The sequence below is a fragment of the Leucoraja erinacea genome, chromosome 3 (assembly GCF_028641065.1).
Source record: "Leucoraja erinacea ecotype New England chromosome 3, Leri_hhj_1, whole genome shotgun sequence".
Taxonomy (NCBI): domain Eukaryota; kingdom Metazoa; phylum Chordata; class Chondrichthyes; order Rajiformes; family Rajidae; genus Leucoraja; species Leucoraja erinaceus.
This window is the reverse complement of record NC_073379.1, coordinates 39,061,766-39,301,017: the sequence shown is the minus strand read 5'-3', so window position 1 is coordinate 39,301,017 and position 239,252 is coordinate 39,061,766. Positions and strand designations below refer to the sequence as shown.

At 42.5% G+C, this 239,252-nt stretch overlaps 7 protein-coding genes across 7 annotated transcripts; 2 read left to right on the top strand and 5 right to left on the bottom strand.

The window, feature by feature from the left end:
- Positions 1-23,172: 23,172 nt before the first annotated feature.
- tbc1d2 (TBC1 domain family, member 2) lies at positions 23,173-85,521 on the bottom strand. The gene is made up of 14 exons (XM_055632472.1): positions 80,362-85,521; positions 77,857-78,276; positions 65,467-65,611; positions 52,842-52,977; positions 51,017-51,156; positions 49,725-49,918; positions 48,417-48,797; positions 46,496-46,606; positions 43,230-43,411; positions 40,158-40,661; positions 36,672-36,792; positions 35,335-35,520; positions 33,421-33,542; positions 23,173-27,434 (listed from the first exon to the last, which is right to left on the bottom strand). Exons 2-14 carry the CDS (start codon positions 78,256-78,258, stop codon positions 27,239-27,241), a joined length of 2,820 nt encoding a protein of 939 aa, XP_055488447.1. The 5' UTR covers positions 78,259-78,276; positions 80,362-85,521; the 3' UTR covers positions 23,173-27,238.
- Positions 85,522-90,769: 5,248 nt separating this feature from the next.
- Positions 90,770-154,809, top strand: elp1 (elongator acetyltransferase complex subunit 1). The gene is made up of 36 exons (XM_055632464.1): positions 90,770-90,957; positions 93,528-93,680; positions 94,379-94,460; positions 100,305-100,385; positions 101,201-101,286; positions 106,493-106,592; positions 110,026-110,116; positions 112,345-112,468; positions 113,096-113,201; positions 115,379-115,600; positions 116,898-117,068; positions 118,060-118,159; positions 119,145-119,321; positions 120,831-120,937; positions 122,108-122,217; positions 123,041-123,094; positions 123,194-123,299; positions 124,349-124,464; positions 124,651-124,724; positions 126,258-126,336; positions 126,876-126,955; positions 127,615-127,746; positions 128,421-128,506; positions 129,398-129,546; positions 130,000-130,123; positions 132,139-132,236; positions 133,847-134,048; positions 134,469-134,530; positions 138,185-138,247; positions 138,954-139,014; positions 141,406-141,513; positions 141,624-141,735; positions 145,221-145,348; positions 145,826-145,980; positions 149,498-149,576; positions 152,942-154,809. The coding sequence occupies exons 1-36, from the start codon at positions 90,781-90,783 to the stop codon at positions 153,004-153,006; spliced, it is 4,020 nt and encodes a 1,339-aa protein (XP_055488439.1). The 5' UTR covers positions 90,770-90,780; the 3' UTR covers positions 153,007-154,809.
- A 3,676-nt stretch (positions 154,810-158,485) lies between these two features.
- LOC129695492 (actin-like protein 7B) lies at positions 158,486-161,030 on the bottom strand. Its single transcript, XM_055632468.1, has one exon. The coding sequence runs from the start codon at positions 160,411-160,413 to the stop codon at positions 159,169-159,171; it is 1,245 nt and encodes a 414-aa protein (XP_055488443.1). The 5' UTR covers positions 160,414-161,030; the 3' UTR covers positions 158,486-159,168.
- A 3,827-nt stretch (positions 161,031-164,857) lies between these two features.
- Positions 164,858-167,176, bottom strand: LOC129695491 (actin-like protein 7A). Its single transcript, XM_055632467.1, has one exon. The coding sequence runs from the start codon at positions 166,884-166,886 to the stop codon at positions 165,621-165,623; it is 1,266 nt and encodes a 421-aa protein (XP_055488442.1). The 5' UTR covers positions 166,887-167,176; the 3' UTR covers positions 164,858-165,620.
- Positions 167,177-168,991: 1,815 nt separating this feature from the next.
- Positions 168,992-189,405, bottom strand: aptx (aprataxin). Its single transcript, XM_055632470.1, has 8 exons — positions 189,146-189,405; positions 188,718-188,851; positions 182,600-182,646; positions 180,729-181,070; positions 178,075-178,134; positions 176,918-177,144; positions 175,538-175,641; positions 168,992-172,216 (listed from the first exon to the last, which is right to left on the bottom strand). Exons 2-8 carry the CDS (start codon positions 188,845-188,847, stop codon positions 172,065-172,067), a joined length of 1,062 nt encoding a protein of 353 aa, XP_055488445.1. The 5' UTR covers positions 188,848-188,851; positions 189,146-189,405; the 3' UTR covers positions 168,992-172,064.
- A 5,876-nt stretch (positions 189,406-195,281) lies between these two features.
- Positions 195,282-210,302, top strand: LOC129695493 (dnaJ homolog subfamily A member 1-like). The gene is made up of 9 exons (XM_055632469.1): positions 195,282-195,421; positions 198,209-198,356; positions 201,480-201,663; positions 202,958-203,062; positions 204,746-204,973; positions 206,502-206,616; positions 206,711-206,826; positions 208,971-209,071; positions 209,896-210,302. The coding sequence occupies exons 2-9, from the start codon at positions 198,225-198,227 to the stop codon at positions 210,112-210,114; spliced, it is 1,200 nt and encodes a 399-aa protein (XP_055488444.1). The 5' UTR covers positions 195,282-195,421; positions 198,209-198,224; the 3' UTR covers positions 210,115-210,302.
- Positions 210,303-210,561: 259 nt separating this feature from the next.
- smu1a (SMU1 DNA replication regulator and spliceosomal factor a) lies at positions 210,562-237,660 on the bottom strand. The gene is made up of 12 exons (XM_055632466.1): positions 237,526-237,660; positions 235,259-235,469; positions 233,460-233,612; positions 230,453-230,563; positions 229,020-229,148; positions 228,541-228,660; positions 227,479-227,595; positions 218,923-219,050; positions 216,969-217,095; positions 216,276-216,443; positions 213,001-213,153; positions 210,562-210,830 (listed from the first exon to the last, which is right to left on the bottom strand). Exons 1-12 carry the CDS (start codon positions 237,549-237,551, stop codon positions 210,732-210,734), a joined length of 1,542 nt encoding a protein of 513 aa, XP_055488441.1. The 5' UTR covers positions 237,552-237,660; the 3' UTR covers positions 210,562-210,731.
- Between the last annotated feature and the right edge of the window lie 1,592 nt (positions 237,661-239,252).

Below are 239,252 nucleotides of genomic sequence, written 5' to 3'. Positions count from 1 at the left end.
CTAGTGTTCATGTCCTATGCCACCCCTCTCTCGACCTCTTTATCTTGACTCATGAATAACGCCACCCTCGCCATAATCCTGAGTATCTCTGCAGATCCATCGCGTTCTGTAGAAGCGGGGACCCAGGGGACAGGCGAGAGCTGATCAGCGTTTCATGAAATGCTAACGTTAAAACAATGACAATGCAAGTGAGCCTGAAGCCAATCACTTTGAAAGCTGGTGAGACAAACGCAAGAGGTAGAATACCACATCTTGAAGAAACGAGGAACTACAGATGCCGGAGTAACTCAGCAGGTCAGGCAGCGTCCCTAGAGAACATGGAAGGTGACGGACAAACAAAGAACTGCAGGTGCTGGTTTATACCACAGATAAACACAAAGTGTTGGAGTAACTCAGCGGGTCAGGCAGCATCTCTGGAGGAAAAAGATGGGCGGCGTTTCGGGCTGGAACCCTTCTTAGCAGACTCGTGTGGGGAAGCGTGGGGTGGGGGTGGGAGCTGGAAGCTGGAAGGGACAGCATGCAGGACAAAGCATGACAGGTAATAGGTGAACACAGATGATAGGACCAAAGGCCAGAGGTTAAAGCAGAAGGTCAGAGACAAGGTTGAAGAGTTGCAAATTGTGAAGGCAGAGAAAGGAATGTGGGTGGAATCGTTACCAGGCAAGAACTCTGGATACAGCAAATACTCCAGGACCAGGCAACATCCCAGCGATGGTACTGAGGAGTTGCATCTCATAAGTAGCTGCACCTCTAGCCAATAGTAAAACGACGATACTGCCCAACAATGTGGAAGCTTGCCAGGTAGGTCCAGTACAGAAGAAACAGAACAATTCAAATACAGATAATTACTCTCAGACATTTACAAAATGATGGAAGGTATCACCATTAGTGCTGAAATGTGATGCCCAGTTTGGGTTTTGAAACAAAGACAGGATATTTGGGAAAAACGCAGCAGGTCAGGCAACATCTAAGGGAAGTAAAACAATCAAGTCTTTAATCCTTTGTCTTCTTATTCTATCAAGTCCATCTTGTTACAGATGTTGACCTCACTGTCATCGTCCACCCTGAAAAGAACTCAAGCTTCCGGCAACAATCAGTGGGAGCCATCACTTGGCGAAATGGATGATGGTGGTAGCAGAATTAGCTCAGGATACTTCCAGTTTCCAGCCCTGCGATATGAACGCTTCTGCTATGGGGCCAATCCTTTGTCACAACTCCCCGATTACTTTGGGCCCCAAGCTGAAACATTGTCTGTCTACTTTCAAGTTCATTTTAAGATACTGTTATTTGTTTTTAAATCTCTGAATGGGCTTGCCCCGCCTTACCTCTCTGAGCTGCTCCACCCATATGCTCCTGCCCGGTCCCTCAGGTCAGCTGCTCCTGGAGGTACCGAGGTCTAGTCGGAGGCTCAGAGGGGATAGAGCCTTCTCTGTTGCTGCTCCGGCACTCTGGAACACCCTGCCATTGCACATCAGACAGGCCCCCTCTCTGTCCATCTTCAAATCCAGTGTTAAAACACATTTGTACTCCCTGGCTTTTGACCATGCCTGAGGCTTTGCTTCTGTTGGTGGTGTTTTTGATGTTTCTTTATTTTACATGTCTTTTCCTACTATTTCTTTTGATTGTTATTTTTGGTGTGTATTAACTTTTTTGTCAATGATTAGTGATGTACAGCACTTTGTTGCAGCTATGTTTGTTTTTAAAGAGCTCTATAAATAAAATTATTATTATTATTATTTCATCCGCAGATGCTGCCTGATCTGCTGAGTTCCTCCAGTACTTTGTGTTTTGCTCAGGATTCCAGCACCTGCAGTTTCTTGTGTCCCCAAGAACCTTTCTCTAAGACTGCCTTTGCCTTTGCCTCCTTCCCCATCTCCCCCTCATACCATACCTCACTCTCACCTAGGCTGCTCCTGCCTCCTCCTCCAGACCATCCATCTCTCCCAGAATATCACAGCTACCTACAGTGCCCTCCATAATGTTTTGGACAAAGACCCATCATTTATTTATTTGCCTCTGTACACAATTTGAGATTTGTAATAGAAAAAAAAAATCACATGTGGTTAAAGTGCACATTGTCAGATTTTAATAAAAGCCATTTTTATACATTTTGGTTTCACCGTGTAGAAATTACAGCTGTGTTTATACATAGTCCCCCCCATTTCATGGCACCATAATGTTTGCGTCACAGCAATGTCATGTAAATGAAAGTAGTCATGTTTAGTATTTTATTACATATCCTTTGCATGCAATGACTGCATGAAGTCTGCGATTCATGGACAGTTGCTGAGTAGACAGAATGCTGGAGAAACTCAGCAGGTGAGGCAGCATCTATGGAGCGAAGGAAATAGGCAACGTTTCTGGTCGAAACCCTTCTTCGTCCCACAATATTGGTGGCCAGTGAGGGTGGGTGGGGGGGGGGGGGGGGCGGGAGGAAGGAGGAAGAAACTAAGAGGTGGTTCTCTACAAGGCTGAGGCCACGCGCCAACTCTCAGACACCTCCTACTTATCTTTGGACCATGACCCCACAGATGAGCACCAGGCCACTATCTCTAGCGCCATCACTGACTTCATCAACTCCGGCTCCCTGCCCTCCCTGTATTCCCAAGCCTCCAACCTCATTGTTCCCAGGCCCCGAACGCCCGATTTTACCTTCTACCCAAAATCCACAAACCTGACTGTCCTGGCAGACCCATTGTTTCTGCCTGTTCTTTTCCCAGCAAAATTATTTCCACATACCTCGACTCCATCCTAACCCCCCTGGTTAAATCCCTCCCTACCTATGTTCAAGACACCTCACATGCTCTTCGTCGACTCCAGGACTTCTGTTTTCTAGGCCCCCATTCCCTCATCTTCACCATGGATGTCCAGTCACTCTACACCTTCATCCCCCACCAGGAGGGTCTCAAAGCCCTCTGATTCTTCCTCGACCGGAGAACCAACCAATCCCCGTCTACTGACACTCTCCTCCGCCTAGCGGAGCTGGTCCTTACTTGTAATAATTTTTCGTTTGACTCCTCTCTAGCTATGCCTGCCTCTTTGTAGGGTACGTCAAACAATCCTTGTTCGAGATGTACCGTGGCCCTATCCCCAAACTCTACCTCCGCTGCATCGACAACTGCATTGGTACTACCTCCTTCACCCACACACAACTCACTGACTTCATCCATTTCACCACTCTCCTCCATACTTTGCTCTGGCCATCACTCTGATATGTTAATATTCGTCTCATCTGTCCACAAGACCTTTTACCAGAACGGTGGATGCTTTTTTTAAGTACTTCTTGGCAAACTGTAACCTGGCCATCGTATTTTTGTGGCTAACCAGTGGTTTGCATCTTGCAGTGCAGCCTCTGTATTTCTGTTCATACAGTTTTCTGCGGGCAGTGGTCATTGACAAATCCACACCTGACTCCTGAAGAGTGTTTCTAATCTGTCGGACAGATGTTTGGGGATTTTTCTTTATTTCAGTGAGAATTCTTCTGTCATCAGCTGTGGAGGTCTTCCTTGGCCTCCCAGTTCCTTTGCGATTAATAAGCTCATTAGTGTTCTCTTTCTTCTTAATGATGTTCCAAACAGTTGATTTTGGTAAGTCTAAGGTTTGGCTGATGTCTCTAACAGTTTTATTCTTGTTTCTCAGTCTCATAATGGCTTATTTAACTTTCATTGGCACAACTTTGTGCCTCATGTTGATAAACAGCAATAAAAGTTTCCAAAGGTGATGGAAAGACTGGGTGCTGAGAGCTCTCTTATACCCGCATTGAGGAGGCAATTATTAAGCACCAGAGCAATTACAAACACCTGTGAAGTCATATGTCCCAAACATTATGGTGCCCTGAAATGGGGGACTATGTATAAACACAGCTGTTCTTTGTTGTTGCCCGACGTAAATCCTGAAACTTCCTTCACAACAACACGGTAAAGAACATCTTCACCCTGAGGACCGAAGTCGTTCAAGAAGTTGGTTCATTACCATGTTCCCAAGTAGTATGGGATGGCAATAAATGTTGGCCTCACAACTTGTCCACATCTTGTAGAATGGGGTTTCACTGCACATTATCAACTGTAGCTGGACCCATTCCATGAGATGATGCCGTACAAGTTCATGCAGCAAACCATTCATCCAGTCATTGATTGCCTGACACATCCATCCTGTGGGAAGTACCAGAAATTTGAGAACCAGCACTGGGCACTGTTCTATTGCTGAAGATAAAGTTACAAGATCTGGGAGAAATGAAGCCTCGAGTTGGATTCTGACACTCAACTGCCACCCCTGTCAACTCTCAATGTGCTGTCGGCCCTTCTTAAGTTGGGTACACCAAATGCTCACTGGTTGCTTGTTGTAAGTGGAGATGGAGGGAACTGGAGAGGATCTTCCTGATTTCAGGCAATGTCATACCAGTGGATTCTGCTGCAAAAGGTAGTCAAACAACGAGTTAGATTCTCTTTGGATCGGGACAGAATTCGGAGGCAAAGCTCAACATGGAGAGTCAGAGGGTTGGGAAGCCGCCCAAAGGCTCGTTGGTCAGCAGGACCTGCACGAAGGCTCGGAGGCCGATGTGACTGGGAACCTGCCCGAAGACTTGTTGGACAATGTAACTGGTAATCCACCCAAAGGCTCATCGGTCAGCGGATCCCATCCGAAGGCTCTATGGTTAGTGGGACCGATAACCTGCCTTGAAGGCTCGTCGAACGGCATAAGCGAGAGGGAGCTGGAGACGTCGGACATGAGGAGCAAGGGGAAATAGGGGGGGTGAACCACGGTAATGTCTCCAGTATCTTCAAGGTCTATGGCCTTGATGACAAAGATGAAAGGGCGAGGAGTGGAGAGGGACTTCGATTTGTGGTAACTGCTCCAATACTCCGAGCATGCAGGATGACCAGGCTTTGGACTTTAAATAATGGCGGCGCTTGCACGTGTAATGCATGCAAAAAGAATTTCAGTGCAGTTGCATTTTTGAGAAATAAAGCACATTGACATGAGCAGCAACTATCGTTGCAAAGCACTGTTGTTGCTCTCTGTAAAGCTGCTTTGCATCAATAGGATGTTTGTCTTTCAGCAAAAGAAGAGGCAATATTTAGGCAGATGGCAAATAGATCGATTATCATTTACAGATTACTTGTGACAATACCAAACTAAACTAAATGTCATTGTTCTGTTTCCCACATTATAATAGTAACTGCAGATCAAAAAGCACTTCTGTTTCTGACTAGCCTGCACTCTTAAATGTCCCCAGAGGCTGGGTACTATCACAAAGTAAGTCTTATTATCTTTCGTGTGTTGACATTCCTTTCTCATTTAGAAAACGTTGCGTTTCTAAAGGGCCTTCCGCATACCAATTAAATACTTCTCAAGCTTCTGAAGAAGGGTCCTGACCCGAAACTATGCCTGGCCTTCTCCAGAGATGTTGCCCGTTAAGTTACTCCAGCACTTTGTGTCTTTTTAGAAGTTTCTTGTTCTACTTCTCAAGAATAGTTAATAATGTAATTGATGTTGGGAGAGAAACTGTGGAATAGTTAGTGGTTCCATTGTTACCTGCCAATATCTCACCTGGGTATTTCTTTCTCCCATTCAACCTATTTTGTTGCTTTTATACTTTAGAGATGCAGCGCAGAAACAGGCCCTTCGGCCCACCGATTCCACGCTGACCAGTGATCACCCCGTACACTACCACTATCCTACACACTTGGGGAAATTAACAATTTTTACCAAAGCCAATTGACCTACAAACTTGTACATCTTTGGAGTGTGGGAGGAAACTGGAGCAACTGGAGATAACTCATGCGGTCATGGGGAGAACGTGCAAACTCTGTGCAGACAGCACCTGTATCAGGATCAAACCTGTGTCCCTGGCGCTGTAAGGCACTCTAATGCTGCACCACCGTGCCATGACAGCCAATCTTCCAATGCCCAGTAGAGTTTCTGGAAAATAGAACAGGCATGCTGGCTGTGATCCTTTTCTGATCCTGAGCCATAAAAGACATATACTGCAAGCCCCATTACTTACCCAGTCACGTTCAATCTGCAACGCTGTAACGGGTATAGCTTGGACCCAATAGCAGCACAGAATCAGGCAGGTATAATTGGTCATGAACTTTATTACGATATTGTAACACAGAGTAGTAACACAGGAATGGGTACACCGTACTCACACAGAGGCTCAGGATTGAGCGAGGGTTCCGAAGAGGGGCAGGCAGGAAACGTAGTCGGGGTAGCGGAAGGTCCGGTAACCAGGAGATCCAACACACGATGCAAACAAACCAGCGAGGGACAGACGAAAGGAGAGTCAAAGCCAGGCAGGAAGTCGAGGAGCCGTTGCAAGGATACACCAAACAGCCCAGGAGAGAGGCAGACAGAAACCAGGAGGTACGGGACGAAGGCCGTGGTCGGGGACAGACGGTGAGGTGATATCCGGGAAGACGACAGGACGGAATGGTCAGGGGCAGGCAGGTTCAAATCCGTGTAGTGGGTCGGGAAATCACTGGAGAGTCTTGCATGAATGCTGAGAACAATCTGGCACTGTGTGAACGGTGAGGAGAGTCTATATACCGGGTTAATTGGTGATCAGAGGCAACTGAGTGCAACAGGTGAGGAGAGTTGGGCTGATGAGAGGGGAGTGGCAGGCAGGCAGGTGAGGAGAAGGAGGGACCGGTGGAAAAGTACTGGGAGGTGAAGTGGATGAGAATGAGGAGAGGGCAGACTGTGACAAACGCACCGTCTGTCAAGTGTTTATCTCAATACAATTCAGAAGCAGCTCAATGTTTTGAAATGCAACAACAGCTGTTGAGCAGACAAACGTGAAGTGAAGTTATAACACAATGTGGCAGAGATTGTCGCAAAATGCTGGAGTAACTCAGCCGGTCAGGCAGAATCTCTGAAGAAAAGGAATAGGTGATGTTTTGGCTGGATACCCTTCTTCAGACTGAAGGTCAGGGGAGAGGGAACCTAGAGATATGAAAAGGTACAGAACGAATCAGAGCCGGCATGGATGACTCAAGAAATGTGGAGCCCACAATGGTCCATTGTTGGCCGTAAACAAGATGATAACGAAGGGATATGACCAGTGAAGCCAGCAAGCCAACCAAGGTGGGTGAAGGATGGAGCTCATGGCTCAGTACTATGTCAACATTCCTAGATGGAATTGACAAGGAAGAGGCTGAGCGGCTACTCACCGCTAGCTGCTGAGTTTGGGACATCAGATTCTCATGACAAACTGCTGGCCATTTAGGACTGAGATGAGAAGGCACAGGGGGCTGGTCAACCACAATTGTGATGAATGGTGGGCAGCCTTGAGAGGCTGAGTGGCCGAACTCTGCTTCCATTTCCTTGATACGAGATTGTGCAAGCTTATTTTTCGCATCGCTGTCCCATTGAAACTTAATTTACCACAGTGAGACAGGATAAATACCAATTCAAGGCCATTGTGTGTTTCTATGGAAATGGGCACTATTTTAGTTATGGCTTGATTCCTCTTGTAATTTTGTATCATAGCTGGGAAAATTAGGCAGGTTATCTCGACAGTTCAGCACTCTCAGATGTTCAGCACTCTCAAATGTTTCCACATGGAGAGAGCCTAAAACTAAAGTTTACAAATATTAAAGAATTCAGGAAAAGAAGTGAGGATGTGACACATGGGATGGTGGAGATCTATTTAATCTATTTAAGTGGATTATGGATAAACACACACGGAGGAAGGAAAATGTCTATCATTAGGTTAAATGGAATGGAAGGAGGTCCACGTGGATATTTTACACTGGAATGGAATGGCTGGGCCAAATGGCCTGCTCGTGTTGTACAAATGCCTTGTAGCACGGTGTGAAATCAGAAACGAGAAACATCTTTAAAATAATTGCAGTTAAGACACTGCCTGGTACTGTAAACAGAGTAGCCACATCAATGAAGATTTGATCACTGGGCTTCACAACTAGGAATGTGTGTAATGTTCTTTGTCAAAAATAGGTTTTCTCATCCCTGCCTGGTGTAAAATAGACACAAAAAGCTGGAATAACTAGCAGGTCAGGCAGCATCTCTGGAAAAAGGTGACCGTTTAGTTTGAGACTCTTCATCAGACTGAGAGTCAGGGGAGAGGGAAACATTACTCCAGCATGTTGTGTTTATCTTCGGTGTAAACCAGCATATGCGGTTCCTTCCTATACATCCTGCTTTGTGTGGTTTGTTCAGCACTTAATAGAAATGATCGTGTTCGCTTTAATTACACATGAGAGAGTAAACCCTTTTTAGCTGTTTGCACACTGTAATGTAAATGAATCTTTGTTCAAAGCACCCCGTCAGATTACCTGAGTTCGACAAATACATTACGAGTGACCTTGTCTGCTCTCACAGTATATGTAAGACCAGCTCCCTCACTGCACAGGTATGGCCCAGTTTTGCCATCAGCATAGCGAGCCAGCTTTAGCATGGTAAACACAGGAAGTTGGCAATGCCCATTGTGCCTGTGTGTGTTATTGTATCTTGCCTGATTGCACGCTGCCTCTACTGCTAACGTCCAGTGATTGAATGCCACGATTGTAGTGCAGCCGTCAGTCATGGCTCCGTGATTCCTACTCTCACTTCTGAACTTTGCCCTCAGTTGTACGTATTCACTGCACACAGAGTGCAGCAGTTGTGCATTGTACTCCGCTCATGAAGTTTGGTTCCTTTGAGTTCATTTTGGAAGCAGAGTGCAATGTCCAACCGCAGTGGTAAACATAATATCTGCCACAAGTAACCAAGGATAACATTCCAAATTGTGGTTTCAAGAAACGAAACTCACAAAGCCAGGTCAATACTCTTATACAACTCTGAGGGAATGCTTAATTGTCAATGGTGTTGCCTGTTCAATGAAGCATTAAACCAACATTCGTTGTAGTCTCTTAGATGCAAATCAATGATTCCAAGGCACTTTTATCCAAAGATGAGCAGGGATATTCTCCGTGGTACCCCAGCCAATATTAAACTCTCACTCAGCTTCATCACAAAAGATTACCTGCCCATTGCAGTTTTGTGGAAGTCCTGATGCTGGGTCTCGACCCGAAACATAGAAAATAGGTGCAGGAGTAGGCCATACGGCCCTCCGAGCCAGCACCGCCATTCAGTATGATCATGGTGGCTGATCATCAATAATCAGTACCCAGTTCCTGCTTTCTCCCCACATCCCTTGATTCCATTAGCCCAAAGAGCTAAATCTCTCTCTTGAAAACATCTAGTGAATTTGCCAGTGGCAGAGAATTTCACAGATTTGACCACCCTTCTGCCTCCACAGATGCTGCCTGCCCAGCTGAGTTCCACCAGCAATTCGTTTTATTTGCTCCACACTGCAGCCTCTACATTCTCTTGGATCAACTGTTTGTGAACTCTTGCTGTGCACAATTAGGACACCAAGGGCGAATAGACCATCATTCTGCTTGGTCCTCAAGCTCACCTTTCAAGCCATTTGACCAATGCATCTCCAGCCCCACAACAGTGACCACACTTCCAAAGTATTTAGTTGGCTGTAAATTATTTCTAACATACTGGAAGATATCTGAAAGGTTCCATAGAATTGAAAGACTCACTATGTTGTTTTTCTCATTATAATCTTATCAATCTATCCTTTAATTCCTTTCTCCTTCACATGTTAATTTATTTTCCACTTAAATACATCAATTCTATTTCCCTCAGAGATGGTGAGATCATATCTGAAGGAATAAAATAACATTGCTCCGCACAGCTAACTTTATATTGCAGGAGACATAAAATATTGATCTCTCTAAAGGGATGGGCATTGCAGCTGATAAAAGCAAACTGAATGTCTATGATTTCCTCTGCTTTCAATCTGCCCTTTGTTTCCATGACACTTTCTCCACCAGATATATACATGGTTGAGTAGCCTACATGTGCCTTAAGGAATCCCAGAAAGGACACGTGGGGCTGAAGGTCCTGGGCCAATGCTGTGTGGTCAGCGCTAAATAACTAAAGGCCATTATGTATCGTGGGAGCCACCATGTGAATGAGTGCAAGGCTGATGTGGGTGGATGGACAGCAGGGATTTGGAATCGTTTTGGTTGATGAGGAGTGCGAGATGAGATGAAAGCCAGGGCAACATTGGAAAAGTCAATCTAGAAGTGAGCAGTGGTAGAGATGAGGATATGGGAATGGTTTATTCAGCAGCAGGGGGTGGCGGGAGTAGATTTGAAAGGAGAAAGCGATGTGGCAGTAATGTTATTGATGAAGGCATGAATATGGGAGTGGAAGCTGAAACGAGCATCTCCTGTCCGACTGTAACAGCAAGAAGAGGACATGGTGAGGATAATTGATGAGAGATGTCTACTTCTTGAAGCAGCATGTGATGTAGATGCTTTCAATGGTTGGGAGGCGTGTGCCTATTAATGCTGAGCCCATCACCCTCTGCCACCTCTTGCATTGGAATTGCCGTGCCGGGCCACGGTGCAACCAGTCAGGCTTCTGAAGCAGAAGGGTTTTTCAGAGTACAGGAATTCAGAGACATTAATTTGAAGATTTAGTATTGGGATTTTATGATGGTGAAGTTACAGCAATATATTTTTAAGGCAATGATAGAATAATGGAGCTGCATTAAATATTGAATGCATTGGCCTTTATGGTGCAACAACAGGCACTGGACCCAAGAAGTCATGCACCTCATAAAGCTCCTTCCACCCTATAATGCAGCAACAACACATGAATAGTATTCTATTGGCTGTAAATCACTTTGCAACATCCTGGCAAATGCAAGTCTTTCTTTGTTTACTGCATCTCTCCAAATCAGCATATCCTTGTATTCTTCTCCCTCTTGTGTGCACCTGTTTCCCCTTAAATTGATCTATTTTATTACCTGTGGGAGTGAGACCACTCTCTGAGTGAAGAGCAAAACACAATTTTCTAGAGTAACTCAGTGGTAGACAAAAATGCTGGAGAAACTCAGCGGGTGAGCCAGCATCTATGGAGTGAAGGAAATAGGTGATGTTTCGGGTCTAGACCCTTCTTCAAACAGATGTGGAGGTGGGGGTGCAGAAGAAGAAAGGAAGAGGCGGACAGTGGACTGTGGGAGAGCTGGGAATGGGAGGGGAAGGAAGGAGAAAGCAAGGACTACCTGAAATTGGAGAAGTCAATGTTCATACCACTGGGGTGTTAACTACCCAAGCAAAATATGAAGAAGGGTCTCGACCCAAAACATTGCCTATTTCCTTCGCTCCATAAATGCTGCCTCACCCGCTGAGTTTCTCCAGCATTTTTGTCTACAAGCGAAATATGAGGTGCTGCTCCTCCAATTTACGGTTGGCCTCACTCTAGCCATAGAGGAGGTCCAGTACAGAAAGGTCGGATTCAGAATGGGAAGGGGTGTTGAAGTGCTGAGCCACCGGGAGATCAGGTTGGTTATTGCGAACTGAGCGGAGGTGTTGGGCGAAGCAATCGCCAAGCCTACGCTTGGTCTCACTGGTGTAGAGCAGCTGACACCTAGAGCAGCGGATACAATAGATGAGGTTGGTGGAGGTGCAGGTGAACCTCTGCCGCACCTGGAAAGACTGCTTGGGTCCTTGGATGGAGTCAAGGGGGGGGGTAAAGCGACAAGTGTAGCTACTCAGTGGGTCAGGTAACATTGATGGAGTCTTCACAGATGCTGCCTGACTCGTTGGGTTGCTCCAGCACCTTTTATTTCGCTCAAGACTCCGGCATCCACACTTCCTCGTGTCAGCATCTGTGTAGGGAATGGACGGACAATGCTTTGGATTGGGACTCTTCTTCAGACTGACAATTTACTGAACTTCCCTGGCGGATGTACTAGTGTGTCTCTTATGTTTGTATCTCCGAGCATGGTGCTCTCACACATAACAAAAACTTATCTCCATCACTATCCTTTCACAACCTTAGGTCACCTCTCCCTTTCTGACACAAAAAAATCCCTGCTCAATTTTAATGGTATTAGAAAGATGGCAATTGAAATAAAACATTGACATCATGTTAGAGGAGGATTTAAAACAATGCTAGTTGCTGGTTGCATCAGCACTGGAAGCACTGGTAATTTCATTAGTGATTCATTAATTTTCTGCTATTGATTTAATGCCTGTGATTCAAGTTATGTAAGGAAGAGGGAGAAAATAACTCCATCATTTTGCTCCCTTGTGTTATTGTGAGTTAAGTGCATCAATGCATGGAAATAAAATAAACCAACCAGTGGCACAATGATCATTAAAATCTTGTAGATGGTAATGTGAATGTTGGAATCACATAACCCAGAAGGAAGTGTTCAGCCCATTGTGCCTGTGCTGGTTCTTGGGAAGAGGTATTCGGAGAGCACCCATTTTCAAACCTGCATCCCGTTCCATTTTGAAGTTATTTTTATTTATTGTTATTTATTTTTATTTTATTATTTATTTCGAACAGAATAAAAGAATAAAAAGCAAGTGTGAAACAGCATACAAAAAACAAAACAAAACTAGAATATTTATAAAGTGTCATCAACAATATCTATAAATAAATGAAATCGTATGTGTCCGAAAAGGAGCAGGAAGCTTATTAGTTAAAATTAATTCTGTTTTCACTGGCCTGGTCAGGCTAGGTAACAACAAATCGTGAGGAAAAATATTTCTCTTCATCTCCCTTCCCATTTTCAAACCAAATATTTAAAGTTAATTTCTTCTGATTATTGATTTTCCTTCGGATAGAAATGTTATTTTTACCTCTATCAAAGCCCTACCCAAGTTGAAGGCCTCAAATAAACCACTCGCTGAAAAATACTGCAGATACCTGCAACATAAACAGAAAATGCAGGAAATAATCAGAATATCAGTCTGTGGAGGCAGAAGCAAGGATAAAGTCTTAGTCATTGAACTTTCATCAGAATTAAGAAAAAATAGGATTCAAGAATATTCTCAGTTGCAACATAGGGGGAAGGGATTGAAAGAAAAAATGAAATCTCTGCGATATGTTGCAAGACGAGAAACTGAATGGCAGCTTGTGTCCCAGTGGTGTTGCTGCATCAGACCATGATATGGGAGACCACAACAGGATCTGTTTAAGGCTTGTTAACGGCAAACAATAAGTCTGAGGGTGATGGATGGAAATATAGAGAGAAAGAAAAACAGTTAAAGCTGGATGTGTCAGAAAGTAAACACTGCATTTGGTATGAAAATGCTGGAAATACCCAGCATGTCAGGCAGCATCCATGGAGAGAACAAATGGAGTAAAAGTTATAGGTTGATGACCTTCTATCCGACCTGACCAGTTCCTACACAAACTGGAAAGGCTGGTTATCTGAAATTGATGAATTCATTTTTGAGTACTGAGGCCTGTAATGGACCTTGCCAGCAGCACCCTTGCTGCCACCTTTAGATGATCCATTGTCGACTCATCCCTTTTGTTTCTCAACAAATCAACGTTCATCTCAATGTATAGGTTAACAACCAATATCCATTAGATACCAATGGACTCCAGCAGACATCTTGACCACACCTCCTCCCTCTCTTGTTCCTGTAAAAATTCCTCACCTGCACTAGGAACAATTTACAGCAGACAATTAACCTACAAATCAGCACATCTTTAGGATGTGGGAAGAAACCAGAACACCTGATGTCAACTCACGTGGAACATACAAGTCTACAAAGAGAGCACTGGAGGGGTTGGATCACACCCAAGTCACTGGAGATGTGAGGAAACAGCATCACCTGCTGCACCACCGTGCCACCCAACACAAGATTGTTTTTCTGGATGCTTTGATCAGACTCTGTGGCTCCTCTCTTGCACCCCATTGTAGAAAAATGTTATTGTGGACAAACTGAACAGAAACAGAAACATGAGAATGTTTGGCTACAGAAAATGCTCCATTTGACTGACTATGTCATGGCAAAGACTGTAGTTTGGATGCTGAAGAGATCAAATCAAAATCTCTGCCATCTGGCTTCAGATCTGTATCTGTTCACTGTATAGCTGTTGATTTATAACCATATAACCATTACAGCACGGAAACAGGCCATCTCGACCCTTCTAGTCCGTGCCGAACATGCATTCTCCCCTAGTCCCATATACCTGCTTTCACACCATAACCCTCCATTCCTTTCCCGTCCATATAACTATCCAATTTATTTTTAAATGATAAAAAACTAACCTGCCTCCACCACCTTCACTGGAAGCTCATTCCACACAGCCACCACTCTCTGAGTAAAGAAGTTCCCTCTCATGTTACCCCTAAACTTCTGTCCCTTAATTCTCAAGTCATGTCCCCTTGTTTGAATCTTCCCTACTCTCAGTGGGAAAAGCTTATCCACGTCAACTCTGTCTATCCCTCTCATCATTTTAAAGACCTCTATCAAGTAACAATACTTGCTCAGTTATGTAGGAGTAAAGCCAGTTCTTATATAGTGTCAGTAAGGAGACTACATTCTGCACTCACAGCTCTAATGAAGCAGTGATTTACAAAGCTGCATTTTGCTGTGTTGTTTTGGTAGAAGGACGGCTCCTACCTGCAACAGGATCCTTGATTTCCTGACAGACCCCAATTAGTGAGGATAGGTGACAAATCATCCCCTACGATAATCCTCAACACTGATGCCCCTAAAGGATGCGGTCTCAGCCCCCTTCATTACTCCTTGCACACCCACGACTGTGCAACCAAATAAACATCCGACTCAATTTACAAATTCGCAGACGACATCACCGTAGTGGGCCGGACAGCAAATAATGACGAGACGGAGTACAGGAAGGAGATCGAGAACCTCGTAACCTGGTGCCAAGACAACACCCTCTCCCTCAATGTCAGCAAAACAAAGGAGATTGTGATCGACTTCAGGAAGTGAAGAAGCAGACATACACCGGTACACATTGACGGCACCAAAGCAGACATGGTTGAAAGCTTCAAGTTCCCAGGAGTAAATATCAGCAGCAACTTGTCCTGGACCAACTATATCGAAGCAACGACCAATGGAACACATCACACCTCTACTTCCTTAGAAAGCTTAGGAAGTTTGGCATGTCATGTCCACAAAAACTCTCACCAACTTCTACAGATGCGCCGTTAAAAGCATTTTATTGGGATGCTTCGCGGCGTGGTTTGAAAACAGCTCCATCCAAGACGGCAAGAAATTGCAGAGAATTGTAGATGCAACCCAGACCATCACCCAAACCAACCTCTCTTCCATTCGCTCCATCTACACATCACATTGCCTTGCAAAGGCTAACAGCATAATTAAGGATGAGTCTCACCCTGGACTAGGGTTGCCAACTTTCTCACTCCCAATTAAGGAGATAAGTAAGCATGGAGTCAGTGTAATCAATTTACACACCACTCATTTTCTATTGTTTTCAATTCACAGAAAATTGTGAGGTTCTGAGTTTACATAGCTAATCTCCATGCCTGATTTTCAATTTTCAATCGTGTTGAAAGATGCTATGCATCAGAATCATCTTGCATAAGTTATAGAAAACATAGAAACATAGAAATTAGGTGCAGGAGTAGGCCATTCGGCCCTTCGAGCCTGCACCGCCATTCAATATGATCATGGCTGATCATCCAACTCAGTATCCCGTACCTGCCTTCTCTCCATACCCCCTGATCCCCTTAGCCACAAGGGCCACATCCAACTCCCTCTTAAATATAGCCAATGGACTGACCTCAACTACCCTCTGTGGCAGAGAGTTCCAGAGATTCACCACTCTCTGTGTGAAAAAAGTTCTTCTCATCTCGGTTTTAAAGGAATTCCCCCTTATCCTTAAGCTGTGACCCCTTGTCCTGGACTTTCCCAACATCGGGAACAATCTTCCTGCATCTAGCCTGTCCAACCCCTTAAGAATTTTGTAAGTTTCTATAAGATCCCCTCTCAATCTCCTAAATTCTAGAGAGTATAAACCAAGTCTATCCAGTCTTTCTTCATAAGACAGTCCTGACATCCCAGGAATCAGTCTGGTGAACCTTCTCTGCACTCCCTCTATGGCAATCCTGTCTTAACAAAACAGTTTTCCACATTTGTGTATTTTTCTGCAGCTGAAATGCTCCAATGTGTTATGAATTGATTAGGTGTCAGGGTATAGCAATGTCTTTCAGTAAACATGCATTGTTGAGCAAAATTTGTTTATATTTTGTGCACTTATAAGTACAAAATCAAATATTTGGGAAAAAAAAAAAATTTAAGGAACAAAAGGTCAAAATTCAGGACGCATTCCCAACGACAATTTGTTGACCGACTCGGCCGTGGCTGGGTGAATGATGAGTTGGCCCAGGTGCTGGACTGCACACGACCCAGCCGGTGGGCCAGCTGAGGAGTTTTGGCCCGGTCCGGCACCCCATCTAACTCATGAACCGATGATCGGCCATGAGAAGGAGTGGTGGTGGTGTCGGCGATAAGCGAAGGTCCAACTTTGCTAGACTGTATCCTGCACTGAACATTATTCCCTTTATCCTGTATCTGTGCACTGTGGACGGCTTGATTTGAATCATGTATTGTCTCTGCTGACTGGATAGCACGCAACAAAAAAACTTTTCACTGTACATCATTACACTGCCATGACAATAAACTAAACTAAACTAACTAAAGAGGGAGGGCTGCACTATCACCAGCGATGCAATCTGACTTCACTTTGCAGCCAGTTATAGTATTCAGGCCTTGCCACAGTCTTGGGAGATATTAGATCAGCTTAGTTTAAAAATGTTCTTTCCAATAGCCAGAACTGTGATGTTGAAAAGACAATTGCTTGGCCCAGAATAACAATAAGGAAAAGGCCAATGCATGCCATGGTTTATTTCACCTCAGTGGGTAATACAATCGCCTCCAGGTTGTGTTTCAAGTCCCAGAGCTATCAGGGTGAGGGAATGCAGCCCTGACATCTGGATCAGATGTTAAACAGTTTGGCCACCAGGCTGACGGTAAGGTGGCCTCTGGCCCTAATTCCTACCAATATTGGTTTCTGAACAAGCAACAATTAAACAGGTCATCAGATTAACATTTATGTAAGCAAACTGGCTACCACATTGTCCACTTGGCAATGATTCAGGAATACCCAGTTGGATGTACAGCATGTTGTGATGCCCTGACTTAGTGTAATACAAAACCTTCCATTGTTTTCCTGGACTGATAAGGTGTCAGACATATGCTCAAATGTGGCTTCCTTCCCAACTATCTGTCACTCTATTGGAGAAACAACCTTCATTATTTTTTTTCTACCCTTGTGCTTTCCTTTTCCTGGGAGTGAGCTAAAATAACAAGTTGTTTCCCGTGGTATGAGTGTAGCTAACGGTGCTAGTGATAAGAGGAAGTTGTGGCAGTGGTGAGGGGTGTCCCTGGGTGGGCGATGGTGAAAGGGTGAGGTGATCATATAATGTGCATACAGGTCAATGTGCTCCTACTCACAGGTTGATATGCTTCTATTAACTTTGGAACAATATGCTTCAGTGCTGCTCTCAGACCTACGGATCCTGGATACTGCAGAGGCTGCTCCAGATCCACATTCCAAGCAGATGAAATCACTCTGTAAAGCTCAAACAGCAACAATAATACTTTTAAATACAATGGCTTTATGCTAGTAACATGCCCCAGCCTTCACACCAGGCACAAGTCAGCAACAAGATATTTAACAAGTTCTTGGAGAAGGCGATCAAAAGCCCCGTCGGGAAGGTGGATTTTATTAAGGATGATCTTTAAACAGAATGAGACAGGATTGGTTTGGGAGGGAACTGCGGAGTTTATGGTCCTGGCAGCTGGAGGCACTGCTGCCAATGGAAATCAACATTAGATGAGTTCTTGGCCAGAAGTAGAGAAGGGCAGATATCCTGGTAGGGTGTGGACCTGAGGAAGTTTACAGAGATGGGGAGGGATTTGCAAACACTAATGGCAATTTTAATGTTACCAGACTGAGAGCCGGAGCAGGTTAGTGGGCGCAGAGCAGATGGATGTACAGATAAGTAGTGCAGCAGCAGTTGCACGTCAGCCAATTGAGATCGATTCAAGGGCCTTTAACCTAGACATGTAGTTTAGTTTACTATTGTACCAAGGTGCAGTGAAAAGCTTTTTGTTACGAGCTATCCAGTTAAAGAAAAGATTGTACATGATTACAATCAAGCCGTCCACTGTGTACAGGCACAGGATAAAGGGTGTAAGATTTAGTGCAAGATAAAGTCTGATTAAGGATAGTTCAAAGGTTTCCAATGATGTAGATGGGAGATCAGGATTGCTCTACATTTGGTGAGTGGAGGTTCAATTGCCTGATATCAGCTGGGAAGAAACTGTCCCTGAATCTGGAGGTATATGTTTTCAACATTCTGTACCTCTTGACTGATGGGAAAGGGGAGAAGAGTGTGTGTCCGGGGTGAAACCGGTCCTAGATTACGCTGGTGGCCTTGCTGAGGCAGCGTGAAGTGCAAATACAGTCCAGGAAGCCAAGTCACTTGTAATTTTCCTACACCTCACCACCACACCTTCATTTATTTGCCTTGAAATGGAAGGCAGTAAAGAGAGAAAAACAGTAAATCTTTGTGAACAAAAAAAAACTTCAACTGTTTAGACAGCAGGAGACCAGAAAAATATTCTTTCTCTCAAAGTTAGAAAGACCAAGGAACTGATTGCTGACTTTAGGAAGCAGAAAATCGAGGGTCCATGCATGAGTCTTCATCGGCAGAACGGCGGTGGAGAGAGTCAAAGGCTTCAAGATCCTGGACGAGCCCATCACTGATGATCTGGGCCCAGCACATCAAGACACTCATATAGAAAGATCACCAACCCCTCTACTTCCTCAGGCGATTGAGGAGATTCAGCGTGTCACCTAATACTCGTTTGAACTTCTGTGGGCGTACGCCAGGGAGCATCTTACTGGTTGCATCATGCAGTAACACGAACGCCCAAGAGTGAAGGAGGCTGCAAAAAGTGGGGACATTGTCTGGTCCATCACAGGAGTTCACCTCACCACCATCAAAGAGAGTCATAGGAAGCACTGCTTCAAAATGCAGGCAATTTCATCAAATAAAAAGAACCGCATCTCACTGGCCACACTCTCATCTTGCTCTTACTATCCAGAAGAAGGTAAAGGAACCTGAGAAACATTACCTCCAGGTTCAAGAACAGCCGCTTCCCATCAACAGTCAGGCTCTTGAACCACACTGCTCAACCCTAATCACAACCCTACCTCAGCAATAAACTACGATAGATTTTGTATAAAGTCGCGCTACGTACTTTGGCTTGCACTATTTTGGACTGATTACTTGGGATGAATGACAATTTATTGTGCAACTGGTTCTTGTATATTTATTTGTCATGTGGCATTTCATGTGCCTGCAAATCTACAGCAAGTAAGGATTTCATTGTTCTTTTCTCGATGCATATGGCAATTAAACACTCTTGAATCTTGACGTCTGAAAGAGTGCAGGGAAATAGAGTGGACATGACATCCTTTTATGGGGGGTGAGTTGCAAGAGTTATTCTTTCTTGAGAACATAATGGCCTGAAATGTTGCCTTTCCTTATTCTCCAGAGATGCTGCCTGACCCGCTGAATTACTCCAGCATTTTGTGTCTTTTTTTGTAAACTAGCATCTGTAGTTCGTTGTATCTCCATGAAGCTGTAGGAAATGCCCAGCAGATCAAGCAATGTAAGTGGAGAGATAAAAACGACTGAATATATGGCCGGATAAATGTAGAAAGGCGAGTGCCTGAAATTGTTGAAATCAACATGGATTCTGGAAAGGTACAAGACACATGCTTCACGACATAGTCGTCCAACCTGCACCTGGTTTCTCCAGTATAGATGTCTGGGAATCAAAAAGCAATACCAGGGCTGTGAAGAGTCCTTGCAGAGGAAGCACTTGTGAATCATGAATCTATCTACCTCTGCCTTAAAAATATCCACCGACTTGTCCTCCACAGCTTTCTGTGGCAATGTATCCCACAGATTCGCCACCTTTGACTCAGGAAATTCCTCCTCATCTCATTGTTAGAGGAACGTATTTTAATACTCACTTGCACCTCCTTTAATCTAGTGTATTGCCTTCGGTGCTCATGAGATGTTAACTCTAACCTGACGAGAGTTTCCAGCTTCTTCTGTGTTCTTTCACTCTGCTAAAACTCCCCGCTCTGCTGTATGGAGAAGGGAGAGAGTGAGGTGGGGGAGAGAAAAACTAATCAAGCTAATAGAGGAACTAGGAAGTGAGCATGATTACTGGTCCTTCTTTTCCACCCTTGCAATGGTCCATTGAGAGAAAACAACTTATAACTATCGAAATGTTTGCAAACTTGCCAAATCATCCAACTGTGGATCACGTGAGAAGTCTAGAAACTTTTGTCACACACATCAAGTGAATAGACCAAAACTGGACCCAGTATTCCAAGTGCAGTTTTCCATAGTCTGAGGGAAATTGACCGTATGGCAAATCAAATTCCTCGTATGTTGCAAATATTTACCTTGAATCGACATTACTAATCCAGATACCTGCTCATATTCACTGTGGTGTTTCATGTCCAGGCAAGGACAGTGGTTCGGGACATTCTGACGTTATGAAAAGTGCTCAAGAAATGCAAGATTTGCTCAAAAATATAGATTGGTTTGAAGAACTGTCAACATGGCAGTGAAGTTTTAGGAAACAGCGCCACATACTGGTGAATTGTAGCTTACGATGTGATCCCATGAGACTCAGTCGGAGTCTTTACTGCATTGTAACAAAATAGGAAAGGCATGACTTTTCATTTCAAAAATCGGGTGCTGAGAATTCTTGATCTAAAGCATGTGGAGAAACCGGAAGCACAGTGGCACAGTTGTAGAGTTGCTGCCTAACCTGACCATGGGTTATATCTATACAGAGTTTGTATGTTCTCGCTGTGACTGCGTTGGTTTTCTCTGGGTGCTCCGGTTTCCTCACACATCGCAAAGCTGTGCAGGTTTGTAGATTAATTGGCCGCTTAATTGTCCCTAATGTGGGATAGAACCAGTGCATGGATGATCATTGGTCGGCATGGACTCAATGGGCCGAAGTGCCCGTTTCCACACTGCATTCCTAAACTAAACTTACATCAACAGCAAAGATCACGTGTTTCCCCTCCAAATACAAATTTCCTCTGCAACTCAATACCACCTCCCTCAGCATTCAATGGAGAATCCCTCAATGTTTTGCCAATTACAACCAGATATTACAACCAGGCACATAATCCCCTCCCCTCCTCTCCCAGCATCTCGAGATGAAAGGACCAAGGATTTGCTGGGTCAAGGGTTTCTGGGGTTTGGGAGTTCAGAGAGGGGGGGGGGGGGGGGGGGGGGGGGGGGGGGGGGGGGGAGAATGTTATGTTTCTTGTGAAGGATAAAGGAGGAATGTACTGACTTGCCTAAGTGAGATGTCAGTTCACAACAGATAATTTAAAGAGATTTGGACAGGTACATGGAAAGGAAAGGTTTAAAGGGAGATACGAGGAACTGCAGATGCTGGGAGACGTGCTAAACACAAGTAAATGGGACTGTTGTGGCGTCAGCTGATACACAGACCACTTATCTCCAATACAATACACCAAAACCATACAGGCTACACCATCTTAGATCAGGCATTATGGTCGGCACATACGAGTTGGACCAAAGGACCTATTTTTGTCCTGTATGACTCAATGTAAAGAGCTAGCTGCTGTAGGTTTGCCCATTGAAACATGTGATCCCAGAATGATGCAGTCTAATTTCATCTGCAACCACCAGAGACATTGCATCTAATGTGAAAATCACATCAGACGTTAGACCAAAAGAATGCCAAAGTGCGCAGGTAAATTATTTGGAGTGATGCCATGCAGTCAACTAAAGATAGTGAAAGTAAACTTTGTCTATGTCAAAACAAAACAGGAACAGAGTGAATAATTCTTAATGCTAGGATATCCCTGTCCCCTGGCCCTTAGTGGGATCTGGTACTGAATCAGCAGGAGGCTTGATGAGAAACTGGATTCTTTCTTTGAACACCAAAAACCTTTTAAAGATACAATGAGTTATGTCAATCACATGGCATTTTTACTATGAGCTTGGAGATGTTGAAGTAAAACTAAACATGTTATGCAATCAAATTCTTAGATCATGGTGTAAAATAGAAACATAGAAAATAGGTGCAGGAGGCCATTCGGCCCTTTGAGCCAGCACCGCCATTCATTGTGATCATGGCTGATCATCCCCTATCAATAACCCGTGACTGCCTTCTCCCCATATCCCTCGACTCCACTAGACCCTAGAGCTCTATCTAACTCTCTCTTAAATCCATCCAGTGACTTGGCCTCCACTGCCCTCTGTGACAGGGAATTCCATAAATTCACAACTCTCTGGGTGAAAAAGTTTTTTCTCACCTCAGTCTTAAATTACCTCCCCTTTATTCTAAGACTGTGGCCCCTGGTTTTGGACTCGCCCAACATTGGGAACATTTTTCCTGCATCTTGCTTGTCCAGTCTTTTTATAATTTTATACATTTCTATAAGATCCCCCTCATCCTTCTAAACTCCAGTGAATACTAGCCTGGTCTTTTCAATCTTTCCTCATATGAGAGTCCCGCCATCCCAGGGATCAATCTCATGAACCTACACTGCACTGCCTCAATCACAAGGATGTCCTTCCTCAAATTAGGAGACCAAAACTGTACCCAATACTCTAGATGTGGTTTCAAATATGGTGAAGTTAGTTATTACAATAATCAAGTGTTGTTTAAAATTGAACATCTCTATTGATGTTTGGTTATATTTAAATATGCAGCTTGATTCTTTAAATGAAATATGTACAGTATGTTTCCCAGAAGAATTAATTCAATTTATTAATTATGGTAGAATGCAACATTTAGATTAAGGGGTAATGTAGAACAGTGTTTATGTTACTAAACTAGTAATGCAAAGACCCAGACTAATTATCAGGAGTTGGCAGTTTAAATTGCAGCACTTTAACAGAATAATTTATGTTGATAATGACATCAATTTGTGATTAAAGAAAAACTAGTAATAATAAAGAAGACATTGAAACTACTGTATATTTCCCTAAAAACCTATCCACCCTGTATGTAAATATGGTATCTTTACACACTCTGTCTCAGGTCACATGGGCCCACAGTAATGGCTTCAAATCTTAATTGAACTGTGAAATGCCCCCAAAACACCACACATTTGAAGGGCAATTCCAAAAACGGCAATAAATACCACCCTGTTGATAATATTAAAAAATTGATCAAATAAATAACACTGTATCAATTCAACTTTGCAGTCTATTTTTTTTAATTTTCTATAAACCTTTGCAAACAAGTTAAAGAAAATACACTTTAGAAAAAAGTCTCCAACATTCCACAGCACCATTTGAAACATTTTAATACTTTTATCAAAAATATACACCAATTTAAGTCAACACATAACATTTAGAAATAAAGCAAGATTTGATTTGATTTATATGCTTGTTTATGGCCAAGTATACGTGGTCCTTTAAATAACAAAATAAGTGCTGTCAAAGGATGTCACACAATGAAGGAGTGACATGCAACTCTTTAGAAATTGGTGGGTTGAACAATTATGAATGCACCTTTTACTCAAAAATATATAAGCATTTAATAAAAAGCAATTGGAATCATTTTCTATTTGGGTTAGGCTGAATATTTATTGACTTTAGATTTGTAAACCATTAAAAAAAACCTCAGAAATAAACCAGGAAGCTTTGGAATCTAAAAGATTTGTGCGTTTATCGATCTCAGGCTGAGAGGGATGGGGTGAAATTAACATACAAAGCAGAATTCTAATGGGAAGGTACGTCTTTGGCAGGTGACAGTAAGAATCAGACCAATTGGACCACTTGTGTTTCCTCTGACATCTCAAAGATGTTTGAGTTGGTAGGTTAATTGGACACTGCAGACTGCCACCCAGAGTGTGGGTGAAATCTATGGGGGAGTTGATGAGAATATGAGGATAAAAATATATATTTGTGTAGGATTAATGTAAATGAGTGATTGATACTTGACATGGACACTGGGTATAAGGGCCTGTATCCATGCTGTAACTCTCTACAACTCTACGGTTGTGCTTGTACCCTCAGTTAAATAGCCTACTAACACATGCAACATGAAGCAGCCACCTGCAGGAATGGGACTTCACTGCACTTTGCAGAATAGGACACAAGATAAATGGGAGGGAAGAATGCACGAACATTATATGCTTGGGCTTTTGAGAACAAAGAGATGGTAAAATAACATCATCAGTGCAGTAGTGGCTGGCTCTGTTTAATAAAGTGCATGTTTACTAATGAGGCTTTTAAACATATTAGCAGAATATCACCTCAGTTGGCACAATTCACAAAGCACGAAGTAGACATTATTTTGCAAAGGAAGATTAAATTAAGCTTCTCAAGTATTGCTTCGAGTAGATTATGTCTGACAGCCATATAATTAATCTAAAAAATGAGAGTACTTAGTTCAGTTTGCACTAAGCACTTTATAGAGATTATTATGACAAAACCCAACATAACTGTGAAGGGTCTCGACCTGAAAACGTTGCCCATTTCCTTTCCTCCATGGATGCTGCCTCACCCACTGAGTTTCCCCAGTATTTATGTCTACCAGCAAAACTAAAGTCAGGTTTGCATATTTGGAAGACTCTTCTCTCTAGGTTTATCTTTGCAGACTTAAAAAGTACGAACCAGTGTGTGACATGAAATACTGTTATTTCCTTTAACTCTGATGACAATCACAAGTAGCTGTATGACTCAATTATTGTTCACCTTTTTGGCAATTTGCCATGCATGGCTATTTTCAATACATTTCCAATGAAAACCATCATTTGCATGTTAGCGGTTGCAAATATAGTTACTACATGCTCCAAAATAATGTACTGTGATAATTTTAAAGATAATTGTGAAATAATCTATAATTTTTGTTAACAGAAAAATTGAGCATTTAACATTGCATCTGTGCTTTTAGATTCTGATGGCTTTTTTTTTTAGAAAGATACAGACTTAATGACTATGCCCACTGACACCAAATTTGAATGACACCGTTAACCGGAGAAAAATGTGCACACACAAGAACGAAACCCCAGAAAGTGATGCACGCTGGAAAAAACAAAATGCTGGAAACATTTTACAGGTCAGACAGAATTTGTGGAGAGAAACAGAGCATTTAACACTTCAAGTCAAAGATCCCGTGTCACAACCAAGAACCACACGGTCAAAAGCAGTATCTGGTAGGTCTTTATGTTTGAGACAAGACCCTTAACAACATATCTTAATGTCTCTTTAAAAGACGACACAATACACCTGGGATTTTTGGAAGCAGTAATTTTTTAAAAATCAGTTTCTCACATTGTGGAACAGGCAACAGTCTCCTGATAGGGATCATGGCGACAAGTGAGGAGAAGGTTAGTAAAATTTATGCCCAACTTCTGTGACTGCAAAAAGCAAAACATAAAACTGCAGATGCTGGAAATTTGAGATGTAAACAGAAAATGCTGGAAACACTCCACAAGTCAGGTAGAACAGGAGAAAGAAGCAGAGTTAACATTTAAAGTTGATTACCTTTCTGGCATTGCCAGCATTTTATTCTTATTGCCCGATTTCTTGATCACCGAATTAGTTTCCTTCTAGAACAATTAATATTTTCTAGCTCATACTTAAAGGAAAACAGAAAAGATAAATTGTCCCAATAATTTATAATTAAAGTTATCTAAATTATAATGGCAAACAATTAATTTACTCATTATAATTTGATCATTTGTTTTATTAATTTGTTAGAAGATGAAGCTTGCATGAAATCAAATAAAATCCCTTTGATGGAGTAAAATGGATTATTTTTCTCCCCAAAAAATCAATTTCCAAATTGTTGGGGGCATTAAACCTCTCATTGAGCTGATAAAGAAGGTGGAATTATTTTTCCAAACAACAAATTAATGTCAGGTCAATTGTCAATATTACATCAGAAATGGATAGTTTTTACTCTGAGCCCAGCACATTCATGGAAAGACTGGGTAGATTAAATTGGTTTTACAGTTTAGCCCTGATGTCAGTGCTAGGGAAAACAGGGTCCATGGTGTCGGTGTTCTCACCAGCCAGTGAATGACCACAACAATACAGTTTTGTCGAAGATGGCACTTTACAATGAAAGTTGACGACAAAAAGGGTCTTTAGGCATATTTTGGAAATATATACTTTTGGCTCGGCTCTTATATCAAAGTTTTCACTGGCTGTCTTCTAGTCTAGTTTAGTTTAGAGATATAGCACGGAAACAGGCCCTTCGGCCCACTGAGTCCGCACTGACCGGCAATCCCCGCACATTAACACTGTCCTACACTAGAGACATTTTATACATTTATACAAAGCCAATTAACCTACAAACCTGTACGTCTTTGGAGTGTCTTAACATCATAAGATCATCTCCCGCCTCTCAATCATTAGGAAAACCAGTTTCCAGGACCAGAGTACATTTGGATAACTTTTCTTGCTGAGCCAATGGCTTCAATAATCCCGTTCATTAGACAAAGTCAGAGTTAGGGTGAATTTAGGTTGGAGTTGGAGTGCACCCCAAAACCTAGCTTAACAAATACCCAACAAGATGAAACTCCAGACACAGCACAAGAATTTCTTCTACAAAAACCTCTGGGCAGCACATACAAGATCACCAGTCAAACGTTAACAGTACATAAATAAAGATAGTTTCTCACTCATTCAGGGGCACTGCCATCCTCTCAAGAAATACATTTGAGATTAAACATTTTCCCCACTGGAGACCAAAGAGAGAGGTCTACACATAAATCCATTTATAGAGCTAATATCTAAAGCATGCCAACCCAGTCGGTCAATGTGTGCAAACCTTTCTGCTGAATTATCAATCAGCCACCAAATTTATTCCTGTGCAATCAGTCATCAGGTCTAATGTCCTGCATTGTTAGGATCTCCCATATTTGGAGCTCAGATGAATAAAAATCAGGAAGAATCCCAAACAAAATAAACAGCACAAAACTACCTGGAATACCTTGAGATAGATTAACCCGTCTTATTCATAGGAAGCTTTGGCATGAGAGGAGCAAAACTATTCCGACTTCCAAGGGACACTCTTTGGAAAGGCCACATTTGTTTTCCCAATAGCTTTGAGTCTGTATCTACACCCTGCTTTTTCTGGCCAGCAATACATGGCCACGATAAACATGAAATAGGTAAACATAATTTAAAAAATCTGGCAACTTTACTCGAGTGCATTCTCCTGCAAACGTATCTTGCAAGAATCTTAGAAGACAGTCAGATTTTCAAAACCTCCTGTGTAGAAATGTCCAAGTTTGAGGTTGCAGGACAAGCTCTCTATGTTTCTTCCTCATCCTCGCTAAGAACAGCAATTAGCTCCTTGTGTTCTTCTCTATCTTTCACGTATTCTACCCGTATCTTCTCCAGCTCCCTCAGCTCAGCTTTGAGTTTCTCCAGATGCACAGTTCGTCGGTTCTGAAGCAGCCTCATGGGGAATGGGTTCATTTCAACAAACGCAATGTTCATGAGTTTCCTGTGGGATGTCAAAAAGAGAATGAATGTCTGAAACAGATGAGAGAGAACATATAGCACCGCTCATGACCTCAAGATATTCCAAAGTGTTATGTAAGGTGCAAGGTGACTTGGATAGGCTGGGTGAGTGGGCAAATGCATGGCAGGTGCAGTATAATGTGGATAAATGTGAGGTTATCCACTTTGGTGGCAAAAACAGGAAAGTAGATTATTATCTGAATGGTGGCCGATTAGGAAAGGGGGAGATGCAACAAGACCTGGGTGTCATGGTACACCAGTCATTAAAAGTAGGCATGCAGGTGCAGCAGGCAGTGAAGAAGGTGAATGGTATGTTAGCATTCATAACAAAAGGATTTGAGTATAGGAGCAGGGAGGTTCTACTGCAGTTGTACAGGGTCTTGGTGAGACCACACCTGGAGTATTGCGTACAGTTTTGGTCTCCTAATCTGAGGAAATACATTCTTTCCATAGAGGGAGTACAGAGAAGGTTCACCAGACTGATTCCTGGGATGTCAGGACTTTCATATGAAGAAAGACTGGATAGACTCGGTTTGTACTCGCTCGAATTTAGAAGATTGAGGGGGGATCTTATAGAAACTTACAAAATTCTTAAGGGATTGGACAGGCTAGATTGTTCCCGATGTTGGGGAAGTCCAGAACAAGGGGTCACAGTTTAAGGATAAGGGGGAAATCTTTTAGGACCGAGATGAGGAAAACTTTTTTCACACAGAGAGTGGTGAATCTCTGGAATTCTCTGCCACAGAGGGTAGTTGAGGCCAGTTCATTAGCTATATTTAAGAGGGAGTTAGATGTGGCCCTTGTGGCTAAAGGGATCAGGGGGTATGGAGAGAAGGCAGGTACGGGATACTGAGTTGGATGATCAGCCATGATCATATTGAATGGTGGTGCAGGCTCGAAGGGCCGAATGGCCTACTCCTGCACCTATTTTCTATGTTTCTATGTAGTCAATAGAGTGCTTTTTAAGTTGTGGTCAATGAACTCAACAGCCAGTTTGTGGACAGAAAACTCACACAAGTAGCACATGGTGGTGATTGTCAGTTTTTATAGCACTACTTGAAAAATAAATATTGATCCAAGACACAAAGGAGAAGTTCTTCTTTTAAACAATGCTATGGAATCTTAAAAGGTTCCTGAGAAGAAAAGACTGTCTCAGTTTAATCACGTATTCACAAGGCAGTGCAGCACTCATTCAGCACTGTACTAAAGCAACAGTGTAGATTGTGTGTGTCCACTTTGCTGGACTTGAACCCATAATGTTGTTAATTGGAGGTGGCTTTTCAACTCACTAAGATGTGACCGCTGCGCAAAATTGATTTGTTACATAGTATATATGGAAGGATGAGGAATTTATGAATGCCCTCACCATCTTTTTGGGCGTAACGATAATTTTCAGACATTGTGCCCTTTCAATCTTAGATTAGAATTAGAAAACTGAGCAGTGAAGTGCCTTCCTTCTTCTTGCGTACACAGCCTAAAGTTGTACGACAACTTGTTCTATTTGATCTTATTTGATTGTGCACGCCGGGTTGATTGCATTCAGCGAAACAGGGCGGACCACGTGAAAGTTGCAATCTTCCAGCCCAATGAAGTGCCAATCATCACAGACCCCAGGGGGAAATACAACATTAGAGCAGGTGGCACAAAGTGCTGAAGTATCTCAGCAGGTCATGCTTTATGTTCCAGACCTCCTCCATTGCCATCTTATCTTATCTAATCACCTTTCAAGAATAGCTATCATACTAATGGTATGTTCAATACTCTCTTGATCAGGTGTGCAAAAGGTAAGTTTTTAAAGTTCAAGGACAATGGGGGAAAACAGCAGATCCCTCTCCCCACCCCCCATTGATGTGCTCCAGCAGTTTGCTTTATGAAAATTGGTTGTTTTTTTTGGTCAACACAAATGATACTCAGTTTTTATTCTGGATTAACTTCAAATCTAAGAATTTAAATTCTAAAATGCCATAGAATTATTTGATCATGCTCTAGAGTCATGGATGACTGGTCAGGAACCTCATTACCAGACTACCTTGCATGCGAGCCTAAAGACCAGAATGTAGCGATAAAGACACTGAAGCCCGCTCCATCTTTCAGTAAATTCATGGTTGGCCTGATCTTGGCTTCCAACCATTAATCTCAGTGCATCTGATCTAAAATCTACATTTCAGCCTCGAGTATACGTAACGTATCAGATGCATGTGATGCCTCAGCCTTGAATACACATGTCACATAGAATAGTACAGCACAAAAACAAGACCTTTGGTCTAAAATGCCTGTGCCCCACAAGATATACTTAATGACTCAGCCTCGCATGTACATAGAAACATAGAAAATGGGTGCAGGAGTAGGGCATCGGCCCTTCGAGCCAGCATCGCCATTCAATATGATCATGGCTGATCATCCAAAATCAGTACCCCATTCAGGCTTTATCCCCATATCCCTGGATTCCGTTAGCCCTAAGAGATAAATCTAACTATCTCTTGAAAACATCCTGTAAATTGGCCTCCACTGCCTTCTGTGGCAGATAATTCCACAGATTCACAATTCTCTGGGTGAAAAAGGTTTTCCTCATCTCAGTCCTAAATGGCCTACCACTTATTCTTATACTGTGACACCTGGTTCTGGACTCCCCCAACATCGGGAACATTTTTCCTGCATCTACCCTGTTCAATCCTCTAAAAATTGTATGTTTCTATAAGATCGCCTCTCATCCTTCAAAACTCCGGCAAATACAAGCCCAGTAGACCCATTCTTTCATCATATGTCAGTCCCTTCATCCCAGGAATTAACCTGGTGACCTACGCTGCACTCATACAATTAGGAGACCAAAATTGCACACAATACTCCAGCTGCACTCACCAAGACCCTGTACAACTGCAGCAGGACCTCCTTGTTCCTAAACACATATCCTCTCGCAATGAAGGCCAACATGTCATTAGCTTTCTTCACTGCCTGCTGTACCTGCATGTTCACTTTCCATGACTGATGTACAAGCACACCCAGGTCTCGTTACACCTCTCTTTCTCCTAATCTGACACCATTCAGATAATAATCTGCCTTCCTGTTCTTATCCACATTATACTGCATCTGCCATGCTTCTGCCCACTCACCCAACCTATCCAAGCCACCCAGCAGCCTCATAGCATCCTCCTCGCAGTTCACACTGCCAACCTATTTTGTGTCATCCACAAACTTAGAGATGTTACATTTAATTCCCTCGCCTAAATCGTTAATATACTGAATATTGTAAACAACTGGGGTTCCAGCACCGAGCCTTGCGGCACCCCACTAGTCACTGCTTGCCATTCTGAAAAAGATCCGTTAATTCCTACTCTTTGCTTCCTATCTGCCAACCAGCTCATTTTCCATGTCAATACCCTACCCCCAATACCATGTGCTCTAATTTTGCACACTAATTTCTTGTGTGGGACCTTGTCAAAGGCTGTTTGAAAGTCCAGATACACCACATCCACTGGCTCTCCCTTATCCATTCTACTTGTTACATCCTCAAAAGATAAGTCAAGCATGATTTCCACTTCATAAATCCATGCTGACTTTGACCGATCCTGTCACTGCTTTCCAAATATGCTGCTATAACATCTTTAATAATAGATTCCAGCATCTTCCCCACTACCGAAGTAAGGCTAACATCTATAATTCCCCATTTTCTCTCCCTCCCTTCTTAAAAAATTGAGATACATTGACTACCCTCCAGTCCACAGGAACTGATCCAGAGTCAAGAGAACATTGGAAAATGATCACCAATGCATCCACGATTTCTAGGGCCACCTCCTTGAGCACTCCAGGATACAGACCATCAGACCCTGGAGATTTATCGGTCTTCAGTCCCAACAGTTTACCAAACACCGTTTTCTGACTAATGTGGATTCCTTCGGTTCCTCCCTCCCATTAGATCCTCAGACCCCTTGTATTTCCGGGAGATTGGTTCAGTCTTCACCGAGGAAGACACAAACAAAATACTCGTTTAACTGTTCTGCCATTTCCTTGTTTCCCATTATAAATTCACCTGTCCCTGACTGTAAGTGACCTACATTCGTCTTCACCAATCTTTTCCTTTTTACATACCTAAAGAAACTTTTACAGTCAGTTTTTATATTATCTGCAAGCTTTCTTTCATGTTCTTTTTCCCCCCCTTTAATTAACCCCTTTGTCCTCCTCCCTTGAGTTTTAAATTTCTCCCAGTCCTTTGGTTTGCTGCTTCTTCTGGCCAATTTATGTGCCTCTTCCTTGGATTTAACACTATCCTTGACTTCCCTCGTCAGCCACGGTTGAGCCGTCTTCCCAGCTTTATTTTTTCGCCAGACAGGGATGAACAATTTCTGGAGTTCATCCACGCAGTCTTTAAATCTTTGCCATTGCATCTCCACTGTCAACCCTTTAAGTAGAATTTACCAGACTATCCTAGTCAATTCCCATCTCATACCTTCAAAGTCTTTATTCAAGTTCAGGACCCTGGTCTCTGAATTAACTGTGTCACTCTCCATCCTAATGCAGAATTCCACCATATTATGGTCACTATTGCCCAAGGGGCCTTGCACAACAAGATCACCAACTAATCCTTCCTCATTACACATTACCCAGCCTTGGATAGCCTGCCCTCTAGTCGGTTCCTTTACATTTTAGTTTAAAAACCCATCTTGTATACATTCCAGGAAATCCTCCTCCTCAGCACTGTTACCAATTTGGTTAATCCACATGTAGATTAAAGTCACCCATAATAACCTCTGTACTTTGTTACACACATCCCTAATGTTCTGCTTGTTGCAACCCCCAACCTCCCTACTGCAGTTTGGTGGTCTGTATCCAACTCCAACAAGCGTTTTCTGCCCTTGGCTATTTCGCAGTTCTACCCATACTGATTCTGCAGCATCCAAGCTAATGTCTCTCCTTGCTGTTGCATTAAACTCCTCTTTAACCAGCAATGCCACCCCACCTCCTCTTCCTTTCTGTCTAACCTTCCCAAATATCAAATACCCCTGCATGTTTAGCTTCCAGCCTTGGTCACCCTGGTGCCATGTGTTTGTAATTCCTCCTATATCATATCCCTTAACTACTAACTGCGCATTCAATTCATCCACCTTATTTCGAATGCTCCTCGCATTAAGGCACAAAGCTTTCAGGTTTGTTTTTCTTATCTCCCTTCTACCTTTTGCTTCTGTCCTCCTTTTATGGCCCTCTGTCTCCTTGCAATGGGTCCCCTTCCCCTGCCCTGTTAGTTTAAACTTGAACTTTCCTGCACTCTCAATCCCGTTAGCTGCACGGATACGCTGCCACGTTATTGACTCCACCCCCACACTTTTTAAGTTTAAACCCACCCGTGTAACACTAGCAAACCTTCCTGTCAGAATGTCGGTCCACTTCCAATGACTCAGCCTTCATAGCCATCTGATGCAGAGCACTCAGAAGATTTGAGAAGAATTCTTCATCGTGGGACTACCCACATCCTGAGATTATGCTCTCTAATTGTAGATTCCCCAACCAGGGGAAACAAACTCACTGCACTAGTCTCTCAAGCTCTTTTGGTAGCTTGCAGGTTTATGCAACATAGCCTCTCATGCGCCTGCTCAATATTTCTTCATACCAGAAATCAATTGAGAGAATCTTCTCTGCACTGCCTCGGACGGAATTGAAACCCACAACCAGGAAGTGAGAGTGGTATAGTGAGGAACACCATTCCACTTTGGTTTGGTTGATGATCGCAAATGAGGGCTGGAGAAGGAGGCGGAAAGCAATGACATCTAGCCTGTGGAACCAAGTCCTCCATCAAAACCAAACAACCAGATTAAACACATTAATAAGAATACTTTCCAATCGACACCAGCAACATCAGATTACGTGTACAGGGTACTTCATCAGGCCAATAATGATGTTGTTATTATTAATAGGAACTCTTTTTTAAATTATCTACAATTTTTGTCAATTTCTTTTTAATGAGACTTGGTTCTTACTTTTCCTCAGAAATGTTCTTGGTCAGGCATTGCAGATGATCATAAATTGCCAGGTTGTCGTGAAGTTTGAGAATGTCTTCCTCGTTGCACTTGAAGATTGCCAGTGCATACCGAAATATAACCTGCAACAGAGATAGTGTGCGATGGCCTCAGTTAAAGCACTTGCAAGAGTCAGGAATATCCCAGCGGTATGAACATTGACTTCTCTAATATCAGGTAGACCCTGCTTTCTCCTCCCCTTCTCAGCTCTCCCTCAGCCCACTGTCTCCGCCTCTTCCTTTCTTCTTCCACCCCCCCCCCCCCCCCACCCTCCATTCAGTCTGAAGAAGGGATTCGACCCGAAACGTTACCTATTTCCTTCGCTCCATAGATGCTGCCTCACCCGCTGAGTTTCTCCAGCATTTTTGTCTACCTTCAATTTTCCTTCTTAAACAGGAATATCAGTGTTGCAACCTCACCTAGCCACTATCAAAACATTTATCATGTAGGGAGATCAGCGAATGTGTTTATACAAATGTATATTTTCAAAAGTCTTAGCTTTGCTGCATAAAGATTTTACATTCGAGTTGATCCTTGTAAAGTAAGGTCACTCTCAACTTCTCCCATCTCTGCACCACTGGTGCCTCAAAAGTTAATCTTATAGCCGAGGCAAAATAAGTCATTAAAATACCTTCAAAGAGTTCCAAAATAAATGTGCTTTGCTGTTTAAAATCAGTTTACCACACAGCATCAAATTTGTGTATATTCATGGTTATTTTAGCATCGGTTTATAATTTGACTCCTAACAATTTTTTAAATAGAAAACTTCCCCAAATAACATAACAGTACCGGCCCAAACTTTGTTTCCAATCTAATTTAGAATCTCACTGGCTTGAAAATGACAGCCTCCAATTATTTTTAGAACAAAGAAGCTTGGCTAATCCCCGAAAATATGTTTCTTCAAAGGACCATTCCACTAACTGTATTCGATCACCTCTTCCAACTTCAAATACACCCTCACATATGCTTTGACTGTTTTCCAAATGGAGATTAAAATGATGATCCCCTTTGGTTTCTTGCTCCGAGAGCTGCTACTGTACATCCAAGTTTGTCATTCACTGCTGCACTAAAGAGGTCATGTCATGCAAGCTTCCTACTCAAGGAACTGAGTAGATCTACTGTCTACTGATCTACTTTCCCTTTTACGCCACAGGAGCAGAGAGAGTTAGCACAGGAATTTGCAACCACATGTCATGTTTCTATGGTCGTTCGAAGTCCAGCCATTCACAGACAGAATTACTCTTCAAAGAAACCTTACATGGCAGAAGTGGCTGGATGTAGCTCTGTGGCCATGGCACATACAAAGGACGAGCCTCCTGAAGGCTCTGATCTTCATCAGGCAGTCGAGGTCCCTCTGACCACCACCTTCTGGTTATTCAAGCAAATTCCTCACATACCTTATTGATATTCCTTCCCTGCACCTACTGGGTACTTCCCTTTACATCTAATTGATCTTGACCAAGTAATTTGATCTTTATCTTTACGAGTGTCTGTTCAGTATTTATTAGATTTATTTTTGGAAGATGGCAAGTGGGCACCGTGGTGGAGTCACAGGACCTGAAATCCACAAGTTGAGACTAATGATCTTAAGGAGAGGGTTGATTCTTATATAAAGCACATGGTAGACATTGCTGCCTTGCTTCTTCTTATCGATTCCACATCACAAGATTGGAAATAGTTCAGCCAGAGCTGAATCCACTTCCCGGCTTCTGCATACAATGGCATCTTGTGCTTCTTGTGCATAGTGGTGGAAAGATTGGTGGAAACAGGGCTGCGGCGTGAACGCTATTTCCTTGACCCCTGCTGCCTTGCTAACTTCACTATACTCCTGCACTTATTTCCTAAAATCAAAAAAGACCCTGATCTTCTGAGTACCTTTGTTCCCTCATAGAGGAATGCATCCCAGACCCGGAGGAGGATGTCACTCAGCAGGCTGTCCACAAAAACCACCAGGAACCAGTTGAATGTGACATAAGAGAGATCTACATTGTACTGGTCGAAGTGAGACACCAGCCGAGGCATCTTCTCTGACAATAGATCCTTAAACACCCTCTGGTCAACCTGTAACAAAATAAAGAAATAATTTAAATGGCACAAGTAACATTAATCTATGTTTTTAATTCACAATCTTCTACAAAATGAATGAATGGTCAGGCCTAAAACCAATGCTTTATCTTCTTTGGATTTGTGTATAATGGTGGCCTACACTGTCCCCAAACTCAATCACAATGCTCAAGTCCTATCCAAGTCACCTCCCTTGCAGCCTATGAAGAAGATCGTAACAAATAGTGGGTTGTGACCGTTTTCTCCAGCGAAGTGTAGCTGAGATGTGACCAAAAGGATTTCCATGAAATGGCGACGGGAGCTTGATTGGTAGATATTGGACCACCAATTATTAAATTTGGAGCAGAAGACAATATCACAAAGGTGACAATGAAACAACTGGATTGTTGCAAAAAGAAACTCCCATCTGGCGCCTTCATGTCTTTCACGGAAGAACATATACCATCTTTATAAAAATACCTCATGAACAATTCCAAATCCACATTTATGCAGTTCCTAAGTTTTAGGAGCAGATTTAGGCCATTTGGCCCATCAAGTCTACTCTGCCATTCAATCAAGGTGAATCTATCAACCCCCATTCATCTGCCTTCTCCCCATAATCCCGACACCCTTACTAACCGAGAATCTGTCAATCTCTGCCTTAAAAATATCTATTGACGACCTCTGCAGCCATCTGTGGCAATGAATTCCACAGACCCACCACCCTCTGACTAAGGAAATTCCTCTTCATCTTCTTTATAACAGTACATCTGTGTACCCCTTTGTCCTCGAGTCCTAGACTCTCCTACTGGTGGAAGCATCCTCTCCACATTCACTCTATCCAGGCCTTTCACTATTCGGTAAGTTTCAATGAGGTCCTCCCCTCATCCGTCCAACCCCAGCGAGTACAGGCCCAGTGCTGTCAAACAAGCATCATATGTTGATTTTACACCACCTAATGAAAGAGTCGGGAAACCACTCGGATTGAGGGGCAGTAAAGGATGGGCAATAAATACTGGCCACATAGTGCTACCCATATTCCTTGAAAGAATTAAGAGAAAACAACTCTACTTCAATCCCAAAAGATGGCTTCTCAAAGATCTTGCACTACTCTCCACAAAGAAGTTTTAAGCCTTGTGTTAATTGAGTGATGCAAGTGAGTCTCGCACCTGGGAACCCGTGAGAGTTTTGCTGTAGTAATCTTCTGGCATGATGCAGTCAGCAATGGCGACCAGGCACCAAAAGGCATCTTCTTCTTCCTGAAGCACCAACAACGCAATACCCGCCAGTCTGGAAAATGATTTATTTTGATATTCAATAATTAAAACAAATGTTTCCATCCTTTCTATCAGTAACACCTTCCCGACTCCCGAGCTTCATTCAAGTTACAGGCAGAGAAAAAAATAATTTGCAAAAAAATGTTTGCATTTCTGTGGTGTGTTTCATTACCTTGTAACATCCAAAGTGCGAGTCCTTTGTTAGGTGGGAAAGCGCAACAGATATTTGTACACAGGCAGCTCCCTCAACCAGCAGATAAAGTGACATGATATTCCATTAACCACAATGTTGGTTGAAGACTAAATATTGCCCAGGAGTAACTTTGATATGCTGTTCGATATTGCATGTTCATCAGAGAGAGCAGAGTCTCACATTCATGTCATCACTAACATTCTTCTGTGTAGTACATCTCCTCAACCTTTCCTTCATCCCTTCTCTCCCAACTGAATAGCATTAATTAGTGGGATTTGCATAGCTGGGACACCCCTGGTTATCTGACCACCTTCCTTCCTCTATAACCTTGAGTTCAATCAAAACTCTGCTGTCTAAACAGCCACCATCTCATTCACCTGTTACCCTGTTCAATGGATTCCTTAAATTTCAAATTTCCAACCCTACGCTTACACCCTTTAATGGCCTCGCAATCCCCTAGCACATTGGACCCCCCAGTGATATATGCCCCCCTAATTCTTGCCTCTTGCGTGTCAATGACTTCTTTACCAGCGGGCCATGATGTCAACAAACGAGTTCCAGTTCCAGTTCCTGAAATTTCCTCCCAAAGACTCTCTTCCTTTAAAACACAAAGTGCTGAGTTCCTCCAGCAGTGCATGTTTTGCAAGATTCCAGCATCTGCCATTTCCTATGTCTCCCTCTTTCTTTAAGTTCTTAAAATCTACATTTTTGACCACACCAATGAACCTTTCTTGTCGGCTTTCTTGTTCCAGGCATGAGCACTTGTTATTGTTTTTGATCCTACCTATTAAGCTTCACTCCTGAGTAACAGGTTGGACTGGATTGTAAACTTGCTTTCGTACGGATGAACCGTTCCTTACTGCTCAATGCAGTTATTCAACAGTGAATGAAATCCTACCATTTGTGGCCAATGCATACATTAGCTGGAGTCAGTTCAACTGAGAGTTGAAAATTTTAATATAGATTAACTGAGTAAGTTTGTAAGGGAATTTAACTCAGACAAATTCAAGGTGATGCACTTTGGAAAGTTACACCAGGCCAGGACATGGGCGTGTTGCTGAACAGAGAGACCAAGGGGCGCTAGTATATAGTTTCCTGAAAGTGGAAACATAGGTAGACAGGGTAGTGATGATGTACAGCATGGTTGCCTTCATTGGCTGAGACACCAAGGGTAATAGTTGGAATATCATGCACCAGTTGTACAAGGCATTAAATAGGCTGCACTAAGAGTATCGTGTGGAGTTCTGTTGCCATGTATTAGGCATGAAGGGATTAAGCTAGAGAGGGCACAGAAAAGATTCACAAGGAGCTTGCCTTGATTGGGGGGCTTGAGTTATCACAAGGTTGGTGAGTGGGTCTGTTTTCCCAGGAGTGAAGAAGCCTGAGAGGTGACATAATAGAGGTGTATACAATTATGAGGCATAGAAGAGTAGATAGCCAGTCACTTTCCCATTGTAGAGGTGACAAAGTGAAGGTTTAAAGAATATCCTAGGGGTAAATTATTCACAAAAAGAGTAGTGGATTTCTCGAATGAGCTGCAAGAGGAGGTGTCAGAGGCAGGAACAATAACAGTATTACGAGACATCCTGACAAGTAATTAAAGCGATATTAAATTAATGCAGGCAAATGGGATTGAGATAGACATGATGGTTGGCATTAATGTGGTGGGCCCTAGGACCTGTTCTATGATGTACATCTTAGTGACAATTTAGCTGCTATATATCTTACAGCAGTAATTATAGCTTAAAAATGTATGAAACAGATTTTGGGAAGTTCTGTAAGTGATGTGAAAGGTGCTATTAAAAGAAAATCGTCCATCATCCCATTTTACACAATATACATTCTCAGTCAACAAACTGTTCTCAACTCCAAAGCCTTCCATACAAGTAGAACAAACTCAGGATTGGTTTAAAGCAACTTGGGATTATCACAATCCGGAGCTCAGCTAGCGTTGGAAATAATACATATGATTGAACATGGAATCAATGCAGGCAAGTGAGATGAGTATGGATAGGAATGACAAATAAATTGATTCTGATTCTGATTCTGAATGATGGTAGGCAGGAATGCTGAGGGCCGAACACTAAATTCTGGAGCAGGAATTGCTCCGGGCCCACGTCCTGTTCTAAGCCAGCGCAAGAGGTAGGCAGCCAAAGTATAGAGACGTGAAAATAGTGGGTGTAGAAAAAGGGAGATTCCCATCAATTATATTTAAATGGAGAGGACCCAAGTGGTGCAAAAGCAATTCACAGCCAATCACTATCAGTCCAGAGTTGCACATAGGACAGACTAAGGTTGGCAGATTTCCTTTCATCAGTGGCAGCATGGGTGGTCTGTCTACAAGAGCAGCACAGCAGTGCAGCTGGTAGAGCTGCTACATCACAGCACCAGAGACCCAGGTTCAATCCTGCCCTCGGGTGCTGTCTGTGTGGAGATAGGACATTCTCCCTGTGACTGCATGGGTCTCCTTCAGGTGCTCCAGTTTCATCCCACATCCCAAAGAAATGCTGGGTTTGCAGGCTTATTGCCCGCTAAATTGCTCCTAGTGTATAGTGTAGCGGCCCGGGTGGCATGCTGGGCAGTGCTGCTCCCCACCATGTTGACATTTGGTGTAATCGTGGCATCGGGTAGGTTGCTGCTGATGATTCAGGAGGGCATGCTGGCTGAGGTGGACGTTGAGCAGCCACACATACGGAGCCTGCAGCCGGTCCCAAAGCGGCTCCAGCTCCAGCCGTGGGCAGCTCTGGAAGGGGGGCGATAGGGTTAGGCATTTTCCTCTCAGTGGAAATGGCGTGACCCCCACTCTACACATTGGCAGTCAGTAGGCTTCAGTAAACTGGGGAACGCACTTCATTAATTAGGCGGGTTCAGGAGCCGGTGAAACATGGGACCAATGCGGCAGTCCCGTACTCAATGTTCCCATATACAGCTATATCTCATTTGAGCACAAGATGATGCTGTTACCTTTTCTAATCAGCTTATTTAATTATTGTGCAATCTTTTGCACTGATGAGTTATGAATTCCTTATCAATGATGTTTTATCTAAATCTGTGCTAAATTTCAAGTAGATACCAGACATGGGTCACAAAAGTTAAAATCTAGAGCCCTTTTGGCACCTCGGCCCATGGCCTAAACGTTTCAATCAATCAATGAATGTGTGTGCATGTGGCACAGTGGTGGATACCTGTTCAGTCCCTGACAGTACCCAATATCTGGGTTTTGCCATGAGTATGCCAGTAGCATCCGGCGCAACATCTGAACCATCTTGGAAGAGGGCGAGCTGAAGTGTGTGTTATTGGTCAGTGTCCGTGGGAGGTCCAGCTCGATCTGCTTGGAGGCTGCTTGCTGCTTGTTCTTGCAAAGCTTCAGCAGCTCCTGGTAACGGTTGCTGCCGTATCGTTCCCTGATGTGTCGAACCCGTCTATTGATGCACCATTTCCAAACATGCTTTCGATGCTCCTTGGGGATGCCATTTCTGATCAGGTTCTTTAACTCTGGTGACGGCATGAGTTCTCCAAAGTTCTTACCGGACAGTTGGTTTTCCCACCTCACCTGGATGTTTTTCTCCTGACCATCCTGGCCGAGAATCAGGTCGTTGGATTTTCGTTCAAGAGCTTGGATTTTGGCTAGGATGTTTTGGTCCTGCACTGGGGAAGATACCAACTTGAAGCCATATTCATCATGCTCACTTGGGATTGAGGATGGGAGAAAGTAGGTGATAGAAACAGTTTATTAGTGAACATATTAGATTGTCACATGTACCAAGGTACAGTGAAAAGCTTTGTTTTGCATGCTGTCCACACAGATCAGATATACCAAACATAGATACAATCAGTTCAAATTTAAGTACAATAGATTGAGTAAAGGGAGGCTACAGAATGCAGGATATTGTTCTCAGATTGTAGTGCACCAGTTCCTTAGGTAGCTGCAAATGACCAATAGCATCAAATTGTGTATCTAATGATTTTAACTTGACAAAAAGTCCTTCACAGGAACCTTATCAACTAAAATTAAGGAGATGTTAGAGAGAAGCTTGGTCAGAGTGGTAGAATTTACAACAGGATCTCGTTTAATTGGAAAAGTGGGCAGAGGAATGGCAGATGGAATTTAAATCAGACAAATGCAGAGTGAACTATTTAGGGAAGTTACAAAAGGGCAGGACATAAACAGTCATTGACAAGGTGCTGGGGAGTGTTGTTGAACAGAGAGACCAAGGAGTACAATTGCAAAGTTTCTTGAAAGTGGCAACAGTTAAGGGCCTGTCCCACTGAACGAGGTAATTCAAGAGTTTTCCCGAGGTTTCCCCTGATTCGAACTCGGAGAATGTCCGTAGCGGGTCCGTAGGAGTTCGTGGATGTGTCGGAGCGGCTCTTAATGCTAACGGTAGGTACTCGGGAAATCCGGTAAACTCGTGATGTTTCTTAACACTGCAAAAAATGTCCACGAGTAAAAAAATACTCATGATGAAAAAACTGGTTACTTTTTACTCGTACGAACCGCTTCGAGACATCCACGAACTCCTATGGACCCGCTACGGACATTCTCCAAGTTTGAATCAGGGGAAAACTCGGGAGAACTCTTGAATTACCTCGTACAGTGGGACAGGCCCTTTAGACAGGCAGGAGAGGAATGCTTATAACAGGCTTGCGTTCATTGGTCAGAGCACTGAACACAAGAGTCATGTTATAGCTGTAGCAGACATTGATGTGACCACACTTGGAATATTATGTGCAGTTCTGGTTACCATCTTATTGGAACGATGTGATTAAGCTATAGTGGGTGCAGAAAAAAATTCACATGCTTGTGGCTGGGACTAGGTTATAAGGAGAGGCTGGAAAGGCAGGGTTCTTTGCCCTGGAACAAGGGAACCATACAGAGGTTGAAGACCCTTCGTTAGATCTGTAAAGAAGACCAGCTCATTAAGCTTCAAAGACCAGAGGGGCATGAGATGAGAGGGGCAAGTTAAAAGGAGATGTGCGGGGAAGGATTTTTGTCTTACATAGATATCTGGAATGTGATGCCCGGAGTGGTGGTGGAAGCAGATATGACGGTATGGGAGGCTGCTAGCTAGGCAAATTAATATGGATCATGTACAGACAGATGACCTTAGTTAATCTTGACATATGTTTAGCACAGAGATTGTGGGTGGAAGGGCCTGTTCCTGTGATGTACTTTTATATGTTCTACTTACAATTATTGGCTGGAAGACAGGTGTAGTGGACAGAGGTTTGGGATCTCTGTTGAACTATTGACTAATGAATCTTTTACATTCATTAGAGGTCGAGGCAGCTTTTGGAGGAAGACTTATTATTCGGAACACAGAACGGGAATGGGAGCATAATATCTAAATACAATGGTGGCTTAATGGTGAGTGCCCTCCCAGAGACAGAGGATTAAGTCAAGTCTCTATCCAGAAACCAGTTCACAAAAACATAAGACTTATAGTGCAAGAAAGTGACTCTGCGCCATTGTCTTTTGGATGAGGTGTTCCACCTGTTCTTCACTCAAATGTAAGAGAGCACGGAAGAGTAGGATAGATCTCCCCTAATGCCCCAGCCAATTGGTAACCCTTAATCGACATTATTAAAGCAAATTATCTCTGCATAATTGCATTGCTGCTTGGGAGATTTGCAAAACACAAACTTTCTGTGTGTTTTCTAGATTACAACAGTGATCTACAATTCAAAAGAACCTCTCTGGCTGGAAAGCCCTTCAACACCTTCATGGATCACAAATAGTCTAATTTTCCCTCCAAACACCTATGGTAAGATTATCTGTTCCCCACTACCAATTTTAAGAGCCTTAAGAGCCCGAAGAGCCTGTCCCACTTTCACGACCTAATTCATGACCTCTGCCGAGTTTGCCCTTGACTCATACTCGCAGCATGGTCGTCACGAGGTCGTAGGTAGGTCGTGATGCTAGTCATAGGTGCTCGTGGCATCAAGTAGGTCGGGGCGTTTTTCTAGCCTGATGAAAAATGTCCACGAGTAAAAAAGGTCGTGAGTTAGGTCGTGAAAGTGGGACAGGCCCTTTATTTCCTTAAATTATGCAAATTATAGCAGGGGCTGAGCAAAGCTGTTTCGAAAATCCAATCCAGAGGCAAGGAGAGTAGATACAATGAATTTCACATAATTATGTTTTTATGGATAGAGCTGCCGATGTTCTTTCATAGGCACAACCCGAGGTGACATGTATGACTTTTCTTTAATTCTTCAAAATATATCACCTATAAAATATATCACCTTGTTTTACTCACCTGCAAATCTGGCCAATTGCAAGATTGGATTCCTGCTTAATCTCCCATTTCAGCTGCTCAGCAATGAATTGCTTTACTATTTCTTGGCAGGTTTCATCTTGGCCACTTATGTTTTGGAGCTTGTGAAGCATGACCAGGTATTTACTCTCAATCTGACAGTATCTGGCCTCGAGATATGCACACTGGAACAAGAGAAAGGGAGGTTCCAAAAGTAAACAAGAATATCTGCTCATTTAACTGTGCAATGACGTAATCCAGAAAGTAAATGGAAATTCCAGACAAGAGTCTTTCCAACAGAACAGATAGTGAGCAATGGTTCTAATTGGTGGGAGAATTAGTAATCATTAGAAATTGCACTTTAAGTAAAATGCAAAACTTTTATATAAACAATGTTTTTTTGGTCAGAGGCTTGTGCTTTGCCTAGACAGACATTGAAAGCAGATTCTAATGGAATTTGCCAAAGGGGATTGAACAAATACTTTTTAAGGAAATATTTTGGCAGGTCTGGGGGAATAGGATTAATCACAGATTCAGAAAAGGTTTCAGAATATCCTTCAAATACCTTCAGTGACAAATATCACGAGGAAGGAGAGACAGTAGAAAGATTCACAAAATACATCAAGGCAGCTTCTGGACATACTCTGGGTCTACTGGCTAGCTATATTGAACGCAACAATTTGGGGGAATTTTGATGTGCTCAGCAGGTGGCAACACCAGTCACCCACCTGCAACTTCATGGGCCAAATTGGATTGGCTGTGGAAAGCAGTTCTAAAGCCAGACACTCTGAAGTCTACCTCCCCAAAATAATTGAATGCTGTGCACATTGGAATTTGCTATCACTCCCTGTGGGATCGAATCCCCGTTTGTTTGAAAAGGGATTCCTGACAAGATTAACAGGGAAAAAAAGCAAGTTGTTTCTTTTTTACATCTAGACGTGGCAGTATGCTGTACAGTATTGTCATTCCTCATTGTCACCGAGTCCAAATCCTGCCAAACTTCCTGCTAATAGCACTGACGGGTACAGTCACTGGCAGGACTGCAATGGGTTCAAGGTAAAGTCGATCTTGAGAGGCTTAAACTACTGCTGGCAGCCCATACCTTAGGAATAAAAAAAAGAATAATTGCAAACCCAATTACATCCATTGCTTTAGCTCTCAGTTACTGACTCGGTGTCTGCAACATGTCATTTGGTACGTCAGACAAAGCAACTGCCAAAGTGCACTTTGTATCTTGGATGACAAATTCGAACTTGCATCAATCTCAAATAGTTGTCAACAGTTTACCATCAAATCAATTGGAAGCACAGTGAAAATGTTATACAAAACAGTAGGAGCCCTTCTTGCTCTTCAAACCGAGGGAGGTTTGCCTCCATCCTCTCCTCTTTGTTCAAGATTCCAAGATTTTCAATTAATTTGATTCAGTTTATGAAACTTCACTCTGTTCATGCCCTTTCAAGCAGAGTACCTGAGATTAACATTCCTTAATAAAAATTACTCTTTGTGTCCCACTCCGGTTCCTTAGCCAACTTTCTTAATTCCGTGTGCTTTGGTCATTGTCTGTCTTGCCAGCTTACATTCAAAATCCTCCTTAATCTTGTGGCCTCTTTAAAATTCACTGCTTCCAATGGATTTGATCTTGACAACTATTTGAGATTGATGCAAGTTCTAATTTATCATCCAAGATACAAAGGCTTAGTTTTGTCCAACGTGCTTCATTAGGTTAATACTGCCTTTTCAAGTTTGCCTGGTTTTGTTCGCAATCTGCCTTTCGGAACTCAATGAATTTAACCTGGGTTAATCCGTTGACTTTGACAGTGATAATAGACTGAAAAATATGCAGTCACAATGTTAGTTTGTGGTGGTGTATGTTTCGGATGATAGTCCACAATGCCTCAGCATACTGCATTTTAAAATGTCAGATCTGACTATCATATTTTAGTGGAATTACAGTGCCAGACAAAAGAATGAGGGTACCTGAAATGGGTAATGGTATGAAGGTAAGAGGCATGCCACTTAGGATTTAGATGAGCAGAAGATCAGTGGGTTGCAGACATTTGGAATCCTCTATATCTGCAGGTTATGGATGCTCAAATATTATATTTAAGGCTGCGTTAATGGACTGTGGGATACTAAGGGAAGGGATCAGGTGAGAGAGTAAAGCTGAGGAGGAGCCTCAAACATGGTCTTTTGAATGGTGGGACAGCCTGGAGGCCTGCTCCTGTTCATAGTTATTATGCTCTTGCAAAGAGAGAATGGCAACTCCAGTTCACTGGAAACAAACAAATATTAATTGATATAAAAACCCGCCATTGTATTTACAGCCAACTTTCTCAAGTTCAAGTTACATTGTCACATACACTAATTGGTGCAGTGCAATTTGAGTTACCATACAGCCACACAGATAAAATAAAATGAACACAACACTATAGAATTTAACATCGTGGAATCAACATTTCCCACTGTGAGGGAAGGCAATAAACTTCAGTCGTCTTCCTCTTGTCCACCCGTGGTCGGGGGCTTTGAGCCCTCCGCAGTCGCCGCTACGGTGGCCCGATGTTCAGGCCCTCTCGCCGGGATGTTTGGAGCACCGGCGTCAGAACGGAAGAACACTCTCAGTGGCTTGTAGTTCCAAATCGTCCACTTCTTACCGGAGACCGCGGCTTCTGAAGTCCACAGGCCGAGCTGGGCGGAGATTCAACACTGGCGATCCCCGGCAAAGGATCTTTAACTCTGCGATGTTAAAGTCAGCGCCACCTGCGGCTGGAAGCTCTGCAAACCACAGCTCCACGGTGTTAAAGTCGGCAGGCCCAACATTCCACAGCTCCAACACGGCGATCCCCGGTAAGGCATCGCCCACTCCGCGATGGAGTTCAGTGCTGCGCCGCTGCTGAAGCTCTGGCTGGTCTCCAGCAGGAAAGGCCGCGCCAATCCAGATGGTAGGCCGTGAGGGTGTGGGGGCGAAGATGCGGCTCGGAGAAAAGAAGCATCTTTGACCAGGAAGTGACTGGGAAAGTGTGTTTCCCCTCGCCCCCCCCCCCCCCCCCCCCCCCCCCCCCAACCCTACATAAAAGACTAAAAGACCTCCAAAAACATACTCTTTGACAGACTAAAAATAACATAAAGGGTGAAAGGACGGACAGCTGCTGGCGAGGCTGCCACGCTCGATGGCGCCACCACTCGAGTTGCAAACTGATACAATCTGTCGCATGACCCACATTACATAGGTAACCAGATACAAGCTCCCTCCCCCACACCACCCCCTGTACCTTCATGGACAGGGCCTTCTCATGATCCCTGGCGTTCTGCCACAGCTTGGTGATCTGATAGATCTCAGAATTCAAGAACTTGTTTTGCGTATTGTAGGCTTCTTGAACATCCTATTTGAAGAAAAACCAAATGATTGAATTGATAACCTCCAAGTACCTCAGGTTTGTCCATAACTTACAATGCACTACCTTAAAGGACATAGGGACTTCCAAATAAGGAACTGCAAAAATATTTGAAGTGGTGTGGGCAACTGCAGATCTAATGAAAATGAGCAGGGGAATGACCAAATAAAAATGAAACAAGGCCTTAATTTTATGATTCAGCAGGAAGTTATTGGGTTGAATACAATGTTGTTTGCTGAGACACGTTACCAAGATGATCTTGCATTTACGCGTAACAAAATATGGCCTTTTTTTTTTAAAAAGGGGAAGTGTTCTTACACCCCACCGTCCTCTGCTGCAGTAACACAATTTCCTCCAGCTCTAGAAACCTCTTTGATCTCTGCACCCATCCAGAACTGGCACTTGTTATTTACAAATTTCATTGCCCCCTCTTTAGCAGTTGTATCTTCAACTGTACTGCCCCCAACTCCTGAATTCTCATTTCAACATTTCAACCTTTCTCTAATCCATGAAACCATCAAACACAAATATAGCTTTACTGTGTCTATTCTAGAATTTTCCTTATGGAGTGCCTGACCACGTTTTGCTCTGCAGCATACCTGCGCATCACCCAGGAATATTTACGAGTTAGAGGCACGTGTGAAGGTAGATGGCAATTGTGTTGGGAGAATGTGAAGACTTCCAAACTCTCTTCTTCAATCATCAATTGATGCAAGATCAACTGTTAATTATAAACCTATGATTGTTAATCAAGAGTACTAAGATAGGGTGAGGGAAGGAGGAGAGCATGCAGAGTCAGGCCACAATTCATCCACAAATTAAATGAAAAGTGGAACAGTTCGAGGGACTAAATGTTTTTTTCTATTTTAATGTAACCATGCAAATCAAAGGAAATCAAGGTAGAAACAGCAATTTGTTTATCTCTCCGTGAAATACAAAGGAAAATAAGTTACAAATTGATATGCTGGGTTATTAAGGCAATGGACAAGTTCATTAGACAGAAGCTATTGCCTCTGATAAGTAGAAAATGGAAATGGATAAACATGTGATGGATAGATAAATAGAGGGGTATGGGAGCATTAAATGGCAGTGCAAGAACAAAGCCTCCTACTCATATTTTTCCTTTATTTTTGTGTTTCAATAGGTGCGCTAAGTCAAAGAGATGACTATTCAGGAGTAATGTCAGGAAGTACCACCTCACACAAATGCAAGTGAAAATTTGGAATTCTTTCCTGACCAACACCTCTGGAGACTGAAAAAAAAAAAAAACCTTATTAAATCTGAGAATTATGCCAGGACACATATCAGCCATGATGCTAACGAGCGATGGAAATGAATTGAAGCAATCCTTAAAGGGCTGAATGCCCTCTGCCTGTTTTAACGTCTTTTCTAATTCAAGCATCCAATATTACCTTTACCACCCAAGAGGAAGCTGCCTGACCAATCAACACAATGTAAGTTCACAGAACACCACCATCATTTCTCCTGCAAACTCTTCTCCCCCAATTTCCATCAATAGGTGCAGGAGTAGGCCATTCGGCCCTTCGAGCCTGCACTGCCATCCAATATGATCATGGCTGATCATCCACAGGGAGACTCCACACAGGGAGCACCAGGACTGAACCCAGATCACTGGCACGGTGAGGTGGCAGCTCCATTAGCTTTGTCACAGTGCTCCCAGTATGCATACGATATAACTTTATTTATCCCATTGTCCATTTCTAACTGATTTAAGATGATGATGGCAAGTCACTGTACAAGCAGCTACTGTCATCATTTGTCAGCTTTATCCCTTTACCTGCATGTGTGAAACCTTTGTCCTCAACTCGTCCAGGGTTGTGGCGATAACCTCGTCAAATTCTGGCTTTTCAGTCTCCTTGGCTACCATCTGCTCGGTGAGTTTTAGGATGACCTCCTGCTTGGCGTGGTTCTTGTCCATCAGCAGCTGGGCATGCTGCTTCAGCTCGTCGACGTGGGTTTGCTGGAGCTTCAGGTTCTGTTCCATCTCGTGCCTCTCCTTCTCCAGCGAGCACACGCGATTCTCCAGCTCCCTGATCTGCCGCACCTTGTGCCGCACCAGCTCCAGGCGGGTAGAGTCATCAGCCGTGAGAAACGAGCCGCAAGCCCTCTTCTCCTGCTGCGCTGCTTCCAGAGCCCTGTGCAGGAGCTTCACCAGTTCCTGTGGTGGTGAATCAGCAAATGGTCACTGCACTGCAGGATGGGTGCAACCACGCCAGCGAAGCCGCTGGATAAACTCACGAGGACTGGAGGAAAGTTTGATTATGAGGAGGAATTGGTTAAATTAGGCTCTTTTTCCTCACAATATTGGTACAGAGGGGACATTTTATTGATGTGTATTAAATTAGTGGCCAGATTATCATGAATGGGAATTACTCATTTCACTTTGCGACATGTTGGCCGGTATGGGCAAGTAGGGCCAAAGGGCCCCGTTTCCACACTGTATCACTTTATGATTCTATGACTTAGCAGGGATGTCAATTACCTGAGAATTCAGAAGAGAATAATTTGAGGTGAGCCGAGGAAAAATAATTCCATTCAATAATTTTGAATGGGGGTCTGAAACTCAAATGTCAGATAGGAAAGTGGAGGCAGAAAGGCTCAAAAACTGTTTAAGGTTTTTTGGGATCCTGAATTCCACAATCAATTTATTGTACTTTATTGAAGGCAGCTATAATACCTCCTTGGTATGAAAACCGAAAGTTAAACAGATGTTTGATAAAATGCAGAGGAAATTGCTGGGGTGATAACAGGGCTGCGGGACTTTGATCATGTGGAGATATTCAAGGTCTCCTCCCTTGGACATGAGCCACAGCTCAGTGGGTTGTTCCCATTCTTTGCCAGGAAGCCAAAGGTCTGGGCTGTTGGGTGTGTCCCATTTCAAGTCACTTCACAAAGCAGTGACTGTGGAATGGTACAAAAGTGCAAGTTTGTTCTCTCTCACAAACACCTGTTCAAGAGGCCTGGGAAGCTAACTAGCTGCTACAAAATTTAAAGGAAGAAACACCCTCTAGAAATGGAACTTATATTTTGGGTACAACTTCAATAAACACGCCTGCTACAGTAGTTATTGCATAAGTTGCCTTACCCTTTGTGCATTCAGCTCCCTGGTGAGTCTCAAGACATCCTTGTTTAATTCGGCTGGGGAAGTCCCATCCTTCACTGCAAACCTCTCCTGCCACATTGGACCAGTGTTGAGAAAATTGACTAAGTTTCTCAAATTGCCGGCTGTTGAAGTCTTTCGGGGTAGAGGCTTCTGTACTTCCAGGTGACACTCCTTAACTGAAGGGAACAAATGTGGAGAAGGGGTGGTAGGTGGGATGCGGGGCAAGATGTAGGCCTATTGCACACTCATCCAAGCACAATTTCTTTCTATTAAAGCCAATTGTAAAGGTAAACAGGCAAGACAACAGCTTCAATATTTGATTTATGCAGGTCCAAATTAAGAATTCTATTCCCAAGCCGCAAGCTACAGGTTACATTTAAAAAATGGAACTGAGTTTCACTTCAGGGAAATATATTTCCCTCCAACGTTACTGCACTAAATCCTTTTGTACTCGTACAATGGTAATAGCATTGCCATCAGTCATTTGGTCTTGTGCCAGCCAATGGAAAGAGCTATTCTTTGTTCTTATCCTGATTGCAATTTTCCTGTAATCCTGCAAATTTAACTCCTTCAAATATCTAGCCAATTACTTTTTGACAAGATAAGACTAAATTTGCTACCTCCACACTTTCAAGCTGTACATTCCATTGGTTTTATAACCCAATGTGTAACATTTATTATCTGTGTGTAGTACTAGATATTAATCTGTGCTATTAATCAAGATGCCTGTATGTCCTGCAGATCAGCTTCAAGGGCTGCAGCAAATGTTCTAACCCGTGAGGCAGAAGGCATGGTTCTCCTCTCACCCAGAGTTGTAATCTGACTTCCGGTGCTGTTAGAGATTTCCTACCCTGGATGAGACTATAAACCAAGGCCCCAATCTTCCAGTCTTAAAAAAATCCTGCAATATGATTTCAATGACAAAAGATCTACTCGGCATCCTGGGCAATTTATATTATCTGAGAGAATATCTGGTCCCTTGTTTTAAGCATGTTTGTGAGGGCTTGCCATGCATTGCATACAGTACAATAGCACCTAACTTCACAAGCACTATATTCACTAAAAAGAACAATTAATTAGCAGCCCAGGTTAACTAGGTTTAAAAAAAAAAAAAACAATAAATTATGACAGATATATATCCCCAGATTAAAGCACATTCCAGCATAGCTAAATCCAATAACCAAAATGGGCTTTTTTATTTTATTGCCTGGAACTACTCTCATTTCTTCTCATCACCTCCATTTGCACCCTCTGGTCCATCCACCCAGCTCTACCTGATGTATCCTCTCCTTTGGGCAGGGCTGGACTTCCGCTCATTTCACTTGCTGCCTGGTTCATTTCTTCACAGCTTGTTCGATTTTCCCTCAACGGCTTGTTCCCACAGAACTGAAGCACAGTTTTTGAACCAAAATTTCTGCACGAGGGGAGGGGTCAGTAGTGGAGATTGGGGGTGAGGGAGGAGGGGATGTAGAGCAGAAACACAAGAATGAAATCATAACCGAGCAGTTATTGGCATAAACAAAATCTTCAGTGAGTGGCTGCATGCAGTTATTAGAAACAACATTAAACCGAAACTAAGACACAAAGAGACTCCAGATGCTGGAATCTTGAGCCAAAAAAAACTGCTGGAAGAATTTAGTGGCTGAGGTAACAGATCTAGAGGGAAATGGACCAACAATATTTCAGGTTGGGACCTTTATTCGAGATTGTCTAGTTCCCTCCACACATGCTGCCTGACCCGCTGAGTTCCTCGACAGTTTGCTTTTTATTAAAATCCAACTTTGAAATCACTCAAATATGCACATTGTTGGGTCAAAGTCCAACACTTTTACGATCTGCAGACATTCGGCATATTTCCTTCCATAAATGTTCTATATTTTTAAAGTTCTAAAGTTTGAAGCCTGTTCCAAGTTTCAACGCACACAGCATTGCATTCCATTGGTGTTAAAACTGGAACTTCAGATTGTTATCAAGAATCAGAATCAAAACTCGGAGCTAACGGAGCAAGGATATTGCGAACATCCCAGTTGGCCTAATGCAATGTTTACACTCTACACAAGCATCCACCCAAAGCACCTCTTCATTCTTCCTCAATCATTTCAACCTGTTTCCCCCAACCTCATGTTTATTCAGCTTCCCCTTTCAGATATTTGTGTCAACCATTCTATGTAGTAGCAAGTTCCACATTTTAACCACTCCTTGGGCAATGAAGTTTCTCTCAGCTTCTGCTATGAATTTATCAGCAAACCTAATGCATTTGTGGCTCATATATTCCAAACAGAATTATTAAAATATATTTTTCCAATGCACAATCCCTGACTAATGGAAGCTGAGCCCTGATCAATTCCAGTAGAAACAGCCATTCGAGTACAATCCATTTTGGCTCCATGTCCTTTTAAACCTTTTGGTTTGGCAATTATCCATTGATCTCATTTAAAGTTATTAAATGAGCCTGCACATTTTGTTTTCCAAGTCAGGGTGGAAGAATGGCTGCATTCTTTCTTTCTGCACAGGATTTTTTTTTCAACCCTCCCTGATTCAAGACGTTACAGATTCATTACCTTACCCCCCAGCACATCACCCAAGAGCCATCACCCTTTGCTGAATTATCAGTGGAACAGAGGAGATGGGATGGTTAATACGATATAGCTCAGACCAAAATGTCCAAAATGTCAAAACATTTTAAATGTCTGCAGTAAATTAGCACATAAATTAATTGAAAATAATGGCCAAATTGCCTAGTGAAGGTTTGGGAAGGGTGGGAATGGGGAAGAATTAAAAAAAAAAGAAAGGCAATTAAGGGGCCTTGAAAGGTTTAGGGGTCATTATGTAGACCAAGGCCTTTCCCAGATTTTACATAATGACGCAGCATAGAAGGTAGCCATTCAGACCATAACTTTAGCGCTAGCTTTTTGGTCGAGCTCTCCAATTAGTCTAATTAATTTGGTACACAACTGCAACCTTTTTGTAATATTGTAAATATTCATTCTATATTGAACCCGCTCAAACTGCTGCTTTCAGACAGCACCTTTCAATTGTAGCAAATTGACCTTTAAATATTCTTCCCGCTAAAAATGACAAATGATGACAAATACTCACTGGATTTCAGTTCCCAGATGCTTGAGGGAGAAGTTGGACAAAGTGCTTGGTTGTAGAGGGGCAGGCAACGAGGCTGCTTCTTCCCCAACCAGGCCTGTCGGTGTCTTCACCGGATCCAGGAACTCATTTGTTTCCTCTGAGGAGAAAGATAGTGTTATTTCCCCGCTTGTAACGGGGTACTGATTTTAGATGATCAGCCATGATCGTACTGAATGGCGGTGCTGGCTCGAAGGGCCGAATGGCCTACTCCTGCACCTATTTTTCTATGATTCTATGTTTCTCACAAAGCTGCTTGTTGCCAACCAATTCACACCTGGCGTTCAACAAACACCTGCAGTGCTAAAGCTCTGCTTCCCTGTAATGGTCAACAGTATAGGTATGTTACAAAACTTACCTTCAGCGACGCTGCAGTTCTGTCACTGGCCGTGTGGGCGACTTTGGCTCCTTTGAGGAGGGGGGGCCGGATTAAAATGCCGTTTTCTCCTGCCTGTCCGAGATATATTTTCTCGGGCTGCTACCTGATGCTGAAAATTCGTACCGACTGCCTTTCTCTGAATTTTTTTTTAAACCGTGGGACAATTTCAGCGCTGGAGTAAAATAAAAAGCGACATCTAACGCCGTCAACGCAGGCAACGGAACGGATCTCACGTACGGGACAAAGCAAGGTAAGTTGTTTATTTTACATATAAACTTGCTTCTTAGGATGACTTTAATCATAATTTCACGTTGCAAAAATGTGATTTGGGCCCCATACAAACCGGCAGTGTTTCACACAGAGAGTGGTGAATCTCTGGAACTCTCTGCTACAGAAGGTAGTTGAGGCCAGTTCATTGGCTGTATTTAAGAGGGAGTTAGATGTGGCCCTTGTGGCTAAAGGGATCAGGGGGTATGGAGAGAAGGCAGGTACAGGATACTGAGTTGGATGATCAGCCATGATCATATTGAATGGCGGTGCAGGCTTGAAGGACCAAATGGCCTACTCCTGCACCTATTTTCTATGTTTCTATGTCTATGTTTCCTGCCGATATGGGGTTTAAATTCATCGCAAACCGCAACGTTCTAATCGATCGCGTTCCACAAAAACCCACTCGCAAGATGATTAAAATGGCCATTAATTTACGGGAATTAAACACTAAATTCCTTCAATTTGGCCTATAAATTCCTGACAATGAGATTTAAAAATCATGTTATATTGTGAATTCTTGTGTGAATGTTATTTAGACATTTAGGCTATTTAAAAATGTTAACATTTTCTTAAGAAATGGATAGATGTTTAGATCTAGTAATTGAATTTTGTAATTAGCTACAATTAGGTAACTAACTAATTATATGCTTTAATTTCAGGTCATCCAAGTAATCTTACTTATTTCATATTTGTTTCAGAATGCTTCAATCTACAATAACTGAAATTTTCTTTCAGTTCTCTTAATTTTTAAGAAAGTTATAGGCTTTTGACTGTCCTCGATCACAGCTTTTGAGTTAAGTCAATGGAAAAGCAATAGGGAACAAGATGCTAATTTCAGAGTATGAAAATGGCCATAACTTTTTTAATACTGAAGATATGAATGTGAATTAGGTGTCAAATTAAACTTCTTTTTATGCTTTATCTGATGGGATAAATTGCAGACTTGATTTTTAGAATTTCAACATTTTGTAACATTGCTACACAGTACGGAATGTATTCTTAGTCTTGATACATATTTGAAATTCGTTGCTTAAATTATGGCTTTAATGAGAAAAAAAGTCACATCTTTAAACAAAAATAAACCCAACCAACAACACAGATGTAAACTAAATCAACATATTGAATTGTTTGTAAGCTGATGATTTAGTCATTATCATATTATCACTTGTGGGAACTTGCCGTGCTGAAATGACCTGCCACACTCCCTTCCTGATAACAGTGACTGCACTACTAAAGCATCTTTACTGAAGCAGTCTAAAATGCCTTAAAGGGCTCTCTATTTATTCTTTCCTCGCAATTATTTTATCCCAGGAAGTTTGAGTAAGTAACGAATATAAACTCACATAAAGTGAACTCTCAGCCGAGTATAGATTTTTGCCTATTTTTCCAATATAAGATCATCATGAACAATGTTATTTAACACCCGGCATACTTCGCATCCTCAGAATGCAGCTCAGCAAAACTGGTTTAGATTATGAAGTTTCAAAGTGGTTTACATCAATTATTTAGTGCAGATGAAGTCCATTGAACCAGATCTTTGAAGGAAGGAATACCTCATTTTGCTGCCTTTTCCCCCAAGGAACCTGTGATTCCTTGTAATTATCCAATTGACTTTCCAAGTAATTACAATTGACTTTTATGAGAGACATCATTAAACTGCTCATCTTCAGAGATGATAGGAAGTTGTTCAACTTCCGGCAACACCAATCTAGAACCTTCGATGTCCAAACTTTAGTAGTCGAGCAACAGTATGCAGACAGCACTTGGAATTCTGCGTGTTCAGATGCCTGGCTCAAAGCCTTCAGTGCTGCCTTTACTCGAGCAGATACAGTAGGCCTAAAGTAGTACAGCAGCTGTACTACAAAGGCCTTCCAAAAACTTGTTGCACCACACCACACTGTTGACTACAATCATTCATGGCAAATCCCATAAGTACATGCATTTGGTTCCCCGTATCTCATAAGCCACTTTTCAACCAAGTTCAACATTGATTATGAAATTCAACATTTCAGTGCTTCAACACAACTTGGAGTCAATGGAGGAAATAGGTATTCAAGATCATGCCTTAGACCATTACATTATTTATGCTCTACCAGGCAGCAGTGACCTTGCTCAAAACCCTCTTGAAGAAATGCAAAATCCCTACCGACTCCTGAGCATCTGTGGCTCACGCCTGTTGAAAATGTAGAAGGAACTTTCATGATGGTAGAGAGCCTCATGGCCGCATGTCAGATAGACATACCTTATGTATGTGGTAAAAACAGTGCACCCACCTCAAACTACCCACTCACTTTCCCCATAAGCTGCCATCTACTCAATAGCTACTTCAAAATCAATAATACCAAAATCAAAATAATCCATCCTCAATCGTGAGGGGTTGCCCAAAACCCTGTTATCAGACTACTGACAGGTCCTTCCATAAGCTAGGGTTGTTCCGATCTACCAACCTACCTCATTACGGATATTGGACTTTTTTGGGCTATAATGCAGATAAGCTATTCTTCACTATGGTATTTCTCTTTTCGTTCTACCTGTTGTACATGCGTATAACCTGATTTTATTCATGTGCAGTATTATCTGATTTGATTTGATAGTTTGGAAACAAAAGCTTTTCCCTGTAAAAACCAAATAAGCTTCCAAGTAGTGCACACCAGATCAGAACCAGTCACGTCCCCAAAAAATATCTGGCTCTTCTGTCAATCTTAAATCTTTGTCCTCTAATGACATTTTTTCTCAGTGGAAGTCATCTTCTGGTCATAATGTGAGCAACATTGTCACTTAATTGTAAAATAACCACAAATTCCTCACTCACCTTGAATCCTAGCATCATCCTGGAAAATCTCTACACCTTATAAATGGTCTTCACATCATTCCTAAAAAATGTCTAAAATTAACACCTAACTAGTTTTTTAATGGTTTCTTCTGCACTCAAAAGACCAGAATCCATTCTATTTTTGCAATTCATAAAACATGCAAACATCAAAACATCAAACAGCCACAAGAATTATCATTCTTGGATGGATTAAAAAAAGGTTTGTTGGATGACACTGGCTGCCAACCCTTTCGGTGAAATATCTTGCTTCTCATCTCCTGGTCTCTGACAGCCCTTGAAGGATCTCTAAGGTTAGGCCAGAAAAATAACATCCGCTTACAAAACCAAAAAAACTCTACCATCCAGATATATTTTTTATAGAAACCAGGACAGCTTCCCGACCTGGCAGCCTCATTTCCATCTGTTGCGTGATACCAAATTTGCAAATAACTGCACTTCGAGATCAGTCTGGTAGAGCAACAAAAATTGGTTAATTCCACTGTCATTCAAGACTGACGGCTGCTTTAGTACGAGTGCATCCTCTGCTTTTTGTGGTTATTCTTCACTCGTTACCATTTGCACTAGAAATAATGTTGCCTTTTATGGAAGGACTGTTTTTGATCATGAGTTTCATTTGTTGCAGTAGATTTGGGCTCTTACTTTGACCAATACAGGGTATATAAACAGATGAAGAAATAGGCTTTATTGTAAAATACATAATTTATTGCAAGTTCGGTCTCCAGCTCATTATCAAAGATGTAAATATTTATTCAATGGTAAATGGTTGATAAGCAAAAGGCTGTTCTCATCCAATAGCTTGGAAAAACACCAAATGCTGGAGTAACACAACGGGTCAGGCAGCATCGCTGGAGAATATGGATAAGTGACAATTCACCCGACTCGAAACGTCATCTATCCATGTTCTCCAGGGATGCTGCTTGGCCCACTGAGTTACTCCACTACTTTGTGCTTTCCTTGGTAAACCAACATCTGCAGTTCCTCGTTCCTACATTTTCTCATCAAATAGATTGCCCAGCGCAAAGAATATGGTCTTCACACAGGTGTCTTTTCCATCTCTCGGCGCTAAATGAAATATAAGAACTAGGTAATATCTGAGCACACTTTACTTAAACTGGTTATTTTGCTAGGCATTTCAGGGAATAATTTGGAAGACGCAGGATCTTTTCATCCCAAAGAGGAAGAAAGATTCCAGGAGGAGAATGAGGCAACCGTGGTTGACAATGGAAGTCAAAGACAGCGTAAAACTAAAATTGAAGGCATATAATATTACAAAGATTAGTGGGAAGCTAGAGGATTCGGAAGCTTTTACAAACCAACAGAAGGCAAGTATAAAGGCAATCTGGGCAGAAAAGATGAAATATGAAGTTCAGGTAGCTAATTATATAAAAGAGGATAGCAAAGGTTCAGATATATAAAGAGTAAGTGAGAGGCTAGAGTGGACATTGGACCTCTGGGAAATGATGCTGAAGTAATAATGGGGAATAAAGAAAGGGCAGATGAATTGAATTAGTTTTTTTGCATCAGTCTTCACAGCAGAAGACAACAATAATGTGCCTGAAATTCAAGAGAATTGGGGCAGAAGGTGGAATTGCTATTACTAAGGGGAATGTGCTTGAGAAGCTCAGATGTCTGAAGGTGGATAAGTTACCTCGACCAGATGGACTATACCCAGGGTTCAGGAAATGGTAGCTTTAGAGTTTGCTGAGGCATTGGTGGTGATCTTTCAAGAATCACCAGGTCCCAGAGGGCTGGAAAATTGCAAGTGTTGCTCCACTATAATGGAGCAAAGCAAAAGAGGGAAACTATGGACCAGTTAGCCCAACTTCTGTAGTTGGTATGATTTTAGAGTCCATTATTAAGGATGTTTCTTACTACTTAGAAGCACATGATAAAATAGGCCGAAGTTAGCATGGTATTGTGAAGGAGAGATTTTGCCTGACAAATATGTTGGAATTCTTTGAGGAACAGCAGGATAAACAAAAGATAATCAATGTATATTGTTTACCTGGATTGTCAGAAGGCCTTTGATAAGGTGCCACGTCTGAGGCTGCTAAAGAAGATGCAGCACAAATGGGGTACCCCCTGCAAGATATTGATGTTAAATCAGTGCAACCCCATTTACTCTCACAGCTGCTATAAAAATCCACAGGGCACTGTTTTGAAGCACAATATTCTTGCAAATCTCCAGCCCGACATTCATTTTGACAGCACAACAATCATCTCACGTAATTACTTGATTTGGAAGATCGAATTATTACATTTCATTGTTGTCTGTCGAGTATATCCACCTAGCTTGCTGATGCGTACAACGGCACAGATCAAACCACTACCCGCTTTACAAGAGTCCATTCAGCAATTCATTCAGTGAATTCTTCATTCTACGATGATCTACTGGTCCACAAGTTGAGCTTTTGCAAGTTATCAGGACGAGGGTGTGGCTTAGAATAGTCTGACTCACCATCCTTTTCACAGTTGATCAACAAGATTGGCAAGATTTACCATTCAGTATGGAATTAATAATTACATCCCTGACGATGAGCTGGAGGCAGGACTTCCAATGTGTTTTACGATAAAGTCTATTCCTTAGGTAAACACATTTTTAAAAATATATATCAGTCTATGTAAGAGCCCAAATCTCACAATAGCAAATGAAGCTCAAGATCAAAAACAGTCCTTTCATAAAAGGCAAAACTATTTCTACTGCAAAATGCAATGAGTGTAGAATAACCACAAAAAGCAGGTGAAGTGCTAAGATCAGTACCCTTCCTTTGCAGTAATGCAGCCCCCAATCATGAAAAATACAGAAATAGACGATTTTTGCTGTTCTGACTGGGACTTACCGTATCTCTACATGCAGTTACATGCAAACTTGTAATCATGCAACAGATGGAATGGAGGTTGCTAGTCTAGAAGCTGTCCTTTGTGTTTCTATAAATATGCATTTGGTTAGCAGAGTTGTTTTAATTTTTTGGTTTTGTTAGCGAGCGTTTTTTTCTGGCCGACACTCAGTTTAGGCAAGATTTATATTTATTTCAAACATGGTCAACGACTGAGATGCTTACATGTTTCAATAAGCTGATTTCCTTCTAGGATCTCAGATGGCATATTGGGAATGCTCTCCCAAGTCAGGAGTTTCAAGTTCACTCCAGAGACTAGAGCACCAACTCTAGGCTGACAGTACAATGTGGTACAAAGGGAGTGCTGCACTGTTGATGTCAGGTCTGGTCTCATCATTAGAACGGAAAATATTATTTTGCACCATGACTAGATTTATCCCTCAACGAGAAAAGGGAGCAGCTGCAAGAACACCTCGGGTCAAGCAACATCTATGGAGGGAAATGGACAGGCAACTTTTTCAGGCGTAGGCCCTTCATCTGGACCACTACTACCCCAGGAACAGACCGTTCCAGCTGCTACGATCAGGCAAGCTCCTCCGCTGTCACGCTGCGAAAACAGAGAGGATGAGACAGAGTTTCTTCCCACAGGCCATCAGGACTGTAAACTCTGATCTTACCAGGATGCAATTGCTGTTGTGTCTTTTTATGTATGTGTATGTGACAAATAAAGTTGGATTGTAATACTTTTAAAAGGCTATTTAAATCCTGATCCAGTATTCATTTTCCGAATGTTCACACAATTAACATTCGTGCTGCATTTTCCTCTTCCAGGCAATTATCATTCTTGTCAATAATCGCATTTTGATTCCGTGGCCACAACCCAACCTCTCTGGTTAGGTACCATGGATACAAACATAATGTGGAACATGTAATTATGCCTGTAAAGCTGCAGCAAGTAAAACTTTCATTGTGCTGGTTCATATCCAGTGCATATGACAAATACACCCTCTTGAAACTCGAAACTCATGAAGAATGTTTGGTTGCCCAATGCACTCATCTGTTCACACAGATAGAATGGATAATAATAGCATGCTCTTCAAATAGCAGGGAATTTTATGATGGTATTTCACCTACAACACCATCAATGCATTTGTTCGAATTTGTTCACAAAATAGATGCCACATTTGTTGACATTTTAAACTAACATGATAATAATTTGCACTGTTCAGGCTCAGTAGATAGCTCCTTCACCTCAGTCATGAAACCCGACCTTTAAGGCCAAGGCAAGACTCTACATTTTTAAGGAATTTGAAACTTGAAGGATACAAATTAGCGCCAGAAACATGGCAACATTTGTTCAAAGCCTGGGTATGATCTACTATTCTTAAACTCTTGGACTTGGGTATGATTGTGCTTATGTATAGTAAACTGTGCGTTGAAGTCCCATGCCCAAGATCTAAACAGTGCAAGAGGTGCAGAGGTACAGTATTTCAGGATATACATAAAATCCAGATCTCAGTACACGTGAAAGATCCCACAAGTGCTATTACGAAGTACATAGGAAGTCTCCCAAATATTTTGGCCAACAACACTAACCTGTTATGGACATAGAGACAGCAAATGGATCCCTGCGCCCGGGGACCACGTGATCATAGAGGACACGTGACCCGCGCATCACGTGATCGAATAGACCACATGACCGTCGGCACCTCCCGCCCGCCTCGTTGAACCGATGACCAAAGATACTAGAGAATTTTGTGTCTATCCTCGGTTTAAACCTTAGGTTGTGGAACTGTTCCCTTGTCTGCTAATAGTGAGGAAGAGGTATTGATGTGCTTTTTTCGGTTATAACTTCAAAGCTTTTGGTCCAGGACAAATTGTTGGCAATACACACATCTGGAAGTTGAAGCCCCATCAAGCACAAGGGCAATAAGCGAGTTCGGTATTCTGACTGCTAATGGTCAGGTCATAGGTCACTCGCTATAAACATTGACGGGACCTGAGATACTGTGTCTATACAGACCTTTGTTTCATCCGTATTTTCCAACTTTGATTCTTCTAGGTAAGAAAATACTGCTTTCAAACTATGAATTAGTTGTATTTATTGTTCCTTTGTACAGCTATGATGATTTTGTCATCCTTATTGCTTTATGCTTCGGTGAGTGAGCGAGATCATACTGCAGAGTGGATGCAGACCTGCATTTCTTCAGTGGTCGGATTCGGGCCCGGGTCTCCGGCACTGCGGGCGCTGTTGAGTTGCTGCTGGGCCATTCCTGTCCTCTCCCGGGTGTCCCGTCCCTGTCCGAGGGGCGGCCGGAGGTGTCCGGGGTGGCCCGGTGCGGGGGTGCAGGGTGGGGGAGGGAGGCGCTGGCTGGGGAGCGCGTTCCCTGGCGGGCCTCTCTCCTAGTCCAATGGCTGTCGGTTGGTCCCCTCGGTGCCAACGGGAGCCGAGCGCCGGTCATCAGTGGGCATGCACACAGGGTGCTGCGGTGTCTACGCAGGTCAGGCAACATCTCTGGAGAAGGATCTTGACCCAAAACGTCACCCATTCCTTTTCTCCGGGGATGCTGCCTGTCCAGCTGAGCTGCTGCAGCGTTATTTGTGTATCCCCGTTGATGGCTGGTGCTCGGCTTTCGCCGGCGTGGTTGACCGATGCCCGCTGGGTGGGGCGGGGAGTGCTGTTGGCGGTCCCCGGCACGTCAGGGAGCAGGTTCCTCAGGAGTTGGAGCTGGGTTGGGCTGGCATTGGCACTTCTTCTCCATGCAGGCTGTGGGCCTGGGGCCGCTGGTGTCACCCCGGACGTCTCCGGCTGCCCCCCGGGCAGGAATAGGACACTCGGGGGTCGGCAGGGCTTGCGCCGCCAGGGACCCGGGTTTGATCCTGGCTGCGGATGAGGCACGGGTTTGTGTGCAGGTAGCTGCTGAGAATGTCTCTCCGCCGGTCAAGTCTCTCCCGTCTCCCACTCGCATCTGCCCCCTCTCTCTTGCTGTTACACCCCGCTCTTCCGCTACCTGGCAGTCCCGTTCTTCAGATTAAATATTATTTTACACATAAATTATGAATAAAGATAAGAATTTATACAACCAGCACTTTTTCTTTATGGCCAATGACCTTTGACAAATCCCATGATTCCTTGCGTTTTTCGGAATACCGAACTCGCTCACTGGGACGTACTCCACCTCGCTTTCTGAAGTCAATGATTAGCTCCTTTGTCTTGCTGTCATTAAGAGAAGGGCTGTTGGCTTGAACTGAGCTCTCTATATTCTTTCTACACTCTGACCTGTCAATGTTCGAGTTCTGACGGTGTCATCTACAGTTAGAGGAGAATTTCGCGAAAGCATCGTGAGTGTATTGGGATTACAGTAACTGGGTTGAGAACACATCCTTGCAGAGCATCAGTGTTAGCGTGAAGGAAGTTTTGTTGCCTATCCTTACTGTTCTCTGGGCCAGAAAGTCACATATCCAGTGGCAGAGGTGCATGCCGACTCCTAGGTTCAGAGGTTTGGAGATGAGTTTGGTTGAGAATATGCTGTTGAAAGCAGAACCAGTCAAAAAAATAGGAGTCTGATGTTGATGTCCTTATTGTCTAGGTGTTCCAGAGATGACTATGGGGCCGGGAAGGAGCTGCCGGTCGCATCCACACAGGCTAATTGCAATAGATCTCAGCTGTTGGGAGGCTGGAGTTAATGTGCACCTTGTCCAACCTCTCAAAGCACTTCATGATGATGGATGTTAACCAGAGCTAATCAAGTCAAGAAGGCATGCAAACCTCGCTGTTCTTTGGCACTGGATGATGGTGGTCTTATTTATGCAAGTGGAAACCTCAGAGTGGAGTAGAGAGAGATTAGAGATGTCTGTGAATACTCCAGCCAGCTGGTCTGCGCGGTTCCCGAGGATATGGTTGGCAACTCCATTCAAGTCAGTTACTTTTCACGGGTTCACTCTCTGAGATTCCCACTAAGCATGTTACCCAACCAACTTATACCCCTCATATATGTGTATACCTCAGGCAGACAATAGACAATAAACGTAGGAGTAGGCCATTCGGCCCTTCGAGCCAGCACCGCCATTCAATGTGATCATGGCTGATCATCCCCAATCAGTAGGTACACAAAATTGCTGGAGAAACTCAGCAGATGCAGCAGCATCTATGGAGCGAAGGAAATAGGCGATGTTTCGGGCCGAAACCCTTCTTCAGACTGGCAGTACCCTGTTCCTGCCTTCTCTCCGTATCCCCCGACTCAGCTATCTTTAAGAGCCCTATCTAGCGCTCTCTTGAAAGTATCCAGAGAATCGGCCTCCACCTTAACAGGCAGATAAATTCCACACTTCAAACTCTCTGTGAGTACAAAATGTTCCTTCGTCTCAGCGTTGACAAATGGCTTACCCCTTGTATTCTTAAACTGTGGCCCCTGGTTCAAGGACTTCCAAAATTAGGGGACCAAAACACGCAATTTCCTGCCTCTAGCCTGTACAAACCCTTAACAATCTTATATGGTTCAATAAGATCCCATCACATCCTTCTAAACTCCAGAGTGTACAAGCTTTCCAGCTTTCTTCTGCATGCTTACTTTCAAAGACCGATGAACAAGGACCCCCCAGATCCCGTTGTACTTCCCCTTTTCCCAACTTGACGCCATTTAGATAGTAATCTGCTTTCCTGTTTTTTTTAATACCAACGTGGATAACCTCATAATTATCCACATTAAACTTCATCTGCTATGCATCTGCCAAGTCACCCTGCATTCTCACAGCATCCTCCTCACAGTTCACACGGTCACCCAGCTTTGTGTCATCTGCAAATTTGCTAACGTTACTTTGAATTCCTTCATCTAACTCACTGATGTATATTGTAAATAGCTACGGTCCCAGCACCGAGCCTTGTGGTACCACACTAGTCACTGCCTGCCATTCTGAAAGGGACCCGTTAATCCCTACTCTTTGTTTCCTGTCTGCCAACCAATTTTCTATCCATGTCAGCACTCTACCCCCAATACTGTGTGCCCTAATTTTGCCCACTAATCTCCTATGTGGGACCTTATCGAAGGCAGGTAACCTCCCCACCCTCCTCTGCTCCAAGGAAAATTAACTGAGCTGAACTGATCTCTCTTCACAATTCTCTCTTCATAGTTCATTTCTCAAGCAAAATTTTGATTAATATTAATTGCACCATTTCCAGTACAATCATGTTCAGTCCAATTTAAAGCTTAAATATCAAATTCTTTATTCATGGGTTCATAACCTAAGAAGTTCACAGAGACTTCAGTTCATGGGCCTTTCTGCCAGTCAATAAAAAATATTATTACCACTATTTATAGTGTACTAGACTAAGTGGGACCTGTTGGGTCCCAGCATCACACAGGAGGGCTGGTCCCCCATCACAATATTCCACCTCTCCACCAATTCCAATATTGGTGGCCAGTGTGGGGGGGCGGGGGGGTTTCTGGAACACTTGTATGGACATCATGGGCCGCATGGATTCTTGGGCAGGCGACTCAGTCACTCAAGCCTGTTGTGCTGGCAGCTCACTCATTCACGGCTGGTGGGCTGGCAGTTGACTCACGGCTATTCCTTGAAATTCCATTTCAAGCAGTGTGCAAGGCCACCAAATTCAAGTGCAGTTTCTTACCATTTCAAGCAGGGTGCAAGGCCACCAAATTCAAGTGCAGTTTCTTACCATTTCAAGCAGGGTGCAAGGCCACTGAAGCCAGCGAGTTGTGACCTCGCCCTCCTCCATCTTGCAGAGACTGAGCCACGCCCACACTTCTGGGTTTTATTGTCTCTCTGATGCAGCTTTAATTTGAAAAGGGCTGGGAGAAAGTGTGGACAAATGCGGAGAAAGGACAGCACAGGTGGCGTGGCTGGTAGAGCTGCTGCCTCATGGCACCAGAGACCCAGGTTTGATCCCGACCTTATGTCACCCTTTCTTATGTGCTGTCTGTGTGAAGTTTGCACGTTCTGTCTGTGACTGCAGGGGATTCCTCAGGGCACACACATTTTCTCCAACATTCCAGACTTACTGGTTAGTAAGTTAATTGGCCTCTGTAAATTGTCCCGAGTGTGTAAGGAGTAGATGTGAAAAGGAAACAAGAGAACTAGTGTGAAAGGGTGATCGATTTTAGTGTGAACTCACTGGGCTGAAAGACCCGTTTCAATGTAGTATCTTTCAATCAATATATGGCACTCTTTACCAGGTCATTAGATGTTGAGGATGAAAAATGTGTTTCAGTTGAGCTTTGAAACATGCCAGTGTGATATCATTGGACATACCTTCTGTTTTGAATGCTGGTGGAGTGTCAGGTTGTGGATCAGATGTGGGGAGATCACCTTCTAAGAGATGGTTCAGCTTATCATGTTCCCAACGTTTCTGCTGCAATTGCTGTAACCAGTACATCATGACTTCTTTGTTTTTTGCCTGGAAACAAATTATATTTTTAAAGAAGTACTTTTCCCCATATCAACGCAGATTCCTTTCATGTCTATAATCAGGTTGTACAGCTATTCACTCAGAATATTAAAAGGAAAGGCACAGAAATATTAACATTTGCATCCATAAAGCATGTTTAAAGTGGCAGAACATCCCAAATCCTAAACAAAGAGCATTATCGGACACAATCCGAGACCAAGCGCCACAAGGAGATATTAAGTTACTAAAAGTTGTTTCCTTTCAGGAAGAAACGCAGAGGAGGAGGGTTTTACAGTGCGAATTCCTGAGCTTTCTGACTAAGGCAGCTCATGGCGGGACAATACTTGATGAATGAAAATCAGAGTTGGCCTCGAGACCAGCAAATTAACAGTACAGGAAAATGTAGAGTCTTAAAGAGCTGTTGGAGAATTCAAAGACGGGAGGTGGAACGTATGATTTGAGGTAATTATAACATTGACGTATATCTAAACAGGTTTTAATGCAAGGCAGCATACACAAAGGTGAAAGTTATTTGGTATTAATAGCAACACAGTGGCATAGGTTTTTAAATCAAACTGCCACCTTCTATCCCCAAAGTATTTCTTAATCATTTCAAGTTCTTAAACAAAAACTCTGACACTACACATCATAATATAATGCAACAGCGAATCAGAAACTTTTTGTATGGATTGACAAAATAACATTAGCCAAGTTTCTTGCTCAGCCTCCATAATGGATGAGAGTACTTGCTACGTTATTAAATTAATATTCGTCAAACATTAGTTGGAATCATTTCAGCAGCAGCTGAACACAAAAGGCTCAAGCATCCATGCACGAACTGTGAAATACATCTAGGACCAAGTGACGGTATCTGTCTGTTCACCCCAGAGTCAGATCGGACTTGCTGTCCAGTCAGTGAATCCATTGTTTTCATTTGGGATTCCAAAGCAAAATCTGGGAAAATTTACTTAATTTAAATACATTGGTGCAGCTGGTAGAGCTGCTGCCTCTAGTGCCAGAGGCCCGGGTTCGATCCTGACCTTGGGTGCTGTCTATATGGATTTTGCACATTCTCTGTGATTGTGTGGGTTTCCTCCGGGTGTTCTGGTTTCCTCCCACTTCCCGAAGTCTTGCAGGTTTGTAGGTTAATTAGATTCTATAAAATGGCCCCTAGTGTGTAGAGAGCGGATGAGAAAGTGGGATAATATCGAACTATTGTGGTGATCGATGGTCAGTGTGGTCTCAGAGGGACCTCCACTTACTGCAAAGAGTGCATTGCCAAAAGCACTCAAGAATATCGATTAATCTTATCTAAAACAACATATTCATGTGATCAGCAACCTTAAAAAAATCCCTCACATCACTAATGATGTACAGTAATATGATGTAATATGTACCGTCTGCAAAATGGACTACAAAAACTTAATAAGGCAATGTTTTAACAGCTATTCCCATGCTTGTTACTTCCAAACTACTCCCAAGGTAGGACAGCAGGTTCATAGAAAGAGCACCCTATGATATCCTAGTTCCAAATGTATCATTGTTTCTCATCATCACTGAGTCAAAACCCTGAAACTCTGTGGCAGTACATGCCGTTCACTACATGGAGGTTAAGGATGGGCACCAAGTGACTGTGATATCCACACATCAAGAATGCATAAACAATAATCATTTTTCATGGGGTTAATTTACATTTTCTCACCCAGTGTATACTGAATTTAGCAGAAGCAAATTCTGCCACATATAAATGCTTGCTCATTTCTTTCTTGAACAACATAGCTATAATTTGAATCTTGCTGATCAGCTTTCACTTCAATTATTTTGAATTCTGTATCGTTAGAAATAAATTCCAAGACAGCCAGTTTTAATTGCTTTACTTATCTTGACAATGCGTTTAATAATTTGCTTAACTGTACCTCCAGATCCCAACTTCAGATTCTAGGTTTCTGATTTTCCAGTTGAAATACATCATCTCTGTAGGTTTTTGCTGTTTTCAGGTTATTGTCACTTCTTACCGCTTATTAACTTTCTAATGTATTTTGCTGGCCTTTTTTTTTCTTTTATTAGAAGTACAATCATATGGCACCAAAGTGCCTAATATATATTTTCATAATACATTTTATGTACAACTTCTTTTTTTTTTTTGTTACAGTGAAAAATGATTAGAACAAGAAAAAGAAGTTAGATAGTAAAGGATAGAAAGATGTGAAATATATAGTGTGTGAAGAAAGAAAATGAGTAAATGAAGAAAGTTGAGAAAGAGAAAATAGAAAAAAGAAAATAAAATAAAAATTGGTCTGATTTATCCATTAGGAGGAATCGCATTTCCTCAAGATGTGCGGTGTCCAGCATACTTACAATCCACATTTTAAGCGTTGGTATTGATGTACCCTTCCAAAAATTAAGTATTAATTTTTTTGCTATTATTAAATCATAGTTAAAGAATAAATTTTGAGATGTGTTCAATTTATTCCCATCTTCCATTACGCCAAATATAATCATTTCAGTATTAGGTTCAATTCTTGTCTTGAATAATTTTTGCTGGCCTTCTGAACAAGGGACGGATGGAATGAGCTGCCAGGCAAGGTTGTTGAGGCAGGTAAAATAACAACACTTAAAATATCGTTAGACAGCTCCATGGATAAGAAAGGTTTAGAGGTGTTTAAGCCAAATGCATGCAACTGGGACCAGCTTAGATGAGGCACCTTGGATAGCATGTTGGGCTGAAGGGCCAGTTTCCATGCTGTATGACTCTCTATGACATTCTGAATAACATTGGGTGGCTGTCACGTCGCAGCGGCCTCTGCAGTCCGTCTGTCATTTTTTACATTTTTTTGTCTCGTTTGAATGTAGTTTAAAGTGCTTTTTTTAAAAAAAACTGGGTATGTGTGTGGGGGGGCAGGGGGTGGGAAAACTTTAAAAAGCATTCCCCTGCACGGAGAACCCGACCTTTTCTCTGTCGGGTCTCCGTTGTTGTTGGGGCCTAGCACCGTGGAGCGGCCTCCAACCGGAACGACCTGGGGCTCCAGTCGCAGAGCTGCAGACTTACTTACCATCATGGAGCTGGCCGAGTTCGGAGTGGGAGGAGTGTTGTGGCGCGCCACTGTGACCCGACCCCAAAGATTCGGAGGCTCCAACCGCAGGTATGGTGGACGGTGACACTGGGAGCCCGCGGGTCCCTGCTGGGAGACCGCTTTTCGGGGCTTCCGCAACGGCGACTTCTTTCGCCCAAGTTGCGGGGTTGAAAATTACCTGGAGCGGGGCCTTACATCGCCCGGCGCGGCTTTAAATGGCCGCGGGACTTGCTAGCGCACGCCGGGGGCTCCAACACCAAGACCCGGAGCGCGGCCTTGCATCACCCGGCGCGGCTTTAATGGCCGCAGGACACTTACCATCGCCCGCCGGGGGCTTTGACTCTGACATCGGGAGGAGAATGAGGAGTGCAGGGGAGAGATAAGACTTTGCCTTCCATCACAGTGAGGAGGAGATTCACTGTGATGGATGTTTGTGTAAATTGTGTTGTGTCTTGGTTCTATTTCTTGTGTGTATGACTGCAGAAACCAAATTTCCTTTGAACCTCAATGAGGTTCAAATGACAACAAATAAATGGTATTGTATTGTATCCATTGTCGTTATCCTGATTACCTCCTTCATTAGATTTCAGTAGTCAGACACATTTTGGTCTTCAAGAGTGTTGCCGATTGCCTGATCATCTTGCCCCACCATTTACTTCCACCTTAATCTCCACATTATTATCTACTAATTAATCAATGTACATTAATCCACACATGCCCTTGAGTTTACAAATAGGAAGTGCCATCTCCACTCAAACTAAGACTAGTTATGGTCATACTAGCCCATAAGGCCCCTTTGCGGCCAATCCTCTACTTCAGCACCATTTTCCAGCACCATTCCCATGTCCCCGAGTTCTCCTAATAAACCGGAATCTATCAGTCTTTGTTAGGAGTGAACACAGTGACTCAGCTTCCAAAGAATTCTTAAGTTTTTTCGCCCTCCGAGCAAAGAAATTTCTCCTCACACCAGTCCTAAATGGCGGATCCATTTTATTCTCAAAGTATAATCCCTGTTCCTGGACTCCTCAATCAGAATCAACATCCTCCCCACATCTTATTTGTCAAGAAATTTAAGAACTTGTTTAAAGGCAGTCTCTTTTCATTCTTCAATTCTTTTTATGTAATTTTAATGTATGTTTCTTCTGTTAAATGCGACTTGTAATGTTCAGATGTTCTACATTTTAAGTCCACAAAGACCACCATCAAATCATGTTTATTGTCATACACACAAGTATGGGAAGGTCCAGGTACAATGAAAATCTTGCTTGCACCAGCATCACAGGCACATTAACTTAGACAATACACAAGAATTATCCACAAATGACACAAAATACTACACGGCTGTAAAAGTAAACGACTGTGCAAAAAGCAAGTTGTTACTGCAGAGTACAAGTGGAAAGCAAGTCCATGGAGGTGCAAGCAGTGGACCATATGTTCCATTGCTGAGGTAAGATTAAGGTTGTGCAATACGATTCAGGAATTTGTCAGATTGTGAATCTGTGGAATTCTTTGCAACAGAAGGCTGTAGAGGACAAGTCAATGGATATTTTTAAGACAGATATAGATTCTTGATTGGTACGGGTGTCAGGGTTATGGGGAGATGGCAAGAGAATGGAGTTAGGAGGGAGAGATAGATCTGTCATGTTTGAATGGCAGAATAAACTTGAGGGGCCGAATGGCTTAATTCTGCTCCTATTACTTATGACCTTAGTTGTTGGAAAGTAGCCGTTACCGAGTCCAGTGGTGTGGGACTTCATGCTACTGCAACTCCTGCCCAATGCTAGCAGTGAGAAGAGGGTCTTAACCGGATGGTGGGGATCCTTGATCACAGATGCCAAATTCTTGAGGCAGCGCCTTATGTACCTGTTTTCAATGGTGAGAGGGCTGTGCCTGTGATGGCCTGGCTGAGTCCATCATTCTCTGCAGCCTCTTGTATTTCTGTACATTGAAATTGCTATACCAGGCCATGATACAACTAGTCAGGATACTTTCTACAGTGCATCTGTAGAACTTCGTTGGAGCATTTTGGACACATGCGGAATCTCTTTAAACTTCTAAGAAAGTAGAGGTACTGGTACACCTTCTTCAAGATAACATCTATGTGCTGGGCCCAGGAGAGGTCATCTGAAATGGAAATGCCCAGGAATTTGAAGCTGCCAGCTCTCTCAACTGCCAACCCCCCAATGGAAACTTGCACCTGCTCTCCTAAGTTCCCCTTTCTGGTCAATTTTCCTTGGTTTTGTTGACATTGAGCAGGAAGTGGTTGTTGCAGCACCACTCGCCTTCTGCAAATTCCTTTGAAGATAGCATTCTCAGTACCTGGGGGGATATTCTATCTCTCTCCTGTGTACTGCCTCATCAATACCCATGAATCGGCCAGCAACAATGGGCCCCATTCGCTGATTGTTATACGCAAAACAACTTTCATTTTTTAAATGATGCATATGTTGCATCGGAATCCGGCAATGGAGCAGCAGAAAGAGAAGACGATAAAACGGGTTGGACACGGGGGATGGGGGTGGGGGGTGGGGAACACATGGGAACGGTTGCATGTCATTACTGTCCATTGCAGAGGGAGGGAGTGCAGGATGTGGGAACAATTAGATTGGGATTTTTTCAAAGAACTGTCAGGCACAATAGGCTGAGTGGCCTTCTTCTGTGGTTTATTAATCTGTGAGTATGAGTAGATAGTTACTATCATGCTGCCAGCTTGCACTAGGTTAAACATAGAACAGGGAAATAGTTCTGTGTGCAGTTGCATTCACTTCTTGATAACTCCATGTTATCGTTATTGCGCCATACCCAAGAGTTATATACAGATATGTTGTTTCGCAATATTAATAGATGGGATGCATTTCCTCAAAGGGCAATGGAGACAAATTCAATGGTAGCTTCCAAGATAGAACTGGATAAATAATACTTAAAAGCAGAGGACATATTGTAAGGATGGGATGAAAACAAATGGAGTGGTATCCTTTTGGATTGAAAGGCAGGCACAGATTCAAAGGTCTCAATGATCTCTTTCTATTCTGAGAAACTCCCTCTTGTATGCACCCCGACAGGAGGAATGTTTCTCCCCCTCCCCCCCCCCCCCCCCCCGTCCCTCCCCCCGTCCCTCCAAAACAAAATTATAATTTCATTTGAATTAAGAAGCTGGGAAATTGTACCAGAAAACCTGTTGCTTTCCTATGTCAGCAGCTGTGTGAACTGGAATGACACTAGGGCACTAAATACTGTTCACCGCTGCTGAGGACATTTACATAAGGTTAAGTGTGAACGTTTGAAGAAAAACGGCAGAAAATACTGGAGAGGGTCAGAACTGGACCCAAGGTTGAGATTTTTGATTGGAGAAAGGCTAACTTTGATGAGATGCGAGATGATTTAAAAGGAGTGAACTGGGACATTTTGTTTTATGGGAAGAATGTAGAAGAGAAATGGAGGATATTTAAAGGTGAAATTTTAAGAGTACAGAATCTTTATGTTCCTGTTCGGTTGAAAGGAAACAGTAAAAATTGGAAAGAGCCCTGGTTTTCAAGGGAAATTGGACATCTTGTTCGGAAAAAGAGGGAGATCTACAATAATTATAGGCAGCATGAAGTAAATGAGGTGCTTGAGGAGTATAAGGAATGTAAAAAGAATCTTAAGAAAGAAATTAGAAAAGCTAAAAGAAGATATGAGGTTGCTTTGGCAAGTAAGGTGAAAGTAAATCCAAAGGATTTCTACAGCTATATTAATAGCAAAAGGATACGAGGGATAAAATTGGTCCATTGGAGAGACAGAGTGGACAGTTATCTGCAGAGCCAAAAGAGATGGGGGAGATATTGAACAATTTTTTTTCTTCGGTATTCACCAAGGAGAAGGATATTGAATTATGTGAGGTAAGGGAAACTAGTAGAGTAGCTATGGATACTATGAGGTTCAAAGTAAAAGAAGTACTGACACTTTTGAAAAATATAAAAGTGGATAAGTCTCCAGGTCCTGACAGGATATTCCCTAGGACATTGAGGGAAGTTAGTGTAGAAATAGCCGGGGCTATGACAGAAATATTTCAAATGTCATTAGAAACGGGAATAGTCCACGAGGATTGGTGTACTGCGCATGTTGTTCCATTGTTTAAAAAGGGTTCTAAGAGTAAACCTAGCAATTATAGACCTGTTAGTTTGACTTCAGTGGTGGGCAAATTAATGGAAAAGATACTTAGAGATAATATATATAAGCATCTAGATAAACATGGTCTGATTAGGAACAGTCAACATGGATTTGTGCCTGGAAGGTCATGTTTGACTAATCTTCTTGAATTTTTTGAAGAGGTTACTAGGGAAATTGACGAGGGTAAAGCAGTGGATGTTGTCTATATGAACTTTAGTAAGGCCTTTGACAAGGTTCCTCATGGAAGGTTGGTTAAGAAGGTTCAACTGTTGGGTATAAATGCAGGAATAGCAAGATGGATTCAACAGTGGCTGAATGGGAGAAGCCAGAGGGTAATGGTGGATGGCTGTTTATCGGGTTGGAGGCAGGTGACTAGTGGGGTGCCTCAGGGATCTGTGTTGGGTCCTTTGTTGTTTGTCATGTACATCAATGATCTGGATGAAGGTGTGGTAAATTGGATTAGTAAGTATGCAGATGATACCAAGAAAGGGGGTGTTGTGGATAATGAAGAGGATTTCCAAAGTCTACAGAGTGATTTAGGCCATTTGGAAAAATGGGCTGAAAGATGGCAGATGGAGTTTAATGCTGATAAATGTGAGGTGCTACACCTTGGCAGGACAAATCAAAATAGGACGTACATGGTAAATGGTAGGGAATTGAAGAATACAGTTGAACAGAGGGATCTGGGTATAACCGTGCATAGTTCCTTGAAGGTGGAATCTCATGTAGATAGGGTGGTAAAGAAAGCTTTTGGTATGCTAGCCTTTATAAATCAGAGCATTGAGTATAAAAGCTGGGATGTAATGTTAAAATTGTACAAGGCATTGGTGAGACCAAATCTGGAATATGGTGTACAATTTTGGTCGCCCAATTATAGGAAGGATGTCAACAAAATAGTGAGAGTACAGAGGAGATTTACTAGAATGTTGCCTGGGTTTCAACAACTAAGTTACAGAGATAGGTTGAATAGGTTAGGTCTTTATTCTCTGGAGCGCAGAAGGTTAAGGGGGGACTTGATAGAGGTCTTTAAAATGATGAGAGGGATAGACAGAGTTGATGTGGACAAGCTTTTCCCTTTGACAGATGGCACAATGGGCTAAGTGTTCGGCTGGTGACCGGAAGGTAGCCGGTTCGAATCCCGCTTGGAGTGCATACTGTCGTTGTGTCCTTGGGGCAAGACACTTCACCCACCTTTGCCTGTGTGTAAATGTAATGTAATTATGTGAAGCACTTTGGGGTCAATGCAAGTTGACTAAAAATGTGCTATATAAATAAGATTATTATTATTATTATTATTATTTGAGAATAGGGAAGATTCAAACAAGAGGACATGACTTCAGAATTAAGGGACAGAAGTTTAGGGGTAATATGAGGGGGAACTTCTTTACTCAGAGAGTGGTAGCGGTGTGGAATAAGCTTCCAGTGGAAGTGGTGGAGGCAGGTTCATTGGTATCATTTAAAAATAAATTGGATAGGCATATGGATGAGAAGGGAATGGAGGGTCATGGTATGAATGCAGGCAGGTGGGACTCAGGGTTGTTCGGCACGGACTTGTAGGGTCGAGATGGCCTGTTTCCGTGCTGTAATTGTTATATGGTTATACCTTGTGCAGAGGTTTGCAAAGTTGTAGAATACACAGCCAGTTTTGACTCCTCATCAATGTCAATGGGAAAATTCACCAACTCCTCCACTTCCTCAGAAATTTGAGGAGATTCGACATGTTGCGGAATACTCCATTGAACTTCTCCAGGTGCATGGCTGTGAGCGTACTGGCAGATTGCATCATGGCCCGGTTTTGTAACTTGAATGCCCAAGAACAAAGGAGGCTGCAGAAAATCCCCCACAAGGTACTGAGAATCCCATCTTCATAGGAATCTACAGAAGGCGCTGCCTGAAGAAGACCCACAATACTCTGGCCACATTCTCATCTTGTTGCTGCCATTTGGAAGCAGGTAAAGAAGCCCGAGAACCAAAGATCCTATAGCAAGCAAGATAGATCACTCGATGATAAAGACGTGGTATGGTCATGGGTCATGGGTAATTTTCGGCCCCATTTCCATAACCGGCTTCCGTCTCCGCACCAAAGATCCCAGAGCGGAGTAAAGATAACTAGTGCGGAGACGGAAGCCAGTTACGGAAACATCCTCGTAAAAATAAAGGTTATTTGGTACAAATCTTCTCCTCATTTTCAGAATTATTATTTATTAACACAAACTGTTTCCCCCGCAACGTTGATTACACTGCGAGTCGGGTCGGGTTACTGAAATGGATGAAAAAAAGGCCCACGTTCCGCTCCGTTGCGTACTACACGTCAGCCCATTGCATTTAGAAGGAGTGGTCTATCTTCCCATCGACCATCAGGCTGTGGAACTACCCTGCACAATCCTAACCACAACTCTACCTCAGGTTTGAACTACTATGGACCTTGTATAAGGTTACACAACGTACTTCATCTGGCACTATTATGTTTTGGCTACCTCATATAACTGATAATTTAATGTGTAACTGTTTATTGTGTATTTATTTGTTGTGTTGTTCATTAATGTGCCTCGAAGCTGCAGAGAAGTAAGAATTTCATTATTTTGACCTCAGTGCATATAACTAAATATTATTGACCCCAAAGCAGAAATCACATCAATCTATCAATGTTTAAAAGGCCTTCCTTTGAAAGGAGAATTTTTAAAAGGTGAGAATATAAGAGACACATTGAATTAGCAGCAAGAAAGATAAATATCCAGCTTAACAGATTAGGGTGAATGACTTTCCATGTTTGCACTTCACTGTGATTGGATAACAAAACTTTGTGTTATTTGTTATAAAGAGTAAAATAAAATTTGCACCACTTTTCACTTTTTTCAGTTACAGGACATTGTCAGAGATGTTCTCCCTAATGAAAAAGATTGTGAAAGCAGTCCAACCTACTTTGCTATGCTTTTACTTCTTATTACTGTGGCATTGTTGAGCAGTTGGAAAAGTGACAAGATGCCCGGTTCTCAGTAGTGCCTTCTTCCTAAAGACATCCATCTCACTCAAAATATTGGTTGATACTTTCAGTAGATTTGCATATTATACCTAAACTGCTAAAGGGCAGGCTCACACTTTGCAGAAAATTAACTGCGGTGCAAGCACCAGAGAATCATATTGCTATTGCTCCTGCTGTGCACTCTCTCAGGAAATGATGACTAAAGCTTGTAAATAGGTCAAACTTCATTTTGTACATCATTTACAAATCTAAATTTTCTATCTATTCCATAAAAATTATATCTGTCATTCTGCTTTATAAATAATTGTACACACCTGGCAAAAATAATTCATTACTTGATTAAATAGGAAAGTAAGACCCCTTCCACCCCTGCAACGGACCGTTCCAGCTGCTACGGTCAGGCAAACGCCTCCGTTGCCATGCGGTGAGAACGGAGAGGTTGAGAAGGAGTTTCTTCCCAGAGGCAATTCGGACTGTAAACGCCTATCTCACCAGGGACTAACTCTACAGAACGTTTTTTCCTTCTATTATTTATTATGTAAAAGAATATGTGTGTTATGATTGTGTTTATAATTTGTTTGGTTGTTTTGTTGTTTGTCTTTTGCACAAAAATCCACGAGCATTGCCACTTTCATTTCACTGCACATCTCGTATGTGTATGTGACAAATAAACTTGACTTGACTTGACTAAACCATTGCTTCCAATAGCAAATTCAATGCCATGCTGTAAATCAAGTATACATCCCATTCTGCATTGTGCAGGGAAGTATATTTGCTGCCTACTTTCAATGATTTAAATAACTCCTGAACTACATAGACTTGGGGGCATTGGCTTATATACGTACACAGAACTTTTTTTGTTTATCATATTGTTTACAGAGTACTATGTTTACACATTCTGTTGTACGGCTGCAAGTAAGAACTTCATTGTTCTTTGGGACATATGACAATACAAGACTTTTGACCTCCCCACTCATGGTAACACATGTAATCGCACCTCAGCTCACTACGCTATGCCTTATTTTTCCAAAGTCACCAGTCATCATTTCCATCATTTGTTTGCACAAATCAGTTTAGCAGATGGGCAAGTGTGGGAAGACATCCCACTTTCATTATGTTTGCCTTAATAAAGTTAGTAAATGATTAACCCAATATTACCATATAAATGCAATGCAGTCGTGGCAAACAGCTGAATCCGCTGCAGAGTAAGTTAAAAAAATATTTTTGAATTATTTTAATTTAAACCATGATTGATGGAAAGTGAGAGGAGGAAAAATATATTCACCAACACCCAATATTACAGTTTTAAATTAGGACTGAGAGATGACGGGATAGAGCCAACTGCAGGTGAAGGACTAGTGTTGGGGCCATTTATGCTTAAATTAGTTACTAATAGTATTTCTGTATCTTCTTCTTAAATTTGTGGGTGGGATTATATACATAGAAGGGGGTGTCTACATTTTAGGAGGCTACCGCAGACTCATAGATTGGGAGTTTAATTTAACCCCGAGGGATAGTGAGAAAACAGTTTTTTACCACGAGACGCCACACTCTCACAAGAAGCCACTCTCACATGATTATATATGACACGGATGGAACAGTAAGAACGGAAAGTTATGAATTATTTCTGTTTTGTATTACTTCAATAAAAGACCAATTAATCAAGAAACGACTGGAAGATTAGTTTTTGCTATTGGCGAGTGCGTAAAATATATCTCCACCACATCCCTGAGTAACAACGGTAATTAAAAGTTGGACATTTGAAAAGTCTAAAAATTGCCATTACAACTAGTGAACACACTTTTAGTTGACCCAGAGGGTGCCAAAAGCTAAAACATTTGTTTTACAATCAAATTGTTTAATCTCTATCAAGGCAGCGTTTTCTGATTTAAAAAAAAGCTGCTGGTTCTTTTATTCAAAAACTAACTTTCAGCGTATTTAAAAGCAGAATTAATGACACTTTAATAAAAATGTCATTGTTCATTGGTACATTGTACAGAATTGATATCATAGTACAGCAGGAAACAAACCTTTAACATAGTTCTTACCTTTAGAGTATAATCCTTCTCTGGAGTTTTAATTTCAAAAGTTCCTTCCTCGGCTTCCAGGCAATAATTAAATGCAGCATTTGATAAATCCATGCTCCCCAGTGGACTGTTATCATGGGCATTTCGGAAATAATACAGATGGCATTTCCTTGAGTCAAAGTCAAACCAACGGGTCTTGCAGCCTTTGAGTGGGCCTTTGCCTCCCAGCTTGTTGAGATACCCGCACAACCTTGTAGATTGCGATGGTACCTCACTCAGCGATTCCAAATAGCTTGCCAAGTCTTCGTTCTCAATTGGTTCTTCATGCACATCATCAATTTTTTTCTGAGCAGCTGCATTGACTGGAAATGTGAACATCTCCGTCTGGCTGGACTTGCCCACTTCTAATTCATTTGTCATCATTCTTATTTATGTCAAATCCTGCAATCATACGTGCAATCTAAATATCATCCAATATGCAAGTACTATAAGTACATCAAAAGTAATGGAGGAATCATTTTAAAAGCACTCTTCAAACATAGCATTTCCTTCATTACGAGTGCACAGCGGTGCAGCTACTGCCCCACAGCACCAGAAATGCAGGTTCAATCCTGACCTTGGGTGCTGAAAATGTGGAGTTTGCACTTTGTCCCATGACCATGTGGGTTGCCTCCATGTGGTCCTCCCACATCCCCAAAACATGTGGGTTTGTAGGTTAATTGGCTGTGAATTTCCCCGATTGGGTAAGGAGTGGATGAGAAAGTGGGATTACATATAAAAAGTGTGAAGTGGGATCAATGGTCGGGGTAGTCAGTGGATTGAAGGACTTGTTTCCACGTTATAAATTTGAATCAATCAACTAACAGCGAGTACAGTCTAACAGTCTGTAGAAGGGTCCCGAAACACTACCTGTCCCATTTCTCCAGAGATGCTGTCTGACCCGCTGAGTTACTCCAGCTTTCCGTGTCTATTAACACCGAGTATTACTTTTTGTGAAGCACTTTGCAATGCTTTCGTTGAAACTTGAAATGTGCTATAAAAATACAAGTCACCCTTTTTAAATGAAAGGTTGAGGGGTTAAATTTCGATCCAGAATATTGTGTTAACATTTCAGGGTAATAATAAGAGTAACGCACTACCAACGGAGCTGTGTCATTGAGCGATTTGAAACCAATGTCCCATCTGCCCTCTCAGATGGATATTACAGTACTGAAGAAAATGGAGTTCTCCTTATCCAGATTATCCTCAATCAGCACAATTAAAACATGATCTGGCATTCTGTTGTCAGGGGAACAGCCTCCTCTTGAATATCAAAAAAACTAAGGAGCTGATCGTGGACTTTTGGAGGGCACATCATCCGAGGACGTACACACCATTGAAGATGGGGATACTGTGGATAGGGTGAGCTGCTTTAAATACCTGGGAGTCCACATCTCAGAGGATCTGACATGGACATCACACGCTGCTGCACTGGTGAGTAAGGCAAGGCAACGCCTTTACCACCTCAGGCAATTGAGGAAATGCAGAGTGCCTCTGAGGATCCTCCCGTGCTTCTACTCAGCGGCTGTGGAAAGCATCTTGTCCAGAAACATCACGATTTGGTTTGGGAACTGCTCTGCCCAGGACAAGAAGGCTCGCAGAGAGTAGTGCGTTCGGCCGAACGCACTATGGGAACTACACTCCCCCCCCCCCCCCCCCCCGCCCCCCCCTGCAGGAACTATACATCAGAAGGTGCAACTCCAGAGACCCCTTCCACCCCAGCAACGGACTGTTCCAGCCTGTTGCCATGCTGTGAAAACGGAGAGGATGAGAAGGAGTTTCTTCCCAGAGGCCATTAGGACTGTAAACTCCTATCTCTCCAGGGACTAACTTTACTGTACCAATCTACTGTTGTGTGGTGTCTTTTTTAAATTGCTGTGTTTTTCCTCCCACAAATATGTGATTCTGTTCCATTCCGTTTTGTAGTTTTTTTGCACAAATCCGAAAGCATTGCCACTTTTCATTTCACTGCACATCTCGGATATGTAGGTGACGAATAAACCCGACTCTTGACTTATACAGATGCTTTGTTATTACCCCGTGCATCTTGCCGTGCAAACATTCTCTGCATTGCAAGGTAGACACAAAATGCTGGAGTAACTCAGCGGGACAGGTAGCATCTCTGGAGAGAAGGAATGACGTTTCGGGTCGAGACCCTTCTTCAGACTCTACATTGCGATATTGGCTTGTTGTAAAGCGCTCTGGGAGGAGCCGAGCGTGGAAAGTGCTGCATTACTATCTTACTATTTCTTCTTCTTTAAGTAAAACTTGACTCAACACAATACCGAGGCAATAACTAAAAAAAAACTCTAAGGAACTTCAACGTTCCAGTCGCAACAGATAGTCCAAACTAAGTTTGCGGCCATAAAAAAAATCATTTTGGGTCGGCACGACACTTGCTTTTCAACAGGTCCCCTTTTAATTTAAAGTTTTGATTTGCTAATACACACCATTAGCATTTACTTCCAAGCAATCGACCTTACTTACGTGCGTTCGAACTTTGTGCATTAATATAATTATTCCGCGCCGAAGAAGAAGCATTTGGTATATTCCTTGTCTCAACGCCCAGAAAACCAGTAACAGCAGAGCTCCCGAGATGAATGTTGGTCCTGAGCACACCTACATCGGGCTGGTCCGTGTTTCCTTGATGGGATGGGCTATGATAAAGAGGTGATTTCCCAGCGACCAGCGCCTTTGAACAGCTGCTGCCTTCATTCGTTCAAGTGTTGGAGACTGACTTGAATCATCTCGACACTCATTCCAAATTTGTCTCGGAGTTCTGCGGGAGATACAATTGGTTGATAATGCGGAAATTATAACCCGGGAGGCTGAACTAAACTAGCAGCAGTCACCGTGCAACTTCGGGCGGCTCTATAATCTTTGGATACAACCCTGGTTGCATAATAAAATTGCGACATTCTGCACAGTATTCCTGACATCCTTCTGCCTAGCCTCCTTTTGCTCTGGTATTTTATTTCATTCTTCACATGTAAAGTTCTTCACATGTTTAAGTTATAATGTTTTATTCTTAATTGTTTACTGTATATCGTGTTACTTGCGAGCAAAGCACCGGTAAATTCCTTGTATGTATCCATACTTGACTAATAAATTGTTTTCAATTCAATTCAAGCTTCAACAACCTTATTCCGAATTTGTATAATTCAAGATTCAATTTAATTGTCACGTCATGTACCAATTAATTTACAGTGAAAGTCTGAAGAAGGGTTTCGGCCCGAAACGTTGCCCAGTCTGAAGAAGGGTTTCGGCCCGAAACGTTGCCTATTTCCTTCGCTCCATAGATGCTGCTGCACCCGCTGAGTTTCTCCAGCTTTTTTGTGTACCTTAAATGTACAGTGAAATTTGAGTTGATAATGCGGAAATAATTATAGTCGATTCGGGTTTTTTGCTCAAGCACAAGAGAGACAAGTACAGTGAAAATCTTGCCTGTAGCATCATCGCAGGCACATGGTGACAAAATTGTGCACAATAAATAAGACATAAATAAGAGATGGCCCGTGGTGTCTGTTGCCAAGGTAGGAATAGGATTGTGCAGATTGGTTCAAGAAGCTGATAGTAGGAAAGTAGGTGTTCCTGAACCTGGTGGTGTGTGACTTCAGGCTTGTGTACCTCCTGCCAGGTAGTGGCAGTGAGATCAGGACAGGGCCTGAATGATGGGGATCCTTGATGACAGATGCCGCCTTCTTGAGTCAGCGCTTCATGCAGATGATTTATCTCTTTATCACTCCTCTTCATTCCTGCTCTGACACCCTTTTATTATACACTTGCATATGACAATAAACTCTAATAATGTACAAAACAAACAAGATTTCTGCCCATTTTGAAAACAATAAATTAATAAGAACTTTACCATAAAGCCTCCCAAAATTATAATTTTGCCATTAGCCATAGCGTCTGTACTGAAGCCCCATCCAGTCTGTGTAAGGAAGAACTGCAGATGCTGGTTTAAATCGAAGGTAGACACAAAAAGCTCAGTGGGTGAGGCCGCATCACTGGAGAGAAGGAATGGGTGATGTTTCGGGTCGAGACTTTTCTTCACTGAAGAAGGGTCTCCCCTGAAGAAGGGCCTCAACCCGAAACGTCGCCTATTCCTTCTCCCCAGAGATGCTGCCTCACCGCTGAGTTACTCCAGCATTTTGTGGCCCCGTCCAGTCTCCCTGGTAGACATACATGATTCCTTGATACTATTTCAAAGGAGATTATTGGAGTTATTTCTGATCGCCTGTTGAACTTTACTAAAATGCAGATTATTAGAGTTATTTTTGTTCCAATTCATGGGATCTAGTTATACACAAATTAGCTGCTACATTTCCCCCCAACGGTAACTTCAGATATGGTTAATTAACCTAAGATATTTGACAGATCACGTGGAGTGAGGATGTCGCTGCCGAGGGAAGGAACAAAGGAGGACCCAGCATGTTGGGACCGCCATGAGGGAGGGGGAAGAACAATGGGGAGCCGGCGTCGGGGGGTCTTATGTTGCAAATAACCTTGGGTATGCAAGCAAAGAATTTCACCGTGACTTGTCACGTGTGGCAATAAAGTATTCATTCATTCATTCAAAATCATTTTGTCATCTTTATATTGCATTAATGCAGCTAGGGCTCTCAACTCCAGCTCATGCATTGCTGTCTTCAGGCTACGTGCAAAACCACTGTTAGCATCCTTAAAAATCAATACAATATAATAAACTATGATTGTCAAGAATGTCTTCCTCGTCTTTTTAATTTACCATGTAGTCAACTGAGCAAGAACTAAAGTTGGAGCATTTGCAAAAGCACTTGCGCTTCCCATTCATCAACAACAAACGTGCCTCAGACGTTCCAGTTGCCTTAATTGATTAAAACAAAAGCTGCTACTGTGGAGTTAAAAAGAACATACACAAGAACCTAAGAAAATAGTAGTAGGAGTAGGCCACCATGATCCTGAACCCTGCTCCACCATTCAATATAATCATGGCTGATCAAAGCTGGACTCAATTCCTCTTCAAGACCAGTATCCCGAGACTGTCTGAAGATGGGTCCCAAACTGAAACTCCACCTATCCAGTACTCCAGAGATAATGCCTGACTTGCTCAGTTATTCCAGCACTTTGTCTCCTTTTATAAACTAGCATTTGAAGTTACTTGCGTCTATTCTCAATTCCACAATCCTTCAAATACTTATCTCTGCTTTAAATACGTCTATTGATCTGGCCTCAAACACCCACTGGAGCACAGAATTCCATAATATCACTACTCTCTGAGAAACGCTTAAAAAAATAAACATTTGTAATGCATAGAAAACTGGAGCCAAGTAAAACAAAGCAGGAAGTTTTACTGGTTATGACATAAGAAGTTCCCTGGTTATGACATAATTTCATTCCAGAGAACTGTGTGCAACCCAATCTGTTCCTAAGTCGGAAATGAACAGTGTGAGAGGATCTTAGAAACAGCTGCGATGGGAGAATGAGGCGACGCAAGAGAGTGGCCGCCAGCTGGCCTCACACACCCAGTGAATGTGCAAGTGAGTCTGCTCAGCTTAACCATAGTTCTGCTCAGCTTGTCCTCGATTATTGCAGCTCAGAGGGTGGTGGAAAGTAGGTACGCAGACATGCCCCGCTTCCACCTGGCAAAAGATGCCTACAGCCCCGCAGTAGCCGACAAATCCATCCCACCCGTCTCCCAAACACTCACTTCTATGTACAGTGTGTCCCCACGTTGGGTGTTCGTAACCATGGGAAGAGTTTTGGACTCCATTTTTAAGAGGGACACCATTGGATTGAAGGCAATGCAGAGAATGTGCACTAGGTTGATTCCTGTGATGGTTTGGTGTTGGAGATAGATTAAGCAGACCAAGCCTTTAATCAATGGAGTTTAGAAAAATGGAATTGATATTATTGAAACGTACAAGATTCTTCAGGGGATTGACAAAGGGCATGGCGAAAGCAAGAGCGGCACAGCTGGTAGAGAGGCTGCCTCATAGTTCAAATGACCCAGGGTCGATCCAGACTTTGGATGTTGCCTGTGTGGAGTTTGCATGTTCTCCACTTTACTCCAACATCTCTAAGGCTGCTAGGTTTGAACTTGAACTTGTTCATTACCTGCTGTAAATTATCCCTAGTGTTTAAATAAGTAGTAACATCTGCAGGGGAGTTAATGGGAATGTCGGGAAAATAAAATGGGATTAAGTAGTATTAGTTTAAATGGCCGCTCGATTTTGGTACAGATTAGTTTCAGGGGGGCCACAGAAAAATTTGGGGATTTAGGGGGCCACAGGTTCAATGAAGGATGCCACTTTTTTTCCGCTAATAATATCAGGGGGGGGGGCACAGAAAATTTAAAGAGCCCAAGGGGGCCATGAACTAAAAAAGGTTGTGAATCACTAGTGCACAGGATGACAAAGATAGGGCTACTGAGACATTCACAATGTCCCTGTGAAAAAACAGTATCATCCTCAATGACTCGTTGGAATCCCTGACTCCTTAAAGTGGGGGAACAGCAGAAGATATTGAGCACCTCGACTCTCTCCAGGAGAAACACAGGAAATCAACATAAGTACGTCAAGGTATCCCCATCACCCCACCCACTTTGTCGTTCACCCACTGCCCCAACTGTGGCAGAGGCTGCATATCCCAGATTGGCCTCATCAGCCATGTTGAAGGTTACAGAGCGAACCATCCATACCACAGCAAATGTTCTCCTTTTCAAGCATTTACCCAACTACCTAATAAAAGTTAGTCATCAATCTGATTGAACTTTCACTTCAGAAGTACCTTTCAGAATACCAAGTTAACTTTTGATCTGCTCTCTGCACAAGGTTGAGCCGTGCTCAGTTCTGGATCTTCCCAAAGCCGACCCATGAAGCCTTGCCTTGTGCATGTCAATAGAAAGATACACATGACATGATAGATCAACGTGTGAAAGAGCAACACCTTCTCATCCTTGTGGCAGGAGTGTTCTCAAGTGTGTCAACAACGAGGCACTTCAATCACACAGTCATCCATAGACGCCGACCGCCCTCGACTTTCCCAGAGAGAGCCTGAGAAGAAGTCGCCAACCAGCACCAAAGATCCTCTGCTATAGGATCGTTGACCAGCACCATGCCGGTCTCAGACCCACCAACCAGCACCATGCGGGTCACAGACCCACCAACCAGCACCATGCCGGTCTCTACCCACCAACCAGCACCATGCGGGTCTCAGACCCACCAACCAGCACCATGCGGGTCTCAGACCCACCAACCAGCACCATGCGGGTCTCAGACCCACCAACCAGCACCATGCGGGTCTCAGACCCACCAACCAGCACCATGCGGGTCTCTACCCACCAACCAGCACCATGCTGGTCTCAGACCCACCAACCAGCACCATGCCGGTCTCAGACCCACCAACCAGCACCATGCCGGTCTCAGACCCACCAACCAGCACCATGCCGGTCTCTACCCACCAACCAGCACCATGCCGGTCTCTACCCACCAACCAGCACCATGCCGGTCTCTACCCACCAACCAGCACCATGCCGGTCTCTACCCACCAACCAGCACCATGCCGGTCTCTACCCACCAACCAGCACCATGCCGGTCTCCACCCACCAACCAGCACCATGCCGGTCTCTACCCACCAACCAGCACCATGCCGGTCTCTACCCACCAACCAGTACCATGCCGGTCTCTACCCACCAACCAGTACCATGTGGGTCTCAGACCCACCAACAGCACCATGCCGGTCTCAGACCCACCAACCAGCACCATGCGGGTCTCTACCCACCAACAGCACCATTGCCGGCTGGGCAAAGATACTAGATATCCGCTATTGGAACTTTGATGGTTACACAAAAAAGCTGGAGAAACTCAGCGGGTGCAGCAGCATCTATGGAGCGAAGGAAATAGGCGACGTTTCGGGCCGAAAGAAGAAGGGTTTCGGCCCGAAACGTTGCCTATTTCCTTCGCTCCATAGATGCTGCTGCACCCGCTGAGTTTCTCCAGCTTTTTTGTGTAACCTTCGATTCTCCAGCATCTGCAGTTTCTTCTTAAACATTGGAACTTTGATGCTGGGCTCCGGTTCCCCGGGCGGAGCGATGCGTCGAGTCCTCCTCCCCGCTAGGGGGCGCCGGTGTGGCGGGTGCGCCGGGGTCAGAGGTGAATCGACCAGGGCCTCACGTGTGGCCGGGAGCGGGCGGCGGTGGTGGCGGCGGTAGGTAGATGGATGGATGGATGGATGCGGGCTGAGCGCTGAGCGCTGGTGGGAGGGAGCTCACTCACTGTCTGATGGGTGTGGGAGGAGTTGTCTCTGCATCTCGGTGGTTCTGGGCTGGAATTGTGCGCGGCGGGGAGACCCCAGACCCAGACCTAGCCCCCTCCCCCCCGTCCGCTCACCGGGTCGTCACCCCCCTGCCCGCAGTCTTTCACCCCCTTTCACCCGCTCTGTTCCTCTTTCACTGGCTCTTGTAGCTCTGGTGATTCCGCCGTATCTCTTCCCATAGCCCCAACTGTCGTCCTCCCATCCCCTCCCTTTCCCCGCAACTACAGAGGCCCTGCAAACACCGGTGAGCTTCATCTCAACCCCAACCCAATCTCCAAAATAATCTGCCTTCAGTCTCCAACAGCACCGATTCCATCAGCATCAATAACACCAGCTCAGCATCAATAACACCAGCCCAGCATCAATAACACCAGCCCAGCATCAATAACACCAGCCCAGCATCAATAACACCAGCCCAGCATCAATAACACTAGCCCAGCATCAATAACACCAGCCCAGCATCAATAACACCAGCCAGCATCAATAACACCAGCCCAGCATCAATAACACCAGCCCAGCATCAATAACACCAGCCCAGCATCAATAACACCAGCCCAGCATCAATAACACCAGCTCAGCATCAATAACACTAGCCCAGCATCAATAACACTAGCCCAGCATCAATAACAGTAGCTCAGCATCAATATACACCAGCCCAGCATCAATAACAGTAGCTCAGCATCAGGACCATTCCACGTGTAGATTCTTGATCAGTAAGGGTGTCAAACGGTTATAGAAATATAGAAAAATAGGTGCAGGAGTAGGCCATTCGGCCCTTCGAGTCAGCTGCCATTCAATATGATCACGGCTGATCACCTTAAATCAGTACCTTTTCCTGATTTCCCCCCATATCCCTCGATTCCTTTAGCCCTAAGAGCTAAATCTAACTCTCTCTTGAAAACATCCAGTGAATTAGCCTCCATTGCCTTCTGTGGCAGAGAATTCCACAGATTTACAACTCTCTGGGAGATTGTGGGAGATTTCAACTTTCCACACATAGACTGGGAAACACATTCTGTAAATGGGCTGGATGGTTTGGAGTTTGTAAAATGTGTGCAGGATAGTTTTTTGCAGCAATACATAGAGGTACCTACTAGAGAAGGGGCAGTGCTGGACCTCCTGTTAGGAAATGAGACGGGACAGGTGGCGGAGGTATGCGTTGGGGAGCACTTCGGGTCCAGTGATCACAATACCATTAGTTTCAATATAATTATGGAGAGGGTCAGAACTGGACCTAGGGTTGAGATTTTTGATTGGAGAAAGGCTAACTTTGATGAGATGCGAGATGATTTAAAAGGAGTGAACTGGGACATTTTGTTTTATGGGAAAGATGTAGAAGAGAAATGGAGGACATTTAAAGGGGAAATTTTAAGAGTACAGAATCTTTATGTTCCTGTTCGGTTGAAAGGAAACAGTAAAAATTGGAAAGAGCCCTGGTTTTCAAGGGAAATTGGACATCTTGTTCGGAAAAAGAGGGAGATCTACAATAATTATAGGCAGCATGAAGTAAATGAGGTGCTTGAGGAGTATAAGGAATGTAAAAAGAATCTTAAGAAAGAAATTAGAAAAGCTAAAAGAAGATATGAGGTTGCTTTGGCAAGTAAGGTGAAAGTAAATCCAAAGGGTTTCTACAGCTATATTAATAGCAAAAGGATAACAAGGGATAAAATTGGTCCATTGGAGAGACAGAGTGGACAACTATCTGCAGAGCCAAAAGAGATGGGAGAGATATTGAACAATTCTTTTTCTTTGGTATTCACCAAGGAGAAGGATATTGAATTATGTGATGTAAGGGAAACTAGTAGAGTAGCTATGGATACTATGAGGTTCAAAGTAAAAGAAGTACTGACACTTTTGAAAAATATAAAAGTGGATAAGTCTCCAGGTCCTGACAGGATATTCCCTAGGACATTGAGGGAAGTTAGTGTAGAAATAGCCGGGGCTATGACAGAAATATTTCAAATGTCATTAGAAACGGGAATAGTCCCCGAGGATTGGCGTACTGCGCATGTTGTTCCATTGTTTAAAAAGGGTTCTAAGAGTAAACCTAGCAATTATAGACCTGTTAGTTTGACTTCAGTGGTGGGCAAATTAATGGGAAAGATACTTAGAGATAATATATATAAGCATCTGGATAAACAGGATCTGATTAGGAACAGTCAACATGGATTTGTGCCTGGAAGGTCATGTTTGACTAATCTTCTTGAATTTTTTGAAGAGGTTACTGGGGAAATTGACAAGGGTAAAGCAGTGGATGTTGTCTATATGGACTTTAGTAAGGCCTTTGACAAGGTTCCTCATGGAAGGTTGGGTATAAATGCAGGAATAGCAAGATGGATTCAACAGTGGCTGAATGGGAGAAGCCAGAAGGGTAATGGTGGATGGCTGTTTATCGGGTTGGAGGCAGGTGACTAGTGGGGTGCCTCAGGGATCTGTGTTGGGTCCTTTGTTGTTTGTCATGTACATCAATGATCTGGATGAAGGTGTGGTACATTGGATTAGTAAGTATGCAGATGATACCAAGATAGGGGGTGTTGTGGATAATGAAGAGGATTTCCAAAGTCTACAGAGTGATTTAGGCCATTTGGGAAAATGGGCTGAAAGATGGCAGATGGAGTTTAATGCTGATAAATGTGAGGTGCTACACCTTGGCAGGACAAATCAAAATAGGATGTACATGGTAAATGGTAGGGAATTGAAGAATACAGTTGAACAGAGGGATCTGGGAATAACCGTGCATAGTTCCTTGAAGGTGGAATCTCATATAGACAGGGTGGTAAAGAAAGCTTTTGGTATGCTAGCCTTTATAAATCAGAGCATTGAGTATAGAAGCTGGGATGTAATGTTAAAATTGTACAAAGCATTGGTGAGACCAAATCTGGAGTATGGTGTACAATTTTGGTCGCCCAATTATAGGAAGGATGTCAACAAAATAGAGAGAGTACAGAGGAGATTTACTAGAATGTTGCCTGGGTTTCAACAACTAAGTTACAGAGATAGGTTGAATAAGTTAGGTCTTTATTCTCTGGAGCGCAGAAGGTTAAGGGGGGATTTGATAGAGGTCTTTAAAATGAGGGATAGACAGAGTTGATGTGGACAAGCTTTTCCCTTTGAGAATAGGGAAGATTCAAACAAGAGGACATGATTTCAGAATGAAGGGACAGAAGTTTAGGGGTAACATGAGGGGGAACTTCTTTACTCAGAGAGTGGTAGCGGTGTGGAATGAGCTTCCAGTGAAAGTGGTGGAGGCAGGTTCGTTGGTATCATTTAAAAATAAATTGGATAGGCATATGGATGAGAAGGGAATGGAGGGTTATGGTATGAGTGCAGGCAGGTGGGACTAAGGGGAAAAAAGTTGTTCGGCACGGACTTGTAGGGCCGAGATGGCCTGTTTCCGTGCTGTAATTGTTATATGGCTATATGGTTAAGGTTTTCCTCATCTCAGTCCTAAATTGCCTACCCCTTTTCTTAAACTGTGACCCCTGGTTCTGAACTCCCCCACCATCTGGAGAAGACAGGAGACCGGGGTTGAAAAGGAAAGACAGATCAGCTACAATTGAATGGCAGAGTGGACTCGATGGGCTAGATGCCCTAATTCTGCTCCTATGATTTATTTATCATCCCAGGACAATCCTGGTGACATCAACTGTGATGGGAGAGGAACCTGTCCTATGGGCAGAGCTTTTTAAAACTAAATTGACAATACATGAACTGTCGAAGCAGCACCAAGCCATTTTACACAATCTTAAGACTTTGAATTGACCTACCTGTTTCCTGGTTTAATCTGGCTCTCTTGCCAAGGTGTTCCCATCTCCAAATCAATTATATAAACTGAACCCCTTCTGAGCTATAATTTAAAAACTACGTTTCTCTTGTAGATCATCAAGAAGCCATTGTGAATTTCACAATAGCAGTGGATTTATCGATTTGTATAGCTATTTATTTGTCTGTTGTTTTAAATATACTGAATTTTGTTTTGTTTATTATGGGTTTCACAGAGTAATGTGTTTACACATTTGTGATGCTGCAAGTAAGAATTTCATTGTTTTATTTTGGGATATACAATAAAACATTCTTGTCTCTTGATGATTGTGTACCTGATGATGTGCCTGCTTGTAGACACACTTGTGACCACTCTTGCAACAATGAAGAGAAGGTGTTTCTTCTTCACATGTTTAACTGTCTTGAGATGGATATCTTCTTGTTGACATGCACAAGGGAAAACTCATTGGGCCTTGTCAAGATAATGAACTGTGCCTGGCCCAACCTTGAGCAGAGAGCAAGCCAAAAGTTAACATAATATTCTAAATCCCTGACATGAGAGTTCAATTCCTTGTTAACTTCCATTTGGAAATTCGAGAAATGCTTCGGAGGAGAAAAATTGCTGTGCCATGGAGAATGATCAGGGTAGTGGGGTGCAGTTTGGCCAGTCTGTCAGAGGCTATTGGGCTCACAATGAGCCCAATAGCCTCTTTGTATTTTAAGATTTTAAAAAGAAATGTGGTCTATAATGCCTGCCCTGGTTCTTTAAACTTATTTTGGCACACATATAATGAGTTGTGATTCTGTTTTGTTTGGTTACTGTTGTGTGCATTAACATTTTCCTCCATGTGTGAAGCCTTTACAGCATTTGCCATGCGTAATCTGAAATTGCTGCAAAGCTTGCACTGCAACCGATGGCAGGGCCTGGGAACACCTCAGTGTTTGACTGTCCGTACAGATACAGGCACAGTGTTGGTGGGTTCGGACTTGGGAATCACAGAACTTGATCCACGTACAGAACAGGTATTGATTTGTTTTGATGCTTATAAATTCTCGCAACAATTTATTCCCTCTGAGTATCCATAGTTAACAGAAAAATGTGTTTGCGATACAAAGTAATGCAAATGGTGATCATTGTTTCTTGGCTCCAGACTTGTCTTCTATGGATACATGTTAATTAATTCATGTCAACTAGTTCTATAGCTATATATCCGAAAAGTCAATGATAAAGCAATTTTGATAATACTTGCAATGCTTGGATGTCCATACGGTCTGGCACTGCGGTTCACAGGCTGAGGATTATTTTTAATCATTAAGTATGACTGATGCATGGTCACTGTTGTAACTTGGGAAATACAGTAATCAATTTTCTTGCAATAATCTCCCGCAAATGGTGATGCTTAATGGATAAATATTTGCCACAATATGCTGTTCTACAAGAATGTAATACAATCTTTAACGCAAACCTGAGAGAGTGTGCAGGGCCTTGGTTTAATGTTTCATCCCAAAGTATGTTAGACACAAAATGCTGGAGTAACTCAGCGGGACAGGCAGCATCTCTGGAGAGAAGGAATGAGTGACGTCCCTACCCAAAGTATGTTTGTGTGAACGGTGCAATACTCCATTAGTGCAGTACTGGATGTAACTTCTGAGTCTCATCTAAATGAACTTAGAAATGGTTTTCTTATTAATTGCCTTTTTATTGGGGCATTTACAGGGTGAATGCACGCAATGTTTTCCTCAGGGATGAGGAATCAAGAACTAGAGGGCGTAGGTTTGAGGTGAGTGGGGAAGGATTAACAAGGAACCTGAGGGGATTTTTTGTCACACAGAGTAGTACGTATTGCAGGTACAATAACAATATTTAAAACGCATTTGGACGGATACTTGGACAGGAAAGGTTGAATAGGATATGGATTACCTACGAGCAAATGGAACTAGTGTGGATGGGCATTTTGGGACGGCATGCATGAGTTGGGCCGAATGGCCTGATTCCATGCTGTATGATTCCATTCTAAAAGAAAGCTGTGACTCAATGATTTATACTTTTGAATGTGAATCAAGTAGTTTCAGGTTCCAGTGTCATTCTAGCTTCTTTGCATCAAATCTCTCCATTAGACATAGGAACAGAATCAGGCCATTCAGCCGACTGAGTCTCTGCCATTCCATCATGCCTGATCTATTTTCCCCCCTCAACCCCATTCTCCTGCCTTCTCCCCATAATCTCCCTGCAACCTTTCCTGCAATCTTGATTGATGCTCTAATGCGGTACTGAAATATTGGAGGTACCACAATTAGATTTAATTTGGATGGATGTCCAATCTGCTTTCGTAACCTAGCATGTTAAAAACAAAGTAAATGCAAGGTTCTGGAGTAATTCAGCGGTTGAGGTCTCTTGAGGTCAGCAATGTTTAGGGTAGGGACTCTTCTTCAGACTGATTAGAATGGGGGGAGTATGTTAGAAAGGAGGTTGGGGTCATAGCAGAGCCTGCAAGTGACAGGTGGATAGAAGTGTGGAGGGGTGGGGGGTTAATGGGCAGATGGGTGAATAAAGGTTAAAGATGAAAAAAGATAGTAAGGTGACAAAAGTTGAAAAATAGCTCTTTTACAGCTTTCTCTCCCCTACCACAATGGATCTGAAGGAGGGTCGCAACCTAAAGCGTTGTCTGTCTGTGTCCTCCAGAGATGCTGCCTGAACAGCTGAGTTACTCCAGCACCTCGTGTTTTACACAATATTCCAGTATTTGCAGTTCCTTATGTCTTTCTCTTTATTACACGCAAACCTTCTGATATTAAATAAACAAATTGCATTAAGATCTCTTTATGCTGTTTTGAAGTTATAAGTTTCTGTCCGATGCCCTGGTAGTATTTATCCCTCAGTCAATGCTGTTTACAAAAATCTAGCTCCTATCACATGTCGTAGAGTGGGATCTTGCTGTGTGCAAATTCTTATGTTACATTTCACAAGTCTTACTTTTAATTGGGACATGAATAATTCCGTAGAAAATATATTTATTTAAACTTCAAAACAATGGATGTTTATTGATGGATATCGAACATGGATTGGCCAATAAAATTATGGGCATCAGTCTTTAATGCACTAAGCTCCTGGGGCTTTGCAAGTCTGTGGGGTCTGGAGTTCTCATTTTATTGTTATTTCTGGCACTTCTTTCTGGTGGCTGGATTTTTCTCCATGAAAAATTGTGGTGGGGTCATTTTTTATCAGTTAGTGTGACGTGACAATGGATTAAATTAAAGGACCAATAATGAATGGAACGGTGACAGAGATATAAGCTATCTCTCGTAATTAAATTCCAGCATTTCACACTCCCGGAGCTAGAAGGGTTTCTCTGCTGTGGATGTGAAGTACTGCACTCTCATGATTTATTTTATATTAAATCATACATTGCACAACAATTTCGAAAAAAAAGCACACCTGCGAAAGAGCAAAGCTGTAGCCCTCCACGTGTCTAATGTATAGACTTCAATGTGCTGGTGTTTGGCTCTATGTAACTAAACTGTCTTAATCCAGTTTACCTTTGATAATATTATTCACATGGTCTTGTATGTTCTTTTGAATCATCCTCTTGCAGGTGGTCAAAAAGGTATCGTTGGTTGAAGAAGCATTTCTCCCCGATGATGGCACTGGTTGTATTGTTGGTATTGAGGACCTGTCAGATCAAGAATCAGTCTGCATTGCCACTGCATCTGGAGATGTTGTACTTTATAATCTAAGCACAAATCAGGTAAAACGGGGCGGAATTGGTAACTTGGGGTGTACTTACTAGACAAGCTTTTTGCAGTAATCTGATACTTGTTTGCTGATGATGTAATTTGAGGTATTTTATACAAAATAAGTGAAAGGTATTTGCTCATAAAAACTAGAGCAATGACTAGCATATCTTAATGCTTTCAACGTAGAACTTCAGCCAAGCAGTACCAGATAAAAGATGACACTTCGGCAAAGTAAAATTAACGAAGGAGCAATGAAATAATCAAAGAGGTGGATTTTAACATATTTCCGAAGAATTATGTTGTGAATTAGCTTTGATTTTAGGAATCTAGCAGGCAGAGATGGATGGAAATTCAGGGTGCTTGATGAGCCAGAAAGGGATTGCATGATATTAGAGGATAATAGGCTCAAGGCCATTATGAAGATGCGATCGGGCATGTTGGTGTATTTTACAATGTGGGTGCATTTTAAAATCCAGGAACAAGGCACTAGAAGATAATGCAAGTCGGAAAACATTGGGTTAATGATTGGAAATGAATAGCAGGCTTTTTAATGAATTCTTAAGCTTAGCGGTAAAACAACGGCTTGCAAAGTTCATGATTTTGGATTAGTGGAGATCTAGGAGAAGAAGAGAAACAGAAAGGAATGGCTGTTACAGGTACATATCAGCAAAACAGTTTTTCCTTCATTTTGTGCTTTTGTTATTTCTAGCTGGAATGTGTCGGCAGTGTCGACAGTGGTGTAACTGGGATGAGCTGGAGTCCAGACCAGGAACTGGTTGTACTGATCACAGGTATGTGCAAATCAAAGTAATAGATTTACTTGACTAGCTCTTTTAGCAAATGTAAATGTGTATTAGCTGATTCAATCCTCTGCTTTGTCAGACTCTATGAAATCTGTATTAATTGTTTCTTGTTATTATAGTGCCAGTTTAAGTTTGTCCATGGAGACTTGTCCCCATCCCAGAGTATGGCTGGTGCCTTGCTGCAAATTGTTATTTACCATCAACATTGTTTATCTTTAATTTCTTATTTTAATGTCATTATAGTTAGAGGCACAGAGAATATTATTTGCAAAAAGTACACAAGATCCCTATTTTTGATTGAAGTTTTATAAAGAGCTTATTAGGGCAGAATATGTCTTGACGAAACCCAACAACACAATAAAATATTCCAACTATTTCAGCAGAACAGAGAGAGACACACACAAAATGAGAAGCAATAAACCAGTTATCTTAATGTCTGTTGTTGAAAAGGTGCCAGAGTCTACAATGGAGGAAGAAATAACTAGTTGTTTAGATAATCTTCATGCAATCAAACCAAAGCAAAATAGTTTCAAAATGAAATGGTCCCTCCCCGACCCTAGTTCTCCAACCAGTTTAAAAGGCCTGTCCCACTTGGCGATTTTTTCGGCGACTGTCGGCATCATTGACTGACGTATCAGGTTACCGATAAAGTCGCGGCCGTGAAGCAGCATGATGACGTATTGACGCACCGTATTTCCTCAAGTGTCGCAACATTTTTTGTCGCCGCTGGATTTTGAAATGTTCAAAATCTTTCGGTGACCCTGATATGTCAGTCGATGATGCCGGCAGTCGCCGAAAAAATCGTCAAGTGGGACAGGCCCATAACTGTCCTGACAAATGTTACTGTTTGTATGCCTCGTTGTCAACTCCCCTCAGCCAACAATGAACCAGTGTACATTTCCTTGATCATCGTCTGCTTTGATCTGTCCTTTTTACTCCTTGCATGCTGTTTGTACCCTTCGTATCTCTAGTTTCCCTCTCCCCTGACTCTCAGTCTGAAGAAGGGTCTCAACCCGAAACATCACCTATTCCTTCTCTCCGGAGATGCTGCCAGTCCCGCTGATTTACTCCAGCATTTTGTGTTTATCTTCAGCATCTGCTGTTCCTTCCTACACAATTCAAAATGGTATTTTGAAAGAAAGTAATGTTTGAAAAATTTGCTGGTTCTTTGAAGATTTAACAAGCAAGAGTCTTTGTAGATTTATGGGAGCAAAGAGGCCCTCCTGCAGTTGTACATGGCCCTAGTGAGACCACACCTTGAGTATTGTGTGCAGTTCTGGTCTCCAAACTTGAGGAAGAACATTCTTGCTATTGAGGGAGTGCAGCGTATGTTCACGAGGTTAATTCCAGGGATGGCGGGACTGTCATATGTTGATAGATTGGTGCGGCTGGACTTGTATAGTCTGGAATTTAGAAGGATGAGCGGGGATCTTATTGAAACATATAAGATTCTTAAGGTTTGGACATGCTAGAGGCAGAAAACATGTTCCCATTGTTGGGGGAGTACAGAACCAGGGGCCATAGTTTAAGAATAAGTAGCAAGCCATTTAGAATGTAGATGAGGAAAAACCTTTTCACACAGAGTTATAAGTGTGTGGAATTCTCTGCCTCAGAGGGCGATGGAGGCTGGTTCTCTGGATGCTTTCAAGAGAGAGTGAGATAGAGCTCTTAGGGATAGGGATATGGAGAGAACACAGGAACGGGGTACTGATTGTTGATGATCAGCCATGATCACATTAAATGGCAGTGCTGGCTCGAAGGGCCGACTGGCCTACTCCTGCACCTATTGTCTATTGATGCATTTGAATTCCAGAAGGCATGTGATAAGTTGCCACAAAAAAGGCTGCTGCATAAGGCTAGTATTGGGAGGTGTTAACATGGATGGAAGACTGGTTATTACGTAGAAGGCAGTCAGAATTAATGGAACTTTTTCAAACTGGAAAGACCTATCAAGTTGATTATCCCATGGATTAATCCTCTGCCTGCAGTTATTTACTATGTTCATGACTTGGAAGAGGAGACAAAATGTAAGGTATCCCAGTTTGACATAAAAATACATGAGCGACCCTTCTGCACTGAGGATATTTGAACATTGCAACAGGATAGATTGGTTGGGTATTTGACAAAAACATTTTTGTAGTACAGGTTGCATGATTTTCCAGCACCCCCAGTTCAAGAGCCTTTCTGGATTATCCGTTTCTCGTGATGAATTAAATGACAATATACCCTTGGCCTGCTAATTACACCCCTCCAGTCTCTAAAACACCATGTAGTGCCAGAAACTTAAATAAAACAAACATAAAATGTAAACTGAATGTGAATGGAATGACCTGCCATCTCATCCTTGGCTCCCACTGTCTCCACGGCTGTTTAGAGCCCCTATGTCCGACCCCACTCCCGACTTGCTAGATGCACCAGCAAGCCCTTCTTCACCCACCGCATGGTCCAGTGACACGGCTGTTGTTGCGGCTCATGTTGTAACCCCTGGGGACAGCGCTTTCTTCAGGTTGCCGCTATCGACAGTACACACTTGGTCACCGTGGGGCTCCCTCCCCTCTCACCTGCTGCTGTTTCTTGCTGTCGGCAGTGGCTTTGTCCACTCCACACTTGACCGTCGCTGCCTGCTTCTCCCGTCGCTCTGTCTTGCCAGTCTCTTTTCCCCCCTCCCCCTAAATGTTTAGATGTAAACAAATAGCTCTTTTACAACAGAGGGACATAACCGGAAATAGCGTTCGCAGCGACCAATGCCATTTCTGACAACTCAAGGAATGTCAACTGACCATGAAATGTTGTCTGGATTATAGGGGGTGGGAGGACCATAAGTTGCTGGAAAATTAATGTTCAGCCTGTAAAGTGTAGGTTCAGCAAGTAGGTAAATAAACTAAGAAGGTAAATGCAATTCCTTTTGCTTCAGGGTTGGAGTTTAAAAATTGAGATGTAATTTTGCAGTTTACAAGGAGGTTGGTGAAGTCACCCTCGTGAAATGATTTTCCTATATTGAAGAACTAAATTGTTAGCCACATTGAGGATTAATAATCTTATTAAAGCACAGACGTTCCAAAGGAGACATGGTAAAATAGATGTTAAGATATTTCCTTGAGTGGAAGAATCTTGATCAAGGGAATTGAGATGTGCAGGAATTCCTTCACACCGAGGGTGGTGAAGTGTGAGCAATGTTTAACAGCTACAGAAAGGGAACTGAAACCTGGGGCAGATCAGTCACGGTTATGTCGAGTGGCTTGCTCTTGGTCGTACTTTCTTTGTAATATATGAGAAATGACCGTACAGAGAGTTGTAAATCTCGGAAGTAATTTACTCGGAGAGTTGTGGGTATTATTGAATATATTCAAAGCTAATATTAGACACACAGGCATTAAAAATAGAGGGATTTGAATTAGATGAGGAAAAGTGAGCTTGATGCCCAGTTTCAGCCATGATCTTGTGGAAGGGTCTCAGTGATCTATTTTTACTTCTTATGTATTACAAGACCATTTAGGTTGAAATATGTTGCCTTAGGTAGTCTACCTGGACTCTAAAACATTCAAGTGTTAATAAAACTATAGAGTTTCTGCAAGAATGCTGATTTTTAGTTTATGATAGGACTGTTGTTGCCTAATAACAGCTGTGAAAGAATCAGTTATTTTTATAAACTCACACAACAAAAACAAAGTTCTCCCTGCAGATCTTGCTGTCATAAGCATCTGGATTTTCTGCTTTCTTGAGGTTAACCTATTTCCAACCCCTTGGCACCATAATGGATTTGTAGGCTTTGCATAAACTTAATAAGTTCCCTCGGTTGATTAAAATTAACAGGAAATTATCCTGAACCAGCCACACCAACCTTGCTCTCATTCTTTATGTTTGGACCACAAGAGCGGAATAGCAAATGTATCGATCACTGAATAACAGATGCACTGACTAAATTTAAAAGATAATTCAGTGGTGTAATTAACCTTGTCATTCCCAGGGCCAAAGATTAAGAGAATATCCGGATGGTTCTCATTCCCGTGACCCTTTGAATGTTGACCAAGGCTAGAATTAGTCTTGATTACAATGCCTCCTACCTTCTGTGGAAAGAGAAACAGCTGAAGTTTCAGTTTATTTAATTTTCATTGAAATTTTACTCATCATATTACTGCCACATTTAGCTGTACTCACTGGAAAGATGAGGTCTGCAAATGACTTGGCGTAATAAAGCATCAAATAACACGCTTTAACTAGTAATCATTTTACATAGCAATGCTTTTCAGTTGACGCATTAGTATATGTTGTGTGATAATCATAAAATGTTTTACTATGCGTTCAGTGATAGCAAGAGTCCAAAGATATTAGACAGAATTTTGTGGAAACTAAAATTCAGCCTCAGAGGTAGAATAGCTTGAATAATTTTCTTACAGGGCAGCGTCAAATTGCATCCCAAAAGTCAAGAGTCAAGAGTCAATTCAAGAGTCAATTTAATTGTCATTTGGACCCCTGGAGGTCCAAACGAAATGCCGTTTCTGCAGCCATACATTACACACAAATAGACCCCAGACACAACATAATTACATTTTACATAAACATCCATCACATAGCTGTGATGGAAGGCCAAAAAAACTTATCTCTCCACTGCACTCTCCCCCCCCCCCCCCCGATGTCAGAGTCAAAGTCAAAGCCCCCGGCTGGCGATGGCGATTGTCCCGCGGCCATTGAAGCCACGCCGGGTGGTGCGAGGTCGCACACCGGGTCTTGGTGTTGGAGCCCCCGGTGTGCGCTCGCAAAGTCCCGCGGCCATTCCAGCCGCGCGGGGCAGTGGTGTCAGGCCCCGCTCCAGGAGCTCTTCAACCCCGCAACACGGGCGGGAGAATTCGCCGTTGCAGGAGCCCCGAAAAGCGGTCTCCCTCCAGGGATCCGCGGGCTCCCGGTGCCGCCGTCCGCAGACCCGCAGTAGCAGCCTTCGCATCAGCAGCAGCAGCGGCGGCAGCAGCAGCAGCAGCGCTCCTCCACCGCTCCACCCGCTCCGGTCTCGGCCAGCTCCGCGACGGCAACGGTGAGTCGGCACCAGAGTCCCCGGCTTCTTCCCGTTGGAGGCCGCTCCTCGTTGCGGCCTCAACGACACCTGAGACCCGACGAGAAAAGGTCGGGTCTCCAGTGCAGGGAGAGATTCAAAAGTTCCCCCCCCCCCCTCCCATCCCCCCACACACACACCCCAACATAAAATAACAAAAACTACATAAAAACACAGACAAAAAATAATAAAACGCGGACAGGCTGCAGAGGCCGCTGCTGGCCAGAGCCGCGCCGCCTACCGGTAAAAGTAAAGTATTGATTCAAATTTCAAGGAAAGGTCATTGTTTGGAGACTTTAGATCTTCGACCACCGGCCTGCGGCCTACACCATCTTGAAGCCGCGGTCTCCGGTGGGGAGGCACCGATTCAGGACTTATTCAGGACTTACCTGGACTTGCCTTGTCTGTACATCTGGACGCCCGCAGCGGCGACTGCGGAGGGTTGAGGGTCCTGACCCAGGGGGAAAATGGAGGAGGGCTGGCCAATTTTTGTGCCTTCCACCACAGTGATGAATGTTGTGGTGGATATTTGTGTAAATTTTTTAAATTGTGTATCTGTGTTCTTTTTTATTGTACTGCTGCTGGCAAATTCATTCCATTTGCGCTTATGTGCAAGTGACGAATAAAACTTGATTGATTGATTGATTCATCTAACATTTCAAGTTTCTATTTGCACAGATGCTCTTATCTTTTAAACTGCTGGCAGTGGTTTTGCATCAACCATGCTTTAACCATGCAGTTTTTAGCAAAAGCATGTGGAATATTGTTTTAATATTATTTTCTAGGACAGGAAACAATTATAATGATGACCAAGGACTTTGAGCCAGTCACTGAAGTAAAAATTCACCAGGATGAGTTTGGTGAAGGTAAGTGTAATGGTTTATTTTTAAATAACAATTGCCAGTCATTTGTAGATTTAGTGAAGAGTGAATTATAACATAGTTCTCTCAGAGTAATGCAGAAGTACTTTTAAACGGTTTTGTAGGAAGAAGGTTTGCAGCAACTGGTTTAGAATGTATTCTACATGTTTTCAGTAACCTATTGTAATTTATAGAATATTCTCACATTTTGGAGTTGCATTTATGCACGATGGTTTAATGTTTTATAATTTTCTGATTAATAAGTACCTCATCTTACAGCTGTGTACTCAAGATAACCAAACATTAAAAGGCCATTACAAGGTTCTTCCTCCCTTACCACACAGATCTCTTAATTTTACATGCACAATCCTAATTCTTCCTGACCCTATAATGCAAGGACAAATTATGTATTTTCAAATGCCCATAATAAATTTAAAGAACTGAAGCATGTCCTCTAACTATGCCAACAACTCAACGGGAGGACACGTCTATCTTAGCTTTTCCAGCACAGATGATGTTCGAAAGAGCCATTTTCTTGTGTTCTTTGTGATTCCATTATAGTTCTGTGCACTTGTCCCCCTTCTTTGTTTCTCCTCCACAGTCAAAAATCCTCACAGGTTTGTGTGTGGTACTTGCGAATGTCACGCTATGCCTTCCCTGACAAAATATGTTCCCAGGCACAAATACTCTGAAAGAAAATTAGAAAGAAAATCTTAATTTTACTTTACAGGTGAATTTTATTAAAGGAATAGGAACAAAGTGATTTATCTGAACAGGTTGTTTTATGTATTGCATGCCTATCACTTCCTTTCTCGCTTCAGGAAAATTCATTACTGTTGGTTGGGGGAAAAAGGAGACCCAGTTCCATGGAACGGAAGGGAAAGCAGCAGCTGTCCGTAAGCTAATGGTGAGTGTTATGACAAAGAGTTCAACATCATCACATTGTTTCTGTTTCTTGTTAAATGAAGATATGAACTCTTTAGGTGGTCAATATCTAAATTTGTTTTATTGTCTGGATAGGTTCAGTAGAGAGTCTGGCAAGTTCTGCCATTCATTGAGAGGATGACTGATCTGTGACCTAATTCCAAATTTTAGCCGTTGTCCTATGTCCCTGAATAATTGAACCGAATAAAGATCTCTTAGGTAGACAAAATTGCTGGAGAAACTCAGTGGGTGAGGCAGCATCTATGGAACAAAGGAAATAGGCAACGTTCCGGTTCGAAATCCTTCTTCAGACTTTGTTTCTAAAATTAGCATTAGATCTACTCTCAAGTACTGTTTGTGGAAGTGAGTTCTGAACTTTTATAACCTTTTGTCCATGGAAGTGCTTTTTAATGTCACTCTCATTTTTAAACTGTACTCATTATTGCATTGAGGACATGCTACAATTTTCATGTTAAATGAAATAAATATGGGACGGTAATTTGAATAAGATTTTGAATAAGATGACAGTGATTTGAATAAGATTTTGAATAAGATGACAGTGATTTGAATAAGATTTTGTGATTCTGCTTGTAAAGCAATTGCGGCTGATGCTTTTGCTTTGATTTCTGCTGGGTAAATGTCTGCTGGGTAAATGAGCAGAGTTCAGTGGCTGGGATTGGGGTGATAATGGTTGGTAATATATCTCCCTACTCTAGACAGTATTGGTAACATGTTCAGTATGTTACTTGAGTATGATGAGTTGCATAGATTGCATGACTTCGAGTCAGTAATCTACAATGATGGTTTAAAAAGCAGAATTAAAATGACAATAGAATTCAAGTGATTTTGATAGGGAAGATGTGGAGGGACATGCACTTGTGTCAATTCCCCAATCAGCCCTTAAATGTAAATTAACACTGAACTCAAGAATAATTTCTTTGTTCAGATAGTGGGGAGAATATGGAACTTCCAAGTACAGATGCTATTCTGACTTCTTGCATTTGTTATGGCTTTCGTGATGTTTCAATTAAACGGCAGAACACAGGCAGTGATCTGCACATTTGCTTGCATGAAGTCTAAGAGAGGTATCTTAACACTCCAAAGACCATTGGACAAAATAGTCGTCATTTTTGTTATGCATAGTACATAAAATAATCCTTCCAGTTCTAATGTTTAAATCCAGTGACACTTAGTTTTTACTTCATGCAGTGAGTGTGAATTGATTTGAGAGTTTTCAGCTTGGCTTAGCCTGTAGTTTGGCAGTTTCTCAAAATGGCTCAAAGATCTGCAGGAAAAAATTCAATTAAATTTAACTTGGGCGCTGTTGGTAATGGAGTGGAATAATAAGGCTAACCAGGCAGTTCCCCATTCTACAGACATGCCAAATGTCTCATATCAATCTTAGTTCTGTGGGGCACTGATTCCTAACCACTTTGAGAAACTGTACTAGAATCTTGGATTTTTTTCTTGCTAATTCGAATCCATACCCTCTAATCTTCCATTCTACTTCCAATATAAAAATGTTTCTGACAGTTATACACACCGTTCTACCCATCAATGTCAAGTATTCTACCAACTTTTTTTTACAAACGATCATCACCTCTGAACAAACCCTTTCATTTAATGTTGTTCAATTAATCAGTTCATTTTCATTAAATGTAAGGATCAAATATTTTTGGTGTCACATATGTTCATTTGCATTGACACTATTATTGAATCTTTTTGGGAAAAGATCAGGTGTTCAATTGGCTTCCATAGAAAGCTTAAATGAAATGTAATCTATTCTGCTATTGTGGTTATATGGCAAATGTACAAAATATCCTCATTTGTGGCAGTTATAATTTGCAGACAATATTGAAAGATTTCAAGGATATGTAGATAAAGGCCATCTTGGCCTGTATCTACATAAAGATCAATCAATCAACCTTTATTGTCATCTTGCAAGCAACAAGTACAGTGCAAAATGAAAAGACGTTTCCCAGTGAATAGCGGAGCCTCGCACATGAAATTTAAAACACTTCTCACATAATAACACTAAAAAAAAAACAATCCAGTCCCTGATGGAACAGAATAAATAGTTAAAATCAGGTAAAAAACACAATGTTAAAATACAGTAAACCAATCATAAAAAAATGTCCGGGGCCGCTGATTTGACTGGCCAGTGCCAGTTATTAAAGTGTCCGTGCCAGCCGCAGAGTCAAGTCAAGTGACTGTGAGTGCAGAGTGACTGTTTAGCAGCCTCACAGCCTGTGGTAGGAAGCTGTTTAGCAGCCTCGTAGTCCGGGCTTTGATGCTTCGATATCTCTTGATTATTAAGGGTTTGGACACACTAGAGGCAGGAAACATGTTCCCGATGTTGGGGGATTCCAGAACCAGGGGCCACTGTTTACGAATAAGGGGTAAGCCATTTAGAACGGAGATGAGGAAACACTCTTTCACACAGAGAGTTGTGAGTCTGGAATTCTCTGCCTCAGAGGGCGGTGGAGGCTGGCTCTCTGGATACTTTCAAGAGAGAGCTAGATAGGGCTCTTAAAGATAGCGGAGTCATGGGATATCGGGAGAAGGCAGGACCGGGGTACTGATTGGGGATGATCAGCCATGATCACATTGAATGGCGGTGCTGGCTCGAAGGGCCGAATGGCCTACTCCTGCACCTATTGTCTATTGTCTATTAGATGTAGCAAAAGCAACACCAAGGATTTCAGCAGCGTATAAACTGCGAATGGGATGTTATAGAGCAGAGGTCGGCAACTTACGGCCCCTGGGCCGAATGCGGCCCGTAACCCGAAATCATCGGGCCCGCAGGCGTATTGCTTTATTCCCATAATTATCCGGCCCACAGACTTCCATCATCTCCGGTACCTCCTGGGCCCGAGGCTGTGGTGCCCAGGCACGGTGACGCAAGGACGCAAGGAGGCGGGCGCTGGCGGCCGCAGTGGCGGAGCCACTGAGCGCCGAGGAGCGCCGAGCTCTGGCTGTACCGCATCCTGCCCAAAGCCACCGGGACGGCCGCGCACCTTTTGTGTCTGGGTTTCACTGTCGGGATCAAAGATCCGCTCTATGATCTTTGGTCGGGATCGGGGTTGTCAATAGGCTGGAGATGAGTGAATATGAGGGGCGTCCTCGAAGGGGCAGGATCCACATGTGCACGTGATAGATGTGGCCCGACATCCGCTCACAGACATGCGTCCCGGCCCCTATGCAGACTGAGCTTGCTGACCCCTGTTATAGAGGTAAAACTAGGCAATCTTAGTGATGGCACTGGTAAGTTATCCAAAGCTCATCTCAAAGTCAAATGTAATAAAAAGGAACTGCAAATGTCGGTTTTATACCAAAGATAGACACAAAATGCTGGAGTAACTGAATGGGTCAGGTGGGACTAAGGGAAAAAAGTTGTTCGGCATGGACTTGTAGGGCCGAGATGGCCTGTTTCCGTGCTGTAATTGTTATATGGTTATATGGGTCAGGCAGCATCTCTATAAAAAATGGATGGGCGGAGTTTTGAGTCGGAACCCTTCTTCAGACTTTGTATGTCTTTGGAGTGTGGAGGATAGCGAAGATCTCGGAGAAAACCCATGCAGTCACAGGGAGAACATACAAACACCGTACAGACAGCACCCTTGGTCGGGATCGAACCCGGGTCTCCGGCGCTGCAAGCGCTGTAAGGCAGCAACCCTACCGCTGCGTCATCGTGCGGCCCTGTGCTATGATCCGAAGAGCGATACATCATTGCGAACTGTGGAACTGGAATCATCTTAAGATCATATATGATAGTTGCCAGAAACAGTTGTAGCATTTGTGTGGGAAAAAGGAGGAGGAGAAACTGTTGCCAGAAACAGTTGTAGCATTTGAGAAAGGAAAAAGGAGGAGGAGCCCGAAGGCTGGGGGATGGGAGGAGACAGCAGAAGGGCTGAGGAAGGGGAGGAGACAGCAAGGACTAACAATATTGGGAGAATTCAATGTTCATGCCCCCAAGATGCAGACTCCCCAAGCGGAATATGAGGTGCTGTTCCTCCAATTTCCGGTGTTGCTCGCACTGGCCATGGAGGAGACCCAAGACAGAGGTCGGATACGGAGTGGGAGTGGGAGGGGGAGTTGAAGTGCTGAGCCACCGGGAGGTCAGGTTAGTTATTGCGGACCGAGCGGAGGTGTTCGGCTAAATGATCGCCTAACCTCCACTTGGTCTCACCGATATAGATCTGCTGACATCTAGAGCAGCGAATGTAATAGATGAGGTTGGAGGAGATGCAGGTAAACCTCTGTTGCACCTGGAACGACTGCTAGGGTCCTTGAATGGAGTCGAGGGGGGAGGTAAAAGGACAAGTGTTGCATCTCTTGCGGTTGCAAGGGAAAGTGCCCGGGGAGGGGGTGCTACGGGAGGGAAGGGAAGAATTGACAAGGGAGTTATGGAGGGAGCGGTCTTTGCGGAAGGCAGATATGGGGAGAGATGGGAAGATGTGGCGAGTGGTGGGGTCACGTTGGAGGTGGCGAAACTGACGGAGGATTACTTGTTGTATGTGACGGCTGGTGGGGTGAAAGGTGAGGACTAGGGAGACTCTGCCCTTGTTGCGAGTGGGGGGATGGGGAGAGAGAGCAGTGTTGCGGGTTATGGAAGAGACCCTGGTGCGAGCCTCATCTATGGTGGAGGAGGGGAACCCCCGTTCCCTGAAGAATGAGGACATTTCAGATGCCCTGGTGTGGACGCCTCATCCTAGGAGCAGATGCGGCGTAGACGGATGAATTGGGAGTAGGGGATGGAGACTTACAGGAAGCAGGGTGTGAAGAAGTGTAGTCCAGATAGCCATGGGAGTCGGTAGGTTTATAGTGGATGTTGGTCAGAAGTCTCACCTGCAATGGAGATAGTGAGGGCAAGGAATGGTAGTGAAGTTTATCATGGCTGGATTTGATCAATCTATGCCTGTTATTACAGTCATCTGGGAGCGTTTCTGCCTTCTTTACTTGACATTACTGTTCCAGGGCACTAATGCTGCTACTTTACCTTTCCTGCTCCTCCACCCCCCACTCAATCTCAGCACTGCCCATGAATCAATCCTGAGATCTTTATGTTGCTCAGCTGTCTAAAACAACTTGTATATTTCAATTAGCTCACCCACCCTTTGAAATATAACCTATCACTTCCCTAAACAAAGTGCAGTTCTGCTAATGTGATTTCTTATTTGGTATGTTAGGAAATTGTGCCGGCCGTTCCTTGGGATGATCATAAATTCCGTGTGACCTGGCGAGGTGATGGGCAATTGTTTGCAGTTAGTGCCATTTGTCCTTTGACAGGTATGTATTCAACATCTATTTCAACATACAAATATTCACATTAAGGTTAGTGTGTAACCTGTCTTTATAAAAACTACAAAACAATTTTGCATGCTGTGGCAATGCTACAAGCATGTTCACTTGCATTGTTCTTTCCCCCTCTTATTTGTTCAAGAAGGATCAGTTAGTGCTGCTGCTTAACACTTGCATGGGCCTGGGTTCAATCTTGATCTCGGGTGTAGTTTGTGTGTGGATTGTGCTTTGACTACATGGCTTTCTGCTGACTCTGATTTTTCCCACTTCCCAAACATCTGCTGCTGTTGTAATGGTCATTAAAATTACCCCTTGGTGGATGTAACTGATAATAGAACCAAATAATGGGGCAGTAGGTTGTTAATGTGGATGTGAGAGGGATTACGTTGCAGGGCTCTGGAGAAGTAAAGCTTCTCCATAGAATGGGATTGATATGATTGCTCTGTTGGGAACTGGTATGAAACCAATGGGCCAAATGGCCTGTGTTATAATATGTATGCATGTTTACTGCAATGGATAACCCTTTTTTCAGGCTTTTTGTGGGATTCAGAACCAAACTCGGAGATAGATTATTTTAATCAATTCATAATATGTAGGCAATGTTGGCATGCCAGTATGTATGATCCATCCTTAATTGTCCTTGAGAAGGTAATGGTAGGTTACCACATTGAAATGCTATAGTTTGTATAGTGGAGTAACTCCCACAATGCTGTTCCAGGATTTAACTGAAAGAGGTGAAGAAATGGCAATATGTTTCCACGTCAATAAGGTCATGTGATAGGAGTAGAAATTATGCCATTTCGGCCCATCAAGTCTACCCAGCCGTTCAATCATGGCTGATCTATCTCTCCCTCTTAACCCCATTCTCCTGCCTTCTCCCCATAACCTTTGCCACCTGTACTAATCAAAAATCTCTATCAAAATCCCTTGCATGGGGAAATGGAATAATGCATAAATTGGCCTGGTCCATGGCAATGGATTTGATTATCCAGAACATCCGGGTACCTGTTGGAGGCCTTCCAACCAGGCTGAAAGGATTTGCCTGCAAATAATAAAACTGACACCCACATGGATAGCTGTTGGTTAGTTATCTGAAGGTCTGGCAGATCGTTGCTGTGCATCTCGGAAATGAAACTATCATGCTTTGGGATATAATGCCACCTTGGAGAGTATGCACACATTTGACAGATGCATTCACAGATGATAAAGTTCTGATAACTGCTGTTCATATTGTGTATCCTTGAACCTTTTATGGTGATCTGATATTGGCCCTGCATCCTACGTGACAGGTGGTAGGCACTGCCTGTATTGAATTGGGTGCAAGAGTATACACTCATTGGAATTTCTGAACCCACTCGGTAGTTTCGTAGACGTGTTGCTCCAAATGCTGAGGCAGAGAGTGGGCAATACATTTGATCACTAATGATAGTTTACTAGCACGTCTGACTTGTCAATGGAAACCAGAATGTTCAATCTCTCTCAGAGAGCTGGAATTTTGTTCAAAGGAAAAACTGCACATGAATACAATCAAGCCACGATTCACAGATAAAAGATACAACATTCAGTGCAAGATATAACATCGATAAAGTTCAATTAAAATTAGTTCAAAGAGCTCCAGTGAGGTAGATGGGGGGGGTCAGGATCGCACTAGCTGATGAGAGGACCTGCCTGATAGCAGTCAGGAAGAAACTGTCCCTGAAACTGGTATGCTTATGTGAAGTTCTTACCTGATGGGGAAGGGGAGAAGAGGGAGTGACCATGGTGAGACCGATCCTTGATTCTGTTGCCAGCCTTGCCGAGGCAGCGTGAAGTCTAGATGGAGTCAATGGAAGGAAGGGTAATATGTGGGAGTTGCTTCTAATGTGTATGTATGAATGTTCAGAAAAGCGGGTGTTGACGGATGTGAGAACAAATAGCTTGCAGTGAAAAAAGTGAAGGAATGGGATCAATGGGTTGAATGTTGTAAAGAAATATAAATATGAGATTACCTCAGCAAACCCACGTAAAAATATTCTGAAACCAGGAAAGAATATAGATGTAATTGTGGCAGCCCACTTGCTACAGGAACCCTCAACAGTCGGGGGTACAGTCACGTGACTGGGCAATGACAGGGAGGAGATTTTCACGCGGTATAAGGGTGTGTCCTGGTATATATAACGAACCCCGGGACAACCCTCTCTCTCTCTCTCTCTGACTTCGAGCTGACCAGCTCTCTTCTCTCTTTGGGTGAGTGTCCTTCCACCTCAGCAGGAACTCGGCTCGAGCCCACGAGGCAACAGCCTCGCAGCAGCAACAACAACTTTGTATTAGAGGACCAACGTGTATGTATTTCAAACCCATCATGCCTGAATAAAGTAACCCGTTTATTCACGACGTTTGGTGCCTCTACACAAAAACGGTTAATTGGAATTGTGCTATTTGAATTGATTAACCTGATTATTGATTTCTGTGTTGATGAGACATCTTGCTCAAACAACACCTAATGTTTGAATGTAGTTTCTAAAGTAGACAGGCCGCTGACAATTTGCACTGTGTAATTCTGTGTGTTGTGGGTACCAGTCATGACTTGTGAAGCTCTCAAAGTTGAAGTATTGTGAAACTCTGTGCCAAACTCTTCTTTCAATAACTAATAATACAGAGTCATACAGCGTGGAAACAAGCCCTTTGGCCAAACTTGCCCATGGCGAACAACATGCCCAATCTACACTTGTCCCACCTGCCTAAGTTTGACCCATATTCCCGTAAATCTACCCTACCCTATTCACAGTATCGGTCCTGGTTTTAACTTTCCAAAATGCAACACCTTGCACTGTTCATATTAAGCTCCATCACTCATTCCTTAGCCCACCTGCTGCAATTTTTGACAACCATCTTCACTACAATACTTTAGTGTCATCTGCAAACTAATAAATCATGCCTTGTACGTTCTCATCCAAGTCATTGATATAGGTGACAAACAGCAATGGACCCAACACCGAACCCCGAGGCATACCACTAATCACACCCAATGATTTAATATATTTAAGCTGTTTTCAGTCGGAAAGAAGGGAGAAAGAATTTAACCTGGACCTATTGAGCTTGTATTAAACAATTTTTGCTCATTAAGAGCCATGTAGTTCATTGTTCATCTGGATACTGTCAGCAAACCTATTTTGCTTTCAAGAGAGAGTTAGATTTAGCTCTTAGTGCTAAAAACGTCAAGGGATATGGGGAGAAAGCAGAAACGGGGGACTGATTTTAGATGATCAACCATGATCATATTGGCTGGCTCGAAGGGCCAAATGGCCTACTCCTGCACCGATTCTTCTATGTTTCTGTGACATTTTTTTCTTTTAGTTATTTGGTTATCCATTGGGGAAGTCTGATATTTTCGCAATTTAAATATATCTTAATAAAATTTAAACTAAAATTCTTTGCACAGGGTCCAGAAAGCTGAGGGTATGGAATAGAGAATGTGTGCTCCAGTCAACCAGTGAACTTGTTAATGGACTTGAACAGGCCCTGTGCTGGAAGTGAGTAATTGAACTCAAATTGCATCCCTGTGTGACTTTTTGAGGTTTGTGTAATGAATTGTGTGGATAACTTGCCATCACTTGGTTGACAAGTTTGTCAATCCAATTAACATAAGTAGGAGGTTCTGTTTGTGTGCTGCAAGGCATGGACTTTTTAAATTAACATAGGTATTCTCAGTAGGTGCAATGTATGTAGTTAATTGCATGCATGGTTATGTATAAGTATATATGGGATATGTATATATATTTTTTAAGCTTTCCCATCATTTGGTGCCTCTGAATCAGTGCCCTGCTCAATTAATTGTTCAGTTACTACTTTCTCAGATCTGGCAATGTTTTTGTGTAACAGGCAGGCAGAAAATGAACTGAAAATTCTGAGTTGCTTGATTTCCCCTTTCCGTCTCATCTCGCCTGAGATGTCTGATCAGCACAACACCAATTACTAATCATGGTATTCAACCTGATCATTAATGTATATGAAAACATCAGGGGACCCAGCACCAATTCTTGCAGCACACCGCTGATCACATGCCTCCAATCTGAAAGAATAACTATCTTCTAACACCCTCTGATTCCCCCTTCCTAGCTAAATTTTCAATCTAACAATTTGCTAGCTCACTCTGGATCCAAAATTATCTGACTTTTTGGACCAACCTAAGATGTTGAATCTTGTCAAAAGTATTACTGCCCTTGCCTCATCAACCCTCTTGGTTGCCTCTTCTGAAAGCCCAGTTAAATTCATGTGACATGATTTTCCATGCACAAAGCCATACAGATTATTCCTAATCAATCCTTGCCTTTCCAAATGCAGATATAATAATATAATAATAATCTTATTTATATAGCACATTTTTAGTCAACTTGCATTGACCCCAAAGTGCTTCACATAATTACATTACATTTACACACAGGCAAAGGTGGGTGAAGTGTCTTGCCCCAAGGACACAACGACAGTATGCACTCCAAGCGGGATTCGAACCGGCTACCTTCCAGTCGCCAGCCGAACACTTAGCCCATTGCGCCATCTGTTATCCCTGACCTCCAGAATTCCTCCAGAAATGTTCCCACCACTAATATTAGCCTCACCAGCTTGTAGTTCCCTGGCTTGTCCTTAAGTAAAGGCAGAAACATTGAACACCCTCTAGGCTTCATCCTTGGCAAACCAGACCCCTGTCATCAAACAGGATTTGCTGATCCTGCCAGCCTTGCCATTCACTAAAAACAGTACATTGTTCTTGAATGCTCCCTATTTCACTTTTAAAAGCCTTCCATTTATTAGACATCACTCTACCTGCAAACATCTCCTAATCAACTTCTGCAAGTTCCTATCTAATGTCGTGTGCGCTAGAAGGGTGTCTGAAGAAGGGTCACGACCCGAAACGTCACCCATTAATTCTCTCCAGAGATGCTGCCTGTCCCGCTGAGTTACTCCAGCTTTTTGTGTCTATCTTAGCTGTGCTCTAATTTAGAACCTAAACTCGTGCACTAATCCTTTCTCTTTCCATAATTGTTTTAAAACTAATAAGATATGGTCACTATTACCATAGATTAAGATTAAAATTAGTTTATTGTCATACAAACCAGGGTGCAATGCAATTCCTGGTTTTGCTCTGGGTATACTGTATGCATACAGTAATGATAAATACAGCAATCATTGCGAGTGCAAAACAATCAAATTGTGCAAGATTATAGTGTAACATCCAAGTAGTGCAAAAAGAATATTAAAGCCCAATATGGAATAACTGAATGAAGTTGAGTTAAGAGTAAATAATAATAATAATAATAATTATTATTATTATTTATTTCGGGAAGGGGTTCTGTGGGGTGATTGGTTCAGTAGCCAGATAGTAGCAGAGAAGAAAATGTTCTGAAGTCTAGACATCCAAGCTTTCCAGCTCCTGTATCTTTTCCCAGATGGTGGTGGAGAGTAAAGGGAATGGCCAAGGTGACGGGCATCTTTGACGACGTTTCCAGCCTTTCTAATGAAGATGGGCTGCATGGAGAGAAATCATGAGCCTGTGATAGACTGTGCTGCGTTCACCATTCTCTGCAGGTTCAGGTGGTGAAGAGCAAAGCAGTTGCTTTGCCAAGCTGAGAAGCATTGCATAAGAATATTTTAATGGACCTCCAGAAGTTTGAGAGAATCCACGTGTACCATTTATGATATTAAAATTACTTGTGTGAGACACCATTGTAACTTTCTTTTTGCCATTATGTTCTTTCCTTAGGCCATCAGGGAGCTTGATTGCATCTACACAGAGAAAGCTTAACAAACACAATATTGTGTTCTTCGAACAGAACGGTTTGCTACATGGCGAATTTCCGCTTCCTTTTAACAAAGACCAAGTCAAAGCAAGTACTGAAAAGAATTTCACCCCTTCCCCTACTTGAACTTCCTTTTCCAATGCATGCTTTGATCTGATTCTCACTTCATATTTGGCCATGGACGTCATGGAAGTCCCTATCTGCATAGTAAGAGTGAGTCAACTGAATTATTAGTGAATACTATTCAGTGTTTCTTTCCGTAACCCATGGACACTAAGCCCCATTGTTTTTCTGTACAGTTTAGCAAATTAACCACCAGATGTCTGTTGACATTTCTGCATCAGTTAATGTGTAGGAGGCAGAAATGGACTTGCAGCAAACAGAATCTTGTTAATGCAATGGGAAACAGCTAGTTGTTTGTGGAAACTAATTATGTTTTGGAGGCTTAGGGAGACTTGGTAGAAAGTATTTAAAATTATGAAAGGCAAAGATAAGGTAGAAGCAAGCAAAGACGAGGAAGCATGTTGAATAGGTTTTATATAGGTTGTTTTTGTTAATGGTTAATATATTTATATCACTTATCCTGTTTCCAACTGAATCAAATTGTGCACCTCACTGGGTTGAAAGCGTTTTTTTTTGTAAGTTGATAACTTCATGCAATATGTTTAATATTCTGTGTGTGTAGTATTCAGTGTGGTGTTTATTGCTTATCAGGTACAGGAGCTGCTCTGGAATAATGAATCTACTGTGCTGGCAATTTGGCTAGAAGATTTGAAATCAGCGGACGAGGGGAACAAAGATGGCCAGCAAAATACATATGGTAATAAATTATCAATCTGATCATTGATTTATTTTTCTTCCTGAGTTATGAAAATCCTATAGCCACGTAGAAAATGTATTCTCAATTTTAATGTTTAATTCTCCCTGTTTTGTACAATGGTTGGAAATTGAACAAAAGAAATGTACAGGTGCACAACCTTTTATCCGGTGTTCCAGAAACCGAAAAGCTCCGAAAACCGGCCATTTTTTCCAGATGTCGTCTGCACACCAAAGCTCGCGTTTGGCGCCAAACCTGACCCAAAACGACCCACGGTCAACCCAGGTCTGTACTACTGTAGCGGCTGCCTCCTCCCTGGAGACCGGGAGACGCTTAAACATCTGTAAATCATTGCTTAAATGTTAGTCAGTTAGTTTGGAGGGCTTTTATGTGAAGGGGGTGAAGGGGTAAACTTTAATTCTTAGTCCCCTACCTGGTCGGAGAGGCGGGGAGCGGTCAATGCCTTACCGGGTCGCCGTGCAGTAAGCTCCGCAGCGCTGTGGCCGGTGGGGCCGCGGGGCGGCGCCGGTTGTAGCTCCGACCCCGGCAACTCTACCCCTGGCTGCGAGGCGCTCCAAATCCAGCGCGGCCCGGGGCCGGACGCCCCAGCTCCGCGAATGTCGGGAGTCGGCGGCATCGCAGCGCTGGGATACCAGCGGGGTGCGGGCAATGCCTTACCGGGTCGCCGTGCGGCAAGCTCCGGAGCGCTGTGGCCGCCGACACACAACATCGCGGAGCGTCGCTGAATTTGGAGCCGCGCAGCCAGGGGTAGAGTTGCCGGGGTCGGAGCTCCAACCGGCGCCGCCCGCGGCCGGACGGAGCCCTCAGCTCCGCGGCTCCAAATCCAGCGACGCTCCGCGAATGTTGGAAGAAGGCGGCCACAGCGCTCCGGAGCTTGCCGCACGGCAACCCGGTAAGGCATTGCTCGCTCCCCGCTGGTATCCCAGCGCTGCGACGCCGCCGACTCCCGACATTCTCGGAGCTGGGACGTCCGGCCGCGGGCCGCGCTGGATTTGGAGCGCCTCGCAGCCAGGGGTAGAGTTGCCGGGGTCGGAGCTACAACCGGCGCCGCCCGCGGCCGGACGGAGCCCCCAGCTCCGCGAGGTTGGGAGTCGCCGACCAGGTAGGGGACTAAGAATTAAAGTTTCCCCCTTCACCCCTACACCACCACCACCACATAAAATCCCTCCAAACTAACTGACTAACATTTATGCAATGATTCTCCCGGTCTCCGGGGAGGAGGCAGCTGCTCCAGACTTTTCAAGCCGCCCGCGCTACCTACCTAATCTACGCTAAAAATCTTCCATTCTGAAATCCGAAAATGTCCGAAATCCGACAAGTGTCTGGTCCCAAGGCTTTCGGATAAAAGGTTGTGCACCTGTACTGATATTCAGGGTCCTCATGCTGAAATATTAGGCGGCAGTGGTGCAGCTGATGGAGCCGCTGCCTCACAGCGGCAGACCCATGTTCGATCCTGGTCTCGGGTGTTGTCTGTGTGGATGGGTGATCAATGTTTGTTGTGAACTCGGTGGACCAACGGGGCTGTCTCCATGCTGTATCTTTCCAACTTTCAACCCTATTTCTGGGTCCTCAGATTCTGCCTGATCTGTTGAATGTTTTCAGGATTTTCCGCTTTTGTAGTTTTGATTTTCAATCACTTATTGTAGGGCGAGGGCAAAAAAATCCCATTCTTGTTGCACCTGACTATTTTCAACAAATTGGACAATTTGCCATACATTTTTTACGATTGCCTGTCTTTAAAATACTGGCGCTGAATAGGAAGTGGCACGGCTGATAGAGGTGCTGCCTCACAACACTAGAGATTCAGGTTCAATCCTCGGCTGCTGCTTATGTGGCGTTTAACACGTTCTCCCCGTGACCACATGGGTTTCCTCTGGGTGTTCTGGTTTCCTCCCACATCCTGAAGACGTGAGGGTTTGCAGATTAAATGGCCTCTGTAAATTCCCCCTAGTATGTAGAGAGTGGATGCGAAAGTGGGATAACATAGTATTTGTGTGAATGGGTGATCAATGATCATCATGGGCTCAGTGGGCCTGTTTCTATGCTGTGTCAATCAAAGTATTTGAAACAGAAGTTACACTTTCTGTTAAGAAATAACTATATGTAGCCTCTGTCCAAGCAATTAAATAATATTTTCTGTTTATGTTTTTGTTGTGCAGTTCAGTTGTGGACTGTGGGGAACTATCATTGGTACCTGAAACAGAGTTTACATTTTGGTTGTGAACGCATTGTGGCCCTAATGTGGGATCCTGAGAACCCCTATCGACTCCACGTTCTCTGTAGTGGATGGTGTTACCTCTCCTATAACTGGCATTGGTCTACAGACAGAAGTGAAGGGGATGACAGGAATGACTTTGCCAATGTAGCTGTGATTAATGGAGGTAAAAATTTTTTGTCTGTGGTTGAGACGTATCATGTAGTTTACATTGGTCCTTGTGCCCTTTTGATCGGGAAAAACACAGGCAAGACAGGTGCCAGAGTATTTAATTTAAGAGTAATACTACCGAACACAAACCTATCTCCAATGATTCAAATAGAATGAATGAATTCCTACTGTTTTGAAGGATTGAATGAAAGCTTACCATAGCATTGGCCAATATAGCCCATGGTCATAATGTACAAATCAAAGACTTCACCAACCCACTGTATCTGTGCCAGCTCTTTGTAAGAGTTCTCCAATTAGTCCCACTTTCCTTGAAGGCCTACAATTATTTATCCAGCTACTTTTTGTACACTTCCTTAATCTGTTTGCCACTTTCAGGCCATGCATTCCAGATGATAATAGCTCTGGGTAATCTGGTAATTCGTTCTGCTGAGGGAACTCCTAAGTTTCCAGTTTCCTGACATTTTCACACTCCAACCCACACGCACCCAGATACCTCAGTCTTCTGTCCCCTATGATGTTGTAATGAACCATAGAAGAAGAAAAAACAGAATCTCATCTCCTGATTGGACATATTAGACCATGTCGACTCAGCAGTGAATCAATGATTTCATTCACTAGACAGACACAAAAAGCTGGAGTAACTCAGTGGGACAAGAACCATCTCTGGACAGAGGGTGGGTGATGTTTCGGGGAAATGGAAACGAGAGATATAGACAGTGATGTAGAGAGATATAGAACAAAACAAATATATGCAAAAAAAGTAATAATGATAAAGGAAACAGACCTGTTTAAACCAGCATCTGTAGTTCCTTCCTACACATTTTGTGCACTATCATGTTTTCAGTATGCACAGTAATTTTTCCATCTTTTCCAGTAATTTTGCTATTTAATTTATCATGAGTTATTAATACCTCGCCCATACACACCTTTTGATAATCGTTACCATTTGCTATCACCTTCGGACACTTCACTGTCACGTATGTCATTTACACTCCTGGTCTTCGCCCTGTTGCTGATCTTTCCTGTTCCTCGTGCATCCTTGTCCAAGTAATCTCTGCAATTTAAATTGTTTATTTCACTTTTCCTGGTTCTGATGTGAGATTATTGATCTGCAATATTAATTTTGTTTTACTCCACTGATTCAGCTTGGTCTGAGTATTTCCAGCATTTTTGATTTGTCATATTTATATTTGCAAAATTGAAATTCTTTTTTCTTTTCACCAATGTTTTAAAATCAAGCACTTTTTAAATTATATTTTTGACTTGGTTATTTGTTTTCTTGTTAACGGCAGATAAAGTACATGTGACACCTTTCCGCCAGACAGTAGTTCCTCCACCAATGTGTGCCTATCAATTGCAATTACCCTGTCCAGTTAATCAGATTATATTCTCTTCGGATCCACAAAGGAGCAATGATTTAGCAGTCTTAACAGCTGATGACCGGATCTCAATCTACCAGGCTGGTGAGTGGCTGATTGGATATATAGTTAAAAGGGTTTTTAGGAGTAAAAGCACATCATGGTCTTTTGCTAAAATAGTATCATGCATGAAGAACTAATCATTCTATCGCATCTGTTGTTTCAGTAGAGTACATGCACACCTCGCCATTTTAGACTTAACACACCCGCAATAGAAGTGTTATGGCCTAAGAATGGAGTAACTCTTACATTTTGCCTCAAATACTGCACGTGATGCAAAGTTCCATATTCTCTAGATAATGATATTTCTCCTGTATCCTCCATTGAATTTTGAGTGACATATACAGTGTCCTCCACAATGTTTGGGACTAAGACCCATCATATATTTATTTGCCTCTGTACTCCACAAGTTGAGATTTGTAATAGAAAAAAATCACGTGTTGTAAATAACGTGCCCTCCAAATCTTATGGAGGGCACTGTAAATATGGACCCTAGTTTTAATTTCCACTAAAAAGGGAAACATCAACTACACAACTTACTTATTAAACGGACCTATAATTTGTTCACAATTTTAACTATGTTCTTTAACCTGTTCAAGCGATAGAACTTTTGCTATTTACTCTAAATGATCTGAGCTATCACCCTGTTGTAGAAAGGTGAACAAGTCTACCGTGGCATGGTTGTAGGTGTAGGGGTAAGAGTGCCTTCATAAGTGGAAATAGAAACATTAAATGGCAGTTTTCAGCATAGAACAGGGAAGTTCATCTTTCAGTTTCAACAATTGTTTATCCAACCGTCAGTAATAGATAATCTGGTCATATTCGCATTGCTATTTACGGATTCTTGCTTTGCACGCATCGCCTCTTTTGGGCTTCCTGTATTTAATTATGAAGTACAATTCAGAAATGCCCCATTGGCAGTGATATTGTTTGGTACATTATTAAGTTGTGATGCTTTCATTTAAGAGATTTACAGGATATTAAAGTTTTTCTTGAAGCATTAATAATTAGCTTTGCATTTTCACATCCTGGGCAGGTGATGATGTGAAGCAAAATTCCACCATTGTAGCTGACGCTGTCGGAGGAAGTGGATTGACAAAGCACATGACAGCTCCCAAATTGGTCAAAACATTCAGGTTTGTCTATTTTGATATTTTTGAGCCGACTCTTACATGTGATGTTTAATGCTTGCTGTCTCTGCCTTTCTGAGTCTGAGACCGAGTATGAGCCCAGACCAAAGTTAAAAGGGTTAAAATTTTAGGACGGGTTAAATCGACCAGTTTGTAGTCGAGTAAACATTGATGATTGAAAGGTAATCAAATTAACATATACGTTGCACGTGCGATCAGAGAATTTAACCTGACAGTGCCAACCCATCTCCTGATTTGTCCCACGATAGCCCACAGTCCAAGGCATAAGACAAAGGTTTAATCAATTTTTGCCACAATTGCATATGTACACTGAAAATTACATGCACAGCCAGGAACAACAGAATAGCGAGTATTTTTTCTAAATGGTGAGAAACAAATGCATTGGTGTTCAAAGGAATCGGCACTCTCTTTTACATGCAGCACTGAGAGTTAGTGTGTGGATCAGTAAGTGAATGGGATGTTGATCTTTATTGCCAGTACAAAATGGAGTGAGTAGTGCCCGGGATCACAGACTCAAAATAAGGGGTTGATCATTTGACACAAATAAGAAGAAAATATTTGATTTGGAGGGGAGTAAATCTTTGAAATCCTGTATTTGAGAGGGGCGTGGGGCTCAGTCACGCATTGTATACAAGATAGATATTAATGCAATAGATATAAGGGGTTAGTGCAGCAACGGGACTGCACTAAAAGATTAGCCGTGATTATATTTAATGGCCTATTCCATGTGAAGGGCCAAATCCCTTCATCTGTTTTGTAACTGTTTGTATACATTAAAACCAAAGAACAGTAGAAGGACAAAGCAAATGCTGAAGTATTGATATCAGTTTTGCAGGCTATTATGTCAACAAAGTTGTTTCAGAAGAGCCTTACATGTTCAATATATTAAGTTTATATTAATTGTTTTATTAAATAATTATTGCATAAGACAATATTTGTCCGACGTTTTGTTTTCTTGTGGAAATGTCAGAATCAATTTTGAAGAAGAAAAAAGTGACTCACTGAAGCCTTTGAAGCTACGTTTTATAACCTGGGTAAAGGAAAATAGATTTCTGGGTGTATTTCAAGGTCTGACCACATCCCAATCTGTTGTCTGTCAGCTGATAACTACATCGGATGAGAATCAGGAGGGAGAACTATCAATCAGGTAAGAACTCATAACCCCTCCTGACAAAAAAATCAAAAGTCCAATTATCAATAATAATCATAGCAGAATTCTCCATGGTTAGAGTTCATACATTTTAGCAGCACATCATACGTGCAGCTCATTTTTTATGAGATGTGGACATCAGGCATTATCTCTGGATAACATGGATAGGTGACGTTTCGGGTCAGGACCCTCCCGTGAAAGATGATAGTCAGGTTGCACCTCTACGTTTCATGGTAACAACATGAATGCTCACAGAAGTTTCGTTTTCAGGATAGTGGCAGTGGAATGATATTTGTTTGTAGGCATTGAAAAATGCAGTGATTATTATATAATAAAATATAGTATATACAAATGTAATTGCAGTTGTTTGTAGGCAAACATGCTGGAGAAATTCAGCGGGTGAGGCAGCATCTATGGAGCGAAGGAATTGGTGACGTTTTGGGTCGAGACCCTTCTTCAGACTGATGTGGGGGTAGGAAGAAGAAAGGAAGAGGCGGAGACAGTGGGCTGTGGGAGAGCTGGGAAGGGGAGGGGAAGAAGGGAGAAAGCAAGGACTACCTGAAATTGGGGAAGTCACTGTTCATACCGCTGGGGTGTAAACTACCCAAGCAAAATATGAGGTGCTGCTCCTCCAATTTGTGGTGGGACTCACTCTGGCCATGGAGGATGCCCAGGACAGAAAGGTCGGATTCGGAATGGGAGGGGGAGTTGAAGTGTTGAGCCACCGGGAGATCAGGTAGGTTAATGCGACTGTGCGGATGTGTTGGGCGAAGCGATCGCCAAGCCTGTGCTTGTAGTTGTTTGTTTGTAGTTGTAGTTGTTTGGTTTCCATTGTTCTCTTAATTTTCTACACAGATTTAGTTTTCCTCATGTCAAGTTATTTTCACACATAGAGTGGTGAATCTCTGGAATTCCCTGCCACAGAAGGTAGTTGAGGCCAGTTCACTGGCTATATTTAAGAGGGAGTTAGATGTGGCCCTTGTGGCTAAAGGTATCAGGGGGCATGGAGAGAAGGCTACTGAGTTGGATGATCAGCCATGAATGGCGGTGCTGGCTCGAAGGGCCGAATGGCCTACTCCTGCACCTATTTTCTATGTTTCTATGTTTATCATGTTGTGCAATAATCTTCATCTGTGCCCCTTAAATAAATCAATAGTACTAAAATTTATCAATGAAGGTGTACAAATGACCCTTCCGTTGATGTGTGTAGCTGTATTTCTATATTCCCTGTACTTTCAGTCCAGATGAAGGCTTGACCCAAAAATGTCAATTTTAATCCATATGCTGCCGGACCCACTGATTCCTCCAGCGGTTTTTTTGCACATGATTCCAGCAACTGAAGTTCCTTGTGTATCTGTTTGTATAGTGTTGCTTTAACTAGTTTGTGTTTTAGCTGCTATTGTGCAATCATGTTTTGCACAATTCTAGTTTCTAATCTTGAACTTGAAGATGACTTGGCAGTATGTTATAACTATTTTCACCATTTTGGGTTCTTATTTGTTCCAGGACTCCTGTAACTGTTGATAGGCAGATTACCAACTTGTGCCACAACCATAAGACACAGACTGTTGCCTTGGAACTCTCTAATGGTCAAATTCTAAGATACCTGTGGGGTTTGTATATTCCTACTCAAACATTTAAATTGATCTTGACTGATGATTTCATTATTCCGCAGCAATATCTTTGAAGGTGTCATTCTGATGGGGGGGGCGGGGGGGGCAGAGGAATATATGTAAAGACGTGGTGGCTTTGTCACAAAGGCCTAGACTCAAGGATGAATTGGGTGAACATCTGATGAGCGTTTGACGGCTGCGTTTTTATTGCTGGAGTTTAGAAGGATGAGGGGGCACCTCATTGAAACTTACGGAATAGTGAAAGGCCTGGATACAGTAGATGTGCAGAGGATGTTTCCGCTAGTGGGAGAGTCTGGGACCAGAGGGCGCAGTCTCAGAATAAAAGGAGAAGATAGAAGATGCAGATGAATTTCTTCAGTCAGAGTGTGGTAAATCTGTAGAATTCATTGCACAGACGGCGGTGGAGGACAAACCATTGGGTGTTTTTAAAGCGGAGATTGACAAGTTCTTGTAAGAGTGTCAAAGATATCGGGGAGAAGGCAGGAGAATGGGGTTGAGATGATTGAATGGTTTAATTCTGCTCCTATGACATGAACTTTTTAACTATTGATTTTGTAATGAAAAATAATCCCAAGGAGAGATCAACCGTAAACATCTCCTTATGGTTTCCACAGGGTGGAACACTCCATCCTTAGCTTTCAAACATCAGCTTTTCATGAAATAATGAGTCGTCTGGGATTCTTTTGCCTTGTAAAGAGAAGGCAGACAGGTTGTGGTTCTTAAAATGAGGATGGTTTTTGAAAGTACACACAGGGAGAATGTTTTCATATGAGGAAGAAATTCAGAAACATTTGAGCAAGATGAGAATTTTGAGCGCATACATTGAATTTTCTCCCTAAATCTCCACTTCTCTTTTCGACATACCTAAATTTCAAAGTAAAAGAGCATATCTTTTAGGTGAAAGGATCAAAGTTTAAAGGAAGGTAGACACAAAATGCTGGAGTAACTCAGCGGGACAGGCAGCATCTCTGGAGAGAAGGAATGGGTGACTTTTCGGGTCGAAACCTCACACGCTCTTCATCAATCCACAATCCTGGCAGACCTATTGTTTCTACTTGTTCATATCCCACCAAATTGATTTCCACATACCTCGACTCCATCCTTATGATTCCTGAGGTTGTTTAATCAAATTTCAATGTCTTGTTTCAGATACTGAGTCCACTGAGCCATGTGTCCAACCATGGAGGTCAGCTGATGGATGCTTAGTACAATTTTCTCAGCCTTGTGTTCAGATAGCTTTGTGCGCTATTGAAGGAGAGGTAAGCAAGTTCATCCATTTTGCCCTGTTTTGCTGTCCTCTCTCCTCCTGCTGAAGTGCAGACCATTGACACTAGATGCAATTTATTGTCCTGTGCTGAAGGGCATTCGTGATGCCTGAATATCAAGTGTCAGATCTGATCTAGCACCACCTAGGCATCTACTCAGATAGGTTTGACAACCTCGATAGAGCAGAACCTTTGTCAATTTACCTTTTCGAAGACTTTAGTGTTTACTTTACTTTAGAGATATAGTGCATAAACAGGCCCTTCGCCGACCGAGTCCACACCGACTAATGATCACCCCGTACACTGACGCTATGCTTCACAGACTAGGGACATGTTACTGAACCCAATTAACCTACAGACCTGTACGTCTTTGGCGGGTGGGAGGAAACCGGAGCACCCGGTGAAAACACACGTGGTCACAGTGAGAACATACAAACCATACAGGCACCCAAAGTCAGAATAGAACCTGGATCTCTGGCACTGTAAGGTAGCAGCTCTACCACTGTGCCACCCTAGAGTAATGTCGTGCGGCACCCAAATGGAAACTTCAATCCTCACAATCTGCACCACCTTTAAATTGTGATTCACACCAGTCCTGTACAAATCCTATTTTCCTCTCCCTACTTTCCCATCAACTCCCCCATATTCCAGTTGTCCATTCTGCTGCCCAGCTGCAATGGTCCAATTGCTATCCAAAATCAGGTAACGTTAGGGCAAAACACTTTTTATGTGAGCTAATTTCATGAACCAGTGGAGGCATTTGCTGGGTAACTGTGGTGATTTCAAAGTTGAGTTTACCTTTTCCTGCTTCCTCCAGGAAATGGTATTGGGTCTGACAGAAAGATTTCGATTTTTTATTAATGTGTCTGAGGTAAGAATTTCAGTGTCTTTTCAAAGTAATTATTTTCTTTGTACATTGAAGTAAGCAAACGCTGTTAATTTTATTGTGGGGTGTTTCTCTTCTGAACAGATAGCCTCCAACGTTACTTCATTTATAGTGTATGATGAGTTCCTGCTATTCACAACCCATTCACACACTTGTCGCTGTCTCAATCTTAGGACTACTTCATTAAAAGGTGAGTTTATAAATTATCCACAGAACCGTGTGTATCTGGGACTTCTTGAAGTAATGTTGTTTGTTACAAAGGAGAAAAATAAACCTGTGGGCTTCCTTTGATTAGGCAAATCTATGCAAATAGTGGCTTAGGTTTATATTATGTCTTTTGGCAAGAAAAAAATTGAATGTAATTGAGGGGAAAAAGAATGACATTGGGCCTAGGACTGATACAAAAACTGAGTCCATAGGGCAGGTTTCAAGGAGATTCTTAAAAGAGAGGGCTACGGTGGAGCAAATTTGACAATTGACCAAATGAATGAACCAATGGCCTCCAATAGGTAGATAATGTGCAAGAAGCTGGGTCAGTTACAAATCTGAAAGAATTTGAAGAGATGTGGAATCATAAATAGATTTAAACACTGCCTGAAAAATAAGTCATTCATATTTTTTAAAGTTATCTCCTAAAAGATGAAATGGATAGCTGGAATGATCCTGTCAATGCCACCAATGTTAAAATTAACTAGGCGATGACTGGAGCTGAGCTTTACCAGTTTTGAGTTTAGGTGATCATACCGCAGAGGGTTGAAATAATATAAATTAAAGGTGACCGAGGAAAATATGAAGGTTTAATCAGCCGACAAGCTGAGGAGAAGGTAGAAATATGCGATCATCTGCGATTAGAAGCAGATTGTTATTGTGTTGGGAGAGTTACAGTCAAATACAATCTTAGGATTGTGAACATAACATTCAGAGACGGTGGCGAAGGTGTTATATGGCAAAGTTAATTAAGAATGGGTTAAATCGTCTCAATATGGCCACTAAAATAGTGCCTATGGGATAGTCATGCATAACTTAACTTCATAAACTTAACTTCACAAATATATTTAAAATTACCTGAGAAAATGTCACCTAGCTACTTGACTGTGTTTATGTTAAGCACAATTGCTAAGCACCCCTTATTCATGAATTTGTGGATGTTTGTTGTATTTCCACCCCTCTGTTGGCTATTTAAATTATATTTTAAATGTTTTATGATCTACTGATGGAATTTACTTTTTTTACAAACAGCTTTGCTGAATCTTTCAAGTACCGACTCCCAGCCAAATGATGAAACAGTACGAAGAGTGGAGAGAGGATCTCGTATAGTGACTGTGGTACCCCAGGATGCCAAACTCGTTCTACAGGTTAGCAGTGGGACTGTGAGAATGAGTAGGAAGGAATCTCTTCAGTGACTATGGCACAGTCTGCAGAAGGAACAATGCCAATGGTGGCTAAATAATAATTGACAAGGAACCAAACTTCAAAGTGCATTGGCATTGTTGGGTTTGGATTATTATTTAGAATAAATTATGCATTTCCATTCACTGCAGATGCCACGAGGAAATCTGGAAGTTATTCACCACAGAGCGTTAATACTTGCCCAGCTCAGAAAATACCTGGACAGGTTTGTACACCAACAAAAGTCATTACTGAGTTGAAAGATATTTTTGGACACTACCATTGCTACTTATAGATCTTCTCAGAAAATGGTACCTTCAGCGTCTGGATGTTTAAGAATAATTTAATAGAGGTGATGAACATTTTGAAGCATTTTGAATCACCCAAACAGGCTAGTGTGTTGAATTGTTTTATGGTTAGAATAATGTTTAAAAATGGTTATCACCTTTATTAAATGCTCTAGTCAGTTATGATGTTTCCATTTGCACAAAGGTCGTTATCCAGATGACATGTTTTAAGACAATTGACTGAAAAGTCAGCAGAGATGAATTTATTATGATCTGAAGCACCTCATGAAGGGAACGGGGCAGCAATTAATAACTGCAAAAAATTAACTGCTATTTGAACTGGGAAATGTGCAGAGCTATGGAGAACGAGTATCGGATAAATCATTTGTAGGTAGCACAGGTATTATTTGCATTTTCAATTAATTTGTTCTTTATAGGTTTCTTGGTTTTGGCACTATCCAGATTTGCAGGTTTCACTGTTTTAATACAGTAAAGGGCCTGACCCACTTAGGTGACTTTTTAGGCGAGTGCAGGAGACTCTGCACTCGCCTCTTAATCGCCAAATGGTTGCCACATGTTCACTGGTGGTCTCTGGTGAGTCTCCTTCATGGTCGCGAGGAGTTCTCGCATTCTGGGAACTAGTCGCGGCCTCAGTATGGTCGCCGCAAATTTTTCAACATGATCGCCATGGAGAAAATTGATAATCCTGTTGTCGTAGGTGCAGTTGTCGTGGGTAGTCTGGGTAGTCGTAGGTAGTTTTAGTTAATCGCCTTTGCTGATTGTCAAGTCAAGTCAAGTTTATTCGTCACATACACATACGAGATGTGCAGTGAAATAAAAAGTGGCAATGCTCGCGGACTTTGTGCAAAAAGACAAACAAACAAACAACCAAACAAACTACAAACAGAATGGAACAAAATCACATATTCTTTTACATATTAAATATTGTGGGCGGAAGGAAAAAGGGATAAAAACAGCAATTTAAAAAAAAAGCAGTAGAGTAGGGCATTTTCAATGGCTCATTGGGGAAATAAAACGTAAGCACGAGTTTTCAGACCGGTAATGTTTCTCTGGCTTATTAAAAGTTGTCTGGCTTCTTAAAAGTGTCTCCACTCCTTCTTCCCCTCCCCCCTCTTTTAAAGGACTTACCGTACACTGTGCTAGCCGTCTTAACCTTCCTGTTCATCGCGGTGTGTGTCTGTATCACCTTGGCTTTGCACCATATGAATTTCAGACAGCGCTCCCCCGCTTTCCCTGGCACCCACCTTTGCGATGTGTTTGTGTATTCCACTCTTCACTCGCCGTTCCATTTTCCGTTTTTTCAGGCGAGTGCAGCGAACTTGACAGTCGCCGGCAGTCCGCTGACAATTCGCCTAAGTGGGACAGGCCCTTAAGACTAATTTGAAAAATCCTTGGAATTTGAACCTTTTATTCTTTGAACTATTTTCAATCTTTACATTCCTTTTATTTAGGTTAAAGTTCAAGGAGGCCTTTGAATGTATGAGAAAGCTGAGAATAAATCTCAATCTCATCTATGATCACAATCCAAAGGTGAGAACTTTTGATAGATCTTCATACTTTAGAAATGGCAGCACTCATTTGTGTAAATATGTGAAAAGAATTTCACTGTGCGGTTGCATATGTGACAAATAAATAAAGCAACGTCAAATTTTTGATTTTCCATTGGGTTGACCTTAATCGTATGTCTTCTACTGATTTGGTTCCGTGACTCTCAAAATATTAGTTTTCAGCTGTTAAACGCAATTACACTTTTTTCTCTCTGAAAGAAATGATGGAAGTGTTACTTAACCGCCACATGTGAATCATTGATTAGTTTAAAAGACTTGCTGTGTGGATTCTATCACAATCAACCATTTTCATAATGTGAAAGTAGGAGCCCATTGTATGTTAGTTCATGCTGGAGAGCCACATTTAAGTGCACCACTTTGTTCCACAACTGATTTACATAAAGAATGTACATAAAGATTTACCTAAAGATTTAGATGTGCTGTACATTGTTTGCGAGTTTGATTCAGATTGCTTTATTAGTCGCTTCAGTCTATGTTTACGAACAAATCTGTTAACTTCAGGTCTTTTTAGAAAATGTGGAGAACTTCCTGAAACAGATCACTTCCATAAATTCTATCAACTTGTTTCTGACTGAATTAAAGTAAGTTGTCTTTTAAACATAGTCATTTATGTGATAAACTAAATACATTTTGTATGTGATATTACAGAATAGATATTGGTATGGAACCCTGGAGATAACTTCAAATAAATAACAATACTCTTAGTTAATAGTCTCATTTAAAAGACTGTACCTAGTTCTAGGGATGTCAACACAAATGTTATGGCCAGATATGACGTATAATGCATCAGCAGTCAAATGATATTGTCAGAAATATTGACTGTTAATTGCAGACTTTAAATATAACCTTATCAGAAGTGGCAGAACTTAAGGGTTCTTATAGTTTCATAATGAAAATGCTGCTGTTGTTGGCCATTGATTACACTGCACCACAGCCCCACCATAACTCCCAAATATTTCCCATGCATGATCCTATTGTCATATAACTACTTCTCTTATTGCTCTCCTCAGCCAATCCACATTTTTCCTGGGCCAAGATGTGTCCCATGATGCTTGACATATCTTGATTTCACAAGAGAACACTCTTCAAGCAGTTCACTTCCACAATTATTTTGTTTGTTCCATCTGGATGTTATTTAAGTGCAAATCAATGTTTCTTTTTCAAAATCTATATCAACTTCAGATTATCTTCAAACCTGATGATGGTTTATTGGTGTATGTGCACCCGTTCTCTTTTCCAGAGAAGAAGATGTCACAAAAACGATGTATCCATATGGTCCAAACTCAACAACCTCTGTACCTGAAACGGCCAATAAAGTGGACACAATCTGTGATGCATTGCGAACTACCATGGAGAGAATAAACCCTCACAAGTAAGGGAGAATTCCATGGTGCTTCTGAGTATAGTCACCATTGTGATGCAGCAAATGCTGCAGTAAATGAACACACAGCAAACACCCAACGGACCACTCTTTTAGCTGATTAAGGGATAAACATTAGCTCAGACACATGGTACAACTTCCTTGCTATTCTGCAAAAAATTTGGTGTGGAATTTTTCAATGTGCATTTCAGAAAGCAGCACCTTCGACAGTGCACTGAAGCATGAGTCTGGATTGTGTTCTTGCCCCTTGAACCAATGTTCATCTTGCTCCTGAGAGGAAACTTCCATCTATTGAGCTGCTGGAAACACTCAGATGTCTACACAACATCTGTGGACAGAGAGAACAAAGGAAATGGTTAACATTTCAGATCTGGGATCCTCAAAACGACCTGTTCTGTTACTGCCCGGCCTGCTAAGTGTAAATGGCACTTTCTGTTTTTCTCTCATTTCCGGCAACTGCATTTTGTTTTTGATATTTGTCTGTGGTGTAGCACCAGATATTAATATGATTAAACCCACAAGATGATACATTTTAATTTCCACAGGTTATCCACATTTCCACATCTTTTTTCATTATTTAAAATTACCACATCTTCAAAAAGAATTTTGTTCTCAAAGAAAGAAAATATATTTACTCATCAATCACACTGTATTATTTTACGCAGGTATGGTTTATCTATACTGACTTGCCATGTACGAAAAACTACTCCAGAATTGGAAACTGCTCTTCAGAAGGTCCATGATCTCAGAGGTAATATATATGTCTCAGAATTATTGCAATCTGATTTGATAATATCACCAAACTGGATGATGTCAATCTATTTAAATCGGAAACAGAAAGCACTGTCATTCACATGGGAATAGCATCAGGGGAACTGACATTCCCTATGTCCTGAAAAACCTTTTCTCTTTCTTTGTAGTACAGCTCTCTTTTTATATAAAAACGAGCCTTTGAAGTGTTAGGAAAGAGAACATGACCAGAGTTGCAATAAAAAAGGGATAATTTATCCAGAAAGTGTGTAAAATGTGCTGATAAAATATGCATTTAACCCTCCCAAATAGCTAACCAGCACTGGAAGATATACTTGCGGAAAATATCTCTGTGAGTTGGTAATAAAGTAACTTTAACACTTATTACTCTTAATTCTGCACAGCATGAACACATGGAATGTACAGAAGCTGATCATTCCATCCCAATGTGTCCTGATATCCGCAGTCCACTTCAGCAGTTTCACTCGCCCAGTTGTCATCCCTCCATCCTTCGTGCTCGTCCAATTTCCCCATAAATATCTCCAAGTTAAACAGCTGAGAAGCTTTTATCGTTTCATGTATGACTATTCTTTGCATAAACATTTTTTTTCACTACATTCCCCATTGGTTTTGTTAATTCCAGTTTATATTGATACTCGTGGTAAGCCTATAATAGGATTGTTGGAATTCCATTTTCTCTTTCTTCAGAGAGAGATTATCTCACTCTTGTACATACGCAGTTAGAGCCAGGACAAAAGGCCATCATATACTTTACTAAATGCATATGACATCTTAACAGATGATGAGGTGTGCCAGAGGGATCAATATTAATACACTGTTCCTTCTTGCAATTTCATTTCATTTAAATTGCATTAATTCATTTAAATTGCAGTGAATCCACCAAGTGATCCTGAGGCAGTCAGTGCTGAGGATGCCCTGAAGTATCTCCTCTTCCTAGTGGACATTAACCAACTTTATGACCATGCAGTGGGTACATATGACTTTGATCTAGTGATGATGGTAGCAGAAAAATCACAAAAGGTTTGAAATGTTCTTAATTTATATTTTTAAAGTAAGCGTTATCATCCTTTGCTAGTTGTTCAAGAGCAAAGTGCAAGCAATGATCAAAGAAATAGAAAAGAAGGCAAAACTGAATGAAATAATATTTACAATTAAAGCTAAAATTGCATAAATTGTAGATGTGTTTATGGAAATTGCCCGTATCAAGTAGTTGAACAGTTTTTAGTAAAAACATAGTTCCTTTGCTAAAAACGACAGGCATGATTATCTTCCCACTTCCTCTAAGTGGAGATCTTTTGATATTGACTGATTCCTCGACTTGAAATAATGATAAAGAGCATGGAGGGAATGCAGTCAGAGAATGGTTGATTAAAAGAAAACTTACATTAGCATCAAGTGCGATTGGGTTTTGAAGTTGTGATCTCAAGCACGTTCTGGTTTATCTTAGTGCAATTATCACTTTTATTGTTTTAGGATCCAAAGGAATATTTACCATTTTTGAACAAATTAAAGAAAATGGAGACTAATTACCAGAGATACACCATAGACAAATATTTAAAGCGTTACAAAAAGGCTGTTGAGCACCTTAGTAAATGTGGTAAGTACAGTTTCAGATTTCCTTGGGATTTTATGGATGGATAAACTGCTCATTTCAGAAGTTATTACATCTTAAGTACAAAAGGAGCATGGTGTTCTGACTTATTTCCCAGGAATGTATCTGAGTGTAATGTCTATGCTTGTGAATGTGCTTGTGTATGTGCTTGTGCATATGGTGTAGCTGGAAGGGAGGATTGATTTCAAAGCCTTGAAGAGATAACCAGGTTTGGATTTGCATGGAAATTATTTGAAACTCTACTTTTGAGATTAATAGTTCCTTCTTTTGAAATGTGATCTCTGTGCCCCTCCAGCTCTGGCATCTACTTTAAGAACTTAACTTACACAAGGTTGTTCTTAACAAATCCTAGCCTGTTTCCTACACCCCACAGAAGTATGTAACCAGTTTCACGAGTTCCACAAGTTCAAATCTGTGGCATGCTTGCAAATATTATGAATAATTTTCAAGACGGTTAATATGTGATGCTGTGTGGAATTGTAATGGCAACTGGTCCTGATTTATATTCTGTGTTGGCTCAGTGACGACACATTTGCATGCCAAGTAATGTAAGGAGATAGTTGGGCAAAGTCAAAGTAAGTTTTAATGATCGTCATAAAAGTAATTGAAAGGCTGTCATTCGAGAGTGTAGTCCAGGGCTCGGGGTCTTCACTGTTTAGGGTATTTACTAGTGATTTAACTTTTGAGTTGAGCGACCTGGGTTCGATCCTGACTATGGGTGCTGTCTGCATGGAGTTTGTCCGTTGTCCCTGTGACAACGTGAGTTTTCTCCAGGTTCTCTGGTTTCCCCCCACATTCCAAAGACATACGGGTTTCTAGGTTAATTGGCTTCTGTAAATTGTCCCTAATGTGTCAGTAGAACTAGTGTATGGGTGATTGTTGGCCGGAGTGGACTCGGTGGGCCAAAGGGCCTGTTCCCACACTCAGTCTCTAAACGAAACTGAAACTAAGAAGGGATTCCTGGATAAAAGCCTAACTGACACTGGCCACTTGATAAGAATGGAAACAGGAGAAAGTGGACTCACCCAGCTAGGTAATGAGGGTGATGGTGCCTGTACCCATAAAAAGATTTCAGACAAGTTGAGAGGGCGAAGATGGTATTTTAGCTTTCTGGATGTTAAAGGAGATACAAGGAACTGCAGATGCTGGTTTACAAAATAAAAAACAAAGTGCTGGAGTAACACAATGGGCCATGGAGCATCTCTGGAGACATGGATAGGTGATGTTTCGGATTGGCACCCTTTAGGCTCTTCTTGACCGGAGAGGAAAGATGTCTGGTTTGAGGTCATTTTTGTAAGGATGGAAAAAAGGTTGATTTTTATGATGTGTGATGCTCATTTTGAAAGAGATGAGATGATGAGATTTTGTTTTCATTTAAATAAAACACCCAACAGTATACTTTTCTGGAATACTGAATTTGGATATGAAAGCTACAGGTTTATCATACGCAATATCCTATTCGGATCAATAATTTTATCTTTAAGAGAGGGGATGTCGTTGGTCAATAACACTAAACAGATTGTCAGCCTTCGATGCTGCGCATCTCCCACATATTGGTCCCGCTGACTTTCACAGGATTGAAATGTGTGCAATGAGTACAACCTGGTATCATGGCACACATTTAGTGTGGACAACTAAAGATAGATTTCTCTCCCGATGTAATGCTCATCAAGATGCATTCTCTTGGACGCCTCTGCAGTACAGACAGAGCAATCAGAGTAGCTGTATTTTGTATTTACTGTGCAATGCTAGATCAAACGTATTGTGAAGTACATGAATGATGATTGAAGTTATTTGAACTTGCATGCTGTCGGATTTGCTAATATTGCATTCCATTTATCTGCCATCCCCATTGGAACACTTTGTACTGTCTTTTACACATCTAGTGTGGAAGATATCACATCAGTAACATAGCCCACACTATAATTCTCATTGGTGTGTTTCATGTGATGTTGTAGAGCGCACTATTGCTCCACTAATATGTTGTCGGTTTCTTCCAGGTTGTCAACATTTCACTGAGCTACTAAACTTGGTAAAGGACCAAAAGATGTACAGTGATGCCTTGAAATTATTCCCAGCAAAGAGCCAAGAATACAAGGTTTGTGCCTGTCTACTGACAATCCCAACCGGCAGCAGGTCTTCCTCTGTGCTTTGTGTGGATTCCCAATTAGTAGCATCGCAATTTTAAAATTTTGACCCCCTTTTTCAAATCCTCCCACAAACTCATCCTCCCTATCTCTAACCTAGTCCTGCAGTGCACAAGATGTCTGGTCACTTTCCTGATTTTAATCACTCCAGTATTGAAAGCTTTGTCCAGCTCTGGAGCTCTCAGCCCTCAATCTCTTTTAAGATGTTCCTTAAAGCTCTCTTTGATCCCACATTTGGTACCCAGACCTAATATATAGCTCATTGTTATGCTGTATAGCCTTGAAATGATTTAGTAAGCTTAAGGACAGTGTATAAATCAAGCTGTCTTCATTCCAAACACCGAGCTATTGAAGTTTAGGGATTTTGCCAAACTATACCCAAACAGAGAGAGTAAAACTATCATAATCAAAAACACTCACAGGTCAGGCTGCATTGTGGAAACAGAAACGTTAATCTTCAGGTCCCAAGACCCTGTGTCTTGGAAGGATTGAACAGGGCCTTCTACCTTTGGAGATGGGACCTGAACGATGAGACACTTTGAAAGGATTGATGTGAAAGGAAAGAGTCCGACTAATGGCAGTTTCTAATAATTTTGTATGGAAATAAGATTTCTTTACTCAGAAAGTGGTTCAAAATTCACTACCACACATACGGCTTTCAAAATAAAATAAACTGAAGACTGAGCAGCATAGTAAAGGCATGCTGAATGGCTAAAATTAGGTGGATAGAAAAGGAAAATAATTGTATGGACTATAAACACTATTACAAAAAAAAAATATCTAATGCATCAATAATAGAAAAAGCAAATGAAAGCAATCTCAAAAAGGGGTTAAAAATCGCAGAACAATTTAATAAAATGTACCGTGAAACGTAATGATAAATTGCTCTGATGCTTAATATTCAACAAATAGAATCAAAATGTTCAGATTTTAAAACTATTGGTTAAAAACTATGAAAGAGTAAAATCCAGGCCACAATAAATGACCACTTTTTGTGCTGTTTTTTCTGTGTAACATATGGTAAATGGAAATGGAGAAAGTGCCTCAAATTTCACAATGCTGGCTTTTGTTGCTTTTTTTAATTTAATTGGTATTGATTTATTATTGTTAGGTGTAGCAGAGATACAGTGAAAAGCAGTTTTTGGTGCTATCCAGTCAAATCAAACTAATCAAGAATACAATCACATACAAAATACAACTGTTAGTGGAAAGGGAAAAATACCAAAATGCAGAATATAGTGTTACTGCTTTATTGTTTTACAATTATGGAGACAGTGCAGAAAGAAAAGAAAAGTGCAAAGTCCACAATGAGGAAGATTGAGATGTTGGAACTGCACCTTGGCTTATAGGACTGTTCATCAGTCTGATAACAGTGGGAAATAAGCTGTTCCTGAATCTGGTGACATGTGTTTTCAAGCTTTTGTATTTTCTACCTAATGGAAGAGAGGGAATAACTAGGTTGGTCCATGATGCGAGGTGTAGATGGAGTTAATGAGTGAAAGGCTGGTTTGTGTGATCGACTGGGCTACATCCACAACTCTGCAATTTCTTGCAATTTCAGGATATCAGTGTTGCATTTGGCGAGTACCTCATTGAGAAGCAATGCCATGAACAAGCAGGGCTAATCTTCGCACGATGCGGGGATTGTGAAAAGGCACTCGATGCTTTCCTGCTGTGCTGTAGTTGGCAGCAAGCCTTTTGTATGGCTGCTCAGCTCCACTATACTGAGGACAAAATGATTAACATGGCACGGATTATATCAGGTAAGAGCTCGTACATCTTTGGTGTAATGATTTTTAGGGAGTATCACATAGATACAAGGAAACCACTTTAGTTGAGTAGTTTCACATGTTTGATCATGACTGTTTTACTGGCTTGGCTCTTGATGTTCAGCCACTTCCAATAAGCAGTTCATCTCACCTTGCTAAAATCTGATGGATGTGCTGCAATGTGTTCGTTGCAGTATGTCTGTGTCACATCAGTGCAGTTCTGAGTCTGAACTGAACCACTTTATTTGTCATTGATGAAATTGCACTCTGCAACTGACTAAATACGATTGCTACCAACAATTTTAAATATATGGGAAATAATTCCATTAAATTTCACTGTCACCCTTCACCCCGAAAAGCTCAAAGTTAATTTGAGCAAAAGAAAAAGTAAGATATTTGTTTGGTGGTTTCTAGGGCGGTTGAAGGAACAGCGGAGATATTCGGAGGCAGCCTTAATCCTGGAGCAATATGCCACGGTAAGTGTGATTTTGAGATCCCTTACCAAGTACATATCAGTATCCTTATTTAAATATGCCCTGGCAAATATTTGGACTACTGAATTGAAGAGCTTTGAATGTTAAACTTGCCATCAGACATTGTTTAAACAATTCTAAGGTGTAATGCTGTTCAGAAATTGCCATTTTGTCCACTTATTATTTCCCAAAGAAATGTAATTAGGAAATGACCAGGCTTTTGAGTTTTGCAGTATGTGAGATTAAACCGTTTTTTTTAAATATGGAGTTGCAGGCATCCAAGATATGCTTGCAGTTATGTTTGATACAGTATATTGGATCTGTTTTTTAGCCAGCCAAGTAGTGTGGCATGTGTCTTCGTTAGGCAGACTTTGCCCTTTAGTTTATTCATTTGTTATTATTTGGATCATATACCATCTCCGAATTGCATTGTCCCCGGTATCTGTGTGAACATTGTAACATGCACATGTTTGTTACAAACATTTTTTTTTAACTTTCAATTCCATTCAAAATAATCGTCCTGTTTCAATAATATAAAATATCTTATGAACCAAAGTAATTGGGCAGGACTTTTTAAAGCAACGTACTTGCGAGGTTTATTTAATTTGCTTAAGAGCGATAAACTGATGCAATTTGATTAATACAGTTAATAATAGGTTTATCGGAAAATAAGCATGTTTCAGCAGCTCGTCTAAATCATCCCTATAATTACCCTGCTATGTGGCAGTTTATAGCATTAAAAAATCAAACGGAACCATTTCTTCATTATATGGGGTAACTATTAATGTTCTAAATACATTGTGTTTTAAAAATGAGCCTAATAATACTCTTGTCCGCCCCCCCCCCCATACATCCAACTGAAGATTAATCTATACTGACACATGCAGTTATTTGCTAATCTCCAGCAACAATATTTTCTAATTTGAAGTTAGATTTCCGACTCTACACAGGAAGAAATTACTGCTTGAAGAGCTCTGATAATTTGCCCCTGACAATGTCTGACAAATTGTGTTCAAAAAGACAGCAAAGCAGAAACGTATTAATAAAATGCTTCATTAACCTAGACTGTGTGTTACAACATGCATTAAGTAAAAATACTTTACTGTATGGTTTTCAATTACATAGCTGATGATCATCCACTCTACTACAAATTTAATGTTGTGATTTTATTAAATGGTAGTAAGATCCCAGCTTTAAAGCATTGTTGTCATTTTGTATGTATCACACTTAGAAAGTCAAACCTTAGAAAGGACACAGAGGCAATTTACTGTATTTCCCGGCAATGAAGATGCTATTTTTCACCTAAAAATAAGGCATGAAAATTTACCTACATCTTGGAGGCCGAAGGTTAGGTTGTTAGCCAAGAAAGATAGACTTGGCTATCACTCAGTACAGCAACATCAAGAACGATGTTGCTGTACTGAGGGATAGCCAAGTCTATCTCTCATTGCTGGCAGCTGATGGGAAGCAGCTGTAAAATGGGAAGCGGCTGTAAAAGGACAGCGCCGCTGGGGGGGGAGGAAGAGTTCCTTTCAGATTCAGATTCAGATCACACTTTCACAACGTGTGGGGAGTCTGGCCCGTATCAGCACGGGCAGGAGCGTTGAGAAGGAGGGGGTCGGGGATCATGCCAGCAACTCACTCACCGCTGCCGTGGCACTCCATGCGCGGAGCCACCGCATTGTGGCCGGGGAGGTAAGTAGCTCGGGTGGCTGTAAGCGGCCGCCAGGACCGGACAGCGGAACCAGCCGCCACCTCAGCGCCTTCTGTCAACCCGCTCACCTCTGTCGGTGCTCTCCGTCTGAACACCTCTCACCTGCCGCTCACTGGCCTCGCTCATGTCAGCCTCGCTCATGCTGCTCATTCCGACTGCTGCCGGGGAGGGAAGTAACTCGGGTGGCTGCGAGTGGCTGCCGTGACCGGACAGTGAGGGGACCAGCTCAAGAGCAAAGATCATAGAGCAAAGTGGGTCAGCGGGCGATGGATAACAGGACAGTGGGCAGTGGAGCTTACTCCTGTGTCAGTGCAATCAAGGGACCAATTGAGGTTACTTGCGCTGACACAGGAGTAAGCTCCACTGCCCGCTGTCCTGTTATCCATCGCCCGCTGATCCACTCCGTTCTATGATCTTTGCTCTTGAAAGACACGGACCGGGTAGTGAATGCCGTGCAGTGTCTCCCAGCGCAGCCAGTGAGGCCATGTCCTACTCCCGGCGACAGTCGGAATTTAAAGATTTGTGGGAAGCGGCTGACATGAGCGAGGTCGGCGAGCGGCAGGAGAGAGATGTTCAGACGGAGAGCACTGCCAGAGGTGAGCGGGCTGGCAGAAAATGCTGAGGCCCCGGCGGCCGCTCGCAGCCACCTGAGCTACTTCCCTCCCCGGCCACCATGTGGTGGCTCCGTGCCCAGAGTGCCGCGGCAGTGGTGAGTGAGTGAGTTGCTGGCATGATACCCGACCCCCTCCTTCTCAATGCTCCTGCCCGTGCTGACCCGGGCCAGACTCCCCACAAGCTGTGAAAGGAACTCGCCCCCCCAATTGGTCCCTTGAACTAGTTGAACTAGTATTGTCATTCAATAAGATCACAACTGATTTAACGTGTGCTCCCATTTCTCCCACCATCTGTCCACCTGCGGTCACCCCCCCAACTCCCCCACCCATTCAGTCATTCAGAATGGAGGAGATCTGGAAGCCTTGGGCAAATTGAATTGTTATTTTCTTTTTTTTTATCTTTTTGAGCGTGAGAAACTATGTCCCGCCAGCCTTTTTTCAAAATTTAGCAACTCAAAATGGGGGTGCGTCTTCGACGCAGGTGTGTCTTCATTGCCGGGAAATACGGTACTTGAATGGTACCTGGGTGAAAGATATTGTTTACGCAGTAAGATTTATTTCATTTGGAGTAGAGAAAGTTGTGGACTGGAGAGGCATGATATGGGTGACCAAAACTAGGAAAGGTTTTGATGGACTAAATGAGGAGCATATGTTTTTAATAATCAGAGGTCGCAGACATAACATGATTTGTACAAGAACAAGTAGCAAGATATTGTGGTGGAGGGGGGTGGGGCAAGGGGGAATGCAGGAGGCAGATAAAATTACAGCAAATTGTTGACCAGACTGAAAGATTGATGGATGCAGATTCAAAAGAACTGAACAAATACTTGAAGTATTTGCCAGATGTGGAGAAAGAGCAGGGGGAGTGGGACTCGTACAACTCTGTGAAAGGCCAACAAAGGCACAATAAGCCAACCAGTCCCATTTTGTACTTCAAGACCATACACTGCCAACTGATTTTTTTCCCCTTTGCCCTTGGGTTAATTCATTGATTTCATGCCTTTTTCGATTGAATTAAGCCAACTCTGTATCCTCAGGAATTCCCTCAGTTGATTTCCAGACACATAATCCAGACCTGGCTGCAGGTCAGTGGCGAATCGAGAATGGCTTCTTTGAGGATGAGAAGACCGTATAATTTTGATTGTTTTAGACAAGTTTATTGCAACTCCATTTAAAATATCACCAACATACTTTTAGAAAGTATCCTATTCAAGATTTCAGCTAATTGTTCGCCATTCTTGCCCAATGCTCAATAAGTATCCACTCCATTGTGTGATTATTACAACCTTTAGAATTTTGTCCTTATTCCGATAACCTTTCTCACTGCAGGACTATGAAGAAGCCATTACCTCACTTTTAGAAGGAGGTGCCTGGGACGAGTCATTAAGACTGGTAATATTTTTTAATAACTTTTTACGTAAAGTTGTGGGTTCATTTAAGTGGAGACCACAAATTTGTATTTATAGTTACTGTAACCTGGAGTCATTTTCCTGCTTTACTGCAATTACTGTGCCTGAATGAGGAATGCTTTGCATCTTTACAACTTGGTGTATCAGCTTATAGACATAAGGATACATGACCTCTAAATCCTTGTTCCCTCTTTATGTTCCCCAAATTGCCACGTTATATGGATTACAGCCTCCCTCTAGTTACCTTTTGTTTGATATTCTGCAGTTTCAGCTAGTCAGGCTGGATGTACTTTACAGCTAAAAATTTATATTCAACTTTTATAGTTCTCCTGGAATATATTTGGTATTCTATAACTCCTCAATAAATGTGTTGTTTTTGCAACTCTTACCGATGTGATATAGTATCTAATGGGTAACACCTGTTTTAGCCTCCAGTATTGTATGTAAGATAACTGGAATTGATATAATGTCTCTTGCATCCTTAGGAAATCCCACAGCCCATAACAACCCATGCATTCTTTTTAAAGTACAAGCACTTTTGAACTGTAGAAAATGTGACCTAGTCAATTTATGCATAGTAAACTCCCACACAGATCAAAGCTAGAATGATTTTAGTGATGTTGACTCAGGATAAATATTAATCCAACCACAAGAACATATAATGAAACAAATTTCTCAAATTTTCCTAGATTTACAAGTACAAAAGGACTGATATTTTGGAAACCAACCTGAAACCTTCCATATTGGAAGGTAAGTGACTTATTTGATCCTTTGCGGGTTGCTCCACTGGTGAAGTTGCACTGCCTTGCAGAATTTAATGCAGCAACTGATGCTCGCTGCTTCAAGCAAATGTAAGTGTTCCTGAATGTCATTTGACATTGGTACCAGTTCCCTCAATAGATGACCCAAATGTTCTTGAATAATAAATGAGTATTTATGTAATAAATGTTCTTGAATTTGTGTATTTATGTAATAAATCAAGGTTATATTTAGGGCATAATTAGTTGTTTTTTATTTTGATTTAATTTGGGGATGTCTTTTCAGTTTTTATTAGCATTCAGTAAAATGTTTTAGTTTTAGCTGTTGAAATAAAGCTTAAGTCAATAAATTGCATCAGATTTTGTATGGTTAGGTGCTTTGTTTACACTTGCACGGAGTTGGATCAAACCCTAGTTGCAATCTGATGGGAAGATGAATCAGTATACATACAGTAATAATAAATACAATAAATGTAAAACAGCAGTATGGTGCAATATTGTAATGCAACCCAAAATAGTGCACAGAAACATTAAAGTTACAATGATGAAATAGTCAAATGAAGTAGAGTTAATGTGGTGGCACCTCTGGGATTGGGTTGTGAAAGAGGTTATTGGTTCAGGATTCTTATAACATTGGTGGGGAGGGGGGGACTCTCATTAAGTCTGCATGTCCAAGCTTTTAAGCTCCTGTATCTTCTCCCGGAAGAAAGAATGGATAAGGAAAAGGGAATGGCTAAGGTGTCAGGCATCCTTGACAATACTTTCAGCCTTCCTGATGCAATGTACCATGATGATGGACTAGATGGAAGGAACTGACGAGCCTGTGTTGGACTGGGCTGTGTTCACCACTCTCTTCAAGTTCAGGCATCAAGAACAGGGCAGATGTTATTCAAGGCTGAGATACACCCTGTCAGAATATTTTCTCTAGTGCAACTGTAGGAGTTCAAGAGAATCCTCAAGGACATGCAAAATCTACTATGACACCAACAAAAGTAATTGAATTGAGCATCAAGCTTATTTTGTAATCGTCTTAGAATACCTGGCAGCTGGGACCAGTCTAGATGGGGCATGTTGGTCAGTGGATGAAAATTGTGCAGAAGGGCCTAGATCATCTTTCTTCAAAGCATTGGATCTGAACTTTAGCAGGGAGTGAATCTCCCTATTCATTTCCCTGCTCTATTTCTTGTAAAACGATGAATGCATGGCCATGTGTAATGATGATTCGATCATTAAGTTTGCCAATGATGCCACTGTCATGATGTCAGGACAACAATCTAGCCCTGAATGTCAGCAAGACAAAACAGATGGTTGGTGACCTAAGGAAGTGAGGGGCGAACACAATAATGTCCTCGTTGACATAGCTGCTGGTATTTGGTAAATCGTCATGGATGCCTACCACCCTGACCATTCCTTTTTTTTTCTTCTGGGAAAAGCCAGATATCCAGACTTAAGAATAGCTTTTTCCTCACTGCTTTCAAACTGCTGAACCAATCAAAATGTAATCAAAAGGTCTGAAGAAGGGTCCCGGCCCAAAACCGCTGCCGAGTTATTCCAGCATTTTGTGTCTGCTCTGAACCAATCACCTCTTTCCCACCCACTTCCCAGATGTGGTGCCACATGGAATTACTTTTAACTCAACTTCATTCAGTTATTCTGTTAATGTACTTGAATTTTTATTTTGCACCACTACAGATTATACTGCTATCTTTGCACCATTTTGTTGTTGTGTTTATTATTATGTATACTGTTAACTCTGAGCTACATGCCAACATGCAATTTTATTGCACTTTTGTGCACTTAACAATAAACTAATCTGAATCCAAGGTTTTCAGTTTGGACAGACTTTAGTTGTATTTGTCAGAATGCAGTTGTCAACACTTTCTTTGATGAATGCGGTGACAAATGAGGTATATTCATTCAGGCTTGAACGTGTTCCAGTTCCACTGACTCGAGACAGTTCTGAAATAAACCCTCATCCTCCTCTGACCACTCTTTTAATTGGTGCCTCATGCTTCAATCTGTCTTTAAGCCAGCAGGTGCAGCACTAACATGAACACACTGGTGGAAACGAGGATGAGTGATCCTAATAAGCATACTTGATAGTATGCTATCAAATAAGCATACTTGATAGTAGGGTAGCAGTGGTAAAATATTGCCTTTCTCTACCACTATCTTAATTACCAAGTTACTATTCATTGCCTCAGTAGTTTATTTTGAGTGGTGGGAATAAAATGTTACCAGTTGGCCATTTAGTGTGCTTTTCGTTTTTACCTATTAAAACCAAAAAAAATCAAACCTTTAGTTATGTTGTAGAATTGCTTCTAATCAAAGAAATTTATGGTATAAATAATGAGCATTATTGTGTTTTTTTACCCCCTTCTAGCTCATAGCAACCAGATGACATTCCTAGATTCTCAGAAAACCTTATTTATCCATCATAAATCCCGCCTAAAAATTGTATGGGAAATGAAAGCGCAGGAAGGATTTTTAGGTATGTTTGCACAATCTACCTAGGGCATGTTATTTTTAGTAATGGTTTAGTTTTTTTTTGTGTATATAATGAGCTCTGACTTGTGGTTTAATTCTCTTAATCTTTGGTAGATGAGGAGATGGCTGATGGCCCAGACTCCGATCTCTATTCAGAGAAGAGCAGCTTGTGGTCAGCGGGTGGAATGAGTTCCAAATATTCACACAGCAACTCCAGGATATCAGCGTAAGTTTCTTGTTAATATTCTCATCAAGATTAGGTTTGATGATCACCGGTAATGCATTCTTATGGTGTGGATTGAGGGAGAAACATGAACCACGACACTGGAGGAAACTCCTGCTCCCTTTGTTGATTTAATGACACTGCTGTATGAAGGTACCTGCAACAGAATGGCACTGCTGAATTATTGTACTGGACTGAATCATCTTGGAGATGGGACGTCAACTCGTGATTTTCTGATCAGAGGCATTAGTACTTCCAGTTAATCTGTGGTGGGTAGTCAAATAAGGGCAGGACTTACACAGTGAATGGCAGTGCCCTGGGGAAGTGTGATAGAGCAGAGGGATCTAGGAATTAAATGGTAGTCAGTTCTTTGAAAGGGCGTCACAGGTAGAAGGCTAGTGAAGAAACTTTTTCATCAGTCCCCTATTGGCGGAGAGGCGGGGAGCGGCATCGAGTTAAAAGTTCGCCGTGTTATGTTAAGCTACGCAGACGTGTGCTTGGGGCCACATTTTGGCGCCAGTGTTAGCTTTTGGTCACCCTGCAACGTACCCCTGGCTATTGAGGCGCTGGAAAGAGCACAAGGAAGATTTGAGATAGACACAAAAAGCTGGAGTAACTCAGTGGGACAGGCAGCATACGTGGAGAGAAGGAATGGGTGATGTTTCTGGTCAAGACCAGGAAGATTTGAGGATGTTGCCAGAACTCAAGGGCCTCGGCTATAGGGAGTGGTTGGGCAGACTGGGACTTTATTCTGTGGCGCACAGGAGGATGAGGGGTGACATAGAGGTGTTAAGATCACAAGGAGAATAGATAGGGTAAATACAGAGTATTTTACCCCGAGTAAGGGAATGAAGACCCAGAGGACATAGGTTTAAGGCGACAGGGGAAAGATTTAATAGGAACCTGAAGGACAATTTCGCGGGCGGGGTGGGTTGGAGCCGCGGGGGGGGGGGGGGGGGCTGCCGGGTCAAGGGATGTGGGCCAAACAGCGGCCGGTGGGAGTAGCTCCGCGAGATAGGGCATCATGGGAAAGGTAGGGGACTAAGAGGGCCTGTTTCCCATTCTGTACCCCTCTCCACCACACACATGGTCCCTGGAGGTACTGAACTTGGGGGAATGTTAGGGGGTGGAGGGGGTGAGTGAGAAGTTACTCCAGGAATTGAACAGCAATGAATGGTTTTGACAGGCACATCTTGAGAAAATTGTATGGTCTAAAAGATATGTTTCCTGCATTTTAAATTACTAATTTGTGAAAAGTCTTCTCTTGTGGAAGATGCTATATCTAGTCTCTGCTTGCGTTTTGAGTCTTTGTGGTGACAGAAGATGGTACATATTCAAAGATCAGCACTGCAAAGTAACAGTACTGCAAGAACAGAGTTTGCACATGTTTTTAAAATACAGAAATTAGTATTCCATTCTAATCTGTGGTGGTAGTCAAATGCAGGACTTACACAGTTGAATGAAAGTGCCTGTGGGTTTGTTATAGCAGCAAGGAACTAGGAATGCAGGTACATAGTTCTTTGAAAGTGGCGTCACAGGTAGATAGGCTAGTCTCCTCCTTTCATCAGTCTTACATTGGCCTTCATCCCACGGCATCGAGTATTTTTAGTCCTGTCCGTTAAATTGTACAAGAATTGCTGAAGTCCACATTTGGAGTATTGTGGGGGGGTCACCCTGGGGGGGAAGGATAGGTTAAGGGGGAAACTGAGCACAATCCCAGATAGACACAAAAAGCGGAGTAATGCGGTTTTCTTCCGAACAGCTTCTTGGGTCCTCTCTGGGTCAGCCTAGATTCGAGCTGGAGCAGCGCTCAAGGGGAGCGACGATTTCCTGCCGGGACTACAGCTTCGCCGGCGGTGCAGATGCTGGGACATAGAGGTGTTAACACGGAGCGGGCGATATGCCTTACAGGTATTTTCGCCTAAGGGTGAAGCTCCAGGGACATAGGGGAACGACCGACTGCAACATCGCTGACCTGCGGACAATTTCCCTGGGGAGGGTCCAGGGGGGGGGGGGCTGTCACTGGATGTTCAACAGATAAGTGGGCCTGGTGTCCGATTCGCATCAGTGTCTGATGGGTCCGAAGGGCCTGCCATTCTGTAGTTCTCTTGGACGTTGCAGTCTTCAGGTAGGAAGCGGGGGAATTCAGTCCAGGCCGGGGAAGAATGAGAACCCGACGCCGATGATCCAGCTTCGCGGCAGAGGGCCTGAGAACATCGAGTTGGCTGAGGAGGCCACATATAAACCCCGACCTGCGGGTGGACTATGAGGGGGAGAACTGGATATTTTTAGTGCCTTCCCTCACAGTGAATTCTGCTGTGGGGGGACGTTTCATGTTGATTTCTATAGTGTACTGTTCTGTGTCGTTTTTCTTTTTTGTCTTTTTTGTTTTGTATGGATTTATTGACATTTGATCTGTTCAATTAATTTAATCAATCTCTGTAAAGCACTTTGGTTCAAATACTGGTTTTGTTGAAAAGTGCTATATAAATAAAGATTATTATTATTATTTATTGATTGCTACATTTTGCTGGTGCTTTTAAAGGCCTGTAAAAATGAAATGTATTATATTATTTAGGGCTTACTGACGGTGCATCATTTAAGCCATTTAGAGCATCATCAGCAGTAACATTGAAACTAGATTAATTAATAAGCATGATTCACTGCAAAAACTCTATTCTTGTAAACTGTTACTTTGAAGTCCTGAACTTCAACTTTGCAATATCATTTGTTACCACAAAGACTCGAAATGTAAGCAGACATTTAGGAAAAATAGATGCAGTTGACTGACATTTTTCAGAAACTCTAGACATCCCAAAGGATTTTGTAGCCAGTGAAGAAGATTTGAGGTATAAGTACATATTGTAATATAGGAAAAATAACAGTCAATTTGAACTGCAACCTTCCACAAACAGCAGTGTGATAACAAGTGGACTTGATTTATTTAATAATGTTAGTTAAATGATAAATATGGGCATTGAGGATCAGACCTTGCTTGGAATAGTGCCGTGGTATCTCCTGCATCCACCTTAGATTGCAGACTAAGGCCGGTTCTCTGGATACTTTCAAGAGATAGTTCGATAGGACTCTTAAAGATAGCGGTTAGGGGTTATGGGGAGAAGGCAGGAACGGGGTACTGATTAGGGATGATCAGCCATGATTACATTGAACGGCAGTGCTGGCTCGAAGGGCTGAATGGCCTACTCCTGCACCTATTGTCTATTGTGTATTGTCTATTGGTTTTACCTCATTTGAAAGACAACACTTCCAGCAATATGGCGCACTCTCAGCAATGTACTGGAGACCATTGTGCTCAAGCCACATGTTCTGACTCAAGAGATGAGAGTGAATCCTACAAAGGATATTTGGTGACCTCTATTATTATCTTAAAGGTTTTATATAAGCTGATGAATCATCTATAGATAATAACCCATTATTAACACTTCAGTATAATCTATGCTACTATTCAATCACTTTGAATTTTGCAGACGTAGCTCAAAAAACCGTCGCAAGGCAGAAAGGAAAAGGTACAGCTTGAAGGAGGGGAGCCCGATGGAAGATGTAGCTTTGTTGCAAGCATTGAGAGAAATAATCTGCACTGTGGACAAACTGACAGGTATTCTTCCACCCTCTTTGTATCCTTTGTAAAGAAAGTAAAGCTGTAAATTTAAGATACAAAAAACTACGTATGCTGGAATCTGGAGCAAAAACAAATTCATCTGGATTTCTAGATTCCTCAAGGTGGGCTTGAATCTAACATCTAATTCAAAAACTACCACCTGGGATAGTACAGCTGTCCCTCGGTACTGCATTGGACTGTCAGCCTTAATTTTGTATTCACGTCTCTAAAATGAAACTTGAACCCTAACGTCTAGTTCAAATGCAAAAGAATGTTATCTCAATGAGTTCAATGTGATGTTCATTACATTACATTGCACCAAGGCAAATTCCTTGTTTGTGAATACTTGGCCAATAAACTTACTTACTTAAACTTACTTACTTATTATCTGTTTTTCTTGTTCTTGTTATTTAACGGATTTTTTTTTTATAAAACATTAGTTTTACAAACCTAACTTTTGGTTCTTTTGTCCAGGTGAAGTTCACGACTTATTGAAAGTTTTGGTCCTTTTTGGCTTTAATGATCTAGCTTCAGAGCTGCAACAAGTATTAGAAGGTACCCTACAGCTATTGGAAAAGTCAATCACTGATATCTGGCTGTCCGATGCGAAGAGATCAACTCTCTGTCCAGTAAGTGAGGCAATGATGTTATCAGCAAATGACGCGTGGATTTTCTATTTTCACATTGTTAAATGGTCTCTTTTTGTGAATTGGTCCTTATGAGGGGAAAGGGTGCAGAGAAAATTTAGGAGGATGTTTCCAGGACTTGAGGGCCTAAGCTACAGGGAGAGGTTGAGCAGGCTAGAACTCTATTCCTTGGTGCGCAGGAGGATGAGGGGTGACCTTATAGAGATGTACAAAATCATGAGAGGAATAGATTGGGTAAAAGCACAGAGTCTCTTGCTCAGTAGAGGAATCGAGAACCAGATGGCATAGGTTTAAGGTGAGGGGGGATAGATTTAATAGTAACCTAGGGTGGTGAGTGTATGGAATGAGCCAGAGGAGATAGTTGAGGCAGGTACTATCGCAACATTTAAGAAACATTTCGACTGGTACATTGATAGGATGTGTTTAGAGGGATATGGGCCAAACTCAATCAGGTGGGACTGGCATAGATGGGACATGTTGGTTATTGTGGGCAAGTTGGGTCGAAGGCCTCGTTTCCACACTGTATGACTTTATGACTCTTGAGTATTTCAGTGGAACACATGCACTCCTTAAACCATGGGAAAGGCACACAGGTTTTTAAAAGCTTGGTCCAACTTTGAGGAATTTCAGGGTAAGGTATAGACAGAGATAGAGAACTGATTGGCAGACAGAAGCAAAGAGTAGGAATTAACGGGTCCTTTTCAGAATGGCACTAATGGGGTGCCACAAGGCTCAGTACTGGGACCCCAATTATTTACAAAATATATTAACGATTTAGACGAAGGAATTAAATATAACATCTCCAAGTTTGCGGATGACATAAAGCTGGGTGGCAGTGTGAGCTGTGAGGAGGATTCTACGAGGCTACAGGGTGACTTGGATAGGTTGGGTGAGTGGGCAGACGCATGACAGATGCAGTATAATGTGGATAAATGTGAGGTTATCCACTTTGCTGGCAGGAACAAGAAGACAGATTATTATCTGAATGGTGTCAGATTAGGAAAAGGGGAAGTACAACGGGATCTGGGGATCCTTGTACATCAGTCACTGAAAGTAAGCATGCAGGTACAGCAGGCAGTGAAGAAAGCAAATGGCATGTTGCTTTGAGTACTGTAGGAAAGGAGGTCCTACTTCAGCTGTACAGGGCCCTAGTGAGACCACACCTGCAGTATTGTGTGCAGTTTTGGTCTCCTAATTTGAGGAAGGACATTCTTGGTATTGAGGGAGTGCAGCGTATGTTCACCAGTTTAATTCTCGGGATGGTGGGACTGACATGATGAAAGAATGGATCGACTGGTCATTGGAATTTAGAAGGATGATATGGGATCTTATAAAAACACATACAATTCTTAAGGGATTGGACAGGTTAGATGCAGGAAAAATGTTACTGATGTTGGGGGATTCCAGAACCAGGGGTCACAGTTTAAGAATAAGGGGTAGGCCATTTAGGACGGAGATGAGGAAAAGCTTTATCAGCCAGAGAGTTGTGAATCTGTGGAATTCTCTGCCGCGGAAGGCAGTGGAGGTCAATACAAGATAGTTAGATATAGCTTGGGGCTAACGGAATCAAGGGATATGGGGAGAAAACAGGAATGGGTACTGATTTTGGATAGATAGCTATGATCATATTGAATGGTGGTGCTGGCTCGGAGGGCCGATTGGCCTACTCCTGCACATATTTTCTGTTTTTCTATGTTTCTAAATGTATTGGGAAATTCCTCCGCAAATACCTAGCATAATCAAAATGATATTGCTGTGGCTTGACTTTGCTGATATTTTTCTGTGCAGTACACTGTAAAACAAGTTGGTTTTGTTGTTATCAGACACTGCACATGGAAGATTACCAGGTATGCGATGTCATCAGGTGCAAGAATCAGTTTCCATTATGCACAATTAAATTATTTTGTTTGCAATTAATTGCAAAAAAAAAAAACAGTTTTCAATGAATTGATAAGAATGTAAAACCTGTATAAAAGCCTGAAGGCACAGGAAGTAGTGTTGGTGAAAGTGCAGAATTTATATCACTTTAAGGAGGGTGGGGTGGGGGGGGGGGGGGTGGATTTTTTAAGTTCTACTTTCAATCAAAGCCATTGTCATCTTCAAGCAACAGTTTTTGCACAGAAAAGACGTTGGGTGTATATCTTCGCAACATCGTTAAACACTTCATAATAACACTAAAAACATCTTCCTGATGGGAACAATCTTGAGCAGTTTACAATGTTTTCAAAACCACTCATATGTGGAGATGAATTCAGTAAGAGTTCCCATAACCCTCTATGTCAAGTCAAGTGAATGGGTGCAGAGTGACTGTTTAGCAGCCTCACAGCCTGTGGTAGGAAGCTGTTTAGCAGCCTCGTACGGGCTTTGGCATTGCCTGCCTGATGGCAGAACATCAAATCGTAACCAATTCTCTGTGCTTTCTTCTGAGCGGATGGCAGTTCTTGACATCCCACTGACATCTTCCAACTCCAACTCTTCATCCTTGAAAAATCTCTCTTGAGTCAAAACTAATGAATTCAAGAGTTCCCATAAATAAATAAGTAATTACTGAAAAACACTAAATAACATACTTATTCTGAGATGGCCAACAAAGGACATCTCCTATTTTTAAATTAACCCGTTACATTTTGAAAAGGTTTGTTAATACCTGTTCCATGTTCTCATATTTCATTAAATAGTGGATAAGCAACAAATCCCACTAAGCCATAGAACCTGATTGCTTGCACCTGGCTAGGCGGAAATGTTGAGGATTCTTTTCATTCTAGGGTGAAATTCTAGGAAGGGGAAATGAATTGCAGATTTGTTTTAATCTTTCCAGATTTGGGTGTCACTTGAAAGGCTATAGATGCTGGAAATCTAATAATAGAAAATGCTGGAAACATTCAGCAGAACAGGCAGCATCTGTGGTATGAGAAGGAAATTTAACATTGCAAGTTTGTGGCTCCTCCACGTCCTGCCCAAAGTCCTATGTGTATCCAGCCCCTCCTGCTTTTCTTTTACACTATATTGGATAAGGGGTACCCCAATTATGATGAAGGGGTATCAATAAATTTCCAGGTCGGGAAGATGTGTGACTTGGAGAAAAACTTTCCATTATGCCTGTTCAAGAAACATCCCTTGTAATGGTCTTTGATCCAAATTATGCACTCGAGATATGTTTCCCAATTAGTACGTGAATTCCTCCAAACAGTAAGAAAAGGATTGCAAGATCACCAAATTTCACAGATTGAACCAAGGCTGCCAGTCACAAGCCAGCAGAATGGGGTTAAGCAATTGAATATGTTGCTGAAGTATTCCTATGAAAGTGAGCTTGTCTAAAATGAATGGAGAAAAAATGATTTAATCAAATTTTATTATGTCAATTTTATGATGTGCTGTTTTGTCATAAGACATAGAGCAGAATTCGGCCATATTAGACCAGGAATTTGGTATATTAAAAAGGCTAACTTTGTACATATTTCAATGTTTGCCACTTGTATTAATTGTTTTGCTGGTTTAGGTTCTTGGACCAGATTCTACTGCGAACAGTATTGCCGCCGCCCTCCAGCGGCCAATAAGTGGAATGACAGCTTACCAAGGTCAGTTGTGAAAGTTGTGGTTAGAGCAAAGCCTAGCGTTAAAATTCAGAGATGAGAGCCTAACCTTTAAAGCAGCAGTGATATTTAAAGTCAACCCACCACCCACACTTTGCAATTGGTTTTTGTGCAAGAAAAGAAACGACAGACGTAAGACATTTCAAACCAAGTCAGTAACTAAGCTTTTACATGCGGTCACTGTAATATGGAAAGAGGGGCAGCTAATTTTAAGTGAACTCAGCTCAACAATGAGCTCACAATTAGATAATCAGCTTTAGTTGTTTGATGGATAAATAGTGACCAGGATAAGGGAGAGAACTAAGTGAGAGATCGCATTGGGTAGTCTAATGGGACTGAAGGATGATAAATCCCCTGGGCCTGATGGTCTGCATCCCAGGGCCCTCAGGGAGGTGGCTCTAGACATAGTGGACGCATTGGTGATCATTTTCCAATGTTCAATAGATTCAGGATCAGTTCCTGTGGATTGGAGGATAGCTAATGTTATCCCACTTTTCAGGAAAGGAGCGAAAGAGAGAAAACGGGGAATTACAGACCAGTTAGCTTGACCTAGGTGGTGGGAAAGATGCTGGAGTCAATTATTAAAGAGGTAATAATGGGGCATTTGGATAGCAGTAAAAGGATTTGTCCAAATCAACATGGATTTATGAAAGGGAAATCATGCTTGACTAATCTTCTGGAATTTTTTGAGGATGTGACAAGTAAAATGGATGAAGGGGTGCTTGTGGATGTAGTGTATCTAGACTTTCAGAAAGCCTTTGAAAGCCGGGAGACTGGTGACTAAAATTAGAGCACATGGTATTGGGGGTAGGGTGTTGACATGGATAGAAAATTGGTTGGCAGACCGGAAGCAAAGAGTAGGAGTGAACGGGTCCTTTTCAGAATGGCAGGCAGTAACGAGTGGAGTGCCACAAGGGGCCGCAACTGTTTACCATATATATTAATGATTTGGAATAGGGAATTAGGAGCAAAACTAGCAAGTTTGCGATGACACAAAGCTGGGTGGCAGTGTGAACTGTGAAGAGGATCTTAGGAGGTTGCAGGGTGACCTGGACAGGTTGAGTGAGTGGGCAGATGCGTGGCAGATGCAGTATAATATAGATAAATGTGAGATCCACTTTGGCGGCAAGGGGGCAGATTATTATCTCAATGGGGTTAGGTTAGGTAAGGGGGAGGTGCAGCGAGACCTGGGCGTCCTTGTACTCCGGTCACTGAAAGTTGGCTTACAGGTGCAGCAGGCAGTGAAGAAAGCTAATGGAATGTTGGCCTTCATAACAAGAGGATTTCAGTATAGGAATAAAGAGGTTCTTCTGCAGTTGTATAGGGCTCTGGTGAGACCACATCTGGAGTATTGTGTACAGTTTTGGTCTCCTAATTTGAGGAAGGACATCCTTGTGATTGAGGCAGTGCAGCGTAGGTTCACGAGAGTGATCCCTGGGATGGCGGAACTGTCATATGAGGAAAGATTGAAAAGACTAGGCTTGTATTCACTGGAGTTTAGAAGGATGAGGGGGTATCTTATAGAAGCATATAAAATTATAAAAGGACTGGACAAGCTAGATGCAGGAAAAATGTTCCCAATGTGGGGCGAGTCCAGAAACAGGAGCCACAGTCTTAGATTAAAGGGGAGGTCATTTAAGAGGTGAGAAAATACGTTTTCACCCAGAGAGTTGTGAATTTATGGAATTCCCTGCGACAGAGGGCAGTGGAGGCCAAGTCACTGGATGGATTTAAGAGAGAGTTAGATAGAGCTCTAGGGGCTAGTGGAGTCAAGGGATATGGGGAGAAGGCAGGCACGGGTTATTGATAGGGGATGATCAGCCATGATCACGATGAATGGTGGCCTCCTCCTGCACCGAATGGCATCCTCCTGCTACTATTTTCTATAACTCTATAACTGGTCTCTCCACCATAATATCTCTTAACATCCACCTAAGAGAGATGACAAGGCCTGGCATTAATATCTTATTGAAAAGTTGTCACCTCCAAATGTACAACACTCCATCAGATTCAGATTCAACTTTAATTGTCATCGTCAGTGTACAGTACAGAGACAACAAAATGCAGTTAGCATCTCCCTGGAAGAGCGACATAGAATATGATTTCAATAAATAAATCTATTTACATGTATACAGTCATAATGTTTTTCCTGTGGGAGGAGTGTCCGGAGGGGGGGGGGGGGTGATTGGCAGTCACCGAGGTACATTGTTCAGTAGTGTGACAGCCGCAGGGAAGAAGCTGTTCCTGGACCTGCTGCTCCGGCAACGGAGAGACCTGTAGCGCCTCCCGGATGGTAGGAGGGTAAACAGTCCATAGTTGGGGTGAGAGCAGTCCTTGGCGATGCTGAGCGCCCTCCACAGACAGCGCTTGCTTTGGACAGACTCAATGGAGGGGAGCGAGGAACCGGTGATGCGTTGGGCAATTTTCACCACCCTCTGCAGTGCTTTCCGGTCGGAGACAGAGCAATTGCCATACCATACTGTGATACAGTTGGTAAGGATGCTCTCAATGGTGCAGCGGTAGAAGTTCACCAGAATCTGAGGAGACAGATGGACCTTCTTCAGTCTCCTCAGGAAGAAGAGACGCTGGTGAGCCTTCTTGACCAGAGTTGAGGTATTGTGGGTCCAAGAGAGGTCATCGGAGATGTTGACCCCCAGGAACCTGAAGCTGGAAACACGTTCCACCTCCGTCCCGTTAATGTGGATGGGGGTGTGCGTGCCGCCCCTTCACTCCTGCTGTGAGAGAGTTGGGGTAGGTTTTGGCGTTGAGTGGAAAATGGTAATATTTGGAAGTTAGAAGATGAAGACACCTGTAGATAACATAATCAGAAAATAAGAAATCAAACTGCTACATGGATCTAAATTTCAAAGCATTTAGGATGTGGTTTTCTCTAAACACCAGTAACGATATTTAGTCCTGCGGGAGCAGAAGTCCTTATTGTTACTGAAACGCAAGGCGGTGACGACATATAACAGTTGGCTGGTAGAGCTTCTGAATGTGATCACATGAGAGAACTAAATAAAAGTAGAGAATTAAAATGATATAATCACTGACAGTTAAAGACAGCTGCTTTGCTGTTATTTGACCAATGCAACAGCTCAACTTTGACTAGTTTCTCAGGTCTTTCAACCTATACCATTCATCATAGTCAGAGGTATATAGGCCCTTCGGCCCAACTCGTCCATGCTGACCAAATTGCCCAACAAAGGTAGTCCACTTGCCTACATTTAACCCATATCCCTCTAAACCTTTCCTATTTGTGTACCTGTCCAAATGTCGATTAATTGTTGCCATTGTACCTGCAACAGATAAATTGGTATTGTCTGATTGCATGTATTTCTTTTTTTTAGATGATGAAATCTTTGTTCCACCAAAACTCAATAAGAAAGTGAAGTGGAAGCTGAATATTCTATGAAGCAATTCCAGTCAGCTGCATTGCCATCTTTGGACTGTCTGTTGCTGCATATGTATAATACAGTCAGCACGAGACAATGTGAATACAAGGCAGGAAAGTAAAAATGATTAGAATGATGGATGCACAAAGGCGGTATGGATGCTTCGTCCAGCTAGAAAATGTGACTGATCTTTCAACTACAGAATTATGACAATCATAAAACTAACAAGACAAGTTTTCCTGCTGATATTGTTCAATGTTAAGGCAGTTCAAAACGAATGTAATACCAATAATATAAATCATCAATTGAAAATGTCTTAACCAGTTCAGTTTATTGTCACGTGTACCAAGGTACAGTGAAAAGCTTTTGTTGCGTGCTAACCAGTCAGCAGAAAAACAATACATGATTACAGTCGATCCATTTACAGTGTATAGATACATGATAAGGGACTAATGTTTAGTGCAAAGTGAAGCCAGCAAAGTCCGATCAAGGATAGTCCGAGGGTCACCACAGAGGTAGATAGTAGTTCAGCACTGTTCTCTGGTTGTGGTAAGGTGATTGATTCAGTTGCCTGATAACAGCTGGGAAAAATCTGTCCCTAAATCTGGTGGTGTGCATTTTCATACACACTTTTATGTTTTGCCTGATGGGAGAGGGGAGAAGAGGGAGTGGCCAGGATGCGACTCATTATGAATGGTATGTTAGCTTTCATTGCAAAAGGATTTGAGTATAGGAGCAGAGAGGTTCTACTGCAGTTACAGGGTACAGGGTCTTGGTGAGACCACACCTGGAGTATTGCGTACAGTTTTGGTCTCCAAATCTGAGGAAGGACATTATTGCCATAGAGGGAGTGCAGAGACGGTTCACCAGACTGATTCCTGGGATGTCAGGACTGTCTTATGAAGAAAGACTGGATAGACTTGGTTTATACTCTTTAGAATTTAGGAGATTGAGAGGGGATCTTATAGAAACTTAAATTCTTAAGGGGTTGGACAGGCTAGATGCAGGAAGATTGTTCCCGATGTTAGGGAAGTCCAGGACAAGGGGTCACAGCTTAAGGATAAAGGGGAAATCCTTTAAAACCGAGATGAGAAGAACTTTTTTCACACAGAGAGTGGTGAATCTCTGGAATTCTCTGCCACAGAGGGTAGTTGAGGCCAGTTCATTGGCTATATTTAAGAGGGAGTTAGATGTGGCCCTTGTGGCTAAGGGGATCAGGGGGTATGGAGAGAAGGCAGGTACGGGATACTGAGTTGGATGATCAGCCATGATCATATTGAATGGCGGTGCAGGCTCGAAGGGCCGAATGGCCTACTCCTGCACCTAATTTCTATGTTTCTATGTTTACTTCCATGCAAAATTCTTGATTTTATATTATTTTACAAATGTTTCCATTGTACCATAATAATTTTGAAGTCAAAGCAAAGGGATGAAGAAAGCAATTTGTCTTGGAAACTGGTGTGAAATAAACACTGCCAGGCAGCAGGAACAGAACCGCTCCACAAATTTGCAGCGGAAACCGCAAACTTCAGATGCAGCCTGGACCAGGGAAGCCATCACTGACAAAGCTGAATAGCATGGAGGCGTCGTACCATTATGTGCTCTAAATTTAGTCCAAGACTTGCAAATGGAGAACTGTTGTAGGTGGTTTTATTTATAGGCGTTTGGAAAATTTTGCTTTTTGACTGCAACACAAATTCAGATGTCTGTTATTCTTCTGGATGATAGTTGTCAATGTATATTCTAATGTTTTTGGAGAATTGTATGGTGATTGTTTGGTTCCAAATGTATAAGTAAGCAAAATACATACAGTGCAAATGTAATTTTGTAAATTGTGAAATAACTGGTGGTGAGATTTATATATTGCTGGTGCTTTAACAAATGTGGGTAAGAATCTGATCATTTGCATCAAATTAATCAGTTCACAAATCCCCAAATCCTTTCCACCATCCAAACCACTTTAGTACTTGTCACTTGGATGAGTGCAAACTCCCCAGAGCTCAAGAAGTTCAGCAACATCTTGGATGAAATTAACCATTTCCTCCCTTCATCACAAGCACCATATTTCCTCCCTTTATCAGCAACACACTGAAATGAGCTGTGCACTAGTGATAAAGGTAATGAATATGTGCTGTTACGTCCGATTCGGTCCTTGAATGCTGCTCCATTTTCACCTGTTTTGTATTCCACACTACATACAAGTCGTCCTTCACCTTGTCCTTGCCATGTTCACTTCACCTCCAATTTACTACTCTCATTCTTGTGCTTTGGTATATTATCTTCTTTGCTTTCTGAAAACTGTATTACTAGTTATTAGTTTTAGAAAATAACTTTTCTAAAGGCTTATTCCACCACCTTTGCAATCCACCACCACCTATACCAAATCGAAAACATGTGTATCTAATAACTAAAAGCAATGGTATGCCAACCTCCTTCAGACAGCATAATTCTACAAAATTTTGAATGAACACATAATTTTGTGCCATCTTATAATCTTATCTCTCACTTTTTTGTCTGCCAATCAAAATCCCCCTCACCAGGACCTGCTGTGTTACTCCAGCACTTTGTGTCTTTTTGTAGACCAGCAACTGCAGTGCCATGTGTCTACAACAATAATTCTACTTTTCTGTCAAATCCAATATCCATCCACTATCCCCCATGCCCAAAATTCTATTCATTTCTGCCTTGAGTATATTAATTATAATAATAATAATAGTAACTTTATTTATAAAGCACTTTAAACAACTGCAGTTGCCACAAAGTGCTGTACATGAGAACTCATGGACAAGAAGTTATTACAAACCATTAAAGGCTTGACTGAGTAACCACAGTCTTTGGTTGAGAATTCAAAAGATTCACAAACAATTTGTATGAAAAAATTCACAGCCATCTCAGTCTTAAATAATTTGCTCACTTATCCTGACTTCTGGCTCCAGGCTGGGAGGAAACAAATTCTCAGCATCTGTCAAGTCCTCTTGATGAACAATGTATACTGAAATCACCTGTAGTTCATTCTCATTATATTCTACACAGGACAACAAACTCTGCCCAGTGAAACTTTGTTTGGTATATTTCTACGGTAGGTATATCTTTCCCTGTGTGAGGAAATTAAAATTATACACAATACAGTTGGTGTGGCCTTCCAAAGCCGTGGCTTCCTTACTGTTTTGTCAAAATCTCTTGCTGTAATTACAACTGAGACCAAATCAAAAACACTCCCATTGAGGCTCTAGAAAGTAAAATGCAGATATTTCTTTAATATTGATACACAAAGAACTGCAGATGCTGGTTTACAAAAAAAGACGACAAAGTGCTGGAGTAACTCAATCAGGCAGCATATCTCGAGAACATGATAAGGTGACCTTTCTTCTGACAGTCTGAAACAACCTAAAATGTCACCTCTCCATGTTCTCTAGAGATGCTGCCTGACCCACTGATGTATTCCAGTACTTTGTGTCTCATTTTATTCCTTTAATCTTGGCTGTGACCAATGTTATAATATTAAGAGTAGAACAGTGGCATTATCATATTTTGTGATTGTAAAACGCATGTTAATAGCTTTTCATGAAATTTATTGTCAATAGAAACAGGAAAGAATAGAATGATTTATGAAGCTACGAGAAATAGATTACACTTTGGGGCGGTATATTTTTATATACAGGTAGTAAAATTAGATTGACGAGCTTGGGATGCCGATCCTCACAACACTAAAGGTACCCAGTTGGTTCAACAAATCTGAATTCTTATGGAGCAATCAGCCTACCATGCCTTCTTTCTGTTACACCAAATGCATACCAGAAGGATCCTGATCTGAATCACTTTCAATCTATGCCCTCCAAAAATGCCACCTGAGCTGCTGAGTTACTCCAGCATATACAGTTTTCCTTGTGTACTGTATATCTTTACAACCCTGATGTTGAAGTTGCCCATTTTGCTGCTCTGCATCTCAGGAGGCAATGTCCTCCAGGTTGTAGTAGAGGTCCTGGCTACGTTGGTTCTACACCAGCTACCATGGGAACTGGGCCTCCCTTAGAACATATGCACACAAACATGTGTGGGATCATGTTCCATTGTCCTTGCTCACTGCTTTTTCCACTTGCCTTTTGACCTGTCTCACTACTCATCCCTGACCTTTACCTTAATCCCCTTTCCCCAATCTTTATACGGCCATCTACACCCAGACTCCCAATCTACTGTAAACCAAGAACAAAGATAACTTTGTCAAGAGCAGAGAGGCAATCAGTACATGCTGGGAGGAACAGTTGGATGAGCTCCTCAATTCTAACTGTGTACCTGTCTTGAGTGCTCTTGCATCTATCCCACAGCAATCTATTTTGTTAATCGTTGTCATCACCCTGATTGATAAAAGGGTCATTAGGACAACTGAAATGTTCACAGTAGATAATTTATAATAACGTTCTTTGCGGCAACTCAACATTTGTTGTGGAAATCAAGATATTAAACCCATATCTACTCTTGAAACCTCATAATCTACTGGGCAGCAGTCAACCCACTCCTAGATTAACCCAACCCTCTCATAGGTTAACCTCCAGCCTATAATGTGTTAGTTTAGTTTAGAGATACAGCACGGAAACAGGCCCTTCGGCCCACTGAGTCCGCATCAACTAGCGATCCCCGCGCACTAACACTAGGGACACTACATTTATACTAAGCCAATTAGCCTACAAACCTGTAGGTCTTTGGAGCGTGGGAGGACACCGAAGATGTCGGAGAAAACCCGTGCGGTCACGGGGAGAACGTACACATGCCGTACAGACAGCTCCCGTAGTCGGGATCAAACCCACGTCTCTGGCGCTGAAAGCGCTGTGGGGTAGTAACTCTATTGCTGTGCCATTGTTAGTTACACTCAAATGGTTCCATCGGACAGGTTATGTCATTTATTGCCCAACTCCAGACTCGTTTGAACTCGGACACCAAGAAAGTACCAGCAAGACAAACATTGAAGGATGTTCTCCAACTTCAATCCAGAATTAGTTTACATTTTATTCATGATAAAAGCAGGTACAAATGGGCAGACAATTCAACCAAACTAATATGAATGGTTGCATATTTAAAAAATATGATTTTTGAAAGAAATGACAGAGATAGCGAATTCTCTGGATATAATTTTCCCAAATCATATAGATTTTGTGGCCATTGTTATGGATTGTAGAATAGCAAATCTGACCCCAGTATTTTAAGAACGGTAAACAAGAGCCGACAAATTATGTTAACCTAACAACAGTAGCAGGGAAAATTATCTTGAACTAATCAATTGGCGCTGAATGATTGCATATAATTTGTCAACCCAAACCCTGTAATAAGCAAATGACCCCAGTATTTTAAAAATAAACTCCAGACTCGTTTGAACTCGGACACCAAGAAATACCAGCAAGACAAACATTGAAGGATGTTCTCCAACTTCAATCCAAAATTAGTTTACATTCATGATAAAAGCAGGTACAAATGGGCAGACAATTCAACCAAACTAATATGAATGGTTGCATATTTAAAAAATATGATTTTTGAAAGAAATGACAGAGATAGCGAATTCTCTGGATATAATTTTCCCAAATCATATAGATTTTGTGGCCATTGTTATGGATTGTAGAATAGCAAATCTGACCCCAGTATTTTAAGAACGGTAAACAAGAGCCGACAAATTATGTTAACCTAACACCAGTAGCAGGGAAAATTATCTTGAAGAGATAAAAAGACAGCAGTCAATCTGGATTTACGAAACAGAACTAGAAGTTGAGGATGACCGATAGAATAGATGAGGGGGGGACCAGTGAAGGTGATGTATTTGGACTTTTGGATGATTTTTAACTGGCAGTTGATCCACAAGTTAGAGCCTGCGTCATTCGAGGTGATGTACTTACACGGTGTGAGAATTGTTTATCAGGCAGAAATCAATGAATGGCAATAAATGAATCTTTCTAAGATTGGCAGGTGCAATTAGTGGGTTACCACCTGTGAATTGGAGCTTGGATCCCAGGTATTCATGATTTGGCTGGGCCACTGGTAAGTACTAATGAATCGGGCAAAGCAAATAATTGAGAAATGCTTTATTATGTTAAGAAAAGGTTGCGTTTTGATCCGGTAGAAATCATGATAAATTAAATGAGACGATGTGTTTGAATACCGGTCAAGTATTAAAATAAAAAGTGCAGCAAAAAGTTTCAGAAGCATTTGCGGTAAACAGCGAATGGACCTCTCTCATCATAATCTCTCTTGCGCACCCAGAGCTGCTGGAAGGATTTGAGGGAAGCCATGATTGACCCTCCAAGCCAGACCGAGTACTTCCTCTCGGGGATGCAGTGCACGGCGGGGTTCATGCCCTTCTCCATCTTGTTCATCTCCTTCTGCAGACGGTCGGAGAAGCCGTCGAACATGGTGGAGCCCCCGCACAGCAAGATGTTGCTGTACATGTCGTACTTGAGGTTGCTATCACACATGTCCAGGCTGTGCAGGGCCAGGGAGTGGATGCCGGGCTCCTTGGAGCCTATGAGGGAGGGGTTGAAGAGAGCCTCAGGGCAGCGGAACCTCTCCTTGCCGATGGTGATGACATGCCCGTCCGGCAGCTCGTACTCCACCATGTACTCGTTGACATCCAGGCTGAGGTCGTGCTCGAAGTTGAGGGCGGTGTAGCAACACTTCTTCTTGATATCCTCCACGATGTGCAGGTTCTTGTCGGTGAACCTGCTGCCCGCCTCGTTGAGCAGCTTCAGCAGGTAGTCGTTGAGGTCGGCGCCGCCATAGTCGGCCCTGCCCGTCACATGGGGCATGTTGTAGCCTTCATGGACGGGCACCACATGGGTGACGCCGTAGCCGCACTCCACCACCAGGCCGGTGGTGCGGCCGTACGAGTACAGCGACAGGATGGACTGGTAGGCGATGTGCATGGCCGGCGTGCTGAAGGTCTCGAAGAGGATCTCGGCCATCTTCTCCCTGTTGGTGGTGGGGCTGAGGGGAGGGTCGGCCAACATCACGGCGTGTTCCTCGGGCAGGATCTTCATGGCCTTGTAGAAGATGTGAGCCCAGATGGCCTCCACCCCGTCCCAGTCCACCACGATGCCGTGCCTCAAGGGGTTGATCAGCTTCAGCTTGGGCTCCGGCCTGCTCAGCTCGTCTCCCACGAAGTTCTCCTGGCGGTTGTCGCCCGTCTTGGCGCTCATCTGCACGGGTCGGCCCACCATGGAGGACAGCACCACCGAGGGCCGCGGCTGCCCGGCGTAGCCCGCCTTGCAATAACCCGTGCCCAGGTCAATCATCACCGACCTGATCTCCTTCACCGCCCTCCCTGGCTTCACCTCCATGGATTTGACGCTCTGGGAGAGCCTAGAGGCGGATTTCTGGGCTCTGGGGAGCGGCAGCGGCGGCGTGCTTTCCTTCGTGGGCATCTGTGCTGCTGGTTTGGTCACCATCCTTCGTGCTCTTCCCCACAACGAAGCACCGCTCCTATAGTTCGGTCGTATTGTAAAATCTACAAACGGTGAGACACGGATGTGCTTTCCTTATTGCCCACTCAACCAACCCCTTTTGTACGGCGTAACCGGTATCTCCAGGGAGACCAGGCCACAGGCATTACCGGGTCATGTCACCCTCACACCCAGCTCCTTCAGTGACGATTTAATGCCCCAATGACGCCTGTGATCCCCTGTCAGTGCAAACTTACCCTCCTTGTACCTCTGTTCATTTCCAGATATGTGCAGGATTGAATAGTAGGGTGTAGAAAACTGCATTATAGGTGAATTTCCTATCTGGTTCCCACCAGGGCCTTTCCTCAACTTTGTCTGTAAAATAATCCTTCATCCTGAGTACTACTACCCACTAGAAAAAAAGTTAATTATCTAATAACTTTAGTATATAGTCGATAATATCAGAGGAGAGTGTCATTGTTGCAATTATAATTGATATGAACAAATGCACCAGTTGTCATGAAGTGTAGGGCAATGCAGCTGTTTTCACCAGGGAAAGTGGTGTTCAGTGTAAGAACAAGCCATTTGCTGCCTTTACTGTATTCTTTGCACAATTACTGGTGGATTGATAACAGTTTAAAAAAAAAAATTCTAGAGTACTCAACATGCAAGGTTTTATCCGAGGAAAGAATGTAACGGTTCAAGTCAAGACCTTTTAAACAAAATCAGATTTGAGATATTAAAAATAAAGCTAGCTCGATGAAAATATTGCTATAATTAAGAGGAAGTTAGATGTGGCTAAATGGATCAGGGGGTATGGAGAGAAGGCAGGTACAGGATACTGAGTTGGATGATCAGCCATGATCATATTGAATGGCGGTGCAGGCTCGAAGGGCCGAATAGCCTACGCCTGCACCTATTTTCTATGTTTCTAAAAGGAAGAATGTAAGCATTGAAGAAAGCAAGAATTAAATAACAAAATGGGAATAAAACAGTGATGGGCCAAGTAAAGAAAACTAAAATGAGACTAAGGAATTGAAATGGGAATGGTGGAATCATTAAATGAAACTGTTTAATTTGTGGTTAGGTGCACATGGCATAATATAGCATAAAGCATAAGCAAAAAAGCACAGATGATAAGGTAGACACAAAATGCTGGAGTAACTCAGCGGGTGAGGCAACATCTATGGTGAGAAGGAATTGGCGACGTTTCAGGTCGAGACCCTTCTTCAGATAAGGTGTTTTTCTTGAGTTTATACTTGGCTTTGTTCGAATAGTGTAGAAAGGCGACAGAGGGTGGTGGGAGAATATTGAATAAAAAATAGAGGTTTTTCCACAAAACAGTCACTTGTTCAGTTTGTTCCTTCCAGATAAGAGATTACTATATTTTGAGCTGTTAATTTAGTTAATTATGCCTTGTAAAAGCACATTATAAATTAACCTTGAATCACATCATTAAGTTAACATCTGGGAATAATAATAAGGGGATTAATAAGCTGTCACTTGTATATTTTATTTTACAAAGGCAAGCAGCAATTCAGTTTATTGTTTAAAATGTAAAATATTTGTCCCATATTGGGAATTTACTAAAGTTCTCTTTAATTTTCACTTATTGAATCTCATATGTAAAGTTGCTCTTCTGCTTCATGTCATGATGAATCACACAAAGAGTCATCCATTCCTGCATGAAAAGGTTTTGTCTTAAGTTAGCTGCATTTGTTAAAAAATGTTTGTCATGGAGAAGAGGTGAAGTGTGATCAGCTGGTGGGTTGGCAGAAATCTCATTCACTGAATGATTTTCATCTGTGGTGTAACATTCTGAAAAGATTTTATTTGCATTTGTTCACAGCAAGCTACTTTATGCAGCAGTAAAATGTAGACACAAGGAACTGGAGATGGTGGTTTACAATAGAAGCCATAAACTGCCGGAGTAATTCAATGGGGGCAGGTAACATCTCTGGAAAACATGGACAGGTGTTGTTTCAGGTCGGGACCCTTTCAGATAATTTTTCTGTCTATCCATATTCTCCGGAGATGCTACCTGTCCAGTTGAGTTACTCCAGCACTTTATTTTCCCCATATTCATCTGCTAATGACTAGATGTCTTCTTATAATGTAATATTAATTGAGGGAGAATTATTGACCACGAGGGAGAAAAATGGAAAATAATTTCCCAGCTCTTTCTGGTGATTATTTCTCTGAGATCATTTGTAGTCCAATGAGTGGGAAGATGGCCCTGGGTTTAAAACCTCAAATGAATGACAGGATATCTAGCTGGATGAGAGGTTTGGATATAAAACTTCAACCTGACCCAACCATGGCCAACACACACTTGCATCATCTACATACAGACATGGTACAACCTGACCATCAATGTAAACATATTAACCTTAAACATACTAGTCTCATGTTGATAGTTTTCAAGTAATCATCCTGATGAGGGCCAGTGTTGTATGGCCCAACTGGCCCAGATCAGGATTACCATTATGAAATGGCAAGGTGGAGGTAATAGAACGGCATTTAGAAACACAGGGATGGAAGACCTACTACTCAGTCAGGTCATAACAGATCATGACTTTTATCTGTATATATGTCTTCATTACAAACTTTTAACACTGTCCACCTAACACAGTCCTACCTGTTTCAGTGTTGACATTTTTCATTAACCAGCTGTTTTATTTGGAGGGATGGAGGTTGTATTAAGAGCTTCCAGTAGTTGTCCCTAATGCCCCCGTTCCAATTTTACAGTTATATCTCTTTAATCTAGACAACTTCCCATCTACCAATTCTCAGCAGGTGATTTCTCTTTTCTCTACCCTATCACCTTCAATAATCTTAATAAAACAAAGCACCTCTTAATTTTGTACATTTGGTGAAATTTAAACATCTTATTGTTGTGACTGAGATATAAGAGATTTGTGTCTGAAAATGAAGGAGGAATTTCCAAACAAAGCCATGATGTAATAAAAAATGGACTGAATAAGGTTTTAGAAGTCAGGTGGAGCAAGACTATAGCTGGCAGAAAGATTTTACAAAGACATATGAGGCATGTGAGAGATATTTAAACTGTAATGCACAACATACTTGATAGAATGGTCAAATGATGAAATCAATGAGAGTTGATGCTCGTGAAGCAGAACGTCAGTAAAACGTATCCCCAGTGAATTGAAAGGGTTATGGTTTGGTTATGTGAAAAATGCGTGAGATGGTCTGCTACTCGGGCCTGAAGGAAAAAGAAAACACAATTCGTTCAAGAGAGACAAGTGAAACTGCAGATGCTCCAATGCTGAGCAAAACATAAAATGCTGGAGGAAGCCAAGCAGCATCTGTGGAGGGGATGGACAGACCATGCTTCCTACTGTGCCAGCCACAGCGATGGGCCGTGCCATCGCGCAGGTGCCGATTCGCAGCCAGCCTGACGTCTGAAGAAGGGTTTCTGCCCGAAACGTTGCCTATTTCCTTCGCTCCATAGATGCTGCTGCACCCGCTGAGTTTCTCCAGCAGTTTTGTCTACCCAGAGTTACGGTATTGATTTTCCTTACACTGTGACACAGTTTAACGTTATTTATTCATATTGTTTGAGGGTTTGTTTGTTCTCCTTTAGTATTGCGTTGCGGTGTCGGGCAAGATGTTCGTTCGCAATTCTCTTGAATGGAGCTTATGATGTAATAATACTAATAATAATACATTTTATTTGTATAGCGCTTTTCAAGGACTCAAAGTCACTTTACATGGTGAGTCAAGAACAAAACAAAATAGAGCAGTAAGACAGAGATGCAAAGGGGAGGGGGACATGGGACTAAGGGTATGCAGAGATGAAGAGATGGGTCTTGAGGCGGGACTGGAAGATGGTGAGGGACTCAGAAGTTCGGATCAATTGTGGGAGGGAGTTCCCGAGCCTGGGAGCTGCCCTGGAGAAGGCTCTGTCTCCAAAAGTGCAGAGGTTGGATTTCAGAATGGAGAGGAGACCGGCTGAAATGGATCTGAGAGACCGTGAGGGTTGGTAGGGGGAGAGGAGGTCAGTGAGGGGGGGGGGGGGGGGGGGGGGGGGCAAGTGGTTGAGGGCTTTGTAGGTGAGGACCAGGATTTTGTAGATGATCCGGTGGGAAATGGGAAGCCAGTGAAGTTCTTTGAGGACGGGTGATGTGGTGCCAGGATTTGGTGAGGGTAATGAGTCGGGCGGCTGCATTCTGGACCAGTTGGAGTCGGTTGATGTTGCTGGAATAGATGCCAAAGAGAAGAGAGTTACAGTAGTCCAGTCGGGAGGAGATGAAGGCATGGATGAGTCTTTCAGCAGCGGGGGGTGTGAGAGAGGGTCTGATTTTGGCAATGTTGCGGAGGTGAAAAAATGTGGAAGGTAAATGTAACTGAGCGATGGTCAGCTGGCATTACAATAGGACCATCGAACTGAAATCGGTCAGGTTAAAAACAGGCACAATAAATTGTAAAAAAAGTATCTTTAATAATAAAGTCATCCTAAGTAATTCCACAGCGGCATTATCATACACAATTTGCCCCCAAACCACATAAATCGATATGGCACCCGATGAATAGGTTTCTCAAATACAGTTTTTAAGAAGTGGAGAATTTTCAGGATTTCAGAACTTTAGGCAAGACAGCTAAAGGCATCGCGCCCATACTGGTTGGTTGATGGAAATGTGAGCGAATGAGTTAGAATTGGGGAATGTGTACATTCCAGAGTGTTACAGGGATGGATGAGATTGCCCAGCCAAAGACCAGGGGAAATGAGTCATGGCCGTCGCTCTGTCTGGAACAACATCAGACATCGTGGGGCAACCTATAATTATTTTCTACTTTCAAGAACATTAAAAGCAAACCACAATATAAGATAATCAAACCAAATCAAAGCAATTATAAAAGTATTTCAATTAAAACATTGAATACTTGCTGGAGAAGACTTGTTCACACAGTCGTTGGAACACCTGTTCAGAACAGCATCCAAACCAGATAGACCAAGTTTATTTCTAGTGAACAGTAAACTGACCTGCAGAGTTGGTATTTTCACCAGCTTCAATCGTGGGATTCCATAAGGCAAGGCATTATTTAGCATTGCAATATCATTTATAAGCTCTATGGTTATACATATCACCAATCACACAATTTGATATGATTTTATTATTACTTGCATATTTTTAACCCCGATTTAGAATTGGGTTCGACAACGGATAATAGCCAATGCGCAAGGAGCCCTTTCAAAAACATTTCCGATAGACGGCTACTGGTCCGCGCTCATCATATTCCTTCTTGCTGACCCAGAGCTGTTGAAAGGATTTGAGACAGCATAAGATCGACCCTCCGTACCAAACGGAATATTTCCTCTCGGGAATTGCCTGGACTTGCGGGTTCATATCCTGGGCCAGTTTCCTAAGTTCTTTCTGGAAACGGACACGGAAGCCAGAGAACATGGTGGATCCGCCACAGAGAAGGATGTTCCTGTACATCTCTTCCATGATCGAGCTGTCGCATTTGTTAATGACATTCAAAGTTATGGTGTGCAGCCCGGGCTCCCTGGAGCCCATGAGGGATGGATTAAAGAGGGCTTCGGGGCACTTGATCTTTTCCTTGCCAATGGTGATCACTTTACCATCAGGCAGCTCATAGTGCATTGTACATTCCTTCGGCTCCCCTCGATTCTCTGCATCGAAGTCAATGGCAGTGTAGCAATACTCTTGTTTGATGTGCTCCGCCAGCTGGTAATCCGCCATGCTCAACATATGGCCACTTTGATTGAGGAGTTTAATCAAGTGTTTGGTCAGGTCGTTGCCCGCGTAGTCCACTGTGGTGGTGATATGGGGCATGATGTAGCCTTCGTGGATGGGCACCACACTGGAGTAGCCATGGCCACTCTCTACCACCAGCCCCGATGTGCAACCGTAGGCGTAGATGGAGAGCATGGACTGCTTGGTGATGTGTATGGCTGGAATGTTGAAGATCTCAAAAAGGAGCTCGGCTATCTTCTCTCTATTGGTCATGGGACTGAGCGGAGGGTCCGCTACCATCACGGCGTGGTCCTCTGGTCTCACCTGCAGCTCCTTCTCCAGGACATAACCCAGAACGGCCTCGGCTGCGTCCCAGTCCACCACGATGCCGTGTCGGAGCGGGTTGATAAGGCGCAGCTCGTCGGGTGCTGTTAGCTCTCTGCCTACGAAGTTCTCCTGCCGATTGTCTCCGGTCTTGGCGCTGCGCTGCATTGGCCTGCCCACCATGGACGAGATGGTGGCCGATGGCTTGGGCAGGCCAGCGAAACCAGCCTTAATATAGCCAGAACCCATATCAATCATCAGTGCCCGGACCTCCTTCAACTCCCTGCCGCACTGGGTCATTTGGCTGTCTGCTGAAGAATAGGATCTCACCCTGGGCTCGGATTTTACCGACTGACTAGTGGTGGAGGGAAATTTCCTACATAGAACAGCCATGGGCAGGGAACATTTCCTGAGATGCAAGTTAGATGATTTCATCACTGGGTCTGCCCTGATCGCCTCCAATGCGTTTTCAAGTCCACTTCCTTCCGTGGACACTTTTTGGTCGTGAGATGGGATAAGCTAGTTTTCCCCCCAGAATACTACCTTATGCAAATACATAAGCCTGTCGTCGCTGTTACTATGGGCGTCAGACAGGTACCCCATTATCAAGTCATATTACACGTTGGTCTGGGACTCCACCGCCACGCTGAGGTCGGTAATGAGTTCATGAGCTGTACTGTCGGCACGGACCGTTAACCGACAGTCCCAAAACTGTAACCAGGATCCAAAAAAGTAAACTACAGTAAACATTTTCCGAATTATTTTTGAATTATCAAATATCAGAATTGAGGTCAGGACCATATTCGAGTTACTGAGTCCCAAAGAGATATTACTGCAGACCTGCTGGTGAATTGTGCGCTTGATAACATTCTCCCCAGTTGAAGGGGAAATTGAAAACAGTTGAGCGCTCTGTTGAACGATGATTTCGAGATTTAACTTGCTGGTCATGGTGGACAAGAAGACCGCAGTGACCAAAGGTTGTTCACGGACATGTTATAAGATACATTAATTGGAAGGTAAGCTTGATTACATTACATTTACAATGTTATCTGTTTCTACGTTGCTTTACAACCAATGATGTAGCAGCTAATTTTTGCAAAGCAAGATTCAAAAGGGTCCAGTTATCACGGTGAAGTGAAGTTTGTTGAATAGTCTCTGCACCCAAGAAAATTCTTTAACTCTTTGAAATAAAATAGCACCATGAAAGAAATCAAATACAAATAGTGCAAACGAATCCAAACAGGGAATATGGTGAGATGAACACTACTTTTCATTCTGTGTGTACTCCTGATAGGAACTGTTCTTGGCACATTTGAGATTAAGAATCTGTCAATTAAAGTTGCATATAAAACCTTGATAACTCTAGCTGATATAAAGCTGTGATGCCTAACAAAGAACACGGGGCAGAAATAATTGTGACTTGGTGAGAGCTCATTAGTTTCTTTTCCACCAAAATAAAGAATCTGTTCAATTGCATCTGCAGTCGTTCTTGGTCAGCAACTGAACTCTCAGGCAGATCCTATCTCAACTTTTAACTTTTACCTCCCACTATTTTATTTTTGTCTTTGGTGTCACTGCTCCTCTAAATTCACTTTACTCAAAAAAAAAGGTTTGGTTACCTTTGTGTGATCTCTCCTGTAATCACACCTGAATGTCCGATTAGTGTTCTACATCTCCCACTATGCTGAAATGTTCCAAACCAAAGTAACATTCTACACCTTCTCTGCACACATTGACAAAACAATCAATCATACCATCATTGTCTAATATTGCTGATCTGTTAACTACCCAAATATGTTTATTTGGTTGCATTCTTATTTTTTTGCCACCAAGGTCGACAACCCAAATACCCAAGTGAGCATTCGATTATTCAACAATATCATGGCCTTCATCCTCTGGAATCATCAGTTCACCCCAACTGTTGTTAGTAGATACATGTGCATAATATTGTGTGGAACATTGTGCAGTTCTGGTTGCCATAATATATTACGTTTATGATTAAACCACAGCGGGTGCAAATGATTAACAAGAATGATGCCAGGAGTGGAGGGCTGGCGTTGTAAGAAATTGGAAAGCAGGAATTAAGATGCAAAAGATGCAGAGAGGGGATGTCCTTATCGAGGCTTATAAAATCATGAGGGATTATCACAATCCTTTTTCAAGGGTAGAATTGTTAAATCTAAGGGTACAGGTTAAAGGTGAGAGGAGAACATTTTGGGGAGACTCGAGGAGCCTGTTTTTCCCCCCACAGAGAGAGAAGATAAGATGTGGTTAGGGGTAGGTACAACATTTAAAATACATTTAGACAGATGCATAGATAATGAAGGTTTGGAGGGGAAAGGGCCAAATGCAGACAAATTGGACTGGCTCAGGAAGACACCTTAGCGGGCATGGATGAGTTGGGCCGGAGAGCCTATCTCTACCCTGTGTAACTCCAGCATCAACTCAAGCTGTGTAACTCATCCTCAGAAAATCTTCCCAAAACATTTAAATGCTAAAGTGACTTTCTAAACATCATTTATAACTGAACAGGAACCTGGTTTACTTGAAACAAGTTTATTCATGGATAACCTCTTGAGATGGACAGTCATCTTGTTTTCGAGGGGGTCCAGTATAGAACATACAGCACAAGACATAACATACATAGAGGCTCTCATTGACCCACCTACCCACACACCAATCCCAAAACCCCTCCATCCCCACTTGTTATAGTTTATAACAATTGTTAATTGGCTTTACATATCCAATAATAACAAGTTATGTGTTACAGCATAATGTTAATGCATAATACCATATACTACCTATCATACATCGTACGTTAATACATACGATCAACATTATTACATGATATATTATTTCATGATATTGTAACATAATACAATATAAGACCTTGTTACACTATGCAATACAATAATACATAAGTGTAATGGGCATGCATATACAATAGTTATGCCAAATGATCACACACAGAGCAAGCTAGATAAAGGAGCTCGAAGACTCTAATACTAGAAACAGGTACATGGTTTTATAAGGAAGGGTAAAAGTGTATTTTTAAAAAGACGAAATGAGCTAATAGTTCTTATGGTACTAGGCAGAGTGTTCCAGTCAGAAGGAGCTTTGAATTTAAATGCACGTCTCCCAATTTCTTTGTTAGTTCTTGGAATGAAAAAGAAGGCTTGCTGAATATGTCTTAGTGAATATGAGGGTGTGTATGGTAATAGGTCTTGTTTTAAATAAGAAGGGTAATTGAGATGGATGCATTTAAAGATGAACTGGAACCAGAGGTAGCATCTTCGCGTGTGGGGGGATAACCAGTTTAGTTTCGTACATAGAACAGTGGTGAGTTATATATGGACACCTTAAAATAAATCTGCAAAGACTATTATAAACTACATTAAGGGGTTGAAGATGTGTATCAAATGTAGTCTGATAGACAATATCAGCATAATCCAGCATTGGTAGTAGTAGTTGAGAGAAAATTATTTTTCTCATCTGAAAGGTGAAACAATTTATATGGCGGTAAAGAATAGCTAGATTACAGCTGAGTTTTTTAGTAATCGTCTCACTACGCTGCGTAAATGAAAGCGTTGGGTCGAGCCAAACACCAAGATATTTGAAGTTCAATACTTGTTCTAATGGTGATCCTTCATTAAATGATATAGTCAGATCTACAGAATTACCAAGGCCTTGTCTGGTACCAAATAACATACTGCATGATTTATTTTTATTTAAAATTAATTTGTGAAATAATAGCCATTTCTGAACAGAAGTAAGATCTGATTGAAGGGCTCTTTCAATTTCAGACTTGTTAGTACTAGACGTATATAGCACTGCATCATCGGCATATAGTTGTGTTTGACAGTCAGATCAGATATTAGGGAGGTCGTTTATGAAAATAGAGAAAAGGAGTAGTCCCAAAACATTTAAATGCTAGAGACTTTCTAAACATCATTTATTACTGAACAGGAACCTGGTTTACTTAGATGTTTTGAGCTGATTGTAAATGCTATATCATGGTGATTGTCATAAAACTGAGCAGGGAGTCTCAAATGGGGATGGCAAGATGCAACAGTGCTTTATAGTTGATCACAAACTTTTTTTTGCTTCAGTGGTCATATGTTCAGGAATCACTAAAACATGTTGGGTGTAGGGTTCCAGGCACACAGTCGCTTCCAACTAAATATGACCAGAAATGAAACTGTGCTTGTAGCCCTGGCCCCGATTCACTGATAGTGCTTCAAGCAAGTGCTGTCCCAGCAGTAAACAAGTCACTTGAGAGGCAATGACTAGGAATTCAACACAAGATGTTTTTGGAATATAGGTTCTAACTATTAAGTTACTGGAATATCATTTCAAATTCATCATTTAATTCAGCAAATACAAGTTATACTCGCATATTAATATTTGTACAACTTTTCATAATAGTATTTGTTCCCAATAGTGTAACCAAAATATAAATTAAATTCAATTAACAATTTGTAGCTTTGCTTTTTAAATCATTAACTGTTTACTCTTCAGATATAGGTTTTTTAACATAAATCAGCTGTGAGCCTAACCTGCAATATTTTATCCAGAATAAAATACATATGTATAGGGATAATGACTCCTGTATTAAATTAGACAAGGATGATTATTATGTACAGAGGGGTAAGTATAGCATAATTTATAGTTTTTTATTTTAAGGAAGCGTTACTATTTTGTAATTGGAATGTGGAATCATTTAATGTACTATAAAGTTAGGACCTACTTACTCCCCCCATGCATACAGATCAGGCTTCTTTAATCTAAATAAGTGATTATTCCCATTCCCGGGAATGAGAGATGGGTCCTGCATATATAACTTTGCAGGTGTCAGGTTATCAGTACTATAATAAACGGAAAATGTAATGTAATACCCATCTTTGCATGGTTGACTTCAATACCCAGACCATTATGTTAGCTGTAAATCCAGAATGTAATATTGCAAGTTAACAGTTGAAAAAGCCCCCACTGGAAAACAATTTCCCATCTGAATCTGTGGAGGGAAATTAAATCCTAAAGAAGGGTCCGTGCCCAAAAAGTCATCTGAATTTTTCACTTCACAGATGCTGCCTGACCTGCTGAGACCTTCCAGCAAGATAATATAATTGGCCATTAAACGCTTTGTAAAATACTTACATTGGTGTAGTGTCTTTAACAATTTTTAGGCGCCTCAAAATGCTTTCCAGCTACAACTAATATGTTTATAACACTTCCCACAAAACATTTCTATTATTGATCACATAATCTGTTTAAATAATAATATGGAACATCTTACATACATTGTAGCACCCAGACAAGGCCACAGTTTAATGTCTTATCCCAAAAACTGTACTTTTTAGTATAGCAGTAATTGATTTGAGGGTTAACTTTAATGTTTGAGCTCAAGTCTTTGGACTGTGGGATATATACCCACGACCTCCTGACCCAGAGGCAGGTTTGCTACCAACTCAAGCATAGCCAACAGCCAAATATGCGACGCTGAAGTGTTTCCCTGGCACACACATTGTTGGAGAAGTTCACCAGAATGCTTCTTAATAATAGGCAAGTGAATGATATTGGAACAGTGAATGGACACAATTAAATTGCTAAACATTAGGGGAAATGGTTTTTCAAATGCTCTTTCAATTGTGGAATGGTGGACAATTGCTGTTGGCAGACATGGCACATTAGTGGCATTTGTAAGAACTCAGATATTCCTTCCTTGACAGTTATCTTTCCATTCTGTTCCACCATCTTCATCACATCTAGTTAAATTATGAAAATACAAGCATTAGTATTCATTTAAATTGAGAAGGCTTGTTAGTTTCCAAATGTCTGCATTAAAAAATATATATCCAGGAGGAAGAGATGTGCAAGGTAGACAATTGTTGAAAAGTTGGCTTTTGGAACCAAAGTCTACTTGCAATTCTTGCCACACATTAAAGGGCAAATACCTTTTTGCCAAAGCAGTCATGTGAAATTATCTTGAGCCATTCTCAACCCTTTTCCCAAATCGCATGCATGTGCAAAGGGGCCAGGTAATCACAAAAACCAATATGCTCAAGGTGAAAATAAAATTGTTAACACAAGTTAGATACAATACTACTGGAAAAAAGCTTACAATGTTGCCAAGATCTACAGTGACCAAAGGATTGAAAACATTTCCAAATTTAGCAAAGGAAGACAAAGCTAGATAAAGAAAGGGAAAACAGAGTATGCTATTAAGCTAGAAAGCTGTGAGAATGTCCATTGATATGTAGAAACGATTAGCAAAATCTAATGGAGATCCCTTACAAACTGGTGCAGTTATATTAAGAAATAAGAAAGTGCAGATCATTTTTTTAGAGTCTGATGGAATTTCCCCTTTCTGTAATAGTGAAAATCCAAAAAATGAACGAGGACCTGAAAGAAATGAACATTAAAAGGTGGGTGGAATTAAAATGTGTTTTAAATGGCAATCATTTCAAAGGACCCAATGTCTTTCATCCGAGAGATGGAAGGGGTGGCAATGAAGATAGTGGATGTACTGGTTATAATCTCCCAAAAATCTATAGATCCTACATATATTTCCATAAATTGGAAGATAACAAATGTTAATCTCTATTTAATAAAGAAAGGAGAATAAAATCAAAAATTACTGATCAGTTAGCTTGACATCAGGTGGGAGGGATGTTAGAATCTCTTAATCAAGCAATGAAATAATAACAGGATTGAGTAGTGCAAACTGGATTTATGAAAGGCAAATCATGTTTGACAATGTTTGATTTTTTTTTAAAAAGTCTGTAATTTGATGAATTGGTAAGGATTAAAGGGCTTTCTCACGGTGCAACCTGACGCAAGACAAGAGTTTAACATTGTGGGAACCTCCTGCGATAACAGTACGGCATTCGTGGACCACCGAGGACCTCCGTGGTGCTAACGGCAGGTAGTCGTGGGAACTCCTGCGAACGGTAAACCCGGAAGCTTGACAGAGGGGACATAAGGCGAGTAAAAAAGGTGGTCTCAATATCGCCAATGGACCATGTGTCCATCGAGGACGTCCCACCTAATTGTCATTGTTTGAGAATCTTTTTCACAGTAAGACTTGCAGAGATGCCTCTCAGAAAAGCGCAAAGGGGTCAAAGAAAGTCAGAAAGTTTTTAGCCATGCAGGTAAATGAGGAGGAGACTCAGCAAGAGACAGGTGGAGAGGCAAGAGGAGATGCCAGAGATACCACTGCCTTTGGGCTCCTTGGAGCAGGGCGAGGGTGATCAAGGTGGATTTGAGATCGGAGGATGTGTGTGTGGAAAAAAAGTGACATCATTTGTGCCACGTGATTAACTACACTACAGTCCACGATGTTCATTCACGATTAACGGGAAAGATCGGGAGACGGACAAGTCACTCGCACAAATGACAGAATTGCCGAGTACCGTGGGAACTCTTTATCATGCGGAACTCGTGCTGGACCACGACCACTTCACTCTGGTGACATCTTGCGTCAGGTCGCACCGTGAGAACCGGCCATTAGCCAATAGATGTGGTATCTTTGAACAATCAGAAGCTTTCAATAAGGAAGTTAATAACTAAAATTAAAGCACATGTGCTTGGGGGATAATGTGCTTTCATGGATTTAAAATAATAATGAATGAACAGAAAATAATAGGCATAATGGGTCATATTTGGGTTGATGAGTGCCACATGGATCCAACTGTCCACGACCTCGAACATGAGGTTCATGGGAACTCCACTGTCACCAGATTCCCTTCCAAGTTGGATGATATCCTGATCTTGAACTATACTGCTGACCCTTCCTCATCGCTGGATTTATCTAAATCTTGGCATTTCCAAACTAACGGCATTAAGGGGTTCCTTCATGTGCTTGACAGTAGGTGTTCAAGAAGGTAGCTTATCACCACCTTCTCAAGAATGAGACTTCAACTGAAATGTGTACAGAAGTCTTGTCTCGCTGTGTAAAGGAGGATATACTTGCAGCAGAGGGAGTGCAATGAAGGCTCACCAGATTGATTCCTGGGTTGAATGGATTGTCCATTGAGATGAGATTAAGCAGATTCGGTAACATTTAAAAGAATGTGAGATTATCTAATTGAAACAAACACAATTTGTACTCTACTAGACAGAATAGACATAGAAACTATATTGCTCTTGTTGGGTTATCTGGATCCATGGGTCACGCTTTCAAAATAAAGATTCAGCCATTTACGACTGACATGAGAATAGTCAGTTTTTGGAATTCTCTACCCAAGAAAGTACAAGAGATTCAGTCATTATAAATATTCAAAACTGAAATAGTGGACTTTTGGATGTTAGAGCAATCAAGGGATATAGGATAGTACATCCAGGTACTGAAAAAATAAATCAATCCGTATTCCTTTTGAATTGTGGAACCGATGAGAGGAGTCAAATGACCGTTTCCTGCTATTTCTTACGTGCATGTTTATTGATGCATATAAAGATGGGCTGGATAAATACACGGGAAAGAAAGGAATAGGAAGAAATGCTGAAAGTGTGAGTTGAAGAGAAGGGGGGGGGGGGTGATTTGTAAAGAGCATAAAACCAACATTTTGACTATATCAATATTACAAATTTGATATAATTTTAAAATATACTTAGCTTATTTGTAATAACTACCACCCTAGAATAAATAGCAAATAGAGATGCCTTAAAATGTTCATATATTTCATTCACCACCAAAGGTTCATAACTTAAAATAAACCTTTCTAGCAATCTAGAGGAAAATTAAGATTTAACTTTGTTCTACAGTTTCGTTCATTCGCATAATATCCATATTAGTTCCCTTACTTAAAGTATTAGTTTGTAATCAAAAACCTACATTTGTTGACTTGTTCATTTAAAAAAATGCTAATTGATAATGCTAATTTCAAAAGAAAAATCTTGTGTCTTTTGAAAAATGTGCAAGTTCTACAAATTATTCTCAGGTTTAATCTACAGCATTTCTCACCAGTGAAGTGTATGTGTGACAAGACAGTTGCTTTGACCGTTCAGAAATTGAAATAAGTGTCTCAGACAATACACCCAATGTGAAAAGTTTGAAAATTATTGCAGAAGATGGATGCTCCTCTTACCTTGGGATTCCATGAAATAATCTGTATTAAATGAATTCCAATGCTTTTTCGTTTTCAAACTGGGGGAATCAAAATCCTGACTGATAACATGGAGATGCAAGTGACTGGTAAAAGAGAATTGACAGTGATTAAATATTCAGCAACCTTTTAACTATCAACCAGTACCGCAAAATAATTATACTAAAGCAATTCTCTTAACAGTTTGACAAGATTAAATTAGTTTAATCTTCAGGATATAATGAAACATAAAATCCTGCAGGGGATTTATGGATTGGACCCCATGAAGCTGTTTCCTTAAACTGAATGTGCAGAACCATTGCGTGTGGCCTCATGATATGGGATTGAAATTTAAGACGAAGATGGGGAAAAATTTGTTCAGCGTTGTGAATCATTGGAACATTTTGCTCTTGTGGATAGTCAGTATTTCAATTCAAAACTGAGATCAAATCAGTGATTATTATTGTGTGCGCAGCAACAAAATATACTTTTCAAAGCAATGTAAAACTGGGGGGAGTGGGGCAGAGATGATTTTGAGTATAAAGGATTAATTACAATTACCCGTAATTTACGATAGTAACCCAAATTGGAAGCATTTATGCAGCCTTTTTTTAGTAATTGAAAATATTCAATTTTACCAAACAATAATTATATTCCATGAACTGCAGCAAAAGTAAACAAAATGAAAAATTCTAGCCTTAACCAATGGTTGGATAATTGGCTTTAGGGGTGACATACCTACTGCTCTTTTTGCATACGATTCACTATAAAACAAAGTAAGGATGTCTCAATCATTAGGACAAAATTCACTTTCTGTTATTCACACAAGTTTAAAGGAAACGGTTTTACTCAAAGAAAGTTTAAGAAGAAATACTTTTAAGAGAGAAAGTGTTAGGATAAACACTTTCATTAAGAATTTTGTATAATTTTTTGTATATCAATCATTATTCAATAACTAAGCACAGCCCAGGTTGCAAGAAGTAATTTTAGTCTGATAAAGCATGGTTTCAAAAAAGATATGTGCGTATATGGTTTCAAAAAAGAATACGTGTGTAAAAAAAAATACATACAATACTTTTTAATGCAGCTCCTTTCCATACATTCATTGTCCCATGTCCAGGTAAAGCCCATTAATATATTTTGTTACCTTAAAGATTCTTTATAAATGTAAGGACTTGTTTTTAGATGGAAAAACATGCAGCATTGTAAATGATTCATTTAGTACCTAAAACCCAGCAGCAGCAAAAGTACTTCCCAGCCATTTATTTTCAAACCAGGGGTTCACCAAAGCAAGTGCAAGGTTATTTCACAAGACCAAAAATAGATTTGGTTCCATTGGATGAACACTGTAAAGCATGCTTCAGTTTTAGCGTGTTCACCTACCTCATGCTGGGAATAGCATGGTAACCCAATCGAAATTTTAATGCTTTGGAATCCAGACTCTCTTGCACCAGCTTTTCTCCAACATCATTCATGTGTTGCAGCAAATTTAAGTGATCCCTTCTTACAGCCTTTGGACTGGGGATAGGTTCCCACGGTAAAACCAGCCAATGAAAACGAGCCTTCGGAAATTTATCCTTCATTGCTACAACAGTGTCATCTTTATATACCTGAAATATAAGTACAATATTTTTGTATTTATCTGCAAAACCATTCATCTATTAATAACCCAAAGGCATTTTATAAATGAAAATGGTATGTTAACTGGGTGATTGCTTTGCAAAGCACCTATATTCAGTCCACAAGAGTGACCACGAGCTTCCTGTTGCCTACTACTTTAGTTTTCCATCCCACTCTCACGAACTGTCTATGGCCTCCTACACTGATATAACAAAGCAAAAAACAAGATTGCACAACAACACTGCTTCAATGTGGGCATGTTGTAGCCTTCCAGACTCAAAATCAATTTTTACAATTTTTGCTAACTGCTGTTTATTTCTACCTGTATCATAGCTGATCATTTCTATCAATTATCATTTGTTTTGTGATTTGGCTCAGTTTCTCCACTCTCCATTAGTATATCCAGGACTGCTGGGAATATCCCATAGCTTTGCCATCAGCAATACATCACAGACAAAGATGCATTCAGAGATATTCACTTTGTTCTACCTAGCTCTCCACTGAAACCTCAGTTATTGAAAGCCAACTTTTTTTTTTCTTTTGACAAAAGGTCATGGACCTGCAAATGTAATTGTTTCTCTCTTCACCTACCAAGCATTTCTAGCATTTTCTGTTTTATCTGAGGGATTTGAAATAGAGCCGCTGCTTAATCAGGAGTTAGTGCAGGTCAGTAAGCACATTGGCAATGAGGTGATTGGGACTTGGTGCAAGTTAAGAAGCGAACAATTCAGTTTTAAGTCAATAAAAGGGTAAATATGGAGGTCAAGCAAACCCATCAATTTAAAATACTAAAATTTCTACTTCTCTGCCATGGATTGCACGATCAACCACTTTTATCCACTTTTAATGTATTTTGGCAATTACTTAATTCTTTCCAGCTAATCTGTTATAAATAACATATAATTTTGAAAATGTCATACCTGGCACGTTGGATCCTGCATGGAATATTTTAGTCCTTGCTTCCACATTCCCTGAAAATCCTGAAGAAGCAAAGTTAGATATTGCGATAAGAACTGTTTGTGGCTATGCCTTCAAATGTATATTCTGCAAAACTGGTAGACTAATAGCTTCTTGGATCTAGTACATGCATGTCAAGCTATTAAGATGTTAAGGAAGTTGACACAAATTGTATCCTGCTCCTCCTGTTCCACGAATAACATCTTTATTTATGATCGAACCATCGGGATCTAATATCCTGCATATTATAATTGTATAATAAATCTAATAATAATACATATAATAAATCTACTTAAACAAGTATTGTCTATTTCTCAAAAAAATCTAAATCAGAAATAACTGAGAAGATAGTAATTGTACAACGGAAAAGTATTGATTCATGAGACCTGAAATAAAAACAACATACTGGAAGCACTCAGCGGGAGAGTCAGTAGTTTTGAAGCAAGAAATTGAGTTAGTAATACAGGTCCATGTTTTTCATCAGGAAGTTGTCATGTAAAGTAATCGACCTGAAATATTAGATACACAAAAAAGCTGGAGAAACTCAGCGGGTGCAGCAGCATCTATGGAGCGAAGGAAATAGGCAACGTTTCGGGCCAAAACACTTCTTCAGACCCGAAACGTTGCCTATTTCCTTTGCTACATAGATGCTGCTGCACCCGCTGAGTTTCTCCTGCTTTTTTGTGTACCTTCGATTTTCCAGCATCTGCAGTTCCTTCTTAAACGAACTGAAATATTAATTGTGTCTTTCGGCAAAGAACTTAGCTTTGCATTAGGGTTAGAGATGAAAGCTGGAAAAGGGGAGAGGCAGGTGAAAGCATGGCAAGTAATAAGTTAACACAGACGAAGAGGATTTTTTTGACAGGCAGATGGTTGGAACATGGATGTCAGAGGTAAGAACAATAGGGGTGAGAGGGTTGAAGAGTTGTGGATGGTGAAGCCAGGGGGAGGAAAGTAGCAGTTTGGGTGGGAGGGAAATAGGTGGGAGTACAGATGGGGAAAGGAGGCAGGTTAGTTAGAGGTTCCCTAAAATCGGAGAACAACGTTTTACCAAGCGGAATATGAGGTGTGCTCATCCAGTTTGCATATGGCCAGACTCTGGCAATGGAGGAGACCCAAGACAGATAGGTCAGTGTGTGCATGGGAAGGGGAGTTAAAATGGTTAGCAACCAGTCCGCCAAGGATTACTGCAGCTCCCGGTTGCTAACCATTTTAACTCCCCTTCCCATTCACACACTGAGCTTTCTGCCCTGGGCCTCCTACATTGCCACAGTGAGCAGAAGTATGCCATTCGCCCCATCGAGTCTACTACGCCATTCAATTATGGCTGATCTCTCTTTTCCTATCCACCCCGTTCTTCTGCCTTCTCCCCATAACCCTTGACACCCTTACTAATCAAGAATCTGGCAATATTGCCTTAAAATACCTAACGACATGGCCTCCACAGCCGTCTGTGGCAATGAATTCCACAGATTCACTCTGACTGAAGAAATGTCTCCTTTCTAAAGGTACGTCCTTTTATTCTGAGGCGAATAGCCTAAAACTGTTCACAATACTTAAAATGGGGTCTGACCAGCGCCTTATAAAGCCTCAGCATTACACCAATTTTTATATTCTCTTCCTCCCAAAATAAATTTTAACATTGCATTTGCCTTCTTTACTACCAATTCAATCTGCAAATTAACCTTTTGGGACTTTTGCACCAGCACTCACATCCCTTTGCACCTACGATTTCTGAATCCTCTCCACATTTAGAAAATAGTATATGCCTTTATTCCTACCACCAAAGTGCATGACTCCACACATTGCTATGCTGTATTCCATCTGCCACTTCTCTGCCCATTCTCCCAACCCGTCAGAGTCCTTGCTTTCTCTACACTACCTGCCAATATACCTATCTTCGTATCATCAGCAAACATGGCCACAAAGCCTTCACTTCCGTCATCCAAATCATTGATATGCAATGTGAAGAGTAGCGGCCCCAGCTTTCTATCTATACTAGTATCTTCCCTCTATACCATGGGCTCTCATCTTCTTTAGCAACCTTACGTGCTGCACCTTATCAAAGACCTTCTGAAAATCCAGGTAAACAACATTCACTGATTCTCCTTTGTCTATCATGCTATTAACTTCCAACAGATTTGTCTGGCAAGATCTCCCCTTCTCAAAACCATGTTGAATTTGGCCTATTTTATCGTGTGCTTCTAAGTACTCGGAAACCTCATCCTGTATAATGGACTCTAAAATCTTACGAACCACTGAAGTCAGCCTATAGTTTCCCCTCTTTTGCTTTGCTCCCTTCTTGAACAGCAAAGTAATACGTGCAAAACATTGCCATTTTCCTCCTCTCCCTGGCTTCACAATCCATAACTCTTCAATCAAGTCTCATACCTATTGTTCTTATCTCAAGCCTCTCAACTCCAAATGTCATCCATCCAAGTTATCAAGAGATGCTGCCGGACCTGTTAAGTTACTCCAGCACTTTCTATCCTTTAGCTTTGCTGATTGTTTGGTGCAACTACAGTTCACTGTATTTCTGTTTCAAAAATGCAGACATAATCTGGAAATTATGGGGCAATTCAAATATATAACAATTTAAATCTAATGCATCAATTACCTTTTTTTCTGTTACTTCTGGGCTGTTCACGACAGTCCTTGTTTGTCCTTCCTTTGTCTTCTCTTTCTTCCTTTCGGGTTTATGATTACATGGGCTGTGCTCCCTTGGACTCAAGTGATCAGTCTTCAGATATTTGTTCAATGTGCTAGAGTCACTGTTAGGAGAAATTTCTTCATGCGGTCTCTTTGATGACAGTTTCTTTTTATCTGAAATGTTTTCTCCAAACTCTATGGTGTATGGATACAGCTGATTGACGATGTGAAGAATTTGTCCCGGCTTCAACTTTACTTCCCTGTCTTTTCCCACATCTTCTGAATTGATGGTGCTTGGATTTATCCCTAACTTTGGAGGAGACCAAGAGAAAAAGAAATGTATATAAACCCACTGAATGAACATTTCCTGTATTTTAGAATACAGGAACTAGTTACAGGCCATTTGACTCCTCTAATCTGCTCCGTCATTCAGTAAAATTCCTGTAATTCACGTCCACTTTTCCTCTTGATCCCCATATCCAATCTCTATAGGGTCCAAAATATATTGATATCAGTCTTTAAGAAATTCAGTAACTGTATATCCACAATGTTTGGGGTAGAAATTCCAAATAGTTACAACTCTCTTAAGGAGGTGTTGGGTACGATGAGGGTTTATTGTATAGACATAACCAAAGATTATAGAGCAGAGCAAGATAGACCACTCCTCCGAAATCCAATGGACTGACGTGTAGCACGTAACGGAACGTCACGGCCGCCATTTGTTTATGCCAAACGCGACATCTTTGGTAGCGGGGACGGACTCCACAGTTATACAATCTGCTCCTACATCATGTCGCAGGGAAAAGCAAAGATACTAGAGGCTCCTCTAGTATCTTTGGGGGAAGAGGACGTTTCCTCTGCTCCGGAGTTGATCCAGGACTGATTCTCGGTCCCCCCCCCCCCGATACCAGATGAAGGCGGCCGGCGTCGGCACTCCCGAGGCAGCAGGCAATGCTCCTCTAGTATCTTTGGTGAAATCCGTTCCAAAGATTGATCCGCTCTATCATCTGTGGTGTAATCAGTGTTGTAGGGAACAGTGTTTTATATAGCATCAATCACTTCACATATTTAGTTAATATTATTGTAAATTTGATTCATATTATTGTAAATTGCAGCTCAATAAAATGGCGTCATGTCATACCCATGTCATACTACGCTTTTTCCGCAGAGTGGCGCATCTTGCTCTGCTCTATAATCTTTGGACATAACAACGAGTTAATGCAACATAGTATTTAATTGATCAGTCTGGAGGAAATTTTAATTTGATCACCAATATTTGGAATCTCTTCAGAAGTCCAAATTCAGGCTTCCGATTGTTCATAGCATTAAATATGTTATGAAAAAGCTGAAGTGATAATCAAAAAAGTGATAGTCAATGATGTAGGACGATTTGGCTACTTTTCCTGAATGAGCAATTCAAGAAATATCACAAACCGCCCTTACTCCACAACCCCGCAAATTATTTCTGTAGGTATTTATCCAATTACAGTTTACAAAACTATCATTAAATCCATTTCCATTACCTGGGATCAAGAATCATAGAGAGCTTGTGCAATTCGAGGAGACGATTAATCTCTCATGATGCTCTTCTCTCACAGCTCTGCAAAATACTCCTTTACATGTGGCTATCAAACTCTCTTTTGAAAAAAATCCATCAAACTGTTTCCATCATCCTTTCACACAATGCATTCCAGATCACAACAAGTAGAAATGTCTCCATATCCTTCTTACAATTACCTTTAACACTGCCAATGAAACAGTTACTCCAATCAAGTGGAGTATATGTCAAAAATAAGAGTACATATTAATACACTAATAAAATAAGCAACATAGATATACCTGTTTTACAAGAACATGTCCTTTATTGTAGTCTGCTTTGAGCTGTACTGAAAGGAACAGAAAAAAAATCAATTTATTTTTACATGCCTTAATCTCTATGTGAATCAGGGCAACAAAAGCATCAAAGAGAGACACAAAATGCTGGAGTAACTCAGCGGGACAGGCAGCGTCTCTGGAGAGAAAGGAGGGGTGATGTTTTGGATCGAGACCCTTCTCTCGACCCGAAATATCACCTATTCCTTCTATCCAGAGATGCTGCCTATCTCGCTGAGTTACTCCAGCATTTTGCGTCTATCTTTGATGTAAACCAGCAGCTGCAGTTCCTTCCTACACTACAAAATCATCAGCAGCAATACTAACACTTTAATAAATTATACAGTATGGAAAGAGGCTGTTTTGCCTGTAATGGCTGCACCCACTCTTTGTGCCTGTCTTGCTTGCTTATTCCTCCACTTGCTCCTTGCTTTTGTTAAAAACTGCAGGTAATTCATTGACTTAATTCGGACAGTCTGCATTGGAGTCATCTCCGTACACTTTCACCTAATGGCACAGACTCGCAAGGTTCAGGAAGATCATGGTAGCTATACGATTTTTTTTTTTTAAACACATTACGTTACATACATTAACACACTGCAGATCCCCAAGCAGTAACATCTGTAGACATAACTGGTTCAGCATACAATGTTGCTACAAAGTTGTGTATAATGTTCTACAACACAATAGGGAAGTTGCACGCAGTCGAGGTCACGACCCGTGACCCGTACTGTTGCCATGCAACGCCAACTGGAGTACACGCAGTGAACTGCAGGTAAGCATTTACTATGGCTGTCAACACAGCGGGCCCTTCTTCTAACCCAACATCCGGACTGGTTGCACACCCGTGGACCCCAGACCGTCTATCCCCGTGGCCAGGGGTGGGGGAGGGGGGGGGGGGGGGGGGGGGGGGGGGGGGGGGGGGGGGAGAGGAAGAGGTTGGGGTGCCGATGCAGCGCAGTCAGTGACTCTGGGTGGGCGGAGGGAGCAGACCATCCCCAACTCTGCTGCAGCTGACGTTGCCTGGAGCCGCAGCCCCGCTACGACCTCGGCCCCGGCCCTGCTCCACCCCGGCTCCGCTCTGACCCCGTGACAGTGCGGCCCACAGAGGGAGACGGGGCGGAGGGCAGTCATGGCCGGACAGCGCTGACCCGGTGGGGGGGGGGGGGGGGGGGGGGGGTAGAGTGCGGGCTGTCCCGAGGGATGTGTGCTCCTTCGGCCGCTTACACCCAGTTGCTCGGGTTCAGAACAAACCTTCCCGCTTTCAATGACAGCACCCACAAATATTTATAGCACAAAAAAGGACAATTTTGGCGTTTTTTTAACAGGTAAGAAGGTACGCGTTCCGTGTGTTAACTGTGTGTGCCAGAAGCTGCCATGTCTTCCACATGGATTGAGCTGCTCCGTGCGTCACGTTCTTTGACCCGATGACCTTAAGTGCAACCCCCCTATAGACAAAATCCAATAGCCTAAACTCTGGACTAATGGTCTGGTAACACGAGAACAAATTCAACCTCAGCAACTGCGGAATTTAAATTTGGTTCATACAATGTGGAATAAAAAGATGGCCTGGTTGCACAACAATTAGTGCTGCTGCCTCACATGTCCAGAGACCGTGTTTGCTTCTGACACTGTGTGCTATCTGTGTGGCAGCTATATGCTTTCCATCTGACCACATGCATCCAATCAAACTTGTCAATAGGTTAAAAGCCTGCTGTGAATTATACAAAAGATAGTGAAAATCTTTGTTTTGCGTGCGACCCAGGAAAATCAACTATACGTTATTACCATCAAAACCATACATGATAACAACAGGTAGTTCAAAAAGAGAAAAAAGAGTGCAGAAAAGTGCTACTGCTACAGGCAAAGCACAGATTTTTTTTTATTTTTTTTTTTAAGTTCACCAGCTGGAACAGATTGATTGGGAGCACAGGAAAATGTATTTGCTTACAAGAGAACTGTTCAAGAGTCTGATGACTGCAGAGAAAAAGTTGTTCTTAAATCTGGTGATGCATGCTTTCAAGTTAATATCTGTAATGTTTAAACCAGTCACGCATGGTTGTGAACATGTGATGTGATTTTGCACAGGGTAACTTCTATCTTACCCTACCTAGTCTGCATGTGATACTGATCATAGCAAAGTATTTAATATTAACTTTCTCCTAAAATCCACAAAAGCAAACCATTAAGAAAAATAGTAAAGATCAGTTAACTTTCCAAAGGACTCCTCACAAGCATTCAAGGACTGAACCAATGTTCCAAATGAACTGTGCTAAATGACAAATTCAATTTTATATCCCACAATGACTTTGTGAAAACAGTCTATTAGGTTGTGGGCCGAGCATCAAAAATGTGTCTAGAAATAGGATTTCGTGACCCAAGTCACCAAACTACATGAAATTTTCACATAGTGTGTACATTTTTTTATATAAATCACCCCTGAAACTCGATATGAAGAAGACTTGCACATTTTTATTAAATGAGAGAAAAAACGGAAAAATGTCGGGTATTTTTTAGTCCAATCAAAGCACGTTTAACATTGAGTTGTCTGCCAGTTGGCCAATCGTGCGCTTTATTTCAGGCTAGCAAACAAAATGGCTAAGGGGGGCTTCACAGATGCCTGTTTTACTGGAGATTCCAATGTGTTGTTCTGTGGAATAAATGTCGTGGAAATTTGCAATAGGTTAATTGTATTTAGTGTGAAAAGTATTCAAAAGGCTGAAGAAAGTGCTGCGAAGTGGATTAGTGCAAGAAAGCCTTCAAAGTCCCTGCTGATGTGCTGGAACACAAAGAAGGCCCCCAGGGACCAACTCTAACTAAAAGGTACAAAGTCTGAATTTATGAAAATCTATCATACAGATAGATTTTCATAAATTCAGACTTTAATCTTACCTTTTAGTTAGAGTTCACGGGGGCCTTCTTTGTGTTCCAGCACTTCAACAGGGACTTTGAAGGCTTTCTTGCACTTTAATCCACTTCGCAGCACTTTCTTCAGCCTTTTTAATGCTTTTTCCACTAAATACAATTAACCTGCTGCAAGTTTCCACGACATTTATTCCACAGAACACATCGGAATCTCCAGTAAAACAGGCATCTGTGAAGTGTTCAAGAAGGAACTGCAGATGCTGGAAGATCGAAGGTACACAAAATTGCTGGAGAAACTCAGCGGGTGCAGCAGCATCTATGGAGCAAAGAAAATAGGCGACGTTTCGGGCCGAAACCCTTCTTCAGACTGATGGGGGGTGGGAGGGGAGAAGGAAGGAAAAAGGGGAGGAGGAGGAGCCCGAGGGTGGGGGGATGGGAGGAGACAGCTCGAGGGTTAAGGAAGGGGAGGAGACAGCAAGGGCTAGCAAAATTGGGAGAATTCAACATTCATGCCATCAGGATGCAAGCTGCCCAGGCGGAATATGAGGTGCTGTTCCTCCAATTTCCGGTGTTGCTCACTCTGGCAATGGAAGAGACCCAGGACAGAGAGGTCGGATTGGGAATGGGAGGGGGAGTTGAAGTGCTGAGCCACCGGGAGTTCAGGTAGGTTATTGCGGACTGAGCGGAGGTGTTCGACGAAACGATCGCCCAACCGCCGCTTAGTCTCCCCGATGTAAATCAGCTGACATCTAGAGCAGCGGATGCAGTAGATGAGGTTGGAGGAGATACAGCTGAACCTTTGTCGCACCTTGAACGACTGCTTGGGACCTTGAATGGAGGGGGGAGGGGGGAGGTGAAGGGACAGGTGTTGCATTTCTTGCGGTTGCAACGGAAAGTGCCCAGGGAGGGGGTGGTATGGGAGGGAAGGGAAGAATTGACAAGGGAGTTGCGGAGGGAGCGGTCTTTGCGGAAGGCAGACATGGGGGGAGATGGGAAGATGTGGCGAGTGGTGGGGTCACGTTGGAGGTGGCGGAAATGGCGGAGGATTATGTGTTGTATTTGCCGGCTGGTGTGGTGAAAGGTGAGGACCAGGGAGACTCTGCCCTTGTTGCGAATGCGGGGATGGGGAGAGAGAGCAGTGTTGCGGGCTATGGATGAGACCCTGGTGCGAGCCTCATCTATGGTGGCGGAGCCGAATCCCCATTCCCTGAAGAACGAGGACATTTCCGATGCCCTGGTATGGAATGTCTCATCCTGGGAACAGATGCGGCGTAGGCGGAGGAATTGTGAGTAGGGGATGGAGTCTTTACAGGGGGCAGGGTGGGAAGACGTGTAATCCAGATAGCCACGCGAGTCAGTTGGTTTGTAGTGTATGTCGGTCAGAAGTCTGTCCCCTGCGATGGAGATGGTGAGGTCAAGGAATGGTAGGGAAGTGTCCGAAATGGTCCAGGTGTATTGGAGTGCCGGATGGAAGTTGGTGGTGAAGTGGATTAAGTCAGTCAGTTGTGTGTAGGTGCAGGAGGTGGCCCCAAAGCAGTCGTCAATGTAACGGAGGTAGAGGTCGGGGATGGGGCCCTGGTACGTATTGAACAAGGATTGTTCAACGTACCTGACAAAGAGGCAGACGTAGCTGGGGCCCATGCGTGTGCCCATAGCTACGCCTTGTGTTTGGAGGAAATGGGAGGAGTCAAATGTAAAGTTGTTGAGGGTGAGGACCAACTTCGCTAGGCGGAGGAGAGTGCCAGTGGCTGGGTATAGGTTGCTCCTCTGGTCGAGGAAGAACCGGAGGGCTTTGAGGCCATCCTGGTGGGGGATGGAGGTGTAGAGTGACTGGACATCCATGGTGAAGATGAGGGGGTGGGGGCCTAGAGAGTGGAATGCGTGGAGGCGGCGGAGAGTGTCTGAGGTGTCTAGAACATAGGTGGGAAGGGATTTGACCAAGGGGGATAGTATGGAGTCAAGGTATGTGGAGATGAGTTCGGTGGGGCACGAACAGACAGAGACAATGGGTCTGCCGGGAGAGCCGGGTTTGTGGATTTTGGGGAGAAGGTAAAAACGGGCCGTGCGGGGCTGGGGAACGATGAGGTTGGAAGCTTGGTCGGGCAGGGCTTGGGAATTGGTGAAGTCAGTAATGGTGCTAGATATGGCGGCCTGGTGCTCGTCAGTGGGGGGTCATGGTCCAAGGGTAAGTAGGAGGAGGTGTCCCGAGAGTTGGCGCGTGGCCTCAGCTTTGTAGAGATTACCACGGCACCTCCCTTGTCGGCTGGTTTGATGACCCAATCTGGGTTTTTGCGGAGTGATTCAATGGCAGTGCGTTCAAAGGGGGGGGAGATTGGAGTGAGAAAGGGGAGTGGAGAAGTTGAGGCGGTTGACGTCGTGGCGGCAGTTCTGGATAAAGAGTTCCAGAGCCGGGACTTTACGAGGGGGGGTTCCACGAGGAGGGGGTGCGTTGGAGACGGGAAAAAGGGTCATCATTGGGGGGCGAGGACTCCTTCCCATGGAAGTGCACTGTGAGGCGGAGGCGACGGTAGAAGCGCTCCAAGTCGTGGTGGGCGCGGAACATATTGAGATGGGGACGGAGGGGGACAAAGGTAAGATCTCTGCTGAGGACAGACCGTTCGGTGTGGGAGAGGGGAAGGTCGGGGGGATGGTGAACACCCGGCAGGGATGGGAGTTGGGGCCAGAGGAAGGCAGGTGGGTGGACTGGGGACGGGGGGGGGGGCTGTGGGTGTGGGGGGGGGGGGGGGGCTGAGAGGGCTGTAATGTGGGTGGGGAAGAGCGGGGGTGACATGGTTGGAGGGGGATGGGGAAGAGTCAGTGGAACAGCCACTGAGGTAGGCAGACGGGCACTAGCAAAGATCCTATAGCAGATATTGGGCACTAGGACCCAGTGGAGTTGAGCCCAGGAGACAGGGAGTGAGCAGCGTGAAGCCCCCTCAGCCATTTTGTGTGCTAGCCTGAAACTAAGCGCGTGATTGGCCAACTGTCAGACAACTCAATGCTAAACGTGCTTTGATTGGACTAAAACATTCCCGACATTTTCCCGGTTTTTCTCTAATTTAATAAAAATGTGCAAGTCTTCTTCATATCGAGTTTCTGGGGTGATTTATATTTTAAAAATTTACACAATATGTGAAAATTTCATGTAGTTTGGTGACTTGGGTCACGAAACTGCAGAATAAAGCTCCTCGGCCCACAGCCTATATGCTGTTTCGCTCACCTTGATGCCGTGAACATTTTTTATCTGTAATTTTGGTCTCTGGACTCCGTCCAATAAGCACACATGTTGAGTGTGCAAGGCGTATTGGTTGATGTCTTCTGTCTTTACTCACAAGCCAACAAATCCTCATTGCACTTAAGGAAAAAAGTTTAAGCATCATTGAGGTATCCATCAATATATTTGTAACAAGCTGCAAACCCTTGACTGAAAGACATTAACTGTACTATTCTTTTGACGACATTGTAGACTGGCAGCACATCCTGTGGAAGTTCCTATCCCACAGCTGCAAAAGACAGATGGCGCAACAAACAGGCGTCTAGGCAAACGCCTGCTCTTCCTCCAACCCCCCCCTTTCCACTCATCATTCTTTCCTGTTAACTAAGCTATGCTCCCCCCAAGTCCGTGAAGTTAGCTCCCGTTGTCCTTACCTTTTCCCTCCTGCCCCTCTGTAGTCCGCCAGGCCCACCACTTCAGCTGGCCTTTTGCAGGCTGGGAATCTGACTTGAAAATCTTAATACTGGAACGATGGGTTAGGGATCAGGTTAAACACTGAAAACGCTCGTTAGATCTCTCACTATAGACCACATTCTGCTTCTAATGAAAAGTTTGTATTTCTATTTTCCAATTGTGAAACTCCACAGACTTCCTGACACAACGCACCGTGAAAACCGTGAGTGCGCGTGCGCACAGCAGGCAAACTATAACGCGCATGCGTAAATCGAAGGACCGGCCTATTACGTGTCACCGCGCATGCGCGCTGGATACGGACACGTGACGAATGGAAGGTTAGGACGCACATGCGCAACGCGAACAGACGGCTAGCGTGGCCGCCATCTTTGTAGAGGCGGACCTCACCGTGGACGCTGTTAAAGGTGAGGCGGCTCTTGGTCGTTAAAGACTGACTGATATAGGTCAAGGAATTGTCCAGAGGAAAGTGGGAGAAATGAGATGTGCAAGAAAAAACAGAAAAGAGGAGACAGTAATTTCAAGAATTAGATTTGGACACACTGGTCTGAACAGTACACTTTTTAGAAACATAGAAATTAGGTGCAGGAATAGGCCATTCGGCCCTTCGAGCCTGCACCGCCATTCAATATGATCATGGCTGATCATCCAACTCAGTATCCCGTACCTGCCTTCTCTCCATACCCCCTGATCCCCTTAGCCACAAAGGCCACATCTAACTCCCTCTTAAATATAGCCAATGAACTGGCCTCAACTACCCTCTGTGGCAGAGAGTTCCAGAGATTCACCACTCTCTGTGTGAAAAAAGTTCTTCTCATCTCGGTTTTAAAGGATTTCCTCCTTATCCTTAAGCTGTGACCCCTTGTCCTGGACTTCCCTAACATCGGGAACAATCTTCCTGCAATTTTATAATAGGCAAGCATAATACAGGCAGATGTGAATACTGTGGGCAAGAAGAGACAATAGAGCATGTCATTGTACATTGTGAGAGGTAGGAGGAGAGAGGACGGATGAGTGAGCAGTTCAGAAAAGAAAGAGTACAATTTGATTTGGTAGATATTTTGCAAGGGAGTTCATATAAGTGCTATCAAATCATGTTGCTTTTTCTTAGGGTGACCAATTTGTTTGGAAGGATATAGGTTATTAGTATATGTAATGGTGTTGTTTGATCCACACTCCATGCCAGTTGGTGGCGGTAATGCACTCAAAAATGTTGTTTGCCAACCGCCAAAAAACACTACATAGAAGAAGAAGGTCAAGGAACTTGTGAAGAAGAGGGGGGGAGTCAACTCGGAGTACCTTCCTTGTTACATAAAGGTCAAATGGCTCGAACTTTAAATATTTTAACAACTTACCGACCGGCAGGTTTGGAGGGATATGATCCAAACGCGACCAGGTGGGGCCAGCGTAGCTGGGACATGTTGGCCTATAGGATATTTGGTTTCCACAATGTATCACTCTGATTATGAGTCTATAAGTCCTGAAGGAAGAATAGGGTGGAAATAACGGAAGCTACGGTGCAAAGTCGTTCAGCCTTGTTATAGCGACTTAGTTATGGCTGTTAACGTATTAATTTTATAAAGGATAATAAACGGGTAAAAATTCCTGCTCTCGATCTTGCGTTTTATGGTTGCTACGTGAGAGGGTGCACCGTGCTTGACTCTAACGCTTGTCCTGGTAGCTGAAGATCCACTTGTTTCTCCAAGTCTCCCTGAAGGGTCAACCTTCTGACACAGGCGAGTCTGTTAATTAACTGAGCCATTACTAATTTAAAGTACTGAATCAGGAACATAGCCATTTTAGTTCATGGTATGCTGACGTAGTCGAGTCTGCTTTTTCCTTCAATCTGACCGTTCTGGATGTTTTTATGACTCCTTTCTGTTTCCCACCGCCCGACCAGGACACGCACGTCCAGTCCCGTCCCGCCCCTCCCCTCCCTTTCCCCCTTATACATCTCTTCCTCTAGCTTCAAAATTCTTCAATCGTTTTGTCTTCCATCTATCTTTTCATCGCTGGCATTTGTCCTACCATCTTCCTTTCTACCCACCCCCTCCTCTCACCTGTATCCACCGATTGTCTGTTCTCCTAACCAGCTGAGTTGTTTTTTTTTAATATAAAGGTAACCGCTTGACTTTTATAGCCTCCGTATATCTCATTAATACTTGTAAATCCCATGCTCACATCTTGTTATGTTCTAAAACTGATTGATAATGGTTTCTTATTTCAAGAATCGGTTCACATAAAATAGAAGCTAGTATATCAATGCAAGTTGTTGTTCATCCCATCAACACAAACATTGCAACAGTTGAGAGCATTCTCCATTTAAATCTATTATGTGTGTAACCTTGAATTCGTTGAATAGTTCATGCATTATGTTGATGGTGCATGATTTTAGTTGAACTATTGATTAACTATTTTCTTTGAGACTGGAATAATCTATTGTCCTGCAAATAATTACAAATATAACATTTGTAGGAAAGAACTACAGTTGCTGGTTTAAATTGAAGGTAGACGCAAAATGCTGGAGTAACTCAGCAGGACTGGCAGCATCTCTGGAGTGAAGGAATGGGTAACGTTTCGGGTCGAGACCCATCTTCAGACTGCTGTCAGGGAAGTGGGCGGTACCGAGATAAAATATAGTTGGAGACAATAAGACAGGTGGGAGAACTGGGAAGGGGAGGCGCCTCGATGGAGAGAAAGAGGGAAAACAAGGGCTACTAAAAATTAGAGAAGTAAATGTTCATACCGCTGGGGTGCAAGCTACCCAAGCAAAATATGAGGTGGTGTTCCTCCAATTTGCCGATACTTGCCGCTTCCCCGGCTCTTCGCTCACCGGGGCTACCAATGCTTTGTCCCCTGACTCGGACTCCACCAGTAACTCTGCCAACCCTCGCCAGTCCACCGCCCATCAGCGGGCCGCAGTTGTCGTCTTATCCGAGTCCCGGGCTCAGCATCAGGGCCACAGCCTCCACGATGCTGACTCCCACACCATGTGGTGTGACTCTGCAGGGTCCTACTGCTTCCTCCCCCCCCCCCCCCCCCCCCTCCCCTCCCCTCCCCTCCCTCCCTCCCTCCTACAGGGAACGTCAGTGAGGGTTCCACTGGGTCTTCCCCTTCCCCTTTTAGCCCAGTGGCCCCAGCTACTTCCCACCCATACAATAGTCCTCATGTCTCCCTCTCTGAATAACCACCAGACATCGCCCCGACCTTCATCTACACACCTGCCCACCTCTGATCCCAACCCCCACCCTTGTGTCGTCACCGTCCCCCCCCCCCCCCCCCCCCTTTTCTGATACGGAACAGTCTATCCTCAGCAGAGGCATCTCTTTGTTCCCCTCCGCCATCACTCAACGAGTTTCGGGTCCGCCATGACGTAGATCTCTTCTTCCGTCGCTTTCGCCTCCGTGCCTTTTTCTATGGGAAGGAGTCCACGCCATCCAGTCATGACTCCTTCTCCCGTCACCACCGGTCCCTCGAAGACTAGAGGACTCCCCGGATGGTCCTCTACCCTCTATAGACTATAGTATATTTCCAACTGCTGGCGGGACATCAACCGTCTCAACTTTTCCACTCCCCTTACCTCCTATAACCTCTTCCACCCCCCCCCCCCCCCCCCCCCCCCCCCCCTGCCCGAACGTACAGACCTCCGCTCACTCTGAAGCAACCACAACATGATAATCAAACCCGCTGACAAGGGAGGGCCGTGGTAGTCTGGCGCACTGACCTTCACTGGGCTGGTGCCAGGCGACAACTCTCAGACACCACCTCCTACTTATCCTTGAATCACGATCCCAGACGAGCACCAGGCCTTAATAGCACACTCAATTTCTGATGTCATTACTTCCGGCTGTCTGCCCTCCAAAGCCTTCAGCCTTTTTGTTCCCCAGCCCCGCACGGCCTGATTTTATATTTTCCCCCAAAATACACAAACAGAACCTCCCTGGCAGACTCATTGTTTCTACTTGTTCATGTCCCACTGAATTAATTTCCACTTACCTCGACTCCATCCTATCTCCCCCGCAGCCCCCTCCCCCCTGGTCCAATCTCTCCCTACCTATGCCCACGATGCTTCGCATGCCCTTCATCTTTTACGTTTTCCTGGCCCCCACAACCTCATCTTTACTATGGATGTTCAGTCACTCTACTCCTCCATCCTCTACCATGAAGGTCTTAAAGCCCACTGTTTCTTCCTTGACTGCAGAACCAGACAATTTCCACCCACTAACACACACCTCTGCCTAGCAGAGCTGGTCCTTGCGCTTAACAACTTCTCATTCGACTCATCCCACTTCCTCCAAATCATAATCATAATAGTACTTTATTAGCCAGATATGTTTTGCAACATTGAATTTGATTTCCCAAACAATCATACCAATAAAGAGCAACAAGACACCAAAATAAGTTTTAACATGAACATCTAGCACAGTGACTCCTACATTCCTCACTGTGATGGAAGGCAAAACAAGTTAAATCTTCTTCCCTTCTTTGTGCTCCCACAGTCGGGGCATTCGAACCTTCTGTTGTCGGGGCAATCTTGGCTCCGGCAACCGGTGGTTGAGCCTTCCACGTCGGGGCCATCAAGTTCCGCATTGGGGGGGAATCTCAGCCCCCCCCGCGCCGGGCGATCAGACCCCGGGTCGGGGCTAGTCGAACCGCCTGGGACTTTGGAGCCTCCTGACATCAACTCTATCCGAGACTCCTCGATGTTGAAATCCGCAGGCTGCGGTTGGTGTGTCGATCCCAGGCAAGGGATCGCAGGCTCCGACGGTAATAAGTCCACGGCCCCGCGTTGGGGCTCAAAGTCAGTCTCGAGCAAGGCCTCCATGATGTTTGGCTGCTGAGAGACCGAAGATATAATCCAGAATAAAATTGCATCTTTGGCGAGGTAAGAGATTGAAAAAAGTTTCCCCTGACCTCCTCCCCCACCCCCCACATAAAACAAACCGGAGAACATTAACACATACTTAAAAAAGATAGTTGGCAAGGCTGCCATTGCTGATGGCACCACCCGGCACTATAATTATTATTATGAAATACAAAGCGTAGCTATGAGCACTTGCATGGGCCCCAGCTATGTATGGTTCTTTGTAAAGAAGTCGAACAATCACTATATCAAGCATACACTGGCCCGATCCCCGGACTCTACCTCTGCTACGTTGATGACTGCATTGGTGCTACCTCCTGCACCAATGCAGAACTCACTGACTTCATCAACTTTACGACTAATTTCCATCCGGCACTCAAATTCACATGGACCATCTCTGACATTTCTCTGCTGTTGTGCTACTTGTGCAAACAATCAATAGGAGTTGGCTATTCTCGTTTAATGCAAACACGACCAGCACTGCAAGAACTATACAAGTATTGTGAATTTACGATATTTAATTTTTAAAAACCTATCTGCATTTTGAATCCAAGAATGAATCATAGGTTTAGGTTTATTTATTGCCACATGTATCAAGGTACAGTGAAACGTTTTGTTTGGCATGCTATCCTAAAAGATCAGATATACCAATCTTTTGATACAATCAAGTCAAAGTCAAGTACAATAGATTGAGCAAAGGGGAAGATACTAAGTGCAGAATGTAGTCGCAGCATTGTAGTACATCAGTACCATAGACAAAGTCCAATGTCGTCAATGGTGTAGGGGTGAATTGGACAGTACCCTAGCTTATGGAACAGCAATTCGGAAACTTGATAAGAGGGAAGAAGAAACTGCAGATGCTGGAAAATCGAAGGTACACAAAAATGCTGGAGAAACTCAGCGGGTGCAGCAGCATCTATGGAGCGAAGGAAATAGGTAACGTTTCGGGCCGAAACCATTCTTCAGAAACTGGTGGTGTTCGCTTTCAAGCTTCTGTACCTTCTACAAGACGGAAGCAGGCAGAAGAAAGAATGGCGAAGATGGGACAAGTCTTTGATTATGTTGGCTTTGACTACCCTCGATAAACCTGCACTAAATCATCATAAGGGGAGAGGCAAAATACTGCCCATTGCCCTTCCCATTTTCCAGAATGTTCTATCTTTTCTCTGGCATTGCCCGCAACTGCAGTATATGGTGATGTTATTGAGCAGGCAGCGTCATCCCGCCCTCCGAGCGGGGCCGCGCACGCGCAGTGGCCCCGCGCCGGGGTTGGACTTCCTGGTCGTGATGTCACCGGCCGGCCCACAAATCCCCGTATGAGCCGGCATAGAGGAGAAATTTCCAGAAGGTTCCCGGTGTCCTGCGAGCAGCTGCGGTAAGTGGTGGCTGCGGCGGCGGGTCGGGAGGGATCGCAGCCGCTATGTCCCCGTCCACTGCCGGGGGAGGGCGGTACGGTACGGTACGGTAGCTTTGGCCAGACTCAGCGCTTTATTTTATTACAACCGGAACAGCTCCGGCTCCACCAACCCGCCATCGGCTTCATTCCCTCTCGCCTCGGTCTCCTTTTATTTGTGTGTGTTTTTAAATGTATATATTCGGCGTCAAACGTTTATATTATAAAAAGCAAAGGTGACGATTGGATCCCTGTGCGAGGATGTCGGCCCACGCCACACGAGGCACGGCTCCGTCCACATCCCCCCCCCCATATCCGGGAGCGCTACTTCCGGCCAGCCGGCTAACGGGCGGGCGCTCGGCCCACGTAACCCGGCCGCTGCAGAACCAGCCCGGTCATTGTGCCGGCCCCGGCTGCCCCTCCATCATCGTGAGCGCAGCTGTGTGGGTGTGTGTGTGTGTGCGCGGCGGCAGATATCATCCGTTAACAGGCAGTCGCAATGTCCTGCCTCTTGCTAGTACGGCTTTAAAGAGGTCTCGATTGCATTTCCTGCATTCAAAATTAAAATCAACTGGAAGGGAGAGCGAGAGGTTTGTAAAATTGGAGACCATGCAAAGCCATGAATGGATTTAATAAATGGCTCCTTCAAAGGCGCAGGCTCGTTTGGCTGTGTTCTCTTTCCAGTGAAGGCCAAGTCTAGGGATCTTTATCGGAAATTAGCCATTTCCTGTTTCGAAGGGACACAAAAAAGCTGGAGAAACTCAGCGGGTGCAGCAGCATCTATGGAGCGAAGGAAATAGGCAACGTTTCGGGCGAAACCCTTCTTCAGACGGGCTTTATTTCCTGTTTCGAAGGGTCTCGAACCGAAACGTCACGCATTCCCTCTCTCCAGAGATGCTGTCTTTCTCGCTAAGCTACTCCAGCATTTTGTGTCTGTTTTTACGGGTGTCGGGGGTTATGGGGAGAAAGCAGGAGAATGGGGCTTGGAGGGAGAGATAGATCGGTCACAATCACGTTGAATGGCTGTGCTGGCTCGAAGGCCCGAACGGCCTACTCTTGCAGCTATTTTCTATGTATCAGCAATGATTGAATGGCGAGCAGACCTGAAGAGCCAAATGGCCTAATTCTGCTCCTATCACATGATCTTTTGAGGCTTCATTGTAGTTTCTCGGAATAACAGCTGCCATTTCCTTGATATGTTTTGGCTAGATCTATTGTATTTCTGACCATAGTAAATTAAAGGGCTGTTGTTATTTCTAGACTAAAAATATAGAACTTTGTTACTATTGTATACGGGTAAATATATTGCCATTATACAAAATTTACCAGGGGTGAAATAGGGTTATTAACGTTTGTGTTAAAACAAAATGTGACAGCAAACATATGTTTACCAGCTGTTCCATTCCCCCAAGTGTTAGATGGGTTGGATCAAAAGGGTAACAACAGCTCACCGATTTTATGGCGAATTTGCCCTTGTGTTTGGCCAGAGCTAGAGTTAAGGATGTCTCATTGGCAGTGGGGAGGACATTTTTGTGGTGGTTTAGGTTAGATGGGGAACAGAAGATTGAAGAAGTAGGGTGTTTCTATTGTCAAAGTCCATATAGGAACTAGTAATGTGGATTAATTCATCTGGAGTGCAAGCAGAACCACTGAAATATATTGGCATCTGAGCCATGGACAGAATGAGGTTGGAGATGAATGTGTGGCCCAAAGAACACACTGGGTTTCAATTCATGGGTCACTGCTACCAGTATTGAGAAAAGAGCGAGTTATGTTATCAGGGTATGTTTTAGAAATAGAGTGTTGGTGAATTAAATAACTAGGGCTGTAGGCTTAAACTAGATGGTAGAGAACAATTGTAGCTATCTGAAGGATGGGTGCTCTCATTGAAATGTACATATTAGGGGAACTCGATAAGGTACATGTAGAGTTGATGTTTCCCTGGCTGAGTGTAACGGGTTGCACAACCTCAAAATAAGTAATGGTCAATTAGTTCAGAGTTGAGTTTCTGAAATGTTCTAAAGAGAGCCGTGTAGACTCTCAAGGAATTAACTGATCAGAAGACGAATGGACGATTGTTTCTAATTCAAGTTCGTACATGTGGTTAGGAGAATACTAACCATTGGTTAATTGGTCATAGGAGAGGGATAGTGTGTGTTGCCATGCAACAGATCAATGTTTTTTTCCTGTTTAGATTTAAGTACGCTTTCTGGACAATAATTCTGCTTTGTCAAAAGTTTTGTCTGCTGGTGAGTTGTTAACATAGACCATTTAATCGAATGTCAAGCATTTTGAGGTATTGTTCTGAATAGGGAAATCCTATTATAGTCATTGGCTTATAGGAGACGTGAAGATTGAAGTTATGCTTGAAACTATCCTTTTCCTCAATAGAAACATAGAAAACAGGTGCAGGAATAGGCCATTCGGCCCTTCGAGCCCCCAGCACCACTATTCAATATGATCGTGGCTGATCATCCAGAATCAGTATCCCGTTTCTGCTTTCTCCCCATATACCTTGATTCCGTTAGCCCTCTAGTTTGTTACAGATTGCAGATTTGATGTACTTTGTAAATTCTGTCTAACTTTGAGCAATAATTTAGTCTTTGGGATGCCATGTCATAGAGTTGAGCATGAATTGGCACGACAACCTGCTGTAAAGGGTCATGTGACTTCCATGTGAAACTCATTTGGAGTTAGTATCAACATTGCATGTGTTACTTGTATGTATATTTATCAGTTAAGTTATTTAAATTTCATAACTTCTTGCAGTATATTACAGTGAAAGATGGTGAAGGAAACTGCATACTATGATGTCTTGGGAGTTAAACCCAACGCAAGTGCTGACGAACTCAAGAAAGCTTATCGAAAACTAGCTTTGAAATACCATCCCGATAAGAATCCCAATGAAGGTGAAAAGGTAAGTGTGTGTTTTGAAAGACGGGTAAAATGTAAATGCAAAGAGAATCTTTTCTCCCAGTAACTGTCCAGTCACACAAAGTTTTGGGGCAAGTGATATGGTTAAGACGTCAAGAAACTGCTGATGGAAGGTAGACACAAAATGCTGGAGTAATTCAGCAGGACAAGCAGCATCTCTGGAGAGAAGGAATGGGTGATGTGTCGGGTCCAGACCCTTCTCAACCCGAAACGTTATCCACTCCTTCTCTCCAGAGATGCTGCTTGTCCTGCCGAGTTAGTTACTCCAGCATTTTGTGTCTACCTTTTGATTTAAATCAGCATCTGCAGTTCTTTCCTACACAAGAAACCTCTGATGTTGGGATCTGGAACACAAAACGCTGGAAGATTTTAACGGATTATAGGACATCCATGAAGGCGATAAATGAATGAGGGAGCAAAAGATTGAGAAGTATGAGGGGAGGTGGATAGAAGCTGGTCGGTGCTATGTGAAACTGAGTGGTGTGGGCAAGAAGGGCAGATGGCACTTAATAGGGAGGGAGAGGTGAACGGGTGGGGGGGAGAGGGGGAGAAGACCAGGTGAAAGTGTTATGAAGAATAAGCTCAGTATGGGCAGAGCAGGTAGATATAATGTGTACCTATCAGAGCTTTCCTGGTAATGGATCTTGGGTGAGATATAGAAATGTGCAGCACAGCATTGGGGCTCTGAGGTTGTAGATTATGAAAAGCAAATCATGATGAAATTTGTAATAGTTTTGGAGATGGCGGCCTGGTATGCGCAAGTGGAGACTGCATTTTGTCTTCCCGTGTCCAGACACTTCCCACTCTAAGACAACTCTCATTCCTTCCATTTCAATAATTTTCAGTTCCCCGGTCTCAACCAGCTCATCTCTGTATACCCAAGCCCAATCAGGAAGGTCTTGTACCCTCCATTTCTTTCTTGATCAGACCAAATCAATGTCATCCCACTTGCAGATCTTGTTCCCTTAACTTCAACTTTCGATTCATCTCGCCATCTACAGATCAGTCACGGACACTCGCATAGGCCAAAGCGATGCCACTTTTTGTTGGCCACATGGAGATGTTCTTGTCCCAAACCGACTCTTTCACCTTGCCCTTTCCCCACCTCTCCTGTCTTTCTCCCCAACATCGACACCTGCATTGGTGCTGCTGCTTCAAGTATTGCACAAATCATCAGTTTCATCATCTCCAACACCAACTTCCACCCTACCCACAAATTTACCTGGAGTATCTCTTGCACTGTCTACTGAATCTCTGTCTCCATGTTAGAGTAAGACTTGCCACTGACTTCTTTTGTAAATCTACTGACTCCTGCAGCTACCCTGACTACACCTCACTGCACCCAGACATTGGTAACAATTTGATTCCTTTCTCAATTTCTCTGGCCCATGTTCTCAAAATGAAACCTATTCTAGTGCTACTGAAATATCCTCCTTCCAGAAACATGGCATATATTCTGCCGCAGTTAATGGAACCATGCATATGTGTCCTTAATTTCCATACATCTGCTCACACACCCACTTTCCCTGCAAGATGGAACAGCAGTAGAGGTTTCTTGATCCTCACCGTCCAACCCACTGACTCTTCGTGCTAAACACCAGCTTCCATCAACTAACATGATTCCATCATCAGTCCCATATTTTCTCCTTGTGCCTTGGCGTTCCCTTCCCTCCTATCTTCTGCTTTGCACTCTTTTTGTGACTTCCTGGCCTGCTTATCCCTCATCTTTGCCTTGCAGCCATAGGAGATGTAACATCCATTATTTCACATCCAATATATTTTGATGTGAACATGTCCCTTTATCCCCTTCCTCAAAGCCCTTCCAAGTGAGGTAGATGCTCACCTCCAGCCTGGTCTCCTTTATTTGATGCTCACGATGTGGCCTTCATGTTGGCAAAACCAAACGTAGACAATAGAATATTTTCCTGCTCTCTGTCCATGATGGCCATCTTATGATTCTTGTTGCATGTAATTTAATCTCTACGCTGACCTGTCTGTCCTTGACCTACTCCATTGCTCGGCTGAGAAGAACATCTTGTATTCTGTTGGATAACTAACAACCCAATAGTATGAACAATTATTTTTTTTTAATTTCTAGTGATCTACATGTGGTGTTCTCCTTCCAATCTTGAATCAAAACTGTGGTGTACCACCTTTTGCCTCCACAGATGTTCCTTGGTCTGCTCAGTTCTTCCAGTATTGTTTTTCTTTTTTGCTGAACGATAACTCTGACTGCATTCCATCTGAAATTCCTCAATCTACATTTTTGTGGTACTTCAACAAAAGTAGTTTGTAATAAGATATTCATTCTAATTAATTTTTCAAATTGCATGGCTAGAAATTGCAAAGCGTTGTGATGTACCTAGGAATTGTTATCCTAGCAAGCTGCGCATGCTTATGCTCTCAGTTGTCAAATTCTGGCCACTGTAATAGCGAGAACATTATTTTTCACTGCAAGGTCAAGCCATTATTGATTTAGGTCACCATATTGCAAAACATTATGACCATGGAACTCGATCATTGCCCAAAGAACTCGAAACAGATAAATATTTAAAAACAAAATACTGTCAATATTCTGTAAGTGGATACAGAAACTGTTAATGTTTCAGCTTGATGCCTTTTCGTTATCTTGTGAAAGGTCAATGAACAGATCCCCTTACTCCAAGATGTTGCCTTGTGCTGACTATTTCAGTTTTTTTTTCCAGATATTTGGCATCTGTGTGTATTTCAGCTTGCTTTTTAAAATATTGTTTCCTTTTCATTCTTGCCCCTCTGCTCCAGGAACATACTAACACACAACACTTCATGCAGACCATGAGCTGTGGTTTGATTGTTGTAAACAATCTCTGCTAGCAAAGCATGACAGTTATAATTCACAGCTTTTTATTTTACCAACATATAAAGCTGAGCCTTTAATCTTAACAACATTTATTAAAATAAAGATGTGTTGCTGAGTTTTCATACTTATCTAAAAGTACATGGTTAGATTATAAAAACCATTCACAGTGAGTTGTATAAATTGACTGTTTCACTTCAGGCAGTTTTAAAGCTAAATAATTTTGCAGTAAATTGGTACTGTGAGCTAACTTGCATCTCCACATCACAGTTCAAACAGATTTCTCAAGCTTATGAAGTACTGTCCGATTCCAAGAAACGTGAACTCTATGACCGAGGCGGTGAACAAGCTATCAAAGAAGGTGGTAGCGGTGGTGGTGGTGGATTTGGCTCGCCTATGGACATCTTTGACATGTTCTTTGGTGGAGGGGGCAGAATGCACAGAGAAAGGAGAGGTAGATATTATTTTGCATTATGGACATACCGTTTCAGAGTACATGGCTGTAATAAGTATCGTGTGAAGTTGCACTTACATCTGTTGCAAGTAGCAGTGACAGCATATGGATTAACAGAATTTGCAATGTGTGCGGTGGAAAATTAAACTAAGGTATATTTCTAGTATACATGACAATAGCCCACTTATAACCAGCTGCAAACCTCCCTACCATCGAGGGGATCTATCGTAATCGCTGCCTCAAAAAGAGTGGCAGCATCATCAAGGACCCACACCATCCTGGCCATACACTCATCTCCCCGCTACCTTCAGGGGAAGTAACTATTTCTGAACCTGGACGTTGCAGTCTTCAGGCTACTTCCCCACAGCCATCAGGCTATTAAACTCAACTCGAACAAAACTCTGAACATTAATAGACCATTATCTGTTTATTTGCACTTTATCTGTTTATTTATCCCTGTGTGTATATATTTATATAATGGTATATGGACACACTGATCTGTTCTGTATTCATGCCTACGATATTCTGTTGTGCTGAAGCAAAGCAAGAATTTCATTGTCCTATCTGGGACACATGACAATAAACTCTTGAATCTATTCGCCTTGATAATCATACCTATAATTTGTTGAAAATTTTGAAAATCTGACTGCCTGCAATTGGCATAGTTCTATGCAGCTGGTGGTGTAGCATTCCTCCACAAACAAAATAGAGAATAAATGTGATTAGTATTACATCGACTTGATTGAGATGCTACTTCCATAATTTGGTACAATTCTACTATTTATTTATTTATTTTGGCGCTTCTTGAGCACTTGAAGTTGCATTAGTACAAATTTTAAAACGCCTTTGGAACTAGAGTTCAGCTGTCAAGAGTAGAACTGTACTCGATATTAGAATACGGTTCTTTGGAAACAGACAAGGGTAACACCTGGATATGAAGGGCAGACAAGCATCCGCAGCTTTTTGGTGAACCCCATGGAGTGTTCTGCAGTGTATGTAGATTGGTACTTACAATAATTTTTGAAAGATTAGGTTAGTAATGTTGAACAGGAGGGTGAAAATAGTTGTGACACTTTTAACATGAGATGCAGATAATGGATAGATTAGAAATATTTTAAAAAAAGACACACGTCCCAAGGTTAATAACTTTTGAAGAAACCACGTTCTCAAATTATTTTGCAATATTGAATCATATTTTCGCTGTCCTATGTGAGTTGGATTCTTCTGCCCTTGTTCGAGACATTTTGCAAATGTTTACGTTCACAAATAATTGACAAATTCCTTTTCACTGTAGGGAAAAATGTGGTCCACCAGCTTTCTGTGTCGTTGGAGGATATGTACAATGGAGCCACTCGGAAATTAGCATTGCAGAAGAATGTAATATGTGAGAAATGTGAAGGTATGGATTATGACAAAATGGTTACTCTGGCAGAATATTGTGTCAGTCACTGAGTAGGCACTAATGGTCAATCAAATATCTACACTAATCCTCCTTTATTCATCCCCATATTGCCATCAACCCACCCCTTTGCCCCAAATTCTACAACTCACCTACACACTGGGGGTAATTTAGTGGGCAACATAAGTGCCATTTGCTTTGTGAAAGTCCTGTGCATCCCCTACCCCATAGACAACCTGTTTGAAAACCTGTTCTAAGCTCTCCATGAAATAGTGGAGTCTGTAAACTTGGCCACACAAAACCTGGTGGCCTAGAGAAAATTAGATTGAGACACAATGGAAACGGGCCTTTCGGCCCACCGAAATGCCGACTGTCGATCACCCTTTCGCACTAGTTTGATGTTATCCCACTTTCTCACCCACTCACTACACACTAGGGGCTATTTGCGGAGGCCTTTTAATCTACAAACTTGCACATTTTTGTGATGTGGGAGGAAACCCGCGCACCTGGTGGAAGGTTACACCTGGTGGAACCCCACGCGGTCACAGGGAGAATGTGCAAACTCCACACAGACAGCATCCGAGGTCAGGATCGAACCTGAGTCTCTGGCGTTGTGAGGCTGCAGCTCTGCCATCTGTGCCTTCCTGTCTATTTATAGATTATTAATAATCTATTTTTAATTCTTGCATACCTTGGAATATGACAGTTTAATAGTGAGATGATTAAGACTATTGCCAGCTACATGTAATTTGGTCATTTTTAACATGCCCTATTCCTGTCACATTCCAAAATTATTAGCATTTCAAATAACAAAACACCAGGCCATCACAATGTCATGTCAGCACAGTTTTGTTTGACCATACAGTGCTACAACATTGCAAACCTTTGAACATTTGGTGATTAAATATGGTGAATAGCTGCATAATTATGATGGCCATACCAGTAACCTGCCTCTGGCCCTACTGAACTTAACCATATACAACCAAAATCCTTCTTCCTGCAGCTAATTTTCTTCGGCAGCCCATACCTTTGCAGACACCAGCCATCCTTGTTTTGGGTAAAAGATTAAAGTGAAAGAACAAGGAATGATTTTCACGCATTCCAATGTGACCATATAGTGAATGATGGGTGATCATATTTTGAATTTGGTTTTCTGTAAAATGCTGCATAATGTTCAATGGTCATGGTGTTACATAAATTCGTCTTTAAATGCACCTGTCTAATTGGGCTTTCAATGCTAGTAATCTCATTGCCCCTTTTCAGTTTTCCCCAATACTTTTCTCCCTAGCCCACCACGATTGATGCTTGCTCCACTGAAGAAATGCCTAAAATTTGGTTCCTGGAACTTAAGAATTATATTAATGCATGGACCCCCCTCCAGTTTTCCTCCCACTGCAACTCTCTGCAAATCCACTGTTTCCTAATGCCTGCTATGTGGGATAGTCCATCATCCCGTTTTAGTATATGGCGTAAAATTATATCTAACTATTGTAATAAAGCAGAGTTGACTTTGGATCCACACAATGCTCACTGTGCTGCCGTTGATAACAGATGGGTGTACAACTTGCAGAATATTGTATCTAACTCCTTGTGATTGTGATAGGAATTGAGGGGTATTTTTGAACTCTTGATGTGTAAAGGGTTCTATATCATTTGACAACTATTGACCTTCCTGCACTGTAGGTCGTGGTGGCAAGAAAGGATCAGTGGAATGCTGTCCTGTCTGTCGTGGATCGGGTATGCAAGTACGAATCCACCAAATTGGACCGGGCATGGTTCAACAAATTCAGTCTGTGTGCCAAGAATGTCATGGCCAAGGAGAGCGCATCAGCCCCAAGGATAGATGCAAAATCTGTAGTGGAAGAAAAATTGTCGTAGAAAAGAAGATTCTGGAAGTTCATATTGACAAAGGTATGATATTGGTAACTATAAAACAAAAAAATATGGAAGGTAAAAGAATCAATTGGTTTATTTTCTGCTTCTCAGCTTACTTGCTGAAGAAACTTGCTCCCTGCAGGTTTCCTGCAAACGTTTTAACACTAGGGCTTTTGTACACTGGTCCTCAATACTAAAGCTGTTTAGAAGGTCACATTTTGGTAGTTCTGGGAAGAGGCTGTTTCCCCATACATGATGTTTGGCAAAATTGCTTTAAAATTATTTTGAGTTTGGACAATGTTATGTACCAAAGATATGATTTATTTCACTACAACACAAGCAATATTTGACCATTTCCTTCGGCACACCTGAAACTGCAATGGTATGAATCATAATATACTGATTGTATATTATGTTAAATGGTCTAAATCCTAGGCTTTGCAACTGGGATGTGTTTCCTTTAGCAAGGTGCCGAGAACGCAATTTCAGTGTCTCACATTGTTATACAAGATGAACAATTGGAAGAGTCTAAAAATGCTTTTCTGAAATATTGGACAAAAAACAATTTGTTCTCCGATCAGTGTTTGTGTCAGCATGGGGCAGTTACACATCGTGTTAACCAATTACAAGCATTGTCAGATGATTGTCCATATCAGGGGACACGTACATGTTGAGGTTTGCTTGGGTATTAAATGAAAGCCCGGCCTCAGCCTGACAAACTCTTGCTTTTGATATTACTTGTTTTACATTCCTAATCTGACCTGCAGCCATTTGGAGAACATTACACATGGATTTCAACATAATTTCAATTTTGCCCAAAAAAAGCATTGCAAGCCTTGGTAACCATGTTATCAACACTGCCATTATATTTGGGACGGTTTTAAAAATCTGTTAATCTGTACCTGTTTGAGGCTCCCATATTAAATAATTTGTCTAAGCCTCTTAGAAGGTGCTCATTTAATAAAATGAACAGTGATCGTCAACCTGCCAAGGGGTTGTCCTGTAAAAAAGATTAACCAGATTGGGTCTTTGCTTCAGTGTTTGCATGCACAATGGTGATCTCAGTGGGAGGAGAAAGGAGGAGGCCAAGGGGGAAGACACATTATTGCAAGTCTAAATGAGGGGGGGGGGGGGAAGCAAACATACATTCCCAGTTTGAAATGTCTTGAATCAGTTCTGGAATAAAGGATTGGCCATTTGGGACTGCAATGAGATTTCTTTACCCAGAGTAATGAGCCTTTAACATTTTGTGCCAAAGAGGGCTACAAGGGCTCTGTCACTGCATATATTCAGGAGGGAGCAATAGATTTGAATATTGGACAAATGGCATATTAAGTTAGTACACCAAAATGGCACTGTAGCTAAGGATGACTCGTGATCGTCTTGAATTGTAGAGCATGTGCAAGAGAACAAATTGCCTACTTTTACTTGTATTCAGATACAATTAGTTTGCTTCATTCTCAACTACTTGGGGTCCTTTAACACTTTATGTGCTAGTTGTTTTCACGAGATTTTGCTTAGCAGTTTATCTACTTTATTTGTTGCCTTGCCTTTGGGTTGAAAGGTATGAAGGATGGGCAGAAACTAACATTCCATGGTGAAGGTGACCAGGAACCTGGGTTAGAGCCTGGAGACATCATCATTGTCCTTGACCAAAAAGACCACAGTGTTTTCACCAGGTAACTTTTAAAGTAATTAAAAGCAGTTGATTTTGTGAACTGAATTGAAGTATTGTTAAAAAATATTTTCATATGTTTTTTCATTTTATTTTAGGCAAGGGGAAGACCTTGTCATGCATATGGAACTGGAACTGGTGGAGGCTCTTTGTGGCTTTCACCGTCCGATCTCAACTTTGGATAAAAGAGTTATAATCACCACATCACACCCTGGTAAGTATAATAAAAGTGATTTTCCATTTAAGGACGATGTGACGGTATGTTTGGCACCTCTTTTTCAGAAGCTTTAACATTGAATTTTAATCTTGATAAAGGGGTATACAGTGCCCTCCATAATGTTTGCGACAAATACCCATTTATTTATTTGCCTCTACTTCACAATTTGAGATAGGTAATATAAATAAATCACATGCGGTTAAAATGCACCTTGTCAGATTTTATTAAAGGGCATTTTTATACATTTTAGTTTCACCATGTAGAAATTACAGTTGCGTTTATACATAGTCCCCCCCCCCCCCCCCCCCCCCCCCATTTCAGGGCACTATAATGTTTGCGAAACATGGCTTCACAGGTGTTTGTAATTGCTCAGGTGTGTTTAAATGCCTCCTTAATGCAGGCATAAGAGAGCTCTGCACCGAATCTTTCCTCCAGTCTTTCCATCACATTTGACACTAGACAATAGGTGCAGGAGTAGGCCATTTGGCCCTTCGAGCCAGCACCGCCATTCAATATGATCATGGCTGGTCATCTCCAAATAGTACCCCGTTCCTGCCTTCTCCCCATATCCCCCGACTTCGCTATTTTTAAGAGCCCTATCTAGCTCTCTCTTGAAAGCATCCAGAGAATCTGCCTCCACCGCCCTCTGAGGCAGAGAATTCCACAGACTCGCCATGCTGTGAGGAAAAAGCCACGTCTCCATTCTAAATGGCTTACTCATTCTTAAACTGTGGCCCCTGGTTTTGGAAAGTTTTATTGCTGTTTATGAGACTGAGAAACAAGAATAAAACCGTTGGAGACATTGGCCAAACCTTAGGCTTACCAAAATCAACTGTTTGGAAAATCATTAAGAAGAAAGAGAGCACTGGTGAGCTGACAGATCGCAAAGGAACTGGCAGGCCAAGGAAGACCTCCGCAGCTGATGACATAAGAATTCTAGATAATAATGAAAAATCCCCAAACACCTGTCCGACAGATCAGAAACACTCTTCAGGAGTTGGGTGTGGATTTGTCAATGACCACTGTCCGCAGAAGACTTCAGGAACAGAAATACAGAGCCTAAACTGCAAGATGCAAACCACTGGTTAGCTGCAAAAATAGGATGGCCGGGTTACAGTTTGCCAAGAAGTACTTAAAAGAGCAACCACAGTTCTGGAAAAAGGTCTTGTGGACAGATGAGATGAAGATTAACATGTCGGAGTGATGGCAAGAGCAAAGTATGGAGGAGAGAGGGAACTGCCCAAGATCCAATGCATACCACCTAATCTGTGAAACACGGTGGTGGGGGTGTAATGGCCTGGGCATGTATGGCTGCTGAAGGTACTGGCGCACTTATCTTCGTTGATGATACAACTGCTGATGGTAGCAGCATAATGAATTCTGAAGTGTATAAGACACATCCTATCTGATCGTTCAAACAAATGCCTCAAAACTCATTGGCTGGCGGTTCATTCTACAGCAAGACGATGATCCCAAACATACCGCTAAAGCAACAAAGGCGTTTTTCAAAGCTAAAAAATTAGTCAATTCTTGAGTGGCCAAGTCAATCACCCGATCTGAACCCAATTGAGCGTGCCTTTTATTTGCTGCAAAGAAAACTGAAGGGGATTAGCCCCTAAAACAAGCATAAGCTAAAGATGGCTGCAACACAGGCCTGGCAGAGCATCACCAGAGAAGACACCCAGCAACTGGCGATGTCTATGAATTGCAGACTTGAAGCAGTCATTGCACGCATAGGATATGCAACAAAATACTAAACATGACTACTTTCCTTTACATGACATTGTGGTGCTCTGAAATGGGGGGGGGGGGGGGGGGGGGGGGGGGGGGGGGGGGGGGGGGGGGGGGCTATGTAAAATACACTGCTGTAATTTCTACATGGTGAAACAAATGTATAAAAATGGCCTTTAATAAAATCTGACAATGTGCATTTTAACCACATGTGATTTTTTTTTCTCTATTCCAAATTCCAAATTGTGGAGTACAGAGGCAAATAGATAAATTATGGGTCTTTGTCCCAAACATTATGCAGGGCACTGTATTGTGCAATGAGGTGTACTGTTTGCAAAGCATCCCAAAAATTGTAATGCGAATGGAATCATGAGAATTCTAAATAGTACTGTTAATTTTTTTGTTTGCAGGCCACATTGTTAAACACGGAGATATCAAATGTGTGCTGAATGAGGGATTTCCTATTTATCGTAGACCATATGAAAAAGGTCGTCTAATCATCCAGTTTAAGGTATGCAGTTAGTCATACAGCACAGAAATGGACTATTTGGCCCAATCTGTTCATGCTAACTAATTTCCCAGTCTAAGAGTTCTATTTGGCACATCTCTCTCTTAGCTTGCCCATCCTTGTCCTGTCCACACATTATTGTACTTGCCTCAACTACTTCCTCTGGCAGATTGCTCCATGTACATACTACCCTCTGTGCAAAGTGTTGCTCCCCAATTTCTTATTAAATCCTTCCTCTCTTTGGTGTAGAGTTACATCATTGTTTTGTTGGGGAGATTCCCCGGCATCTGGAATGTAGTAGTTGATATTTTGAAGATCACATCTTGGTGCTTTATCCCTCTATGAATGGAACATTTTCACTGTTGTGCAGGTGTTGTGAATAGTTTTGCTATCAATATTTCTCTAAATTGTTATGGCACCTGAAGTACTCTTGATGTGTTAATGTATTGTAATTTATTAATTTGCATATGGAACAAAGTATTGGAGCATCTTTGACCTTGTTTATATTCACATTCTGGTGAAAAATAAGTGATGATGCTCTGAGGACATAAACAAGAATGAACTGGAATAATTGAGGATTCTTTGTATAATTTCAACAGGCTTTAAAGTTGTTGATTTACCAAACTAATCTTCCTGATCTGCAATAGGGAAAAGATGCTTTCTAAGTTTTAAATTATTAAGCATGTGTTGGCTCTCAATCCACAAGAGACATTTAAATTTGAAATAGATTTGTCAAGATGGTGCTTGTATCAGAGCCATAGTTCATTGTCTACATTTTTACAATTGTAACAATTGTGGTTCTAAAATTAATCCCTTTCTTTCTTCAGGTTAATTTTCCTTCAAATGGCTCCATCCACATGGATAAATTAGGCCTGTTAGAAAAACTGCTGCCTCCTCGACCTGAGGTTGATATCACTGATGACATGGAACAAGTAGATCTGGTAGATTTTGATCCGCAGCAGTCAAGGCACCGCTATAATGGAGAGGCCTATCATGATGAGGAGGATGACCACCCCAGGAGTGGGGTTCAATGTCAGACCTCATAAAAATAGACCACCTTTGTGACTTCAAGTTGTTTGTGGAAGATTTCAAGACTGAAGCCTTGGTAATCATTTGTACGTGCTTAACATCATGATTGTTCTGTTTGTAATTGGAAGATAATCCTTGTATTCTTGAATGTTTGGTGTATTCTACAAACTTTATTTAAATAAAGGTACTGTCTTTGAAGATTAAATTTGCTTAGCCTAATTTTGAATGCAATACTAATAAACTTTCTACTGTTCCATATTGCATGGATATTAGATACCTATACTGCCTGCTTTTAAAAGGCATCTAGCGTTGAAATTTGCTTACAGAATTTAAAAAAAAATAAGCATGCCCTTGGGCAATAAGACTTTATTTTAGATGAATCGTGAGTTTGGATTTGAAACCATGCCTCATTCAAATGAAAATTGCCCTCTAACTTACTGACAACAAATTACAATACAACGTGGTCAGTGCCGGAGATGGCATTTTATTACCTTGGTTCAGCAATACTAATAGCACTATAAAAACAATGCATGTAACCAGCAGTCTGGTTTACAGGGGAATGTGGAGAGTTTCTGAAACTCTATTGAAATGGGTATCAAACAATCACAATTATAGCTGCATGTACAATAGGCACTTAAGGCTTCCACAGTTTAAGGAGACCATCTTCACTGTAGGTTCCAATCAGATTCTGGTGTGGATGATGAGCAATTCCAATAACATCTTTCTCATGAACCTGCAGAATTGAATTAAATCATACATTTAAATATTCAATCTCTTTAATGATATCATTAATTTCAGTTACATAGTTATGGCTTTTTGCTTCTACCTCATCACCATACTGCTAAACCCACACAATTTTACTCCAAACACATTGTGTCTTTTTGTCAACCAGCCTCTGCAGTTCCTTGTATCTAGACATTTTACTATTGGACAAGAAATTCAACATCATTGTCTTCCAACTCAAAATTTCAGTTTTGGATTTCATCTCCTCTGATGCTGAACCAGCCTGCATTTTAGGTCATAGTGATAATGTGGAAACAGGCCCTTCGGCCCAAGTCGCCCACACCAGCCCAGCTACACTAGTCCCACTTGCCTGCGCTTGGTCCATTTCCCTCCAAACCTGTCCAACTGTTTCTTAAACAAAGGGACAGTCCCAGCTTCAACTACATCCTGTGGCAGCTTGTTCCATACACCCACCACCTTTTGTGTGGAAAAAGTTACCCCTCGGATTCCTATTAAATGTTTTCCCCTTCACCTTCAATCTTGTCCTCGATTCCCCTGGGCAAAAGACTGTGCATCTACCTCATCTATTCCTCTACAAGATCTCCCCTCATCCTCCTGAACTCCATTGAATATGGACCCAGCCTACTCAAACTCTCCCTGTAGCTCACACCCTCTAGTCCTGGCAACATCCTCGTAAATCTTTTCTGAGCCCTTTCAAGCTTGACAATATCTTTCCAATAACATGGTGCCCAGAACTAAACTCAATATTCTAAATGTGATCTCACCAAAGTCTTATACAACTGCAACATGACCTCCCAACTGCATAAAAGTCATAAGAGCAGAATTAAGGCCATTCGGCCCATCAAGTCTACTCTGCCATTCAATCATGGCTATCTCTCTCCTAACCCTTCTCCCCATAACTCCTGACATCCGTACTACTCAAAAATCTATCTCTGCCTTAAAACTATCCATCGACTTGGACTCTACAACCTTCTATGGGAAAGATTTCCACAGATTTACCACCGTCTGACTAAAGAAACATCCTTCAATTCTGAGGCTCTTACCTCAAATCATAGACTCTCCCACGAGTGGAAACATCCTCTCCACATCCACTCTATCCAAGCCTTTCAGTATTTGGTAAGTTTCAATGAGGTCTCCCCCCCTCATCCTTCTAAACTCCAGCGAGTACAGGCCCAGTGCTGTCCAATGCTCATCTATGTCAGCCCACTAATTCCTGGGATCATTCTTGTAAACCTCTGAACCAGCACATCCTTCCACAGACATGGTACCTAAAATTGCTCACAATACTCCAAATGCAGCCTGACCAGCGCATTATACAGCCTCAAAATTACATTCCTGGTTTTGTACTCTTAACCCTCTTGAAATAAATGCTAGCATTGTGTTTGCCTTCCTTACTACCGATTAGACTTGCAAATTAACTTTTGGGAATCCTGCACTTTGTACCTTCTGGATTTTCTCATTTGGAAAATAGAGTACACCTTTATTCCTACTACCAAAATGCATGACTCCACACTTTGCTACACTATCTTCCACTTCTCTGACCTTCTGCAGTGTCCCAGCTTTTTCATCACTACCTGCCCCTCCACCTATTTTTCATCCTTAAACATGCTTCAAGCCTTCATTCAAAGGACACAGTGCTGGAGTAAAGTAGCGTGTCAGACAGAATCTGGATATGTGGTATTTTGGGTTGGTTTTTTTTTCAGATTGACCTTGTGTCTACCTTCATTCATGGACGTGATTACTCCTATGCACCCTTATTTTTGATCCCCATAAAAAAATTTCTGAGAATCCAACACTTGCCTGCCTCCTAATTTGCACCCTGTGCACCTAGAAACACTTGATTTCAAACCCCTATGTTTCTACCTGAAGAGTTCTGCAACCACTGTGAATGCTTTCTTGCAACAAAACTGCTTGATAATTTTAATTGCTCAATTTACCAGTCTTCAACTGACAAGGCCTTGAATTCTGGAAATTATTCTTCAAATCTCTGGCCCCACGTCCACAATTTATGTAAGAATGCATATAATTCTAGAGCTATAAGAATATTGTGATGTCGTTTTTGGCTCAATAGAAAGAAAAAAAATCAGACTCTTTACAATAAGCCTGTATTCAAAGTCAAAGAAATTTGAGTACACTTTTAGAAACACAATCTCTCTTACCGTCAACGTTCTCTCCAGCTTTCCAGTCACTGTACTGAAACAGTAAAGCACAAAATCTTCACCGACGCAGTAGATCCATTCCCCACGTGGAGACAGGCAGCAACACACAAAGTCACCTCCCTCTCTTTTACCAGAACTGAAGCTTCTCACAATCTGCAAACAAAGGAGAATTGAAGTTTACATCTAACAAAATGTTTGGTTTGAAATCCCAATTTTATTATATACAAAAGAGCAACAAAAGTCAAGGAAGTCTAAAAGTCTACAGCACATAAGATGGTTGTTTGGTTGGGTGTCTCCAGCAGATTTTTTAACATATATAACTAATCTAGCTGCATCCTGAAGACTACTATTCAAATAGAAGGGGAGCAGGTTGAAACTCAGGCTAGGGTGCTTAGTCTAAATAAGGGGGATTATGAAGGTATGAGGACTGAGCTGATCAAAGTTGACTGGGATAGCAGACTCAAGAATAAGACGGTACATGAGCAGTGGTGTACGTTTAAGGGTATACTGTATAACCTTCAAGAAAAATTTATTCCTATGAAGAAAAAAAGGGGTAAGGGTAAGAACAGTCAGCCATGGCTCAGTAAAACTATAAAGGATAGTATTCGGCTGAAGGCAAGGGCATATAAGGTAGCCAGAGATAGTGGGAGGGTAGAGGATTGGGAAGCATTTAAAGGTCAGCAAAAAAATAACTAAGAGATTAATTAAGACGGGGAAAATAGACTATGAAAGGAATTTAGCGAACAACATAAAAACTAATAGTAAGAGTTTTTATAGCTATATAAAAAGAAAAAGGGTGGCTAAGGTGAACGTTGGTCCATTGGAGGGTGAGACTGGAGAGTTGTTGGTGGGGAACATGGAAATGGCAAAGGCATTAAACGAGTATTTTGTATCAGTCTTCACCATAGAAGACACAAAAAATATTCCAACGCTGGATAAACAGGGGGCGGTAGGAATGGAGGAGCTAAATACTATTAAGATCACCAAGGAGGTGGTATTAGGGAAATTAATGAGACTGAAGGAGGATAAATCCCCTGGGCCTGATGGATTACATCCAAGGGTCTTGAGGGAGATAGCGGTGGGGATTGTGGATGCATTGGTGATAATTTTCCAAAACTCCCTGGAGGCAGGAACGGTCCCAGTGGATTGGAAAATGGCCAATGTAACACCTATATTTAAAAAAGGAAGTAAACAGAAGGCGGGTAACTATAGACCGGTTAGTCTAACATCGGTGGTGGGTAAAATGTTAGAGACAATTATTAAAGAAACACTAACGGGGCACTTGGATAGACATGACTTCATCGGACAGAACCAACATGGTTTTGTGAAGGGGAAGTCCTGTTTAACGAATCTGCTCGAATTCTTTGAGGATGTAACAACCCGGGTGGATAAAGGGGAACCGGTGGATGTGGTATACTTGGACTTCCAAAAGGCTTTTGACAAGGTGCCACATAAGAGACTATTGCTAAAAATAAAAAATTATGGGATTGGGGGTAATATATTAGCATGGGTAGAGGATTGGCTAACAAATAGGAAGCAGAGAGTGGGGATAAATGGTTCATACTCGGGATGGCAACCGGTAACTAGCGGGGTTCCGCAAGGGTCGGTGCTGGGACCCCAGTTGTTCACAATTTATATAAATGATTTGGAGGAGGGAACCAAGTGTAATATATCAAAATTTGCGGACGATACAAAAATGGGAGGAAAAGTAGGGGATGAGGAGGATAGGAAGAGTCTGCAAAAGGATATAGATAAGCTAGGTGAGTGGGCAACAACTTGGCAGATGAAATTTAATACTAATAAATGTGAAGTCATTCACTTTGGGAAAAAAAATGATAGGGCAAGTTATTTTCTAAATGAGGAGGAGCTGCGTTGTAATGCAACGCAAAGGGATCTAGGGGTATTAGTACATGAATCACTGAAAGTTAGTATGCAGGTGCAGCAAGCAATCAGGAAGGCCAATGGAGTTTTGGCCTTTATTGCTAGGGGGATTGAGTATAAAAACACGGAGGTCTTGCTGCAGCTGTACACAGTATTAGTGAGACCACATTTGGAATACTGTGTACAGTTCTGGGGTCCATACTTAAGAAAGGATGTACTAGCCCTGGAGGCAGTGCAGCGAAGGTTTACAAGATTAATTCCTGCAATGAGGGGATTGACATACGAGGAAAGGTTAAGTAGGCTGGAACTCTACTCTTTGGAGTTTAGAAGAATGAGAGGCGATCTCATTGAAACATATAAGATCGTGAGGGGCCTTGATCGGGTGGATGCACCGAGGATGTTCCCAATGATCGGGGAAACTAGAACTAGGGGACATAGTTGCAGAATAAGGGGGGGCTCTTTTAAAACTGAGATGAGGAAGAACTTCTTCACCCAGAGGGTGGTTAATTTATGGAATTCACTGCCCCAGGGAGCAGTGGAAGCAGAAACTTTAAATATATTTAAGACTAAAATAGATGGTTTTTTAGCTGCCAAGGGGATAAGGGGCTACGGGGAGAGGGCAGGGATATGGACCTAGGTATGGTTAGTATAGTAAGACCTGAGTGATCTCCTGGACAAGTGTCGATCGCCTAGATTGGGGTCGGAGAGGAATTTCCCGGATTTTTTTCCCGAATTGGACCTGGGTTTTTATCCGTTTTTTTGCCTCCCCCAGGAGATCACGAGGTTCTTGGGGTGGAGAGGGGTGATAGCGGTATAAAGGGGAGGGTAGTGTCTTGTGTTCTGTGTCTTGTGTCTACTGTTTGTGGGTAAGTGTGTCTGTTTAGTGTTCAGCCATGAGCGAATGGCGGTGCGGGCTTGATGGACCTGGTGGTCTGCTCTCGCACCTACTTTCTATGTTTCTATGTTTACTTGAATCTATCCTCTGCCCTATTGGAGTGCATTCCAAATCCCAAGCAGTTATGCAAAGTATAGCATTTCATCTTGCTCTTTTAGCAATCACCTCTGATCATCAAGCAGTCAAAGCAATTTACCCAAACACTTAAATGATAATTTTGACGACCCACCTTCCTCATCCATCTCTGCAAGTTGAACAACCTTTCCCCAGTCTAACCCAGTTACTGTTAAACCAAAGTGTCACACCATCTTTTATATCAAAACAAAATTACGCTTACATTAGGAAACAAACCCTCAGCTCAGTATAAAGCTTGCATGTCTCACGCTTTGAATGAAAGCAGCAATTATTTATGATTGTTACATTGTTTTCTTATCTGACTTTATTTATTAGTCTTTTAAAAAGGCCTCCAAACTCTTTGATGGAAATAAACCAGTCATACCTGCCCTTGCATGTTCATGATGACCACCGTATTTGATCGGTTACACACGACAAAATGTTCAGGGTTCTTTGGCAATAGATGCACGCTGTTCACTGTGATATCAGTGCCGGCAGAACTTCCCAATGACTTGAAGGTATTGGCACATTCTGTGGTCTTCACGTTCCAGATCTAGAAAGATGAGAACAATATTTCACATAATTAACATTAGAACCAGCCTACCATTGAATCAGCAGATGTCTCTATACATGAAAGCCGAAAGCAATGTACGGTATTTATTTAATGTAAATTCAAATTACTCAATTAATTCAGTTAAGAAAATTTAGACAGAAACATGGCTAGGAAAGGTTAAGAGTGATATGGGCCAAACGCAGGCAGGTCCGGCTCGTGTAGATGGGGCATGTTGGTCGGTGTGGAGTTTGGGCCGAAGGGCCTGCTTCCACACTATGACAAAATAATTTAGTATCAGTAACAGTGGTGATGTACTAATGTTCCTTGGGCACTAAATTATGTTGTATTTGCACTGCAATCTCATGACTCAGCCCAGCAAGATCCTCAGACCAAATATATCCTTTGATTACATTTTTGTGATTCTCTGACAACAGAAGGAATTATACTTAGCCTATCACTAAAAGGTTTACAACTATATGTTCATCACTCGTGTAAAACATCTTTCCTGCTCGTGCTATTTATTACCTTTACACTCCCATCAGAGGATGCACTGAGAATGTAATGTCCATCTTGTGTAAATGTCACTTCATTAACAAATGATGTGTGACCTCTGAACTCCTTCAGCGTTTTTCCAGACTTCAGACCATGAATCCTACCAAAACAGAATATCAAATTGACAACAACAGTAATGGCCAACTTCTCAGTCAAATTTAGAAACAAAGAACTGCAAATGCCGGTTTACAAAAAAAGACACAATATGTTGGAGTAAATCAGCCGGTCAGAAACATCTTTGGAGAACATGGTGTCCCCAACTGCAGGACGCTTCTCCCCGCTGGCCCCTGCCTGAAACCGTCCCTCTCCCCCAGCTACAGAACTCTCCCGCCAGCCCCTGCCTGAAGCCGTCCCCAGCTGCAGGAAGACCCCCCCCCCCCCACCATCCCTGATTATAGAACAATCACTCTGGCCCCCGCCTGAAGCCGGTGGGGAGCGGCAGCGGTAAGCCACCCATCCATGTTCTCCAGATATGCTGCCTGACCCTCTGAATTATTCTTCCCCAAGCAGCCATGTCAAAGGATCAAAAGGTGAATATCTCTCAGATATCTCCAACTATACAAAGCAAAAAACATTTGTTTCTCTGCTAATCTTGTCTGCATGACAACATGAGATTATAGACATTAGGCAGGGGGGGGGGGGGGGGGGGGGGGGGAAATCGGGGAAGATTAAAGACAGGAATAGGTGAAACCAGATAAGGGAGGGATGATGGATGGGCAGATGGCACCGGGTGGAGGTAGGCTATGTGAATTAATGGAGAGGAAATTCAGGTGGATGGCTATGTGGGTGATGGGCAGATAGAACCAGGTGGGGGAGGGTAATGAGTTTAGATAACAAGAGGAATGGGAAGTGATAGAAAACGTGAACAGAGACCTTTGGGTGGACTGGTGGAAGTGGAAAAGGAACGTATGGGTTGCATGAAACCGAAAAATTCAATGGTCATACCATTGACTGCACAAGTGGAAAGTCAAGTGATGTTTTTTTGGTTTACATGCGGCCTTACGTAGCAGTGGAGAAGGCTGAGAACAGTGAGGTCAGCGTGGGAATGAGAAGGGGAGTTGAAATGACTTGAAACTGAGAGGTCAAGGTGGCCTTTGCAGAAAGGGCGTAGGTGCTCCACAAAGGGGGAAAGTTAAACAAGAGATATAGGCGATGATGTAGAAAGATAAAGAATAATGAATGAAAGATACGCAAAAAAGTAACGACGATAGAGGAAGCAGACCATTGTTAGCGGTTTCACAAAAAAGCTGGAGAAACTTTTCTCCAGCTTTTTTGTGTAACCTTCGATTCTCCAGCATCTGCAGTTCCCTCTTAAACATTGTTAGCGATTTGTTGGGTGAAAGAAGCTGGTGCGACTTGGGTGGGGGAGGGATGGAGAGAGTGAGGGAATGCCAGGTTTACTATCATCTTTGCCAGTTCTCTCTTGTTTACTTTTCTCCACTCCTCTTGGCCAAGGCCTGTTACCCCCCCCCCCAATCTTTCCTATCCCCTTCTCTGCTCCCTCTCCATCCCCATCCTGATTACATCTGGCCCATCATCCCTCCCACCAATATTTCCACCTTCTAGCCCCTATCTCACCTCTCCATTCCATTCCAATATACGGGCTATTCACCCTCTGCACTCTTGCTCCCAATGCAGGGTGTTGACCTGAAACAGCAACCATCTCTTTACCTCCAATGATGCTGCTTGAACCGTTGAGTTCAAAGAGTTTATTTTTTGCTCAAGATTTTATACTACAGTTTTATTCCATTTCACCTCCTAAAATTGATTATTCGAAGTGACAAATCTTGTGCTAAGTTCTAAAGATGTGTCCCAGCTCAGCATGGGATTCCTTATTACAATATGGATAAGATACTTACTGCCTTCTCATCAAAACCCTCCCATCACAAAAACACATTGACAAAATGCAAAATAACTTAAATCTCACCGGATTGTTTGATCAAAAGATGCACTGAGAATCTGACTGCTGTCTTTTGAGAAGCTGAGGCAGGTCACTCCCTTACTGTGAGCACGCTCAAATCGACGTAGACACTGACCGCTCTGTATTTTCCACACCTGCAAAGCAACCAATACATTTATGAAGAATTTGGTGTTTTATCCAAGCCTGCTGCAGCACCTGTGCATTTGTAATGCAAAACTCCATTGTTTGAAAATTTCACTTTAACCAAATCTATTTTAAAACAATCTTTTCTTCTGCCAATTTAGATTTTGGTCTAGAAATAGCAGGGATGACAAACATTCAGCCCATTTTACCGATCTTGGCCTTGTTTAAGAGTAATCTAGACAACAACCTTTCTGTTCATTTCTGCTATGTTCAGTTTTGTTTCCACAAGTACGATGTTTCCTCTTGTGGGTGAATATTGAATCTGCTTAAACCATTGTGTAGCAAGAAACTGTAGATGTTGGTTTAAATCGAAGATAGACACAAAATGCTGGAGTAACTCAGCGGGCCAGGTAGCATCCCTGGAGAGAAGGAATGGGTGACGTTTCTGTAGATAGCTAGTGCATGTGCCTTTAACATAGTGACCTCACCACCCTTAACCACTCCCCTTATTAGGTGTATAATTGCATGTTCCCTCCCTGGGGTCTCTCTCTCTCTAGCTCCAGTGACAGACCACGTACAGCTAGTATAGCAATTATGTGAACAGTTAATAAAAGCTACAGTTAAGACAATGTGTTGTTGAGACTTCTTTACATGGTGTCTCAGCTGTGAGACCCTGCGCCTCCTGTTTGCCGGTTTTCTTTTAGTTTATACCCCAGTACCCTTATCCTGTTTCCTTCCCTCGTGCCATGGCAAACTCGTGCCGCAAGCCCGACCCGCTTGTATTTGATGGGGACATTGCCCATCGATGGGATGTCTTCCGAAGTGATTTTCAGCATTATGTGACCATCGCCCACCCTGCTGCCACCGCTGAGACGCGTGCATCTCTGCTCCTCAACTTGGCCGGTCCCGACGCCCTGGAACGGTCCGAGTCGTTTGTGTATGCTGCTGGTGAGAGTGCCCTCGATCCGGTATGTCTCATTGCTAAGTTCACTGCCCTGTGTGATGTGCCCACCAACTCTATTTTGGAGCGTTTCAAAATGTTTGGCCGTCGGCAGAGCGCTGACGAGTCCGTCACTAACTACATCGCCGCGTTGAGGCACCTGGCTCGGCGCTGCCGCCTTGATGCCCTGACCCCCGAGCAGCTGACTCGTGATATCCTTGTATACGGCCTCCGCGATACCAAACTGAGAGCAGAACTTCTCAGAATGCCCGAACTTTCTCTGGATGCGGCTCTACACGCTGCACTCATGGCTGAAGCTGTCGCCTCTACCCTGCCACCCGAGGACACTCATGTCGACTTAGCCTCTGCCACCGGCCGCCCAAGAAACGTTGCCCCGCGGCGACAACAGGGTCCACCCTCACCCAGGTCCGGCGTCGCCCGCCGCTGCCCCAACTGCAACTTTGCTACCCATCAATTCAACGTGTGCCCTGCCCTGGGGAAGACCTGCAATTTCTGCAGAAAGCTAAATCATTTTTCTGCAGCCTGCCGAGCCCGCGGGAATCAAGCCCCCCCTTTTCGGAGAGTGCCGGTCAACCTTGCTCAGGCTGATAGTACTGTCTCAGAGCACCTGCCTGATGATCTCACCCTTTCTGATATCAGTTCCTCCGAAGGGGAGGCCAGCGTGTTTTCGCTTCTAGACTCTCATGCTTTGGTTGCTAACCCTTCTGTCCGTGTGACCGTTAATGGTACGACCTTCTCAGCTAAGTTGGACACAGGCGCTTTTGGAAATGTTATGTCAACAAGCCTGTTTCGCAAGATAAGGTCTGGTGAGAAAGTGTCTCCTGCTCACTCCCGCCTGCATGCATATGGGGGAGCTGTACTCGTTCCTGTGGGAAAGACAACTTTGCACTGCAAGGTCCTGGAGGCCTCTCGGCCCCTCACTTTCTACCTGCTAGATTCCGACAACGTGACCCTGCTCGGCGCCCGAGCATGCCAGGACCTCGGTTTGGTCTCCTTTCATCACGACATCCATCAGGTACAGACCCTCATGGACCCCCTGCTTGAATACCCTGATCGCTTCGATGACAGGCTGGGCAAGCTGCCCAGCTGCTACAAGATTGCTGTCGACTCCAGCATAGAGCCTGTGGTCCGCCCGTCCCACCGCGTCTCCTTCGCCATGAAGGACAAGGTGAAGTCTGCGTTACTGAACATGGTCTCCAAGGGCATCCTGAAAGAGGTGAGCGAGCCCACCCGGTGGGTCTCCACCGTGGTGGTGGCGGCCAAGAAGGACAAATCTGAGATTCGCATTTGCATCAACCCCAAGGACCTGAACCTGGCAATCAAACGCCCGCACTACCCGATGCGCACAGTAGAGGACGTCGCTGCACAGGTTGGCCCGGCCACTGTCTTTTCGGTCCTCGATGCCAAAAGCTCCTTCTGGCAGATACCGTTAGATGAACGTTCTTCCTACCTGACGACCTTCAGCACACCGTTCGGAAGATTTCGATTTCTGCGCATGCCATTCGGCATCAACTCTGCCAGTGAGGTGTTCCAGCGGACCATGGAGCAGCTGTTCGCCGGTCTGCCGTGTGCTATCATAGTTGACGACATCCTGGTCTATGGCAAGGACGTGGCTGAACACGACCTGAACCTCCGTAAAGTCCTAGATCGGGCCCGGGACATTAATCTGAAACTTAACCCAAAGAAATGTCGATTCCGCGTTAAAGAAGTCACTTACGTGGGCCACGTCTTTACCGCCTCGGGGCTGAAGCCCGACCCGGAGAAAACTGCTGCCGTCTCTGGAATGTCCCCTCCTACCGATGTGCCCGCTCTGCAGCGTTTCCTGGGCATGGTGAACTACCTGGGGAAGTTTATCCCCGACCTCAGCGAACTGAGTGCGCCCCTGAGGGAGCTCATCAAAAAGGACACTGCCTGGGCTTGGTTCCCGCAACACCAACGCGCCTTTGACGTCCTGAAGTCCCGACTGGTCAGTACCCCCACACTCAAGTTTTTTGACCTACAGCACCCCATTGTTCTCACCTGTGACGCTTCCAAGTTTGGCCTCGGCGCCGCTTGCATGCAGCTCCACGACGGTCAGCAGCTGCCCGTTTCCTATGCGTCCCGCACCATGACCCCTGCCGAGCAGCGCTACGCTCAAATTGAAAAAGAACTCCTTGCTGTGGTGTTTGCTTGCTCGAGGTTCAAGGACTACATTCTGGGCAATACCTTCACGATTGAAACGGATCACCAGCCGCTAGTGACCATTCTTAACAAGCCGATCCACGCTGCTTCCTCCAGGTTGCAGCGTATGATGTTGCAGCTGCAACGGTTTACTTTTACCATCGTTTACCGAAAAGGCAAAGACATGTTCGTTGCCGACACACTGTCCCGCGCCCCTCTGCCATCCTCTGCCCGCCACCGCTACGAGTTGTCGGACCTAATGGTGCTTAATGTCAACTTTGTGCCTTCCAAGCAGATGCAGTCCCTCGTCTCCCACACTGCCAAGGATCCTACCCTGCAGCTACTGTCCGACATCATCATCCAGGGTTGGCCTGAACGCCGCTCCTCCTTGCCGGCCAGTGTAGTCCCATACTTCCTGGTCCGCGATGAGCTCGTCCTGCACGACGGCGTGGTGGTTAAGGGGCACAAGGTCGTAGTGCCCGAATCACTGAGGGTTGCCTATTTTCAGTCTGCCCACAACGGTCATCCTGGGGCCGAGGCCACTCTGTCCAGCGCCCAGGGCCAGTTCTACTAGCCCAGCATGGCCAACGACATCCGGGAGTGGGTCTCTGCTTGCCCTTCTTGCAACAGCCTGGCCCCACATCAACAACGTCAGCCGCTGCTGCAACAACCTGCCCCTGATCTCCCCTGGACGGCGGTCGCTACTGACATTTTCGAGTGGCGTGGGAAACACTTCCTGGTCCTCGTCGACTCCTATTCCAACTGGTTTGAGGTCGACCAACTCCACTCCCTTTCCTCCTCGGCTGTCATCGGGAGGCTGCGTCGCCACTTTGCCACGTTTGGCTCCCCTGCTCGCCTCCAATCCGACAACGGCAGCCAGTTCACCAGTGCTGAGTTCCAGCGTTTCGCTTCTCAGTGGAACTTTAAACATTTTACCAGCAGCCCTGAGTACCCGCAAAGCAACGGCCTGGCGGAGCGTGCCGTCCGCAGTGCTAAGGGTTTGCTGGAGCACTGTCGGCTGTCCAAGTCGGACTTCCACCTGGCCCTACTTAATCTCCGCAACATCTCCCGCGACCCTGCCCTGGGTTCGCCGGCACAACGACTGCTGTCTCGCAGAACTCGCCCCCCCCTCCCTGTTGCCCAGCAATCCCTTGTTCCCTCTGTTCTCCCCCCTGCTACTGTCCAGGAGCGTATCACCACCAAGCATGACTCGCAGAAGCGCTCCCACGACCAGTCCTGCCGCCCCCTGCCGCCCCTGTTTCCCGGCCAGGTCGTCCGGATGCAGACTGCCTCTGGCCACTACAAGCTCGCCACGGTGGTCGGTGATGCCGGCTCACCGCGGTCTTACTTGGTGGACCACGACGGGGTCATCTACTGCCGTTCCCGCCAGCATCTGCTGCTCGTTAACGAGCCCCGACCTCCGCCTGCTGCCCCCTTCTCCCCTCCCTTACCTGTTTCCGCTCCTGCCGTTCCGCAGGTGCCCAGATCCCTCCCTTCGCCGTTGATTAAGCCCCCGTCTCCGCCTCCCAGCCCTCGTTCTCCCTCTACCCTGCCGGCGGGTGGGTCTTCTCCTGCCTCTTCTCCCCCTGTATCCCCGGTTCGCTCGCCACGTATGCCCCGGCCCCGGCCCCGGCTGCTCTTGTTCCTGCAGGGGGAGGAGGTGGCGAGCTTCGCACCCGGTCAGGCAGGCTGGTCAAGCCGCCTGTTCGCTACGGGGATTTTGTTTAGCTCTGTAATCATTGTATGCCTGCTTGTAGCGCATGAGACGTGGTCGCCCTGTCACTGTTATATTGCTTTGTTCCAAGAGGAAGGATGTAGATAGCTAGTGCATGTGCCTTTAACATAGTGACCTCACCACCCTTAACCACTCCCCTTATTAGGTGTATAATTGCATGTTCCCTCCCTGGGGTCTCTCTCTCTAGCTCCAGTGACAGCCATTCTCTCCAGAGATGCTGCCTGTCCCGCTGAGTTACTCCAGCATTTTGTGTCTTATCTTCTACTTAAGCCACTCATTTGGACAGTGAATTCCAGGTAACAAGCACTCGTTACATACAGGAATCTTGAATAGTAGTTAAACTACAGAAGTTTCTTAACTGAAATCAATGCGCTCAAGATTGCAGAGGGTGATTTGATGTTGGAGATTATTCAGTACATAGGAAGAGAGAGACATTTCTAGACTGATTTTCAGAAGTTGAGAGTTAAGGAGGTGGCATTGGGGGGTTATCCGTAGGAAAGGTGGCCATTCAAGACTTGGGGAGAATACGGCAGTAAAATCGAACAAATTACTTGAGAGAGAGAGAGGGTTGGCCAGCTGTGTGGGGGATGAGGATTCAGGGTATAGCCATCGAATAGATAACAGTGACACAAAGTGATGAACTGTCCATATAAGATGAGGTTCATCAATTACAGCAGGAATCCAGTCATGATTTATTTTAATTGTTTCCACAACCTGCATGATTTAGCGAGAGAAAAGATAATTTGTGGATTAGTACTGCGGAAAGTGGTAGAGGTGAGGGTGGATGGAAACATTTGGGGAATTTAATCCATTACTAATTTAATCAATCCAGGAACATTTTTATACCTATTGCGAAATCAAAGTAAGACTGCAGTAGATTTTTGTTACGGCAGGTAAATTTTACTTTCTTTGTAGCAAGTGATCAAAAGGGAGTTCCACAAAGAAACATTTCAGAACTGCTAAAACTGAGCATCAGCAAAACAAAAAGTCAGCTTTACAAATGTGGGGATGTGAGTTGCAATGGTGGCCATTATGTTGGGAAGTGAAAGCAATGCTGAAAGGCGGTAAGGAATTTCCAATAAATATAAAATTAATCAATAAGCTTTAAAGGGCCAGGTCAATGACCAGTCAACCTAAGATTTGTAACAGGATACATTTCACACTTTTATCCATCTGAAAAATCATCAGCGGTTACATAAGAAGGGATCTATCAGACAAGATTTATCAAATCTATTACTGATACTGCCAAATTGATTTTAATGTTGAACACTGAAATTAATCACAATTTGAATAAAGTAAGTTAAATAACACACATTGAAAAATTCAACAAGTAACTTTGAAAAAGGCAGTCTAGTATTCTAATCAGATGTAACCAAGTTATAAATGCACAAGTAGAAACATTATGGGAAGAACATGACTGTAACTCATTTCGAGTTTCTACAGACCCTCCACAGCCAGTGAATGTTCACTTCAATAAATTTTGCAAGCAGATGGTTCTGGTTAATGAGTTGTTTAGCTAAAATTTTATTTGCTACAACGAAGTGTACAGAACACATTGGGAGACTGTCTTTCAAACAAGTCTTTTTTCAACACCAGTAACATTTAACAGTCGGTTTGAACTGGGTAATGGGAAAAGAGTCTATGAAATAAACAAGCTATTTAAATTCGGAAGAAAATTCTCTTGGGAATCCACCCTCTTCCAAATGACAACAATAGCAACTTGGATGTTTCAGCTTGTCAAAACAATTGTGGTTTGCTTTCTGGTTATTGCAACATTACTGGAAGAGGATGAGCTTCCAACTTTTCTTACTATCCATGGCAACTCACATCCCCACAAAAGGTATGTCTGCTGCAGGAATTTGTTTTTAATACATAATGCATTCGCTAATCAGGGAAGACATGTTTCACAATTGAGCCATTGAATCCTCCTTTTTTAATATTAATTGAAGGGATGTGGGCTTCATAGGCTGAATCAACATTCAATAGCCCGTCCCCCATAGCCCTTGAGAAAGTGCTGGTGAGCTGCCTTCTTCAACTGCTGAAGGAGCAGATGTACCTATAATGCTGTTAGGTAGATTTTTCCCAAGATTTTGACCCAGCGGCGACGAAGGAATGGTAATATATTTTCAAGTCAGGATCATGTATGGCTTGGAGGGAAACTTCCAGGTGATGGTATTCCCATGATTGTGCTTTTGCTGCCCATGTCCCTCCAACGGGTAGAAGTCTTGGGTCTGGAAGATGGAGTCTTGATGAGTTGCTGCAGTGCACCCTGTAGATGGTACAAACTGATGCTACCATGCATCAGTTGTGGGTTGGGGGAACAGGGTGTTTATCTATGTCCTGAATGGTGTCACACTTCTTCAGCTTCGTTGAAGGTGCACTCATCCAAGCACGTGGAGACTATTCCATCAGTCCCGACTTGAGCTTTGCCAATGGTGGACAGGCTTTGGGCACCATTTGCTGAAGGATTCCTAGCCTCTGACCTACTTTTGAAGCCACATTGTGTACATGGCTACTCCAGTTCAGTTTCTGGTCAATGGTAACCCCTCAGGATATTGATAATGGTAAAATCAGTAATGGTGAAGCCTTTGAATGTTCGGGGCGGTAGCTAGATATTCCCTTGTTGGAAACTGTCATTTCCTTGCACTTGTGTGGCACAAATATTATTCGTCATCCATCAACCCAGGACTGGTCTTATAATCTCAGGAGTTGTAAATAATGCTAAACATTGTGCAATCATCAGCGAACATCCTTACATCTGATATTACTACTGAAGGAAGATGATTAATGAAGCTGTTGAAGATGGTTGTGCCCAGAACACTACACTGAGGAACTCTTGCAGGGTGTCCCACGATGACTAACTCCAACCATCACAACCATCTTCCATTGTGGTTTTCCCCGATTCCATTTGAGCCAGATCTCCTTGATGCTGCTTGGATGTTACTCTCAGTTCACATCTGGAGTTCACCTCTTTTGCCCACGATTCTGTTAAGGCAGTATTGAGCTAAGAACCCAAACTAAGCTTCTGTGTGCAAGTTGTTGCTATAAAAATGCCGACTTATCTCCTGTCATTGTATCGAATGGCAGAGAAAGCTTAATGGATTACATAGCTGAGGAGTGCCTCCACTTATTATGTTATGACTCAAGTTGCACTTTACACGTGCTACTAATTACACAGAATATTCAATACAGAAACAGACGATTCAACCCAGCAGGTTCAAGGCAGCATTCAAGTCCCTCGTCAATCTTCTCCCACCCAAACAACACCCCCTGTTCATTTCTCCTTCATTGTTTGGTTGAAAGCATCTTACCCTAAAATTGTTCTTTGCCATTCATCTTGTTCTAACCACTCCTAGTGGTGCAAGTTCAGGTTCTAACCATTTCCTTACCTACTTATAACGGGAATAGGACAATGACTTTATTCCAATCAGATTCAATTGAACTTGTTCTCTGACTGCTCCATGACGCACAATTTGTAGAGAAATAACGGTATTGCAAGTACATTTAATGATTTGATTCAATTCAATTCAAAAGGTAAATAAGCTTCAGGTCTTCAAAATAATTCCCAAATGTAGCCACCCACCTTAATCTTTCCATCCTGTGCTCCTGTTGCTAACATTTCAGTGTCACGACTGAAGCACATGCAGAGGACTGCATCATCCATCATCATGAAGTTATCTTGTGCCTGGTATTTCAAATCCTGGAAAGTAACACAGGAGTAGTTAAGAAAAGTGAAAGCAGTCCTGGTTATATAAGCGCAGCAAATCCACCCACGAAGTAATGGCCCAGAATGGAGCCCTGGACAATCCGCCTTTTTTCATTCTCAAGACCTGAACCTACAACTCAAGTGCGTGTATCGTTAACTAGTCCTAAATGATAGCAAAAAAGAAAATTAAATCGACCCCCACTGCCTTTGTTATAAGCTACTACATCTACTAACAAGACTGTTATTGGCAATAACTGACAAACAGTGAATCATCTGCCAACTCAAACTCTAATACATACTTCCATCCAGTCAAACTGACGATAAGTCTTCAGTCATACCATTTTAATAAACGCGGCTGAATCCTTTTGGTATAAGAGCGTTTTATAGAATATAAAATATATAATATATGCCACCAAAGTATATCAAATCGAAGTAAAACATCATTAATAGATTTAGTATATTCAATAGAGTTTTCTCTGGAATACGGAGCCACACATCCATTAAAATATAAGCTTAGATAGTTATTCTGTACACTTATGTTCTGTGGATGCAGAATTAGTTGAATGGAACAAGAGTTCTTTTTTGAAAATGTGTTTTAGTCTTGATATTACTGCAGCATATTCGGTGCGATTTCAAATACTCATACATCAAAGCAAACAGTATAAAAGAAACATACATCAGAAACAGTATAAAAAGGTTCAAAAGCAATATGATCAACAGAATAATTCCAGTGTTTTTCCCCCCATATTACTTTTTGGATATTAACAGCATTTAACCTAGAAATAAAAGAGCACTTGACATTAAAATTGCCAAAGGTTCAGAAAGAGTGAAAGGTTCACAATAGTTACATACTGGATTGATTTTTAAGGGTCTGGGTGAAGAAACCAGATATTTACATACATTTTAAACAAAACATTGTGATGGGCGTTACATGCATACCTTTCTAATCTTGCCAGTGGTGAAGTTCCATACTTCGATAAAGCCATCCACTGAACCTGTAACCAGATACTGGCCATCTGGGGAGAATCGGGCACACTCCACATGGGACTTCTGGCCAAACTGTTCAAAGCACAAATAAGACAAACTACATAACTGACTACTTTCCAACAAGCTGTTATGACACCTTGGTTCCCCTCACTAGAGCATGAATTGCTTATTCATTTCAAATATGTATTCAAATTAAACACTGACATTATATGACTTCTACATTTAAAACATACTGCTTTCCTTGTTAATCAATAACACATCAAACACTATGAAGAAATCAAGATTGCTTTTTACTGTGTTCAGTTACATGAATGGTATAATTATTGCATTAATTTAATGTCTTAGTTTACTTCACCACTGGCTAAGCTTGGTTCTGTTTTGTAACATGCACAAATACCTAGAATTTCACTACTAGCTGCTTAAAACATTACCTTGATGTGCCTGCTGAGTTGAGTGGGAAATTTCTCCTCTTCTACGTCTTTCACAGCTGCTTTTCCTCTGAACAAATCAATTGTCATACCCGGGGGCAACAGACCCTGGTGCTGTTGCCATTTTAATGCCTGGAGAAACACCACAAAAAATAGATTTAGCATAGGGCGATCATTTTATCACATACAGAATGACATATGAACTATTTCTATTGTGTATAAATTCCCTTCACGGCAAATTGTGAGCAGTGGGTTAAACAAGTAGCATGCCGTTCACAGAGTGAGATCTGCAAAATCAAAATTATTCTCCGATGCAGAATCGTTTGCACATTTATTAGCACAACTGTAATGATAAAAGTTCAGCCTTGTCACAACATCGTTTATTTATTGCTTATACTTGGAATGTAAGCACATTAGACCAATTAGCTACTTGAATCTGCACCATGATCCAATTGAAATAATGGGTGACCTGCTGTAGTAATTCCATCTACCCGGTTTGATAACTTGGTATAGATCTCAACATCCACATTTCCCCCCCCCCCCCTTTTTATTTGCATTAGCATAAATAAAAACACATCATAAATGATATGCAAGACAGCAAGTGATATAATAATCTATATATTGGACAATGCAGAAATGCTAAATTTTAATGGAAATTTATCACCTTCCAACAAAGAAACCATAATCCCTCGTGGCTACAGGTGACCCTGCATTATGACCGTTCGGCTATAGAAATTCACTGTAAATTCACAAATTACTAGCAAATATTCGTGATAGGCATAATATTCATTCTTGTAGAACTCGCGTGAAAATAAGGTAACTAAATCAACACATAATGGGTTTTTTTCAACTCTTATTTCTTGTCGAGAACAGGATGGCATGGATTCACATTACTGAAATTGTGATCTGGACCATTGCATGGAACGCAGCCCCTCTGTAATGTGGCATCACCTGTACTTTTTTAACGTTTATAGACACAGCATGGAATCAGGCCCTTCAGCCCACGCCAACCATCGATCACCCGTTCTGATCGGCTCTTTTTTATCCCACTTTCCCATCTACTCCCTATGCACAGGAGGGCAATTTACAGAAGCCAATTAACTATCAAACCTGCAGGTCTTTGGGATGGGGAAGGAGTAAACCGGAGCACCCGCAGGAAACCCATGCAGTCTCATGGAGAACATGCAAACTCCACACCGACAGCATGAGAGGTCAGGATCGAACCCGATTCTCTGGTGCTGTAAGGTAGCAATTCTACCAACTGCGCCACCGCGCCTCCCAAAGGAACCAAGTTTCCAACGGGTGTAGATATGTTAATAAGTGTCGGTCGGATAGCAATGTTCTCATTTTTGTTTTTGCTGCTATGTTGTTGTTCCAAACAACTTAGAATTAGGCATCTCTCAGGAGGATGCTCCAGCTACTGAAAATGCACCCACCTGACCCAACAAAGCCATGAGACGCGAGGGAGGAACCACACTGACTTCGCCGGCCAAGGCCTGAGCAATGGCTGCTCTCCGCTTCTCTTTGCTGCTGCCGTCTGGATACGCCTAAGCACAATGATACAACAGGTTACTGAGACAAGACAGAAAATTTATAAGAGTAAGCTTTCAAATTCCAAATATACACTTTTCATTCACTGACTTTAACTTGGAGATGTACATCAGAGGATTACTTTGGTTTTGATTATTTCTTATGCACAGCAAATAACATTCAGTAATACTCTGTTGAAAGTGTCTTGCAGTCTTTGTATTGACACTGGGGTTAAAATAAACCATTTAAAAAAAACATTGGAAGTTATGGTGATTTAAAAAGATGGTGGAGGGAGATTCAATAACGTTCAAATGGGAATTGGATGCATATCATAATTTCAGCTTTCCAGTTTCAGTTTGGCAAACATACTCATATTCCTGACCGTGGGTCTACTCACAATGCGCTCACATTCCAGACCCTAGTTCCGACCTTAAACATACTCATATTCCTGATCCCCAGTGTTCCAAATTGGAACAAGAAATACTTGATATGAATCATTTATTTGTTTGTACTACTTCAATAAAGGGCCAAGTAACAAAGACTGGAAGATTCTGAATTTCTTGCCCTAACAGGACATCACATACAATCCAAACAATACTCACCAGACGCCGTAGGAGTGACCAGAGTCATAGCAACAGGTTTGGAGGAACATTTGCCAACATGCCCTGAACTACAAAGCCGGCCTTGAGACTATACAGACCACGGGGTGTTAAGACAGTGGATAACGAGGAATTAATAAATGCATGTGATACTGGAGTAAAGATAATTTTATGGCTTTTTATGCCTATGTTAAAAACAAGTAAGCAACTAGGGAAAATATAGGACCACTCAAGGATAAAGGAGCGAATAAGAGAAGATATTAAACATCTGTACATTTGCATCTGTATTCATAAAGGAGAAGGACACAGCAGACAGCGAGATCAGTGTGGGGATTACTAATATGCAAGGGCAGTTTGAGATCAAGAAAGTTATGGCTTGGGACTCTTGAAGGGCATCAGGATGGTTGAAACCCAGATCCTGATGTGATCTGTATTATGTTATTAAAAGAAGCCAAGAGGAGATCGCAGGGGCCATGATGGAGATCTTTGCAACTTCTCTAGCCACAGGCGAGGTCCTGGAAGACTGGAGTAGCCAACGTTGTTCCTTTGCTTGAGAAGGGAACTAGAATTATGGGCTAGTGAGCATCACTTCAGTGGTAGGGAGGCTGTTGAGAAGATTCTTCAGGATAGCATTTACTTCAATTTGTCAGGAAATTATGATACACCTCTTTAAGGCTTTGATTAGGCTGCATTTGGAGTACTGCGTGCAGTTCTGGTCGTCCAATTACAAGAACGTTTGGAGAGTGCGTAGAAGAGATTTACCAGAAGGCTGTCTGGATTAGTGGGTATTAGTTACAATGAGAGGTTGGACAAACTTGGATTGTTTTTCCTAGAACACTGGAGGTTGAGAGGAGATCTGATAGAAGTATTTAGAATTATGATAGATCTAAATAGAATAGACAGTCGGAATCTTTTCCCCAGGGTGGAAATGTCAAACACTAGAGGGCTTAGCTTTAAGGCAAGTGGGGCAAAGTTTAAAGGAGATGTGCGGGACAAGTTTTATTTTTAAACACAGTGAGTGGAAGATGCCAGGAACATGCTGCCATGGGTGATGGTGAAAGCAGGTAAGATAGTGGCGGTTAAGAAGATTTGAGATGGACACATGGATACGTTGAAAATAGAGTATAGATCTTGTGTATGCAGATGAAATTAGTTTATCTTGGAATTATGTTTGGCAAAGACGTTGCGGCTGATGGGCCTGTTTCTATGCTGTACTTTTCTATGTTCTAGACTGATGGAAGATCTGATGTTGATTACAGAATCTTAATGTAAAAACACCCAAATCAGTCAAGTACAACTGGGTTCACATATCTTGGCCAAAGCTTAAGGCTACATTAGGTTTCAATGGCTGTACAATGATCGCAATCATTCCTGATTTGGCATTCAAAAGAATAAATATGATCCCAAACTCGCCAACATTATTAAGAATCACCTAGATTTGTTCAATATTCAAAAGGCACCAGTTGTACACAAACAGGAATCTTTAAAATCACAAAAAAAATTGTGACTTTTGCATATTGAAAATCATGTAAACCCACTGCCTACTACTATTACCGCAAGATCAATAAAGTTAAACTTAAACTTTTAAAATCAGCCGACCATATGGATCGATGAACGCAAGTTACTTGACGAGTAGGAAAGAACAGCAGATGCTGGTTTAAATCGATGGTAGATACAAAATGCTGGAGTAACTCTGGAGAGAAGCAAGTTACTTGACAACAGTTGAGATACCCAGATAATTAAAAATAAAATAACACCTATATAAATCAGATTTAAACCATGGTTAGAATATTTCACAGGAAAGGGAAATAATGAAAGCCCTATAAAGATTACACCTAGCCAGCTTTTTTAAAATACTGAAACATTTTTACATGGGTATTCTTTATTGTCTTTTATATTTAAGTATTTACCTTGTATTTGACATAAGCTTTGAAAGGAACAGTTTGGTTTCTATTTCCAAAGTATGTTACATAATTTAACAGTGCCGAGTGTGTTTTTGTCCATTTTATTGATACACTCAATTTGTTACCCTTTCCCTAAGTGCGGGTATGTGCTCGGCACACACCACAAAAGTAGAACAAGCATGAGGCCACGGACATCTTGAACATGTATAATTTTGCATCTGATTTACCGAAAGCAATGAATCAGGTGCCTGTACTTTCTGTACTTCAGTTCAGTGAAAAACATTTATTGCGTGCCACCCAGTCAGTAGACAATACATGCCATCAAGCCATTTACAGTGTACATATATAGTATAGAGCTTGTTCTAGCCTTTTCCCCTTCATAAGTTTGCTAAGTGACAAATGTTAGTTACCTCACGTGGATCAAAGTAGGACCTTGCCAGCAGGTTCTCCAGATGAATGTATCTCTCTGGTGTGGTCTGTTTTAGCATAATCATGGGGTCAGTTTGTCGGAGCAAGGATCTGGCAGCACCCAACTCACGAAGTTCAATCAACTCTAAAACCACCTAGGAAAAAAGATTCAAAATTTCAGCGATAAGTCAAACTATTCTGCACGACCGCGATGGCGACACTTTTCTAAACAACAAATAATTTACCTGAAAAAATGGATAAATAAAATTCACTCTACGTGTATGTCTAACGTTAACAGGATATAACTTTCAAATATCAAACATTTTAAACTTGGAGAAATACAGTCTTCGTGCAACAATTATTAATTGACTTTCACAGATCATATTTCCTGGATGCATGTGGAATGGAGGATCATGAAGTTAAATTGCCTATTTATACTTCTCCATCTTTTGCATAAATAAAGCTCAACATCAAACTTATGTTATGCGTATTCGTAGTGGTTTGTGTATTTTTGAATGCTTGTTGCAAAAATCAATAATAATTACTGAAGTTTCAAAACAATGTGAAAATCAAATATTGCCAGCAGATGACAGGAAACCTGCATTAATGACTCCATTTGAAGATAATATCACAGGTGGAAAGAATTAATTTGTATGGCAGCTCTCAAAACCTTGATCCACTTCCTTGGGATTCTTATATCCATTTGAGAACAAAAAGGATTTAAAGTTAACACATATGAAAAATTGAAACATTAACATCTGTTTTGTGCAGTCGAAAGAAAAAACACTTCCTTTTAACTTTACATCTTGCACAAGGAAATAATTTGTTTTCACAATGTTCAACAATTACAATCGTGCTTAAATCACTCTGTGGGTTTGCCTCCATCTCTATAACCTCCTTCAGTACTATAACCCCCAGATTTCTGCAATTCCCCAATTCTGGATACTGGTTGACAGTTTTTTTCTCTCACGATATTGAGAAGCAATTGTCCCACTGTCAATAGTTTGATGACATTTGGCCTAGATTACAACTTTGCAAGGTGTAATTGGTCACTTCTAGATGGTCACATCTAGCTGATTGATGATGAGCAAGAAGTGACCAGAGTGAGAGGAATATAAAGTCCTGTGAGTTATGGGATTGCAGATGTTTGCAAACATTTGGCCACTGAGGGGTGTTGCTGAAATTTGGTGCATTTCACAAAATGTCCACGTTTTCTATAAATCAGTATAGTCATAAACATATTAGAAAATCACATATAATTTTGATTTTAAGAATTTTTTAATAGATAACTGGAGCCATAGAATTATTTAAGGGACTATTCAAATTTAACGGGACTATTCAATTTTCACTTGGACTATTCGCTAAAAAAAACTCAATAATTATAATGCCATTCTTTTTTATTTGATGATTTTGTTTAAAGACACTCAGTAGGCATATTTGATATCATTCAAATTGTGTTTACCTTTTGTTTGCATTTTCCCCCATCTGTCATGTTTGGGCACTGTGCAGTGTTGCTGAAATTTGGTGTTTGTCGCAATTGTTTACTTATAATATGGACACGTATAATCATGAAACAATCAGAAGTTAAAAACCAGGTAACATACCCGCTGATGTTAAATGGTGACTGTTATTAGTAGTGATATTATGCTTGGAAACATAATTATTAAGCTTGGTTCAGAGAACCTCCAATTTAAAGACAGAGAAAATATTCAGAGCATATTCCATCATTCAGTCAGGTATCAATCTTCGCCATAAAAAAATTCAGTCATTCATCCAGCCAATGGACATTTGATCATCTTACCTGCTCATATAAATCGATAAGAGTTTTGTCAGGCAGCTTCAGTGACTGTATGGCTTGCAACACAGTGTCCCAGTGCCCACTGTTAATATCTGCAACAAAGCTCTCTATGCTATCCACTGTGTTCAGGGAGACTGTGGTCTCCTCTTGTAAAGTTGCCAGAGTCCGGTGCAAATTATTCTCCTTCAAATACTGCATGATCAGACGGACAACGCTATGAATAGATAACATAACTCAATTAGGGCATTATATAACATCAGTTTTCAATGATTATGTGATTACTTTACTGCAATATTCAGAACTTTCTGATAGGCTATGCTATTATCCAAATGCAAGAGTATTTTCTCCTTTAGACAGAATTTCTAAAGGAGAAATCCCAGTGGGAAACTGTGTATGTAAAGTTACCATTTTGCCCATTAAAGGAAAGTGTAAATAGAGAATAAGAAGCTTACATAGATAATTTTATTACTGCAACCACAGGAACTCATAATATCAAAATGTAAGCAGAATAGGGGGGAAATGCTAGAGACTGGTATGATTTGCATCACTCCATTAAAGAGTCAGAACAACACAATAGAAGGCCTCCACATCCTCTATATGGGTACTGATGCAATTAGGCCATGACAATTTAGAATAAAGCTGTTAGAATGAGTGGCTATGATTAATGGCCAGAAACCACCATTAAGGGAGATCAATGGTGATCAGCAGAAGTCAAAACCTTTGTCATAAAGCAAGCAGATTTAAAAACAACCTGCCCTAATTTTTGGTGTTTCAAAAAAGCAGCCAGCATCATCAGAGACCCACACCACCCTGGCCGTGCTCTCATTTCACCATCGGGAAGATTGCCATCGGGAAGAAGTTATAGCAGCCTGAAAACTGTAACGTCCAGGTTCAGGAGCAGCTTCTTCCCTACAACCATCAGCATTATACACTAGGCATTGAAAGGGCAGGGCAGTGGACATTGTCTACATGAACTTTAGCAAGACCATTGCAGACTGGTCAGATGGACCAGAACACATGGAATCTAGTGTGAGCTTGCCAACCGTAAACAAAAATGGCTGGGCGATAGTGGAGGATGTTTTTTAGATTGAAGGCATGTGACCACTATCATGCCACTGGGATTAGCACCGTCTCCTCTGTTGTTTCTCAAACATATGAACGTTTTTGATAAAAATTGAGATGGCATGATTGGTTCTGTTTGCAAATGACACAAAATTCTGTCTAAAACAGAATGTTTAAAGTGAGAGAAAAATGTAAAGGGGTTCTGAAGGGTAATTTTTCCCCAAAGTAATTGGTATGAGGAATGAGCCCCCAGAGAAAGTGAAGGCAGCAATAGCAACATTTAAGAGGCATCTGAACAAGTACTTATATGTGCACAGTATAGAGGAATATGGGATGATATTTGATGATTAGCACAAACACAGTGGATCCATGGGCCTTATTCTGTGCTGTACAACTCCATGTCAAATTAGCTACTGTTTATGTGACAGCAGCGACTAGTTTAAATGTATGCAACAAACGTCAGTAAGTTCTGGGAGCTGTGTGAAAGGTGCCATAAAAATTCGAGCCTATATTTCCCTTCTACACAATATGCCCCCATGGACAACATGATATGCCCCCATGGACAACATATAGAACTGCAGATGTGTAACTTTGAGTAAAACACAAAGAGCTGGAGGAACTCAGTGGTTCAGGTAGCACATGTGGAGAATATGGATCTGTGACTTTTGGGGTCAGGACCCTTCTTTACAGACATGGACTATCTATGTTCTCCAGAGATGCTGCCGGACACGCTGAGTTATTCCAGCACTCTGTGTCCATTTTTGTCAACCGGCATCTGCAATTCCTTGTTTCTGCAGACGCTGGAATCTTTGCGAATAACAAAGTGCCGGAGGAACTCAATGGACCAGGCAGCATATGTGGGGGGTAGACAGACGTTTCAGGTCTGGACCCTTCTTGAGATGCTGCCTGACCCGCAGGGTTACTCCAGCACTGTGCGCGGGTTTTTGTTTTGTCAGCCGGCACCTGCTTGTGCCGAGGTTGGAAAGAGTGCATGTGGTCGGTTGGAAAAGTTCCTTGTGCCGAGGTTGGAAAGAGTGCATGTGGTCGGTTCACCGAGGGGACGCGCCTTGTCCAGAGACCCAGATCACGGCGGGGCCCGGGCTCGGACTGGGCTGCTCTGCTCGTCGACCCCGCGGCTCCACCTGGGCCCGTAAACCGCCCCAACCCCCACCCCCGGCATTGAACGTTACAGCTCAGGCTCCGCTTACTCCGCCGATTCGATTTCAATAGACATGCCGTCAGCCCCCGCTCCTCCTCGCCCTCGCCGCCGCCGCCGCCGCCGACCCGAAGCAACAACTCGACGCCGAGGCCGCTCCGCAGGCCGCTGATCTGCTTCCGCTGTGAGCAGGAAGTCGGCTCCCCACCAATCAGGAGGCGGAGAGTTTGCCCGGCGCGCAGGTGGCTGAGGGCGCCACCAGGGGGCGCGGCTGAGGGCTGGTCAATGGCAAAGATCCTATAGCAGAGCTCTGGTCAATGGGGAGAACAAATACAGCTGCAGATAGATGCTGGCATGTTCTCCCCATGTGTATTTCTACCATGCATTAGCTTCTAATTGTGCATCTTTGTACTGATGTTTTTTTTTTAATTTTCACTGTTATACGACATATGTAATTTAGTGAAGGTACACAAAAAAGCTGGAGAAACTCAGCGGGTACAGCAGCATCTATGAAGCGAAGGAAATAGGCAACATTTTGGGCGGAAACCCCTCTTCAGACTGATTTAGTGATGTCTTTTTATTTTAGTTATTTTGTCTGTAATTTAGTTAATCATTTGGATATGTCTGAAGAAAGGTCTCAACTCGAAACGTCACCTATTCTTTTTCTCTAGACCCGCTGAGATACTCTAGCTTTTTGTGTCTATCTTGGATATAATTGATGTTTTGTCTGTTGTCAGAATCTATGTAACAGTATCTATCAAACTGTGCAATTCCTCCCCCTTCTGTTGTGGGTTTGACTGACCTCCTCCGCCCCCTTCCCCAAGCTTTACACATCCCCAATCCTTTCCGCTTGTCACTTTAATTTCATGTATTTTTGTGTTTTGTTGCCAGATCAATTTCCCTCCTGGGATAAATAAAGTTCTAACATATCGTATCGTAACTGTGCTGTTGCTACAACAGCAAGGTTTTTCATTGCTCCGGTCCTTCAGTATTTGTGCATATGACAATAAACTCGCCTTGACCTGACTTGAACAAAAATAGAAATGCTAGAAGAACTCAGTTAGGCAGATTTTGGTTTAGGTTATTATTGTCACATGCACCGAGATGCAGTGAAAAGCTTTGTTTTGCAGGTTATCCAAACAGTTCAGATGAACCATACATAAATACAATCGTCAAATTGATTACAATGGAAAGAGCAAAGAGGAAGATACAGAGGGCAGATTACAGTTCATAGCATTGTAGCACATCAGTTCCATAGACAAAGTCCAATGTCCACAATGGGATAGAGGTGAATCAGACAGTATCCTAGCTACTAGAAGTGATGTGGGTAGTATGAGAAATGGGTGCACACCGAGATAGGGGAGGTGTGGGGTGGGGGGCTCATTGGCAAATGGAGGAAGCCAAGGACAGAAAGGTTTGGATGGTAATGGGAAGGGAAGTGAAAATGGTTCGTAATCGGGAGATCCAGCAGGCCTTAGCAGAGAGAGTGCAAGTGTTCAGCAAAATGGTCGCCTGCTCTACATCTTGCCAATGTAAAATAAGCCACATGCAACAAATGCAAAAGACGAGGTTTGTAGACATGCACGTGTACCTCTATCTCACCCAGAAAGGCTGCTGAGGTTCGTGCATGGAGGCAATGTAGGGACAGGTGTTACATCTCCTGCGGTTGCAGGAGAAAATCTGGAGAGGAGGCAAGTTGGCTGGAAAGGGATGAGTGAATCAAGGCATTGTGGGTGGAGTGCAGAAAGTGGAAGAGGTGGAGTTGGGAAGATGCGACTT

What these genes read in the sequence shown, in the direction of transcription:
- LOC129695491 (XM_055632467.1), bottom strand. Translation starts at nt 166,886, where the DNA reads ATGAAATCATCTAACTTGCATCTCAGGAAATGTTCCCTGCCCATGGCT.
- LOC129695492 (XM_055632468.1), bottom strand. Translation starts at nt 160,413, where the DNA reads ATGGTGACCAAACCAGCAGCACAGATGCCCACGAAGGAAAGCACGCCG.
- tbc1d2 (XM_055632472.1), bottom strand. Translation starts at nt 78,258, where the DNA reads ATGATGACAAATGAATTAGAAGTGGGCAAGTCCAGCCAGACGGAGATG. An exon ending in ACCAGCATTCAAAACAGAAG is followed by an intron (nt 52,978 to 65,466) that starts GTATGTCCAATG and finishes CTTTCTCCTCAG; the next exon opens with AGGAAACAAATGAGTTCCTG. An exon ending in AAGAACATTTCTGAGGAAAA is followed by an intron (nt 27,435 to 33,420) that starts GTAAGAACCAAG and finishes GACATCCCACAG; the next exon opens with GAAACTCATGAACATTGCGT.
- LOC129695493 (XM_055632469.1), top strand. Translation starts at nt 198,225, where the DNA reads ATGGTGAAGGAAACTGCATACTATGATGTCTTGGGAGTTAAACCCAAC. An exon ending in AATGCACAGAGAAAGGAGAG is followed by an intron (nt 201,664 to 202,957) that starts GTAGATATTATT and finishes TTTTCACTGTAG; the next exon opens with GGAAAAATGTGGTCCACCAG. An exon ending in AATATGTGAGAAATGTGAAG is followed by an intron (nt 203,063 to 204,745) that starts GTATGGATTATG and finishes CCTGCACTGTAG; the next exon opens with GTCGTGGTGGCAAGAAAGGA.
- aptx (XM_055632470.1), bottom strand. Translation starts at nt 188,847, where the DNA reads ATGAGGATTTGTTGGCTTGTGAGTAAAGACAGAAGACATCAACCAATA. An exon ending in AAAATGTTCACGGCATCAAG is followed by an intron (nt 182,647 to 188,717) that starts GTGAGCGAAACA and finishes TGTTCCTTTCAG; the next exon opens with TACAGCTCAAAGCAGACTAC. An exon ending in CATGCTATTCCCAGCATGAG is followed by an intron (nt 175,642 to 176,917) that starts GTAGGTGAACAC and finishes CTCTTTTACCAG; the next exon opens with TCACTTGCATCTCCATGTTA.
- smu1a (XM_055632466.1), bottom strand. Translation starts at nt 237,551, where the DNA reads ATGTCTATTGAAATCGAATCGGCGGA. An exon ending in CCACTGGCAAGATTAGAAAG is followed by an intron (nt 227,596 to 228,540) that starts GTATGCATGTAA and finishes GTTACTTTCCAG; the next exon opens with GATTTGAAATACCAGGCACA. An exon ending in AGCTGGAGAGAACGTTGACG is followed by an intron (nt 210,831 to 213,000) that starts GTAAGAGAGATT and finishes TCAATTCTGCAG; the next exon opens with GTTCATGAGAAAGATGTTAT.
- elp1 (XM_055632464.1), top strand. Translation starts at nt 90,781, where the DNA reads ATGTGTGAAGCCTTTACAGCATTTGCCATGCGTAATCTGAAATTGCTG. An exon ending in TGTAGCTGTGATTAATGGAG is followed by an intron (nt 115,601 to 116,897) that starts GTAAAAATTTTT and finishes TGTTAACGGCAG; the next exon opens with ATAAAGTACATGTGACACCT. An exon ending in GATCTCAATCTACCAGGCTG is followed by an intron (nt 117,069 to 118,059) that starts GTGAGTGGCTGA and finishes CATCCTGGGCAG; the next exon opens with GTGATGATGTGAAGCAAAAT.